This window comes from Ceratotherium simum, chromosome 24, assembly GCF_057802395.1.
Source record: "Ceratotherium simum simum isolate JZ-2026a chromosome 24, ASM5780239v1, whole genome shotgun sequence".
Lineage (NCBI taxonomy): Eukaryota > Metazoa > Chordata > Mammalia > Perissodactyla > Rhinocerotidae > Ceratotherium > Ceratotherium simum.
This window is the reverse complement of record NC_141923.1, coordinates 3,183,632-3,469,533: the sequence shown is the minus strand read 5'-3', so window position 1 is coordinate 3,469,533 and position 285,902 is coordinate 3,183,632. Positions and strand designations below refer to the sequence as shown.

The window sequence follows — 285,902 nt, the reverse complement described above, 5'->3', positions numbered from 1 at the left end:
TCCCACAAGACTGCCCCCACCACCCCCACTTCAGACGCCAGTCCCAAACCCAGGTTGTCACCTGTACCTCTTGCCAACCGGCTATAGATCAGGGTTCCAATGACTCCTTACTTGGGTTTGATTAATTTGCCAGAGCGACTCACAGAATCCATGGCAACAGTTACATTTACCAGTTTATTAATAGATATGATAAAGGATGCAGATGAACAGCCAGATGAAGGGATCCACAGGGCGAGGGATGAGGAAGGGGCGTGGAGCTTCCATGCCCTCACGGCCGCCCCACTCTCCCAACACCTCCACGGGTTCACCAACCCAGAAGCTCTCAGAACCCCATACTATTGGGATTTTCTGGAGGCTTCCTCATGTACGATGATCTATCATTAACTCCATTTCTAGCCCCTCTCCCCTCTCTGGAGAAGCAGGGACGGTGGGGCTGAAAATTCCAAGCTTCTAATCATGGGTTGGTCTTTCCAGTGACCCGCCCCCATCTAGGAGCCCACCCAGAGTTGCCTCATTAGAAGAAGATGCTTCTAGTGCTCTTATCACTTAGGAAATTACAAGGGTTTCAGGAGCTCTGTGCTGGGAACCAGGGGCAGAGACCTATATATATACTTTCTTCTCTCTCACAGTCCTCAAGTTTCATCCATGTTGTAGCATGTGACAGAATTTCCTTCCTTTTTTAAAATATAAAAGAATGAGTTGACTTTATTACCAATTTAAAATTATTACCAATAATTTTTTTTTAAAGATTTTATTTATTTATTTTTTCCCCCCAAAGCCCCAGTAGATAGTTGTATGTCATAGCTGCACATCCTTCTAGTTGCTGTATGTGGGACTCGGCCTCAGGATGGACGGAGAAGTGGTGCCTCGGTGCGCGCCCGGGATCCGAACCCGGGCCACCAGCATCGGAGCGCGTGCACTTAACCACCAAGCCACGGGGCCGGCCCTATTACCAATAATTTTAAAAATTATTTTATTGTGGTAAAATACACATAACAAAATTTACCGTCTTAACCATTTTTAAGTGTATAGTGCAGTGGTATCAACTACATTCACGTTATTGCACAACCATCACCACCATCATCTCCAGAAGTCTTTTCCTCTTCCCAACTGAAACTCTGCCCCCACGAACAACAACTCCCCATTCCTCCCTCCCCACAGCCCCAGTAACCACCTTTCCACCTTCTGTCTCTATGAATTCGAGTATTCTCGGGACCTCATTTGAGTGGAATTGTACAGTATTTCTGTTTTTGTGACTGTCTCATTTCACTCAGCATAATGTCCTCAAGGTTCATCCATGTGTTACCGTGTGCCAGAATTTCCTTCCTTTTCAGGGCTGAATACTACTCCATTGCATGGATTTCCACATTTTGCTCATTTTCTCACCTGTTGATGGACACGGGGTTGCTGCCACATTTTGGCCACTGGGAATAAAGTTGCTATGAACCTGGGTGTGCACAGATCTCTTCAAGTCCTGCTTTCACTTCTTAGCTGTGCCTCCTTCTTCACTGACAATGGTGTTCTCACCACTGTGGTTCTGAAAGCTTCCCTCACCTTGGAAGCCCTCGCTGGCCCATGCCCGGGGCTGGTATCCTCGTCTTACGACAGGAGAAACTGAAGCACGACTTGGACACCAGGAGAGACTTCCCGGGAGGCCTCAGGGGGACGGCGCCACCGGTAGCGTGGCCCACACTCTGGAGCGGATTCTGCTCAATGTGGTGTGAGCAGGGACCCAACGTCATCCTTTTCCACGTGGATAACCGAGTTTTCTAGCTGGAGTGGTGGAGCGGCTCCTCCTCTGCGCTCTGACCTGACACACCACCTCTTCCACGTGTCCAGCACTTACACTCAGATCTGCTCAACCCAGGCTCAGATCTTAACCACTGACCCAGACTGCCCCGGGACACGCTTACAGCTCTCCTCCTGGACCTCAGCATCCTGCATGAGTTTCCGGCTGCTGTAACAAGTTCCCACAAACTTAGTGGCCTAAACCACACAAACTTCTGATCCTATGGATCCAGAGGTCGGAGGTCTGACGTGGGTCTCTCTGGGCTAAAACAAGGTGTCAGCGGGGCTCACTCCTTCTGGCGGCTCTGGGAGAGAACCCATTTCCTCTTTCCCATCTTCTAGATGCCCCCTTTTCCAGTCTTCCCATCCAGCAACAGCAGGCCTTGAAATGCATCACTCTGACCCCCACTCTGCCTCCCTGGTCCCCTGTTAAGGTCGCTGTGATGGCATCAGGCTCTCCAGGGAATCCGGGCTCCGCTCCCTATGTCGAAGTTGACTGATCAGCAGTCTTAATTCCGTCTGCAACCTTACCTCCCTTTGCCGTGGAACCTAGTGTAGTCATAGGTTCAGGGCTCAGGACAAGGCCATCTTTGAGACTGTGTTATTCTGTCTACCACACACCCCTTTCCTACAGCCTCCTCTCTCCTCAACTCCACAGGACAACTTCTGGAACATTCGCCATCTCCACACTCTCTCTCTTATCCCTCCTCAAACCCTCCCCCACGCAGTCTGCAAGATCCAGGTCTTTCTTGGTCCCGGGCTCCACAGCACAATCCCATAGGCTTCGTCCTTATGCACTCAGGCCAACTCAGCATTCTAGAACATTCCTCTCTTTCTAGAACAGTGCCTAGGTTTCCCAGGACGGCTTTGGCTTCTCTGCCAATCCCTGTGTCCATTTCTTCCTGCTCGTGGAGACAGAAACACGCACGTGTCTGCACTTCACTAAGAGACAGAGCTTAGTGAACACACCAAGTCCTCAGAGATTTTGGTCTTGCCCTGAACACATGCTACGATATTCCTAATGTGTTGCAGAGAAGGGTTTCTGTCGAGAGTGAGGTGTTTTTCATGGACGATCTCCTTCACTCCTCATGACAATCTATGAGGTAGGCACTAATTACAGATGAGCTAACTGAGGCTGGACAATGGGAGGAGATGTCCCCACGGTCCCACAGCTAGAAGGTGCTGGAACCAGGATGCAAACCCCTGCAGGCAGCCTCTGGGGCCGCTACTCCTAGGCAGAATGCTGCTGGAGGGTGGTGTATCCTTTATCCTGATGGAAAGACAGTTGGGCTGTGGACACTAAAACATGCCGTAGAATCCAGAACCGACAGGACGCTCAGCAGCCTGGAGGACGTCCACACAGATGGAAGCCTGGGCGTGAGGGCACACTGCCACTCCAGAGTCCCCGCCTGCAGTGCAGACAAGCAAGCGACCTCAAAAGCCCTAGAGCCCCGTGAGTCCCACGTATGGGTGACACACAAGCATCGGCAGCCTGGACAAGGCCCTTGGAAGAGGGGTGGGCGGGGCGTGTGGACCGAGAGGGAAAACCCACCAGCTGGGCTGGGGCCCAATGAGAGAAGCCACCATCCCTGACTGTCCCTATAAGCACGAGACCCAGCTCCTATAAACAGATGACCTCCAGGATTAGGACCCTCTGGGGAGGACAGTGCTGACCCAGGGCCCAGAAGGCAGGTCTGCCAGGCTGCAGAGAGGCCATCTCAGGGGCATCCCCGGAGTGGTCCCATTTCCTCCAGGAAGGAAAGGGTTTCACTTTCAGTTTTGCTCACTTACCGGAATTCTGGGGGTTCCCTGAAACCACGTGGGTGTTCTGTTATTTTGCTTCTACCCAAACACATCTTTAACAACCTGACAACACTTACCCATGTCCTCGCAGGGTTTCCAGCCTCTTACAAAACTGTCCGGGATCCCAGACATGCTGGATGGCTCCCCCACTGAGTGAAATGTCCTTCTCTAGTCAAGAGCTGCGAGGCGGGTGACACAGGCTCCTACTTGACTCAAGCCCACCCTCAGACCCCCGGAGGAAAGGCAGGCTCCCTCCTGCGGCCTCTCTCATCTCCCTGCTACGGCTATCACCCATGGCGGGGTCCCAGGAGATCCCTGCCCGAGCCACCTGCTGAGAGCATCGGGGCAGCGTTACTTCAGCACACGTGAACGCCACCAGTAGCCACTGCAAAAAGTCCAGTTTGGCACTGACCACATGACTCTGGGGGCTTCCACCCCAGCCAGATCCCAGTCTCCAGGTCTCTCCCTCAGCCCCTAATCCTGGAGGCAGCTAAGTCCTTTCCAACGAGGTTCACCAGATCGGGTCAAAGCAATAGCTCTTTTTCCCACATCAGAGGGGTGGAACGTAGAACGCTCCCGATGTCCATCCAGTGGGTCCCATGCATGGGGAAATGGCCCCTTCTACACTGGGGGAGAGGGCCAAGGGCCAGTGTGGCAAAATCCATCAACATTTTAAATGGACATACCTCAAACCCAGCAATTCCACTCTGAAAACTTACCCTTCCAATATCCTAACAAAAGGATACAGATTGGCTCCAAAAACAAAGAGGATGGCAGTGTCTTTATAAAAGCTGAAGGCTCATATAGCCTGAAACGCACCAAGAGGAAACCAGTCTAATAAGTTGTTCACAGAAGCCAGTACAACTGGAACTCCTGCAGCCACTGCCAGCAATGAGGTTTGTCTCTGAGATACTCAACTCAGTGGAAACAGCTGACAACAGTGAGCAGCTTCTAGAGGCTGCCTTCCTTCCTTGGCTCATGGCCCGTCATCAACATCTTCAAAGCCAGCAGCGTCACATCTCATGACCCTCTTAGGTCATCATCTCTCTCCCTCTGACCACTCCTGGGAAAGCTTCTCCACTTTTAAGGACTCATGTGATTCGACTGGGCCACCTGTAACCACCTCTGCACTGTCCCTTTCCCATGTCAGGGAACAAAGTCACAGGTAACGGGGATTAGGGTGGGAACATCTCTGGGGCGCCACTTCTCTGCAGAAAACCGTGACACACACTGAAGACAGCTTGTGACAGTACATAGAGATAGTCCCCATTTCTTTTAGAGTCGCACAGCGCTCCATTGTGAGGCGGACCGTGGTTTACTCAACCATCCCCTCCTGTTGGAAAATAAATGGAATTTTGTCTTGAGTCCACTTTAAGGAAAGCCCAGTGGAACCCCAAATACATTCTTGGATATTTACCAGTTACTGATTGTAGAGTCGGAATAAATATTTTCACCAAATAGTAAATTCTCCCCCACCCACAGGGTCAGGGTTTTTGGGATAGAAAGGGCCTAAGTAGAGGCCAGTCAAAAACAAGACCACACACCCAAGGGAACCCTAGAGATCAGGGCCGCCAGGCAGAGACTGGACTCGCACTCCCATCTAACTCTGGACAGAGATCACTCTGCTGGCCAGCCCCCAACCCCGCCACTCCTACCTCTTGATACAACATCCTCCTCCCACACACATATCAGATCTACCCACTTTTCTCCATTCCCACCACCAGCCCCATCCGAGCACCCTAACCACAGACCTGGACCAGACAAGGGGGTCCCAAGGGCATCACCAGGCTCACTCCTACTCCCCTCCCAGAGCAGACCGTTGTGTTCAAATGCAAATCCGCTCATCTCACCCCTACTTAGATGGCTTCCTCTGCTGCCCAAGGTCTCTGTCGCAATTATTAGGGGACCTTGAAGTCCTGAACACCTTTCCAGCCCATCCCACCTCCTTGCCTACAGAGTGCCCCCTCAGTGCTGCAGAGGCAAGACCACTTTAGTCCTCCTGCCGCTGCCTCTTCCCCCCACCAGCTTCCCTCACTCTCCCGCTGCTCTTCAGTCTGGGTTGAAGGTCACTTCCTCCAGGAAGCCGTCCCTGGCCCCCAAGACAAGGACAAAGCAGCTTGATGTGCTCACCATGGCCCGGAACTTCTCTTCCTCATCACTATCCAGCATCCCTCTTCCCAAAGGCCCTTCAGCTGTGTGAGCTCGGCACCACGTTCACCGCTGTGTCCCAGACCTGGCAGGGCCTCAGGTGTTCCTGGTTCAGTCGAGATTAACTGAATGAATGAATGAGCATGTGGATGAAAGAGCCTCTGAGCCCCTGTTAAGGGGTGTCCCTTCCCACAGCACCCTCCTGCTGGGGTGGGGGCGGGCTGGGGGACCTGCAAGGCCCTCTGTTTCTGACACTTGGTGACTCCCCCAGACTTTGCTGTCACATCAGGAGCAATGGGCCCCAACAGGGCTTTGTCCCCCTCTGCCCCACCACCTGCCCACGACAATCATGTTCTATGAAGAAAGAGGCCTGAAGCTCCGCAGCGGGCAGTTCTCACGGGCGAGGCCATGAGAAGGGCTGGAGCTAGGACAGAAAACTCTTCCCTCCCTCTCCTCACCCTGGTGTCCCCAGGAGCACCCGCCCTCGGCACAGGCCGGCCAGGGCAGGAGACCCCCACCCTTCGCAGGGCAGAGAGCCGCTTGACTCTCAACAGCTGACGGACTCCTGTAGTCACACCCAGCAGGGCACAGAGACCAACTTTCCTAGAGAAAGGCAAAGATCGAACAAGGTGGGATAATCTCTCCCACATCCTAGATTCCCATGAAGCTGGTGAAATTGCACAACATGCCTGCCACAAAATTGTAAAATTCTCAATATTCATCTGACACTCACTTTCCCTTCCAGAAGCTGCACCCTTGTCTGTCCCCCACCTCCACCCCGGAGTCTGCTGGCTGAGGTGGGCAAGAGCGTTAGGAGCAGGAGGGGCACTGGGCCCGGTATGCAGGGCATATGGAGGCGAGGCCATGGGTAAGCAGATGGCCTTGAGAGGAGGGTGTGGGAGGGTGGAGAACACAAGATAACCCCAGACCGTGGGAGCCCAGGGTCAGTCGGTCCAACCTAGGGTAACCTAGGGATCCAACCTGGGTCCATCATTTATTTGTTCTAACTCATGGATCCAGCTCAGCCCCCATGGCCGGGGGCTACAGGGAATGCCTCCTCCCCTCCTAGGATCCTAAAGAAATATGGTCGGGGGCCCAGAGAATGGAGACAGATGCTCCGATCTTCGTCCACCCTGTGCCCTGGGAGAAGGAGCTTGCTGTCCATACCTGTGGAGCCCACATGATGGCCAGTGTGGGCACAGCAACCACTCACAGCCCCCGAGCAGAGCTTGAATGCACCCCCACAGACCCCACCCCAGGAGACCCACCGCCTCTCCTCCCCCTCCATTCCCAGACTTTCAATCAGCCTTGACTCTCATCACACAGCAGGAGAGAGGATGGAGGAGAAGGGGTGAGGTGTGGAGGTGAGGACCCCAGACTCAGGAGATGAGGAAGAGGAGATGGCCTCCTCCCGTGGCAAAACACAAACGAATATCTCAAGTGAGATCCCCTTCCAGCAGCGTCGAGTAGTGGGGGCCACTAATTATTTTAATAGAGTTTAAATAAACAAATAAAACACAATATTGACAAGCTTGGTGATTTGGTCACCTAAATTAGAAGGAAATCAAATCAGGAAACGATTTTAACAGAAAATTAGTAAAGATTCAACTCACCAGATTTTTAAATTAAGACTAAAAAAAACTTTACGCAACTCAACGAGTGAAACACACACGCACATACACACACAGGCACACAGGGAGGATTTATAAAACCAAGTAAATGACAAAAGGAGAAATGACAATCTGATATCAAAAGAGGTAGAAAATCTAAACATCAGACTTATTACCAGATAACTCAGTAATCGATGTTCATGATGATGCTTCTGAATAATCAAAAACAAGAAGGTAAATTATATTCAGCAAGCTACATTTTAACAGACAAAGGTTTCAGTAAACTTAGAAGGACTTTCCTCTAGGCTGGTGATTTGACTTTCCTGTCGCCTGGGAAGAGTTCGATTTCCGGTGGAAAGGTCACTCCTCTGGCTCCTGATCCCAGTTGTGACCAGTGAAGGGAAAGGAGAGAATAATACAAACACGGCTGGGAAAGGAATGGGCGGGGTGGAAAGGAAGCAGCACACAGAGGCGCCTGAAGGACTGAGAAGGGAGTGTGATGAGAGGAGGGGAGAGGAGATTCAGAAAGGGGAGAAACACAGAGTGGGGAGCAAGTGGCTGTCCACAGGAGGGTCCTCCAGGCCCCAGGCACCAGAGAACACCAGGACCTCCTCTCAGCCACCTGTCACTGTCCACCGCCCTTCAGCTCTGATGTAACCCTGCTTACTTCTGACTAGTATGGCCTCAGATGCCCTCCCCTGGGACTGACTGTCCTAGAGCCACATCTGGAGGCTGGAGCTCCTCTGGCTTGGTCAGGCCTGGACTCCCTGGCAGCACTGGCACCCTCATCCCACACTCACCAGCCACGCCTCACTGGACAGGTTCCAGAACACCTCAGGGCTTCTTCACTCCCGACCATAGAATCGGGCTGAGAAAGGACATGACCTGGGGTTGCTGCGAGAGGTAAAGGAGATGATCAAGGGGAAGCATGTTCTTTGAGCCCGGTAGACCACCCCATTAGCTCTAATGGTGTCCCTCCTCGGAGATCACAGCTGCATGTCCCCACCTAGTGGCCATGGGTGGAAGTGTCTGTTGGCGTTTGGCGCATTGCCCACCTGGTGGCATCTTCCCCCAGGTGAGGCCCAGAGAGTGGATCTGAGGTCTTCCTCGCAGAATAGATGTGAGAGTCTGATCAACAGGGGAAATTTTCTGAGTGATACTTCAATAAACATTTTGAAGGCTCAGAGTTCTTTCAAGAAAAATCCTTTCCGGGAAAAAAAAAAGTAACGCAGAGTGAGGCAGAGAATGGAATGACAATGATTATTATAGCACCCAAGTTACCCCTTATTTACACCAGGAATGGTTAAACACCTCTGTGGCTGTTTCACATTCAACACTCACAACCACCTAGGACAGTGACTCACACTGTGTGCTCCAACCTACAGTAAGAAACGTATTTCAGGTGTGACCTAACACGTGCCCACAAATATATATGAAATAACATTTACTCCTGCAACATGTGGCCCCTTTTGGTATTTTCTGTTCTCTACTAATTAGGGTTACCAAATTTAGCAATAGAAATACAGGACTCCCAGTTAAATCTGAATTTCAGATAAAGAACAAAGACATTTTTTTAGTATGTGTACATCCCATCCAATATTTGGGATATATTTATACTGAAAAAAATTATTTGTTCTTTATCTGAAATTCAGATTTAACTGGGTATCGTGTATTTTACCTGGCAACCCTAATTCTACTCCATGTTTTTAAACGCTGGTTGCAATCTCTTGGGTTCAATGTTACAGCCCACCAAGGAGTTGCCGGCCTCAGTTTGAAGACACTGCCTTAGGTGACAGGACCAGGAGCATCTCCTCCCAAAGTCAGAGCAGGAGTTCAGATTCCAGCAGGGCAGTCACCACCTCCCCCTGCTGAGACTCACCCTCCTTTCAGCTGCAGATGTGTTGCTCACCCCCAGTGGTCTGTGCACGCTGCTGCAGGAAAAAGTTCTAGGTCTTTTTAAAGATGACCTTTGTGCACATAAACGACCAGTGGCAAGTACTATGTTTTTTTAAATAACTATTCAATTTATTAAAGTACTATATTTAAAAACCTCGTTTTTCCTTAAGCTTGAAGTTCAACTTAAAAATCTTATTACGCTCTTTATAAATCCAGGCAATTTTAGCAATAGTTTATAAGGGGCCTTTGATTGATGTTCAGTCTCATTTACAAACTAAATGTTTAAGTAAAAACTCTTAAACCTTTAATACTATGTATTTAATTGCTTCAAATACTTCAATTGAGTAACTAGCAAACAAAACATTCTCTAGTAATATGACGGGTCTTCAGTCCCGGTACAGAAGAGGTGCTTTCTTTTCAACCACTGGCTGACGATGAAGATGCATGTAGTGGAGACAGAAGACGGGCGCACACACACACACGCACACACGTGCACACGCACACGCACAGGTGGACCAAACCTACTGCTAGAGGGCCACAGTGCTGTCCTCTTTGGGAAGGCGTCCATAATGAACTCTTGTTAGTGACCCCTTGTCCCCATCTTGGCCCTCAGGAGAAAATAATTCTTTCTGGATACAGTCACGTGTCGTTTAACGACAGGGCTACGTTGTGAGAAATGCGTCATTAGGTGATTTCATCATTGTGTGAACATCACAGAGTGTACTTACACAAACCTAGATGATACAGCCTACTACACACCTAGATGATACTAATCTTATGGGACCACTGTCGTATATGTGGTCCATCCTTGACCGAAATGTCCTTATGCAGCGCAGGACTGTAAAGCATTCCCAGTTCCCTTTTGAGGAAGATGAACCCTTTGGGGAGGGGTGGGGCTGAGAAGAAGGACAGGGGCGCACATTCACAGCTGGAGATGTGGGAGGAACCAATCTGCTGGGAGCACAGTTTAACCATCTTTATAGTGAAGATCAGCCTTTAAAACGCCTCAGGAAACTCAGGATAGCGGTTACCCTTCAGGGTGATGGGCCAGGGCATGAGGGAGGCTTCTCAGTTTGGCCTTAAGACTCTGCCTCCTGATCTGCTGGTTCCCAACAAGGGATCAGTTTGTGAACATTCATTGGGCCATACTCTCAGATATGTGTGCTTCTCTGCATGTATGTCATACTTCAATTAAAAAGTTCCAAAAATTGCTTTGCTAGTCAGTTAAGCTTCTCTTCCTCCAGATGTCAAACTCATAAGCCAAAAGTTCATTTCACTGAAGGCCCAAATGGAGCAGGCTTTTATACAATAGGGTTTCAAGAGTTTTACTCCAAAGCATGAATTTATCCCAGCAGCAAGCACCCCCGATGTAAACTCATCACAACCAGCAGCTCTCTGGCCAGGCATCATCCCAGGCCCTGGACTCTCCTGTGGGTCCCTCAGTGGTACACAGGGTGCAAGGCTGAGTTCAGCCCTGGACAGAGCCCATGCACAGTGTGCCCAGGAGTGGAGGGAGTGGGCAGCAGGGCAAGACGCAGGAGGTGAGCCGTCCAGGAGGGTGTGGAGGGGGCTAGGGAGGCCTGAACCACAGGCAGCAGGGAGATAATCATCGTCACCCTAAATGGCACTTTATAGCTTCCAAAGCTCTTTCAAGTCAGTTTTCTCGTTGGATCCCTACAGGAACTCTGAGAGGGAAACAGGGCGAGTGGCATTATTCCCAGCCTATAGATAAGGCCACCAGAGCCAACGCAACCAGTAAGGAGTCACACCAGGATGGGCACCCAGAGCTCCTGACTCCCCAACCACAGAACTGGAGACTGGAGTGGTCAAGCCCCAGCCGACCTGATCAGGCAGAATGCCACTCACAAGTCAGACAAAAACCTGTGCTTCAACCCATCAATAATCGATGGAAAGGCGGTAGTGAGGCAACCCTGTGCCCTGGGCCACCACGGTGCAATCTAAAGTACCAGCACCACCAAAGAAAGGCAGAGAACAAGCCTGGGTCCAAGCTGGTCTCCAGAAAAAACGGGGCAACTTAAGGATCCCTGAGGAAGTACATGCTGCGGGACAAGTAACCCAGCTTCTCAAATGAGTCAACAGCATAAAACTAACGGGTGGTGACAGTTCTAGATTCGGAGGCCTTAGTGACATAAGCACACAATCTGTGGATCTCGTTTAGATCCTGATTTAAATAAATCAGCTGTAAAAAGGCATTTTTTGGACAGAGCAATTTAAATGTGGACTGGGTATTGACGATATTCACTATCGGGTCCAATGGATCCAGTTTTCATTTTTTTAGTTTACTTTTTGAGCAATTCTAACAATTTATAGGGAATGATAGTTCATGACTGTTATTCTGTCTTAGAGACCTTCCAAAGAACAGAGAAAAAAGTGTTACCTATTGTTTTAAAAAACAGAACAGAACCCATTCTGTCTTGCAATTACCGCATGGGTTCACTCAAGCCTTTTATAATTCTAAGATATATTTATGGAATATTAAGAATCTTATTTTTCCTATATCTTGAAATATTTGACTATTTCATCATCCCAAGAATTATTTCATCATTACTCATTGAGTATTCCCAAATATGCTAAAAGGGACTAAAATAACAACAAAAAGTAAAAACGATGGAATTGCCTAGAAGGACAATACAAAAGTGAAATGAATTATCACTGCCCCACCTTCCTTCCGTTGTCTTACCACACTGCCCAAGGTATCGCATCAACTTTCAAGAAGGTATCAAGGAGTCTGGAGACAGGTGTTTCTTTCTTCCACTTTTGCTGAACAAAGTCGAGAATTCAGAAATTCTCATTCTCCAGCCAGAACAGTGAGGAGAAGAAAATTGACATTTTGCCATTATCAGGCAATCAGAAGTGGTGCAGAGGGACCAAGAGTTAGCGCCCCGTCCAGACGCTAAATATGATGCTGAAATCAACCTAATGAGACAAATTTCAGTGAGTCTTAGATGACCAAGTCCTAGATGAATTTTCCAAATTCATATTTCTAAGGATAAAAAAGAAATATATTCACATCCAGTCAGTCAACAGGAAAGACTTCACTCAATATTTTGTAATAAGAACTTGAACCATTGCATTTCCCTCAAAGGACATATGACAGTATTCTTGCACATTTTTTGATGTTTATGAACAAAATTTGATGCAGTTCATAAGTGAATAAGTGCTGAAGGCAGATGTATTCCCCAAGATATTGGAAAGAAATAGATGATGCATAATTTTAAAAATTAATTAAATTGATCATTCTAATAGATATTCATAAACCAAAAAATGAAAATGTTTGCAATTATGGAGCAAAGAAAATGGCCATGCTCTCTTCAACAGAATTATGAGCAGCAAAATTTCAAAACTTTCTTCCAAATAGTGCATTTTGACAATGCTAATTCAAGAAAAAGAAGAAGAAGTAACGATGGGCTAGAACCTAGTCGAGGCATATTGGAAACCTGGAGTCAGCATGGACAAGGTGACGTGTGACAGGTTCAGCCACAACAGGTGACAAGGAGCTGGCTGCAGTCAAAGAATGCTACCCCTCCATTCTTACAGAATTCTGTAAGTTATTTGCAAAATGACTAAACATAAAAAAATGTAAAGGGCCCATTGGACCAAGATGGCCAATGGTGATGTTGAGGGGGAGGAATTAACTTGACCTTGTAAGGTGTAATGACGGCACCATGGTTATTTAAGACAACCTCCTTCTTTTCTGAGATGTGCAGTGAGGAGATGTCTGACTGGCTTATACTCCAAGGCAAAAGGAGGTCAGGTCAGGGGACTCAATGACACAAGTGAGGCAAAGTGAGGATGGCTGGTGAAGCCCAACAGTGCAACGTGAGAGTCCCTTCGCTGTCTGCTCTGCTCTTGTGAACGGTGGGCATTTCAATAATAAAAAGTTTCCTTTAAAAAAAAGAACAGGAAAATGCTTCAGCAACGGGGTTATCAGGCTACATCATTTGGAGTGCAAATAACATACCCCAGTGGGGCCCCCCTCACTAGGAATAGTGGAAGCCCAGGTGGCCAGGCTGCCCCTGCATCCCCCAGCCCCCAAGGCCCTAGCCCCACCCCGCTGTGTGGTCAAGGTGGATCTTATCTACACTGCTCAGTAAACTGGCCTCGGCAAGGTAAGTTGAGGCCAGGATACACGGAATCCCAGCTCTCCTGCCGGCCGAAGTGCTGGCCCTAACCTGAGGACCTCTGGGAGGGGCTGTCCACTCCCCAGGGTGGCACTAAATGAAGGCGGCTCCAAGCAAAAGTGGCCAGGGCCCTTCAAGGTAAAACTCCATCGTTTCCATCATTCAGCTACTTTCACAGGGCACCTCCCCTCCCCAGGCAAAGGCTGCGGAGAAGACTGTGCAGGCCCAAGGCTGTTGTATGCCCAAGAACTGCTTTAAAGCCCAAGGCCTGGGCCAACTAGGGAAGCCAGCTCTGGTGGGGCCTGGTGGCAAGGGGAGTTCTGGGCCCCCTGCTCTGCCTGCTCTGCCAGGCCACAACAGTGGTCCCAGGGTCAGGCACAATGACAGGACTTCATGTCCAGAGTCCCAGACCCCAGCGGTCAGCCCCTGCATTCCCATGCCCAGGTCCTGCAAGGGTGCCAAGGGATCAGGCAGCCAAGTCCAAACCAGTCTCCTTCACAGACTCTCCCCAGAATGCCCCTGAGATGTGCAGCAGCTTTCCAAGCTGAAAAGTCTCCCAGTGAGATGGGGCCTGTGGGCGGGGCCAATTCATCCTGGTTTTAGTAATGAAAGCACTGCGTTCCAGGCAAAAGGGGCAGTTGGTCACTCCAGGGCTGCCTGCCTATCTTAGCTCAGGCTGCTATAACAAATATCACAGGCTGGGTTTCTTATAAATAACGGGAATTTACGTCTCACGGTTCTGGAGACTGGACGTCCAAGAACAAGGCAGCGGCAGATTCACTGTCTGGTGAGGGCCCCCTTCCTCGTTCGCTGTGTCCTCACATGACAGAAGGGGCCAGGGAGCTCTGTGGGGTCCCTTTTATAAGGGCACTAATTCCATTCACGAGGACTCTACCCTCATGACCTACTCACCTCCCGAAGGCCCGACCTCCTAACACCATCACCCTGGGGGGTTTCAATATATAAATTTTGGCGGGACACTCAGTCTACAGCATTGCCCTTCTCTAAATAACCAAGGGAGACTTGACCCAACTGATTCTTCCCAATGCTCTTCCAAACTTTCCCTGATCATTCCAGAGAACGGCTAGAAAATTCTCTCCCTTAGGGAGGGGACCACATCCACACACACGTCACATGCCCACACACAGATGGAGTTCACGCAGTGCCTCTCTGAAAGTTTCTCAGACTTCTGGCTGTGACCCACTGTAAGAAACACATTTCCACTATTGCCCAGCGCACACTCACGTAGTTGTCAACGCTGTGTTTGGAGACGACAACAGCAGAGAGGGGTGTGAGCTCAAATGACCTGACTCTCTTACCGGGGGCCAAAGGCACAGATCTCGCAGCTCCTACCCCGCAGCCTCTTCAAAGGGGCTGCCTCTCTGGCAGGAAGGTGTGGGTGCAGCGTCCCCCTTCCCAAGGCTAAACAGGCCTCTTTCCCACAAAGTCAGTGGAAAACAGGGATGGTGGTCCGCCTCTTTTCCTTGCCCAGGAAGAAAGAAACATTGGGAGGGAGGAGCTTCTGCCCAGGACAGAAGACCTCCGGACTTGAGCTCCGCCCAGAACATCAAGTTCAGCCTTTGGGGAGCGGTTTCTCCCAGGAGCCTCATTTGCCTCCTCTAAGAGCAATACCCAGGACTGGGCAATTTTACTAAAGATGGCTCCCATCTTCACTTATCCCACAAATGTTTATTAAGTTACCTAAATACACGATACACTAAGCCAAGCTGTATCAGTTTTATGCGACCGTCATAAAGCACCACAGACTGGGCAGCCTAAACAATAGACACTTATTTTCTCACGGTTCTGGAGGCTGAAAGTCCAAGATCAAGGCGTCCACAGGGCTGGTTTCTCCAGAAGCCTCTCTCCTTGGTTTACAGACAGCCGTCTTCTCCCTGTGTCCTCTCATGGTTGTCCCTCTGTGCGTATCTGTGCCTCAATCTCCTCTGCTTATCAGACCTAAATCAGGGCCCACCTTAATGACCTCTTCTTAATTTGATTACATCTGTCAAGACCCTATCTCCAAATATAGTCACATTCTGAGATACTAGGGGTTAGGACTTCAACCTGTGAATTTGGGGGGTGGGGTACAATTCAGCCCATAACATAGATGCTGGATCTTAAAAAAGATGCAGAAGACATAGTTCCAGGACCCACAGGTCTCAGAGCCTGGGAGACACAAACACAGCCCGGCCAAGAGCAGAGCCCAAACCCAGGCAGGACCATTCTGGCTGTGGCCCAGAAGAGGCACAAGAGCCTCCCCTCACCCAAAAACACTGCAGAGAAACCCCAGCCAGGTTCAAACAAATCCTCTGTGCGTGTTGTGGACGTGGCACGGGCAGGCCACAAGTGTTGCAGGTGGTGGCTAAGTCACCTGTGCTACGGGTACCTGCAGCTTCCACCCCACCCCCACCCACAGGGAAGCGTTTCAGGAGCCGTACTGTATTGCCTTTCCACGTGGTACACGGAGGTTTCAACACTAGATCAACACCCAGAGGGTAAAAATAACAGCGCAGCCCAGAGCAGATGTCAAAAGAATGAGCTCATGGCCAAATCCCCTCCCCTTTCGCCACCCCCCTCCTGTCCCCCCAAGAAGTCACCCGCTGACTGGACTTCCAGATTCATTCAGCAAATACTATTCTTATAAACAGCTGACCCAGATTCTCAACTTGAATTAGGACGTTTCCCAGGCAGTCCAGGATGTACAGGGATGAATTTAAATGTTGCTTAAAAGCATGAAAGCTTGAAAGCAAACTTGGGTGGCTCTCTCAATGGAGACAATGGTGCCAGCACCATCCAGAGGTCACAGCCCCCAGGCAGGACTACATCATGGTTCATGCGCCTTGCCCCTCTTTCCCCAGCTGAATGCTGACTCATGGAACCACTGCAGAAAGATCTGTGTTTTAAAACTTTAATTAACCTACATTCTTTCCTAGATCTTGTGACCTGATTTTCCATCCTCTCTCTGCTGGGACCTACATGGCAGCAATAGAATCACTTTACGCTTTAACCCCAACACCCATCAGATAGGAGCTTGACCCCCAAAGCAAAGGACATAGGCATCAGAAAGCAGGGAGGAATCGGTGACAAATGCGTGGGGTAGGGTCACTGTTCCCCTTTACCTTTGCAGCTGGAATCACGGAGGTGGGAGTGAGTAGACAGGTCCGGGCCAGTCACGCCCAGGAGAGTGCAGGCCGTGAAGATACAGACCACCAGCTCCAGGGAGAGTAACTGGCCCGGGGTCCCAGCTGCTGAGCTCTGAAATTATGCTTCCCACAGCTGCTCCCAGTGACCCAGTGCAGCAAGGACTGGAAGGCAGGCCCCTTCCTGGGAGACAGGGGCTCCTCTGATGGCCAGTTCCGATGCAAGGATTTGCTGTGGCCGGACCAGACCTTCCTTAGGCTGAAGGCCCTTGAGGATGCTCCCAGCCTTCCTTTTCTCCCTCAGAATCAAACCTGCATGGATGTTCCAGCTCTACCAGCCCTCTGCATCTCCCTCCTCATTTTCCCTCCCATAGGCATGACCCACAATAAAACCACTGCTTTCGGGAGGACCCAGGTTAACACACAGCCCAGCTGCCACACCCCCGCCACCTCCACTGCGCACCCCTTCCCTCACCTGACAACTGAAAAGGCCCCCTGCCTGGCCTGCCTGCTCCACCCCTGCCCCTACAATCTGTCCTCCACACAGCAACCTGACTGACTCCTACCCCCAACCGTGGGGGTGGGGCTCCTATCCCACTCCAAGTTAAGGCCAAAGTGCTCACCCTGTCCAGGCCTCACATGCCTGGCCCTGTTCCTTTCTGACCAGACATCCTTGATGCCCCATCACTCACGCTGCTCTAGCCAGACTGGCCTCCATCTCTTTGCACTGCTGTTCCCTCCATCACAAGCTCTTCCCAGACCTGCACATGGCTGATGCCTGCCCCTCCTGCAGGCCTTCATCTCTCCCTCCTGGTGAGAGGGGCCCACCCTACTCCTAATGCAGGCTCCTCTCCCCACTCCCCCTGCTCCATTTTCTTCTAAAGCAATGATCACCTTGTAGCAGAAGAAATGATTTACTGGTTTATTAGACTATACTATTCATCATCGCCTCTGACTAGGATGAGGGCAGGATGTTTGCTGCTTCTGCTCACTAGCGAAGTCCCAGGCACCTGGAGGCTGCCTGTCTTCAACAAGGGGATGAGATGGAACAGATGAAAGAAAAGCTAAGAGACGTTCAATCTTTGTCTACTCGGGATTTCAAAACGTAAAAATAGAGAAGAGAGAAAGAAATAATAAAATAAAATTTTCCAGAGTGGAATAAAGAAGTAAGTCCTCACTGTGAAAGAGTACACCAAATCCCAAGAGGGATGAAACAAAACAAAACAAAAACAAATTTTATCCAGAATATAGAAAGAACTCTTGAAAGGCAGTAAGAAAATAAACACCACAATTTTTTAAATGGTCAACAGATTTGCATAGATGCTTCACCAAAGAAGATATACGAACGGCAAATAAGCTCAGGAAAAGATGCACGACATCATTAGTCATTAAGGAAACGCAAATTAAAACCACAGTGACACAGTGTACAGACATAATGTATAGACACAACTATACACTTACTAGAATGGCTGAAATTAAAAAGATGGACCATACCAAGTGCTGACAAGGATGTGGAGGAACCGGAACTCTCATTTTGCTCATGAGAATGTAAAACGGTACGACCGCTTAAAACAGTTTGGGAGTTCTTTAAAAATCAAACATACACCTGCTACACAATCCAGCCATTCCACTCCAAGGTAATTACCCAAGAGAAAAGGAAATATATGTCCGTACAAAGATTTGTATACAAATATTCATAGCAGCTTTATTTGTAATAGCCAAAAACTGAAAACAACCCAAATGTCCATCAATACGTGAATGGATAAACATTCATTTATGGATGATGCATGTATATCCATGCAATGGAATACAACTCAGCAATCAAAGGAATGAACCATGGATACAACAACATGAACAAATCTCATAACAATTATTCTCAGTAAAAGAAGCCAGAAAAAACTCTGGGAAATACGAACTAATCTTTAGTGACAGAAACCAGACCAGTGGTGGCTTGGCGGTGGGTGAAGAGCAGGACAGTTGGGAGGCTCACAGAGGGCATGGGAAACTTTTCTATGATGAGTCTCTTCACTGTCTTGATCATGGTGATGGTTTCACAGGTGTACGCATATGTCAAAACTTATCAACTTTACACTTTAAATAAGTGCAGTTTATTGTATGTCAGTTACACCTCAATAAAGCTATTTTTAAAAAAACGCAAAATCTGATTCCATAAGTCCAAGGGGAAGCATGAAATTCTGCAATTCTAAAAAACTTGCCAGCGAGGCCGATGCTGCTGGTCGACGGACCACGCTTGGAGCAGCAAGTGTTGAACAGCATCTCTAAGGCGGAGGAAGAGAATTCGTGAACTGGTAGAATGTACTGGATGCTCTTTTGACCAGGTGGGTGGTGACCTTGGCGTCGGGCAGAAGACAGCAGGACCGTGGGAGAATAAAATAGAAAAAAGGGCTGTGGGAATTTTGTGCCTGCTTCTTCCTGCATTGCCTCAAGGCAAACAGGGCCTGGCTGACTTCTCTCCTGGGGCTACTCCAGGAGCCTCAGGAGTAAAATCAGGGCCAGCAGAAGCCCTGAGCTTGAGAAACCCTGAGAAAAATTGAGGAAGACCCATAAACTCCTGGCAGTCCCTTCTGCAGCCTTCTTCCCCAAGCTCCACGCTGTCCCCCCGCCCCCCCAAAAAAACCCAGGGCTGGGAATTACAGTCTGAGGCATGTCTGTTCCAAGTGCTACTTCTCCCTGAGGACAAAGGGCCACACCCTGACCCACGGAGTTCTTCTAGATTTTCTCATGCCCAGGCTCTCCCCCCAGGTTCATCCACCACCCTCAAGTCCACTGGCCTCCGCCCAATATGTGAAGCCTGACAGAGTGCCATAGCTGACATTCCCAGAGGAAACCAAGCACAAAAAATAAAATATCCAGACACTTGCAGATCATGAGTATTTCAAAAGGAAACCCACAGCCTGTGTCACAGATTCTACCAGAAACAGAAGATTAGAAAAGATGGATTGAGGGTTTGAAACTAGCTACTAAACACAGAAAATGAGATAAGGGGAGGATTAGCAACACAAAATAACAATAGGAAAACATTTTTAAAAAGAGCCAAGCAGAAATACTAGGTATGAAACACAGAGCTGAAATTAAGAACACAAGAAGGGGGATGAGGAGCAGACTGGACACAGCTGAGGAGCAAATCAGCAAATGGGAAGATCAGATGGAGGAAATTTCCCAGGAGAAAGAAGGGTAAGACGGAGGAGTAGGAAGAGAAATGGTGAGTAGGTATAGAATTGCTAACATTGGGATAGAGGAGATCCAAAAGGAGCCAGAGATAAATATCTGAAAGAATAACAAAGATAAATCTCCCAGACTTAGAAAAATAAATAAATAAAAGACCTGAGTTTGGAAAGCTCATAGAGTGCCAAAGAGAAGACCCACACCCACAGACCATCTAAGATGAAAAGAAAATCTAAATTGCCAAGACTCTTTAGAGAAATATGGAGAAATATATATCCACAGCAATGCAGAAGTTAAAGGCAGATGTTAGGAATGCCAGTGAAGTCAAGATATCAGGGACACCAAAGGATGTGAGCAGTTGGTCTGTCCTTGTCTGTTTGGGGGAGTATACAGACAACAATTTAAAAAACAGAAAGGATTAAAAAGAAATACAGAAAAAGTGGGGTGAACTGATCTAACAGATTAAAATGGTAGAAACTGGTCCAAATATATCGATAATTACAGTAAAAGAAAACGGATTAAACCTATCAGTAACAGCAAGGAGTTAGAAGATCTGGAACCCAATGGACAATAGAGAGAGTTTTGCAGCCCACAAAGAAAGTGCACACAGCGGCCCTTGACAAAAATCTATCTGTACGGCCATGTGCCCACCTGTCCTCCACCTCCCCTATACAAGGTCCAGGGCGGCCCCTGGGTACTTCAGAGTCCCACACAGACCACAGGGTCCTGGAGGGTGGGGATGGTGGCCGGGTTAGCTGGGATTCCCCAGGACCTGCTTGGGGAATGGTCACTGGGTGAGCAAACCATGAGTTGCTCCACTCCCCATGCCTTCCCCATGGCTGCCCTCGTGCTCCCTTGCCACCACCCTGAGGCCTATTTTCTCATGCCAGCTGCTGCCAACCTCCTCCCCATGCCTGGGCAGGGGTCACCTGCCAGGACACTGCTCCCTGAGGACACCGCTCTGCTCAGAGCCTTCAAGAGTTCATTCCACCACAAGGTTCAGCCTCTCCTCTTCAGCCGCTCCTCGCAGCCCCTTTGGGCAGTGAGGCCCGTGGGCTCGCCCGCAGTTACATAGCAGGTGTGACACACCACTCTTCCTCTCCCAGGAGCCAATGTCCCCACTTCTTGATTCTAAGCCTTTACATGTGCTGTTCCTTCTGCCTGGAAAGTGCCCCCACTCTGTTCATCGGGCCACTTCCTGCTCAGAATTTGCGGCTTCGTGTAACTGGTCACTTCTCTGACCCCAGGCCAGCACCCTGGGCTTCCCTTTTCACTCACTCATCATGCTCATCCTGGCTTCTTGTTTTGCATCTGTCCATGCTGCTAACCTGTCCACACCACAAGAGCAAGGACCACGTCTGCCTTGCTCATCACTGTACCCCAGTGCCTAGCACGCAGCCTGCACATAGGAGGTAGCCGATAAATATTGATTACTAATCAATCAAAAGCAGTGGCTACCACACAGCATAAACTTCTCTGACCCCCTGAGTGTCCGGCCCTCTCTTCCTTTCCGACGCACTAAGACTTGCCTGCAGCCTGCCTAGGCTACTCACGTTTTTCTACATGCACTCTCACACCTCCACCTCCACACGTTTGCTCCTGCTGTTCACTCCAGCCGAGATCAATGCCAATGCCCCTCTTCCTCCCTCCGTCGTGGCTGCGCTGAGCCAGGCAAGGCCACTGCGCTGGGACTCCTTTCCTGTCCACCCCAGCCCACAATGCACGTTGCTGCTCTGAATGCAAGGTATTCATGACTTACCAGTTGTCATGCTGCATCATAGATTGTTGGTTTTCTTGGAGGCACAGGGTCTTGGCCCAACAGGCATGTAGGAGGTACTCAAGACGTGTTGCTGGATTAAGGGAAAGTCAGTGCCAATACAGGATATCCTTGAAGACGAGCATCATCTTCCCTCAATCGCATACTGAGAAGATGCCTTTTGAGGCCCATTCCTCCCGAACGTGACTCTTTCCTGAGGGGAAAAGCAGCTGGTGGTGATTTTTGTGCAGCTGTGTGAGTAAGAAGTTTTACCACGGTGCCATTCCCTAAGGTGATGGGGTCCTCTAATGCTCATCACTCAATACATGGCTGATGCAAGCAGGAAATCGCCACAATAGCCACAGACATCAACCATGCACAGCATCTGGTCACAGAGAGCCAATAATCTGGCTGGATAGCAAAGGTATATACACATGGGAGCAGAGGGACCTGCTGAAGATGCAAATGGTGCTTCGTTTTCTTTGGTTCTCTGTTTGCCCCTGGGAGGACGAAGCATAAATAGGCTTTTTTGTTTCAAAGGTTTAGGTCTCTCAAAGCAACAGATTCTTTTGTTCAGGCTGGGAAGGTAATTGGTGATTGTGTTTCCCAAAGAAATGGCAGGAAGCTACAAGGCAGGTGTGGGTCTCCCTAAAGATAGTCCATAAACAGGCACCAAAAATAGGGCTCATCGAGAGGGAGGGGGTCGGGGTGTGGGCATTCTCCAGGAGGGGCGTGGCGAGACCAAGAGGGGGTGCAGGGCAGAGAGAAAGCATACAGCATCATTGGAAGAACACACAGTGTCCAGGCCAGCCCAGCGGGTATCAGGGATCCTGAATTCAAGAGTGTAGGCCCCATCCAAGAAGAGATGTCACGTGGTCCCTTTGTGTTCCATGGGTTTAAAAGAGAAAGTGGCCAAGGGCAGAGACTGACTCCTGAAGGCATCCTGACACAATGCTGGGACTACCCTGGGAAATTCCAACTGGGCGAGAGAAAGAGCTAGGCATTCCTTAGTGGGAGGCCCAGGGTCCTGCTGGAGTCTCTTCGGAGCCCCAAACCTTTAAGTGCCCACCCCTCCCCTGCCCCAGGTCAAACCTCCATGCCATAAACCAAGTCAATGCAAGGAGCAGACATATTGTGGACTACACCCCGCATACAAAAATATTAAAGAATGGTCTTCCAGCAAAACAAATTGTCAGCCTCTTTAGGTCAGTCATTTGGGCCTTCGGCGTCTCTACCTGCACCCCACACCAGCCGTCTGCCTGGTTCGGACGCCATCTCTGCCTTCCCCAAGCTGTTCTAGGGGTGGCTGCCCTGCAAATCTTCCTAAACAAAGCCTGACCATAATAACAGCTGAATTACAGATTCCTCCTACGCTTCGGGCTCTGCGTCACCTGACACCTAACCCCACCCACCCAGGTGGGCACTATTACTACCACTGAGAAACAGAGGCACAGAGGGCTCCACAAACGTGCTGGGGTTACACATGTAGTAAGCCATAGAGTAGGAGTAGAACCCTAACCTCCGTCCTGGGCTTCTGTGGTCCCACGAGGCCACAGGATGAAACCAAAAATCTCAAGGACCTTCACAGCCTCTTCCACCCACCCTGCGGCCTTCCTCCTCCAGGTTCCTAGCATCCCTTCAGTCCCTCCCCAATACTCCTGGGTCTCGCTCTGATGTGCCCCTCATCCCGTCAACTCCCAAGCAGAGTCTCTCCACCCTTTGTCTCTGCACCCCAGTTAGGGAAGAGTTCTACCTGACAAGCAATATGTGCACACGCGCAGATAACTGAAGCACACAGTTCACAGAACAAGACTATGATCACTCTGACTAGTGTAGTCTACTTCGTTTCATGTTTTAAAAATGCTCTTCTGCGTAGAATACACCAAGAGTGAACCTCAAAGTAAACTGTGGACTTTGGGTGATAACAATGTGTCAGTGTAGGTTCATCGATTGCAACAAATGTCCCACCCCGTTGGGGGTATCCACATTGTGGGAGGCTGTGCGTGTAGGGGGCTGGGGGAAAATGGGAACGCTCTGTGCTTTCTGATCAATTTTACTGTGAACCCAAAACTGCTCTAAAAGATAAAAAATAAAAATTTAAAGAAATGCTTTTCTGGCCCCACTAAACTGATTTTACCCCTGGCCACTACCTGCAGTGTGAACAACATCCTAGACAACTTGATCTTGATCACTCTTTTGGCCCACTTTCTTTTATTCATTTCACTTTTTTCCACTCATTTTTTTCATTCCACTTTATATTGTACTAAGTAATTTAGATAAAACATGTGCCCCTCCCCAGGGTGACCAACTGTTCCAGTTTGCCTGGGACTGAGAGGGTTCCCAGGACGAGGGACTTTCAGTGCTAGAACCAGGAAAGTCCTGAGCAGACTGGGATGAGTTGGTCACCCATGCTCCCCCGCGGAGCCAAAGCTCTGTTAGTAACATGGATTCTGACTTCTAACACACAAAAAGAACTTTGCTCAGAACCTGCTACCTGGCAGGTGCTAAATAAATGTGGGCTACTGTTTTATTATTATTACTTATGTTGATGGTCCCTGCAGGGCTTGACTGTAGGGATATCTCCATAAACACTCACTGGGTTACACTGGACTGGAACAGTTCTGAATTCCATTCTCAAACGTGTGGGTGTCTCCTTTGCCCTTCCACGAGGGCACAGCTTCTCAATGATATGGGCTGAGGGGCCATATGGCACTCCTGCACATGGCCAGAGGCAGAGCAGCTAAATGGGTCTATACCCTGTCCAAAGGGCCAAGTCCGCTGACCACACCCGTGGCTGTCCCAGCAAGGTCAGTTGACACTCTGGCCCTCTGAATACACCCCCTGGAGAACCTCACTTTGATAGCACTGCTCTGTGATCGCCCTTGAGGGAGACAGATCACAACCTTACACACACCTTCAGTGGCCAGAGAGGTGCTGTACACCTGTGAAAGAGGAAGACGTCATGAGTGGGGGCGTGAGGGAGTATGCAGGACTCCCCAGAACACATGATGACAAAAGGCATTTCATTCCTTGCCTCCCAAAAAATTGGTGGCCAAGCATGACACATCTGCAGAGGCCATACTCATCCCAGGTCTGCCAGTTCATGCCCCTGGTTTAGAGTTCTCCTAAAATAATCTAAATTCTCAGAGCAGATGTTACTAACCTGAGAGTCAGAGAAAATCTTTCTCAAGACACATTAAATCTCATAGAAGGCCAGCAGAATCAGAGATATGGAAACATCCACCAATAAATTCCTCTGGCACTTTAATCCAAAGAACTGAATAAAATAATTGCAATTTTAAAATGCTAATAGGCACATAGTATGCATATCAAAATTTCTGCTGACCACTGAGTGTTGGATTTTGTTGGGAACTGGTAGTTATTATTAAAATAGAAAAATACTAGGGGCTGACTTGATCTGGGCAGCAAGATGAAACTAAACTTATCCATGTTAAAAAAAAAAAGATTCAAATTCAAATTTGGAAGGATATATTATCTGGGAAAAAAATGTTTCCAGCCAGCAGTGAGGAAGAAGAGAGGCCTGAAATGGCTGTCTAATATCTAGATTCTAGATCAGTTCTTTCTAAAGCAGTCCATCTTCCTCTTCTGAAAATTAGGAGTTGGGACCAAAGGGCCTCCTGTGTCCCTTCCAGGTCTAAGAGTCTCTCACTCTAAAGCAGAAATTGCAAACTGGTGGCCCACAGACCAGACACAACCCTTCATGTTTTGTTTGGCCTGAATGGAGTTTTAGGTTTTGTTCTGTTTTTTTAATTGAATGTGAATGCCTTTATATCGGAGCTCTCCAGTTTGCCACAGTCCCTGTCATTCCTTATTGCCTCACTCCAACCTGCTTCACACTTAGCTATCACCTGCCTGGCCCTTGAAGGATTCGGGTTTACAACTCTTGCTCTATGGGGCTAAGGAACTACCAACATTGCACTTGATTTCACTACCACTTAAACACTACTGAGGAGTGATCTCAATTTACTTTGTCTCATCTCTACTTGTGTTGCTGAGTAAATTTCATGCCTTTAAATCCTTTTTTTTCCCCTTTGGTAACCCTGTAGAGTTATCATTCCAATTTTACAGGATAATCATACCTCAAAATGTTAAAGAGACCTGCTGAAAGTTACAGAGTTAGTAAGTTAGAGAGCTAAAGTTATATTTGCCAAGGAATTTTTTTTGTGTGTGTGAGGAGATCAGCCCTGTGCTAACATCTGCCAATCCTCTTCTTCTTTTTTTTTTTTTTTTGCTGAGGAAGACTGGCCCTGGGCTAACATCCGTGCCCATCTTCCTCCACTTTATATGGGACACTGTCACAGCATGGCTTGCCAAGCAGTGCCTCGGTGCGCACCCAGGATCCAAACCAGCGAACCCCGGGCTGCCGCAGTGGAGTGCACGGACTTAACCGCTTGTGCCACCGGGCTGGCCCCTGCCAAGGAACTTTTTAACTTGAAAAATATAAAGAAGCACAAAACATAAAACTAATTTCATACAAACATATATATATGATTTGTAGAAATATTTATTATGTACATTATATTTAATTGTAGGAATGTGAATTTTTATATATCCACCATCGTTTTGTGTATATATATTTAGAAATAGTGGCTTATGTTATCATAAGGTTTTTTTATTATTGTGGTAAAACATACATAACATAAAAGTTATCATTTTAACCATTTTTAAGTGTACAGTTCAGTGGTATTAAGAAATACACATTGTGTGCAACCATCAGCACCATTCATCTCCAGAACGTTTTCATCTTCCCAAACTAAAACTCTGTCCTCATTAAACACTAACTCCCCATTTCCCCTCCCCCAGCCTCTGGCACTCACAATTCTACTTCCTGTCTCTACGAATCTGTCCACTCTAAGGACCTCATATGTGTGGACTTATACAGTATTTATCCTTTTGTGACTGGCTTGTTTCACCTAGCATAATGGATGAAACTTGAAGACATTATGCTCAGTAAAATAAGCCAGTGGTGGCTTTAAATTCTGACTGTGGTTTTAAGGCAGCAAAGGTGCCTTGTTAAAAATAGCTATGAACTTTGTAAATATCTAGCAAGAGAGTATGGAATGTGAGTGACCTAGCCCAAAAGACTTCTTTGTGTATGAAAGACCCAAACATACAAGCAGCCTTTATGAGCTAAACTAAAAAAGGAACTCTGAGCACAGGCTCCTGGCACATAAAGCTCAGAATAGCTGTGCTTTACTTACCAAGTACAACAGTACAAAATGTCATGCTGGGAATATTGAATGTGGGAGTTGATTGCCCAAGAAAAAAACCTCTCATCTAATTTAAGGAAACTCAAAACGAATCCATTCTTTCGTTCAGAACTCCACATTATAAAGTCCCATCTGGTACTAACAATATTTACTTAGACATAGATCAGTATCACAAAATAAAGGTTATTTAGAGCATATTGTTATGATTTCTGCATGGTTCTTCCATCTACTAGAGAATGTGATAGAGATATAGGAAACTGACCCTAAATACGGACTAAATTTTGTTTAAATGGAAGTTTAGCAACATCACCCTTCAGATCAAGAAAATAATCAGACCTTTTACACGTATACCTGAAACCCCTACAATTGCCCTGGGAAGTTGACAGAACAGCAAGGGCAGCCCATTTCACCTCACAGGGGCACGATAAACGACGTTTGTCATGACGGCTAGCTTCACACCGTCCATACGACAAGGGGAACAGTCTGATAGGAAAGGGAAGGCAGCTTGCTGAGCTTCACCTGCCCGCCCACCAGCACTCACTGTTCTGTTTCTGCACACCAGCTCTGCTCCCGTGGTGAGTTTGGCCAAGCTGTGTCACCTCTCCATGCCTCAGTTTCCTGATCTGCAAAGCGGAGTAACAACAGAATCTTCCTCAGAGATGGATTAGATGGAGTAACACATATGAAGCATTGAGGCCACGGAACCGTCTCATTGTGCGTGCTCCAAGAAGGTACATTGCCACTGTGGTGCTTGCTAACATTTCAGGAGCCTTATCTCCCCGAACGGATGATGAGCAAACGCCATGTTTTAAATTTTGGGTTGTTCGAGGGGTTTTTTTATTTTTATTTTTTAGGTTTCTGTGTGTGTGTATGTGAGGACGATTAGCCCTGAGCTAACATCCGCTGCCAATCTTCTTCTCTTTGCTGAGGAAGATTGGCCCTGGGCTAACATCTGTGCCCATCTTCCTCTACTTTATATGGGACACTGCCACAGCATGGCTTGATAAGCGGTGCATCCGTCCGCACCCAGGATCCAAACCTGCGAACCCCCAGATCGCCAAATTGGAGCGCATGAACTTAACCGCTACCCCACCAGGCCAGCCCCCAAGGCGTTTTTTTTAAAATGTCTGTTGTGAGTTGAATTGTGTCCCCCAAAAAGATATGTTGAAGTCCTAACCTCGAATGAGGTTAATGAGACCTTATCAGGAAATACTGTCTTTGCAGGTGTAATTAAGTTAAGATGATGTCACATTGAACTGGGGACTAGGGTATCCCATGACCAGACATGTCATTATGTCTGGTGTCCTTGTAAGAAGAGTAGAGACACAGAGACCAGCACACACAGAGAGAACATCATGTGAAGACACAGACACATAGAGGGAAGATGGTCACGTTACAGAGGCAGAGATTGGAGAGATGCAGCTGCAAGCCAAGGATGGCCAGCCACCACCACCAGAAGCCAGGAGAGATGGCATGGCCCTGCGACACCTTGATTTTGGACTTCTGGCCTCCAAAACTGTGAGAGAATAAATCTCTGTTGTTTTAAGCCAAGCAGTTTGTGATACTTTGTTATAACAGCCCTAGGAAACTAATACAATGTCTTAAATGTCTCAATTCCCTAGAGTTGGCACATAGAGGGCACTGAATATATACTGAATGAATAAATGAACAGATGAATGAAGACCAGCACAGAGGCAAGGTAGGCAACAGGAGGGAGTAACTGGGCAGGCGTGGTGGGCGCACATGCACATCTGGATGGGGGGACAGTGCACATGCCCCACCTTAGGCTCTGAATGACAGAGACTAGGCTCCTGGAAGAGCTGCCGCGTTGAAATATGTCCCAGTATATCGCGACTTCCAATTTCCCAAGGAACCAGAAATCTGGATTTTTAGGTGAAATCTCCCAAGTTCTTAAATGTTGGCTCACAAATAAAATAAGTGTACAAGCCAATACTGCCCCTCCAACAGCCTGTTTGCATCTCTAAGGTCAGGCTCAGCCCTGGGCAGGATGCACAGTGGCTGACTGATGAAAATCAGTGGCATAAGGAAAACATATCCTCAGCCCTGGCATCCTGCCTCCTCTCTGATCTGTCTGAAAAACAGCATTAGAGCAATTGAGATCCAACTAGAGGAAGAGAAGCAAAATTCTACAACCTGGATGTGCCAAGCAGGATAAATGGTCCCTACTCAGTGGGAAAAGCCCTAAAGTTGGGAATCAAGACACCTGACCCCAAACTTGAGATAAATCCTCTCTCTGAACCTCGGGTTCCCCATCCGTGAGAGGAGGGGATAATGTGCACTTGCCACCTCCCTGAGGCGTTAGGACACGAATGAGAGAACGTAGTTGACAGGGCTTTGGCAGCAGTGCAGTGTCATCGGGACCATTTTCATAATTCTAATGGGCGTGGTCAGTATGCTGCAAAGTCTCCTGACAGGCAGTCCCATAACTTCACCATTAGGCCTGGGCACCACTGCTGCAACACAGTCACTGGGACATTGATTTTGTTCTCCTTTGCTTATTTTGATTTGCAGACAGACTGCCTGAACTGGAGCAGTCTGAAAAGAAAGCTACTGAGACTATGGTGAAGGAGAAAACGGTATCTGGGCTCCAAAGTCTTGTGGTCCCCTGGATTTAAGGCAAAGTGCAATCCCGGGACCAGTAGCACCTGCATCACCGGGGTATCTGTTAGAAATCTAACTTCCGGGCCCTACCCAGACCACCTGAATCACACTCTGGGGAGGGCCCAGCAATCTGTGTTTTAATAAGCCCTCTGGGGATTCTGATGCTCACTCCCATTTGAGAACCACTGGCTTGGGGAAAACAGGTCATGCACAGATAAGCAGGATAGGTGACCTTTAAGAAATACAGAGTGGGGGCCGGCCCCATGGTATAGTTGCTAAGTTCGGCATGCTCCGCTTCAGCGACCTGAGGTTCGCGGGGTCGGATCCCAGGCGCAGACCTATACCACTCGTCAGCCATGCTGTGGCAGCAACCCACAGCATGGCTGACCCACTTCTTCTACAAAGTAGAAGAAGACTGGCATGGATGTTAGCTCAGGGCTAATCTTCCTCAGAAAAAAAAAAAGAAGAAATACAGAGCCCAATGTGGCCATAGATGTTTGTACTCAAAAACTAGACCCAGATGACAACTCTACCCAAAGTGGCAGCAGACAGCTCAGAACATAACAAGCCATGCTTTCTGGTGGTATAGCTTTAGGGCTTTGTTCCCACTGAGTAGGGACCAATTATCCTGCTTGGCACATCTGGGTTCTAGAAGTTTGCTTCTCTTCCTTTGGTTGGATTTCAAATGCTCTAGTGCTCCATTACAAGGCCACAGCCTACAGCCCATCAGCCATCAGTGAGCTAACCGGATGGCATGTGGACACTTCACCTAGGTAGATAAAATGTGCCAGACTTCCAACTAAAAAGGACAATGTGTGGCAGAGGTGGGAACACGTTAAGATGCTCTCTCGCAGAGGTCTGCAAATGGCTGTCAGGAATCAGGGCGGGAATGCCAGGGTACCCTGCCCAAAAGTTTTTTAGCTCAATGAGGAAGGGGGACAAGTGAACAAGCAACTGTAATAATGTGCCTCGAACACCATAAGGGAGGGATGGGGGGTACTCACAGAGGCAGGGAGATGCCCTGCCAAGAGGGGTCGAGATTTCACAGAGCGGGCAAGCTTCAGCTGCTAGGTATCTACCAGGCAGGTATTAGCCACTACTTGTTTATATGTGGCCTCCCTTGGCAGGGCCTGCCATGTAGGCAGGGCCTGTATCCTAGCTGCCCAGCAATTCAGAAATGTTTATTGATATGGATGCTTTAGATTATCACAGTTTAGGACACGAGCCCTCAACACAGCCAACACCCTTTACCGCCTCTGTACTCACCAGATAACCTTCAGTTCCCTTCCAGCAGCTCCAAACGTCTGCTCTATGCATACCACTGTGACAGGTTAGTGCTAGAAGAAAAGCGATGCACCCGAGTAGCTCGTCACAAAGGGGAGACAAGAACTCAAATAACAAATAGTGTGCAGCTTTAAAGCACACTGCAGGTTAGAGAAAGCTGAGAGGGATGTCGGACAGGGAGGCCAGCTGGCCAACAAGACGGCCCATCACAGAGGGCAATACCTTGGTCCCTTCAGCGGCCCACAGCTCACAAACAAAAGGTTCTCTGTCCACGCAGACTTGATCTTGCTCACAGGGGCTAATTCATGCTAAAAGACTCACAGACACCAATATCTAAACAACTCTAAGGCCAATTTACTAATTTACGTTTTCAGCATCTATTCATGTCTACCATCCAGGGCATCCAATGAAATGCATAATTCAGGCACACATTCGACAAGGATTTCATAAGCACTAAGTGCCCATTATTTAGCAAATTGTGAGCACCTAATTGGGCAAATAGCACAGCCAAATGAGGCAGAGATGCAGAAATAGGAGGAGGAATTGTGCAATTAGCTTGGCGTCAAACAAACTAGAGTTCAAACACTGTCCACCATTTATGAGACAGGTGACTTTGGGAAAATTACTTAACCTTCCTGAGTCTCTTTCGTTACTTGTAAAATGGACATAACACTCCCTCACATGATTGTTAAAGAATTAAATGGGATTACATAAGTAAACTGCCTAGTTTACGTTTATATTTATCTGGAGAGGCTGTGTCACATGATGGTTAAGGGAACAGACTTGGGGATCATACAGATCTGGTTTAACTTCCAGCTCTGCCACTTAATAAGCACATGATCTTGGACAAATTGCTTAATTTTTTCCACTAAGCCTCAGGTTTGCTCCTTTGTAAATCAGGAATAAAAATTCCTAGAAGAGCTGAGAAGTAAATAAGATAGTGTATTCAAAGGACTTAGCAAATTCCTAGGTTATGAGAAGCATTCAACAAATGGTATGGTTAAGAATAGTAAAATTGGGCCGGCCCTGTGGCTTGGCGGTTAAGTGCGCGCCCTCCGATGCTGGCGGCCCGGGTTCGGATCCCGGGCGCGCACCGCTTCTCCGGCCACGCTGAGGCCGTGTCCCACATGCAGCAACTGGAGGGATGTGCAGCTATGACATACAACTGTCTGCTGGGGCTTTGGGGGGAAAAAAATAAATAAATAAAATCTTTAAAAAAAAAAAAAGAATAGTAAAATAAAAAGTTGTCAGTGATTAGACACAAATCAGTGGTACGCATACTAAAAATTAAAATTAGTACAAACTTAACAAAATTAAATTATGGGGCCATCAAAGATAGCAAAAAATTAATCACTTCGTATTTAGCTATTAAGAAACTTTTCTGAGGAGGCAGTCTTCTTGCCTCAGACTAGTTTCATGCCCATATTTTCCAACAGAGTTTCTAAAATAATGTCATTTGCATGCAGCCATGCAAAAACTCAAATGTTTCGATACTGCTCAGTCATGCTCCATGGTGAACCAGAAGCAGCAGGTCTGGGATCTACCTTTCTAGTTTGTCTGATGGGAACCCCAGCACCCATTAAGCATTACGCATTTGGTCTAACACTTATACACCCTTGTACACAGTGTGATTTTAACGAAAGCCCTGCAGTAAAGGACACAAATCATTTCTCTCAATTCTGGATCATCCCTTTGATTTATTCTCCCCACCAACACTCTCAATTTTAAAATGGTTTATAAAGCCGATATATTATCTAAGAGTAATCTTGAACTTTGATAAAAATCAACATATCTTTCAATTCTAACCTTCTTGCAAATGCGACTGGCCTAACACAAGGGGCAACCCCTTATCCACCTCAGCCTGTCCTCAACATTGCTATTTGATCCAGAGCAGGCAAACCACACTGCTGCCCGGACACTGCCATGACGGCCCGTTAGAGGCCACAGGAGAGCAGGTTAGGACCAACGGCTCGCCTCGGCTTTTTTGGCTTTTGTTGTACTCGAGTCAGGTGTGTTTTCAAATTTCAAGGTGGACTGGAAGCGTTTTAACAGTCGCAACTGAAACTCGTACACAAAAGTGAGTTTCTGTATCACCTCAACAGAACTGAAATATGAGAGGCTCTTTCTAAATAGTCGTCATTTTCAAGTGAATACACTAGAGCCTCATCAGCAACACCTGCTTTGGGCTGCTGTGCCCAGCAAGGAGTCACAATTTGTAACACGGAAAGTTGGATTCCACGAAAGGTAACCTGATGTGATGCTTATTTTGAGCAAAGTGACAGTGCAGTACGAGAACGTGGAGACCTCTCCAAGATGCGTTTTCAGGAGGCCCTGGAATTACGAACTAATTTCGTGTTTCCCTCTTCAGAAAACGAGTGGACGGGAGCCACCAGCCAAGCTGGGCTCGTAGGCCGAGTCCCGGTGAGGGAGCCTCACGACGACCCAGTAGCGGTGATTTGACGAGTCACGGCCGCCGCGGCCACGCAGACCCGAGCTTCGGAGGATAAAAGGCAGCACTACGGATGCAAGACCCTGGGCCTCCAGCCCTCACCCTCTGCCCAGGCCTAGGGAGTGGGGAGGAAAAACTTCTCCAAGGCCCGACGACGGGCGTCCCCGGGGGAAGGAAGGGGCAGAGGAGCCCCCGAGGGAGGCTGCGCGCCTGCCGCGAGGAGAGCTCAGGCGGAAACGCGGCCTCAGCAGAGACGACGCAGCGACCGGCTCGAGCAAGACAGATACGAAGCCAACGCCATTTTCCCGGGGTGTCTTAAACCGACAAAGCGCGGCCCAGACGCCGAGACCCACAGCCCTGCCCCGCCCGTTCTCGCGAGACCGCGAAGGCATCTGGGAAGAGCGGGGGAGGGGTGGGGAGGGGAGGGCAGGAGAAGGAAGCCGGGACCCCGGGCTTGGGGCGGGCTGAGGCGGCGAGCGGAGCCCCAGGAAACAGGAGGGGCGGGAAAGGACGCGATTGACGCGGCATGTAGGCCAATGACGAGCGAGCTCGGGCGGGCCTCCGGCCAATGGGCTGTGCGTCCTGGCACGGGGGGCGGGCGCTGGGGCCGAGGGTAGCTTGAGCGCGGCGGCGGCGTTGTTCAGTCAGAGCGAGAACATTCCAGAGGTGAGTCCGGTGGAGAGGTGGCGGCCCCGCGCCCCCTCCCCAGTCCTCCCCGCCCCCTCGACCCCCGCGGGCCGCTGGCTGGCGGGGAAGGCGCCCCGACGCCCGCGGCTCACGGCGCCGTCTCTCCGCGCCAGGTCGCCAGGCCCCGGGCGCTGAAGGGTGTGGACCCCGGACGTCGCTGGGACTGCCCCTCCTCGCTGCTCGGCGGCGCCTGGCCCGGCCGCTCTCGCTGCGCTGCCTCCGCCGCCTCCGCCCCTCCTCGGACTCGGGTTCACACGCGCCTCACTTCATCCCAGTCCCGGGCGAGCAGCGTTGGGTTTATGTCTTTATTTGACGAAAACGGTGAGTGCGCGGGCCGGCAGGGAGATGGCGGCCGCACAAGATGGCGGCGCGCCGCGTGACCCGCGCGCGTGTGGCGCAGTTCGGGCGGGCGGGCGGGCGGGCGGCGGGCGCCCCCTCCCCTCTCATCTCCCCCCTTCCCTCCGCCCTGGCCCCTTCCCCAGCCGCACCCCCGCCCCCTGTCGCGGGAGCGCGCCGCGCGGGCCCGCCGCCTCCGGGGCTGAGTCAGGCCTAATGGCTGCATTTATGAGTCATCGCCCGTTGGGGGCGGGGCGGGGGCGGCCTGGGCCGGCGCCCCTCGGCCGGTTTCGTTTCGTCCCGGCCGTGGCCGTGCCCCCGCGGAGGCCGGGCGGCGCACATGGCGGGGCCGCTGCGGCCCTGTCCACCTGCCGCCGACGCCGGGAAATCCTCGCGATGGTGCGCCTCTGCAGCCCCGCCTCGCAGGTGCTGCGGGTCGGCCTTCGCAGCCCCGAACCGAACGACTGGTGGCCATGGGGACGGGAACGAAGGTCAACTGTGTGTTTGCGTAGGGAAGAGACAGGGAGACGAGGTCGAGGTCGGGTCCTGGGCGTTCCTCATACTCGGCGCACACTCCAACGAGATAATGTTTCGGTGCATTATGAAAGTGGTGGTTTCTTTTTTTCTTTGAAGTAAGCTTTTGTTGTCGAAGTAACAGTTTGTCTATTTTTGAGAGACAATTCCGTAGTTTTCCGTTTCAAAATGATGGGTACTAGGGGAGGGGGAGTGTATCTTGAGAAGCTTTTTGTTAGTGCAGGTTCGATTTGGGAGAGGAGAGGTCGTGTGTGCATTTTCCAGCAGTTAAAATATGGCTGTTTGGTTGAAGCAAACCGTTGATAATGGTGATTATGTTTGGTCTGGTGGAAACCACAGCAACTGAAGCAGCAGAGTTTGTTGGTTCTTTTAGTCAGGCATCTCCCAACCGGAGTCACATCTTACTCAAAATGGAGGCTTTTTCCGATGCGACTGGTGTCCTGTGTTATATGAGAATAGTAGTTGATTTTCACGTGAACTCAAGATACTTTTTAACATGGGAGAATTCGGCATAATTAACAAGAATGTAAAGGGAGGGGTTTCCATGCAGGAATCAGTGTTAAACGTGGGGGGTTGTGTGTTTTTCTTTCTCTTCCAGAGCTGTTGCGCAGCCATTGGTACCTGTATTGGGGAAACATAGCATACAAGCAAGAAGCTTACAGCCTCAGTGGCGAAAATTTTTTCATGTCAGAGACCGAGAACTCTTGCAGTCGTTTATGTCATCCCTTCTTCTCCAGACAGAAGATACCAAAAAGTTGCAATCAAAGATCTCTTCATCTTATTGATAAAGCCACTAATAAGCCAAAATGTCTGTCAACGTCAACCGCAGCGTGTCAGACCAGTTCTATCGCTACAAGATGCCCCGTCTGATTGCCAAGGTAATACTGGTCTTCATTTAGTAGCAAGTCCTAAGCTCTTGTAAAGATTGCATTTCCTGGGGTAGACAGTGCAAAATTAAAATTCTTATTTCCTTTAGGTTGAGGGCAAAGGAAATGGAATCAAGACAGTTATAGTCAACATGGTTGACGTTGCAAAGGCGCTTAATCGGCCTCCAACGTGTAAGTAATGCTTCTTAGAGAAGTCTGAAAGGGCGTATTATCAATATAGTCACGGAGATCTTTGATCTGCAAATCTTGCCTGAATTTTATGCTAATTAGCTTATAAAGGTTAAGTGGAGCCTTGGACTTAAAAAAAAACAACTGATTATTAGTTGCTTTTAGTGTACAAAACTACCCAAGCAACACATGTTTTAACCCAATAACTTAAAAAACAAAGTGATGCTTGTATAAATGTGGATGTATAGCTAAAGATTGAGATAACTGTAATGAACAAATCGTTTTTTTCAAATAGATCCCACCAAATATTTTGGTTGTGAGCTGGGAGCACAGACCCAGTTTGATGTTAAGAATGACCGTTACATTGTCAATGGATCTCATGAGGCGAATAAGCTGCAAGACATGTTGGATGGATTCATTAAAAAATTTGTTCTCTGTCCTGAGTGTGAGAATCCTGAAACAGATCTGGTGAGTGCCTTTGATGTTTTTGTCAATAAAAGAAAAAACCACGTATCTGCTTTTCTCATTAGTCACATGATAGCACCAAATCAGGTTCCTGAAAATGCAGAGCAGACTAACTTGGAAATAAAACAACAAAAGTTCAAATTTTGGAGATGTTTCCATAGTGACTTGAATTTTTTTTTTTGTTTAAGTAGATCCCTTTCTGAAAGAAAATTCTTTTGTATGTTAAGCTAGTGTTTTAGATGTCTTCTGATGGTTAGATATTTTCACACTTTGTTCCTCACAGAGTTTTCATCATGTGTTATGGATGACATACTTGTTTTTACTTTTTTGGCAGCATGTCAATCCAAAGAAGCAAACAATAGGTAATTCTTGTAAAGCCTGTGGCTATCGAGGCATGCTTGACACGCATCATAAACTCTGCACATTCATTCTCAAAAACCCACCTGGTAAGTCTTCATGATGAATTTCTGAGATGTTAAAGCAACTGATTGTTGGAAACAAAATGGTATTTTTTGTTGCTATAATAGTGGAATATTTATAATTCCCGTATCATTTTATCTGATAGAAGACTTTTTTGAAAAATGTACCGTTAAAGGTGAAAAACAGGCTGCCAATTAAACTCTACCATAGCATCAATTTTTAAGACACTCCATTTAGGGTGAGTGAAATAGGTATTGTAAAACAAAATGTGATGGGATCCCAGCAAAGGGTCTGCTTCTGGAATACTGTTTTGTAAACGGGGCAGGGGCTTAGCTTGTTAAGCTATGAGGTCTTAGAGCATTGCAAGCAACACTCTGTGGCAGATGATTGAAATTGTCTGACACAATTTGAGCTTGCTATAGCAAGAAAGTCTGACCTATTCCGGTGTTCTCTTCTCCATGAGACGAGCTGTTATATAGACTTAAACAGTGTTCCACTGTTGGCTGAAGTGCCGTTGAAATATGCCCTTGTTCACGTTGGTGAGGGGTGAAGAAAAGTGCATCATGAGTGCCAGTCATTCCCAGCTACCTGGTCTTCTGAGGCATCACTGCTTCCTCTTAAGCTAACCCAACAGTTAATATCACTAATGTTTTGGGACATGCCATCGTTAGTCTTGAGTTTCTTAGCTGTGAAGTACAGTGGATGAATTTGGTTTGTGCATTTTCTTAGAATTACAGGTAGCACTGTGTTTGAATGTTTTAACATTTTCTGAGGGAAGGGTTACAAAGCAACAGGGCAGGGTTCATGATCATGTTCATGACAGGCAATGAGGTGTAATATAAGCTGTGGTACTAAACTTGTACTTCCTTTCTGTTTCCTGTAGAGAATAGTGACAGTGGTACAGGAAAGAAAGAAAAGGAAAAGAAAAATAGAAAGGGCAAAGACAAGGAAAATGGCTCCGTGTCCAGCAGTGAGACACCACCACCACCACCACCAAATGAAATCAGTCCTCCTCCACATGCTGTGGTGAGTGCAGGGTTGATGATGTGGTAGGCAGTAAAATTGTGTACAACATTTGGTTGAGGTGGGCAGAACTTAACTGTAACATGGTAACAGTATTTTGGGTTCCAGGTGCTATTTGGTTGATTGAATTGAGGTGAACCCAGTCTGTTCTAGTGCAAAATGAACTTGATGCCATTAACTTGACTAGAAATCTGAAATATATTTTACGTTTTTAAGGCATTTGGACAAGTATCTTTGTTATTATAAACAGGAAGAAGAAGAGGATGATGATTGGGGGGAAGATACAACTGAGGAAGCTCAAAGGCGCAGAATGGATGAAATCAGTGACCACGCAAAAGTTCTGACACTCAGTGATGATTTGGAAAGGACTGTTGAAGAGCGGGTCAATATCCTGTTTGATTTTGTTAAGGTAACACATTTGTTTCAAGAGCAGTTAATCATTTTCTTGATCAGTAAATCAGCTTCATCCCAGCTTTGGGCTTTTGGTTGGATATTTATTACTTTAAACTGGATATTTGGTACTCTTTCTCATGTTATCTTTTTTTTTTTTTTTTTTAATTTTTTGGTGAGATAAACTCTGTGCTAATATCTGCCAGTCTTCCTCTTTTTTTGCTGAGGAAGACTGGCCCTAGGCTAACATCTGTGCCCATCTTCCTCCACTTTATATGGGACGCCACCGCAGCATGGCTTGCCAAGCAGTGTCTCGGTGCCTGTGTCGGGATCCGAACCAGCAAACCCCGGCCCGCTGCAGCAGAGCGTGTGCACTTAACCACTTGCGCCACTGGGCCGGCCCCTCGCATGTTGTCTTTTGAATGCTCAAATGCAAGGCTTAGTTCTGCTTTTTGTTTGTTTATTCACATATTTTTTGTAGATGGTACTAGGCACTACCTTTGAGAGCTGTGTATCATTTAGAAATCCTAGAACTGTCATAAGTTAGGGAGGAAAAAAGTCCATGAGAGCAGGGACTAACTGGTATTCCTAGAGTGAAATGTGCCTCTTATTTCACTCAGTTGCTTGCTTTTATTTGCAGAAAAAGAAAGAAGAGGGTATTATTGACTCATCTGACAAAGAAATTGTTGCTGAAGCAGAAAGACTGGATGTAAAAGCCATGGGCCCTCTTGTTTTGACTGAAGTTCTTTTTAATGAGAAGATTAGAGAACAAATTAAGAAATACAGGCGCCATTTCCTAAGAGTAAGCAAATTATTTTAGATTCATAAATGAGATTATAGGTGTGTGACTTGGAAACAGACAGCACTTGAACCTCTCTTGCTCATTTGTACTTCTGTCATCCTGAAAATGGAGATAATTGACCTTCCAAGTATGCGAGTATCTGAAAAATGCTGCACATAGTCCCTTATGGATAAAGTAACACAGAGGTCTAAATATGGTTTTTTTTGAACCATGTTTTAGGGCCATAGCCTTAATGAACAATCCTAAGGCAACGAATATACTTGGATATTAGAATTGTCAGAACATCTTAAAAAGCTTGTTAATGTCAAGGTAATCTATTTGCAGTTTTGTCACAACAACAAAAAAGCTCAACGGTACCTTCTTCATGGTTTGGAGTGTGTGGTAGCAATGCATCAAGCTCAGCTTATCTCCAAGATTCCACATATCTTGAAGGAGATGTATGACGCAGACCTTTTGGAAGAAGAGGTCATCATCAGCTGGTCGGAAAAGGTGGGGACTATATCAACAGGTTGTTCTTTAAGATCAAAGGTATTGAGACAGCTGTTGGGCTTTTTTGGAAGAAGTAACTTTTAATACCCAGTCTCTCTATGTTAGAACACAGCCCCTTTGCTTGACTGGTGTAGTTTGTGGGCAATTCCCACCATGTCAGCTTTCTAGTAATAACAAGAAGCTGGTTAGACTCCCTACTGTTTGTTGGGTGAGTGAATACGTGTTTTTTGTTGAGGATTCAAGATTAGGATGTGACCCAGTTCCCTCAAAGCTCAGTATGGGCCATTATATAAATAACTCAAATTAGTTTTTGAATTCTTCAAACTAAGAAAATTGTACTGAATATTTTTTAGGCCTCTAAGAAATATGTCTCAAAAGAACTTGCCAAAGAGATTCGTGTCAAAGCAGAACCATTTATTAAATGGTTGAAGGAAGCAGAAGAGGAATCTTCTGGTGGTGAAGAAGATGATGAAGATGAGAATATTGAGGTAAACACTGGAGAACGTGGTAAATACGATGTTGATGCATGTTTGAAAATTATAAAAGGGCAATTTTGGGTAATTCCAAATTTAAAATTTTTAGGAGAATAAAATACAGCCTCAATAATTTGGAAAATAATCATATTAATAGAAAGCATGGCAGAAATCTCTCCTACCCCCATACATTATGATTCCAAATAAATGTCTGAATTCCCAGAGTAAGGTTTAATTAATGCAAGTCAAGTATAGAGATGCTAGTTATCTATAAAAATTAATAAGATACTGTTAGGCTATGGAGAGGTTTTAGTCTTTAAATAACTTTCATGAAAAATGATAGCTGGATCAAAATAGTTTTTCTCCTTTGTTGATCGTTAACTTATGTTACTGTTTTTATGAACAGATTTGTTGGGGTAAAGGTTTGTAATAATAAAAGCATTTGTTTTATCAGGTCGTGTATTCGAAGACTGCCAGTGTACCGAAAGTTGAAGCTGTGAAGTCTGACAACAAGGATGATGACATTGATATTGATGCCATTTAAAGGGGTGGGTGCAGCCCAGCTTAACTGTAATGCTGCGAATCTTTCTGCATCATCAGCCAGAAGTGCAACATGTATGTGCAAAAGCTAAAATAGCTTAACATCATGCTACACTTTCTACTAAAAATGTATTGCTGTGAGTGGTCTGTAATTAAGCCCAATGAGACATCTAGGGAGTCCATACACATATCAGTAAGCAGATATAGTTTGCTTATTTATAGCATGTTTCTTTTGAAAAATTAGTGGTGGACACATTTGGATCACATTTATACAGTTATAAAAATAAAGATTTGATTTTGGTCGTTCTTCAGATTTTTGGCTCTGAATGACATAAGCTGAAATAACTGGCTCCTTTAAGAAATGTTGCACCGTCATTCAACCTGATAGGATTCTTGGAGCCTGTTAGATATTGTTAGGTGCTGAGATTATAATGAGGTCTTCAGCAAAATGTAAACATAAACTTACTTGTAATTACCTTATTCACCATTAAGAAATATAGTACTTTTAAGTCTTGTCTCTAGTCCCTCACATTGGTATCTGGTAATGTACATTCTTCCCATGCCGAGGTAGACTGATAATTAAATGACAGTGCAACACCTTTATCTTAACAAAAGTAAAAATGACCCAAGTGTCCTATAAATAATTTTAAGAGCAAGTTTTGAAACTTGAATTGTGTTTTTTGAGTTCGTGTACACTTGCCCCAAATTGTAGTCTTTGAAGTCATGTGCGTTGCACGTTGGATGAGCCAGGGGAATTATTACATTAACAAATAAGCATTTTATGTGTCTGTAGCTGTTGCTTTGTACTGAGAGAGAACTTGCAAACTTTGGGGTGTGATTGAATACTAACCTGTGTGATTTTATTTGGAGGAAGCAGGAAAAGGTGCACTTAATCTCTAGCAAAAACAGAGCATAATCTTTCAGCTTTTACTCTTACGGTTTAAAGTACAATTTCAAAATGTTTAGACATACTGTATCTTTTGTTCAATGTGGATTTTCCCCTGATAACTGTGGTTTGTTCTTGAATGCTTTCTACGTTTGGACACATAGCTTATGCTTTTTAGGTTTTGGTTGCTGTCTTGCCATAATAAGTGTTACTGTGTCTCAAACTTGATTCCCCCCCCCCCCCCCCATGTCTTATTTAAAGAGAAAGCTAAAGCTTACTTCTGAATCAGAGCCTGTGTTTTGGGTTAGGACTTGGGGTGTATTTTATTTCACATTGAATATAGCCAGACACCCAAAAAGTCTGTGATGATGGCCACTGAATGCAGGTGACTAGGGCCTGACCCAGCCCATCTAGGACTTGAGATTTGGAAATAACTTCCTTGTGAATTCCTTGCCCAATTACCTGATGTAAACTCACTTGATATGGGTTCTAACTATATCTGAGAAATCATCTTCAAGGTAAAAACTTGTGTTTATTCCTGTCCACAAAAAGTGCACTATGGGAATCAAGAATCCATGGGGTTAATTTTGCTTGGAACACTGACTTACATCATTCACCTCTCTGATATATTATTTCTTTGTAATCTATCTCACAGGTTATGAGACCTTAACAAATGTATGTAAAATTTTTTCACATTGAAATTATACCAACATTTGATATAATAAAACCTTGTTAGCTTGATACTATAAGGAATATTAAAATTTAGCAATCTTACTGGAGGGATACAAATTGGTCTTCCAGCTGCCTTTTGATAGATTTTGATGAGAATAAAGCAGGAACCATATACTTGGAAAGAAGATCCTTTGACACACCAAAGAGAAGAGGTTTTTGCAAATTCACATCTCACCTGGGTTTCAAATTTTTTGCCACAAGGCCAATTTTGTTTTCATTAACTGAAATTCTATAGGAGATACTGGTGACCCAGACCATGTTGTGCTCAACATTCCCAATGTCAAGCTAATAAGGTTCTGTTATAGAGGTTTCTTTTTGCCCTCCACCCCACCCCAATCTGAAGGAAAACATTTTCAGGGTTTCCTAAAGACGAGAGAGAAAATTTTGGCTTAGACCAGTGTTAAGTTTAGTGCCACATTTCCAATGGAATTTGAATCCACATAATAAGAATTTTATTCACAGAGGCTATCCTAATAGAGGAATCCTTCACTTTGCTCTATTCAACTGTCTTAAAATTTCCTGTTTCAGCTGTTACTTGATTAAACCAATGTTAAAATTATATTTTGTCTCTGTTTTAGTGTAAAGTTAACCTAAAATTTCATTTATAAGATTGGAGCATTGAAGTCTGCCCTGTTTTGTAGCTGCTTGGGATGTGTGTTGGATGTTTCCTTCTGCAGTTGGCCACCCCTACTCAAAGAATAGAAATTGCTCATTACCTTGGGTTAGTGGCTTTCCTTAGGTCCTGTGTTTCTGGTCTGTAACTCAAATTGATTACAACCTTAAAAGATCTGCCTTAATCAGATTCCTTGAAATCTTGATGGGTGCCTACTAGGGAATTCTAGGCAACAAGTATATAGTTATATAACTGTGGGTATAGCATATGTCTCTAGTTAAGAACGAGGGAAATAGGGAACATTGCTTTCTAAACAAGTTTTTTCTGAAGTCGATGACTTGTTAGGTACTGGTTTGGGTCCTAAAGGTTTGAGAGGGGAAAGGGGTATCCATCATTCAATGCTTCCTGCGTTGGGATATGTTGGGATTGGCTCCACCTCCACATCCCCAATGTTTACTCCAGTGCACCAAGCATTGACTAAAAGTCTTTGACCTGGAGATAACTTAACAATAAAAGCTGGTCCCAAAATAGTGGGAAGTCCAGAATGGTGTTGGTGTAAAGTGAGCCTTCTGCATTTTATATCTGTTAGCTTGATCCTCACAATGATCTGAGGTGTAAGTACTACTGTCCCAAGGTCACTCATCCAGTCTGACTCCTGTGCCCAACCACCTTGTGTCCTGCACTGCTGAGGTAAGATGTATTCAAAACAAAAAGATTCTGCTAGAGTCTACTTAGAACTTGTTTTCAACAAAATTAACCAAACCATAATTAAGATTTAAAATTTTTATAACAGCTCTGCACACAATCCTTACCTAGTGAACTTTTTTCTAATTACTTCAGCTCTATCTGCCAGTATTCAAGAGTAACCTAAAAAATGCAAAGTTGGCGTAGTCTCTGCATTGTCCTTTTGATGGTTTTTCAAATTTTGGCCTATTTGACAGTTCTAAAGCTTCAGAGCACTCTCAGTACCAGGAACGGTACTGCACTTGTGTCTCTGCCTACCTCCAAGTATCGTGTGTGTTGTGTCTTCCCTAAGGGGACAGAGACACGCTTGCAGTTTCTTGGTCCCCAGTACTCCATGTAGACTTGGCCTCCTAGGGATGACACTCCATAGTGGAGTGGCATGGGAAAATGACTTGTCAAAGGTCTATGGCTTCCTTGTGCACAGCCTCCAGAGTCTGACCCTGTGATCCTTTGTTCATAGGAGGTTGGGAACTGGGGCTTTATGTCATCTGCGGTAGGGCTCTGTACTCCAACCCTAACCCCCATCCCAACAAAGTTCTTTTCAGGAATCAAAGCTCTAGTTCTTCATAGCTCAAAACTGAAGCATTTCTGTGTGCTAGGATATTGGGGGTAATAGCTGCTGAGAAGTTCTTTTTCAGAACCTAGACCAGCAGATAGTGTTAGGATCTCAAAGCAGACAGTAAGATCTGAAATACCCCAATGCCTGCCATTTGGTTATCCATTCAATGAGCTCTTTTTAAGGGGAGTATTCACTTGGGCTTTGGAATCAGACCTGGCTTCTGGCCAGCGCCTCCCTGTAAAAACTAGGAGACTGTCTTGCCATGTCTTCCTAATGGGGATGGTAACGCCTGTGTGCAACACTTAAAACCCTGACAAGTCGAAAGCAGTGATCAGTAGAGGAAATGCCTGGCTGGGGCAGCTAGGGCAAATTGCTGTCTGGAAGAGAGAGAGCATATTTTGAGACCTCCAGGAATCTAGACCGGGGAGAGCAGTGGATAGCTAAAAGGAAAGGGGCTGTATGGCTGGGGAGCAGTTTCAGGGTGCTACAGTCTTTGCCTCAAGCAGCCCCTAATGTGCCATAGGTGGTAGTCACCAACAGCACTCATTCTTCAGTGAGATCCAGACCAGTTTAGGTCAGTGGCTAAAGATAAGCCATGGCTCCTGAGATCCCATAACAGCTGTAGATAGTACCCTGAACCAGTAGCCAGCCCATCCTGTAGCTTGTCTCAACAGATTGAGATAGCTGAGAAGCTCCTATTGCCACCTCATGGGGCACCCCTGAGCTGGTGCTAGAGACTGATTCTGTCCCCAGACTGCACAAATAATGCTTGGTCCAGGAAGATAGACCCCAAAGCTAATGGTGACAGCATGGTGGTCCCAGGTAGGAAGCCTGTGAGGAGGAATGAAGCCTGCCTGTGCAGCTGAGGGGGCTTCCAAGAAGGTGAGCTGTGACCTGGCTAGGTGAAGAGGGGAAGGGCAGTCCTAAGCATCAGGAACAGCATGAGAGACAGATGAGGACTGATGGGTGTGGGACCAGTGGGTGAGGCTGAGTTGAGTCTGGTCCAGTGTTCCTGACACCTAGGGAAGGGGTCTTTCCAAGGTACCCAGTGGGATTGGTGGTGTGGGGATTAGGTAACATACTACACAAAGAAGAAACAAGTCTAGAGAAGACTGGCCCCAGGTCTGATAGCACACCTGCATAGGGGTTAGACCCTGTGGCTTCTGCCTAAGCTAACCCTGTTCGTACAGCCTTCAGGTGTCTATTGCACTATGAAGGACTTAAGGCAGAGCTTTCTGGTTTTTAGGGTGGTTAGACTTAGAGGAGGGAAAACTTGGGATAGCAGCTTTCAGAGTCCTGACTTGGCCGTGGGTGAAGATGGAACTGAGGAGGCTGGAGCCATCTGAAGTGACCATCTCCAGACTGAAACTGAGTCCCAGTGAGGGGCAGGGTGCCATCCTCTTGTGCACCACAGCAGATCCTTTGATCCCCTAGTCTGCACCAAGCCTTGGGCAAGCTTGCTCTTGTTTTATCAGATTAGAGGAGTTCCCAGACAAAAGCAGGCACAGGACAGAGGTGGAACTTGAGGGAGGGAAGGATTGGTGATTTTGAGGACAGCATTACAAAAGAGGCAGCTTCTTAAAAGATGAGTAGGAATAAGCCCAGGAGGCAGAAGTGTGGGAGTGCATCTGGAAAGTGGAAGCTATTTTCAGTAGTTGAATGCAGTGGGTGGTGGAGATGACCCTCTGCAAGCTGAGACCTGTGGACTGAATCGTACAAGCTGTAGGAATGGAATCAATTTGTGTCCTGCTGCCAAGGAGACTAAGCTGCTCTGGAAATCAAGGAGGCAGTAGGGGGCTATCTTACGGGTGACAGCCAGCAGCTGTTATGAGAAGGAGATTGGTCGGACAAGGATGCACTTCAGGCTGGAATGGTTGGGGACCGCAAGCAGCGTTGGCTTTCCAGAGGGCACAGTGTTGCAGATGGGAGGGAGTAGCAGGCCCAGGCCCTTGTCCCACAGGCACAGAATTTCAGCACCCAGGAGTGATGGAAACTTTCCCTCTTGGTACCGGGGTCTCCTTTCTGGGGCCTGGGTAAAGGCCAGCACCCAGAAGGGGGCACCTGGAAGTTCAGGGCTTGCATGGAGATAGGGTTTTTGTGTTCTGGCCTCCAGGTTGGACACAGGCCTCTGTAGTTGCGGGGTTGGGGGCCTCAAACAGTGAAGAAAAGCTTTCTCAGATGTGACCACAGGCCTTATAGGTCAGTCAAGTTCTTTTAATGACAAAAAGTAACTAAGTCATGGAGACGGTGGGGAGAGGGGCAGTTTTCCAAGGATTCACAGGGTAAAGGAATCATTAGGAACCTTATTGCACAAGTCGGGCCTTGAAAGGACTCAGGGACATCAGCAGGTGCAGCCTTGTGGACACAGATTGTACCAACCAGGGCTCTAGGCACCTGGGCAAGAAAGAGTGTCCATTCCAGGGTACTGCCTACCTGTCTGCTTCTCTACTTTTTCTACTACTGGTAAGCTTCTTGGCCCTTTGAACCACGCTCAACCTCCTCATAATTTGGCTTTCTCATGATTCTCCTTGGCCATCAAGCTTCTGTTCCTGCTGCTTAATGCCCAGTTCTCCAGACTTCCCGATTCAGATTCCTGAGAAGATATGTATGATAAGCTCTACTGGTCCTCGACATTTCTATCAGGTTGATTGTTTGCTTCTAGCCTCCATGAGCTCCATTGGCAGCTCCAGTCAGCTGTGACCAAGGGAGGCAGGGTGTCATGAGGAATTAAAAGTGTGGATTGCCAAAGGCTGCCTCACAATAGGAGTTTGTGATTGGGGCAACAGAAACTCCTGGTACTTGGAGCCATCTAGAACACATTGCGTTCACTGGAACCTATTTCCTCTGTAATTAGCAGGCTTTGAGAATATCTGCTCAGCAGCTCCTCATACAACCAGTCGACTAAACAGCAAGTAGATACCACTCCTCTGTGAGTGTGAGTGCCCAGCACTGGAATCAGTTACCCTGTGTGGGAGGCAGGAAGACAGGACACAGGTCTTGCCGCTAGGATCTTACAATCTAATAGGGAAGGCATGATTTGCCTTCAGGAAGCCATTAGAGGTTAGCTGATGGGGAGGTGGCCTTGCACAGTTGTGGTTAGAGTCTGTGTGAAAGGCTGTCAGGGAGGGTTTCCTGGGGGGATGCAGAGTGGAAGAGTCACGAGTTAATATTCTCTGAGCCAGAGGGAGCTCCAAATGGTGGAGCTGGATAGAGATTCAAGAGGACCATTTTGTGTGAAGGAAAATCAGCAGGCTATGGTGACCAGACTAGACATAATACAAGGGACATTAGGAGATGGACAAGTTGTGTGAAGGGAAGAAGACAATTCAGCTTGGGACCTGATGAATTTGAGGTGCCTTTGGCATATCTAGGTGGAGGGGTCCAGGATGTAGGGGTCCAGGATGTAGCTGGTTATGAGGCTAGAGCCGCAAGTCCTGAATTGGGAGCCATATCTGTCAAAATAACAGCAGAGTCTGTGTTCATGGAAAGTTTCCATTTCTCTCTCCCTCAGAGACTGACATCTGCAAGGGCAGGGACAAATCTGACTTACCTGCATCTCAAGTACCCAGAACTGGGCTCACACAGAGGAGGTACTCAGGGAATGGCCAAGTGCCTGGCGGGGTGCACGGATGGATAGGTGGATGGATCCATGGGTGGGTGGATGCATAGGTACGTGGGTAGGTGGGTAGGTGGATGGATGGATGTTTAGGTGAATGAATAGACAGATGGGTGGATGGAAGGAGAGGAGAGAGAGAATTCACTGGATGGATGGATGAGTGGGTGAGGCATTGGGAAGCACAAGTGATTTAGAGCATGCTTTTTTCTCCTAGGCAGTTCATACTATATAATTCTATATGACCAAGAGCACATGGTTCTTATTTCCGTTTCCTTGTTAATTTTCATGAAGTCCTAATCTATCCCTTTATAAGCCAGACTGCCTTTATTTTCTTGACTCTTCTACCCTGCCCATCTCTTCCTCCATACCACCACCACCTCTACTTCACTGACATCTTCACCCTCTCCAGTTCACTCCCCAGTCTCCATTAACTGCATTATCACTTTTCTTTAGCTTGGTAATTACATGAATAGTCTTCTGAGACCTCCCAAAATGTGTATTGCTCTTAGGCTTGGCATCCTAGCCAGCCCTGGCCTAGTGTAGAACCTGTACACTCACCCAAACCTGTGAGCCCCTAAACTCAGCTCTCATCTCAACCCACCCCAGTTCAGTTCAACCCAATCAATAGGGTTAAATTAATGACCAAAAAGAATAGGAAAGTAATCAGTAATGGAATTAAAAGCATAGTAGAACTTCTGACTTAACAGGAGGAGAAAGGAGATAAATGGAAACTCAGCCAAACTAGGAAAAGAAGGAAAAGGGAAAAAGAGGAAATCTCAAAAATGTGTAAGAAACATAACAAAGAAAGACTAAAACCAAGTGTGAACAGGCCAAATTCCCCTATTTAAAAAAAACAAAACAAAGGTTGGGTTAAAACTAAATGCTGGAAATTCCATTTCAGGCATGTGTTGGACTTCTTGTTCTGAAGGCCCCAACCACTAAAAGGCAATTTGTTTCTGCAAAAATTAACACAAGTAAAATTTTAACGTGTTGCTCTACTCACCAAAAACACAGAAAAATGTTATAGGTAAGTAGAGAAACAGGAGTGTAAGCTGGAACAGAGACCACTGTGGAGCAAGCAAACTTGAAAGACAGGGATGGCCTGAAGGTGAACGCCTGAGTGAGCACTGAGATGCGGAGACTAAGCCCTGAAGTGGTGGGGATGAGCCTGGGGCTCCCACAGTAAGCCAGGGACCTTGGGAGGCTGAAGCAGACCTAGGTCTGTGACACTCCTGGCTCCCAGCTGAGGCATGCCTCCCTCTCTCCATGGCCCCTACTCCTTCTGACAAAGTTCAACAAAATGTGAGCTTACAATAGAAAATTACCAAACATAAGGACAAACTATTAGAAGGGAAAAAAACAGGGCCGGCCCTGTGGCTTAGCGGTTAAGTGTGCACACTCTGCTGCTGGTGGCCCGGGTTCGGATCCCGGGCGCGCACCGACGCACCGCTTCTGAAGGCTTGCAACTTCCAGGAGAAGACTTGGACGGTAAATTGCAGTTAATTTTGGTTAATTTCAGATTCTAGAACACTAGTAGCTACCCATCTTCCACCCCCAGCCGCATGGCAGGCAGCTGTGCACATGTTCTTGGAGCAGCCTGCACACAGCTTGCGGGGGTGGGTGAGCCAAAAGAACCCTGTCTTCCAAATATCAGGAATCAATGCTCTGATTGGTGATTGCTGCTGCTTTTTTTTTTTTTTTTTTTTTTAAAGATTTTATTTATTCATTTTTTTCCCCCCAAAGCCCCAGTAGATAGTTGTATGTCATAGGTTCACATCCTTCTAGTTGCTGTACGTGGGTCTCGGCCTCGCGTTGGACGGAGAAGCGGTGCCTCGGGGCGCGCCCGGGATCCGAACCCGGGCCGCCAGCATCAGAGCGCGCGCACTTAACCGCTAAGCCACGGAGCCGGCCCGTGATTGCTGCTTCTGATCACAGGTGCAGACGAAGAGGAGGGAAGCCATTGTTGTGGCACCTACCCCACATTGTTGCAAGCCGCTACTTCTTGGGCTGAGGTCACTTCCAGGAGATTTAAAGAGATGGCTCCCTCTCTACCCCTTCCTTTTTCTCATTTTCACCTTTTGGGAGCCAGACGTTAAAGACTAGGACATTCAAAAGCAACTGAATTTACGAGGACAATTAGAAAGTGACCACACATGCCCAGGGAAAGGCACAGGCCTAGAAAAGAACTGAGAAGACCTTAAGTTTACACCTCAGGCTGACCCTTGGTACAGAGACAGTCTATAATAATAATACTAAACAGAAACAATAACAAAACCCAGCAAACCCTTGGGAAGGGAGAGAATCTGATTTCTAGAGTTAACACATTATTATATTCGTGTCCAGTTTACAACAAAAAATTCTCAAAGCATACAAAGAAACAGGAAAGTATGGCCCATTCAAAGGAAAAAAATCAATAGAAATTGTCCTTGAAAAAGACTTGATAGCAGCTCTCCTAGACAAAGACTTTAAAGCAACCATCTTAAAGATGTTGAAAGAACTAAAGGAAGAGGTGGAGAAAGTGAGGAAGATGATGTCTGAACAAAATGGAAATATCAATAAAGATATAGAAGTCAAAAAGAATTTCTGGAGCTCAAAAGAACAGTAACTGAAATTAAAAATTCACTTGAGGGATTCAAAGGGAGATTTGAGCAGGCAGAAGAAGGAATAAGCAAACTTAAAGTTAGGACAATGGAAATTACTTTGTCTGAAGAACAGAAGGAAAGCAGATTGAAGAAAAGTTAACAGAGCCTAAGTGACCTGTGGAACACCATGAAGAGGAATAATGTATGCATTGTGGAAATCTCAGAAAGAGAAGGGTCGGGTGGGGCAGAGAGAATATTTGAAGAAATATGAGTTGAAAACTTGCCAAAGTAAGTGAAAGACTTGAGGCTCAACAAACTCCAAGGAAGATAAAGAGACCCACACCAAGACATGTTATCATCAGACTTTGAAAAAACAAAGAGAATCTTCAAAGCAGCAATAGAGAAGTGACTAATTAGATAAAGGAATTTTTTTTTTTTTGTCCCCAGTAAGATATTCAGCAGATTTCTCATCAGAAACCTTGGCAGCCAGGAGGCACCAGGTTGATATATTCAAAGTGCTAAAGGAGGGCCGGCCCCACGGCTTAGTGGTTGAGTGTGCGCACTCCGCTGCTGGCGGCCCGGGTTCGGATCCTGGGCGCGCACCGACGCACCGCTTCTCTGGCCATGCTGAGGCCACGTCCCACATACAGCAACTAGAAGGATGTGCAACTATGACATACAACTATCTACTGGGGCTTTGGGGAAAAATAAATAAAGTTAAAACAATTAGTTTAAAAAAAGTGCTAAAGGAAAAAATTGTCAACCAAGAATACTATACTGTCACAACCTTCCTTCAGAAGTGAGGGAGAAAGTGAGACATTCCTAGATAAACAAAAGCTGAGGAGACATGTTACCACTAGACCTGCCCTGCAAGAAATACTCAAGGGACTCCTGCAGGGTGAAATGAAAAGACACTAGACAGAAAAGCCATAGGAAGAAATAAAGATCTCAATAAAGGTAAATACATGGGAAATTATAAAACCTAGTATTGGGCCAGCCCCAGTGGCCTAGTGGTTAAGTTCGGCATACTCTGCTTCAGTGGCCTGGGTTTGGTTCCCAGGCACAGACCTACACCACTTGTCTGTCAGTGGACATGCTGTGGTGGCGGCTCACATACAAAAAGAGAAAGATTGGCAGTGGATGTTAGCTCAAGGCGAATCTTCCTCAGCAAAACAAATTAATTAATTAAATTAAAGCTAGTATTATTGTAACAATGGTTTGTAACTCCTCTTTTTGTTTTCTACATGATGTAAGAGAATAATACATTTAAAAAATTATTAATCTAAAAGCTAGGATTATTATAACTGGTTTGTAACTCTACATTTTATTTTCTACATTATTTAAGAGACTAATGCATTTAAAAGAATTATTAGTTTATGTTTTGGGGCACTATGTATAAAGATGCAGTTTTCTGACAACAACTGAGAGGGGTAGGGATGGAGCTGTAAAGGAGCAGAGTTTTTTTATGTGAGTGAAGTTAAGCTGGTATAAATTGACATAAGAGTGTCATAACTTGAGGATGTTAAATGTGATCTCCATGCTAACCACTGAGAAAGTAACTATAGAATATAATAAAAGGAAATGAAAAAAGAATTTAAACATTTAACTACAAAAAATCAACTAAATGCAAAAGATGACTGTAATGCAAGAAATGAGGGACAAAACAGCAATAAAGCATATAGAAAAAAATAGCACAATGACAGAATTGAGTCCCTACTTACCAGTAATTACTTTAAATGTAAGTGGATTAAACTCTCTAATTAAAAGATAGAGATTGGCAGAATGATAAAAACACATGATCCAACTACATGCTGTCTACAAAAGACTCACTTGAGATTCAAATACAAATAGATTGAAAGTGAAAGGATGAGAAAAGGTATTCCATGCAAATAGTAACTAATAGAGATGAGGGGTGGCTATACTAATACCAAACAAAATAGTCTTTAAATCAAAAAGGTTACAAGAGACAAAGAATGACATACTGTTTGTTAATAAAAGTTTCAATTCAGCAAGAAGATATGAGAATTATAAACATTTACACATGAAATAACAGACCAGCAAAGTATATGAAACAGAGGACATAACACAATAAACCAATTAGACCTAACAGATATATACATCACACTCTACCCAACAACAGTGTACACATTGTTCTCAAGTGCACATGGGACATTTTCTAGGATAGACCATATGTTGGGACACAAATTATGTCTCACTATATTTAAAAAGACATCATACAAAGTATCTTCTCTGGCCACAATGGGATGAAGTTTGAAATCAACAACAGAAGTAAAACTAGGGAAAAAAATTGTAGAAATTAAACGAAATACTCTTAAACAATCAATGGATGAAAGAAGAAATCACAAGAGAAATTAGAAAATACTTAGAGATGAATGAAAACAAAAACACAACATATCAAAACTTACGGGACTCAACCAAACAGTACTAACAAGGAAATTTATACCTATACGTGCTTATATTAAAAAGCAAAAAAGATCTAAAATCAACAACCTAACTTGACAACTTAAGCAACTATAAAAATAACAAACAACCCAAAGCTAGCAGAAGGAAAAAATAATAAAGACTAGAGCAGAAATAAATAAATAATGGAAAGATAATAGAGATAAATCAGTGAAAGCAAAAGTTGGTTCTTTGAAAAGACCAACAATGGGGCCGGCCCGGTGGCACAAGCAGTTAAGTGTGCGCACTCGGCTGCGGCAGCCCGGGGTTCGCAGGTTCAGATCCTGGGTGCGCACAGACACATCGCTTGTTAAGCCATGCTGTGGAAGCGTCTCATATAAAGTAGAGGAAGATGGCCACGGTTGTTAGCTCAGGGCCCATCTTCCTCAAGGAAAAAAGGAGAGGATTGGCATCAGATGTTAGCTCAGGGCTGGTCCTCCTCACCAAAAAAAAAAAAAAAAAAAAGACCAACAAAATTGACATACCTTTAGTTGGACGGATTAAGAAAAAAGGAAGACTCAAATTACTAAAATCAGAAATGAAAATGTTGAAATGACTACTGATTGTGCAAAAAATAAAAAGCATTATAAGAGCACTATACACAGTTGTACACCAACAAATTGGATAGCCTAGATAAAATGGACAAATTCCTAGAAACACAAAACCTACCAAGACTAAATCATCAAGAAATACAAAATCTGAATAGACCTATAACTAGTAAGGAAATTGAGTCAGAAATCAAATATCTCCAGGCAATAAAAGCCCTGGGGCCAATGGCTTTACTGGTTAATTCTACCAAACATTTAAAGAACTAATACAATCCTTCTCAAACTTTTCCAAAAACTTGAAGAGGAGGGAACACTTCCTAACTCAGTCTGTGAGGCCAGCATAACCCTGATATCAAAGCCAAAAAAAGACACTACAAGAAAAGAAAACTACAGATCAATATCCCTTATGAACATTGATGCTCGAGTCCTCAATAAAATACTGGCAAACCAATTCAGAAGCATATTAAAAGGATTATACATCATGACTAAGTGAGATTTATTCCTGGAATGAAATGGTGGTTCAACATAAGAAAATTGGTCAGTGTAATACACCATGTTAACGGTGTAATACACCATATTAACAGAATGAAGGGGAAAAAAACTACATGATACATCTTGATTAACACAGAAAGAGCATTTGACAAAATTCAACACTTTTTCATGATAAAAACACACAACAACCTAGAAATAGAAGGAAACTACTTCAACAAAAAATATATGAAAATCTCACAGGCAGGGCCAGCCCAGTGGCCTAGTGGTTAAGTTCAGTGCACTCCGCTTCGGCGGCCTGGGTTTGGTTCCCAGGCATGGACCTACACCACTCGTCAGCCATGCTGTGGAGGCAACCCATATACAAAATACAGGAAGATTGGCCACAGATGTTAGCTCAGGGCGAATCTTCATCAGCAAAACAAAACAAAACAGAAAAATACCAAAAACTTCACAGGGGACAACATACTCAGTGGTGAAAGATTGAAAGCTTTTCCTCTAAGATCGTGAACAAGGCAAGGAGGTCTGCTTTTGCCACTTCTGTTCATCACAGTACTGGAAGTTCTAGCCAGAGCAGTTAAGCAAGAAAAAGAAAGAAAAAGGCATCCAAATTAGAAAGGGAGAAGTAAAACTATTTCTGTTTACAGATGACCTGATATTATATGTAGAAAACTCTAAAGAGTCTACACAAGAAAACCTGTTAGAATTAATAAATGAATTCAGCAAAGTAGCAGGATATAAAGTCACCACACAAAGATAAGTTGCATTTCTATACACTAATGATGAACAATCTGAAAAGGAAATAACACAATCCCAGGGCCGGCCCGGTGGCTTAGCGGTTGGGTGCGTGTGCTCTGCTGCTGGTGGCCTGGGTTCGGATCCCGGGCTCGCACCAACGCACTGCTTCTCCGGCCATGCTGAGGCCGCGTCCCACATAACAGCAACTAGAAGGATGTGCAACTATGACATACAACTGTCTACTGGGGCTTTGGGGAAGAAAAAAAAGGAGGAGGATTGGCAATAGACGTTAGCTCAGAGCCGGTCTTCCTCAGCAGAATGGGGAGGATTAGCACAGATGTTAGCTCAGGGCTGATCTCCCTCACAAAAACAAACAAACAAAAAGAACACAATCCCATTTCAATAGCCTCAAAAAGAATAAAATACTTAAGCATTAACCAAGAAGATGAAAGACTTGTACAATGAAAACTACAAAACATTGCTGAAAGAAATTAAAGACACAAATAAATGGAAACACATCCCATGTTCATGGATTAGAAGACTTTATACTGCTAAGATGTCAATACTACCCAAAGCACTTAGGGTTATTTAAGATTACATCCTACGGTTATAACACTCTAATTCAAATTTAGACCACCTTAACTTCAATAGCATACTCTGCTCCTATCCACCTTTGTTAACCACCCCTTTCAGTTATTGCAGTCAGAAATTACATCTTTATGCATTTTGTGTCCAAAAACATAGGCTAATAATTGTTATTTATTCATTTATCTTTTTTTTTTTTTTTTTTGGTGAGGAGGACCAGCCCTGAGCTAACATCCAATGCCAATCCTCCTCTTTTTTGCTGAGGAAGACTGGCCCTGGGCTAACATCCGTGCCCATCTTCCTCTACTTTATATGGGACGCCGCCACAGCATGGCTTAACAAGCAGTGCGTTGGTGCACGCCCGGGATCTGAACCAGCGAACCCCGGGCCGCCGCAGCAGAGCGTGTGCACTTAACCACTTGCACCACTGGGCCGGCCCCTCATTCATCTTTTATTTTATTTATTTATTTTTATTAATTTTTTTTTTAATTTTTCCCCCAAAGCCCCAGTAGATAGTTGTATGTCATAGCTGCACATCCTTCTAGTTGCTGTACGTGGGACGCGGCCTCAGCTTGGCCGGAGAACCAGTGCACCGGTGCGTGCCCGGGATCTGAACCCGGGCCGCCAGTAGCAGAGCGTGCACACTTAACCGCTAAGCCACGGGGCCGGCCCTCATTCATCTTTTAAATCATATAGAAAATAAAAAGTGGAGTTACAAACCAAAATTCCAACAATACCAGCTTTATAATTGCACATGTATTTACCTTTACTGGAGATCTTTATTTCTTCATACAGCTTTGAGTTACTGTCTAGTGTCCTTTTATTTCAGCCTGAAGGCATCCCTTTAGCATTTCTTGTAGGGCTGGTCTAGTAGTAATACACTCTCTCAGCTTTTGTTTATCTAGGAATGTCTTAATTTCTCTCTCATTTTTGAAGGACAGTTTTCCCAGATATCGGATTCTTTTTTATTTTTTTAATTTTTTCAGTGAGGAAGATTGTCTCTGAGCTAACATCTGTGCCAATCTTCCTCTATTTTTTGTATGTGGGATGCTGCCACAGCATGGCTTGATGAGCAGTGTGTAGGTCCACACCTGGGATCCAAACCCGTGAACCTTGGGCCACCAAAGTGGAGCGCGCAGACTTAACCACTACGCCACTGAGTCAGCCCCCTCCCAGATATAGGATTCTTGATGGACAGTTTTTTTCTTTCAGCACTTTGAATATATCAACCCACTGCCTTCTGGCCTTCGAGGTTTCTGATGAGACACTGCTGATAATCTTATCAGGGATCCTTCTATTTGATGACTTGCTTCTCTCTTGCTGCTTTCAAGATTCTCTTTGTCTTTTTGTTTTGAAATTTTGATTATAATGTGTCTTCATGAGAGTCTTCTTGAGTGTTTCCATCCATGTCTGTCATCAAAGGTGAGAAATTTTCAGCCATTATTTCTTCAGTTAATCTCTCTGCCCCTTTCCCTCTCTTTTCTCCTTCAGGGACCTCCACAATGCATGTGTTAGTCTCTTATGCTCTGTTCACTTTTATTTGGTTTTTTTTTTTTCTGTTCCTCAGACTCAATAGTTTCATTGTCCTATCTTCAAGTTTGATGATTCTTTCTTCTGCCTGCTCACATTTACTTTTGAATCCCTCTAGTGAATTCTTTTCAGTTATTGTACTTTTCAGTTACAGAATTTCCTTTTGGTTCCTTTTTATGTTTTCTATCTCTTTATTGATATTTCCATTTTGTTCAGATTTTTTTTTGACTCTGTCTACATCTTCCTTTAGCTCTTTGAATATCTTTAAGACATTTGTTTTAAAGTCTTTACTAGTATGTCCACCGTGTGCTCTTCCTTAGATACAGTTTCTGTCAATTTATGTTTTCCTTTAAATGGGCCAGACTGTCCTGCATCTATATATGCTTTGTGATTTTTTGTTGTTGTTGTTGAAAACTGGACATTTGAATTTTATAATGTGGTAACTCTGGAAATCAGATTCTCTCCCTTCCCCAGGATTTTTTTTACCCTCTGAGAAAGATTCATCCTGAGCTAACATCTATTGCCAATCTTCCTCATTTTTTGCTTGAGGAAGATTAGCCCTGGGCTAACATCTGTACCCATCTTCCTCTACTTTATATGTGGGTTGCTGCCACAGCATGGCTGATGAGTGGTATATTTCCACCCCTGGGATCCAAACCCGTGAACCAGGGCCACCAAAGCGGAGCACGCCGAACTTAACCACTACGCCGTGGGGCTGGCCCCCCCAGGATTTTTTATTGTTGTTGTTTATATGTATATGTGTGTATATAATTGTAGGGTGTCTCTGTGCTGGGGATCAGCCTGAGGTGTAAACTTAAAGTCTTCTCAGGTCCATTCTGAGACTGTGTTTTTTCCTGGGCACGTGCAGTGACTTTCTAAATTCTCCTGTATATGTGGTTGCTGTTGAATGTCCTCATCCTTAATTTTCTGGCTCCCAAAAGGGCAAAAGGGAAAAATTAAGGATTAAAAAAGGCTCTGTCTCTTTAGAATCTCTGGAAGCCACTTCAGCCATCCTCCTCTATTTTGTATGTGGGACACTGCCACATATGGCTTGATGAGTGGTGCATAGGTCCACACCCAGTATTTGAACCTGTGAATCCTGGGCCACCAAAGCGGAGCACGTGAACTTAACCACTATGCCACCTGGCCAGCCCCTCCAATAGACTTTAGAGTTCCAGAATAGTTATATCAGACAGACTCTGCCAGTGCAGTTGTTGTCTAGGTGGAGAAATGGATTCCTGGCGCTTCCTACTACATCATCTTCCCTGATGTCACTGCTATATAAAGAACTCTTACAACTCAATAATAAAAAGATAAATAACCCAATTAAAAATTGGGCAAAGGATCTGTATAGACATTTCTCCAAAGAAAATATACAAGTGATTAATAAGCACGTGAAAAGATGCTCAACGCCACTAGCCATCAGGCAAATTCAGATCAAAACCACAATGAGATACAACTTCACACCCACTAGGATGGTGTGTTAGGCCAAAAAATGGCACCCAAAAAGATATCTACATCAAATCCCTGGAACCTGTGAATGTTACCTTAAATGGCATATAAGATGTGATTAAGTTAAGGACCTTGAAAGCAGGAGGAGCTTATCCTGCATTATCTGAGTGGACCCTAAATGCAATCACGTGTATTCTTATAAGAAAGAGGCAGAGGGAATTATGAGAGAGAGATACACAGAGGAGAAGGAAATGTAAAAACAGAAGCAGAGATTAGAATGATGCAGCCACAGGTGTAGGAATGCCAACAGTCACTGGAAGCTGGAAGAGACAAGGAACAGAGTCTCCACTAGAACCTTCAGAGGAAGCACAGCCCTGCTGACACCTTGATTTCAGACTTCTGGCCTCCAGAACTGTGAGGGAATAAATTGCTGTTGTTTTAAGTCATCAAGCTTGTGTTAATTTGTTGTAGCAGCCCCAGGACAGTAATACAGATGGCTATAATAAAAAAGACAGGTGATAACAAATGTTGGCGAGTACGTGTGGATGTGGGAACCCTCATGCACATACACTGCTGGTGGGAATGTAAAATGGTACAGCAACTTAGGAAAATGGGCTTGCAGTTCCTCAAAAGATTAAATATAGAGTTACCATACAATCGAGCAATGCTACTCCCTAGTAATATACTCGAGAGAAATGAAAACATATGTTTGCATAAAAACTTGTCCATTAATGCTATAGCAGTATTACTCATAATAGTCAAAAAGTGGAAACAACCCAAATGTCCAACTGATGAATGGATAAATAAAATGTGGTATACACATATAATGGATTATTATTTTGCATTGTGTTGTTTGCTATTTCTTAGTGCCTTACAGGAGTTCCTTATATATTCAAGATGCTAATCTTTTATTAATAATGTGCATGAAAATATCTTCTCAAGTTTGTAGCATGTCTTTTCCCTTTCTTTGTGATATCTTTAATGTAGTTAAAATGGATTTAATTTGTTTTTTCCTGATTGCTGACAAAATAAGCATCTTTACATATGTTTACTGGCCATTTGCCAGCCTATTTGTGAAGTGCTTTTTCAAGTCTCTTGCCTACTTTTCTACTGGGTTGTTTGGCTTTTTCTTAAAGATTTATAGAAGTTCTTTATATACTCTGAATACGAGCCAAATACAGTAAAATTAAGAACTTCTGTTCTTAATTTGATGACAGTAAAATTATAATCAAATTTATCAGTCTTCTCCTTTAGGGTTATTTTTATGCCTATTTAATAAATTTTCCCTACCTTAAATTCCTGAAGATATTATATTCCTTATGTTATCCTCTACAAGCTTTGTGTTTTGTGTTTCATATTTAGATTTACAATTAATTTTTGTGTATGGTATGAAGTAAAGATCAAGTTTCTTTTTTTTTTTTTTCCTTTTATGGGAATATTCAATTGTTCAGAACCGTTTATTTCTTTTTCTTTTTTTTTTTTAATAATTTTTGTTTATTTATTTTGTCCCCCCAAAGCCCCAGTAGATAGTTGTATGTCATAGCTGCATATCCTTCTAGTTGCTGTATGTGGGACACGGCCTCAGCATGGCCGGAGAAGCAGTGTGTCGGTGCGCGCCTGGAATCCGAACCTGGTCCGCCAGCAGCGGAGCGCGGGCACTTAACCGCTAAGCCATGGGGCCGGCCCAGAACCATTTATTTCAAAGACTCTTCTTTCCCCACTGCCCTGCAATACCCCTTTTGTTGTAAATCAGGTATCCATGCGTGTGGGTCTGCTTCTGAGTTTTCTTTGCTATTCCACTGAACTATTTTCATATTTATACACTAATACCACACTGCCTTAATTACCAGACTTTATAACAAGCTTTGATACCCAGTGAGGCCATTCTCCTACCTTGTTCCTCAGCTTTAAAAAGATTTTGGATATTCTTGGTCCTTTGCATTTCTATATAAATTTAGAACCAGCTCATCAAGTTACACAGACATGTACACACAAACATACACGCACACAACCCTTCTGGCATGTTTTTTGAGATTGCACTGAATATGTAGATCAATTTTATAGAGGAATTAATCTGTTTATAATAATGAGTCTTTTGACATATAAACATAATATTATCCCAACTTTTATTTAGATATTCTTTAATTTCTCTTAATTAATTCTCTTTAGTTTTCTGTGTAGGTGCCTTGTATATCCTTTATATAAATAGTATATTTTACAAAAATTCATTCTCTAGCTCCTTGTGTCTAGATGTATAGACTTTATAAAGTTTCGTTTTGTACTTTGATCTTGTATCCAGCAACCTTACTAAAATCATTTATTAATTCCAGTAATTTAGCCATATATTATTTTAGATTTTCTGTGTACACATCCTATCATCTGCAAATAATGACAGTTTTCTTTATTGCTTTCCAATCCTTTTATCTCTTATTTCTCTTTTCTTCCTGCACTTGCTAGGATTTCTAGTGCAATCTTGAGTTAAAGCAGCAAAAGTGGGCGCCCTTCTGTTTTCCTGATGGCAAAGGGAAAGCTGGAAACATTTTAACATCAGGGACGATAATGTTTGCTGCAGATTTGTTTAGATATTCTTAACAGATCAATGAAGTTCCAATCTATTCCTAATTTGCTAGAAATATGTCATCAATTGTTTTTCTGCATGTATTGGGGTATTCATTTGATTTTTTTCTCTTTTATTCTGCTATTTTGTTGAATTACACTGATTGATTTTTGAATGTTAAACCAAACTTGCGTTCCTAGAATAAACCCAACTTGATTGTGATGTATTATCTTTTCAGTAATCACTGGATTTGGCTTACTAATATCTTATTTAGAATTATTTTTATCTGTGTTCCTGAGCAATATAATATTGGCATATAATATTCTTTTCTCATAATATCCTCATCAGATTTAGGAAAAAGGCTACATTCAATGTCCAACTAAAACAAACTTGTGTTTCTTCTTTTTCTTTTCTCCAGAAGAGTTTGTGTGAGCTTAGTGTTATTTATTTTCAGACGTTTGGTAGAACAGCTAGTGAAGTCATCTGGGCCTAGAGTTTTCTTTGTGGGAAAGTTTTCAATTGCAGGTTCAATTTCTTTACTGGTTATAAGACTATTTAGATTTTCTATTTATTCTGATGCCAATTTGGTAAGGTGTGTTTTTCTAGAAATTTGTCCATATCATCTATATTTTTAAATATATCATTATAAAGTTGTTCGTAAAACCCTCTTACTCCCATTTTAGTGTCTGAAGGATCTCTAGTAATGTCTTTTTTACTCTTGACACTATCTGTTCTACTCTTTTTCACCTGATCAGTCTCACCAGAGCTGAGACATGTAGCTTTGTTGATTCTTTCTATTATTAGTTTGTTTTCTGTTTCGTTAATTTCTCCTCTTTATTATTTCCTTTCTTTACTTTTTTTGGGTTTAGTTTACTGTTCCTTTTCAAACTCCTTGAGATTCTTGCTTAGGTCATGGATTTTTCAGCCTTTCTTCTTGTCTGAAAGAATTTGTATAAAACTGAAATAATGTGTTCTTTGCCAATTTGGTACAACTCACCTATAAAACTATTTGGGCTTGCTTCAATTTCTTTAATAATTATAGAGCTATTCATTTTCTTTTTCTTCTTGAGTAGTTATGGTGTTATAGTTTTCTAGGAATTAATTGGTTTTGTGTAAACTTTCAAAATTATTGATGCAAAATTTTTGATAGTATTCCCTTATTTTTTTAATCTCTGCAACATCTGTAGTCATCTTCCTTCTTATTTTCGAATGCTTTCTCTCGCTAATCATTGGTTAGCCAGGCTAGAGTTTTGCCTCTTTCAGTGGTTTTTTCAAAGAACAATTTCTTGGTTTTGTTGATCTCATTTTATCTTTGTTTTCTACTTCATTAATCTCTGCTTTTCATTATGTTCTTTTTACTTTCTTTGAGTATACTGTGTTCTTTTTCTAACTACATGATATTAACACATAACTCATTAATTTTTAGCCCTTCTCTTATTCAAGCACATAAGGCTATACTTTCTAAACACTGCTTTCATTGTAGCCCACAAGTTTTAATGTGTAGAATTTTCATTATCATTCAATTTACTTTTTTCTTCTTGATCTCTTTTACCTGTAAGTTATTCCTGTGTGTGTAGGTTTCTGTATTTAGGGGAGTTTGGGGGTTTTATTGTTTTTGTTGTTTGTATGTTTGTTTGCCTGCCTTAGGTCTAGATTTGAGAGTTTGCTTTAACAGAATCTCTTGAGCTTCCCTGGCTACAGAAACCAGTTCCTGCTTATTAATATTCAAGCATATCAATTATTCATCCAGGCTTGGACACATTACACACTCCGAGTCATCTATGCTCCTGCCCTCTTTGTGAAAGGAGGCTTTGAGTCCAGTGGCCCCACAGGCAGGGTGTGTAGGTGGGACTCAGGACTGACTCAGAAGGCCAGCCCTGGACAGCTCATGTCTGAGGTTGCACCCACCGGAACAGAATCTTGTTCTAACAACTTGGCAGGCTCCACGTTGCCTTGCCATGCCCAGCTCCTGAGGTGTCTGTGTGCGGTCAGGGATTGACCATGAAAGGCTCGACTTTTGAGGGGTTTGCACTTTCAATTCTGCCCTTGTCTTTGACCTGGAATCATACTGGCAACAAATATTTTCCAAATGCAATTATGACAACTGCTTCTCAGCTGATGTGTGCTGGGGAATATGATGAACCATTAGAATCATCGTGATCAGCAGATGGGGAAATAGAAGCACAGAGTGGACAGGAAGGATCTTAGGCAAGGCCACTCAGCCAGTCAGGTGCAAGGGCAGGGTGGAACTTTGTCAGCCTCTCACATGGAATCCATAATGAGGGACAGAAAGGTGGTTAGTCGGCCATTAATTGTGCACTGACTTCAAGATAAAATTAAATCCTTTACCAGCAAGTGAAGAATTACCCTCCTTTCTTTAAAAACCACAAAAATAGCCAATATATACTGCCAACAGATTTTAGCCACACTTTTTTGGTTATCTTGTCACTTCAAGTTGGTGACCTTGGGCAAGTTAGTTAGTCCCACTAAGTATAAGTAGGCTGAATAGTGGCCCCCATGGTATCAGGTCTTGACCCCTGGAACCTATGAATGTTACCTTATATGGCAAAGATCTTGCAGATGTGATTATGTTAAGGATCTTAAGATGGGGAGATTATTTTGGATTATCCAAGTGGGCCCTAAATGCCATCACAAGTGTCCTTATAAGAGAAAGGCAGAGGGAAGTTGGAAGAGGAGATGGCAATGTGACTAGACACAAGGCAAGGAACACAGGCAGCTACCAGAAGCTGGAAGAGGCAAGGAGCAGATTCTCTCCTAAAGCCCCTGGAGGGAGTGTGGCCCTGCCAACACCCTGATTTCAGTTTTCTGGCCTCCAGAACTGTGAAAGAATAAACTTATGTTGTTTTAAGCCACACAGTCTGTGGTCATTTGTTACAGTGGCCATAGGAAGCTGACATGCTGAGACCAGGGAGAATACCGTCATGGGGCACGGGGAGATGCTGTGGGAGCTGCATGACCCACACACCTAGTCCCCATGGGAACTGTGCAGCCCCTGCTCTGTTGATGTGGGCTGTTGGGGTTTTCCTCCATCCAGACCCAGCTGATGCCCCTTCCCCCAACCAGAGCGAGGCTTCTAAGCAGCCCAGGCCTGGCAAGCCCCAGGCAGCCTTGGGAGGTCTTTCAAACTCCTGCATCGTCAGAGGTGGAAAAGAGCTGGCACCTCTCCAGCACCTCTGGCCTCAGCTTCCTCCTAGTCATAACCACATGAGCAAAACTCTGAGGCTCCTTCCAGTTCTGACAAATAAGTCAGTCACTCATCATTCATTTTCATTTTCTCACTGCCCAAATTCAAGAGCACCAGATCCTGAAGGCTGTACAAGCCTGCTGGTGCTGAGGGCCGGCTAGTGCTGGGGGTGTGATCTGAATCAGGAGACCCACCTCGCTGGTGAACTCAGGCACTCTCCAGACCTCACACAGACTCTGGGGCACAGTAGATGGTGTTGGGGGCCTGCAGCAGAGGCCTGGTGTCAGCATTTACCAGCTGGGGGAGTCTGGCAAACCTCTTAACCTGTAAGAGTATCAGTTTTCTCATCTGTAAAATGGGAACTCACTCATTTCAGGAGAGGCAGGAAGATGGAACCCAGGCAGGCTGATGAGTCTTCTCAGATACCACAAACAGTTGAGGGAAGATGAGGCCGGGAATGCCTGCAGGAGTGGGCAAGCTGGGAGTCATTGTGGCCCTGGGTGGGAATGTCAGGAACTGACAAGTTTGACCTCCGCAGAGATTGGAAGAGAAGGGAACCAAAGGCTGGGGGTGGGGGATAAACGAGGGTCCCTCATTTTAGAATACAGAGAAAGGCAGAGGTTTGTGGCTGAGGGGAAGTGTCTGTAGGGAGGGTGATGTGCAGAGGAGGGAGGGGCTGAGGATCCAGGGAGAGTCCAGGAAAGGTTTGGGGGGCCGGGAAGGACTTAGGCCCAGACTCCCCACTGGGGCATCTCATTTGAGATATGCAGGAGGGTAGAAGGAAATGACCCTCCATGGAGTGCAATGGTGTTTGTGGGGTCTAGCGGGAGGCAGGGCCTCCCAGGCCATGCAGCATCTGGATAGGGTGTGCGGTGAGGGCTCTGGGTGGGTTGTCGCTGTTTCTGTCTCTGACTCTCAGTGTCCTCTGGGGCAGACATGACCCACCCCAGCATTTGCCTCTCCCTCACCACTTCAAGGTGCTCCAGCCCAGAAGTGGGAGGAGATGTGCCAAGACCAGGGGGCACCCCCTTCCTCCACTGGGGCTCACTGTGGCAGGAGGTGAGGGGAATCCTAACCTTACATGGAGTTTGATCTGGCAACTTTAAACTGGGCAGGACTTTCAAAAACTGTAAATATCCAGAAAGTTAGGAATCAACCTAAAGTGGATTCAGCAGAACACTGTTGATAACAGGGAGCCAAGTCACACCTCATGCTGAGTGTACATTCCTCAATAAATGCAGTTACAATAATAATAGTGTTGCAAGAGGTGTTATTGTCTTTCTTCCCGCTATCCCATTTTTGTTAGATGGAAATTATGACTCAAAATAGGTCCTGAGTTACTACATTTGATGTCCACTAGATATCTCAGATATAACATGTCCAAAATGGAACAGAATTTTTTATTTCTACTGCCATTCCCCAGCCCCCCTCCCCCAGCCCCATCTCTCCCACCTTGATAAATGCTTACTAGGAGTCAGCATCAGTTTGTCGTCTTCTCTCTTTCCAAGCATCCAGTCCATCAGCAAGTCCTGCTGTCCCAAGGGGGGCAAGCTCTCCCAAATCCAACCCAGCATGAGCCCCCAGTCCCAGCTCCCTCTCTTCTGGACGCACCACAGCTTCCTCACTGGGCTCACAGCTTCTGTCTTGGCCCCACACCTAGCCAGAGGGGCCTTTTATTTTATTTTTCACCAATGTTTGTTTACTATATTTATTTTATTTTTTAATAAAAATTGAGTAGATCTGCAATTCCCCCTACCCCCAAAGAATTGAAAACAGGTACTCGCACAGGTACCTGCACATACCTGGTCATTACAGCAAAAAGGCGGAAACAGCAGAAATGTCCATGAATAGATGAGTGGATCAACACAATGTGGTCTATCCATACAGTGGGACATCATTCAGCCATGAAAAGGAATGAAGTACTGACGCATGCTACAACGTGGATGAACCTTGAAAACATTACGCTAAGTGAAAGAGGCAAGACACAGAAGGTCAAATATTGTCTGATTCCATTTATATGAAATATCCAGAATGTGTAAATCATAGAGACAGAACACAGATTGGTGGTTGCCAGGGGCTGGGGAGAGGAAAGGATGGGAGAAATTGCTTAACGTTTGGGGGGGTGTTATTTGGGGTGATGGAAATGTTTTGGAACTGGATTGAAGTGGTGGTAACACAACATTGCGAGTGTGCTAAATGGCCCTGAATTGTTACCTTTAAAATGGTTAATCTTGGGGCCGGCCCCGTGGCTTAGAGGTTAAGTGCGCAAGCTCTGCTACTGGTGGCCCGGGTTCGGATCCCGGGCCCGCACCGACGCACCGCTTCTCCTGCCATGCTAAGGCCGAATCCCACATACAGCAACTAGAAGGAGGTGCAACTATGACATACAACTATCTACTGGGGCTTTGGGGAAAAAAAAAGGAGGAGGATTGGCAATAGATGTTAGCTCGGAGCCGACCTTCCTCGGCAAAAAGAGGAGGATTAGCATGGATGTTAGCTCAGGGCTGATCTTCTTAACAAAAAAAAAAAAAAAAAAAAAAAAAAAAAAAAAAAAAAAATGGTTAATCTTGGAGCCGGCCCCGTGGTATAGTGATTAAGTTTGGCACGCTCTGCTTGGGCAGCCCGGGGTTCATAGGTTTGGATCCTGGATGTGGACTTACACCACTCACCAGCCATGCTGTGGCGGCAACAAAAAAATAGAGGAAAGATTGGCACAGATGTTAGCTCAGGGCTAATCTTCCTCAAGCAAAAAAAAAAAAAAAGAGGAAGATTGGCACCGGATGTTAGCTCAGGGCAAAACTTCCTCAGCAATAAATAAATAAATAAATAAATAAAATGGTTAATCTTATGCTATGTGAATTTTCCTCAATGAGTTATGTGTGTGTGTGTGTGTGTGTGTGTGTGTGTGTGTGTTTGTGTGAGGAAGATCAGCTCTGAGCTAACATCCATGCCAATCCTCCTCTTTTTGCTGAGGAAGACCGGCCCTGAGCTAACATCTATTGCCAATCCTTCTCCTTTTTTTTTCCCTTTTTCTCCCCAAAGCCCCCCAAAGCCCCAGTAGATAGTTGTGTGTCATAGCTGCACATCCCTCTGGTTGCTGTACGTGAGATGCCGCCTCAGCATGGCCGGACAAGCGGTGCATCGGTGCACGCCCGGGATCCGAACCCCAATGAATTATTTTTAAAAACTTAATGATAGGGGGCCGGCCCCATGGCTTAATGGTTAAGTGCACGTGCTCCGCTGCTGGCGGCCCGGGTTCGGATCCCGGGCGCGCACCAACACACCGCTTCTCCGGCCATGCTGAGGCCGCGTCCCACATACAGCAACTAGAGGGATGTGCAGCTATGACATACAACTATCTACTGGGGCTTTGGGGGGGAAATAAATAAATAAAATCTTTAAAAACAACAAAAAAAACTGAATGATAGGGCCAGCCCCAGTGGCCTAGTGGTTAACTTCTGTGCACTCTGCTTGGGCGGCTGGGTTCGTGGGTTCAGATCCTGGGTGTGGACCTACACCACTCATCAGCCATGCTGTGGCAGCAACCCACAAACTGTCCCGGTGGCGTAGAGGTTAAGTTCCAGTGCTCCACTTCAGTGGCCCGCTTCAGTAGCCCAGGGTTCACAGGTTTGGATCCCAGGCATGAACCGACACACCACTTGTCAGGCCATGCTGTGGCGGTGTCCCATATATAGTAGAGGAAGATGGGCATGGATGTTAGTCCAGGGCCAATCTTCCTCAGCAAAAAGAGAAGGATTGGCAACGGATGTTAGCTCAGGTCTAATCCTCCTCACCAAGAAAAAAAAAAAAATAGAGGAAAGATTGGCACAGATGTTAGCTCAGAGCAAATCTTCCTCAGCAATAAATAAATAAATAAATAAATAATCTTATGTTATGTGAATTTTCCTCAATGAATTATTTTTAAAAACTGAGTAGAAAGGACCAGCCCCGGTGGTCTAGTGGTTAAGATCGGTGCACTCCACTTCAGTGGCCCAGGTTTGACTCCCAGGTGTGGGTCTACACCACTCGTCTCTCAGTGGCCATGCTGTGGCAGCAGCTCACATACGGAAAGAGGAAGATTGGCAACCAATGTTAGCTCAGGCGAATCTTCCTCAGGAAAAAACAAAAAAAAAAACCTGAGTAGATACAAAATAACATCTCAAGTATCCATCAGGAATCATGATTCACAAACACTCCTGTACCTGCCTCTTGTTTCCCCCCTCTCCTCAAAGGTAATCACTGAACCACTACCCTGATTTTTGTGTTTTTCATCCATTTGTGTTTTTTTCAATAGTTTTATCCCATATGTTTGCATCCTTAGATAATATGTTGTTTTGTTTTGCATGTTTTCATTTCCGAGCTTTGCATAAATGGAATCATGCTTTATATAGTCTGTGAACTGTTTTTTTACTCAAGATTACATTCCTACGCTTCCTTCACATTGTTGTGTGTAGTTGTAATAAAGTTATTCTCTCTGCTATATACTATTTCTTTTCATGAATATGCCATTTTATTCATAAAATAATAAACATTTAGGTTGTTTCCAATGTTTTTCTATAACAAATGGCAGTGTGATAATATTCTTATGCATGTCCCCTGTGCACATGATCAGGAGTTTCTTTAGGGTAAATGTTGGTGGATGGGATTGCTGGGTTGTGGGAGAGGCACGACTTCAACTGTACTCACTAATGCCAGATTGTTTCCCAAGATGTCATTTTATTCATTTTTGCCAAAGAACCAATTTTTGGCTTTGTTGGTCCACTATGTGGTGTTTGTGTTGTATTTCATAATTTTCTGCTCTTGCCTTTGTTATCAATTTCCACTCCCAGCAGCAATGTCTAAGAATTCCCTTTGCTCCGCATCCTCAGCAACATTTGCTTTTGTCAGGCTTGTCCATTTTTCCCACTCTGGTGGCTGTTAAATGGTAACTCATTATGGGCGTGGTTTGCATTTGCATTAACAAATGAGCTTTAGCCTATGTTCTTGTATTTATCGGCCACCATGAAGTGCCTGTTCCTGTGTCTTGCCCATATTTCTATTAGGTTATTTATCTTAGTAAGTTGTAGACATTCTTTATGTAGTATGGATATGAATCCTTTATCAGTTATATCTTCTCTCAGTTTGAGGTTTGTATTTTCACCCTCTTGATGGTGTTTTTGAAAAATAGAAGCTGTTATAGGGTGGAGAGGAGCTTTCCATTAACTGCATATCCCTTTGCACCTTTTAAATTTTGCATCACGTGCATCTATTACCAAAAGAAAAAAATGAGTGAAATTTGAATTAAAACGAAAGAGCTAAGTCTCTATCACTCTACTCTGATTCATTTTTGTTACAGTTGTCATGTCTTGAAGTTATATTATTCATGAATTCTTTTACACATGTCCTGTGAAACTTGAGTAAGAACTTTTTCTGTTCACAGCTATATCCCCAGTGCTTAAAACACTGCACAAAGTAGGTGCTCAGTCAACATTGTGGAAGGAAGGAACAAAGGAAGAGAGAGGAGGGAAGGAGAGGGGGCTGCCATTAAAGGCTGATGTGAATTTTTCTGGGGGTCCAGTGGCTGCAAGGGTGGGGCAGGAACCCAAGTAGTGGAGGAAATAGTCTTTCCTCAAAAAGAGCTTAGACTTTACTGTTTCTGAAAAAGTTATTATTTGTATTTGGAGGATGTGCTTACTTTAATGGGCAGATAGGAGGCTCCAGGAGAGGTAGTGGGTTTTATTCACCCACTCATCCCTTCTCTCCCCCATTCTTTTGTTGCCTACCTGTCTTTGCAGCCAGCATGGTGTCAGAGCCACCAGACTGGAATCCGAGGGCACTGCCTCCTGCCTAGGGGAGCTGAGCAAGTCTCTTGCCCTTCTTGAGGCTCCATGTCCCTGTCTGCAAAACACAGGCAATAGTATGAACACTAACACCTTATCTTGTATTGTGGGACCCCTTACCAGGGGCTTTTGCATCCGTTACCTCCCATAATGAGCTCAGTACCCAGTGAGGTAGGTGAAGTTGGATGAGGAAACCTGAGAGGTGGAGTGATTCTCTAACTCTAAGACGTTTTTGGCCTAATAAGTCTTGACCTATGTCTCCAGACTCCAAGTCCAGTGCTCATCCCAGGGGAGAACTGAAAAATGCAGCTGCCCGAGAAGGCAGGTCCTCTCTGCTGCAGAATGGTGGACTCTGCACATATGTGCTGGCTGCTCTATGGGCATTATCTTCGTGGATCCCCACAGCAACTGGGTGGCAGGCACTATTATTCCCATTTGACTGATTAAGCAACTGAGCCTCAAAGACATGAAGTTATTTGCCCAAGATCACCCAGCATTCAGGGTCATAGCCAGGGTTCAAATCCAAGGTTCAAACTCCAGAGCCTGCTTCTCTACCACTTCTGTTGTCTCCATAAACCTTTGGATGTGGTTCTAAACAGTAGGCTTTCCCAGCTCAGAGAAGAGTGGGCAGAAGAGAAGGCCTGCTACAGAGAGCTACACTCTCAGGATCTAGCAATGATACCCAACAGAAGGTCATACACATATGCATCGAGAGCTAGATCTCCATCTATAATCTCCAGCAGATCAGAGAATAGAACATTTCAATAGCCTGGGGCCATTGAGTGCAGGGGCAAATGGCCCTTTCTATCCCCATTTTCCCCAAAATGCAGTGCATCATGGGAACTGATAAAGGGGTAACTATGAGTCCTTAATAAAAACCATTGACATCTCCCTCACAAGGCTGTTGGAGAGTTAGTGGTCTTAGCATGGGTGGCTGGTGCAGTGCCAGGTACACAGCTGGAACTCAGTAAATGCACTATGGACTCAGGCAGTAAAAATCAAAGATGCTGGGAGTGAGGGAGAGCTCACTGGGGGCTAGTGGGGGAAAGCTCCATGGAAGAAGTAAGATGACACGGCTGTATAACAGCAGGGAGAATTCAGATAGATAAGGAAGCCGTTCCAGGCAGGAGAATGGCAGGAACAAAGTGTTGGACATGAGAATTCCTAAGCTGCCTGCTGGCCCTCATGGAGGGCAAGAGTGGCCCCATTGAGGTGAAGAAGGGAACCAGAGTAGTGAATTAAAAGAATAGCAGCCAGCCTGCTCTGATACCTGATACGCTGGGGAGCAGCCTGGGGGGTGGAGTCTGGAATGGACTTCATATTTCCCAGATCCTCCAAGCATCTTTGGCCTATTTGGGGACACACGTGGCCCAGCCCCAACTTTTCCCCTGCCTCTAGGCATGATGACCTCAGGTGTCCCACAATTATCACGTTCCTTCTCTTCTCCTCTCTGTGGCTTTGTTTATTCTCAGTGCTCAGCCCTCTGTCTGCTCTCTGTCAATTACACAAGAACTACAACACACACACTGAGGAATGGCTCCTGGGTCCCAGCAGGTCCCACACCCTCTGTTGCAGAGAGCACAGGCCCTGGGGTCAGGAGATCTGACCACTTGAGATGGTGGTATTGGTTAGGAATGCACTGAGCTGCAAGTAACAGACAACCCAATTGGCATAGTTTAAACAAATGGGTGCTTATTTTTCTTGCATAAGAAGTCTGGAGGAGAGCAGTCTCGGGGCTAGTACAGGTACTCAAAGATTCTTTCCTTCTGATGCTGGAGTGGGGTGGGATACTGAACAGATCTCCCCACCACGTGCCTACACTAGCTATGGAGAAAGGACATGGATCTGGAGCTTGGGAGATGTGGGCCCCATTCTGGTCTGCTTCTCATTATGTGCAACTTCAGACAAGTTACTTCACCTCTTTGAGGCTCAGTTCCTCTTCTGTCGTACAGCAGCAAAGGTAGGACTAGATTATCTTCTGCTTCTGATGTCTCATGATGACCTTTTTTTCTTGACATGAAAGTAAGAACTATCTATGCACATACACAGCATGGCATATCTAGTTACATCTTTTCAGTTTAAGGAGACTGAGAGAGAACCTATTTTAATATGAAGACAGGAAACAAGGAATATGAAAAAGGACAGAAGGCAGTCAAAGAACGACTTCCACATCTTGCCCTTCTGTTCCTTCCAGACCATAGATCCATAGATGTACATAATTCTGGGCCACAGAAGGTCCTACAGACAGAACAACGCTTTGCTTTTATTTCCCCTTCTTTTCTCCTTGTTCTTCTCCTCTTCCTTTTTTTGCATGTGACACGCATGCCTTGCCTCCCATTTCCAGCTCCTTATAGTACCATGATGTCATTTGACATAAGTGCAAGGAAAAGTTCAAAGTGTTTCTTTAATTCTAGCCTTTCTGAAAACCAGAAGCATCTTGAATTAAGTAGTGTCAGCCTCATTTCCTACCTTTTGGCACTCACTGACTCATTATTTAATGTGTTGCTTTGGTGAGAGAAGCATCTAGGCAGAAACTTCATCCCCTAGCTACTTATGGCCAATATGGAATGTTCTGAATTGTCCTAACGCTTTCTCTCAGCTCCGGCCCAAGGCTAAAACCCTTTTGTGGGTCCTCGGGGTGTTTTCCCAGGTAACCTAGTTGACATTCCTGTCATCAGGTTGCAGAATCGCATGCCATGCTATGTCCAAACTTGGCCTGGCTACTGCCTACCCCTCCAGGCTCACCTCTTGCTCTCTTGACATTTACCCAAACCCACCATGTTCTTCCTCATCTCTGTGCCCCTGTACAGGCTGTCCTTCTGCTTGGAATGCCTTCCCACCCATCCTTACCTGGCTAACTCTACTTATGCTTTTAGACTCAGCATAAACACCTCTCTTCCAGGAAGCCCTGACCCAACCCTCCATGTTGGGATAAATGCCCCCGCTGGGACTCTCACAGTCTTGTGCTCACCCACATTTCAGTTGAACTGTGTGAAGCACACATTTAACTAATAAGAATTCAACCACCTCTGCTTGGCTAGAGAGGGAGAAAGAAAGTAACATTTTAAACAGGCCTGCCCTTGGCCCAGTGAACACTTGCCTGAGAGGGTGAGATAGAAACATCTCAGTCCTCACGTGTTTTTATGTTGGGAGTATCTGCGCTCTCTGGGAATGATTCTGGTGTTTAAAGACATATATGTCTCACAGAGCAGGAACTGTCCCAGCTGTAACAAGACGGTTCATATGCTGGGGGACCAAAAGGGAAAAAAATAAAAATAGAAAAAGAAAAGCAAGACATACCCACTGCAAGGCCTTATTTGTTATGGAAGTTTTAGGATATGGTTCAAATCCCAGCTCTGTGGCTAACCAACTTGGGTACTTTGGTCAATTTGCTGTCACCTGTCTAGACTAGATAACAAGGTGTGTTTGCCCATCTTACCATGAGGCTTAAATGAGGTAACAAATGTAATGTACCCACAAAGTAGACTCTCAATAACAGTTCACGTTACTCTAGCACATACTGCTCTCCTTCCTCAGAATCCTGCACCAATGGACAGGCTCTGGGCAGGACCATCGGACATATGCAGAGGAGAGTGGACAAGGAAGCCTTCCAGGGAAGGTAGCATTTCCAATGTCCCAGGCTGCAAGCGTCCACTTAACTTGGTCCTAGGCTAGGACCCAGGGATGCTTCCAATCCTCCAGCAGCTACATGCTGGTGGATAAGAAGAGCCTTGATATAAATGAACTATGGGCATTTAGGAACTGGTCCCTGGGGGTTTCTAGGGCTTTGCCTCGCCCCTCCAAGCCTCCTTATAGCACTCTTCCTTCCGGTTGGCATTTAGCTGGGTCCCGGTCCATCTCCCTCCTAACGGCGAGCTCCTCGAGGGCAGGACACGCCTGCTGCCTTCGGGATGCCGAGTCCAGCCCCCGGCTGCTCAGAGCCGGAGGCAGGAAGGGTGACTGAGTCCTCAACTCCCGGGTCACTGTCGATACAGGAACCCGGTCTCCCCGCAGCCCCGACCCTATAATTGCTGCCGTGGCTGGATTCGGTGCAGCGCGGTCTCGGGCATGCCACCTCAGGTTGTGCACACCTGAGCAGGCGCTCGATCAACACTGTATAATGCCAACCCAGCAGTGGGACTCAGGCCGCCGCCCAGGGCCGTTTGCCGGCTTTTTCGGAAGCGTCCGCGAGCCCGGAACGCTGGGATCCAGGCAACCCGGCCTTCGGGGGCGACTAGCCATCCCTTCCGGGCCCTGGGCACCGCCCCCTTGGCCCCGGACTGGACCGAGTCGCCCCTAGCAACAACAGCTGGGCCGGCTTCCTCGGGCTGCGCTGATTGGCCGAACTCCGGGAGGCGGGGTGCCGTCACTTCCGGCATCCGGAGGCAGCAGAGGAAGCCGAGGGGCGGCCATCTTGGGTCTGTGAGGCTCTGAGGTGCCGGGAGAGGCGGCGGCGGCGGCGCTTGTTACCGGGTGGAGGCTGAGGCTGAAAGCGAGCCAGAGGGAGAAGAGTAGCCGGGCGCAGGCGCCGCCTCCGCAGCCCCCTCCATGGTCGGCGCCTGCAGCCCGCGGCGGCCTGTCTTGCGCTCCACCTCCTCCACATCCTCCTCCTCTTCAGGGGCCTCCAGCGGCGCTCTGTGGAGGCCCCGGCGTTGAAATCCGCGGCGCGACGGGCGGGAGCAGAGGAGAAGGCCAGGCGGTCCGGGCCCGCGGGGCGCCCTGAGGCGGGGGGACGCCGGCGGGCCGACCCGCAGCCTGCCGCCGCCGCCCGGGCCCCGCCACCGCCGCCCGCGGGGCTCCTCGGCGCGGCCGCCGGGGCCGGGGGAGCATGAGCCCCGGGACCCGCCGGGGGACGGCCCGGGCCCGGCCCGGAATCTAGACGGCCGTGGGGGAGGGGAGCCGCCCTCCCGAGGCGGCGCTCCAGGACCGCCGGCGCTCGACGCCGCCGTGCCGGCCCCAGGGCCGCCGTTGTTTCACTCTCGCGTTGTGCACAAGTGAGGGAAGTAAGATGTCCACTAGGACTCCGCTGCCTACGGTGAATGAACGAGACACTGAGAACGTAAGTAGCCTGGGCGTTCGCGTGGACTCCCCGGGCGGAGCACGACAGCAGCCTTTGCAGTCGGGTCCCCCAGCCCCGAGCGCTCTGAAGGTAGTGGGCAGGCCGGAGGCGCCCGGGGGGACCGTTTCTTGGAGGGGGCAGCCGTCCGGCCGCCCGTGCGGGCCGGGGACGTGCATGCGGGGTTGCGCCGGGTCTGGTTTGTGAACAGAGCCTGCGGGTCGCGGCGTTGCTATCAGTGTTTGGGGGTCTGGGGTGCCGCGCAGTGGGGGTGTGTGCCCGAGCTGTGCAGTGTTTAGTGCTTATTGCACCAAACTGTCCTGAGTTGGGCAGGCAGCTCTTGAGAGGTTGTCAGATTAAAAACATGTTCGTGGTGCTGATTAAAAGTGATTGGGTCAAGTGGACTGTCCTTTATGTCTCGTTCTTTAAAATGACAGTCACTAAAACTAAGTGCCCACTGAGGAGTCTTTGCGGCCCCTTAGACGGAACTCCGAAGCTATTCAGAAGAGAAGTTCTCTGAGAGAGCGCAAACTTCATTGAAGAGTAGCTTCGTTCTGTACGAATCTATTTTGAAGGAGTCAGTTAAGCATTTTTGAAAGGAAGACGTGTAGTAAGGCTGCCCTGCCACTCGCTGCCTAGTTGAGGGACACACGCTCTGGCTTAGCTTTCCTCCTTCCTGAAAAGAGGTTGGCTTAGATGAGCTCTTAGGTCCCTTCCAGCGCTCACATCCTATGATTCTTTAAAAGGAACCTTTGATTTTGTTCATGTAAACCTTTCAAAAAGGCCAGGAACAGCATTTTTAGGGAATGAAAACATGTAGTAGAAATTCCATTGGAGAAATATTGACTGTCCAAGTGCTTTCTTAACTCTTCTCTAGCACTAGGTTCAGAACTGTTCCAATCTAGCTGTGAGTTATCTTCTGTAAAACATGTAGAAAGTAACTTGTAAAGAAACTTCACTGCCTTTTCATTATAAATGTTACGAGGTAATTCCTGGCAAGAAAATGCCATCACTTAGGAAAAACTTCCTTGCTCTGCCTGTTTTCATGCTTTCAGTGATGGCCTGAGACATTGTGGGCTAGTGGTATCAAATACCTTCATTTTAATCTTCAAAATGCCACTTGTTTGCTGGATAGTTATTAGGTGATTTAATGTGTTTATGTAAGCCTTGGTCTAAAGCATCCTTATAGTAAATTGATGTATAGTACTTAATGCTCTTTAACGTGGTCAGTAAGTAGTACAGTGCTGTATGTGCCTTTACCTCAGATGGACTAGAAAATTACATAAAGAGTGAGTAATAGAAAATTGTAGATTAGGTGAGTCAGCCAACTCATTTTCTTATAGACCTTTTGAAGAACCTATTTCTGACCTGTCGTTTTCCTGTACTTTGACTGTCCTGTAGAGTAGAGCAAGCAAAAAAGTGAATTGCTTAGCTTTGATCATTGACTTTCATTCAGAGAAGCAAAATCTTGAACCAGAGCAGGAGCTCCATACTCCCTAAATAAACTGAAGTTGAAAACAGTCATAGCGGATTTGTAGTAATAAAGGATTTACACCACTGGGTCTTTACCTTGTTCTCTGGAGAATTTGTTGAATTAACATTGTAATCTTTTTGTGTGTCATTAGAAATTACTAACTTTATTCTTTAAAAACAACGTAGGGTATGGAGTGTGTCTTTATTCTCATGGAATGTATTTAAAATGGAATTTTTGACTGTTAAAATCAGAGGTTTGTGGCACTTCATTGCATTAATTCACCATGCCCTATTCCATTTTTAACCCTGGTATTGGCATGTTCTGGGAGTAGTTGCGTGTCTTTCACAGTGTGATGCCCTTGTGTCAGTGTTACACGTTTGGCATATACCATATTATTTACCTATCGTTACTGAACTAGGTATTAGACTTCCTGCCAGTTGTGTGGTGAGGGTACAAGAATGAATGGGAGCTCTCAGTCTGTTCAGCAACTCTTTTGTTAAGGTCAAGTTTATTGAGATAGAACATAGACTCTTGAAGTGTACAGTTTGATGAGTTTTGACATCATCACAGTCAAGATATAGAACATTTCCATTGCTCGAAAAGGTCCCTTGTGGCCCCTTTACCAGTCAATCCTCTCTCCCTTCCCTTAGCAACCACTGATCTGTTGTCTGTCCCTATAGTTTTACCTTTTCTAGAATGTTATATAATTGGAAACGAATCGTATATAATCTTGTGTCTGGCATCTTTCACTTAGCATCATACTTTTGAGATTTATTGATGATTGTGTGTGTATCAGTAGTTCATTCCTTTTTATTGCTAAGTAGTAAGTAGTTCATTGTTTGGTTGTACCATGGTTTTTTTAATCCATTCACCAGTTGATGGACCTTTTGGCTGTTATGACTATAACAGCTTTGTCTTTCTATTTTGTAAAAAGACTTTCCATTTTGCTTACCCTAGGAATCTTACTTAAATTTTAAATAATTATATATAATTGTGATAAGCATGTTGCTTGTAGATCAAGAATAATAAAAGGCAGATAATTTGCAACAGGAATATTAGCTTCATCCTAGTACACTGCTCTGTTTTTTTTTTTAATGAATATTTGATAGTGGGTGTTTTTATTTTTTTTTAATTTTATTTATTTATTTTTCCCCCAAAGCCCCAGTAGATAGTTGTATGTCATAGTTGCACATCCTTCTAGTTGCTGTATGTGGGACGCGGCCTCAGCATGGCCGGAGAAGCGGTGCATCGGTGCGCGCCGGGATCCGAACCTGGGCCGCCAGCAGCAGAGCACGCGCACTTAACTGCTAAGCCACGGGGCCGGCCCTACACTGCTCTGTTTTCATTTGTTTGATATCCAAATGTGAATATCCACCTTTAGCTGATGGGTCTGATATACTGTTCTCAAATCATTTTATGACTCAAAAGGACTAGTCAAACAATCTGACCTAATAAGGTTGCTGAGGCTCAGAGAGGTGACAGGAGCTGCTTTTGACCACTATTACAGAGCTTCTCCTAGGCCCCAGATCTCCAACTCAGTTCCCTCCGCTTTTTTGTACCAGGCTGTTTCTCAAAAGCTTATGTACTGATTATTCGACTAGGGAGATATAGTTGTGCCAATACACAGAGTATAATTAACACAATATTTTTTCAAGTTTTATTTTATAGAAAATTTCAAACAAGTAGAGAGAATTTAATAAGTATTTATCGACAGTTCTCCACCGCCTACAGTTTTGCCCCCGAGTGGACATTTGACAATGTCCAGAGACATTTTATCACAACTGAAGAGAGTTGCTACTGGCCAGGAATGCTGCTAAACATTTTACAGTACACAGGACAGCACCCCCTCCTCCCCTCAACAAAGAACTATCTGCTCCAGAATGTCAGTAGTGCCAGGGTTGAGAAACGCTGGTATATAGATAGCCCCCACGTACTCCACAGCTCAGTGGCCAGTCTTATTTCATTTGTTCTCTCCCCATCATATCATTTCATCTCTAAAGCTTTTGGAAGAGATAAAGTCTCTTTTTAAAAATGTAATCATAATCCCTTTGTTATAAATTCTTAAATATCCAGTCACTGTTTGAATTTCCTTAGTTGTCTAATTTTTTAACACTCCTCTCAAGGGTCCATATATTATAGTTAGCTAATATGTGAAATACGATGCTTTATAAAGGCAACAAAAAAGTATGCATTTTAGTTTATGTTCCATGGTTGACTTGTATAGAGCCATGGACAAATCCTGTTTATATACTGATAAAGTTAGAAATGTATTTTTCACTTAAATTTCGAAGCATATGACACTTTGTAAGCCTGGGTTATTGGTCAAAGTACCAGAGGCACCAGGGCTTTGCCATTTATTTAACAGCTTCTAGTGTGTGTGCACCATGTACTTACTTATTAGTTAATACAAACAGTCATCAGAATTTCTTGCTTTTTTTTTTGTGAGGAAGATCAGCCCTGAGCTAACATCCATGCTAATCCTCCTCTTTTTGCTGAGGAAGACCAGCTCTGAGCTAACATCTATTGCCAGTCCTCCTCCTTTTTTTCCCCAAAGCCCCAGTAGATAGTTGTATGTCATAGTTGCACATCCTTCTAGTTGCTGTATGTGGGACGCGGCCTCAGCGTGACCGGAGAAGCAGTGCATCGGTGCGCGCCCGGGATCCGAACCCAGGCCACCGGTAGCAGAGCGCGCGCACTTAACTGCTAAGCCACAGGGCCGGCCCCCATCAGAATTTCTTATCTCTGTGAAATAGATAAACTGATGGTGTATTGTCTAGCCAGCTATTGATTATATGAGACTATTATTAACTTGTTCAAGTTGGAGCGCTTACTCTGTGTATGACACTCTGCTTGGGTGCCATACAGAGTATACCTAGGAAGCATATCGCTCCTGCTTTTTAGGAGTTCCCAGTGCCTGCAGAACAAAGCACCCTGAGCTCTATGAAACCAGTTTGTAAACTCTCAAACTGAAGCAAACACCAGAATCACCAAGGGCTTGTTAAAGCGCTGATAGCTGGACCCCGCCGCTAGACCTTGATTCTGCCATTGGGGCCCTAGAGTTTGCCTTTCTAACAAGTGCCCAGGTGATATTGATGCTGCATATCCAGGGACCACACTAAGAATTGCTGCTTTAGTGTTCAGTGAAGGGTTACCAGCTAAACTATATATTCCTTTAGATTGTATTGTGACTGTAGAAGAGAGATTGCCAGTAGATTCAATAATTTTCAGGTTCCATGAGTTTATAAAATTGGTTCTTTGTAAGAAAGTGTGGTTATGGACAATAAAAATAGTTACCATTTGTTGATCACTTATACTATATATCAGGCAACAGTACTAAGTACTTTATATAACATTTCATTTAAAATATGTAGTATAATTTCATTTCATCTGCTTTTTAACTTCCAAGCACAACTGTCTATTGAAGCAGCCTCTTTGAGCCTTTAAGAAAAAGTTGATCTCTGAAGAATTAATATTTTTTATTGGGTCAGGGAAAAGATCTTATAGACTTCAATTTGAGGGTCGTTCTTGTTTTTTCCGTATGTAAATTAGGTGAAGGTGGAAATTTGCAGTTAGTAGAAAATTCGTCATTTTCATTGTTTATGTAGCACATGATTATTTACACTGTAATTACTTATAAGAGGCTTATACACAGTTTAATATAAATTAATAGTACCTGTTATCTTTAACTTCAAAGAGAATTGTTCTAGATTCTAAGATATAGACAAATTTTATCCCTGGAATTTGTCCCCAAGCTGGAAGTAAGAGTCAGGGAATGTGGCCCCTTCTGATCATCACTTGGAGGACTAAGGTGGAAATTCAGTTGTTTTACATCCTTTTTTTGTTTTGCTTTGTTTTGTTTTGCTGAGGAAGAATTGCCCTGAGTTAATATCCATTGCCAATCTTCCTCTTTTTGTTTGAGGAAGATTCACCCTGAGCTAACATCTCTGCCAGTCTTGCTCTATTTTGTATGTGGGTCACCACCACCACATGGCCTCTGACAAGTGGTGTAGGTCCATGACTGGAAACTGAATCCTGGGCCACCAAAGTGGAGCACGCCGAACTTAACCGCTAGGCCGTGGGGCCGGCCCCCTTTACATCCATTTTAGACTTTCAAATTAAACCTGAAGGAGAAAACAAATCTCTTCCCTGGGAATCTCCCAGCCTTAATGTTGTCTTACACAAGAATTTAAAGAATGTACTTGGAGTTGATCTGCAAGTAGCAATAAGGGGTTTGTGCTGACCCATATGCACCTGCCCGTACAGTAATTGGGAGGGTGGAAGTTAGCACTGGAAGAAAAGAACTTTTTTGGGGGAGTCCAACTTTTTCTTCAAGCTAGAATTCTTTAGCACTGCGCTCTAGTTTAGCCACCTGAGCTGCTCAGCCATGGTTAGTCTTATAGTAATGTTATGTAGACTGGATGAGGCATTGTTTCTGTGGGTTACATGGGATCTTGGTGTTCAGAGTTGAAGCTTGAACCAAGGAGAAGGTGTTTTGTTTGTATTTCTTGCTAATAGTTAGGCACTTTCATTTGGGTGGAGGTTAAATATTGTGGGGTTTGTGTTATGGACATTTTACATGAAAATCTGTATTGGTAGAATTTAATATGAAAGTTGACTAAGCTGAACCCAGAGATTTTTATTCCAGAATTTTATATAATCTCATTCTTTATGCAGTCAGTATCTTTATGACTTCATTGAGTACAGTAGCAGATTCTAGGATGAGAATCCTGGAGAGGAGTAGATCTAGAACCGTTTCCTAACTCAGCCTTCTGCCCTTAGACTTATTCTTTATCCAGAAGAATAATTTAAACTGGCACAAGCAGCTTTTGCTGTTGAAGGTGTTTGAAGTGTTTTTGATAGCATTTTGTTCACATACTGTCTCCTCTTTCCTTGTCTTCCCATAGGCATGTATTAGCTTTACTAGTGGAATAGATAAAGGAGCTTATGTTTTCTCTTAAAAGAAGGTTGCCATCTAGACGTTAAAGATAGTCAAGGATAAAGAACCTTCCACATACCATGGTAATGTATTCCAATTTCTTTTTCCCTTTCTGTTAATTTAGTTCAGGTTTTTAACATTTATTTCCTGCTTATTGTATTGTTCTACTGCTTATTGTTCTACTTATTATTGCTGTGGAGCAACCTACTCCACAACTTAGTACTGTAAAACAACAACCGTTTTATTGTGCTCACAGATAGTGTGTGAGGAATTCAGACAGGAATGGCTTATCTCTGCTCTACTATGTCTGGGACTTCAATTTGGGAGATTTTGAAAGGCTAGGGGGATTTGAAAGCTGGGCTGGAAGATGCACATCCTAGACTGTTTCTTCACTCACATATCTGGCCCCTTGGCAGGTATGGTAAGAAGTCTGGGCTCAGCTGGGACTCAGCCAGAGTGGCTACACAGGCCTCTCCAGCATGGAGGCCTCAGTGTGATCAGACTTATTCCAAGGTGGCTCGCTGTTTCAGCAAAGACAGAAGCTGACTGCCTTTTATGACCCAGCCTCAGAAGTCACGTAGTATCACTTCTGCCATTTTCTCTTGGTTAAAGCAGTCACAAGCATCCAGATTCAAGCAGAAGGGACATGGACCTTACCTTGTAATGGGAGATATGTCAAGGACTTTGGGTCATGTTTTCAAACCACTATAATAGTAACTCTTTGGGTTTATAATCTGACGTAGTATTTTATTGTGTGACCTTGGACAAGTTATTTAACTTCTTTGTGCCCCAGTTACTTGATCTATAAAATGAGATTGGTACCAGTAATGACCTCATAGGGCTGTTAAAAGGATAAGGCCTTCTATGCTCTGGCCTCCCTTACCTCTTTGTCCTCATCTCCTACCTCTCCTCACTGACTACGCTCATAGACCTAGGTGTCTTCTTGCTGTTCTTTGAACACACCAGGGCCCTGGCATTGGCTTTTGTCTTTGAACACTCTTCTTCCAGGTAGTCACATGGCTCTCTCACCTCTTCTTTTCAAACATCACCTCAGTGAGGCTTACTCTGACCACCTGTGGCCCTCCCTATCTCCCTAACCCTGATCTAGTTTTTCTTTTTTCTGTTGCTTTTATTGCCTTCTAACATACTGTATAATTTACATATTTCTTATGTCTATTGTGTTTTGTCAGTTTGCTTTGGTATAATGAAAGCTTCATGAGAACAGGAATATTTGTTTTGTTTACTGACCAGATACCTAGAACATGCTGGTCATTTATTACAGGTGACCAATAAATAAATATTGGTTGAATAAGTGATTAAATGAGACAATATGGGGGCCGGCCCCGTGGCATAGTGGCTAAGTGCGCACGCTCCGCTGCTGGCGGCCCGGGTTCGGGTCCCGGACGCGCACCAACGCACCGCTTGTCAGGCCATGCTGTGACGGTGTCCCATAAAAGGTAGAGGACGATAGGCACGGATGTTAGCCCAGGACAAGTCTTGCTCAGCAAAAAGAGGAGCATTGGCATGGATGTTAGCTCAGAGCTGATCTTCCTCACAAAAATAAATAAATGAATGAATGAATGAATGAATGAATGAGACAATATGGATAAAGCATTTAGAACGGTGCCTGACAGATAATAAGTAATAGATAAATGTTAGCCATCATTAATGTTAATGGTCTGTTTACTGGTCCTCTCATCTCTATCCCCATGTCCTCAGCCTCTCCCCTCTGTAGTTCATTCCAATGAGGTTGCCTTCTTTCTCCTTTTTTAAAACCTCAGGCAGTTTTATTAAAGGGAGGCTTGATGGAGAAAGTCTGGGCTTGGAAGTGAGAGATAAAGATGGGAGCTTAAGACTGTGGTTGAGGGAGAGATTCTGAAGACACTTCTGAGATAGAGTGGACAAGATGTGCAGCAACAAAAAGAAACAACAACAAAACATAAAAGGAGAAATTGGGATTTGGAGTTAACACACTTGGCATTTGAAACTCGTCTTCAAATATAAGTAACTTAACCGTGGGCAAGTTAATTCACTTGTCTGTGCCTCATCTTTTTAAAATTAAATTAAATTTTTTTTAAATTAAAAAATTTTTTAATTGAGATATGATTGACATAACATTATATTAGTTTCAGATGTACAACATGATATGATATTTGTATATATTGTAAATGATCACCACAATAAGTCTAGTTAATAGTTAACATCCGTCAATACATATAGTTACAAATTTTTTTTCTTGTGATGAGAATTTTAAGAGCTACTCTCCTAGCAACTTTCAAATATACAATACAGCATTAATAACTATAGTCACCATGCTGTTCATTATATCTTTTTTATTTATCAAAAGGGAATAACACTATCTACTCAGCATTGTTGTGATTAAAGAAACTAATACCTATAAAGTACTTGGCTCAGTTTATTCCACATGATGGGGGTTCTGTAAATGTTAATTCCCTCTTAAGATAGCTTTTGCAGAGCCAGCCCTGATGGCCTAGTGGTTCAAGTTCAGAGACTGTGTGCTCTGCTTTGGTGGCCCAGGTTTGGTTCCTGGGCACGGAACCGCACCACCCATCTGTCAGTAGCCATGCTGTGGCAGCAGCTCACGTAGAAGAACTAGAAGGACTTACAACTAGAATATACAACTATGTACTGGAGCTTTGGGGAGGGAAAAAAAAGAGAGAGGAAGATTGCAACAGATGTTAGCTCAGGGAGAATCTTTCCCAACAACAATAAAAAGATAGATGTTTGCAATGTTATTCTAAAAAACTGGATAATCTAAAGTCTTTGGTTTAGTATTCAAAGTTTTTGACCCACCTTCCTAGCTTTGTTATTTCTAACTGCTCACCTATATGAGCTTAAAACTCTAGCCAGATAGTTCTCCTTGGCTATTTGTTCATCCAGCAGTTTCACACCTGCTGGTTGCCAGGTCCTGTGTACTGAGGATACAGAGATGAAACGGTTCTTGTCCACAAGGAGTTCATAGTCAAGTACAGTCATATGTCGCTTAACGATAGGGATACATTCTGAGAAATGTGTCATTAGGCAATTTTTTCCTTGTGCGAACATCATAGAGTGCACTTACATGAACCTAGATGGTATAGCCTACTATACACCTAGGTTGTATGGTACTAATCTTATGGAACCACTGTCATATATGTGGTTCGTCATTGAACAAAACGTTGTTATGTGGCCCATGACTGTACTTTAGTGTAGAAATTACTAAGTTAAGAGTTGGGGGCCGGCCGCATGGCTTAGCGGTTAAGTGTGTGCGCTCCACTGCTGGCGGCCCAGGTTCGGATCCCGGGTTCCACCGACGCACCGCTTCTCCGGCCATGCTGAGACTGCGTCCCACATAGAGCAACCAGAAGAATGTGCAGCTATGACATACAACTATCTACTGGGGCTTTGGGGGAAAAAGATAAATAAATAAAAAATTATAAAAAAAAAAAAGTTGGGGTTGAAGGGGGAGCAAGGCAGAAGGGACAAGCCTAGTCAAGAGCATAAAGATAAGAAATTGCCAGCAATCATGATGTCAAGGAACTAAAGCCATTTTTTTTCAGTGTTGACACATGAACTGAGAGGGTTATAAGAGATGAAGCTGGCTAGAATTGCAGGTTAAGGGGGGTCTTTCCCCTGTCCCTCAAGCTTTCTTAGCTTTCCTTGTGCTAGTGCCTGGCTTGGAATGGCTTTCATCTCCCATTAGAACTCTACTACTTATCCTTCAAAAACTCCATCCCTGCACCTCTAGGACACTTTATTTTCTTCATCTCACCCAAATGTGATCATATCCTCTGAGTGCTTAGAGCTGCCTTATCCAGCAGAGTAGCTACTAGCCATGTGTGGCTACTGAGCACTTGAAATGTAGCTAGACTGAATTAAGATGTTCTGTAAGTATGAAATATATACCAGATATCAAAGACAGTATGAAAAAAAGAATGTAAAGTCTTAATCTTTTTATATTATGTATTGAAATATTTGGGAATATATTGGGTTAAATAAAATATTATTAAAATTAATTTAACCTGTTTCTTTTTATGTTTTTTAAATGTTGCTACTAGAAAATTGAAAATTACATATGTAGCTTACATTATATCTCTTGGACAGCACTTAGAGTATTTACTCTCTGATGTTCTCATGGGACAGAGATTGCCCCTTGTTTCAGTTATTGTTCCCCATGGTAGCTTCCCAGTGAGACCATGAAGGCCTTAAAGGTTTGGCACCATACTTTTCTGTTTCTTTTATCCCCTTGTAGTGCCTGGCACTTAATAGGTGCTTGGCATATAGTTAACTGGTCAAAAGCTACTGAGTCAAAGTTTTCTTTAGCCATATTTATTTGTGCTTTGCAGTTCTGCGGATTAGACAAGTAGATTATTTTTCAGTGTATTTCAGTCTTATGATGGTTCACCTGCTATACCAATAATAAGGATTTTATTAAAAGTGAAACCGATTTGATTGAATTTATGGACGTGAACTGTAATAGTTACCTTTTCCTATTCATATTCTTAGAAACGTTTTTATAAACTCAGCTGCAAAAAGTCACGTTATCTTTGGTCAGTGTGAGGCCATTCTCTTGTTTTATTTATTCCTGTTAATCCCCATATGTCATTTCCCTTATTCCCCCCAAGAGGTTACCATTTTAACGTGTTTAGTATGTTGTTGTGTGTATATATATATTCTTACAAAGTATATGTTTGGTACTTAATGTAAATATTGCGTATGCCTCATCTGTGCATCTAATCTGTATAGCACTCTGTGGTATGCATCTACCACATTTTACCTATCTGCTTACAGGGGGTAGACATTTAGGTTGCCTCCAACTCTCTGCCACCACAAAAAAATATTACAGTGAATATCTTCATGCGTGTTCTCTTATGGAAATTGTGTAAGAATTTCTTGGGGATGTGTAGCTACGAGTGGGCTTGCTGGGTCACAGGAAATACCAGATAGTGCCAGGTTGCTCTTCTGGATAGCTGCATTAGCCCCACACTCCTGCCAGTAGCGCACAGGGGTTTTTGTATCCCTGGTTCCTGCCAACATTTAGCATTATCCAACTTTCTAATTTTTTGCCAGCCTAATAGGTGTAATGTGATACCTCATTGTTAACTTGTATTTCTCTATGATTTTTAGTATCTCTATATAGTCCATGGCCTTTGAGGCATTCTGTAAATTGCTGGGTTTTTTTTTTTTGTGAGGAAGATCAGCCTTGAGCTAACATCCATGCCAGTCCTCCTCTTTTTGCTAAGGAAGACCGGCCCTGGGCTAACATCTGTGCCCATCTTCCTCCACTTTATATGGGACGCCGCCACAGCATGGCCTGACAAGTGGTGCGTCGGTGCACGCCTGGGATTGGAACCCGGACTGCCAGCAGCGGAGCGTGCACACTTAGCCGCTACGCCACAGGGCCGGCCCCGGTAAATTGCTGTTTTTCCTCTGTCCATTTTTCTGTTGGGTTGTTGTGTTTTTCTTGTTGATTCTTAGCTGTTCCTTGATTTTCGAGATATTAATCTAATACAGGTTTTAGACATTGCACATATCTTCTGTCATCTTTCTGTAATGCCTTTCATTGAACAGAAATCCTTAATTTTGGTATAACCAACATAAACTTTTGCCTTATGTTTGTGCTTTTGAAGTTGTACTTAAATAGCTGGGTTACAAGGATATTCTCTTACATGTCATATGTTAACCTTTTATCATTTTGCCTTTCACATGTAGATTTTTAATCCCTCTAGACATAGCCTGCCTTTTTTTTTTTTTTTATAATTTTATTTATTTATTTTTTTCCCCCAAAGCCCCAGTAGATAGTTGTATGTCATAGTTGCACATCCTTCTAGTTGCTGTATGTGGGACTCGGCCTCAGCGTGGCCAGAGAAGCGGTGCGTTGGCGCACGCCCGGGATCTGAACCCCGGGCCACCAGCAGCGGAGTGCTCGCACTTAACCGCTAAGCCATGGGGCCGGCCCATAGACATAGCCTGTCTTTGCATATGGTTTTAGGTAGGGATCCAGTTTTATTTTTATCCATAGGCTGATATAGTGAACTGGTTTTCCCACTGCATCGTACTCAACAGTCCTTCCTTTCCCCACTGGTTTATAGGGTGCTTTCACTGTATTTTATGTTCCTGTATATTCATGTCTTTTAGCTTTGTATTCTGTTTCATTGGTCTGTTTTTCTGTTCTGCCAAAACCCCACAGGTTTTCTCTTCTTTTTAATTACTAGGGCTGTGTGGTATATCTTGATCTATGAATCTATGTATCGAACTTTTTATTTTGAAATAATTTTAGACTTAAATAAAAATTGCAAAAGTTTTTCTCCAGGGTTCTTTTTCTGTTCTAAGATCCAATCAAAGATCTCACCATTTACGTTTGGATGTTTTCTCACAGTTAGATTAAGCTTATATGTTTTTGGCGGGAATGCCACAGAAAAGATGTTGTGTCCCTCTCAGTGCATGCTATTAGAAGGGTACATGATAGAGATATGTCTTATTATTGGTTGTGTTAACCTTGATCACTTTTTGTTTCTGAGCTTTTTTGTTTTTTAAACTCTTCTTTTTCAAGGCTGACCTGGCAACTATTCGTCTATGTAAACTTCAGAGTAAGTTTAAAATTACTCAAAAACTACTGGCTGGAAATTTTAATTGAGATTAGATTGAACTTGTAGATTAATTTGGGTAGAATTTATAATATCATCTATCCAAGAGCATGGAATTTCCATTGATTCAGAGTATCTTATATTAAAAATTTAGAGCTTTCTCCAGAGAGCTCTTATATTTTTTAATTAATTTCTACCTACTTGATAGTTTTTGTTGCTATTATGAATGGTTATTTTTAATTAAATTTTGTGATAGGTCACTACTGGTGTAGAGAAATGTTATAGGTTGGTCTTGTATCTTGCCAGACTCGCTGATGAGTTCCAGTGGTATTTCTGATTCTTTTGGTTTGTATGTGTATCATATCATCTACAAATAATGACCTTTTTATCTCTCTCTCTCTTTTTTTTTTTTTTGTGAGGGAGATTAGCCCTGAGCTAACATCCATGCCAATCGTCTTCTCTTTGCTGAGGAAGACTGGCCCTGAGCTAACATCCGTGCCGATCTTCCTCCACTTTATGTGGGACTCCACCACAGCATGGCCTGACAAACATGCATTGTTGTGTGCTCCTCGGATCCAAACCCGGGCCACCAGCAGCGGAGCACGCACACTTAACCACTACACCATGGGGCCGGCCCCCTTTTTATCTCTTTCTTTCCAATTCTCATATCTTTTAACTTTTTCTTAAAGTATTGTCCATGACGTCTAGTATTATATTAAATAATGGTAGTGATAATAGGCAGCCTTATACAAAATACTGGGGGACAGCCCTTTATTGTTGCAATTTAGCTTTGTAGATTTTTTTACGTTTGAAAAACCTGCCCACATGTTAAGGAGGTGGCTTGTTATTTTAAGGATTAGAAAGGATGTGTGGGCATGTCTTGTGTTTTACAGAAGGGACCTAGCTCTATTCAGGAAGGGTTGAAACATAGTGTAAAGTTATAAACTTTTAAGCCTGATTTCTTAAGTAGCTTCTAAAATTTCAGGTTGTTGCTTTACAAGGGCAAACCTGGTACCCTATTTATTATGTTAAAAAAAATTTTTTTTTTCTATTTCTTTTTTGGTATATGTGTGTCTAAAGTATATTCTCATTTGTGTCTTCTGGTTATATGATTTATATTCTGTGGCTCTTATATATGGACAGATTTTTTAAGAAGAACTACTACGTAATACATAAAATGGAGTGCATTCCCCATTCATTTTTCTTATTGTTTCTTACATTAGTATTGATATGGCCTCTGTAACAGTTAATAGTGCTTTGGCTGAAAGTAATAAAACCTAACATGATGGCTTGACTAAATAGGGGTTTGTTTTTCTCACGAAAGAAATCTAGGCAGCTTCTAGCTTTGGTTCAGCAGTTCAATAATATTGGAGCTTGTGGTTTTTAAAAATATTTTTGTCTTTTCTCTCATGTTTGAGACCTATGGCTTGTAGGATATCTCATATAGCTCTAGCTATTATGGTTGCATTCAAGGCAGGATAAAGGAGAAAGGGGCTGTACTAGTGTATCTGTCCCCCTTTATGAGAAATAGAAGGTTTTCCCAGAACCCCCCAGTAGATTTTCACTAATGAGAACTGGCCAGAACTAATCCATATGCTACCTCTTGCTGCAGGGAAGTTTGGGAAAACAGGAGTTTAGCTGGCCATGTCACTTCCCCAAACATACATCCAGCTTCTCTTGGAAATAAAGAAGGGAGGAATGGATATTAAGTTGATAACTACAGTGTTTACTCCATTCCCTAATAATATTACCTAGCAACTTAAATGTTTTGCATTAAAGAGAAGTTTTAGTTTGATAATGAATGCTTTATGAATTTGTTAATAATCTTTCTTTGGCTTGATTCTGCATTATTTTCAGTAGCAGTGTACATATTCTAGTTTTCATGGTGGTATCAGCTGAATTCCATGGGAGGGAGAAGGATCAGGACTCCTTTAATATTTAAGAATTAAATTCAACAACTTGGAGTACTTGCTAAGTGCTTACAGCTGCCACAAGATGTCATAAAATGGCTACCGAAGAATTATGTAACTTTTTTTTTATTGTCCTCATGTTGTTTATTGACTCCTTAGGGAAAACAAAATTCCATGCATGAAATAATTGGCTAACAATACAAGAATTAAAAATTATTTGTTAAAATGTTTAGTATTGACATTGAGTGCTATGATATAGGAATAGGAAACTTTTTCTTTTTTAGGGCCAATGATGAATGCATGGGAAAAATTAAATGAAGGCCAAGTAGAAGCTGAAGTCAATTTAATTTCCTTTTGTTTTGAGAGAATTTTTTTAAGTTAAACATATCAGATTTTTATTTTATTTATTTATTTATTTATTTATCTTTGAGGAAGATCAACCCTGAGCTAACATCCATGCCAATCCTCCTCTTTTTGCTGAGGAAGACCAGCCCTGAGCTAACATCTATCGCCAATCCGCCTCCTTTTTTTTCCCCCCCTTTTTCTCCCCAAAGCCCTGGTAGATAGTTGTATGTCATAGCTGCACATCCTGCTAGTTGCTGTACGTGGGACGCCGCCTTAGCATGGCCAGACAAGCAGTGCATCAGTGCGCGCCCGGGATCCGAACCCGGGCCGCCAGTAGCGGAGCGCATGCACTTAACCACTAAGCCACGAGGCCAGCCCCACACATCAGATTTTTAAATTTAGGCACTTTATGTAAGGAAACATCAAACTTAAGTATGCTAAGTTTAACCCTATTGGAATTTAACAAACATCAGATATTTCAATCTGCTGTATGAGTTTATAATATAATGGGGAAAATACAAGTTTCTTTCTGCTTTGTGTTATGATTGTTTGCATAAGTGTGTAGTCGGTTAGGTTGTGTTATGCTGTGGTAGTACAAATGACCAGAATCTTAGTGGTTTAACACAGTAAAAAATCCTTGTTCACACAAATTTTGCCTGAGGGCTCACTGGCTCTATGATGACTGATCTACATGTCCAGGCCAATTTGGTCCTGTGGCCCTCCATCTTTGGACAATGCTCAGGGTTCAGGAAGAGCAGAAGACAGGGCTGGAGTCAAGCACTGGCGATTAAATGCTTTAGCATGGGAATGACATGTCACTTTCACTTGCAACTCATTGGCCAAACTTAGGCACATGGCTATGCCTAACCTCAAGTGAAGCAAGTGAGTTTCTCTGCAGTCAGATTAATCCTCCACTAACTCAGAAGCAAAAGAGCATGTATGAGGGATAGTAATATTGTCTACAACAAAGTGGCATAATAAAGATAGATACATGCAAAGTATCTCTGGAGCCCAAAGGAAAAGAAATTCTGATGGGAAACAGGGAGAGTCATGGAAGAGTTCATAAAGATGGTGACAAACGATCCAAACATAAGGGAAGGAGTAGGGTTTTCTTAGGTTTGAAGAGAAGAAGGAGTGCTCAAACTGAGGGAACAGGATCATGCTAGAGAATAGTGGGGAGGAGGAAAGGATTAGATCTGAGAGGGCCTTGAATTCATTTAACATTCATTCAAAAACAATGTGTTGCACCGCTCCTATGTACCAGACACTTGTTCCAAGTTTTGAGAATTTCTGATAATGAACAAAACAGATAAAAACACCCTCATCCTCTTGAAGGTTACATGCTAGTGGATGTAGTACTAAAGAGTTAGTCTTTTATTATAGGTACATTGGGGAGTAAGCAAAGGTATAAACGTGGCATACCTATGAATCTTAAGATTCTTCTACTATTTTTATTTTATATGCAGTAGAAGACAGTTGATTTGCACAAAAGTGAATATTTTGTCTATTTGTGCCTCACTCTAGAAAACCTAATTCATGAAAAACTGAATTTATAAAACATGTAAAATAGAAAATGTATGTTTACATTCCAAAAGCTCTTTTAACCAAAATTTTGGATACTAATATAATTTTAATTACTAGATTTTCATTGCAGAAATAGTAAAACCACTTGACACATACCTCATGGGGACGGGGGCTTTGTTTTATGCACTGCTCTTTTTCCAACACCCAAAACAGTGTCTAGTGGGTATTTATATAAAATCTATTATGTATTATCACTTGGTAAATATTTGAATGAATGAATAGAAGAAATTCAGAAGATAGAAAAGAGAAATTTCCCGTAATTTAACCATCTGAACACTATAATGGTTAGTATTTTGATATCTTTTATTTAGTCGTTCTAATATTTATGAGTACCTATTATGGGCTGACTACTGTTTTAAGATCTAAAGAATAATAAATTACTGTCCCTGTTTTCATGAAACTTAAATCTAGTTTGGAAATAGATATATAACAAATATGGTCACCAGAATTCTTTTAAAACCGTACTCCAGCTGAGCTACAAAATTTGCATTACAACAGCACATCTTGTGTACAACGAAGTGTACCTGTTTTTTGTAAAGCCTTAGCGTCGTAACTTAGTTGTTGTTTTAGTCTTTTCTTCAGTCAACAAGTCCTCATTTATAAATAGGCTGTTTTTCCAAAGTTCTCATTTGGAAATTAGAATCCTTTTGTTATAGGAACAATGTTACAAGTTGCTTAGATTTGTAACTAGTCGTGTTTTACCTAAAATATACGTTTACAGTAAAAACATAGAAATTGTTGTTTGCAGTGCAGTATTACGTGATAACTGAATAAAGCAGAAGAGAACTTATCCAAAAATCTTGTACATGAAGGAGAAATAGAGTAATATGAAAAAGTAGATGGAGATTAACATGGAAATTCTGAAAAGGGCAGGGCTTCAGAGGTTGCTTGATGGCACAAATTCTTAAGCTTTCATTTTAAAATACTTGTTTTTCTTTCTTCTTGATATGAGTGCATTACAAAGTAGTTTCTTATGTTTATCAGCTGGAATCAGGCTTGTGTGGACCTATAGGTAGAGAGAGAGCATGGGAAAGAAGGGACATTTTCCTGGACAAAACGTGAGAAAAGAGAAAAGAATGAAAGAGGTTGAAAGTGTCTGAGTGCTGTGAGAGTGAGAAGCCTTCCTGGAGCAGGAGTTCGCAGCCATGAGAGGTAGGCAGTGGGGCACAGTGTCCTTTGAGCATGTGCGGGGAAAGAGGAAGCACTAGGCAACTGGGTGCTTGTACATACAGAATGGTGCACATCAGGAGTTTGTAACTCGTACCTTTGTATTTAGTATGGTTAGAGGCGTATATGATTTTGTTTTACCTTTATGGAGCATATTGAGTACTTTATTCATCTATTCAACAAATACTTATCAAGGGCCACACAGTCTGGCTGTTTCTTTAAACACATTGTTTTGAATTACTATTAGCAGTGTAGTGTAGAAAGAAACTGGGAATCCACATCCTCTTTGGATTTCTCACTAGTGATGTGGCTGTGAATAAAGCACACGAGTTTCCTCCTTTGGTGAATGGTGATATCAGCTCTTCTGCCTGCTTCACGGGGTGTGGTAAGGATCCGACATGCCAGTGCATTTAATAGCGTATGGAAAAGTGAAATTCTTTTTGACTGTAAGGCAGTCCTGTTACTCCTATTTTATGTTACAGCCACGTATAGAAAAGAGCTCATTTCTTTCTGAACACCCAGGTGAATGTCAACACTTGATATTTTTCTTCTAAGTACTCTCTTGTTTTCCTTATAAATTTATATCATGTGGGCAGATTCCTTTAAAGTACTAGATGCATTAGGATCAAAATTAAAATTAAAGCAGTAATGTTTTGTTTCTTCAACTACAGGCTCTTACAACTTGGCAAGTACTATGTGTTCCCTCATTTCCTTATCTTTGTTGTATGTTATATTGTAGCACACGTCACATGGAGATGGGCGGCAAGAAGTTACCTCTCGCACTGGGCGCTCTGGAGCTCGGTGTAGGAACTCTATAGCTTCCTGTGCAGATGAACAACCTCACATCGGAAACTACAGACTGTTGAAAACAATCGGCAAGGGGAATTTTGCAAAAGTGAAATTGGCAAGACACATCCTTACAGGCAGAGAGGTAAAATACAAATTATGCTTAGTTTCTGTTATGACACTTGCTCTGTTTAGTTCCACGTAAGAGAGAAGAAGAGAATATATATATTTGAGCTTCTAAGTTAATTAACCTTTTTTTTTTTTTTTTTTTAAGAACAAGAAACTTATATGTTAATTATCTGGGAGTTCTTTTGCTTTCCCATTTCTTTAGTTATAAATATTATATTGAGTGCTTGAATAATCTTTTGCCTCACAAAATGGATAGTGTTCTTTTTCAGTAGTGAACATCTGCCACCACAGTAAAAATTGTTTTGAACTTCATGTATAAGCTCTTGGTACTTACAAATCAATAGTGTTGTCTGTTTTTATAGATTTATCCTCAGGAAATGTCTTCATCTCCCCAAATACTTTTCTCATAGCTTGTGTTTGATAGATTATTGTGCAGGAAGGCACATGCTTTCCTAACTTTTGTGATATTGGCTTTCTGTTCAGCCACATTCCGTATTTATCAAAAATACTGCCATTAACACTACTGAATTAACTCCTTCGCATTCTGCTTGTGCAGTACAGAACTTCTTTAGCTTCTTTGACATAGTTTCTTGCATTTAGGTCTTTGTACCTGTTGTTCCTCTGCCTGAAATACACTTCACCTTTGTATAGGGATCACGTCTTCTGGGAGGTAATCATTGTCATATATCAGTTTCTGTATAGACTGCATCACACTCACCGCCAATAGTCTAGTTTTCATCTGTCACCATATATATGTGCCCTTCTACCCCTCTCGCCCACCCTCCCCACCCTCTTCCCCTCTAGTAACCACTGTTCTGTTCTCTTTATCCATGTGTTTGTTTATCTTCCACATATGAGTGAAGTCATACGGTGTTTGTCTTTCTCTGTCTGGCTTATTTCACTTAATGTAATACCCTCAAGGTCCATCCATGTTGTTGCAAATGGGACAATTTTGTCTTTTTATATGGCTGAGTAGTATTCCATTGTGTATATGTATGTGTGTGTGTGTGTGTGTATATATATATATATCTCCATAGATGTGTGGTTTTATTTCTGGGCTTTCAGTTCTGTTCCATTGATCTGTGTGTCTGTTTCTGTGCCAGTACCATGCTATTTTGATTACTATAGCTTTGTAGTATATTTTGAAGTCAGGGGTTGTGATGCTTCCAGCTTTGTTCTTTTTTCTCAGGATTGCTTTGGCTATTCGGAGGTCCTTTGTTGTTCCATATAAATTTTAGGATTCTTTGTTCTATTTCTGTGTAGAATGTCATTGGGATTCTGATTGGGATTGCATTGAATCTGTAGATTGCTTTAGGTAGTGTGGACATTTTAACCATGTTTATTCTTCCAATCCCTGAGCATGGAATATCTTTCCATTTTTTTATATCTTCTTTGATTTCTTTCAATGTCTTATAGTTTTCAGTGTATAGGTCTTTCACCTTCTTGGTTAAATTTATTCCTAGATATTTTATTCTTTCTGTTGTGATTGTAAGTGGGATTGTATCTTGACTTTTCTTGCTGCTAGTTTGTTATTAGTGTATAGAAATGTAACTGATTTTTGTAAGTTGATTTTGTACCCTGTAACTTTGCTGTATTTGTTGATTGTTTCTATTAGCTTTCTGGTGGATTCTTTAGGGTTTTCTATATATAGAACCATGTTGTCCACAAACAGTGAGAGTTTCACTTCTTCCTTTCCTATTGGGATACCTTTTATTTCTTTTTCTTGCCTAATTGCTCTGGCTAAAACCTCCAGTACTATGTTGAATAGGAGTGGCGAGAATGGGCACCATTGTCTTGTTCCTGTTCTCAGAGGGATGGCTTTCAGTTTTTCATTGTTAAGTATGATGTTGGCTGTGGGTTTGTCATATGTGACCTTTATTGTGTTAAAGTCCTTTCATTCTTTTTTTTTTTTTTAAAGATTTTATTTATTCATTTTTTCCCCCCAAAGCCCCAGTAGATAGCCGTATGCCATAGGTTCACATCCCTCTAGTTGCTGCACGTGGGACTCGGCCTCGCGTTGGACGGAGAAGCGGTGCCCCGGGGCGCGCCCGGGACCCAAACCCGGGCCGCCAGCATCAGAGCCCGCACACTTAACTGCTAAGCCACGGAGCCAGCCCTAAAGTCCTTTCATTCTATACCCATTTTATTGAAAGTTTTTATCATAAATGAGTTGGAGTCTTGTCAAATGATTTGTCTACATCTGTTGAGATGATCATGTGATTTTTATTCCTCATTTGTTTAATGTGGTATATCACATTGATTTTTTTTTTTTTTTAAAGATTTTATTTATTTTATTTTTTGCCCCCAAAGCCCCAGCAGATAGTTGTATGTCATAGCTGCACACCCTTCTAGTTGCTGTATGTGGGACTCGGCCCCAGGATGGACAGAGAAGTGGTGCCTCGATGCGCACCCGGGATCCGAACCCAGGCCGCCAGCATCGCAGCGCGCGCACTCAACCACCAAGCCACAGGGCCGGCCCCTATCACATTGATTGATATGCAGATGTTGAACCATCCCTGTGTCCGTGGTGTAAATCCCACTTGATCATGGTGTATGATCCTTTTAATGTATTGCTGTATTCGGTTTGCTAATATTTTGTTGAGGATTTTTGCATCTGTGTTCATCAGCAGTATTGACCTGTAATTTTCTTTCTTTGTGTTATCCTCAGATTTTGGTATCAGGGTAATGTTGGCCTCATGGAATGAATTAGGAAGTATTCCGTCTTCTTCAATTTTTTGGAATAGTTTGAGAAGGATAGGTATTAAATCTTCTTTGGATGTTTGGTAGAATTCTCCAGAGAAGCCATCTGGTCCTGGACTTTTGGTTTTTGGGAGGTTTTTGATTACTGTTTCAATCTCTTTACTTGTGATTGATCTATTCAGATTTGCTATTTCTTCTTGATTGAGTTTTGCAAGGTTGTATGAGGCTAAGAATTTATCCATTTCTTCTAGGTTGTCCAATTTGTTGGCATATAGTTTTTCATAGTATTTTCTTATAATCCTTTGTATTTCTGTGGTATCATTGTAATTTCTCCTCTTTCATTTCTAATTTTTATTTGAACCTTCTCTCTTTCTTTCTTAGTGAGGCTAGCTAAAGATTTGTCAGTTCTGTTTTTTTTTTTTTTTTTTTTAAAGATTTTATTTATTTATTTTTTCCCCCCAAAGCCCCAGTAGATAGTTGTATGTCATAGCTGCACATCCTTCTAGTTGCTGTATGTGGGACTCGGCCTCAGGATGGACGGAGAAGTGGTGCCTCGGTGTGTGCCCGGGATCCAAACCCGGGCCACCAGCATCGGAGCGCGTGCACTTAACCACCAAGCCACGGGGCCGGCCCTGTCAGTTCTGTTTATCTTCTCAAAGAACCAGCTCTTTGTTTCATTGATCCTTTCTACTGTGTTTTTTTGTTTGTTTCAATTTCATTTATTTCTGCTCTAATTTTTATTATTTTCCTCCTTGTGCTGACTTTGGACTTTTTCTAGTTCTGTTAGGTGGAGTTTAAGATTACTTATTTGAGTATTTTCTTGTTTGTTGAGGTAGGCCTGTATTGCTATAAATTTCCCTCTTAGAACTGCTTTTGCTGCATCCCATAAGAGTTGGTATGTTGTGTTTTCATTTTTGTTTGTCTCCAGGTATTTTTTGATTTCTCCTTGGATTTCTTCATTAATCTATTGGTTGTTCTGTAGCATGTTTTTTAGTCTTCACATATTTGTGACTTTCCTAGCTTTTTTCTTGGAGTTGATTTCTAGTTTCATAGCTCTGTGGTTGGAAAAGATGCTTGATATGATTTCAATCTTAAATTTATTGAGGCTTGCCTTGTTTCCCAGCATATGGTTTATCTTTGAGAGTGTTCCATGTGCACTTGAGAAGAATGTATATTTTCTTGTTTTCGGATGGAATGTTCTATATATATCTGTTAAATCCGTCTGGTCTGTATTTCATTTAAGGCCACCATTTCCTTATGGACTTTCTGTCTGGATGATCTATCCATTGATGTAAGTGGGGTGTTGATGTCCCCTACTATTAGTGTGTTTCTGTCAATTTCTCCTTTTAGGTCTATTAGTAGTTGCTTTATATACTTTGGTGCTCCTGTGTTAGGTGCATATATATTCATAAGTGTTATGTCCTCTTGGTGGAATGTCCATTTTCTCATTATATACTGCCCCTCTTTGTCTGTCATTGCCTTTTTTTATCTTGAAGTCTGTTTTGTCTGATATAAGCATGGCAGCATCTGCTTTCTTTTGCTTGCCATTTTCTTGGAGTATCGTCTTCCATCCCTTCACTCTCAGCCTCTGTCTTTAGAGCTGAGATGTGTTTCCTGGAGGCAGCAGATTGTTGGGTCTCGGTGTGTCTGTGGTTTTTTTGTTTGTTTGTTTGTTTTGAGGAAGATTGGCCCTGAGCTAACATCTGTTGCCAATCTTTCTCCTTTTTCTCTCCCCAAAGACCTAGTAGATAGTGGTATGTCATAGTTGTACATCCTTCTAGTTGCTCTGTGTCGGACGCCGCCTCAGCATGGCTTGATGAGCGCCGCGTAGCTCCATGCCCAGGATCCAAACTGGCAAACCCTGGGCCGCCAAAGCTGAGTGCACGAACCTAACCACTATGCCATCAGGCTGGCCCCTGTTGGATCTTGTTGTTTAATCCATCCAGCCACTCTATGTCTTTTGATTGGAGAATTCCATCTGTCTACATTCAGAGTGGTTATTGATATATGAGGGCTTAATGTTGCCATTTTATCTCTTGTTTTCCAGTTGTTCTATATTTCCGTTGTTTCTTTTCCGTTGTATTTCTGACTGCCATTGCAGTTTGGTGGTTTTCTGTGATGGTTTTTTCTTATTTATGATTTGTGGCTCTGCTCTGATTTTTTGTTTACTGGTTGCCATGAGGTGTGTATAAAAGATCTCATAGATGATAGTCTATTTCCTCATAGCCTCTTATCTCCATTAGCCTAAGCAGGTTCCATCTCTTTCCTCTTCCCCTTCTAAGTTATTGTTGTCGCAAATTGTTCTTTTCTTTGTTGTGAGTTTGTGACTAAATTGAAGTGTTTGAAAGATTTTATTTATTCATTTTTTTCCCCCCAAAGCCCCAGTAGATAGTTGTACGTCATAGGTCCGCATCCTTCTAGTTGCTGTACGTGGGACTCGGCCCCGGGTTGGACGGAGAAGTGGTGCCTCGGGGTGCGCCCGGGATCCGAACCCGGGCCGCCAGCATCAGAGCGCGCGCACCCAACCGCTAAGCCACGGAGCCGGCCCTAAATTGAAGTGTTGATAGTTATTTTTGATCCTTTCCTTCTCCTTGTCTTTTTGTTATAATTAAGTATTTACTAACCTGGTCTGATATAGAGCTGCGGTTTTCTGATTCTGTATCTTTATCTCCTTGCTCAAGGTTTTGTAAACTTTTGCTTTTTAGTTTCAGGTGGGAGGGCTCCTTTCAGCATTTCTTCTAAGGCAGGCCTCGTGGCGATGAACTCCCTCAGCTTTTGTTTATCTGGGAAAGCTTTTATTTCTCCATCGTATCTGAAGGATAGTTTCACTGGATAGAGTATGCTTGGCTGAAAGCTTTTGTCTTTCATTATTTTGAATGTATCATTCCATTCTCTTCTAGCCTATAAGGTTTCTGCTGAGAGATCTGCTGAAAGCCTGATAGGGGTTCCTTTGTAGGTTATTTTCTTTTGCCTTGCTGCCATTAATATTTTTTTCTTCGTCATTGACTTTTGCCAGTTTTAATAGTATATGCCTTGGAGAAGGTCTTTTTGCATTGATGTAATTAGGAGTTCTATTGGCTTCATGTACTTATAACTCTAGTTCCTTTCCCAGATTTGGGAAGTTCTCAGCTATTATTTCTTTGAACAAACTGTCTATTCCTTTCTCCCTCTGAAATACCTATAATCCCTATGTTGCTTTTCTTAATTGAGTTGGATATTTCCTGAAGAATTTCTTCATATTTTAAAATCTTTGAGCTTTCCTTGATGTCCTTGATCAAAGCTCGTTGAAATAAGAAATAAAACCTCTGAGTTTAGTTTCCACCAATCTCAGGTGGTTACTTGGCCGGTGGGCAGAGATGGTGGGTTAGAAGAGGAGTGGGACAAACAGAGCCTCTCCCCTTTGACTTAACTTACATGGCTGGAGTCTGGCATGTGGTGTTTACATCTAGTTGCTTCTCTCTCCAGAAATACTTGATTCTGACTAGATAGTGGCTAAATTTAAATTTTTTTCAGTTTTTTTAAACTTTGAACAAAACTATTTTTCTTTTTTTTTCCTGTTGTAGTTATTACCCAGAATCATATAAAATACAAATATTATAGAAGTTCGTTATGTAGAAAGTAAAAGTTCCTTGAAATTTCTCTCCTCAAAGAGGATTACTTTCAGCAGTTTGGTGTTGATTCCCATAGTTTTTTATATAGACGTTAACTTTTTGTTTATTTTAACAAAAAAGGACTCATGAGACATAAGGGTAATTTTTCTTAGCAACATACTTGACCACGTCTGGATCTTAGTGCTTGCTCATAGATCCTCACGTTCTGTTTAATGGAATGTCATCTTCCAGTGTGTGCTGGCACCATAGTCTATGCCCTGTCATTGGGCGTTGGGTGGTTTCTGAATTTTTGGTATTACAAACATTTGCAGTGAACATTCTTTAACATGATTCTCTGTGCTCTTGTTAAGAGCGTTTCTGGGCCGGCCCTGTGGCTTAGCGGTTAAGTGCGCACGCTCCGCTGCTGGTGGCCCAGGTTCGGATCCCGGGCGCGCACCGACGCACCACTTCTCCAGCCATGCTGAGGCCGCGTCCCACATACAGCAACTAGAAGGCTGTACAACTATGACATACTATGACTGGGGCTTTGGGGGAAAAAAATTAAAAAAACAAAAAAAAAATAGAGTGTTTCTGTAGGATAAATTCCTAGAAGTGGAAATCCTGGGTCAAAGGGAATGAATATTTGACGTTGTAATAGGTACTGCTAAATTGGTTTTGAGAAAATGTCATACTACTTTATTATCCTACCAAAATGAATATGTGTCCATTTTTCTTTTATTCTTATTAATTAATTTATTTTTTGGTGAGGAAGATTGTCCCTGAGCTAACATCTGTGCCAGTCTTCCTCTATTTTGTATGTGGGTTGCCATAACAGCATGGCTTGATGCGTGGAGTTTAGGTCCGTGCCCAGGATCTGAACTCGTGAATCCCGGGCCACTGAGGTGGAGTGCGTGAGGTTAGCCACTACGCCATTGGGCCCAGCCCCCAGTGTCCATTTTTCTATACCCTTGCTAACAGTGTAGATAATTTTTGTCTGATGAATGAAAAATGGTATTAAAAAAAAACCTTGCTTTTTCCTGATAACTACTTAGGTTAATAGTATTTTCATGTATTTTAGTCATTTATATTTTCTTTTTAAAATGTGTCCTGTTATATCCTTTATCTGTTTGTCTTTTCTTTTCTCTTTTAAATCTTAATGATTTAAACCGTTTATGTGTTTCAGACATCAGTCTGAGTTGTCTGGGTTTCATGTCTGATCATGGTTTCTGTCTTGGTAAGAAAGGTTTACTTTGAAGATTTTTAAAATGATTTTGTGTTTTCTTCAGATACTCCTATGGGTCACATTTGAATACTTAATTGATTTGATATATATATTTTGGGGGATTAGTATGAGGTATAGGAATTTTTATTTTTTTCATGTGGATTACCACTTGTCCCAGGATGATCTGTTCTTTCCCCCTGATTGAAGATACCTGCTTTATCACGTACTAAATTCCCATATATGTCCTTTTGTTTCTCTGATTTATTTAAATTTAGTCTTGTACCTATACTGTGGTCTTTTTATTACTGTAGCTTTTGATCGTACATTTTGATTTTTTTTTGGAGTAGGTACCTAAAGTCCCTACTGATTATTCTTATTTTTCAAAAATTTCATGGCTCTTCTTGCCATTTACTCAGTCAGATGAATTTTAGTTTTTTTTTTTTATTTTTAGATTTTATTTATTTATTTATTTTCCCCCCAAAGCCCCAGTAGATAGTTGTATGTCATAGCTGCACATCCTTCTAGTTGCTGCATGTGGGACGCAGCCTCAGCATGGCTGGAGAAGCGGTGTGTTGGTGTGCGCCCAGGATCCGAACGTGGGCAGCCAGCAGCAGAGCGCGCACACTCAACCACTAAGCCACGGGGCCGGCCCAAGTCAGATGAATTTTAGAATCAAGTTGCCATGTTCTAAAAATAACCTTACTGGAATTTTGATTAGATTAGTTTTGATTGGAATTAATTGAATTTATAAGCTGATTTGGGGGAAATTTGCTATTTTAATAATGCCAGCCACATCTTTCTATCCAGGAATATGAAATATGTCTCAGTTTTTTTTCAAGATTGGTAATTGCCTTTGTCTGCGTTTTGCATAATTCTTGTTAAGTTCACATCAAGGTATTTTATAATTTTTGTTGCTATTGTGAGTGGGATTTTTTCCCTAGCTGTTGTGAATACATGGGAAGGCTATAACATTTGTATAACATCTTGTATCTGAGCACCTTTTGAACTCATTCTCATTTTGGACATCAAAATTAAGGAAGTTGATGTTATTTTTTAAATTATACATCATTTTTTCTTTTGGCATATAATTCTATGGATTTTAACACATTTTATAGACTTATGTTACCGCCACCATAATCGAGATACAGAACAGTCCCATTACTTCAGAAAACTCCCTTGTGATCTCTTGATGGTTGCCCCCTCCTCCAACATAACCTCCTGCAACCACATGTCTGTTCTTCATCCAAGTAAATGGGATCATATAATATGTAACCTTTTGAAATTAACTTCTTCTCACTCAGCATAATGCCTTTGAGATTCATCCAAGTTATTGTATATGTTGGTAGCTTCTTCCATCAGCAGTGGACCACATATACCATGGGGGTCCCATAAGATTAGTACCATATAGCCTTAGTATACAGTAGGCTATACCATCTGGGTTTGTGTAGGTACATGCTACGGTGTTCGCACAACAACGAAATCACCTAATGATGCATTGCTCAGAATGTGTCCATGTCATTAAGCAGTGCATGACTGTATACCATGGTATGGCTGGAGTGCAGTTTTTTTTTATAAATTTTTTTATTTATTTATTTTTCCCCCAAAGCCCCAGTAGATAGCTGTATGTCATAGCTGCACATCCTTCTAGTTGCTGTATGTGGGACGCGGCCTCAGCATGACCGGAGAAGCGGTGCATCGGTGCGTGCCCGGGATCCGAACCCCGGCCGCCAGCAGCGGAGCGCGCGCACTTAACCGCCAAGCCACGGGGCTGGCCCCTGGAGCGCAGTTTTGTTCATTCCCCCGCTGAAGGACATTTGAGTTGTTTCCATTGTTTGGCAGTTATGAATAGAACTGCATAAGCATTCTTGTACAGGTTCTCATGTGAACATAAATTTTAATTTCTCTAGGATAATTAACCAGGAGTCAGATTGCTGGGTCATATGGTAAAAAACTAAGTGAATTTTTACTAGAAAGTTGGTTTTCTTGTAAGTTTATTACAGTATAGTATTCCTAATAGATAGAAGGAAACTTAAAATCTCTAGTCTATTTATTATTGTATTTTTATCACTTGGTACTGTTCTCAGCCCACTCAAAGCTAAAATCTTTATTTCTGTCAGCATTCTCTTGCCCTTTGATGGACATGTGATGTGTCTTGCCTATTGAGGTAACTAAGACCACTAAAGAAAACCCAGAGTGTTGCAGGAAGTGGTATTGGTGATGTGGAGACTTAGTTCATTCTGAGTCAGTATAAGATAAAGAGTTATGTATTATGTTAAGAGACCATTTTAACTGCTATCCTTGGGGTAAGAATAGAGATGAGGTAGAATTATATAGTGGAAAGAATTCCCCGAAAGAAGGGAGGTAATCTGTATCATTCACTTATATCACAAGGATATTGGGAACATAAAGGATACACAAGAAAATTTATGCATTCATTGGAAGAATGGGATTTTTACTGAACAGATAAATTAGATTAATGAATTATAACCAAGGTATATACTATGTACAGCTGGAGAACAGTTTCTAATCAAGTCTTTAAATAGAATGAATTGTGGTATAAGTCCAGTTTAGACGAGACCCTTCTCTCTAGGATGATTCTTAATTTTTAGACCATGAACTAATCAGAAGTAGACACCAAAATCATATCTTTAAAAACACAAGCACCAGTCATAAAATTCATCTGATTTAGCTCTTTAGTGAAAATACTGCCCATTCCTTATTGTCATGGAAGCATCTCTCCCATATTTACTATGGATTTGGGGATGTTAGATGCATTTACTGTCTTGTTTTTATCCAGTTTTTCACAGCTGAAGGTTATTTTGGTTTCTGAAATATTGTCTGTTTCTATACTACAGTTTTCTTTTAGCCTCAGGTTTTCTTTCAAGCTCATTGTTTTTTTTCTCAACTTATTTTCATAGCTTCCCAGGGATCTCTCCCCTCACATGAACTACAAAAGAACTCACTTGTATTTGTCATTTGGTACTTAATTGAGGCTATTTTTTCTTTTTTTGGTGAGGAAGATCAGCCCTGGGCTAACGTCTGTGCCCATCTTCCTCTAGTTTATGTGGGACACTGCCACAGCATGGTTTGACAAGCGATGTGTCAGTCCATGCCCAGGATCCGAGCCTGTGAACCCTTGGGCCGCCAAAGTGGAGCTCATGAACTTAACCACTATGCCACAGGGCCAGCCCCGAGGCTATTTTTTATTATCGTATTATCTCCCAAAATGTGAGAAAGTGAATTGCTGCTGTTTAAGCCACCCAGTCTATGGTATTTTTTGTTATGGCAGCCTGAGCTGACTAATAGACCATTCTTCCAGCTACTGTGTCCTCTTAAAGGATTTGGGATCTTTTTTTGCCTGCTCTTTATTGGTTGTGGATGCTTTAATAACTGCCAGGAGCAGAGTATTATGATCTTTTGACCAGTAGTGAGTTGACAGGAAATGGGGGATAAGGATTTTTCTCCTGTGGGTATTTGCTATAGGTTTGTTGGGCCCTTTCAGTCAAGGAATGTTGGGGGAAGCCCTTCTGATGTATGTGTTCTCTTTATCCCTATTTTTTAATTTTCCACTTTGCTTCTGGCATCAGGGTGACTAAATGGAATTTCCCAGAACTTTACACAAGTGGCAGGGACACTCCTCTCCTTGCCTAGTGAACTCCCTAGGCTTTTGCTGTGTGCACCCCGCCGGCCACACACACACACACACACACACACACACACACCAGCCAACAAAACTCCACAGCCTTGTGAATGAGTGGGTGGTCCTCTCTGCAGTCGCCATCTTTCTGAGGCGCCTAGCAATGCCCCACAGTTAGCTCTTTTGGTGACCTCGAGATCTAAGCTCTCCTCCAGGCCCCGGCTATGGGTCAAGGTTGTTCTGGTAGATGAGTCATTCCAGAAGGGAGCTGGAAGGAAGAGTGGGTTAGGAGCTTCCCCCTCAGGCTTCATTGACACACATACACATCATGTTAAATGATAATGTTTTACTCTGAGGACACTTGGTTTTGATAAAATGACTCTCATCTACAGATGGATTTAGCTGAATGCAACGTATTTTGAGCTCCTGTTTTTGCTTTAGACACTATTTGAATAGCAGTACTTGAAAATGTGTAAGAACAGAATCAGAATAGAATCTTTAGAAGGCAGATATTAAGCAGAACCAGAAAAAACTAGTGATCAAGAGTCCAGTCATGAGAATAGAAGCCAGGTCTCAGAAGATCAGAGGGAAGAGGAGCTGGAAAGGGAGCATATTTGATGAATTGGGCCATGAGAAGGAGAAAGAAAATAGAGTGGTGCCTAGAAAAGAATAGTATGTCTAAGAGGTTTCTTTGGAAGTTGGGAGATCCACGTGTACCACATAAAATTATAAAAGTAAAGTTCGAAGAAAATTAATTCATTCAACTTTGAAATGATGTAATTTTTTAAAACCATGTTGTTTGTTAAAACACAGAAACTGTACTACTTCACTCTTCTAGCTCCATTTCTAATGTATGTGTGTGTGGTTACTGATGTGAGTGTTCAAGACCTCAGATCAACTCAGCAAGTGTTTATTGAATGCTTCTAGTGTTCCTGGTAGTGTGCTAGGGCTGTAACAATGAGTAAGATGTCTTTCTCCCCAGTTGAGATATGCACAAGGTGGTCATTGTTTGCATATTTCGGTAGCCAATATGTTCTTTTGCTTTATTTACTATAGTTTCTGTCAAGACTTATATTTTCCAAATACAGAATTAGAATTCTTTTTTTTTAAATGTTGCCAGCTTTCTCTTTTATTTATTTATTTATTTATTTTTTTTTAGGAAGATCAGCCCTGAGCTAACATCCATGCTAATCCTCCTCTTTTTGCTGAGGAAGACCAGCTCTGAGCTAACATCTATTGCCAATCCTCCTCCTTTTTTTTTTTCCCCCCCCGAAAGCCCCAGCAGATAGTTGTATGTCATAGTTGCACATCCTTCTAGTTGCTGTATGTGAGACACGGCCTCAGCATGGCCGGAGAAGCGGTGCGTCGGTGCGCGCCCGGGATCCAAACCCGGGCCGCCAGTAGTGTAGCGTGCACGCACTTAACCGCTAAGCCACGGGGCCGACCCAGAATTAGAATTCTGACTTTGCTTTTTTCAAGCATACACACTCATTAACTCTCTGCTCCTCCTCCAATTCTGATTTTGTTCCTCCCCAAGGTGGGAGCAAGAGGTGGTGGGTTCCTTTCCCTCCAGAGAGACTCACTGGAGGCCTTGCTGCAGCATTTCCCTTTCTGTAGCTCCTCTGCAGGTTAATAGGTTCGTAGGAAGTAATCAGATAACTTGGGCAGATGGAGGCTTGTGACCAAGTTAAGCAAGTTTTTTTTAAAAAAAAGTGTTAATATGAATAGTGCAGCAATTCTTGAAGTAGGCATGGGGACCCCTCGAGGTTTTCTGAGGCCATTTGAGACGGTCTGCAAAGTTAAAACTATTTTTGTAATGCTATTAAGACATTATTTGCTTTTTCTATTCTCACGAGCGTAAAGTACAATTTCCAGAGGCTGCATGACATGTGATAACACAACAGATTGAATACAGAAAGACAGATGAGAATTCTGTAAAAATTTATTTATATTAATGTGTAATGGGCTTTTTTCCAAACTTTTTATTGTGATAAAATACACATAACATAAAATGTATCATCTTAACGGTTTTTAAGTGTATATTTCAGTGGTATTAAATACATTCATAATGTTGTACAACCATCACCACTGTCTATCTCCACAACTTTTTTCGTCTTGTGAAACTGAAACTCTGTACCCATTAAACACTAACTCCCCATTCTCCCCTCCCCCCAGCCCCTGGCAACCACCATTCAACTTTTCTGTTTCTATGATTTTGAAAACTCTGGGTACGTCATGTGAGTGGAATCATACAATATTTGTCCTTTTGTGACTGGCTTATTTCACATAGCATAGTGTCCTAGATTCACCCATGTTGTAGCATGTGCCAGAATTTCCTTTTTAAGTCTGACTAATATTCCCTTATATGGGTATACTACATTAGGCTTATCCATGCATCCCTTGATGGACACTTGGGTTGCTTCCATGTGTTAGCTATTATGAGTAATGCTGCTGTGAACATGGGTGTACAAATATCTATTTAAGTCCCTGCTTTCCATTCTTCTGGGTGGAATTGCTGAAATCATGTGGTAATTCTATTTCTAATTTTTTGAGAAAAAATTACCATTTTACATTCCTACCAACAATGCACAAGGGTTCCAGTTTCTCCATATCCTCACCAAGGCTTGTTATTTTCATTTTTTTTTTATAGTACCCGTCCTGATGGGTATGAAGTGGTATCTCGTAGTTTTGATTTGCATTTCCCTAAAGATAAGTGATGTTGAGCATCTTTTTCATGTGCTTACTAATCATTTGTATATCTTCTTTGGAGAAATGTCTCTTCAAGTCTTTTGGCCAGTTTTGAGTTGGGTTGTTTTTTTGTTGTTGAGTTTTAGGAGTTCTCTCTATATTCTGGATATTAATCCCTTAGCAGATCTATGATTTGTAAATATTTTCTCTGATTCTGTGGGTTTCATTTTTATTCTGTTGGTATGATCTTTCGATGCACAAAATTTAAAAATTTTCAAAGTCCAATTTGTTTATCTTTTTCTTTTGTTGCCTGTGCCTTTTGTATCATATGTAAGTAATCATTGTCAAATCCAGTGTCATAAAGTTTTTGCCCTATATTTTCTTCTAAGAGTTTGATAGTTTTAGATCTTACATTTAGATCTCTGATCCACTTTGAGCTAATTTTTGTATATGATGTTAGGTAAGAGTCCAACTTCATTTTTTTGCATATGGATATCCAGTTTTCCCAGCACCATTTTGTTGAATATTATGTTGAAATGAATTATTCAGCACTTATTTTTACACTTTCTCAGTTTTCACTTGTAGTGTGGTAAATATTGATAGATATAACCCACATTTTGGGTCATCAGTAATCTTCAAGAGTATAAAGGGGCCCAAAAAGTTTGAGAACCGTTGACACAGAGAATCTCTGAGGTGCTTTCCCCAGACTTGGACTATAGTCCCTTTCTTCAGTGGTGCTTCTTATTGGATCTGTGTTCTGAAGGATGCAGAGGAGGAAACACAGCCTCACCAATATGGGGCAAGATCATTTGTTGTTCTGGACCTCAGGTACAAAGCTGAGTTAATTACATTGCCCAGTTCATGGCAAAGCCGCTCTCTTCAGTTATGTTCCCTTCCATCCCCTATTGTCATTCCCATCCCCTCATTCTGGATATCCATAGTTCTTAGAAATCACTTGTATGCGAAAAATGGTGAACCGACTAGATGAGGATGCCGGTGCAGGTCCACTTAGTAAATATTAATAAACTGATTTTTTTTTCTTTGTTTAAAATAAGAAGTGCATATAACTAGAAACTATAGTTCCTTCTTTCTGTATCTTAGTGGCTTGTTTTAGACTGCCCAGGGTGTACTCACCCATTTTTGAGCAAAGGCTCTCAGGTGACCCATTCATTGCCTCTGTACATTTCACTTGGTTAGCCTACAGATTGGTCTGGAACTCGTCCCTTTTCCTTCTTCAACCCCCTAAAGGGCTTTTTATTTTATTTATTTATTTATTTATAATTTTATTTATTTATTTTTTTCCCCCAAAGCCCCAGTAGCAGTTGTATGTCATAGTTGCACATCCTTCTAGTTGCTGTATGTGGGACGTGGCCTCAGCATGGCCGGAGAAGCGGTGCGTCGGTGTGCGCCCAGGATCCGAACCCTGGGCCTCCAGCAGCGGAGCGCGCGCACTTAAGCGCTAAGCCACGAGGCCGGCCCTAAAGGGCTTTTTAATTTATTTTTTTAATAAAATGTTTTTAAAGTTTTCATATTTAACAACAACCTATTTGTTTGTGTATTTACTCAATTATCAAGCTCCCACTGTGTGCAAGACACTCTGGGAACCTTTCTTGGCTATATAACCCTAGAAAAGCTGTAGTTTCTGCCCTTGAGTCTCAGATTCAGATAAAATTAAAGTGTCAGTAAATAGTGAATAGATTTGCTACATTGCCATATGTTTTTAGAAGTGTTTTGTGTAGTCTCTCTCTCTTTTTTTGGGGGGGCGGCTGTTGTGGGGGATTTTTTTCCCAGTGTCTATAGTTAACTTAAATATAAAATGTTACAATAACACCCTTATTTGCATGAAGCCCCTCTTTTCTATTATAAAATATTTATAAAATATAAAATATCATTGTAACTAGTTGAGTTTTAGGTTTTGAGGTTTGTTTACTTGCTTGCTTTTTAACAGTGCCACTGTCTGGACATTTAGAAAACTATTACCACTTAGTCTGTAATTACCAAATTCTTAAAATCCATGCATATTTGTTAATTTTTTTTTCTAGGTTGCAATAAAAATAATTGACAAAACTCAGTTGAATCCAACAAGTCTACAAAAGGTAAGATTGGTCCAGTATCCAGTATTTTTTAAATTATTTTCTGTGCTAATTGCCATCTAATTTGTCTCTTAAATACCTCTACTATAATTTTTATTTATTATGTTTAGTACAGTAAAACTTTAGTCCTCATATGAATGCAACTTAAATGTAGTATTGTTTAAAAGTAGTATTGTTGGATTTTTTCCTTCAGTTTAAGATAATGGTTTTTAAATGTTCTTAATAGCACAGACTGAGGCTGTACGTTAAAATTGAATATTCTAAATATTGACTAGAATAGAGTGTCCCCCCCCACCAAAGCTCCAGTAGATAGTTGTATGTCATAGTTGCACAGCCTGCTAGTTGCTGTATGTGGCACGCAGCCTCAGCGTGCCAGGAGAAGCAGTGCGTCGGTGCGCACCCGGGATCCAAACCTGGGCCGCCAATAGCAGAGCGCGCGCACTTAACCGCTAAGCCACTGGACCGGCCCTAGAATAGAGTTTTTAAAAATAAGACAGAACACCGTGTTTTCATGTGATTAGCAGAGTTATATACCTTTCTTATAGCTAATACTGAGATCTTTAAAGTCAGTACTTTGGCTAAACTGTCCCACTTCGTCTAATTAAGGAGTGATGATTAATTCATGTAAGAGGAAAATGTAAAAATAAAACTGAATGATAGTTAAACATGTTGGTAATGCACTGTTGACATTTCTATCATCTGATATAGATCAGAAGTTCTCAACCCTGGTGCATGTTAGAATCACCTGGGCCTGTTTTCAAAGTCCTGATGACTAGCCCACAGGCGAGATTGAATTGCTCAGGTAGGGCCAGGCCAGAGGTATTTCACTGGCTCGTCAGCAAATGATTAATGGTCTTCGTAATAAGATCTTCTAGTTCTTTTTAGTTTTGCAAAGCCTTTTTATGTACTTTATTTGATTTCTAGATTTGTTGGGGGTACAAAGACCTTGAACTAGGAACAGAAAGTCCTGAATTTAAGTCCTGGCTCTGCCACTTAACCAAATGTCTAACTTGACCTTGAGAAAATTAAGTCACTTAACTTTCTGGACATCGGATTTGTCATCTTTAAAATGGAGATAATTTCATCTTCTCAGGATGGATGTATTAAAGATATAATGCATATAAAAGAGTTTTGTAAACTGCAGAGCACTGCACATGTAAGATATTATAAGTGTAATGCCCTGTGTGTATGTTCCTAATGGTTATTTTCCATTTATATCGTTGTAATTTTGAAACTCTCTCTGTGTGTGTGTGAGATGGTGAGGGAGATAGACTTTATCTTGCACTAAAAATGATATTTAAACAAGTGGTTCTGCAGGACATAGTGAGTCTTAAGGGTTCTCAAGGTGGCAATGGAAGGATCCAAAAATTCCAGTCTTTTGTTCTGAAGATGAAATTGTATCCATTTCCATAAACTTTCATTTCTTCATATATCTATGGACTTCGTACTGATAAGTAGATTAGGGGTTACTGAAATTTGGTATTCAGAACTAAAATTAGCATATAAAGAATTTACTGAGGATTCTAGTTCAGTATTCTGATATGTTACAGATCTTCCACTATTCAAGTGTACTTGCAGATACCTGGAATTATGGCAGTTTTCTAGGAAGAATTTTATCATAGTATTGTCTTGAGTTGGTTGTAATTTTTTTTCCTTGCTTGCTTGTTTTCATTATTTTTGGTTATAGTTTTTAATTGCTGCTACTTTATTATTATTATTGTTATTACAGATTACTGTTTGTCATGTCATTATCAATTTAGTATGTGGTAGATTGTCTGGTTAGCCTGATAGTGTGATTATGCAAATTTGCATCAGCATTAATTTTAGCACGTAATAGTTTAATAGGTAAGACTTTAAGATTTGTTTGTGGTGTAGTTCAAGTATGAAGCATACACAAAAGACTTATACTAAAGCCAGATATGTCCAAGTTAACTTGATAAGTGTAATGTTTTCATTTTATAGGGCATTGTTTTAAATCATGTATATAAGTTTGTATTCTTTTCTTATAAATTAGAAGCATTCTATATATGTTTCTTTCAATTTCTTTTTTTTTTTTTTTTTTTTTTTTAAAGATTTTATTTATTTTATTTTTTTCCCCCCAAAGCCCCAGTGGATAGTTGTATGTCGTAGCTGCATATCCTTCTAGTTGCTGTATGTGGGACTCGGCCTCAGGATGAACGGAGAAGTGGTGCCTCGATGCGCACCCGGGATCCGAACCCGGGCCACCAGCATCGCAGCGCGCGCACTTAACCACCAAGCCACAGGGCCGGCCCTCTTTCAATTTCTTTTTCACTGAGTTCCTTTTCCATGGAAAAGTAGCAGCAGGGTGGAGTGTGCGTGGCATCTTTTGCCTTTGGGGTCGTAGTTCTTGCAGCCTTTTTTCTTCCTCACCACCATTCACAATTGTATCACACCTGCATCAGGAACAGCTCTCTTTATATTGTGATTTTAAGTCCTGGAGCTTTGGGCACTGCCTTAGAAGCTAACATCCACTTTAAGAAATATTCTGCCATCAACAGTATGTAATCTTTTTGTACTGCTACTTGCAAAAAATGTGGACTGGCTCCTTCAGGCAGTGTTTAAACACGAGTGTTAAAATAGTGTCAATTTCAAAATGTTCACAATATTCAGGCTTGCACATTGAATCAGGTACATTTAATAAATGCATGTAAGTAAACCTGAGTTGACTGCATATTTGCAAACTGATGTTATTTTCACAGATAAGTTTTTCATTTTTCGTTTTTATTTTTCTAGCCATTGAGTTAATAAATGTTAGATTCTAGTAAGAGATATATTTTTCTCCATTGTTTTGGTACTTCTCAACTTCTGTTATTCCTGAGACGTTTTCTGCTCATAGATGTCTTTTAGGTCAGCCTTTAAAGAACTCTCATCATGTTGTATACCTATAATGGTTTTGAAAACAACAGTAATAACAAAAAAGTTAGTGTTCTTCCTGGTTTTACAGAGTCATTTTTAGCTTTGATTTGATTATATGCAGGTAATCTTCCGGGGTCTTGTTTTATTAAGTCTGAGTCTGTCATTAAGAAGCAAGTCATGGCTCATTTTTTTTAAATGTGTTTACCTATTCAAAAATACTAGACTTTATTAAGACATGCCAGTCCAGTACACTAAGTGTAACCCGTCTAAAGTTGTTAATGTTCCTTTTCAGTCTTGGAGTAGACTGTTAACATCAAGAGGGAGTATAGAGTAGTGGTTAGGAACATGGTGAAGCCAGACTGCCTGGATTCAAACCCAGGCTTCAACCCAGCCTAGCTGTGTGACAAGTCACTTAACCTCCTAGGTCTTAGTTTCCTCATTTGCAAAATGGCAATAATAACAGTACCTCATAGGGCTGTAGTGAGAATTTAACATTTAAAAGCCCTTAGAAGAACTGAGAATAGTACCTGGCACATGGTAAGGACTGAATGTTTGCCATTATTGTGTGTCCTGCTGAATATTAGTTTTTTATTTGCTTGGTTTTTGTGGGTGAAAGATGCTTTTTGTTTGTTTGTTGTTTAAAATTTTACTCTCACTGGAAGTAAGTAAAGCTTAAGAATTGAATGGTAGGTTCTGGCTAGGTCTCTTTTGTAGGGCTTAATCGCAGTAGACTACTTCTGATAACGGCTGATATTTGAGCATTTAGTATATTCTGAGCACTTTTATAAGCATATTACGTATATTCACTGATTGTATTAGTTTGCTCAAGCTGCTATAACAAAATACTATAGACTGGGTAGCTTAAACAACAGACATTTATTTCACACGGTTCTAGATGCTGGAAAGTCCAAGATCAGCGTGCCAGCATGGCGGGTTCTGGTGAGAACTCTCTTTCTGGCTTCCATCTCACTGTGTCTTCACATGTGGCAGAGAGACAGAGAGAGCAAGCATGTGCGAAGTGAGCGTGCTCACGCTCTCTCTGGTGTCTCTACTCATAAGGGCACCAATCCCATCATGAGAACCTACCCTCATGATCTCATCTAAACCTACTTAATTCCCAAATGTCCCGTCTCCCGATACCATCACATTATGGGTCACGGTTTCAACGTATGAATTTTGGGGGAACGTAGTTCATCCCATAGCATTCATTTATTTAATCTTTACAACTTCGTGAGGTAAGTTCTATTATTCAAGAAAGAGAGGCCGGGGAGATACCTACCCAGAGTCCCCTAATTAATAAGTGGTGGATTCTTGGGAAGTCATTCTATCATAGGTATAGTTAGCATTGAGTCAAGCATTATTGATGTCTAAATGAAAACATTTTTGCCACAGTTCAGATAGTAGAGCACTTGTGGTAAGCAATGTCCTAAGGTCGCTATTGTATATTAGTTACATAGGAATTCATTGTCATTAGATACTAGAGCATGTGCGTCCCATGTTCTTACACATAAAAACGTTAAACTTTTTCACATTAGCTAGTCTGATAGGTATCATTTCATCTTTACACTCTGTTAGGTGAGTATATTATTACCATCTTGATTTTCTGGTGAGGAGACAGACTGAGAAGTTGATGTAGTCAAGCTCTCCAGCTAGTAAGTGATAGAGCAAAGATGTAAATTTTGGTCTGACTCCAAAATGTGGCACTTTCCATTCCATTATGCCACCTTACTGTAATTATTTAAATTTCCCTAATTCAGGATTTATGAAAAATTGGATGAGAACTAACTTGAGGCTTTCCTTTGTAGTAGCTACAAAGAAGTTGGTTAACAGTTTGAAGTTTGGGGGAATATTTCAAGTACTTGAGAGAAGACCTTGTACCTCACCTCCCCTTGCAAACATTGTATAAGCCATGTTTTTATGCAGGTTTGTTTAGTTATTCGCTCATTCATTTAACAAACACGTGTTATTAAACACCTGCTGTATGCCAGGCACTGTTCTAAGCACTATGGATATTACATTGAAACAAATGAAGTTTCCGTTTTCATGAAATTGACATCCTAGTGACCAGGCAGCAGTAAACAAATATATAATGTCATGTCAGTGCTGTGAAGAAAAATAAAGCAAGATGTATTAACTATATTTTCTTTTTTGCTCTACTCTTGATGCTCTGGCATCTGGGGCCTTGCTGACCTGGGAGAGACTGCCCCTCCCACGGCTAGCTAATTCCTAGAAATAGCAAACTATTTCCCTTTGAGCACCCTGTTCATATGCAAACCAACTAATCCAGAGCCCATACTCCAAACCACCTCATATATCTGGCTCTTAAACTCCAGGAGGCAATATTCCTCTGCCCTTATCATCCCAGGGCTAGGTAACAGACAACTAGAGAATGCATTTATCCCCCAGAGCCTGCTGGAATTAGTCAAATGAGCCAATCCTCAGCTTGCTTACCCTGCCTGGCCTTATCTTTCTTGTGGGAACCATGATAAAGACTCCTTACCATGCTTTCCCTTTGCTTTTTCTGCCTTCTGACTGACCCTAGTTCTTCCCTGTGTGGCCCTGCATGGTGCTGGGTGCCCACTTTTCTTGGGAGCTGTGAGTAACAAACTATCCTTTCAGTGGCAGTCCCCTCCTGATCTCTTGGCTCACCATACCTGAAAAATGATAAAACCTACATTTTAAAACACAAGGTAAGGAGATAGTGTTGCAGGGAACACGTAGATTTCAAATGAAAAGTAGGAGTGTCCTCTTAGTAATTCATTTAAGAAACATCCTTGTCCTCCTGAACCAAGTTCTGTTTTGTGTCTGAAGAGTCAGATAAGTGCAGCGGACTCTGGGTGAACCCATGTGGTTTGCAGTAAAATTTTACCTAGGCCTTGAAGGATCTAAATATTTTTCACCAAGTAATGAAGAATGGGAAGACTTTTGCAGTCCTCATTGCAGTGTTGACATGGGTGTATTCACTTAAGTATTGGTGGGAAGATTGCACTCATAGCCTGAGGAGCAGCAGCAGCAGCAATGGGCTGCAGAGGCCTGTGAGTGTGCAGGGCAGTGCAGGGCCCTGAGCTGGAGAAAGATGAGCCGGAAGTTAGATCAGGCCATGCCAGGAGCCTTGAATGCCCCAGCTCTTTTAAGGAACAGTCGGCTGTAATAAACTTTTCAGTGATTCCCTAATCTTCTCCTGGGTTCTCCTGACTAAAATTTTGTTATCTTAGAAATATTCAGTCTCGGGGCCAGCCTGGTGGCGTAGCAGTTAAGTTCACGCATTCTGGTTCGGGGGCCCGGAGTTCGCCAGTTTGGATCCTGGGCGCAGACCTACTCGTTACTCATCAAAACCATGCTGAGGTGGCATCCCACATAGAAGAACTAGAAGGACCTACAACTAGGATATACAACTATGTACTGGGGCTTTGAGGAGAAAAAAGAAAAAGAGAAAGATTGGCAACAGATGTTAGGGCCAGTCTTCCTCAAAAAAAAAAAGGAAGAAAGAAAAAAGCTTAAAAAAAAAAGTCAGTCTTCTCAGTGGCAGAAACTTAATTGTCACCATACTGTGATACAGTCGATTTAAACAGGAATCTCTTTTTCTTAAACTGGAAATACTTAATTAAAAATAAGAAATTTGTAACATATAATGAAATAATTGATTTTTTAAATATATATTTATGATAGCTGGTTAGTTAGCCAGCTTTAAACACATCTAGGGATGGAGGCACACTCCTTTCTGTGCCATCTTGTTCCAGTGTTGGAGGCCTCTGATTATTAGACAGGGTTTTTTTTTTCTTTAGTTTGCATTAACATCTGTCTTCTAGAAACTTCTACAACACTGTTCTCTGTTCTATTCTCTGTTCTGCCATATGGAGCTATAAAGGTTAAATCTACCACTTCAAACACAGCCAGTTACTTTGGGTCTTCGTGGTCCCTTCTCCGGAGTAAATAGCCTCTTGGGCCAGCCACAGGAATCGCCCTCAACATAGGCCTAGTTTATTCCATACCTAGAATTGATTTTTTTGTCCTTACCTGAATTTGATTCCTGCTAAAGAGCATTTAATCAATTATCTGCTATAATTCCAGTCTATTGGGCTATTTTTGAAGAATGAGTCTTTGTATTAGCTATCACTTCTAGTTTGGTGCTATACAAATTGGATAAGGATGTCTTCATCCAATTAAAATATCTAACAAGGCAGGGACAAGGCCCTTCAATGGAGAATTCATCCTTTGGTTGATCCTCCTGACCCAGTAGTAAAGCATTTTATGAGTAAGATTCAAGCACCACTCTTAAATCCAGACTTTAAGTGAGAAAGGGAAAATCCCTGTGTTTTAAAAAATTTAATCAAAATTACTGAAGAAAAAAAAGAATGAACATTAAATTCAAGTATATGCAAAATATACAGTAGGTTGCCAAATGATTGTTGAAGCATTATTGAGTATAGATTCCTTTTATTAGGGTATTTTGTTGGGAAGTCCTGCTTACACCCACTCAGTCTGTTTTCTTTTTAAAGCCGGTGTTTTTTTTGGACCCACTGTTAATGCTTAGAGCTCTGTAACAGTAGTGGCATTTTTTGGCATCCCAAGGAATCTTAGTTGTGGGACAAATCAGAGAACTGTATAATTTGAAGGCAAAGAAAACCAGTTTATGCTTTTCATGTGGTCTACAATGTAATTACTTTTACTGCTACCCGCACTGGGTTATTTGGGGTAGTTTTGCTTCAGCCTCCTTAAACCAGTCATTTTTCAACCCTTGCTGTGCATTAGAATCATCTGTGGAGTTAAAAAAAAGCCTTCAAAAAAGCCTTTGTTTCCTTCAAAATGCTCCCCCACTCCCACCCCCAAGAGGTCCTGGCTTGATGGGACTATAGGGTGAGGCAGAGGGATCCCAAGTGCACAGCCCAGGTGAGAATGCTCCTAGACTTCCTTTGGTTCCTCTCAAAATTCTTAATTTCTCTTCTCTTCCTAAAAGTAACGTGTTTCAAAGATGACCCCTTCCCCCGGTGTTCTGAGTCTTACAGACTGCTGCCACTGCCACTGGTGAATATTTCCTCCCTCTCTTGAACTCTTTTCCTGGGAATGCCTCAATACCTAATTTCTGGCCTTCTTTCCTTCCCCTTCCCCATCAGGTGAAGCACAAATCATTTGGGGTATCTTTTTCATTGAACAGCTCTGTTCATCTTTTCATTTCTTAATACCTTCCTTTTTCCATATTGACTGTAACAGTTCAGGCCATTAATAAAAGTAATTATTAGAGTTCTGACTTATTTACAATCTAGCATCTACATTCAGATCAGTGTAATGGATCTGGTAAACTAATACAAACGGGGTATGGTAAATGAAATCTAAGACACATCCTTCTTGATTATATATATTTAAAATATTGAGAATAAAAATGCATGTATATTTCTTTATTGTTAGATTTCAAAAGCAGTAATAGAAATAGAAGAAAATACGGCTTCAGGTTGCTGCTGCTTTATGGGGAACTTTTAAATTTATTGCCAGACTTATTTTCACTTTGGCAGGAAATAATACAGCTTGATATTTAGAGTAGATTGTGAATTGAGAATATTAGAATTTATTTTTAATTGTACCAGTGATTCATTATGCTATTTTAGATAAGTCATCATAGAACGAAATATTTTAAGTAGGTTTAACTTAGAGCATAGCATGGCCCCATTTGCAGAGAATTGAAAATGGGGCACAAATTATATCTTTGGGAGAGAACCATAATAACAACAACAGCCGGAATCACAATCACATATCAAGTGCTTATTGTGTGCCAGGTACTGTTCCAAGCCCTTTACATGTCAGGCTCCTGTAACTGTGGAGGTACCAGAGGCCCAGGGAGGTCAGATTACCTAGACTCCGCCAGTCAGTGATTGCTAGAGCCGGGCTGGGGCCAGGTAGTGTACTCTAGAGGTCAAATTCTTAATGACTTTGCACACTACCTGCATCATTCGTGGCCTGTTTCTTACAGCAGCCCTGTGGCGTAGCTGTTTTTATCTATATTTTACAGATGGGCAGACTGAAGCTTTCTAAGATTTTGTAGCTCCTTCAGTCATCCAGTGAGAAAGCGACTGAATTTGCCTTAGAACCTAAAGCCCGGACTTCAAATAGCCTTTTTCCAACATGTCCCCTTGGGAGAAATTGGGCCCAGCCCCTTCCATATTGGAAGGATAGCAAAGGAGCATACTGAAGTTCTCATTGCATGTGGTAGATACCCAACAAAATCTGTTCCTTATTTTATAAGTACCAAATTTATTTTAACACTAAATTAATATTTCCTCATATTGCCCTGATTCCGAGAATCTTGACCACAAGAACTTTGGGTTTGGAGGAGTGGAAGAATTTGTCTTTGAATTATTTGATCATAAAAATCCATGTTGCTGCCACTCTTATTTTAAATTTTAAAAAACTACTTAATTTTATTAATCAGCTAAATCTGAGCAATTACTTAAAATGCAGTTTTAATTTTTATTAAATGCTTTACATACAAAGGAATGTTACATGTTTGCAGTATAAATATGTATAGGAAATGAACAGCCTTTTGGTTCAAGAAATGGATCAACAATACCTTAAAATCAATCACATTGTGGCCCCCTCAACCTGATTCCCCTTCTTCATTTCCCACCTACCAGGTAACCACTAACAAGAATTTGGTGTTATTATTTTCTTGATTGTCTTTATAGTTTTACCATGTATGGATCCCTCATCAATATAGTGTAAAGGTTTTAACTATTATATAAATGGAATTATATTATGTGTATTCTTCTCCTGTTTGCTTTCTTTTGCCCAAATTATGTTCCATGTTGACTAGCTAATTCACTTTCACTACCATACTGATTTTCATGATTATATAGTATCCTGTTATATGAATAGGCCACAATTTATTTATCCATTCTCTGGTTCAGAGATGTTTGGGTTGCTTATAGCTATTTGTGTTATGAATGTTGCTGCTGTGAATTGTCCTATATATGTCCTGGTGCAGTTGTGCAAGAGTTTCTTAAGGTATATATCCAGTAGTAAAATTATTGGTTCACAGAGTATGTACGTCCTCCTTCATTAGAGGAGTCCAAATTGTTTTCAAAGCAGCTGTGCTAATTTATATTCCCACCGGTAGCATATAAGAAAATGGTCAAGTGATGTGACATCCTCATCAAAATTTGATTTTGTCTGATTTTTTAATTCTTCCCAGTCTGGTAGGTATAAAAATAATATTTCATTGTAATTTTAATTTATATTTCCTTCATTACTGATGAGGTATTACATTACATCTTTTCATAATTTTAATTGGCTTTTGTTTCTTCTGTGAAGTGCCTGCTCAAGTCTTTTATTCAGTTTCTAGTGAATGTTTTTTTCTTAATCATTTTAGGAGATTATATATTCTAGATACTAACGTATGTGGCAGATATCCTCTCCCAGTTGATGGTATATCCTTTCATTCTGTTGATGTTGTCTTTTGATGAAGAGGTTCTTATTTTTAATGCACCTGAATTTATCAGTCTTTTCCTATATGGTTTGTACTTTTTGTGTCTTTTTAAAGAAATTCTTCCCTACTTGGGGCCCTAAAGATATTCTTATCTATTGTCTTAAAGTTTTCATAATCTTTAATCCACTTGGAAATTCTGTGTATTGTGTGGTAGGGATCCAATTTCATGTTTTTTTGTATGTGTTACAACTTGTTCCCTAGTCTCCTTTCCCCACTGATCTGCAGTGCAGAATTTCCATACCTCCCTATACACACGCACATGCGTGCGTGCGCGCGCACACACACACACACACACACACATACTCTCTCTCTCTTTGTTCTTCAAAAGTAGTTATTCTGGTTCACTTAACAGTTGCTATTTTAAAGGCAGTTATTTTAAATTTATTTTCATATTTTAAATTTTTATTTTATTTTATTTATTTTTTTGCTGAGGCAGATTCACCCTGTGCTAACATCTGTGCCACTCTTCCTCTATTTTCTATGTGGGTTACTGCAACAGCGTGCTTGACAAGTGGTGTAGGTCCACGCCTGGGATCCAAACCTGTGAACCCGGGCCACAGAAGTGGAGCATGCTGAACTTAACCACTATGCCACAGGGCCAGCCCCTAAAATTTTATTTTTAATAGTAGAATGGCAAATGATAAATAATGACAAATAATGTGACAGATAAAATCTGAGCTAAATTAATAGAAACGCAAGAGTGACAAAGGAGACTTACCTCTCTCAGGCCATCATGACACATTAAGTTGGGAAAAAAAGATACAGATCTTAATATACAGCCCCTCACTAGCCCATCATACAATTCCTGCAAGTTTTTTTTTTTAAGAAAGCATCTCTCTTACGATACATTACAGCTGTGTGCCAGGAAATTGTTGTAATAACTATTCAAATCTGCGATGACTACAAGGTAAATGATTTCCTTGGGGTTGGGCAGTACACAACTTGTACAACTTTAAGCAGTGGTCCTGTTAATATGATTAATAAGCCTAACTAACCGATCTTTCCAGATACATTTTCTGAATGAAGAGCAATAATAATAGAAACAAGAAAAAAGTACAAACATGTAGGACTTAAAACACACTCACAGGGGGCTGGCCTGGTGGTGCAAGTAGTTAAGTGCGTGCGCTCCGCTGTGGCGGCCCGGGGTTCACTGGGTTCAGATCCTGGGTGCCCACCGATGCACCGCTTGTCAGGCCATGCTGTGGCAGGCGTCCCATATAAAGTGGAGGAAGATGGGCATGGATGTTAGCCTAGGGCCAGTCTTCCTCAGCAAAAAAAGAGGAAGATTGGCAGATGTTAGTTCAGGGCCGATCTTCCTCACAAAATAAATAAATAAATAAATAAAACACACTCACGGAATTCATGGATCAAAGAGAAAATGCAGGGGCCGGCCTGGTGGCATAGCAGTTAAGTGCACACGCTCCGCTTCGGTGGCCCGGGGTTCACGGGTACGGATCCCGGGTATACACTGACGCACCGCTTGTCAAGTCATGCTGTGGCAGCTTCCTGTATAAAATAGAGGAAGATGGGCACGAATGTTAGCCCAGGGCCAATCTTCCTCAGCAAAAAGAGGAGGATTGGCATCAGATGTCAGCTCAGGGCTGATCTTCCTCACAAAAAAAAAGAGAGAGAATGCAAACCAAATTGCAATATGTCTAGAAATTAACACTAATAAACTATGTATCAGAACCTATAGAATACTGCTTTTGGTTCTCAAGAAAATTTGTTGCCTTAAACACATTATTAAACAAGAAAGAATGACAATGAATACATTAAATATTAAACTAATAGGTTAGAAAAGGGAACAAAATAAATCTCAGGAAGTAACAATGAGGTGAGGAACTAATAAAATTAAAGGCAGAAGTTAATGAATTTGAAAAACAATAGAAATAATAAATCTAAAGCTTTGGTTTTTTTGAGGGAGGGTGAGAAGGGAGGCAATAAAATAGATAAACCACTAGTGACTTAATCCAGGGGAAAGGAAGAGAAAGGACAAAGAATGAAATGAGGGGTGGGGAAAAGACCAGATAGAGGAGAATTAAAATTATTATAAGGGAACCTTTTGTGCATATAAATTAGAACCAACCTAAAGAAATGGATAATTTTCTAGGAAAACATACATTATAAAAATTAACTTTAGGAAAGAATCCATATACATCAGTAACTATAGAAGAAATTGAGAGGGACTGGCCCCATGGCGTACCGGTTAAGTGCGCACGCTCCGCTGCTGGCGGCCTGGGTTCAGATCCCTGGCGTGCACCAACACACCGCTTGTCAGGCCACGCTGTGGCGGCGTCCCATATAACGTGGAAGAAGATAGGCATGGATGTTAGCCCAGGGCCAGTCTTCCTCGGCAGAAAGAGGAGGATTGGCATGGATGTTAGCTCAGGGCTGATCTTCCTCTCTCTCTCTCTCTCTCTCTCTCTCTCTCTCTCTCTCTCTCTCTCTCTCTCTCTCTCTCTCTCTATCTCTCTCTCTCTCTCTCACACACACAATAAATAAATATTTATTTATATATAAATATAAATATATATATAATATATATATTTATATATAAATATATATAATATATATTTATTTAAATATATATATAATATATATATATTTATATATAAATATATATATAATATTTATTTATTTATATATAAATATATATATAATATATATTTATTTATATATATATATATTGAGAAAGTGGTAAAAATACCAGCTGCCCACTTCAGATTGCCAGACTCAGAATTTCATGATTGACTTGTTTCAAACCTTCAGTGAATAAATAGTTCTACTTCTGTCCAGCTGTTCCAGAACTTAAGAAAGAAGGGAAACTTCCAAATTCTTTTCTTAAATTCAGAAACACTGCTATCAAAATGTTTTGGAAACAGGGAAGAGAACTATAGTTCAATCTCACTTATAATATCCTTTCAAAAATTGGAAATTAAAAGTATTAGCATATAGGACTTCCAGGTAAACATTAGTACATTTATCTTTGTTCCTTCCCCCATTCACTAAATAGTGGTAAAGGAATTAAAAAGGGAGTGTCAAAAGTACTAGAGAAGAGGGAGTCTGCCCTGTGGCATAGTGGTTAAGTTCTCGAGCTCCAGTTCTCGGCCCGGGGTTCACCGGTTCGGATCCTGAGCTCAGACCTACGCACCGCTCATCAAGCCATGCTGAGGCATCACCCCACATAGAGCAACTAGAAGGATGTACAACTATGATATACAACTATCTACTGGGGCTTTAGGGAGAAAAAAGGAAAAAAGGAGGAAGATTGGCAACAGTTGTTAGCTCAGGACCAGTCTTCCTCAAAAAAAAAAAAAAAAGAGAGAGAAGAGTAGCTGACAAAGAATTAAACCTAGTTTTGCCAGATGGAAAACACGTGGATGAATTAGTGTGTGCGCATGTGTGTGTATATATATATAACGCCATACTACACAATGCAATATAATATATAGTAGACTTAGCAAACCAGAGTGAGTTGAAACCAAGTCCCGAAGGGGAGGAGTTAGAGGTGGCAGTGGTGGGCTGGTAGTAACAAGAATCTTGCTGAGTCATGCCACGGGATTCAGAAAGTTTAGGAATGAGTTCTGCTGGCTCCTTTTGTGGGTGGAGGTACAAGTAGAACAGGAAACAGGATTGACTGAGTATCTGTACAAGGGCCCCATATCACTTCCTGCAGCCTGCCCAGTCAGGCAACTGCCCCCTCTCTGCCCCGGTTGAAACTGGGCTGTTTGTTTTCTGAAGAGGTTGAATTAAAAAGCATCTAGACCTGGGGACTGCATGCTGAAAACAGGGACCCACTCAGTGATGAGATCCTTTCTCCATCCCCTTTCTTTGCTCGCCTTCCAAAACTCTGTTAGCCCCTTGTTTATTGCCTGAAAAGGAGATTGGAGGATTCTCATCTGGGAAATTGGCTTAAACAAAAATATAGATACAGACATTTGGGTGTCTTCCAGTGAAGCTAATTAATCTCTGCCCAGTCATCCTGTGGTCCAGCCCTCACACTTACATAACACTCAGTCCAGCATTTTGGTGCCTCTCTTAAACATGGAAGAACAGCCAAGAATCTCCAGGTATTTAAGGATAACCAGAGATGGAAACAAACAGAAGTAAAAAAAGAGAGAAAGAAAAACCTGAAGAGGAAACTAGACTACTTTTTTTTTATTTTATTGAGGTCATAATGGTTTATAACATCATGAAATTTCAGGTGTACATTATTATTTATCAATTTCTGTATAGACTGCATCGTGCTCACCACCAATAGTCTAATTTTTATCTGTCACCATATATATGTGCCCCTTTACCCCTTTTGCTCACCCCCCAACCTCCTTCCCCTCTGGTAACCACTAATCTGTTCTCTTTATCCGTGTGTTTGTTTACCTTCCACATATGAGTGAAATTATGTGGTGTTTGTCTTTCTCTGTCTGGCTTATTTCGCTTAGCACAGTACCCTCAAGGTCCATTCATGTTGTTGCAAATAGGACAATTTTGTCTTTTTGTATGGCTGAGTAGTATTCTATTATATATATATGTATGTATGTGTATGTATATACCACTTTATCCATTCATCAGTTGATGGGCACTTGGTTGCTTCCACGTCTTGGCTATTGTGAATAATGCTGCAGTGAACATAGGCATGCATAGATCTCTTTGGATTGTTGTTTTCAAGGTCTTTGGACAGATACCCAGTAGTGGGATAGCTGGATTGTATGGTATTTCTATTTTTAATTTTTTGAGAAATCTCCATACTGTTTTCCGTAGGGGCTGCACCAGCCTGCATTCCCACCAGCAGTGTATGAGGGTGCCCACATTCTTGCCAACATTGGTTATTTTTTGTCTTGGTAATTATAGCCATTCTAACAGGTGTAAGGTGTTAATCTCATTGTAGTTTTGATTTGTATTTCCCTAATGATTAGTGATGTTGAACATCTTTTCATGTGCCTATTGGACATCTGTATATCTTCTTTGGAAAAATGTCCATTCATACCCTCTGCCTATTTTTTGATCGGGTTGTTTATTTTTTTTTTTGTTGGGTTGTATGAGTTCATTATATATTTTGGAGATTAACCCCTTGTCGGATATATGATTTGCAAATATTTTCTCCCAGTTGGTGGGTTGCCTTTTCGTTTTGTTGATGGTTTCCTTTGCCTTGCAGAAGCTCTTTTAGACTACTTTTTTTTTTAAAAAAAGAGAAAAAATAACTTGTGTTTTCAAAGATATAAAAAAGAGGAAGACAGTACAACCACCACCATTATGTTCATGTAAGAAGAACATGATGCATTGGAAAAAGACCATTGGGGAGGGGGTAATTTATGGTATCGGAAAGAAATTCAATTAAAGGGTTGGAAAATAAAGTCAAGGAAATCTCTTAGAAAGTAGTATAAAAATTCAAAGAGATGAAAATTAAGAAAGATACGATATAAAATTGAAGTCTCTCTCTAGGAGGTCTAGTTTGTGATAAAGAGGCGTTGTAACAAGAACTGAGGATAGGAGGGGAAATTATCAAAGACTAACAGCAGGTGATTTCCCAGAACTGTAGCACCTGCATTTCCAGATTAAGAGGCTCAGTGCCCAGTGCAGTACATGACAGAAGATGCACAATATATCTGGACTGAATGCTAATATACCACAGATACTGAATCTGTGGTACGTTAAAATTTAAATACATCCAAGGTTAACGAGAAGGAAGAGGAAAAAATAGGTCACAAAGGATTGTAACAGAATGGCATCATACTATTCCACATCACTGTAAACTGGAAGAAAATGGATCAAGACCTTTAAAATTCTGAAACAACTGACTATTCACATACGAAAGAATGAAATTGGACCCCTGTCTTATACAACCCACAAAAATGAACTTAATATGGATTAAGGACTTAAATGGAAGACCTGAAACAGTAGAGCTCTTGGAAGAAGAGATAGGGGAAAAGTCGTAGACATGGGTCTTGGCAATGATTTTTTGGATGTCACACCAAAACCACAAGCAACAAAAGCAAAATGAAAAGGCAGCCCACAGAGTGGGAGAAAATATTTGGCAAATCACATATCTGATAAGGGATTAATATCCAAAATATATAGGAACTCCTACAACACAACAGCAAAAAAACCCCACCAAATAATCCAATTAAAAATGGGCAAAGGATCTGAATAGACATTTTTCCAAAGAAGACATACAAATAGCCAATAAGCACATGGAAAGGTGCTCAGCATTACTAATCATCAGAGAAATGCAAATCAAAACCACAATGAGATATCACCTCACACCTATTAGAATGCCTGTTATCAAAAAGATGAGACAGATGCTAGCAAGGATGTGGAGAAATGGGAACTCCTTGTGCATTGTTGGTGGTAATGTAAATTGGCACAGCTCCTGTGGAAAACAGTATGGAGGTTCCTCAAAAAATTAAAAATAGAGCTACCATATGATCCAGCAGTCCTACTTCTGGGTATATATTCATAGGAAATGAAGTCTCTATCTTGGAGAGATATCCGACCTCCCCATGTTCATTATAGCCTTATTTGCAGTAGCCAAGACATGGAAATAACCTAAGTGTCCATTGACAGATGAGTAGATAAAGAAAATGTGGGGTGTGTGTGCATGTATATATGTATGTGTGCACACCCGTAATAGAATGTTATTCAGCGGTAAAAAGAAGGAAACCCTGCTATTTGCAACAACATGGATGAACCTTGAGGACATTATGCTAAGTTCAATGAGTCAGAGAAAGACAAATATTGTATGATATCATTCGTATGTGGAATCTTAAAAAACCAAACTCACATAGAAGCAGAGAGTAGATGGTGGTTGCCAGGGGCTGGAGAGTGGAAGAAAGGGGGAGATGTTGATCAAAGAGTACAAACTTCTGGTTATAAGGTAGATTGTTCTAATATACAGCGGGGTGACTACAGTTAACAATACTGGCTTATGTACTTGAAAGTTGTAGTAGAGTAAATAAATCTTAATTGTTTTCACCATAACAACAACAAAATGGTAATTATGTGAGGTGAAAGATGTGTTAATTAGCCTTATTGTGGTAAAGATTTCACAGTATGTATGTGTATCAAATCGTCAGATTGTACACCTTAAACTTATACAAGATTATATGTCAATTATCTCTCATTAAAGATGGGGGGATTTTCTGTGAGAAAATGATTCTAACTTAGAATTCTTTACCCAGCCAAACTATCAATCAAATGTGAGGACGGAGTTGAAACATTCTGAGTCATGTGACATCTTAAAATTAACCATTTACTTACCCTTCCTCAGGAGCTATTTGTGGGATATATTTCACCACAACAAGAGAGAATACCAAGAAAGAGAAAAGCATAGGATCCAGAACAGGAAATCCAACATAGCAGGCCTTGAGAACAGGACAGAGGCCTCCAGTTATGAATATCTACAAGAAAAACAAAAAGATTATTTGATTATTTGAAAATATTTGAGGGCTGGCCCCGTGGCTTATCGGTTAGGTGAGCGCACTCCGGTGCTGGCGACCCTGGTTCGGATCCCGGGCACGAACCAGAGCACTGCTTCTCCAGCCATGCTGGGGCCGCGTCCCACATACAGCAACTGGAGGGATGTTCAGCTATGACATACAACTATCTACTGGACCTTTGGGGGAAAAAAATAAATAAAATTTAAAAAAAAAAAAAAAAGAAAGAAAATATTTGAGAGGAAATTTACACTTCTGCCTCGAAGTTTAAGGATGAATTAGTAAAGTGAGAGATACATAGAAAACATAAGTGTACAAAATTAGCTCCGAGGAAACCAAAAACATTAAAAAATAAATAAAAAGAATGAAAATGCATTCCTAGTGTGGCTGTAAAGAATATTTACGTAATGTAAACTGAATAATTTAGCCAAATATTATGATAACTGATTAGGAGGAAGGAAGGAAGGGATATTAGGTGGGGGACAGGATGTCAGAGAGCTAAACTTTTACTGCTCATATTAAGAAGTTAATAAATAATGGAGGAGAGGGCCTAAAGAATCATTGACCAGTAACACAAGCATGCTGTTTAGAAGTAAGGCAGCAGATTCCAGAGTTGAAAGTGCTTGCCATTATGAACAAGGATTGAGGGTGAAGGGAGAGACATTCAATTACACAGTTTGACTTTTAAAGCTATGTATATGTACTACTTTCGTAAATAAAAATTAAAAACAATATTTATTTAGCCAAAACTGTGATAGAACCTCATGAGGATAGAGAAGGCAGCATAAGTGTGTGTTTGGAAGGGCTTAGGAAAGCTAAATCCAAAGTAGAAAGCCACAAGACAGTGTCTGAAGTGGAAAATCAAGGAAGGCAGTATTTTCTGACTTTTTAGACATATGTAGTTAAACAATAGGTAAAACAGCTAAAGGAGTTGAAAGGATTGCTCCTGAAAAGTCTGCAAAGAAGAAAGGGGCAGGGTGAATTTGGTGATGAGGAAAAACAGGTACATCATCCTTCCCTCTTTCCTTCATGAAGCACCCCAAAGACGCTCCAGGATCTGGCAAACTGTTTATAAATAGAGATTTCTGGCCACACGTGTAGGTCTGTGGTAGGCATTAGACTACAGTGTCTGGATTTCCTTTTCTCTCTCTGGCTGCCTTGTCTGAGTCTCCATTGTGGACCCGAGCTCTTTTCTCTCTGAAATATCTGTCCTTTTTGGTTCTGTCTTTTCATTCTACACAGTTAGGTGGTGTCATTTCCTTCCAAAGTTGCCATCTCTATGCTGATAATTCTATAGAATGTATCTGTAGCCCAGATTTCTTTCCTGAGCTTCAGACCCAAATACCAAATATCAAGCTGCGCTTTCAGTATCCTCACTTAACTGTTCTTCCCATGGCATGTGCAGAACCAGATTCAGCCTGCCCTGTCATTCCTTACTGCAACCTGTTGTGTCTTCTCTGTCTCCGAGTGGCGCCGTATCCACAAACATGGGTGTCAGCTTCGACTCAGCCTCCCTTTCCCTTACCCCCTGAATATTTCTTGACTGTGTCTCCTTCTCTTCATCCAAGAGATAATTCATTAATCTTGGACTTACAGTATGGCTATTTCCTATTAAAATAGGGGGCGGTCATTATATTCCCTTCTATTATTTCTAACACATAAGTTGTCATTCAGCCTGCCTCACAGCTGCCAAAAAAAAACCACAGGCTCTCAATGTTCTAGCCTGTTTCTTCTGTCTCATACCCATATGTCTGGAGGAGGGAGTCTGAACACTTTTCATCGTGATGATTTAGATCATAGTTTGATGTCTGTAACTCCCCCCTCCCCGTGCTCTCTTTTATGTGCTCATTTTATTTTTATATTGCTTGGTAAAATTGTCTTTTTTCCAAAGATAATTCCTATACATCCCAAGCCCTGGCTATTGGGACATTTCTTTACTCTGTGGTGCTGTAGGTTTGGTGTCCTTGGTATACTGATCACCAGGATCCCAAATCTTTGCCTTCGAAGATGTTTGTTCTCCTCCTGTGTACCACTTTCTAGGGGACATAAAGGTGTTAAGGTGTGTACAGGATGCAGATTGATCAATGAGGAGAGAATTCTTTCACTATATACATTTCTGTGTTATTTCATTTTATGTTTTACAACTAGCATCTGCGTTTAGCATCTGATTGAAAGGGAGTGTAGAGAAATAAGTTGAATTAAGATAATAGTAATAGGTGAATTTCTCTTATTTAAATGTCCTTTTATAATAACAAAACTTTAAAAATATGTTATAGAATCCTAGTTAGGGACTTTCCTTGAAGTTCATGTTTTCTTTTCAATAAATTATTTCTATCCAAATTGAACTATCTTCAGCCATCAAGTTCGCAGTTGATACGAATATGTGAAATCTCTGGCATTTTTATCACTTACATGCAAACTGTCAACTTCTTAAAAAGTGCTGTGCCAGTGCCTAGCGGTTGCCCTAGAGTTTTCTATATCAGCATCTTGTAATCTATCAATTATTTTACTTGTAAATTTTGAAGGTGGCTGTGTGAGATGAGTGTGGACTTTGGAGTCAGACAACTCAGGAGACCTGGCTCCAGCACCTACCAGCTGGGAGTCCTTGGACAAGTTTCTTAACTTCCTCAGTCCTCCTTCCCTATACATTGGAGATGATCATAGTCACTTGACTGAGTTGTGAAAATTAAGTTAGATACCGTCATAGATGTGAAGCATCTAGCTCTGTGCTTCAGACACAGTAGGCACTTTATAACTGTTAGCTTCTTGCTTCCTCCACACCTCTTTGATTAAATTGGTATAGAGTTTATTAACTCATTTGTACCTGATACATATTTCTGATAGAGGTAAATATGTCAAGTTATTTTGATGATATCCTGACACTCCCCTACTAGGGACTCGTCGGCTACTCCTTCTGCCTACTAAATTAAACTTGTGCTACTCATCCCTCTGTCTGGTCCCATTTACCTTTCCTCTGTGTTTTCACAACGTATCCCTTGGTATGACGTCTGCTATTAAAACTTGAGAGTTCTCAAACTGTAATATGTTGCCTGTAGTGTATTAGTTATTTACTGCTCTCTAACAAATTACACCAAAACTTAGCAACTTAAAACTGTTTGTTATCTCACAGTTTCTGAGTATCATATGTTTGGGAGTGACTTAGCTGGATGGTTCTGGCTCAGGCACTTTCAAGAGGTTTTGGTTAAGAGCCACAGCTGCAGGCATCCAAAGATTTGATTGGGGCTTGCAGATTCACTTCCAAAAGGTCCCTCTCACCTGGCTGTTGTCGAGAGATGCAGTTCCTCACAGAGTGTGGGCATGAGGCCTTAGAACTTTGCCATCTGGGCTTGTCCATCGACGCGTTTAATGTCCTCACAACACGCAGACAAGTGATCTGTGAGAGCAAGGAGGGAGCCACAGTGCCTTTTATTGCCTAGTTAGTCTCTGAAATCCTCTACATCGCTTCTACCTTACTCTGTTCGTTAGAAGCAAGTCACTAAGGGCAGCCCACACTCAAAAGGAGGGCTATTAAGTTCTACCTTTTGAGGGGAGGATTGTCAAAGAATTGATGAACATATTTTAAAACCACCATACCTGGGGTGCTTGTTGAAAAGTAAGAATCTTGAGGCCCATTTCAAATCTAGTGATAGGGAGGGCCCGGGAATGTATAGTTTGCATAAGCACCCTAATGATTCTGATGCAAGTGTCCTGAAGTCCACACTTGGAAACACACTGCTCTGCCAGATGGATCACTTGGTCTTCCTTAAGTAGTCTTAATTGGCCACACCCCCATATCTTTACAGAGCACACGTAGCCTGTTTTCAACTGTAGATATCCTTTTTTAGACCTGGGTAAGTCGTTACCTCTATGGTTCCTGCTACCCCAGACAGAATTGAGCTCTCCCTGCTTTGAATTCCTATAATATTCCATTTTTTTCCTGCTCTTTGGCTCTAATTACCTTGTTCAATGCTGCATTGCTAGTAGGAATTTTTAAAAAATGATTGCCTTCATCTGACCTGCTCTCCTGCCAGCAGAACTCTGACAACAAGCATTCTGCTACTCAGGATTTAAAAGCAGTGTGATCACTAGAATGCTAAGGAAGCTGGCTTAAACCACACTTCCTGTTAGCTAGTACTTGGATGCAGGCATTTATCAAAGAAATGAGTTTCTGTTGTGTGCGAGGCTTGGTTTCAAGCGCACAGTAGTGAAAGGAGACCAGATGTGCTCCTTGTAGATGAAGAGGTGACGGTATATAGGTACACAAAAATATGTCATCACAACTTGAAACACATTCTAGGGAAGAAATGAACAGACCGCTATGATGTAAAACGAAAAAGACCTATTTAGATAAGGTTTTTAGAGAATCTGCCTGAGATTTGAAGGATCAAGAGGAGAAAAAGACTCTTTAGAAAGTAAAAAGGTTAGTATGTTCTAATACCTGAGAGGAATCGGGGTGGTTGAAGGGGCAAGAGAGGCTACCGTGGCCATGGTCAGGGTTTCATTCTAAATGCAGTGTTGTAAGCTTTGTTGGTATGGTATCCAACTTGGAGCTTTTCTAATTTGGCAGCTGTGGAAATAACTGGGAGATTCAAATTCTAGCTACAAATCCGGCTATAACACATTGGAAAACAGGATTTCTGTGTTAGCTTGACAGAGGGAAGCTAAGAACTCAAGCCTGAATGGTTGTCAGGGTGGCTGTCTTCTCATCTCAGAACATAAAATGTGGGAAAGACCACAACAGCAACAGGAGGTATTTATGTGGGAGAGAAAAGTGCTCTTGCCTTTAGAGATGATCAGTATTCTAGAAAGGAAGGTTATTCATCTGATTCCATCTTTTTAAGTTCGGAGCTCTGTTTGTAGATCAGATACGTCCATGTCCATCTCTCCATGCTCTCAGTTGTTAGCTGCTGACTCAATTCCAGATTAGACATATGGACAAGGACAAATGCAGTGAGAGCCCCGTGATTTCTCACCAACTTCCTTTCCACATAGCCAGCTGCTCCTCATCTCCCAAAGCTCTTCCCCACCCTTGCCTCCTGTAGGTAGAAGTATACTAGGTGTTGGGAAACCTAGTTCTGGCCAAATTGCCCACAGAAAGATAGCAGGACCTTGAAAGATCTTTTCCTCTCTTTTTCTGGTTCCCACTTGTTTGCAAGAGGGTTGGATAAGATGACCTCTAAAATTCTGTTATTTTCTCACATTAGCCCAGGCTATAATGCTGTGATCCTCCTCTGAATTCACAGCATGTGTTTATACAACAACAATTTAATATTTCTCCTTATTCTCTGTGATGGCTGGGCAGCTCTGCTGGTCTTGACTGGGCAGTTTTTCTCGTGGTCTCCCCTGAGTTCACTTGTGTGGCAGCATTCAGCTTGTGAGTTGGTGGGGGCTGCACTCAGTTGGAACAGTGGCTTCATCTCTCACTCTCTCTCTCTCTCTCCCCCTCTCCCCTCCCCCCTCCCCGTCTCCTCCTCTCTCCCCCTCCCTCTCTCCCCTCCCCTTGTCCCCCCTCTCTCTCCCCCTCTCTCCCCCCGCCCTCGTTACACTGGCTTCTTCCTATTATGGCAACATCCAATGCATGAGCATTTTACCCAGCCTCTGCTTGCTTCTAAGATCCCATTGGCCAAAGCAAGTGACACAGCCAGTACTAAAGTATGAACAGAACCAATGAGAGGCAGGATACTTTAGGGCCATTAATGTAACAGTCTACCACAACCTCCATACTAAATTACCTACCTTCTCCAGTGAAGATTTCCTGAAGTGGTTTTATTTAAAATCTTGTCGTAGGGCCAGCCCCGTGGCTTAGCGGTTAAGTGCATGTGCCCCGCTACTGGCGGCCCGGGTTCGGATCCCGGGCGCGCACTGACGCACCGCTTCTCCAGCCATGCTGAGGCCACGTCCCACATATAGCAACTAGAAGGATGTGCAACTATGACATAGAACTATCTACTGGGGCTTTGGGGGAAAAAAAGGAGGAGGATTGGCAATAGATGTTAGCTCAGAGCCGGTCTTCCTCAGCAAAAAAAGAGGATTAGCACGGATGTTAGCTCAGCGCTGATCTTCCTCGCAAAAACAAAAAATAAATAAAATAAAATAAAATCTTGTCATAGAATTACTTGGAATTATGAATCTAATACATTCATGATGTAGTTTGTTGGGACTCTACAGGTTTTGATTTGCGGAATTAGAACCCCTAGGTAGATATTGAATCAGACTGAGTTTAATCACAAATTATTCTTGCCTAAACTTGATCTTATGTGTTCAAGATAGCAAAATATAATTCAGATTGTGGTATCACTCTCCTCTGGGACCTCTGCTTTTCATAAGATAAAATTGAAGCATTTAGTATTAGGTTATAAAGCTACTTCATAGTTAACCTAGACTTCCATGTTAGTCTAAGATGTGGACTACTAAACTTTATCAGTGAGTCAGTTATCTAAGAGAAAATTTAAATTTATATTGTAACAGTGAAATATAATGTTTAATAACCTGTGTTGGGGGGATTGTGTGTTTGTTTTTTAGCTCTTCAGAGAAGTAAGAATAATGAAGATTTTAAATCATCCAAACATAGGTACTTTCTGCTTTCTTCAATCCTTTTGGGTCTAAATGCATTTTTGAAAGTATGTCATAAAGCTAAACATATATTCCAGGAGTGATAGGAGATTCCTTCCCTCCTCCCAGCCCAGGTACACTTTTAATAAAATATATATACAAATTGTTGATCGTATGTATTAACCTTTTGAAATTACTAAAGACAGGTTAAAAGCTTAGGTATTAAACATTTAAATTTAAAGCTTTAATGCAGTAGAAATATCTGTAATCAGGTTATAATTTTTAATGTATTAGAAAAATATCATAATTGTATTTAATTCGTAGATAGAAGGGAATTATAGTAAGTCAGAGTGAAGATTTTCAAACGTATAACACTTTTTGCTGTGGCTGTGTTCCTAAGAAAATACTTGTACATTGAACCGTATTTTAAAGGATATAGGAATTACTTGCTATCTAATGGAATTTTGATATGAATTGTTTTATACAGCACAGATTTGTTTTGTGTGTCCTCTGTGTGCATAGCTCTTTGCTAGGTGTGATGAAGTGGATTTAAAGATGGGAAGGGTCGTGGTCCTGCCCTTATCGTAATTGTCGGAATAAGATGAAAGTATGCAAATTACTTAATACTGACCCTGTTATATATACATCTCAATGAAAACTTTTGATCCCACATGTATCATAATAGAGCGCTTTTTAAATAATATAACTACCTTTTTACACAGTGGTAGCTTCTACATTCTAAAAATATTATTCCTGTGATGTACACCTGAAACTAATAGAATATTGTATGTCAGTTATATGTTATCAGTAAATAAATAAATAAAAATATTATTTCAAGAGTGAAATAGCTCTTAAGACTGCCAGTTGTATCAGTTTACTATCAAAATCAGTTCTAGGAAATGGGAGGGGTGATGTTTGATATTAAGGATATCCTATCAAGAATTCTTGAGATACAAGAATAGAAGAATAAAGTGGAACCACAGGAGGGAAAAAACTTGTACCTTGTTTCATCAAATCTAAGCCACCATCATTTAAAAAGCATTATTATTTTACATACTACTAAGAAAAAAAATGCTACTAAACTATCATCCCATTGTCATGATATTAGTTAAAATATGAAAAAATATACATCTTAGAATCAATGAAATAATGATACATTTGGAGAAAAGAAAAATAACATGAAATATAATAGTAGGAAGAAAACTTTTCTTCACTGTTTATTTCAGCCCTTTGGGGTTAGCTAGCCAACTCTAGATTTCAACAAAAAAATATTTTATCACTACTCCCTAGAACTAGCTAACTTAAACATATTTATTTTGTTTTTTAGTTACTTAAATTGTACCATGATTAGAGTTCTCTCTACTTACTACTAAATGACATATCTTTGATAATAGATTTAAATTTCTAAAATTTTAAATTTTTATTGGATTAAAATAGTTTTTCCAAAAGAGCCAATATTTGCATTGGAATTTTAGAAAGGTTTTATTTATATGTTGATGGCTTACCAGCATATGTACCTTAAATTTCTTTAAATGATTTTTCTTGACAATCTGAACATATCATCTTAGAAATGATATGATACTTTTATACATCAGTTCAACAAACATATCTTAAATACTACGTTAGGCACTTTATTTGGTCTAATACTTTATATTAAAGCATCAGAAAATAGCAAGAGAGGGGCCGGCCCTGTGGCATAGCAGTTAAATGCGCACGCCCTGCTGCTGGCAGCCGGAGTTCGGATCCCGGGCACGCACTGACACACCGCTTGTCAGGCCATGCTGTGGCAGGGTCCCACATAAAGTGGAGGAAGATGGGCACGGATGTTAGTTCAGGGCCAGTCTTCCTCGGCAAAAAGAGGAGGATTGGCGTGGATGTTAGCTCAGGGCTGATCTTCCTCACAAGAAAAAAAAAAAAGAAAAGAAAATAGCAAGAGAAATGTAAGAGACTAGCATTCCCACCCCACCCCCCCTTGCGCTTTGGTAAATTTAATTTCAAAGTATGTTATCGAAATAAAGTAGATATGCAAAGTAGTGATTTGATAGCTTTAGAAATTTACTTCAGTTTCATTTAAAAATATATATATTTCTGATTGATTCATTACTGTTTTATGAATTACCAGTAATAGAAATATTATTTCTCTCTGTAAAAAGGGACTGCTATATCGAAGTCACACTGACTCATTGAAAATAATTCTTTAAAAAAGTTCTTTTCAATTAATTATAGTATAATCCCTTCTACGTCTTGCCATCTTTGGCTTCAAAATAATAACAAAGGAACCTTGTTCTCTGAGAGTTGTGATAAGTTTTCCAAGCAACAGAAGTCTCAAGGGGAATTATGTATATCCTTAAAGCCATAACGACAAGCAAATGGATTTGTACTTGTGGGAATAGAGAGATCTGAGCATTTCCCACACGTTGAATGCGAAATAAGAACGCTTTTCCTGAGGTGCAAAGGATGAGCTGCTGGGAGGGCAACTAGCCAATATAGACATTATAGGACAGTGATAGAGGAAGTGAGAATAGCCACACTTCACTAGACTGCTGAGTGCATACTGAAGTTAGATAGTTTGAGCACCCAGAAATGATCTTTATTTTTATGGAATTCCATGCTTTTATAGAATCTTTTCTCTTGTAATTGTAATATACGATAAAATTTCCTAAAAGCATTTTTTTAGGGGGCCAAAAATCTAAATCTAAAATTTTTAACAGAGGAAAAGTTACTTTTCATAGTTACAGTTTATATGTACATGATATATGCATGCAGACATTTGTTTCTTTTTCTCCTGTATCCTCTCTCCTCCCCCAGTGAAGTTATTCGAAGTCATTGAAACTGACAAAACACTCTACCTAATCATGGAGTATGCGAGTGGAGGTAAGAAATTTAAATATATTGTTTTTCTTTCTTTCTTCTCTTTTGAAGAATACACAGCCACACTACCCACGTGGATAACTGTTAAGATTTCGTTTAACATCCAGAGTCATAATACACAAGGATGAGAATCAGAAAAGCTGACTCTTAGCAGTTCTGTGAGTTGCTATGAAATGTTTCACTATTAGCATTATTGACTAATGATATCCAAATACTTGGATTTTTTTTATTGTGGTAAAATATACATAACAAAATTTACCATTTTAACCATTTCAAGTGTACAGTTCTATAGCATTAAGTACATTCACATTGTTTTGTAACCATTACCACCATCTATCTCCAGAACTTTTTCATTTTCCCAAATTGAAACTCTACCTCCATTAAACAATAACTCTCTATTTCGCCTCCCCCCAGACCCTGGCAACCACCATTCTGCTTTCTCTCTCTATGAATTTGGCTACTCTAGGTATCTCATATGAGTGGAATCATATGGTATTTGTCCTTTTGTGACTGCCTGTTTCATTTGACATAATGCCCTCGAAGTTCATCCATGTTGTAGCATGTGTCAAAATTTCCTTCCTTTTTAAGGCTGAATAATATTTCCTTATATATATATATATACACACACACCACATTTTGTTTGTTCCAAGTACTTGGATTTTTAAATATATCAGTGCATTAGCTTGTTTGAAATAAATGTGTACTGCATGTTGGATAGTTTTCTTTATCAGATTTTAACATCATTGGTGTCCATCTTTCTCAAGGCCAGAAATGGTGGTTACAGTACATATGGTTAGATTTTCCTTAAAATAAAGATTAAGGGCTAGTAACTGTTCGCTTACAAGGTTATACAAATGTAGACATTCTTCTGAAATGAATCTGAATAGCTGTTATTTTTTATAAAGATTTTCATTTTAGGGATGAGGTTGGGCAAGGCTTGTAGTTTTTGGACCGCATGTGAGTTTCATCGTCTGTGGAGGGCAGAAGCTTTCCTGCCGGTCTCTCTTTGTTCCCTACCTCTAGCACAGTGCTTGGCACGTAGCAGATACTCAACAAATAAGAATTGAACTGAATTTATGAAATTATAAATTACTGGGAACATATTCTTTTTAACTCTACAGTTTAGTTTAAATAATTTTGATTACAATGGAGTTTTTTTTTTTTTTATCTTTAGCACTTTGATCCAGGTTGCAAAACCTGGAGACAGAAAGTTGAATCACAGCCTCACTGTAGTGAGTTAACTATTAAATAAAAGATTATAAATCTGTTTTGGGCAAGAATGAGTTATAGTAGGCTCACTTCTGACACTGCTTTTTTGCACTCCTAATCATTATTAGTTGTGTGATTTATATTTTAAATGTGTGATTTGAGAATTTAATTCACAATTGAGGAGGAGTAGGAAGAGCTGAAGGTTAATTCCAGTACCAGAAATCTGTATGGAGTTCTAATACTTTCTAGTCATCTTACAGAATAACGTTCATAACCTTTTCATTTGTATAGCCTCCGCAGTGCACAAATGCTTTGTCTTACCTGATCTCCTTTGACCTTTACAATGACTTCATGATGTGGTCAGGCAGCGAGTGATGGGCTTTTACCCTTGAGGAAATGGAGGCTGGGAAGTCTCACCGTGGTCATGCTGCCAGGTCTGGAGTCCCAGCCTTCTGACACCATATAGTCTCTCCTGATTGGTCAGTCAGTCATGGCTTTCTCTTCCCATCTATTTTAGGTAACAGGGTCATAGAGATTGCTCTTATATAGGGGCGAGACAAAAACATCTGAGAAGCATCTGGTTTTAGTAGAAAGAGGATGGCTTTTGGAAAACACAGATGTGGGGTCAATCAAGCCAGTGCCCCTTATTCGCTGGCAGTGTGACCTGATAAGTTATATCTCTCTGAGCTTTTAGTGGACTTGCTAACACAGCCTTCATTTGAGGACTCGGTGCCATTGCTCAGCATTATAACAGCACTAATCAATGATGGTGGTGGTTTATTGGCTTGGGCTGTTTGTTTTAATCAGTCAACAAAGCACTGTCAATCTCCAGGACATCTGTTTTATTGTTGATACGTTTGCTATTTTGAACAACGAAAGTTTCATTAAGTTGACTACCTGCTTCTCTCCCCAGCCTGGTATTTTTCAATTTGGTAAAATCATAGAATTTTAGAATTGGAAAGAATCTTAGAAATCATCCAGGACAACTGCCTAATGTTAACAGATGAAACTAAAGCTCTGAAAAGTTGTTCAGTGCCAGTGGTTCCATCGCTAGTTAGTGGCAGGACCTGAAGTAGAACTAAGGGCTTTCTGAACTGTCTGGCCGGTGTCCTTCCATCAACCCACACAGTCCCTGACCTGGGTGAGGAGAGCCATTGTTTGCTCTTTTTCCTCTAATAAATAGCCTTTAGAGATTTGCAGTTCAGCTGCTTAATCTGAGTGCTAATACATTTTTAATAAGGAAAAAAAAGAGATCTGGGATGAATTCCTGATTTGTAAGTTAAATTCCTGATTTATAACTTAGGAATTGTGAGTGTGACTTTATGGTTCCAAAATCTTTTAAGAGGTTTATATTGCATTTGAATTTATAAAAATATTTTTAAATTATGTTGACAGACTTGGACTTTATCTGTGTTACTCTACAACTGTGGGTTTAATCCATTAATTTTTTTTTTTAGTCAAAACTGTTTTCCATATGATACGCACACATCTTCAGTTGTTTTCACTTTTTAACCACTTGTTTTGACATTGTATACTATTCTGCAAATAGAAGGTCATTCACTTAGAAAATGCTGACATTTTACTGAGTTGACATTTAACTTCATAATTCACATAGTTAAATGAATTGTATACTGTAAATTAGCAATATGTAATGCCTTTTAAAAGATTATTATGCAATCAAGTGATAACTTGAAAATATTTATGCCCATCATTATTTAAAAATTTATTCAGAGTTAGAGCTAAAAATTTAAAAGTCAGAGATATTAATGTACAATTCAGAGTGACTTTTTCCTCAAAAATATTTAAATTATGTTCTCAAACTAAGCTTTTTTTAAGTATCAAAATATTTTAGTTAGGTATTGTCACTAAGCTGATGGAAGTAGTCTTTATTTGTGTGAAATAGACGTGATTCTCAAATTCATTTTATATCTAATTTGCTAAATTAGTACTCTTTTCTGTTGATTTCAGAGGTGTTGGTTCTTTACTCCAAATTGATAAGCAATTGGCAATACTGATATATTTCCTGAAGTGTCACCTCTTTTTCCTGAGGAATTAATACTATGTAAACTACCACCTAGATGTCCGCCAGCATGTTCTATTGGCTTTGTCTTCACACCGAGTCCTGAATCCCCCCACTTCTCCCCACCACAGCCGCTTCCCACTGTAGGCCCAGCCACCCTCACTGTCTTGATTATTGCACTGCTCCCAATTGGTCTCCCTGTCCCTTTCCCAATCCTAATCCTCTGCTCCGTCTAGCAGACAGTAATCCTTTTAAGAGGTCAGTCTCATATTCTCCTCTGCTTCTCCTCGCACTTAGAGCAAAGCCCGAGTCCTTACCAAAGCCTACAGGACTCTTCATGACCTCACCCCTCCTACCTATCTCTGTGCTTATCCACTACCTCCCTTCCCCTCGTTCATGCTTCTCCAGCCATATGGCCTCCTTGCTCTTTTCTCTGCCTAGAATCTTTCTCCCAGATAACTACATTGTCCTAGAATCTTTCTCCCAGATAACTACATTGTCCACTCCCTCGCAGTAGTCGCAGTAGTCAGCAAGGCACTTAGACACACATGCTTCCTGTTTCTTACCTCTGCTTTTTCTCCGTAGTACTTCTTATCATCTGACCTACTAAGTTCATTTGTTTGTTTATTATCTATCTCCTCTACTAGAATGTAAACTCTAAAGGAATGGGACCTTGCTTTGTTCACTGCTGTATTTCCCCATAGCCTAGAACAGTGCCTGGCAGTTAGTAGGCACTCAATAAATATTTGTTGAATGAATGAATATATTCAAGAAATGCTTATTTCTCATAATCCTACAGTGAAGACATCCTCTTTTAATACAAATAACATCCATTTTAACTTTCAATTTTTGTTGCTAAGTTTTGATTAAAGCATATTGAAAACATCACCTTTTAAAATAGAAGTTGTATAGTTTAAACATAGGAGAATTTAATTATAAGGCTTTTCTCTTAAAGATTTTATCGGTGAACTTTGCCTGTAGTTAAACTTAAGGCTAGTTTAGTTCAAATTCCACTTTTTTCTGTTTATCTTCATATCTATATTTAAAAATAAAAATTAGAGCATTGCTAAAAGTGAAACATCATCAATTTATGGGAAAATTAATGCTCAGAAGTAGGACTTCTGCTTACTTTTATTTCTCTCAATTATAGGTGAAGTGTTTGACTATTTGGTTGCACATGGAAGAATGAAGGAAAAAGAAGCAAGAGCTAAATTTAGACAGGTATGAATTAATACACCTTTAGTTTATTAATTTAATAAATTTATCTCCCTTAAACCCTGAGGCAAACAGGTGTTTGCCTTTGTAAATGGTCATAAGGCCCATTAGATGGTGCAGGGGTTGGCCATTCAGTTCAACAAAAATTTATTAAGTACCTTTTATGCCTAAGGCACTGTGCTAGAAGCAGCCATTGGTTCTATTTCTGGCTTTGTGATTGGGATTTTAGTCTCACACTTAACCTTACTGTTTAACAGTTGAGCCTTAAAAAATTAGAGCCTTTCAAAACACCTGTGATTGCATTCATTTCCGAGTTTTTAGCAAGAAGAGTGTCACAATCCCAAAATTCATTATTAGTTTTGTCTTACATAAGCTGAAGCCAAACAGAACTTAAACTGTTAATGACTTACCTTCTTGCTTTTTCTTTACCCTGCTCTTTAAAGAAACACTCATTTTAATAACCACATTTTAAACGTAAAGGTGACTTAACTCTCCTGTCTTTATTGATAATAATTACTATTTATTGATTGATCATTACCTGTCAGACATTGAGATAAGTGCTTTACCTACATTAATGTAAATCTTGCAGAGGCCTTGTGAGTTAAAGATTATAATAATGCCCATTTGCTAAAGATAAGGAAACTGAGGCACAGGAAGATTAAATAATTTGCCCGAAATTTGATGTTGGGCAAGTGGCAGGCCTGTCATTGATTCAGACCCAGGTCCTCTGACTCCGAAACTCAAGATTCTTAATCATTATGTTGTGCAGTTATTTAGACTAGGAATCAGCAAACTCTTTCTGTAACGTGCCAGATAGTAAATATTTTAGGTTTTGTGGGCCATACAGTCTCTGTCTCAACTATTTAACTCTGCTGTTGTAGCACAGAAGCAGCTGTAGACGATATGTAAATGAAAGTACTCACATGGTTGTTTTCCAACAAAACTTTATTTACAAAAACAAGTGGTGGTCTGGATTTAGCTTACAGGGCATAATTTGTCCACCCCTAATTTAGATGAAGGGAAGGAGCAGGTACTTGATTACTTTTAAATTGACTCTGTAATCCCATAGTTATAAATTCTGTATTTAAATGTCATACAGCTTCATTTCTCTCAGAACTTTTAAATTTTTGTTTTATTCACATATAAGGTTGTCAAGGTAGAGGTATAGACAGCCATCTTTAAGGTTTCACAATATTTGGAAAAGCAGTTTTAGCTGATTTTCAAGATTTCTCTTAACAATTGCGTCTTTTGATTTGCTTAGTCTAGTGTTTACAGTTAAGGACTCATTTATAAGTTTCTTAACTTTTGCTGTTGCTTAAATTTAATTTAAAAGCTTAAGAAATACTAATGGTACTTGTAATTAAAACTTTAAATAATGTCAAAGTTGAAACTAACTTTTGGCTATCATTTAACTTCTCTCATCCTCAGCTTTTATAGCTGTAAAAAGATGATGTTATACTTGAATTCTGAAGTTCTTTCCAGTTCTGTTACCATTTTATTCTGTGGTCTATGGAAGGAAACTCTAGTTTCTTTTTATTACAAAACCAAGTCTCGTTGGCTCTCTCCATAACTATACTCTTAATTTTTGTAAATTGGCCATCAAAAAAGCCAAGATTTTTTTTGCCTCATAAAATTTAAATTCCCTCCCATTCAGATGAATCTGACTTGCAAATGTGTATGTAAATATGGTTTATTGACTATGAGGAAAAGCCTAGAGCTGGCCAGCAACAGGTTTGAGCCGGGACCCTCTCCAGGGAAGAAGTTTAGCATGTAAACCCGTAACTCCTCTCTACTTCTGTCTCCACCCGTCCTCCTGGTAGGACCCAACTTGTTAGGGGGACTTGAACATTTACTAACCTAAATCTTGAGGAAGTTACTCAGATTTTTATTTTAAATTCCCTGCAGAAATTCTGAAGCCTTTATTTGCAAGAACCTATTAGTTGGTCTAGGAAAGATGGTTTATGTGCTTTTACAATTAATGACTTGATTTACAGTGCTTACAAATAACGTAATCCTTTCTCCTTGCCATAGTATTTCCTCAAGACAGCTTATTTATTTATTTTAATTTTATTTATTTTTTCCCCCAGAGCCCCAATAGATAGTTGTATGTCATAGCTGCATTTCCTTCTAGTTGCTGTATGTGGGATGCGGCCTCAGCATGGCCGGAGAAGCGGTGCGTCTGTGCGTGCCCAGGATCCGAACCCGGGCCGCCAGCAGGGGAGTGCGTGCACTTAACCGCTAAGCCACTGGACCAGCCCATTCCTCAAGACAGCTTATTTAAACCTGGAAGGATCGAGCATGATATTGGTGTTTCTGTTTTTCTCCATTTCTAATTGCCATGCTTTCCAAAATTTATGTCATCATAACTTTGTCTAAATAAAAAGTTTTCCTATTTATGACAAAGAGGAACATATGCCACACACGAAGTACAGTATGCATGATCTGTTTTCTGTCAAAAATAGGCCCTTCGCTCCATGTTCATCAGCAGATGGTTTTACTTCTTCCCACTTCCTTCCCCATTCTCATCCTAGTTACCACTTACATCGTTTTAATTTTTTGGCTGAGCTCTTATTCTTTTCAAAGAAAGAGAGTAGATTCATGGTTCCATCTTCTTTCCTCACCTCTTTCTTGGTGGGTTGGTAATGTTGCTGCCTCTGTTCTTTCATGTATGACTAGAAGTGAATTAGGCTTGCATTCATAGTTTAATCTGGAAAACCCACGTTCTCAACCTTCTTTAGAAATAACTACTTTTAGCTTAAAAGCAGAATGCAAAAAAGCAGTAATTTAAAGTTGAATGTTTTCAGGTTATTGTAGCATTAGGTTAGCTTTGAGCTATTTGGAGGTAAAAGAAGAGAAGTTCTTTGATCTCTTTGAGAAAGGCTAGAAAATTGTCAAATCTGATTCAAAAGCAGAATTTGAAAATAACCTATAAATCTCAGTATGAGGGGCAAAAAAAGAGGAAAATTGGATAAAATTTACCTATTGCCTTAGGCAATAAACATATTACTTTGGGGAAAACAAAGCTATTTCTCTTACGCAGTTTTCATGTTGACAAAATAGAACAACACCATAAGTGATAATCCAAAGTAACAGATGCTGTAAAACCCTTACTTTGGCATTGGAATTTTTGTACCTTTCCAATTGAGTATGAGTAGATCTGATCTTCTGAATATTTAATTTATAAAATATAAAGCTGCTTAGTGAATCCCTGATTTTGGCATCATCCCACCCTGACCCTAGCCCAATTTCTCCTTGCCGCTTATTCTGAACCAAAATATTGCCTGATAGAACAGCCCTCTCTGAGTTACGTCCGATGTAGGTGGGTGCCTGTGACTTACAATTAAAAGTTGATGATGCTTTGGAGAAAAAAGCAGTTATTTTCATTATAACCCCAGTTTTGTATATATGTAATTGTGTATATTTAAATACATATGCATAATACCAAGGAAAAGACTAGAAGCAAAGACGCCAAAATAACAAGAGATGTTATCTCTCTTTGGTGGTAATACAGGCATATATACTTGTATATACTTTTCTGTATTTCCTAAAATTTCTATAGTGAGCATATAAAAAAATTTATAATTAGAAAAGAAGACTTAAAAAATGACTAGTAGTGTGAAATTTCAGCAAAACAATTGTTTAATTAACAGTGCTAATCACAGGAATAATCAAAAGTTGACTAAATAAGAGCATACCACGGGCCGGCCCTGTGGCTTAGCGGTTAAGTGTGCGCGGTCTGCTGCTGGCAGCCCGGGTTCGGATCCCAGGTACACACCGACGCACCGCTTCTCTGGCCACGCTGAGGCCGCGTCCCACGTACGGCAGCTAGAAGGATATGCAGCTATGACATACAACTATCTACTGGGGCTTTGGGAGGAAAAATAAATAAATAAAATTATTAAAAAAAATAAGAATAAGAGCATACCATTTGCTGAGAGTAGGAGGGATCCTTGGGCCGGCCCCATGGCTTAGTGGTTAAGTGCGTGCGCTCCGCTACTGGCGGCCTGGGTTCGGATCCTGGGCGCGCACCAACACACTGCTTCTCCAGCCATGCTGAGGCCGCGTCCCACAAACAGCAACTAGAAGGATGTGCAACTATGACATACAACTATCTACTGGGGCTTTGGGGAGAAAAAAAAAAAACGAGGAGGATTGGCAATAGATGTTAGCTCAGAGCCCGTCTTCCTCAGCAAAAAGAGGAGGATTAGCCTGGATGTTAGCTCAGGGCTGATCTTCCTCACAAAAAAAAAAAAGGAGGGATCCTTATTGATAGAGCACATAATAGTTTTCATGGTTAGTAGTTCACATACACTACAACATTCATTCTTCTATTTTAAGGAAGAATAAACTGGTCCTCAGAGAAGTGAAGTAACTTTTGCTGTCCTTGAACCCACATCAGCTAAAAGGAATAGAGTGTTGTAGGGCGCAGACTGACTGGAAAGAGAAGTAATTAACAGAGGAGATCCAACCTAGATGAACACCTGGCCATGGATAGTCTATAACTGCCAGTTTGGTTTTGAGTTGATTACATGGGCATGGAAAGGTTGCACCACAGCCATCAGATCCTGGGCCCCTGCGGCAACCAGTGTCCTCTAGATCCTGGTGATCTGTTTGGCCCTGGCACCACACTAAAAAATAACGGGAATGTCAGCGGTAGGGCCCGAGAAGAGACTTTCCACTTAAAACTAGAGAGAACAGGAAGAAGATTCTCACCTCTCTCTTCTTGCCTTTACCCCTGAATTTCTCCAAATTGAAAAGTTCAAAGCATAAGAAAATTATAGAGGGGGCCACCTGGTGGCACAGTGGTTAAGTGCTCACGCTCGGCTTCGGCGGCCTGGGGTTCACAGGTTTGGATCCCGGGTGCGCACTGACGCACTGCTTGTCAAGCCATGCTGTGGCGGCATCTCATATAAAGTAGAGGAAGATGGGCATAGATGTTAGCCCAGGGCCAGTCTTCCTAAGCAAAAAAGAGGAGGCTTGGCATTGGATGTTAGCTCAGGGCTGATCTTCCTCACAAAAAAAAAAGAGAGAAAATTACAGAGATCCACACAGACATTCAAGTGCTCACTGAGTATTTTGCATGTGTGAACATTAATGAAGTATTTTCATCCTAATTGTGAATCTGCACCAGTGATGACTATTAACCTTGCACCTCTCCTATCCAGATAGTGTCTGCAGTCCAGTACTGCCACCAGAAGCGGATTGTTCACAGAGACCTCAAGGTGAGTCGTGGTGTCCTTACTAGTGTATGTTCTATTTGTGTGTGTTCAAGTCTCCCGGTGGGCATGACACAGATGAGGCACAGATTAGATCGTGTTATTAAATAAGAAAGAAATAAATCCTTTAACAATTAAATCCTTTTAATTAAGTTATGGTAAAGAGCATTAAAAATAAAGAAAAATGAGATTTATTAAAGTATTTTACATTTCAGTTAAGGTAGCTTGTAGTTGGTCTTTGCAGAAAAATCATCATACCGCCAAACAGATGGGGGCCTCTGAAAATATGTGCTCTCACCGGACAGTGTCCTCAAGGCTGCCTGGCACCCACCCTTCTCTGTCTCTCTAGTCATCATTCTCTCCTGTTAACAGGGGTGGCTATTTGAGACCTACTTCACAGTCCTCCACCTCTGCCCTCACTCTTGGCATAGGATAAAGTTTCCTATTTCACAGAGAAAATAGAAACACCAGGCAAAAACTCCCTCAATTTCCCAGGAGGCCCGCAAACTTAGCTGTACCTATACCCATCCTTCACCTCTCAGAACTTTCCTCCTATTAACAGGACAGTGGGGGTGCCTCTGCCAACCTTGCCACTGTGTTCTGAGTCCTGTCTCCTGCCAGGGGCTGCTGCACTCTGTTTGTTGCCTGCTATCTCCCGTTTCTTCATCCACCCTCTCTCTACTGGCTTCCGAGCAACAGCATTTACAAAAATATGCTCAAGTCTATACCATGTTTTGCCAAAAAACCTCTTCACCTCAGCTCCCCTTCCATACCCACTTTTTCTCTCTTCAGCTTCACAGCCGTATTTCTCTAAACATTGTCTAGATTCTGTCTTAACTTGGTCCTTACTTCCTCTCTCTCCTCACATAATTGTCATCGATTTGCTTGTGCCTCTCCTCACCCCCCCTTGTCACTTTCACATCCACTCTAGTAGCTGCAGTGACTGCCTATATGTTGATGACCCCTAAATCCATGCCCGCAGCCAGAGCTCTCTTCTAGAATGCAGTATCCAGCTGACAAAAGGACAGCTTTGCCTAAGTGTTCGCCAGGCACCTCAGGTTTAGCAAGTTGACAGCTTAAACACTTCCTTCCTAAACTTGAATATTCATTTCTCATTCTGGTGGTTGATGTCCCTCAGGTCCCTCTCTCTTCTCTGCTCTGCCATCCACTCAGTGCCGAGGTCCTTTTGCTACTGGTTCCTAAATATCTCTTAAATGTGCTCTGTCCCCATTACCACTATCCTAGTCCAGACTACCAGCATCTCGTACTTGATTACTACACTAGCTCCTTGCCTGGTCTTCCCTGCTTCCAATTTTGCCTCTCCCTCCCATGTCTGTTTTCTGTATTGCAACCAGAATGGGCTTTTACAAACACAAATAAGATTGTCATTTCCCTGCTGAGATGACTCTTCAGTGGCTTCCCATTTCCGTTAGGTTGAAAACCCAAATTCCCTGACTACAAGTCATTCAACTGGCCCAGTGTGATTCAGCCATGGCCACATCCCCAGCCATCTCTCTCTCTGCATCTCTCTCCCACAGCTGTCTTGCACTTTCTTGAGCAAAACATATCCTCTCACTTTCTGGGTTTTCAGCCTCTTTATTCGGCCTGAAATACCTTTCATCAACTCACCCACTACTGTCAGCTAAACCTCCAGGCAGCAGCTTCGATTTCACCCCCTCTAGGAAATCATCCCGCACCTTGCAGTGCTGGCCCCCCAACTCCCCACACCTCCTCTGCCACAGCACTTAGGTCAGAGAGTGTAGCTGCTTATTTTTCTGTCTCTCCCCTTCTAAACTGTGAGCTCCTTGAGGGTAGGACCCTGTCTGTCCTGTTTGTCATTATAATCCAGACACTAATATAACGCCTGGTGTGTAATTGCCACGTAGTAAGTGTTTATTGAAATAAATGAAAATGACTGTGATTTGTATCTCAAATGAGGTTTAGGATTCTCCCCTACTGAATAATAGCCATTAAACAGCTATTTAGCAGTTTTTGTGAAATGTGGCTATCCGCTTACAGCGATTATCTTTTTTTCTTTTTTGAGGAAGATCAGCCCTGAGCTAACATCCATGCCAGTCCTCCCCTTTTTGCTGAGGAAGACCGGCCCTGGGCTAACATCTGTGCCCATCTTCCTCCACATTATATGGGACGCCGCCACAGCATGGCCTGACAAGTGGTGCCTTGGTGTGTGCTCAGGATCCGAACCCAGGCTGCCAGCAGCGGAGCATGCGCACTTAACCGCTGTGCCACGGGGCCGGCTCCTATCCATTTTTTTAAAACCCCTTAGTATTCTTTTTTTTTTTTTTTTTGGTGAGAAAGATCAGCCCTGAGCTAACATCTGCTGCCAGTCTTCCTCTCTTTGCTGCGGAAGATTAGCCCTGAGCTAACATCTGTGCCCATCTTCCTCCATTTTTTGTATATGAGGTGCCGCCACAGCATGTCTTGATGAGCAGTGTGCAGGTCTGTGCCTGGGACCCGAACCTGCAAACGCTAGGCTGCTGAAGCGGAGCGCACGAATTTAACCACTACACCACCAGGCTGGCCCCCCTTAGTATTCTTAATTCAAAGAGCTATTTAAAGGTTTTTTTGATTGTGGGCATTTGTTGTTTAAATTAGTGCTAGAATTAATCTATACCTTTTGTCTGTTATTGGTTATTAATGTGTAAAATTAGGAATTCTGATTTCTCTCTTGTTTTTTTCTCATTTTGTTCATTAGGATTTATCAACTTTTTATCATTATAAGAAGCTTTTATGAAATGCCTAATTCTATCACAGTTCTAATTATATTTTGGTTAAATTGCATTTTTTTCTTGATGTTTTCCCTCTAGGCTGAAAATCTATTGTTAGATGCTGATATGAACATTAAAATAGCTGACTTTGGTTTTAGCAATGAATTTACTGTTGGCAGTAAACTGGATACATTTTGTGGCAGTCCTCCCTACGCAGCCCCAGAGCTCTTCCAGGGCAAGAAATACGATGGGCCAGAAGTGGACGTGTGGAGCCTCGGTGTCATTCTTTACACTCTAGTCAGTGGGTCGCTCCCCTTTGATGGACAGAACCTAAAGGTATAAGAAGCAGTTGCATTCATCTTCTTCAAAAAGCTAAAAGAATTTTATAAAACAATAAGGGTTAATATTTTAATGTTATATCAATATGAGGGGTTTCAGTCTGTTTTTTGAGGTTCTTTTTTAACCTAAAAGTTGACTCACTAATTTTCTTTCCTGTCTACCTCCCCAAAGGAACTGAGAGAGAGAGTGTTAAGAGGGAAATACAGAATCCCTTTCTACATGTCCACAGACTGTGAAAACCTTCTAAAACGTTTCCTGGTGCTAAATCCAATAAAACGAGGCACTCTAGAGGTAATTGCATATGTGGAAATAAATGACAACCTTGAAGAGTCTTTAAACTATTTTTAGAACTTTGCTTGGTTTGTATGACATATTGAATACTATCCTGAGGCTTTCTAAGCAGCAATTGAAACATTAAAAACATTTTTTTAAGTTACCTTTGACTTATAATCAGTGAAATGTTGAAAATAAGTTTTCCTAAATATTCTGTGATTATCAGAATGTTTTATTTTATGCTGCTAATGAACAGTTCACCTTTCAGCAAATCATGAAGGACAGGTGGATCAATGCAGGGCATGAGGAAGATGAACTTAAACCATTTGTTGAACCAGAACTAAACATCTCAGACCAGAAAAGAATAGGTAATTACTCTGTGCCTGCATGCTTGTATGTGTACAAGTAACATATTTCTGTTTTGACTCATGTATATACCTAAAATGGGAATAATGAGAAGTTACACATGTTATATCAATCAGCCTATCTGTTTGTCATATTTAGGAACTTAACCTACAGTTTCCTTGTAATAGCAGTCAGTAATTCAGAAATAAGCCAACTGCCCATTTATGTTAGAAAATGTATAATTTTGGGGGTCAAATAAAGGAAATTATTTTACCCTGTAACACTGATTTCCTACCCAAATGAAACACATAAACTATATTATGCCCTTCTTTTAGATATTATGGTAGGAATGGGATATTCACAAGAAGAAATTCAAGAATCTCTTAGTAAAATGAAATATGATGAAATCACAGCTACATATTTGTTGTTGGGGCGAAAATCTTCAGAGGTAAGAGTAATAGAGAAAAAGCTAAAATGTCCTTTATGTAAATTATCAGTTTATGTAAACTCTTTTCTTAGTTTTCATTTTTTAAATATGTATAACATGTAGTACGTTGTTTTTTAACTTAGCTACAAATAACAAATTTAACTCCTATGACCATTATGAGCCACTATTTTAACTCTAAGATGATAAACCTTTTTTTTTTTTTTTTGGTGGGGAATATCAACCCTGAGCTAACATCTGCCAATCCTCCTCTTTTTTTGCTGAGGAAGACTGGCCCTAGGCTAACATCCATGCCCATCTTCCTCCACTTTACATGGGATGCCACCACTGCATGCCTTGCCAAGCAGTGTGTCGGTGCGCACCCGGGATCCGAACCAGGGAACCCCAGGCTGCCGCTGTGGAACGTGCACACTTAACTGCTTGCGCCACCGGGCCGGCCCTAAGATAATAAACTTAATGGTGGTTATTGTCACAAACTTGGCTTTCATAAGTTAACCTATAGTCATTAATAGTTTAGAAATGATATCAAGTATCACATGAAGTAAATAGAACATTTTAAGTTATTTGAAAAAGCCTATAAAGAAGATCATAAATACCTATCCTTTTGTGAGTTTTTCCAGTAGTCAGAAAAATACTTTTGCCTGAGTTTAGGGTTGTCATTTTGGTACATTGTAATTCTTCTCTCTAAATAAACTGTTTATGAGCGGTTTGTGTGTTATGAGAAGTTTAGTTTCCTAATAAACTATTTGGGTTCGTGTTGTGGTTTGCTCTGTTTTTCTCATTTTCTCTTAGCTGGATGCTAGTGATTCCAGTTCTAGCAGCAATCTTTCACTTGCTAAGGTTAGGCCAAGCAGTGACCTCAACAACAGTACTGGCCAGTCTCCTCACCACAAAGTGCAGAGAAGTGTTTCTTCAAGCCAGAAGCAGAGGCGGTACAGTGACCATGGTAAGTTTGAGACCATTCCAGTGTGTTCACTTTGAGTCTCCCCTTACACAAGAGGCCTCCTAATGTTGGAAAGCATCCTTTTGCTTAGGGCCTGTGGGGGCTGGGGATTGCCTTGATTTCTCTTCTTGGCATTTCTTTCATAACAGCCCTATAGGTGCTAGCGTGGTTATCTCAAGGCTCTGATCTCCTTGGTACATTCACTGGGCTTTTGCTGGGTAAGGCTTAGCTGGGTGGAAACCTTACCATTCGCTCCTCTGCAACTCATGCTTCAGTCTCGAGTTCTCTGTTCACTCTCTTCCCCATCTCTGCATCAAATTTACTTTCTAGAACAGCACTGTCTAGTAGAACTTTCTATGTTGATGAAAATGTTCTATATCTGTGCTGTCCAATAGAGTAGCCACTAACCACATGTGGATATTGAGCACTTGTACTGAGGAAATGATTTTCAGTTTTGTTTAACTTTAAATTTATATAGCCACATGTTGCCAGTGGCTACCACATTGGACAGCACAGTCCTGGAGAATGTATAGTACCCCAGTTTTGCCTTAATTGGTTTGAATTTCTGACCTGTGTCATTTTCAGCCACACTCTAGCTGTTGGAATGTCTAAACACTCTCACACTTAAAATTTTCACCATAGAGGTGAATCTTTTATGAGACTCAGGACCCTAAAGTACTGGTATGCTTACCAAACTTGACATTATTCTGTCTTCCGGGCACCCCCATATATTGGAATCCAGAGACTCTAGCGTGTGTATGTTTATTCGCCTGTAACTGTGAATATTAATAGTGCAGGTATTTCCTTTAATTCTAGGATTAAGAAACCAAATCTCTGTTGGCCTGGTCCTAAGTTTTAAAAATACGTCCTCACGTGGAACACCCATTTATCTCTTATTCAGGTCATTTCCCTTCTCTGGACGTTGTCCACCTCCATTCTTTCATCTTGAAATTTGGCACTTAGAACTGCACAGAGCATTCCAGGTGTGGACAGCTTTGGTTTTGTACCAAAAGTGATGACACTGTGCTCGGTTTCCATTTCTCTTCCTGCTGATGCCACCTCTCTATGTGGTTTGGGCTGAAGCACGTTTTACTGATACTGTCAGTAAACTGTCTACATGTCTGCTATAACTGAGAGCTCAGAACCTGTTCTGACGCCAGGATTTGTGCTCATGGCATTGGTAAATCAAGTGTTGATCTGGGTCTCTGTCTCTTTTGTGTTCATGTTAATTGCTAAAAAGGAGGGGTTTTCAGTGCCTTGTGGACTGCAGGGCAATTGGCAAAGTGCCTACATAATGCTCTAAACTGCCTAGTTTAATGGAAATTGTTCCTAAATCCTAGAAAAAAACCTGGTAGTGGAGTTTTCTCATATCTCTAGTGTCTATCTTTAATAAGTTAATTCTTCCTTAAGCACATAGATTCCGTCTGGATTGATGATGCCTTTTTTCCCCAGCTCAGAAAATTTTAGAGCTAAAAAGAGCTTTAGACATGGTGTCATACTCTCACCAAACCCCCATTTTATCATTAAGAATAGGAGAGCTCACCAAGTCTCCTGAGATTACATACAAATTAGAACACCTGGGAAAGAACCCAGGACTCCTGATCTCTCTTCTGGCTCTGTCCACTAACCCACCCATTTCCTCTTGGAGTAGTCTTTTTATAATAATAGTTATCCCTCCTTCTTGGAGCCTCTAATATTAAAAAGAAGTTCATAAAAGCATATTTCCAGAAATCCATGTACATAGAAAATCACTGACCCAATTCCACATTGTTTTTTATTCTTTAGAGGGATGAAGGTAGTGTGGTCAGCAAAGGAAAGATCTGATTATGCCTCTGGCACTGTTGTTTTAAGTGCTAAAAATGGGATAGGTTCTAAATACGATGTCTAGTAAAGCACTTCTACTTGATACCAAGTGAAGGCAGATGAGCCTATAACCAGACCAGCTTTTAGCTTGTCCTCCCACCTCCTCTCATCTCTCTTCTTGTTCCCTACCTCTAAATGCCAATGATTTATATGTGTCTGCTTCTGTAAAATCACAACTTAATTTTTATCTGTAGTTCTTAATTTGGGTCTCATGTGAACCCCCTGTATGTGTGTACATGTTTTTCTAGGAAAGGTGATCTTCATCAGATTTTGAAGGAGTTCTTTGTCTTATATATATAAAAAAGGTGAAAAACACTTGTTTATTAATCAGTAAGTGGTACTAGGGCAATTTGGTAGTTATCAAAAAACAAATAAATTTGCATCCATTTCTCACATCTTATACAAGGGTGGATTCCAGTTGGAAGGAAGATGTGAATATAAAAAAATAAAGCCGCAGGAATATTAAAAGAAAACATGAGATAATTTGCTTTTAACTTGGTCTAATGAAGGTCTTTCTAACTATGGCCCTAAACACTAAAAGCCATGAAAGAAAAGACTTAACAAATTTGACTAGTACATAAAAATCACATTTCTATGTGATACATCCACACCATGGAATACTACTCACAATAAAAAGAAACAGACTATTGATACATGCAACAATTTGGATGAATCTCAAGGAAATTATGCTGAGTGGGAAAAAAAAAAATCTCAAAAGGCTACATAAAGTTGATTCCATTCATATAACATTCTTGAAATGACAGAATTACAGAGATGGAGAGCAGATTGGTGGTTGCTAGGGTTTAGGGAAAGGGGTTGGAGTGGAAGAGAGGTGGCTATTGCTGTGAAAGGGTAGCCCACAAGATCCTTGAGGATGAAACTGTTCTGTGCCTTGACTGGTGGTGATCACAAGAATCTGCATATGTGATTAAAAGTGTGTAGAACTAAATACACACAGACACACAAATGATGCAAGTACAACTGGGGCAGTCTGAATGAATGAGGTCAGTGGATTATATCAATGTCCATTTCTATTCAGAATCTCAAATCTTAAAAGATTTTGTATTTTCTAAATAGAAATGAAAGTTTCAAAGTAAATCAATAGTAATCCTAAAAGTTCAGAATATCATTAGACATCTCATGGTATTAAGAAGAAAGATAAGCATTAAGGGTAATATCACTTTATACTTGGTTAATTCTTTGGTTTATGTGTTAAAATTGCCAAACTAAGAGGTTAGTTGTTCTCATCCTATAAATAAAATCAAACCCTTGTTTACTTTTAACTCTGTTCCAAATAGATTTACCATTTAGATTTTTGTCCAAGAAGTAGCTTTTCTGTACCCTACTCCTACCCCCTTTTAGACCTAAAATATAAAGTCGCTTCTTCTGTAGAATAAAGGATGAGCATTTGGTGCCATTCCTTAAGATTACCACTGGGCATCCTATATAGTGAATCTTGTTCGTTTCCAAAATTCTTTGCATTCTGAATCTCCTGTGCTACTGTCAGGGTCTCCAGATGGTTTATTGCAGGACAGCAGTTAATTGTTCACCCAGGATGTCCCTAGGCACACCCCTCCTGGGGTGTGACTGGGAGCCTCCGCCCACTTCCTCCCTGTTGCTTGCATGGGGCACATGCTTTCCTCTCTCTGTTAGTATCACCTTTCCCTGTCTACTCACATTCCTGTTTATCTAGAAGATTATGAGTGCTTTAAAAAAAATCCAAGGGCCGGCCCCGTGGCTTAGCGGTTAAGTGCGCGCGCTCCGCTGCTGGCGGCCCGGGTTCGGATCCCGGGCGCGCACCCACGCACCGCTTCTCCGGCCATGCTGAGGCCGCGTCCCACATACAGCAACTAGAAGGATGTGCAGCTATGACATGCAACTATCTGCTGGGGCTTTGGGGGAAATAAATAAATAAAATCTTTAAAAAAAATAAAAAATTAAATAAAAAAATTAAAAAAAATCCAAGATAAAACTTCAAAAGAAAGGCCCATAAGTCTGTACTGTTCTGTTCCAAAAGGTGAAGGCATCTCTTGTACAAAAAAGGATGTGCTTCACTCAGATGTACCAGGTGAAGCAGTTCATTCTGCATGATGTGTGTGCATCAAGTTAGTTTGATTAGTTATCTGTACAGTAACACCCCCTGAAGATGTTTCCAGTGGACAACTGTCCCTGAAGATATTTCCAAAGGACAACTGTACAAGCTTATTAATAATAAAAGAAACTTTAGAAAGTTAAGGACTAATAAGTGAAATTTCAAAATTGAATTCATTGCCCAGGGAGAACATTATACATGAATGGGAAACATCTTAGAGGATTTTACTGTCTTTATATTTTCTTAGATGAATAGTGATCTTAGGTCATCTTACAAAATATATTTATTTTCACAGAATAAAATGTAAAACTATATTCTGACTTTTAAAAAGTGAACTCTTTATTTTAGCTGGACCAGCTATTCCTTCAGTTGTGGCGTATCCGAAAAGGAGTCAGACCAGCACTGCGGATAGTGACCTCAAAGAAGACGGAATTCCCTCCCGGAAATCAAGCAGCAGTGCTGTTGGAGGAAAGGGAATTGCTCCAGCCAGTCCCATGCTTGGGAATGCAAGTAATCCCAATAAGGCGGATATTCCTGAACGCAAGAAAAGCTCCACTGTCCCTAGTGTAAGTGTTTTTGAACTGTAGAACATTCTTAGGATTGTAGGGTTGAAATGAGACAGACGTTTTGCTCCTGTGTTCTCGTCTGCCTGGAATGCCCTCTCCACTAGGCCACCATGCCCAATCTTAACCTGTAGAGATCAGTTACTGCCTTGAAGGTATTTCTTGTTGAGCCCCATCCCACTAGATAAGTGATCAGATCTTTTATGTCAAGGGCTATTTCTGGTTATTCCACAAACATCTGCTGAGCTTTAGGTTGTGTCAGGCACTGAGGGATGGAAAGACCTCATAGTCTAACAGAGGAAATAAATAAAACCAAATGATGACCATGCAGACAGGTGACTGTAGACAGGAGCCTAACAGAATCTGTACAGGGCACTGGGAGGTCTGACTGCCTGTGGTCCAGGGATGTGGTGTTTGCATTGCATCTTTAAAGGGCTCTAACAATAAAAAATGTTGACTGAGTCCATACCATGTGCCAGGGACTGTGCCAAGTGCTTTTCCATGTCTTCGGTAAATTTTAAGATGAAGAAAAGTTAGATAACTGCCTAAAATTACAGTGTTAACCTGAATCCATCTCATAATCCCTACCCTTAACAAAATCTTCCCAGTAAGTATGTAGTATTTGTTAAATTAAATTGAATCCATTGCGTTTCAGAAACTTTTCCATGAATTGAAATGTGTTCTATCTGACCAAGGACTCCTAAAGTAATTTTAGAAAGAATTTGGAGATAATGAACAATCTTAAGGATATTCTGTAACCACATTTTTTCCTACAAAGTTGACAATGACACAGCCCTCCCCCACTCCAAAAAAATCCTAGAGTGAGGAACTCATGTGGAAGGTCTGCTGCTCCCTTTGGGAGTCTTTCATTTGACTATTCTGGGAATAAGAGTTCATAAAGGAGCCCAGAGGGTTTTGTCTGCTCCATCCTCTGACGTTGTGCTTTATCAGACTAAATGCTGTGTGAAAGGTTTTTTATTTGGGCTTCCTAATGCCATAAAATTGGATTGTCATTCCATAGCCCTGCAATTTAAATTCAGCCTCCACCATTGGTTGACAGTTACCAAAGGAAGGTAAGGACCTGTTCTCTGCCTTCATAACTTTCCATCCCTATCACCCTACTCATCTGCACACTACCCTTTTGAAAATATATCCCAAGCATTAACAGTCACCCATATTTGATTATTTATGAAGGAAAAAAGTAAGATTATTATAATTTTTTCCTGTTAGTCTTAGGAGTTTCCCTATACATGGTCTGCTCATGCTCTATTAAAGATAGCTACTTTTATCTTTGCTTAAAATTGTTCTTACCCGATAAAATTCCTTAGCTGTGACTTTTGTTCCTTGCTTTTTAATTTTGAAAGTATTAGCTTTTTAAAAATTGATGTGAAATTCACATGACATATAGTTAACCATTTTGAGGCATACTATTCAGTGGCCTCTAGTACATTCACAGTGTTGTGCAACCACCACCTCTCTCTGGTTCCAAAACTTTTCAACACCCCAGAAGAACACCCTATACCCATTAAATGACTCTCCAATCCCCCCTCTCCCATCACCTGGCAACCTCTAATCTGCTTTCTCTCTTGATGGATTTGCTATTCTGGATATTTTATATAAATGGACTCATATAATATGCAGCCTTTTGTGACTGGCTTCTTTCACTTAGCATAATATTTTCAAGGTTCATCCAAGTTGTAGTATGTATCAGTACTTCATTCATTTTTATATGCCACAGTTTATCTGTCTATTGATGGACATTTAGATTGTTTCTACCTTTTGGTTATAATGAATAATATTGCTATAAACGTTTGTGTACAAGTTTCTATGTGGACTTATATTTTCATTTCTCCTGGATATATATCTAGGAATGAAATTGCTGAGTCATATGGTAATTCTATGTTTAACTTTGTAAGGGGCTGCCAAACTGTTTTATACAGCTACTGCACTGTTTTACATTCCTACCATATATGAGAGTCCTATATTCCACATCCTTGCCAATACTTGTTATTTTCTGCTTTTTTATTACAACTGTCCTAGTGGGTGTGAAATACTTCATTGTGATTTTGATTTGCATTTCATCAATTTGCATCTTTCCGTGTGCTTGTTGGCCATTTGTATGCCTTGTTTGGAGAAATGTCTATTCAAATCCTTTGCCCATTTTTAAATTGGGTTGTCATTTTGTAGTTGAGTTATAAGAGTTCTTTATATATTCTGGATAGTAAACCTTTACCAAATACATGATTTGCAAATATTTTCTCCTATTTTGTAGGTTCTCATTTCACATTCTTAATGATGTCCTTTGATGCCCAGAAGTTTCTAATTTTGATAAAGTCCAGTTTATCCATTTTTTCCTTTTGTTACTCATGCTTTGGGTGTGTCATATCTATGAATCTCTTGTCAAATCCAGGGTCATGCAGATTTACCCCTATGTTTTTTCCTAGTAGTTTCGTAGTTTTAACTCATATTGATTTTTATTACTTTTTATTTTATTTATATTTACCTTATATTTATAATCCTTGCTTTTTAATTTTTTATTTTGAAAGTATTACCTTTTTTTTTTTTTTTTTGTGAGGAGATAAGCCCTGTGCTAACGTCTGCCAATCCTCTTCTTTTTTTTGCTGAGGAAGACTGGCCCTGGGCTAACATCCATGCCCATCTTCCTCCACTTTATATGGGACGCCGCCACAGCATGGCTTGCCAAGCAGTGCGTTGGTGAGCGCCCGGGATCCGAACCGGCGAACCCCGGGCCACTGCAGTGGAGTGCGCGCACTTAACCGCTTGTGCCACCAGGCCAGCCCGGAAGTATTAGCTTTTAAAAACAGTTGCTCTCTCTGTCTTCCTACTTTGTGTTCATAAGTAAGTAATCCATGAGTTATCACTTTCTGGATTATTACAGCCAACTTTTCAGAATTCCTCTGCCACAGCCATTTTTCATTCTTTCTGCCAAGAGAGAGGGCAGCGGTTGCTGCCTCCACCCCCTTTTCTGATCTTTTGGCCAATACTATTGATATTTTAGTGTAGGTTTATCTGAAGACTATTTGTGTTTATTTAGATGAGGGTTTTTTTTTCCTCATTGTATTACTAAATAGTTTAAGACAAAAATGCCCTTTTTTTAATAGAGTAATACAGCATCTGGCGGAATGACACGGCGAAATACTTATGTTTGCAGTGAAAGAACTACAACTGATAGACATTCAGTAATTCAGAATGGCAAAGAAAACAGGTATGAAATTTCACCTGTTTCCAAGAAAATTTGTTTTTCCCAAGAGAAATTGAAGCATGTTATTTTTCAGTTTTTATAATCAAAATTCAAATAGTAATGGTAAGTATTCTCTAATGGTAAGTTAAATTTGAATGCAAATTTTTAATGAGACGCTAGAATTCCAAATTTCTCTCATTATCCAGAGCTTATCCTCCTGGCTAGCTGTGCATGATGATTGAAAGGGTTGAGTTAAACCAGGGAGCTTTCCCAGAGGAGATAGATAGTAAACTATATTTTACTTGTCGAATAGTGAATAGGGAAGTGGAGATTATTTTGTGTACATTAGTAACTTGAACAAAGGCTGAAAGGGGGAAGGGTAAGGACCTGAGGCAGGGAGCCACGCCTCTGGAGGATGTAGAGCACGAGGTAAGGTGGGTGAGCCTTCAGTTACAGGTCAGCAGTTTGCCAGAGGGACCAGGTGGACAAGTAGTAACACAGGCTCCACCTTAAAAGAGACACACTTAATCCCAAAGAAATGGAGAGTGCAATCATCTGAATGATTTTAATCTGGTGGAGAGACAAGCATACATAGGATAAATGTGATTTAAAATTCTAACAAAGTAGTATGTCAATAAGGAGTGAGTCGTATGCAAACAACTTTTGGGGTTACAAAATAAGAGATATGTAGAGTCAGAAAAGTGTGATTAAGGTGATGAAGTAAGTCTAGAGACCATGGGGTAGAGTTAGTTTGGGGGCAGAGAAAAAAGAGAAGTTGGATTGGTAGAGTAATTAGATATATTGTGTATAAAACAAATTTCCCAGGCTAGCATGGATCTTCTTTCTTTTTGAAATAGTGTATAAACTAAATTCATAGTGGTAAGATAAGGTCAAAGTGAGCAGATAAGGTTCTGGAGTAGAAATCGTAAAATAAATTCACATCATCTTTCATTGTCCCTTGACCTCTTGACTTGAACATTGTTTGATCATGTCACATTCCCATGTCTAGCATCAAAATTGTTTCTTTCTTTTTTTCTGACATTTACTTTCTGAAATTGCATTGTAAGGTTTCTGTTTCCTTTAGACTTCATTAGTCAAATGAAATGTTTGATCATTAACTGCTATGACAGCCTGAAGCAAAAATTCTTCTTTCCTCCTCTTCCTTGAAAACCAGACTCTCATTTCCCTTTTCCACGGACCACTTAAGTTTGAATTGATATGAAGGTGAAAGCTTGTTATGTAAGATTATGTTGATGATCCATTGAATTTTTAGAAATATTTATATTCCAGTATTCTCTTTTCTGATTCCTGTGTGTGTATTGTTTTAACATTGTCTTTTTCCTTATGATTAAAAACTGTTAATAACTTGAGTATAGCAACTGGGCTAGATAGCTTACAAGTAATGATTGATATATTTATTCCTTAATAAGTAGTCTATTCTCTGGTAAATTTTCCTTTATTACAGTTACATTCTCAAATCTATCAAATTACTTCTAGTTCAAAGTGATTTAGTAGAAGATTTCATTAGACAGAAGTTTCTAATATGTTATGGGTTTTAGTCTATAGAACTAGAAAAATCTTGTTTCATGACTTTTCTTTTTACAAATTCTTCTAAATTGTTGAACTATCAGATTCCTTTTAAACTTAGAATGTGCGATTTTCTGAGGTACAGACTCAGACTTTTTAGAAAACTGTTAAGACCAAGATCTGCTATCTGCTCCCCTGCTTTGTGTTTGTGTGTGTGCGAGCACATGCTTTTCTTGCTTTCTTTTTTTTTTTTTTTTTTTTTTTGAGGAAGATCAGCCCTGAGCTAACATCTGTCACCAATCCTCCTCTTTTTGCTGAGGAAGACTGGCCTTGGGCTCACATCTGTGCCCATCTTCCTCCACTTTATATGGGATGCCGCCACAGCATGACTTGACAAGCGGTGCGTCAGTGCACGCCTGGGATCTGAACCCCGGGCTGCCACAGCGGAGCATGCACACTTAACCACTCTGCCACTGGGCCAGCCCCAGAGCACATGCTTTTCTAATTCTCCTTCCCTACAATTATTCAATTCACTCTTTGGAAACGGTTTTAAGAATTCTCTAACTTCTTTGGAGTCATTACTTGTCTATTTTCTACCTGCAGACACCTTCCTCATTAGGGCTGTCTATGTTCTAAGTGCAGACATCTTCCTCATTAGGGCTGACTCCTCCTTATCCTGACCTGGGCCTTTGCCTCTGTTAGATCAATCATTTAAATACTTTGCTTTTGAAAGTGTTGTCTTTATCTGTAGTCAAACAGAGCCTCAGGGCCAAACCACATAAGACCAGGGCCTATAATTGTAATAATATCTAGATTTTATTTTTCTTTCTATCTTACGAATGAATTGAAAAACTGGAAAATTATTGGAGATTTGAGTGCCAAACTCGTGGTCATAAAATTTTTTACTTTCAGTTAAGGCACTAAGTGTGACAACTTTCTCATCCTTAAAATAGATGCTTGAGTCATAAATTAGATGCATAGATGACTTCTTAGGCAGATTGTTGCTTTTTCTTCTTCCATATACATATCTTATTCCTTGACTAAAATACTAGTGAGCTACAGGATGCCTGGATTTATTTTAAATTCTGAAAGAAGGACATTAATTTCCATTTTTAGCCTTGAATATGTTGAACTTTTTCTTATATATATGAGTGTTTATATAGAATTCCAACATGAGAATGATCATGACTAATAAAACCTATATGAAAGTTTAAACCAAAAGCTACATATCTTAAAAGCCCTTCTTCAGCTATCTTCAAAATCCTACTTTGAACATGGGGTGACGTTTTAAAAGCCTCACCAAATGTATTCTCTATATTGCCACCAGCAGTATAATTGATTTTGTGTGTGTGTGTGTGTGTGCGTGTGAGAGGAGGACTAGCCCTGAGCTAACATCCAATGCCAATCTTCCCCTTTTTCCTTGAGGAAGATTGGCCTTGGGCTAACATCCATGCCCATCCTCCTCTACTTTATATGGGACACTGCCACAGCATGGCCTAGCAAGCGGTTTGTCAGTGCACACCCCCGGCCGCCACAGCAGAGCACGTGCACTTAACCACTACGCCACCACGCTGGCCCCATAATTGATTTTTACTAAGTAGTTTTTTCATTTTAAAATTAATTTATTGATTCTTACTAATGCAGTCTTTCTGTTTTGTCAGCTCTGCTGTGTGAAAAATAAAGCTAGTCAGTGGTGTCTGGGATAGGGGGAGGTATAGATTTTGGCAAATTGTTGCATTGGCAGGAGCACACATGACTAGTTTTCTAAGTAAGACTGTTTTGAAACGACACATGCTGAAATCCAGCCTACTTTCTGCTGTAATCCTCCTGATTTAATTATTCTACCTCCTTCTGATGGCAGTCTCTGAAACTTGCCCAATTCCAACATTAACTAATAGGCAGGAGAAAGTGTAATTACATCTTCAGTTGTGTAATTCTGTCAAAATCATGTACGTTTATAGTGAGTCTTAAACCACTTAGCACAGACACTGACACACAGTGCTCAACAAATATTAGCTTTCATTATTATAATAAACTGTTCAGATGTGAATGTGAAGAATTTTCTTTTCTTTTTTTTTTTTTTTTTTTGGTGAAGAAGATTCACCATGAGTTAACATCTGTTGCCAATCTTCCTCTTTTTTTTTTGGCTTGAGGAGGATTAGCCCTGAGCTAACGTCTGTGCCAGTCTTCCTTTGTTTTATATATGAGTCATTGCCTCAGCATGGCTGATGAGTAGTATAGGTCCGCACCTGGGATCCGAAACCCTGAACCCAAGCTGCCAAAGTAGAGTGTGCTGAACTTAACCACTAAACCACCGGGCCAGCCCCGTGAAGAATTTTCTTAGTTTACATTGACTATACCTAATCTCTCAATTTAGTAATGTTGCTAACCAAGCCGTATAACACAGACGCTCTGTCCTCCTTTTTCATATGCTTTTAGATATCTATAGGAGACTACTGAAAATGTATTGAGGGCCGGCCCCATGGCTTAGCGGTTAAGTGCACGCGCTCTGCTACTGGCGGCCCGAGTTCGGATCCCGGGCACGCACTGACGCCCTGCTTCTCTGGCCATGCTGAGGCCGAGTCCCACATACAGCAACTAGAAGGATGTGCAACTATGACATACAACTATCTACTGGGGCTTTGGGGAAGGAAAAAAAAAAAAAAAAGGAGGAGGATTGGCAATAGATGTTAGCTCAGAGCGGGTCTTCCTCAGCAAAAAGAGGAGGATTAGCACGGATATTAGTTCAGGGCTGATCTCCCTCACCAAAAAAAAAAAGGAAAATGTATTGATTTGAGGAATCCCAAAGAAGTAGTGTGATGTTGTTATAATAAAGCACAACAGAATCTTTTCAAAGAAATTTTAGGTATTTGATATCATAGGTAAAATTTTAGAATGGTAAAGTGGCTCTATTATTTTATCCATTTATCCACGTGTCCTGCATCAAGACACAGGGTTTGAGCCGAGAAGGTTTGATCACAATTAACACATGTATCTTTTGGATTATATTTTTAATTCTGCTTTTGCCCAATCACTGAGTATGCTTTGAATCAGCAACCAAAACATTTCATATCAGAATGTTCTGATATAGGATAGGTGTCATATCAAACAAATTGAAAATACCTGTCCTTTAGTAACCATAAGTGGATTAGAGTTAAAAAATAAAAAAGATAATCAGACATAAATATAAAGCAGTTAGGAAGATTAATAGGAACTTCATGCAACTTGAATTCTAAGCAACTCATTGCTATTTCTGTAAGTTAAGGTTTAAAAAATGGTTCTTCCTTAGACCCAGAACTACTAAAAATGTAGTGCAGCTTATGTAGATTGTTGTGGCCTAGTCTATGAAATAGGACCATCATTTTTAACACTTTGGTGGAGAGAAAATTTTGTCTAGCTTTCACAACAACCAACTTGATGAACTTTCAGAATATGCAGCCAGTTGTAATGTTGGGATTGTGTATTGTAAATAGAATTTTTGTGAGTTTGATTGTACAAACATGAAGTTCAGCAAACAGTTACTGAGTTTGCTGTTTCCTAAATCAATGTCCTAGGCCTACTGTAGAAGTCAAAAAAAAAATCTGTTTTATTGCTTGCTTTGTGGAATTCATGATGTCACATGGATTAAATTTCTAAAGAAATAATTCATTTAATTGCCTTTAAGATTAGTATGTCAAGAAATTTAATAATTTATATTGAAAATATCACTTTACACTTCCTTTTTAGAAAGGTCTGTAACTTGAAGGAGGGTCAGTTTTTTGCTGCAAAGTGTCTGTCCCAACAGTCTTGCCATGCTTATATACCTCTTAGATCTTATCTACACTGTCCCACCAGCGAGCAGTGTGCCTTGCGGGGAATAGGTGGAATGTCTCCTTGCTCGGTACCCTGACTAAAAGCCTTTCCTTCTCCAGAGTCTTTGAGACCATATATTCTCCAGGGAAGAAGCCAAATACTCTTCCTCCCCTTCTTCCCTGCTTTTCTTAATGCATCCACTGATTCCTGCTCCTTGTTTGGGCAAGAGAATGTCAGCAGCTAGGCAGAGAATAAAGTGTGTTGACCTTTGACCTGCCTTGAACAGATAATAGAGCACAAAAGACTGTTGTATTTATCTGTAACTTGTTAAAAAAATAAAATTATGTGTATATATGTATGTGTATGTCTGTATGTATGTATTGGGAACAACCAGGCATTTCTTCACATAGTTGAATCAGTTAGGACTGTCTGTGTTGCAGGTGACAGAAACCCAGTCCAAACAAGCCTAAATTAAAAAGGTCATCTGTGAGTTCCTATAACTAAAAAAGTCCAGGGATAGAGTCCGGGTCCATCTCATTGTTCTGCTTCCTCTGTAGTACTTCCCTGGTTGGGCTCGGCAGCATCACACTTGACTTCCCACACTCAGCTCTGTCCAAACAGAAGCCCTGGGGTTATCTCCTCAGTCTGTGTTGGTCTGGTTCTGGCCATATGCCTGGTGCTAAACTTGTCATTAGCTGGGAAAGTCTGGGGTAGAATCAGCAGCATCTAGACCCAGGAACCTGCTTCTCCCAAGTATTGTTGCCACAGGAAAAGAGTAGATGCTGAGTGGCAAAAACACAAAGCTGAATCTATTTTTATCTTTATGAGACATTTGTTTTCAGTTCTTCTGTGACTATATTAGAGCCACTCTTCCAAGTCAGAGGGCAGAATTCCCAAACAAAAGTGCAGGGACAAGCAGATCTTCTTGAGCAATATGTTATAAAGACCCATCTCCCTCATACTGGGACTATCAGAATTCTAGTGGCTCACTTCATTAACTTACCTTCTGTTGGGTGAGCATTTATTGAGTGCCTGCTCTGTCTGAAGGCTTTCTCCTGGCACTGGGAACACATTGATGAGATTGCAGGCCATGCCTTCAGGGCACTCAAGCAGGGAAGGGTCACTATGATACAGTGTGGTGTGCAGCAGCAAGTGCATGTGCTAAGTACACAAGAGGAAGTGATGAACTCTTGATGCAAGAGGGTATCAGGGAAGACTTTGTGGACAGGATGACTTCTGGGTTGAATTTTGATGAAAACAGAAAGATGCCGGCTCTCCAGGCACAGAGAATAGCTCCTGCAAAAGTTCTTGACCTGATGCATGACCAAGGGACTGCACATTGTCAGGAGGGCCAGAACGTGGAGTTTTGTGAGGTAACAATAGAGAGTAAAGCGTGGAGAGATGGCAGGGGCCAGGCTGGTGGTGCCTGAGGATGTGACTTGGATGCCAAGGTGAGAAGTTTGAACTTTTTCCTGAAGTCTCAGTGTGCTTTTGAAAAGTTATAAGCAAATGAGTGACAAGGTCAGGTTTATATTTTAGGAGTTCACAGCTGTATGGTGGGCAGATTGGCCGGGTAAAGGCCAGGAGACCAGTGAAGACAGGTGCTGAAGAATGGGCCTGTCAGAGAGATGAGGCTCTGCACTAAGACCCTGGGAGTAGAAGTGGAGGTTAGGAAGTTGACACCAACAAGATGTCACAGTTGCTCTGGATATGGGCATGAGGGAAAAAACCTGATGGTTTCTAGATTTCAGGCTTTGAAAGGATTTCTGCAGAAAGAAGGACAATGAAAGAGTATGATCAGAATTCTAAATCCCTGATTATCCTTAAAGGAAAGAAACTGCCCCTTTGGAATTCCAAGGACACGATGACTGAGCTGGAATTAAGGAATAGCATGGTCATGGTGAGATTCCGTAGGTAGTTTTGTCCTGTAGCTGTCTGTGCCAAGTGAAACTGCAGACTTCCAGCCACTTCTGTCACTCTGTTTCTCTGTCTACAAACAGCTAATTTGCTTTCGCTATTTTTCCCACCTTGAAAAAGGGGACTCTGTTGACCTCTTAGGAATTTTGACTGTTGTTTATAAAGGAGTAAATGTCCTTTGAGTAGGAAGATTCTCAACTATATTTAAACAACGCGTAGGATACTTTGATAAATAACTAGTTACTATACCCATAATTTTACTAGTCCATTTAAAATATGTCAGTATGCTTTGGAAACAGGTTAAGAGTACAGTGTGCTTATATTATAGATTGACTTTATGAGTTTGATTTGAATGGCAACATCTCTTTTAGGATGGGCTTTATTTTATACCTAGCTCGGAAGACATTGTCCCTCTTGCGTAAATAATCAAACACGTGAGATGTTATTTTCTTTTCTTTAAAGCTAGTAAACTTTTTAAATTACTGTTTGAAAAAAAAACAGCTACAGGTTAGCAGTTGCTCCAGAATCCCCAAAACAAGTTTAAGAAATTTTTGTTCTTTGACAAAAATGAGATGGTTTGGGGAGGAAGGTATGTGCTTTAAACAACAGGTTGCTCTTTGTCACTGGTCCATCATACTGTTGTTTCTGCCTTTGCCTGAACCCAAACCCCCTCCCAGCCTGACAGAAATGTTCGCTTACGCAGCTAGCCCTGCCTCAGTTTGTACCACATCTTCCACCTGTCGGCTGAGACATCTGAAGTCGATGTCCATGTCAGCCTCTGGGCACCCCAAGATGATGTTACCTCCAATAGACAGTGAAGCAGATAACTTCAAGGCTATGTAAGAACAATGCACATTCCTTGTGAAACTAATGTGCACCCACTGCTTCTTAATTTTGTGCTGTGGATTATAGTCCAAGATTTTGTTACAGTTGTCCACAAAGTGTCCTTCCTGTGTGTGGTTTTAGTTAAGCATATCCTGTCTCATGGTGTTCTTGGTCATTTGTGTGTGTCTTCATGCCTTTACATACTACAAAGGGTGTAAGAAATTCCCCCTCCTCTCCAAGTTGCTTTCAGCATGTGGAATTTTATAATACTTATGCCATTTGTGTGCTTCCAAAACTTTTTAGTTGCCTATTCTTCAATTTCACCTGCATAGCCTTCTATTTCTTTTATATTGGCAAGGTTCTCTGCATGTAAGCAATTTGAGAGGGAAGCAAAGGAAAAAAGCTTGAGTTAGCCATTTTTTGTCCTAGAATTTCCCTGCATTAATCTTGTCCTCGGAAATATGTATGTACTCTTCCCTTAAACTCCATGAGGCTTTGCTTCATTAGATACTATTCCTTTGGTACCCTTTCCCGTTTAACTTACCTTTTGCTCCTAAGTCCTGTAAAATACCCCTTGGATCTGGATTTATTATAACTGCTTTTCTCCAGTTATAATATAACTGGAGAATATATATATAATATAAAATATAATATAATATATTTTAGAGAGAGAGAATATAATGTAAAAGGTATATTGTGATTGTAAATTTTTGTCTGCCACGTTTGCCGCAAAGCCAGGATTTTGTGAACAAAGGTGTAAGAATCTGTTATTTTCTGATCTCATAGCGCTGTGTCTGATCAGAGAACTCCAGTTGCTTCAACACACAGTATTAGCAGTGCCACCACCCCGGATCGAATCCGCTTCCCAAGAGGCACTGCCAGTCGTAGCACTTTCCATGGCCAGCCCCGGGAGCGGCGAACTGCAACATATAATGGCCCACCAGCCTCGCCCAGTCTGTCCCACGAAGCCACACCATTGTCGCAAACTCGAAGCCGAGGCTCTACTAATCTTTTTAGTAAATTAACTTCAAAACTCACAAGGAGGTAAGTGCCAGGTGGCGCCGGTTGTTTGGAGCAAACACGAGAGCAAAAGGAGAAATGTCTTCTCTGTTGTGTGAAGCCACTGCCCGGATGCTGTTCGTTTTGTCTTTAGCTCATGTTTTTCTGGTTTATTTATCTAACTTTATACTGGAAAACCTCTTAGAATAGAAATTACAGAGCTCAGAGTATTTTCACAACACTCAAAGTTCTCTAGCACTTGGGAGGTGGTTGTTCTTTAATTATCCTTCCTTTTGATTACACATCTCTCCACATGGCATTGTAAACTGCAGTTTAGCAAAACCCCAGATCCAGTGTACGCGGAGGCCTGGTGCTCTGTAAGCAGTCACTGAGGAAGACATTGTAACGTGTGATCATCCCCAGACACGGAGGAAAAAGACATTTCCTCTTCTCTCATTTCATTGTCATTGAGGAGCACTGAGTTTCTTAGAGTCTAAATCTTGAAATTGTTCTCTCTGTTGGTCTCAGTAAGTTATAGTGAGAACAAGGTAACTTTCTTAAATGGTATAGTTTTGGAGATAAAATCTCTGGTTTATTCTCAGAAAGAAACTATTATCTGATCGTGTATAAAAGCCTTCATGTATCCATTAGGCTGTCATTTTGGGCCTTGGGAAATCTCTAAAGGTCCCTGAGGTATGGTAACTTTATTTCCATAATCTAGTTTGGAGGTTGCAAAGGCCTAGAAACATTGACTGCTACAAGAGAAAAAAGAAAAGATACCACTTTGCACCATAAGCAAATAGCCAAAGGCATCTTTAGCCAGGACCACATCCAGGAAACCTGAGAGCCCCTGCAGTTCTAGGACTCCCAGAGGAAATTCTTTGAAATTAAGCCTGTGGATGAGTATGTCCAAGGTATCCTGCAGGTTTGTCTGTTGTAGACCCTCTTTTCATCTTCTGTATCTTACTCCCAGAACAACAGTAGGGTCTTCTCAGAATCTAAAATGAATGATGCCCTCCTCTTTGTTTCTCGGCACTCCCTCTGGCCCATGAGCCTACTGCTCTATTTCATGCCATCTTTGTTATTTAACCTGTAAGCTAAATACCACTTTTCAGTCCCCTTAATTCCTCTGGTAATTTTATTTTAGAGCAATCATCTAAAACTTAGACGAGTCACATTAAACTGACTTTCCCCAGATGATCTGTTTGTTGTTGGGACATTGAATACCATATTAGGGAGGGCATCTGTTATCAGCATTGACTAGAGGTCAGAGGAGTCGAAAGGTTCCAGTCTGCCTTCTTATTCTCTTCTCAGCCCCTTTGCTGAGACACCCCATTCCAGACTGGGCAGGAGAACGGAGTGGTCTAAGGGCCTTGCCAGGTTTGCAGCACCCACTCATGACCAGTGAGAGAGAAAGTGAGTTCAATCCAAGAAAAGTCTGGTGACTCCCAGAAGAATTCATTCCTTCCTTTCAGGGTTATCCCATGGCCTATCCCAGGCCTCCCTGTCCCCCAGCTCCTTTCTTGGGGACTAGGCTGAAATGGAATCTGCTTCTGAAACTTGGGTGGTAGCAGATAGAGCCAGGTTTCATTCACCTGGCTGTTTACCTCCCTGATCCTGCTTAATGTCAACAGGTGTTTTGCTCTCTCAGCCCTGAGCACAAAAGGGATGTCCAGCAGTCAGCTCTGTCTGAGCTTTAGTTATAAGACAGTCAGTTTTGTGTCCTTACTCTTTGGTCTTTAACAGGCTCTTTAGATAAAATGTTGCACATCATTAAAATTCTTTTTTTTGTGGGGAGATCAGCCCTGACCTAACATCCATGCCGATCCTCCTTTTTTTGCTGAGGAAGACTGGCCCTGAGCTAACACCCGGCCGATCTTCCTCCACTTTATGTGGGACGCCGCCACAGCATGGCCTGACAAGTGGTGTGTCGGTGTGCGCCCGGGATCTGAACCTGAGCGTGTGCACTTAACCGCTACGTCACGGGGCCAGCCCCTAAAATTCTTGAGTTTATCTAATTGCCTCCTTTGTGAGCATTTTTTGCTCATCTTGATACTGACTGTCAGTGATAAAAAAAAAATCAGCTGCCATTTATTGAATTCTTACTGTATATGCTAAGTTAAATAGACATTTATAGATTTATAGGTATAGATATACTCATTTTACATATATAAATTTGTATGTGTGTCTATACACACATTCTCTCTCACACACTCATTTAATCTCCACAGTCTACCCTGTGGAATAGATATTATCCCAGTTTTATAGAAGAAACTGGAGATGAGGTTCAGAAAGATTAAGGCACGTGTTCAGGATCCTATAGCAAAAAAGTGCTGAGCCAGGTCTGTGACTCCAGAAGAAGCCCTTGAAACCACTGCATTGTGCTCCTCTGCAGAACACTGTAAAGGACTGTTGCAGGCAGGAGTCCTTTTCCCTCGTTTTCTTTTTTAATTATTTTTATTTTATTTTGTGTGTGTGTGAGGAAGATCGGCTCTGAGCTAACATCTGCCAATCCTCCACTTTTTTGGCTGAGGAAGGCCGGCCCTGGGCTAATATCTGTGCCCATCTTCCTCCACTTTATATGGGACGCCACCACAGCATGGCTCGACAAGCGGTGTGTCGGTGTGCACCCGGAATCCAAACCTGCGAACCCCGGGCCACCACAGCAGAGCGCGTGCACCTAACCACTTGTGCCACCAGGCTGGCCCCTCCCTCATTTTCTAATTAGATTTATTGGAGACCGAGGTTTCTTTTTTTTTTTTTAAGATTTTATTTATTTTATTTTTCCCCCCAAAGCCCCAGTGGATAGTTGCGTGTCGTAGCTGCACATCCTTGTAGTTGCTGTATGTGGGACTCGGCCTCAGGATGAACGGAGAAGTGGTGCCTCGATGCGCACCCGGGATCCGAACCCGGCGCCACCAGCATCGCAGCCCGCGCACTTAACCACCAAGCCACAGGGCCGGCCCGAGACTGAGGTTTCTTGTTGAAACAAAAATTCTAGGGAATGCCCTTCTATTTGTCAGATAGGGTGCTGCCTGAATCATGAATTGCTTAATAAAACCAATTAGATCTTCAAAAAAACAAAAATTCTAGGGTGTCATCGTATTTTGTAATTTCCAGGCAATTTCCATCGCTAAATTTTTACAGAAGGATAGTCTTCTATTTGTTAAAGTTTTCAGGCTGAGGTCTGTAGTCTCCCTTCGGTTATAGACAGTTAATTCTTAAAAACAAAGTCCTTGCTGTTGTGTCAGTTTCTTATCCTCCCCTAACAATAATTGCTAGGATTACAGTTCTCGTGTCTGAAAGGCTCAGGTGTGTGCACTTAGATGCTACACAGGAGACCTGCCATGACTTGGTGGGAAGAGGGCCGGCATCAGAAAACCTGCACTGCTTGTAGCTCTGCCCTGGATATTTGTGGCTTAGAGAGCTTGAGCTCTGAGGCCCTTTGCAGTCAGAAGGAGTGGGGCTTTCCCTTCCGGGGGCCAGCGCCCTGGCCTGCTCAGAGTCGCTCATATCTTGTAGGCAGAATAGTCCTGGCACAGATGCAGGTGCCTCTGTGCACCCAAGATTCATCCATGTGGCCCCAGGTGGAGTGCGAGGGCCTCGTCCTGCAGCTTCCTCGCATTTATACCTCAAGGGATTCTGGAAGGAAAAGTTAAGAAAAACAGTCCTGTGGTACTTGACCAATAACCCTGACTTTTCTCAGGTAGAAAACTCGAAAATGAAAATATGTTTTCAAGACCTTTTAATCGATTTTCGACTAAAATAATCTTTTGAATAATACTGCTTTATATTTTATGTAGTGCTTAATTATTTACAAAATATTTTCACATGCATGGTCTTCTCTACTGTGCATAACCCTGCTGTGTACCACTTTTGATCTGATTATGAAAGTGGTTGGCAGTTATTTACAGTAGTTAAATGTTTTTTAAATTGCTCAGTATCTGAAGCAATGCCAAAGTTATCCCCAATTAGGGGGAAGAATCCAAGGAATTCATTAATTCGGTCAGTCACTCAGCAAATACCTGTGAGTGCCTGCTGGGTTCAAACAGAACTGGGTTTTAGAAATAGTTTGACAGGCCCAGCCTGCACTTGCCCAGGAACGCTGATCGCATGATCATACAAGCCTGATCCATAGTTTGAAATTTTTTTTTTGTCAGATTCTGTTCAGTACAACCTTAGCATCTTCTTAAATTTTCTTAGTGAACAGAGTTACTTCTTTTACATACAACTCTTCCTGTTTTTACGTAAAACAAAAATGAAACCCCCCTTATTATCTTGTTATTTAATTTTCATTCATTTTGATATCTAAAACTCTGAAAAGCCTACTTCATTTTAAACCCCAATAGCTTAGTTTTTTCTTAAAAAGTAATTTATATCATACCCCTGTGACAGACATTCTGTTAAGATTAAACTCATCTTCCTGAAGTAAGTAATGATTCTCTTAATGGTTAAACATTTTATAATGGAATTTTTAATGTTGTATAAAAAGGTAAGATTTTTGTTCATAAGATATTCTGAAGAAAATTGAGAAATGTTTTTTTATTACTAGTACATTGTGAATGACTTAAGTCATTTCTTTAACACAAGATGTTGAATTTCTAGTTAAAAGATCACATACTCAATTACCTGCAATAATTTTACTTTTTCAACAAATGTCACTGTTTCATTGTTCATTGGACAGAAGAGGAGCCCTGTTTTATTTGTTATTTTTCTTTTTCTCTATAATTGACTAGAATTTCTCTTTAATTTGTGCAAGTCATTTTTGTTAATTTTTTTTTTTTTGGCTTAATTTCTTTTAGAAACATGTCATTCAGGTTTATCAAAAGGTAGGATTTATGTATGCACATTTTTTTTTCAATCCTCATCCCAAAATGGCTCCTGCAATTAACATCAGGATTGGCTTTCTAGCCCTGTTTTTTCCCTTAAAAACTAAACTTTCTGCTGAGAACTAAATACTTATTTCTTTGAAAGGAAACTGTGGAAAGAAATAGATTAACTCTGTTGGGCATTTTTAAAGGGACTCTGGCACCGATGTAACAAGAGGCCTGCGCATGCTCTGTGCATTTTCTTTCTTTGGTAGAATTATTTAGCACCCAAATAATTCTGTCTTCATACTAATAACACTTAGCATGCTTTTGTTTGAAGAATGAGATGTTCAGTAACATTAATGTACAATTAATGATTAGCCTCAAGCATTCGAAAGGTAAGTGGTAATTGTGTTAGTCATTTTTTATTTCACAGAGGATTGAATTAGCAAAAGGCTTTAAAATGACAGGGAAATTAGCTAATATTCTGATGCTTGAAACAAGCATAAAATTCAGTCACACAGCCTCATTCAGTTTGGGTTTTTCAGAAATTAAGATGTGAATAGCTACGTAGCCGAAATGTTTTAGTATTTTCAGAGAATGGAAGAGTAAATAGTATTCTGTCTAAAAGCCGCTTTCTACCAACCACTGAAGAGAGCATATCATTATTTTTACTTAAATCACTATAGTAAATGTTATTCCTACCAGATGAATATTTTTGGACTTTGGCAGTCAAGAGACCAAAAATGGTGCTCAGTGGCTTGGAATGCACACATATGAGGCAGAAAATCTGCCACTGAGGCCACATTGTGCCTGTGCCTCTCAACTCACTGGAAGGCCAGGCTACGGTTTTTTGTGTTGATGAAATCACTGGGTCAGTGAAGGGCTTTATTAACATGAGCTCTTTATCAAAAACTGTGGGAAGAGTGCTTTCTTCCTGTGGGAAATTCCTCTCCATGATTATTTTTTAATTGATCTTCTCAGTTCCCAAATTTTTCGTTGGACAGAAAATTTTATAATAGAATGTAGAATTCAACTGATAGAATTCATTTCCTTTAATTGGAAACCCATTATACTTTGGGGAAGTGATTTAAAACATCGGAATACCTTCATTCAAAGGCCATGAGTGTGCTCAGACTCTAGAGCTAAGCAGGAATACCTGTTGTGTATGTGAAGCAGGTATGCAGCCAGCCTCCTGCATGGCCTTTGTGGATACATGGAGAATAGTCGCTGGTTAAGTCACAGCTGTGAGAGTAACAGTTTTAATAAGCTCATCTGTTGAACAAAAAGTGCTTCTTCATTTTATGATGTTTTTGTTTGTATATGGGTGGTCATGTACTGGTATGTAAGATTTCTTTTCTCTTTCCCACTTCTCTGTGCTTCTACATTCTATTCGTTGAGGCTTCCAACTGAATATGAGAGGAACGGGAGATATGAGGGCTCAAGGTGAGGGAAATGATTTTTACTTAAAATATTTTATAGGTATTTACCTCATTTCTGTGGCAGAGGCAACACTCTTTTCTGAATGTTCTGCATCATATTCCTGCTCTCCATGTAGGATTGCTTAGTTAGGTCAGCATTATGTGGTTTGAGGAGCGTATGTGTGTTGCTGCTGCTGCCTCCTTGTGCACCTGGACCCACAAGCTACACTGTGCCCCTCTGGTCACATGAGGGCGCCAGAGTCTCACTTCTGCCCACTGGTGAAAGCCTGCCTGATTCCAGCCTGACCTGGGCCTTACATTGGTATTTGGATGTTAAAATACACATCTCGGGCCGGCCCCGTGGCTTAGCGGTTAAGTGCGCGCGCTCCGCTGCTGGTGGCCCAGATTCGGATCCTGGACGCACACCGAGGCACGTCTTCCCTGGCCATGCTGAGGCCGCGTCCCACATACAGCAACTAGAAGGATGTGCAGCTATGACATACAACTATCTACTGGGGCTTTGGGGGAAGAAAAGGAGGAGGATTGACAATAGATGTTAGCTCGGAACCAGTCTTCCTCAGCAAAAAAAAGAGGAGGATTAGCATGGATGTTAGCTCAGGGCTGATCTTCCTCACAAAAAAAATAAATAAATAAAATAAAATACACATCTCTCCTACATGGGCACTAACAACCTGAAATATGAGGTCTGGGAGTCTGTAGGACCACTCTGTACACGTCAATAACTCTTAGAATGGTTCTAGCCTCGAGGAATGAAAGCAGAATGTTGAGTAGAATTTTCATATTTCAAATTAGATTTTTTTTTTTTTTTTTTTAAGAACAATTATGTAGAGGGGCTGGCCCCATGGGCTAGTGGTTAAGTGCATGTGCTCCGCTGCTGGCGACCCGGGTTCGGATCCCGAGCGTGCACCGGCGCACCACTTGTCAGGCCGTGCTGTGGTGGCATCCCACATAAAGTGGAGGAAGATGGGCACGGATGTTAGCTCAGGGCCAGTCTCCCTCAGCAAAAAGAGGAGGATTGCCATGGATGTTAGCTCAGGGCTAATCTTCCTCACAAAAAAAAAAAGAAGAAGAACAATTATGTAGGGGCTGGCCCAGTGGCATAGTGATCATGTTCGGCGTGCTCCGCTTCGGTGGCCCAGGTTCGTGGGTTTAGATGCCAGGCGTGAACATACACCACTCATCCAGCCACGCTGTGGCGGTGACCCACATACAGAATAAAGGAAGATGGGCACAGGTGTTAGCTCAGGGCCACTCTTCCTCAAGTGGAAAGAGGAAGATTGGCAACACGTGTTAGTTCAGGGCCACTCTTCCTCACCAAAAAAAAAGTATGATTATGTAGCCAAGTGTTTTGCTTTTAAATTTTGTATAAGCTGTCATTGTACATGGATTTGGAAGCAGGGGGAGTCACCACATAGGCTCAGGACTCTGTCATAGTTCAAGATCTCTTCCACTTGTGTCCTTTTTTATACCAGTCATCACCATGCTGTTTCAGGTCCTTGTTAACCCATTTGCTCTCTTCGTGGTCTTTCTAAAGCACAGCTCTAATTGTTAGGACTTTTCTGAATGAAAACCTGCAGTGGCCCCATTGCCTGACTGGCCACATCCATGCGAGGCCCTCTGTAGTCTCAGCAGCCCCAGCTCCCTGCCACCCCACCCCCCAACCAGTTGAGACAGTGTGTTGGGGTGAGAGTCAGGCAGCATTCCCACCCCGGGCCTGCCTATCTCGGCCTTGAGCAGGCTCTAGCTGTCCTGAATTTGTTTCCCCATCCGTAATAGGACCTAGCTCCTAGTGTGATAAGGATCAGGTACACTTGGCTTGCACACAGAGGTGCTCAGTAATGCCAGCAGCTGTCGTGGTGGGACACTTTGCCCCCGGTTCCAGTCTGTCTGTACCTTTGATTATGCCCTAAACACATTCTGTACTTTCTATACCTCATTGCCTTTGCTTATGATGTTCCCTCTGCTCAACACACAGAAACTCTTCCCCCACCTCCATCGTGTTGTTGAAATCCCATGGGCTCTTCAGAGTTCTTCACAGATGCCCTCATCCCGCATGACCCTGCCCTGCCTTTCACTTGCACTCCTCCTGTTAGCTGGGTCGCACCTCCCTCCTCTACCCCTCTAGCAGGCTGCCTATACCTTTCCTGTCCTGCTGCTGTTCCCTGAAGTCTTCCCTTCCCCCACTCCAACTTAGTTTGAGAGCTTTTGCTCATTTTTGTAACCTGTTTAGTATCTAACACAGCATTTTATACATAGGAAGCTTCCAGTCAGTTTTGGTGGATGTGAACCAAATTGAATATTTTACTAACAGGTTGGTGACAGGGAAAGCTATATGCGTAGTAAAAGCTAGAGCCCACCTTCAGCCCTGATGAATTTGCCACAGGATTAAGTGTCCTTAACATATATGTACTGGGTGTTTTTAATGCATGAGACTGTTAGGCATTCAACATCCTAATTGAAGCATCCAGATGCACACATGAGAATGTAAATAAGTTTGCAGAAATAATGATGAAATGCTTCAGAACAGTAAGATAGTAGATGCCTGTTCTGGAGTTTGTGAGAGAACCGTGCCTAGGGCCCCACGTCGTGGATATTGGGACAAGAGCTTCCATTTTGTGAATCCATACAGTTTGTGTTCAAACTGCTGGTTTCAGTGCTCAGTAGCAAATAAGCCTTAACATTTCATTTTTCTATTTCAGTAGTAAGACAAGGTCATGTAAGAATTCCTTTTAACTGTGAAATTAGAAGTTTAAATTAACAAAATAGAAGGAAAAATATCGATGTGGGTGGGGGGAACTGAGAGAATAGCCCACTCCCCACCCAGTTGTGCACTCAGCATCTGGGGCTGTTTGCAGGGAAAGTGATTTTAAACTATGTTGAGTCACTGGTTATCCTGAGTTAACAGTTACAGTGGAGGTTATGATCAATTGAATTAAGAAGGAAAAGTGGTAGAGGAGAAGCAGCCAGGCTGAGCAGAGTCGGAGGCTGGCCTGCTGACCCCTCTCCGCTGAACTGGGTCTGCGAGGGGCCCTGATGCCTCCTTGCCACCTGCAGTCAGCCTGGAGAGGGAGAGCTGGGCTCTTGGAGATGTGATCGACTCTCTCTACTTTGCCTGATATCCAAGGATTCTGTTTAACAAATTTAACAAGTTATTTTATTAATTTTAGTGAGTACAGAGGGCTGGTGAAGATTTCTCAGCCAAGTAGATTTTTTGCGTGTGTGGCTTATGATTTTGGGAGGTGGGGGAGAAAATAGATGAATACTTCTTAGTAAAGGAACAGGTTACCAAATGTGAGCCTGTGTAGGAAAAATGTGGAGATCGGTTATTGTGCTATTTTGAAGATGTTAATTATAAACTAGCTAGAGTAGAAAAGGTTGGTTTTCCTGTACAATTAAAAATAAACCTGCCACTGTGCTTTTCAGTCGCAACGTATCTGCTGAGCAAAAGGATGAAAACAAAGAGGCAAAACCTCGTTCCCTGCGCTTTACCTGGAGCATGAAAACCACTAGTTCCATGGATCCCAATGACATGATGCGGGAAATCCGCAAAGTGCTGGACGCCAATAACTGCGACTATGAGCAGAGAGAGCGCTTCTTACTCTTCTGTGTCCACGGCGATGGGCATGCAGAGAACCTCGTGCAGTGGGAGATGGAGGTGTGCAAGCTGCCAAGACTGTCTCTGAACGGGGTCCGGTTTAAGCGGATATCAGGGACATCCATAGCTTTCAAAAATATTGCTTCCAAAATTGCCAATGAGCTAAAGCTGTAACCAGTAATTATGGTGTAAATTAAGTAGCATTTTAAAGTGTTTTCCTGAACACTTATGGAAATGTATAGAATAATATTTAGGCAATAACGTCTGCATCTTCTAAATCATGATATTAAAATACAAGGATGAGAGCACGCCTGGGAGCGAAAGCTGGCCTTTTTTCTACGAATGCACTACATTAAAGATGTGTGACACGTGTGCCCTCTGTCTTATTTCCATTACCCTGAAAGTCAGCGTGTGACATCCATCTCCATGTGCCTCCTGTCTGTGTGGGTGTGAGAGTGGACTGTGTGTGTATGAAGTAGTGCATATGGAAGCATCTCCTGACACTGGCAGCCAGAGTTGTTACAAGTACCTCTGCAGGAGATCATTTGGTGCTAAAACATTAAAATTGCCAAGGAGGAAAATAATGAATTACTACTAAGAATTAACCTTAAGAATAGTTGATAGTTAATACAGGTTTACAGTTCACGCCTGTGGTTTTGTGTTTGTTGTTTTGTGTTTTTTTAGTGCAAAAGGTTTAAATTTATAGTTGTGAACCTTGCTTGTGTGTGTTTTTCTAAGTAGATGCACAAGATAATTAAAAATTCACTTTTTCTCAGTAAAATCTTGCATTGTCTCCTAATACTGTATTTAAGACTCAGATTAAGGCAGTGACTAAAAGTATATGTTTTTGCCTCCACCGTCAAGTTTGAACGAAAGCAAATGGAAAATGCATGAAGGCCTGGGGCCGCTGTGTCCTTAGTGTGGGTCCTGGCATTTTGTGATTACTAGCATCTTTTTTCCCCAAAGGCAATAAAGGGAGAAGACGGCCCTCCTGGTGACCTGAGAAGGAAGGGAATCGGGAGTGGCTGGCAGCCTGAGCCTCAGGAGCCCCAGCATGCCCCTGTGTGGAGAAACGCCAGGTCTTGACGGTTCTGGGTTTGTTCTCCATGAAGTATGTAATTTTCCTCTCTTGTTTTTTGTGATTCAGTACATGAATCAGACCTACAGCTTTTTTCCAACACCTACATGGTTATATAGAGGGGGTAATGAACTCTGTCAGTCAGTTTGACACTTTAATCTCATGGGGAAATTGTCACTTGATTGGTATACTGTTTGGGTTCTGGGTTTGTTGGTGGTGGTCAGAGTATGAAAGTCTGGATAGACGGTCAAGCAGTCACAAATCCTTCTTGTCTACCAGGGCCGGGCACTATTCTAGGTGTTTGGGACACATCAGTGAACCCAAGAGAGATCCCTAGCCTCTTGAAGCTTCTGTTCTGATAGGATGGCTGTCAGTAAACACTAATAAGTATCTAGTATGGAACAAAGTAGTAACTGCCATGAAAAAGTCACAGAGTGGGGTAAGGCGTTGCAGAGGTCCTGGGGCCAAGTAGGTATTATATAGGGTGACGGGTGGGGACGGGTTGCTTGAGCAGAGACTTGGCTGCAAGGGAGGCATCCACACAGATGTCTGGGAAGAGTGGCTGGCAGAGGCCTGAGGCCAGAGCGCACCAGCATGCTGGAGCAGGAGTTGTGGGAGATGCAGTCAGAACACCAACTGGGCCTTGAAGGCCATTGCCCAGACGTGTCTTTTACTCTGAAATGGGAGCTACTGGGGGAGTTCGAACAGAAGAGTGACAATGCCTCAGGTTTTCAAAGAATTGCTCTAGCAGCTGTGTTGCAGATTCATTGTAGGAAGTAAGGAGAAGCCAGGAAAGCCATTGGGAGGCTGTTGGCAGGAATTGGGCAAGAGGTGATGCTGGCCTGGTGAGATGGTGATTGGATTCTGGATTATGTTTTGAAACAAGAGTCAGCTGCGTTTGCTCTTGGATTGGGTACAGTGAGTGAGAAAAAGCCGAGGACAACTGTGTGATTTTGGCCTGAGCCGCAGAAAGGATGGGGTTGCTGCCTGTAGAAATGGAGCAGGCTGTGTGGAGCAGGTTTGGACGTGTTCAGTTTGAGATGCCTTTAGACACCAGATGGAGACTGGGGAGAGACCCCGGGAGCCCTCCATAGGTGGATGGTTCCTATTTAAAGCTGGGAGAGAAGCTCACCAGAGAAGAGGAAAGGACCAGCACTGAGCCCCCAAACACAGCGAGGCGAGGCCAGGGAGAAGAGATGGAGCGGGCAAAGGAGCAGTGAGGCAGAGGAGCGCCAGGCCTGCAGCCCAGAGCCTGGGGGCAGGGAGGATGGCTGGGGCAAATGCCCTTTGATCTAACAGTACAGCGCATCATTTTCACCTAACTGGAACTTTCAAACATTTATTTAAAAAATAATAGTAGGAATAATGCCTTTCACTTGAGGCATCTTACTTCCTTCTCTAGACCCAGTTCCTTTCAGCCTGCACTTCTCTAATAGAGCTCAGTGTGCAAGGGTTCCTGTCCATGATCGCCCTGCAGAAATGCAGAGATGACGGGAGCTCTGCCAAATAAAGGTGTGGCTACAGCCTGGTTCCTTCTTACCTTTACGCCTAGGACACGTTTTACGCCTAGGACACGTTTTAAGTTGTTTTTCATATTTATCTTCTCAAGGACAAATTGAATACTAGAAGGTAAACTCCTTTAAGAGAAATTAATTTACCACATGCCCTGATGAAATGGCTAATCCGTATGCAGGCACAAATGTTCATATTACTTTCAATTGCTTATTTGTCATAAGCAGTGTCTGCATGTTAATACATTACTGATCCAGTGAGAAATGAGTGTGTATCTGTAAGATTAATACTCACCCACAGAAGTCATCTGAGTTGGTCATATTTAAAAGGCTCTATTACTAATTGACATTGATTTGATTTTAGTGGCAACATAGTATTACCTTTACTGAGGTTAAAACATGAAATCTCATCTATTATTAAGGGGCCCATGCCCTTCCTTTAGATACTATATTCTCAGGATATGGCATTTTTATTCTATGTACAATGAATTTTGAAAAGGACTATTTTAGAGTACTTGAAAATCACTTGAGATGGAAAGACAAGGCCACATGCCACATTTTCTCCTGTTCCACTCCCCTGGAATCCCTCTGAGGTGAGGTAAAGTACCTGTGGGGGTGGTTCTGCTGGTCTTATTTACCCAACAACCAGAGTGGTGTTCTACTCCTGAAAATAAAGTTGATGTTCCAGTTATGCTGACTTTGCTCTCGTCTGGATCAGGCAAATCACAGGAACCAAGACAGTGTTCCTTAATGACATACCTGGCTCTCAGGTCGTCCTTTCATTTCTAAAAGTGAAGACCCGTGCAGAAAACTGTTAAGAAACTTGACTAACTTTCAGAAGCAGAGTGGACACTGCAAGGATGCCTAAGTGAACTCGTAAGAAAGTCCTCTGCCATTAAGTGAGCCCCCGGCTATAGCGCAGGTGCTGAGGCTCCGCCCACTAGTTCCTGAAGCAGAGTCTGGATGGCCGTGAAGGCCGGTGTCCAGTGGGTTTCATTCTGAAGCAGGATCTCTTAGGTTCACTTGACCCAGACGTTGGAGCTGTTTTTAGAAGTGAATTAGGCGGGCCGGCCCCGTGGCTTAGTGGTTGAGCGTGTGCGCTCCACTACTGGCGGCCCGGGTTCAGATCCCGGGTGCGCACCTATGCACTGCTTCTCTGGCCATGCTGAGGCCACGTCCCACATACAGCAACTAGAAGGATGTGCAGCTATGACATACAACTATCTATTGGGGCTTTGGGGGAAAAAAATTTAAAAAATAAATAAAATTATTAAAAAAAAAAAAAAGTGAATTAGGCAGCCTAGTTGCCTAGTTGTTGAGGTGTACGCCCTTGACCGAAGCAGCCTGGTTTCCATACTCCAGCTTCGTGACCTTGGGTTTCCTCCTCTATCAAGTCAGCATGGTGGTAGTAATATCTCACTCTGGGTTGTTGGCAGAGTCCACCAGATGGCAAGTGCAGAGCAGGGCGCCTGGCAAATGTTAGCAAATATGGCAGCTCAAACAGGCATGCGTCTTTTTAAACAAGAACGTAAGCTAGCCTTCTCTTCCTCCCCTCCCAGCTTACCCAGGGCACAGAATTCCTTGAACAGTGGAGTCTGGCCCTCAGGAGAGGACACTGCCCTCCCAGCAAAGACTTAATAAGGAAATTCCCCCAATTTCTGAAGTGTAGAGCTCTGGTCTCTGAGCCTGCTATTAGGAAAGTTGACAGGCCTGTGCCGCTACCTTCCTGGCCATAAGTCTTTGCTGGTGTTCCCTGAGGACAAGAAAGAGCAGGGAGCCTGGTATAAGGGCGCAGACAGAGGGAGGCTGATGGTGCCCTCTCCTCCTCCAAGCTTTTGCTCATGTCTCCTCCTCAAAGAGGCCTACGCTGGCCATCACATTTAAAATTGCACCCAGCTCTCCCAGGCCTGCTTGTCCAACTCGGCCCTTTCGCTGTCTGCTGCTCTTATCACACCAGCAGTCGACATCATTTACAAATTTATTTTGTCTCTTATGTCTACCCTCCCTGCCCTTACTAGAATATAGTAAGCCCTATGGGGCAAGGATCTTCATCTCTTTTTTTTCTGGAATCCCAAGTACCTGGAATAGTGCCTGGTACATAGTAGAAAGTAAGTATTCATTTAATAATGATGATGGTGGTGATGGTGATGATGGTGATGATGTTGAAGCGCAGGCAAGAGAGAGAACCTAGAGAGCGCAAGGCAGCTTTAGTGGCTTCAGTCAAAACTGTTGCTGAGGTTTGCCCATAGCTGCCCTGAGCCCAGACAGCCAAGGACGAGACAGACACTGGCTTTGGGAAGCTGTGTTTTGGTTTTGGCCCAACCTACTTGGTCTCCCATTACAGACAGGGCTCAGAGGTGGGATGAGAATGAAGCCCACAGTTTCCAGGTTGGGCCAGTGTGCTTTTCTCTTCATCGAGCTGCCTGTACAGCTGATGCCCATATTGTGTCAGTCAGCTCAAGTTGGGCATAGACCGTGCAAGTCCCTGTGAGTGCTATGGATGTACAGGAATAGGTCCTGCATCACATGACATTTGCCATCAGATGTGAGAACTGGGAGTTGAAACACTTGGCTTAACACCTTAATCTTTCTCCCACATCACAAAGAGTCACATGGTCAGCATAATGTTTGGATTTCAGTCTGTTAAAAGAGTAGCAGCCCGAGGCTTGACAGCAGTGTGTGAGCTGGTGTTTAATCAGGAAGTCAGCTGGTATTAACACTAGCCCTCACCTCTGAGTGCTCTGTCTCGGGCACCAAGCCGAAGGGGAGATGTGCTGAGTGGGAGTCCTGGTTCATGGAGCCCACACGTGTCTCCCACCAGAGATAGGGAAGCTGGTTCTCGGGCTCACCTTGGGCCAGAGAGTAGACCACCACTTGCTAAGACGACCAAGGATCTCTAAGGATGAAGGCTGGGGAAACTGGAGGCCACATCGGCACTTATGTTGCCGTTGGCTTTAGTTTGATTGTTTTGTTGGTTTATTTTGTTTTTTGTTGTTATTGTGTGTTTGGTGGGGCTGATAGGTTACCAATTCTGAGGTTCTCAAATCTTTTCCAGCTCCCTGGATATTCATTCCTATGGTTTCTAGCTGTGGTGAAATACCTTCTTACCAAGTGGGTTGATAAATAGGAGGCATCATGGGGGTGTCACTGAGAAAAGAGACAACTGATCACAGTGCAGCTCTTCCCCCTAGCCTGTGCCTTTTGCAGTTTCCTGCTCTCTCTATCTGCATCCCACCCACCTAACCCACCTCTAAGTGTTATTTTAAGCCAGCACTGTAGAACTCATCCCTCCACCAGAAGGAAAGTCTACAGTTGCTCATCAGGAACTTCTCTAGCTTCTGCTAAGGCACCTGCAGTCCAGGGTGCTCACACACGTGCACACCCCAGGGAGCTGGGGAAGAGTTTTGGCTGGTTCTGCATTTTCCTGATGCAGATCAGCTTCTTGCACCACCCTGGTGGTTATCTCCTGCTCTCGGGAGCTTTAACTAGTCAAAGCTCAAGTATTTGAAGATAAAAATTGTCTTCCGTCCCTGAATTCTGCTTCTCCAAGTTAAACTGACCCAGTTCTTTTCAGATGTTTCAGGACAAGACATGAAGACTTTTTTCATCGTTGTTTGTTCGTGTGTTCATTCATGGAACTGCATATTTTGAGGGAGTTAGGGTGGGGCAGCTACTGCAGAGGACCCTGTGCTGAACTCTGGGGATCCAAAAATAAACAAGGTAAGACCCGTGTTCTCCAGGAGCTCAGTCTCACAGGAAGAGGGGTACAGACACAGTCTCAAAACCTGGTATGGCCAGTGCTGCATGAAGGAATGTCGGGGCTCAAGGCTGAGCAGGAAGCCCGGTGTGGGTGGAGGAGACAGATAGGTAAAGATGACAGGGACAGCCTGAAGCACCCCGTAGTCTGCACAGTGGAAGAGGAAGGAGTAGTGCCTGCAAAGGCAGGTACAGAGGGGCCCATCCTGTCTCAGACTCGGAGTGTGGTGGCGGCAGTGACGGGGCTATGGCACTGCTGGACAGGCTCTGTCTTGTTACCATCACAGCAAAGCGTGTCTCAGACAATGCACCTCTGTTCTGTTAAGGGGACTTATTTAGGGAGTGACCTGGCGGACTTCAGGGTAGAGTTCTGCTGCTGCCAGACCAAAACAGACTCCGCTGCACTGGGAAGGCAGGTCCTGGGGACTAGAGAGGAAGCATCCTGGCCTGGGGCACCTGGCTTGCCGGCTTCTTCCGGAGTGAAGTCTGCACTGACTTGTCTCTCCCTCCCTCTCGGGAGGGAGCTGCCGGCAGGCGTGGGTTGGTGTGAATACATTCTCAAAGCAGGCGTGTTTTGCATGGAAATAAGCTGGGAAGTAGGAGCATATGTAGCCATGTTTATTAATATGTCACCAGAAGTCCTTTGGTAGAGAGTGCCCTTGAGAGCCATTTCTCAACACCGGGAGCTGCACCCCTCCACTAGCCCTGAATGCACTGTGCACTCTGGGGCGCTGCTTGGGCTGGTCCCTCCTTGGCTCGTGTCCTCAGGCCAGCTTCTACTCACTCTTCAGCACCCAGTTCAGCCGTCACCTGCTGCCTCCAGTCCTCAAGGTTCTTGCTCTCTCAGCCCCAGCCCAGCTGGCCTCTCTTCTTGGCTGCCCCAGTGCCCTGTGTTCCTGGGTCCTCTCTCTGCATTCTCTGAGCTCTGGAGAATCCTGGTGGGCTTGTCTGATGTCTCGTCAAATATCAACCCAGCCTGTCTGTGGTGGATGAGAGTTCCTGTTTCCCAGAAAGGCCATGCTGGACATCTTTTTGTCCCGACTTCATCAAATGTGTAGGACACGTATTGTTGGGTTGCATTTCCTAGTATCATATCATTAATAAATTGAACCAAAACACTGGAACTGGGCTGGAAAAGCAAGGTCGAGTTATCCTATGTCCTCAAGGCTAGGAGAACAGAGAAAAGCAGCACCTGGATCCTCCTTTCTGGTGTCAAGAAAGAATGAGGAGGAAGTGGCAAGAGCTCTGGCCTCCCTCTGTTCTGCGCGGTTCCTCTCCAAGATAGGCACTATTGCCATGACTTATGCAGCAGGGCAGGTGGCTCCTGTCAGGCTCAGAGTCAACAATTTCAAGTATGGATTTTTATGTACCACCTTTATTATTTCTTTTTGAAAATGTAATGCATTTGAAGTGCTACTTAATGTGTTGGGCAGTTGATGCATCAAAAGTATGGACAAGAGGCTGGCCTAGTGGCATAGCGGTTGAGTTCATGCACTCCGCTTCGGCGGCCCAGGGTTCACGGGTTCGGATCCTGGGCGTGGACCTACACACTGCTCATCAAGCCATGCTGTGGCGGCATCCCACATACAAAATGGAGGAAGATGGGCACAGATGTTAGCTCAGGGCAAATCTTCCTCAGCAAAAAAGAGGAAGATTGGCAATGGATGTTAGCGTAGGGCTGATCTTCCTTGCCAAAAAAAAAAAAAGTATTGACAAAACTAGACTTTTCACTTTAGTGAAAATTTAATAGAAGTTTTGGGGGTTTTGCTATATTGTGTATTTATGGAATAACCTGGGCACGTGTTAACGCAGGCCACCTGTACCCAGTTCATTTGGGGTGGGATGAATGAGGGAAGACCCAAAGCCTGACCCCATAGTTGGCATTCTCAGAAGATTTACAGTGAAACAGTTGTGTGACAGGGGAGAGTGACAGGATAAAGCCCAGGGAGCGTGATGGATGAGCACTGAGATCCTTCCTGAAAGGAGGACTAGGCCAGGCGGGAAGGTCTTCCCTGGAGATTTGGGTATGGCTGGGCTCTGGGCCTTGGGTGGGCAGCACGGAGCGTGGAAAGCAGAGAGCAGACATGCAGAAGGGAGCCGCACGTTAGACCAAAACAGCAAACGAAAGCAAGTCTGGAGGTGTCAGTGCCCCTGCCCTCAGTCTCTGGTCTTGCGTGTGCTGTCCTGAGTGCACATTGGCATGGGGAGAAACAAAGCCACTGGTCTCAGTTCCAACTAAATTCCTGGACAGATTCACCTCCAGGCCCTGCAGGACCCCAAGCAGACCAGCGAGCACCAAGTCGGGCCTCACTTTGTGGTAGGGTTAGCGAACAACAGAGCAGGGTCCCGGCCCCAGTCCTCATCGCCAAGTCAGAAGTAGTGTTGGCTGTCACGTGTGTGCACCAGGTTGCACACAGGCAGGTGTTCCGCCTGTCGGGCTTGGGTGGCCCTTGTCCTCACATCCCAAGATGGCCACGGCTACTGTCAGGGCGTCTTGGAAATATGCTCCTCTAACGAGGCAGCTGTGTGCCAGGCTCAAAAACAGGGTTTTGCTCAAAAACGAAAGCAGAAGGGGAAAATGGCTGCTGGGAGAGAAAGCAACCGTCTCTGCTCAAAATTCATCAGAAACATGAGGAGCTGGAAGGAGTGCTTTTAGCTTTTCTGGGTCTTAAGGTTAAGTCAGGGCTTAAATTACGACAAGCCCCCCAACTCTCAGAAGGGTGTGCAAGTTGGGACTTCTGAAACCAAGCAGAGCATCTTCACCTCTCTGTGTCTTTAGCAAAGCAGAACTAGTTACACAAAGACAGGTTTGGAGAGAAAAGTGGAAAGAGTTCAGACACTGTGAAGGATCCCTGCAGAAAGCCTCTAGACAGACATGGGAACCAGGATTTTTGTCATCCAGTTCACATGTAAAAAGCCTCACTTCTCCAAACTGTCCCCTGCTGCAAAACGTCACAGCCGGAAAGATGACTTCTTGCCAATCAAAAGATGGTTTCTCTTTGTTACCTGTGGAAAAGGAAATTAATGTGAGTACAATGTGCAGCCCCCAGGGGGCTTTAGGAGGCTTTCATATAGGCACTGTTGGCTCCAAATAGAAATGCAGAATAAGGGACTTTCCAGGCAACTGCCACCTGCTCAGCTACTGCTAAGAGAAGCGAGTCCTGCACATAGGAGATCTAGAATGTTCTGAAAAGTCAAAGAGCAGTGAAAAGAGCCCAGGACTTGGAACTGGGTGGTCTCACTGGTGACCCTGAGCCAGTCCTCTCTCCTCTCTTTGCCTCAGTTTACCCGTCTGTGGGGAAGCCTCAAGAGTGGTGAGAGATTCGGGCAGAGCAAATGAGGGGTGGTGGCAGTGAGGTCCTGCAGCCTCAATGGTCTCTCACGGACTGCAACACATTAGAGCATTTTTTTAAAAACACCACTTAAAAAAAGAATTTTTTTTGGCTTTATATAAGTAGTACATGTTCACTGCAGAAAATTTGGGAAGTAAAGTATAAAGAAGGAAATCACCTGTTCCCTGACCGCCCACAGTTAACTACTGTTCTCGGGGATTTTTCCATACGTGTTGTGTGTGGGATCTCAGAGGACAAGCTGTTTTATAACCTGCTTTTACACTCCAGCTTTTTTAAGCATGTCGCCATCTCACTGAGTTCTTCACAGTTGGGGATGCCTGCGTGGTGCCTCATCAAGGGAGGAGATGTCCTGGTTTTTAAACCAAGCCTTTATTGTTGGCAGTCCTGACCAGTTCATCCCTATTCTAAGTAATTGTATGTCTTAATTATTTCTGTAGGGCAGTGGTTCTCAAAGAGGTGGGGGGTGATTTTGGCCCCCAGGGGACATTTGGCAATGTCTGGAGATGTTTTCCGTTGTCATAAGGAGGAGTGGATAATACTGCTGGCATCTGGAGGTTGGAGGCCTGGGATGCCCCCCAGAGAATCATCCCGCCGGGTGTCAGTGGTGCTGCAGTTGAGAAACCTGCTGCAGGATCATTTCCAACCAGGCCAAGGCCGAATCACAGATGTGAACACCGTCAGTGTTACTGGTGGGTATACATCACCTGAGACAGTGAACGAATAAAAGTGTGTTCTCACGATATTGCCATGTGGTGGGGCGTTTCTTAAGATTGCCCATGTTTGACTGATTTCAAGGAAAATTCAACTCACCCTGTTTAAAGATCTCTGGAATCCAGAGGAAAGGGGGAGGTTGTAGGGACTCTGGTCAAAGGGTCTATGGACTGCTGAGCAGAGACGCCCCCACTGAGTGTATAGTAAGCCCTGCCTTGTCACAAAAAGAACTAACGCAGCTTACAAGACTGCATTCAAGGGGCCGGCCCCGTGGCTTAGCGGTTAAGTGCGCGCGCTCCGCTACTAGCAGCCCAGGTTTGGATCCCGGGCGCGCGCGGACGCGCCGCTTCTCCAGCCGTGCTGAGGTTGCGTCCCACATACAGCAACTAGAGGGATGTGCAACTATGACGTATAGCTATCTACTGGGGCTTTGGTGGGGGCGCGGAAAGGAGGAGGATTGGCAATAGATGTTAGCTCAGAGCCGGTCTTCCTCAGCAAAAAAAAAAAGTGCATTCGATACAGCAAGATAAAATAAGAAATAAAATTGAGGCAAAGGGAAAACTATGGGTAGAAAAGCAAGTGGCCCAGGAGAGCGGCAGTGGTTTTGAGTGCAAGCCAGGAAGTCAGATGTAGCTCTAAGCCCTGTGAAAGAGGCTTCTCCCCGCAGGGCCCCAGGGAGCAGGGCCCGCACTGGCCCTGGGGAGTGCACTTGCCCCTCCAGGTTCCTGAGAGGCCAAGGTGGCTGGGTCCAGGTGCCTCAGACAGCTGAGGGCCAGGTGACGAGGGTGGGGCTCCTGCCTCTGCCTTTCCAGCTCTGAGGGGAGTGGCTTTACTGCCTCAGAAGAAATCCCCAGCCAAGCCCTGCACGTTCTAGGTCTTCCTGAGTGATGTGTTGCGAGGCCTGCACAGCACGATTTGCGATTTCAGCTCATTTGACATGACCACTGGTAGTTCTGGGAGTGCCCTGTTCTGACAGTCACCACGGTGAGGGGTGTTGAAACATTCTCTATCAAGAAGTGTTGTGCCTGCCTGACCATGCCCCTCAGGTGCCAGTTCGCCCCTCAGGGCGGGGTGGAGACAGTCGCCCATCCCCTGTGCCCCCAGGCTCAGCCCAAGGGTGGTGAGGGCTTTCAGCTGGCGGGAGCATGGGCACATTCCTTGGGGTGGGCACAGGTAGACCAGCCCGTGTGCTGTCAACTGTGCAGCTCACAGGGCACAGCAGAGCCTCAGATGATGGTGACAGCAAGACTGGGCAGCTCCAGGACTAGCTGGAGAGGGCTTCCCACTGCTCCTGCCGTTGCTTCTGCCACTACCCTCAGCCTCCCCTTGCTGCAGGGCGAGGCCTTTCCAGAGGGGCACACTTCCTGTGCTCATCACAACCCTTCCTCCTGAGTCACCAGACTCTACAGTTTACACACCACCGTGTGAGCCAGCCTCCAGCCCTGCCTGATGTGTGCCCCTCGCCTGACCTTCAAGGCAAAAGGGCAAGCCTGGAACTGCCCCTGGCTCCCAGAGGCAGGGGCAGGGTGCCAGCCTAGGACCCAAAGGATGGGGGCGGAGACGCCCCACTCCACCAGCCTTGTGCACCAGGGGCCCTTGTCTCCTACTATGCCTAGCCCACCCAGGTGTTCACTCAGCCCAGCCTCTGGGCCCATGCCCCTCCCCTGGCAAAAGCTCCTTAGAGCGCTCCCCACCCTGGACACTGCCTGGATAGGCTCCCCAGACCTAGACTGCCACTGAGGCAAATGCCAGGACGCACCTCCTGCAGTTCATACTCCATTGCTACCCCCTAACCTGCTTGTCCTGGGTTGACAAGCTGCCCCCAGCCCTGGGACATGAGAGTCCATTAATCCACAATCTGTGGTGGGCAAGACTGCCCAGCGCAGAATGTGGTGGGCATGGAGGCCATGCCTGGCATCTCTCCTTCCAGTTTTGGAGTAGCTTTGGGAGGATAAGGCATGCCTGGCCAAAGCACAAAGAGTTGGGGCGCCCCAGACCCTGTTGGAGGGTGGGGGTGTGGAAGGACAGAGGCAGCTCTGGCCAGCAGGTGGCAGCACAGACTGTCCACAGAGCTGAGCTGGAGAAGGAAGACAAGGCTGGGCCCCTGGCTGGCTCACTGGTCCCACCTGCATTCCCCAAGCCCTGGCCGAGTCCCTCAGGGTGCCCACCCGTGGTGGGGCCCCTGAGTGAGAGGCCAGATGGGACTGGCAGCTGGGGGGCTGGGCTGGGACCTAGACCAAGGAGACCACACCCTGAACAGCCCCAATGCCCCTCGTGCCTGGAGAGCCTATGGTGGGGACACACCATGGGAGGCTAAGGGGCTGGGGCACCTGAGGGCCCTGGAGAGGAGGCTGCAAGTGAGGGGGGGAAACCAAAAGGGCCCCTGGGTTTCCTGGAAGGGACTGGAGGGCTGGGCTTGGGGGTCAGCGAGGGAACAGTTCACCCTGAGTGGAGGCTGAGAGAGAGGGAAGCTGTGGGGAGAGATCATTTATGAGATAGAGTAGGTGTTGGGGAGGGGAGGAGAGGCGGTGGCACGGGGTTTGTGGGGGGTGTGATTTGGAGACTGGAGGATGGGAAAGGTATCAAGTTTCTGGGCTTCTGCCCCCGCCCCCCCTTATAGCCATTACACCTCCCCCATGCAGCAGGATGGGGCTGAGCAAAGTGACAGGCTCCACCCACCAGGGCCAAATGCCCTTAGATGCTCAGATTGGGGCTCTTCCATCCTGGATCTCCTCCCTCTCCCTGTCCCTCCCCCACCAGCCCACCCCAAGCCTGCAGGGAAGCCAAGTAGACAGGATGGCAAGGAGGAGGTCATGGAATAGGACTGGGCAGGCATAGCAGGGTGACCGCCTCCTGGCTACTATCCCATCTTGCAAAAAGGGCAGACCCAGGACTCAGGCCCCCGTGGCCTGGCTGCTGGTCTCCCCAGGGCTGCCCCTGGAAAGGGGAAGTACCACTCAGAGACTCAGGGCAGGCCAAAACCCTAGTTTATTTCAGCATCAGCAACATCTTAGCCATCACAAAAATAAACTCTACCAAGGGTGACAGAAGTCTCTACAGCGAGGCTAAAGGCTCAGCTGCCAGGCAGTGAGCATCAGGGGTGCATGGCGGGCACTGCCCGGGCAATAAGTTAGGAAGCAGCAGGGCTGGTGGCGATGGCAGGTGCAGGCCAGGACTTCACTTTTGGGCGGGCACGAGGTCATCGATGGCCTGGCCCTGCTCCAGCCGCTGCTCCATCTCAATGAGCAGCTTCACGCCGTCCACCACCATCTGCACCAGCTCCACCTCCGAGAAGCCCAGGCGGTCTGCATTGGAGACGTCGAAGACCCCACCCACGGCAGCTGTGTCCACACCACCTGGGGAAACAGGAAGGTCAGCAGGGCTGGCAGGGGGCTGCCCCAAGGGAAGAGGACTACCTGCTGCCCCTGCTCCACTCACCTGTGCCTCGCTTCTGAAGCCGCAGCCTCTTGAGCACTTCGGGGAACTTCTCATGCTTGCCCAGGTGGGGCAGCTTAATGTGGACACCTGCCCGCAGCCCTGTGCCCAGGTTGGATGGGCAGGTGAGGATGTAGCCCAGGTGAGGGTTCCACATGAACTCATAGTTCTTAGACTTGAAGAGCGTTTCAATCTGGAGGTGGAGAAGGCGTGAGAGGGGAGGCCTGGCTGAGACAAACCCCCAGGGGACCAGTGGAGAAGGTGAGAATGGGACCCAGGAGCCCTCTGGCAGGACCCGGAGGTGACTGAGACCTGGGATCCCCAGGGAGACAGATGGGGCACCGACATCCCTGCCTGAGCTCTGGGGTCCTGCCCTGCCCCCTCCCTGGCACCAAGCCCCTATGGTGCCAGCCTGGATTGGGGGTGACCAGGCCTGACCTGGGTGAGGCCGTTGCAGAAGCGGGTGAACACCTCCTTCATGTTGCCCCCCTTCTGCATGGAGATGACCCGCAGGTGGTCCTCCTCATTGATCCACACCAAGAAGGTCTTATTGTCATTGTGCCTGGAGGAGGAGCACAATCAAGCTTCCTCCCTGGACTGTGGTCTCAGGGCACATCCAGAAAAAATCTTTAGGGGGTCCCCAAACCTGAAGAACTTCCCAAGTGCCTAAGGCTCTGATTCCAGCTGTACCCAGGAGCATGGGCTGCTGCTAGGACCCCAGCCCAGTCCACATTCTAGGGGCAGGCAGAGGCCAGAACACCTCAGGGTATAAAAAGAGCCGTGAGCTGCTTCTCAGCCTGCCAGTCAGGTGCTGTGTGGCCCAGGTACGGTGGACGGGGCAGGGTCCCCACCTAGGAGGTAAGCGGCAAGGGCAGCCAGGACAGCGTCCCCCGGAGGCGGGGAAGCGCTATATAGGTGCTGAAGCCCGCGCTACACAGTGCGGGCAGGAGGCTGTAAGCGCCCCCCCTCCACCCCCGCCGCCACTTGAGGAAGCATCTGCGTCACCCAGCACCTGGCAGAGTCCCGGCGGGGAAGCGGGGTGAGAAAGAGAGCAAACAAAAAGCTCCAGCTCCCAAGAGGGGGTGGAGAAGAGAAGCCAATAGAACCCGTCACCCCCCTCTAAGATCCCGAGAGGTTGAGGCCTCCACCAGCCGGATCCCTTTACGCACCTGCGTGGTCAGGTCAAGGTCACCTTCGAGGAGGCCTGGGCGGCACCAAAACCTGTACCGGGAGCGAGGCCCCTCCCTCTTCCTCCTCGGCCTCCGTGGGGGGAGGGTAGGGGAGAGGAGTGAGACGGTAAAGGGGGGGGCCCGCGGGAGGGGGCACGCACCAGATGCCGCGGGCGTCTGGCCAGTCGCGGGCCATGCCCGAGGCCAGGAGCAGGGGCGACACGGGCTTGTCAAAGAGGAAGTGGTCGTCGATAAGCTGCTGCTGCTCCGCCTCGGTCATGCTCTTGAGCGCGTAGTACCTGCCCGTCAGGTCGCCGTCCAGACTTGACAGGGCTGCGGAGGGGCGCGCTCAGGTGGACAGGCGGGCAGGCCCCTACCCCACACCCCCACCACCCCAGCGGTACGGACCCGCCCCACCTCCTCATGCCAACCCGGCTCTGTGGGACCCCAGTCCACGCGGTCCGGGCGGCGGCCAGAGGCGGTGACCCCGGCCCTCGCTGGGTCCCGGGCCGCCGTGGGCGCGGGGCCGGTCCCTCTGGCACTCCGGGAAACCGAACCCGGCGCGCAGATAAGAGCGCGGCGGTGGCGGCGGCGGCTCGGGTGACTGGTAAACAAGCCGGGCGGGGACTGGAACGGGGTCCGGGACGGGGACGAGGAGGGGCGCCTGGCCTGCCGACCCCTACCTTCCACGGCGAGCTTCTCGATGGCTCGGCGCTCCCCGCGGCTGCAGTGCGGGGGGAGGCAGAAGCCGCGGATGCTGCGGCCCGTGCGCACCCGCGAGCTCAGCACGTAGTTGGGGTCCAGGTCGTCGCCGCCCTGGGGGCCGAGCGGCGGTGAGCGCCGGGAGACCCCTCCCCAGCCCGCCCCGCTGCCCTGGGCCGCCCCGCACCTGCAAGTTGTCGGGGTTGAGGTCGGTCTTGTGCTCGTCGCTGGGCTTGTAGCCGCCGTGCCGGTCCTCGATGATGGGGTCAAAGAGCTCCTTGAACACGTCGTACGACTCCTCGTCGCCCGCCACGCAGCCCACAGTCATGATATAGGGGTGGCCTGGGGGGGCGCGGAATGGGGACAGTGACGTCACTGCCAGGCCTGAGTGAGCAGCTAAGGACCCTGCGGCTGCTCGCGGGAACGGGGGTCACTGGACTTTCGCCCCCGGGGTGTCTTGCGGATAAGGCACGGGCACCCTGACCCTGGGTCTGGGGTGCGCGTACCTGGGTTGTCCACGCCGGTCTGGATGACGTCGTCCAGCGTGAAGCCGCTCGGCGTGCTCTTGGCGCGCAGCTCAGCGTACAACTCGGGGGTCAGCACCTTGGCCATGTGGTTATTGTGGCCGCTGAGGTCGGGGAACTCGTCCTCGGCCGGGAAGCGCAGCTTTAGCGTGTTGTGGCTGTTGGAGAAGGGCATGGCGGCGGCGGGCTGCGGGAGACGCGGGGGTCAGCGGGGACCCGGCGCACCGAGCCTCCCGGAGACCTGCAAACCACCCAGGGCCCCGCAGCCCCAGCCTCCGGCCACCCTGGGATGCGGCCAAGGTCAGCGGGGTCCGCAGCGCGCGCAGGGGGGCCCGCACTGCCCAGGACCCCCGACATAGCGGGCGCGCGCGGGAAGGCGGCGAGCCCCGGCGCGCCTGGAGCGCGTGACGCCGGGGACCCCGCGTCCCCTCCATGCACAGCGCCCCCGGCCCCGCGCCGAGCGCGGCCCTAGGGCCCACTCACCGGGCGGCCGGGCGGAGGCAGGGGCGCTCTCTCCGTCGGCGGCTCAGGGCGCGGCGCAGGCGAACAGCGGCCGCTCCGCGCTCCCGCGGCTCTTAAGGGGCGCGACGCGGGCCGCCCATTGGCCGCTATTTATAGCCCATTCATTCCATTGGCCTGCACTGCGGGGTGGTGCCGCCGCTTTGTCCGCCGTCCGCAGCCCCCGACAACCCCCTAGGCAGCCCACCCTAGCTGTCTCCTCGCCGGGACCCCGCGCAGACAGCCTACCCCGCCCGCCGCCCGCCCAGGACCCCGAAACCAGAACCTCAGGCCCTTGGACATCCTGGAGTTACCCCCCCTACCCCCACTGCCTCTGGGCGGGAAACTGAGGCAGGAGAGCCACCCGGCACTTGAGGACGCCCAGGCTCGTCTGCACCCGGCTCCTGCCTTTCCTCGTCCCGCCAGTCCCCGCGGCGGCCGCGGCGAGGGGCCGGGCGACAGCGTCCTGGGCTTGCACAGCAGGTACTGCCCTCTCCATGCCCCACCTCCCCAGCCCCGTCCGAGCTGGCCCCGAGCCGCCGACCTTCCTCAAGGTGCCCGCAGCCATCTCCCGGGCGATGTTGGTGCAGAGCGAAGGTGCGCGGGAGGCACAGACTGGCTGCGGCCCAGCCCGCCGGCACCCACGGTACCTTGACCTTGGGCAAGTCCCTGGGCTCTGGGGATCCGAGCCAGAGACCCCGGGGCCCAGCGCCTCCTGGTAGATGAGAGAACCCTATGGCCCAGAGAGGTCGCTGGGGAGTGCGCAGTCTCAGTCTCCAGACCCTAGCCAGGGGCCCTCTCCTCAGGGGACATGTTCATCTCACCACTCTACCCCCAAAGGCAGTTCCCAGAGACTTAGCAAAGAAGGGAGAAAACGCTAACAAACAATAAGCATATGTGAGTTTTTTTAAAAAAAAACTCATCAAAAATCAGAATCTTGCAAATTAAAACAACAATAACTATACCTTCCACTACCCCCAACACACCCAGATTGGCAAAAATGTAAAAGACAGACACCAGCCAGTGTTGGCTATGGGTTGGAATATAGGGAGACAGGCATTCACACTGCAACTGTGAATTGCTACATCCTTTTTGGAAAGTAATTTGGCAGTATCTACTAAAATTAAAGATGTTCGGACTCCATGACCCAGCAGTCCCACTTCTAGGAATCCAGCCTCTAGAAAGGACAGTCTCATTTCTCTTTGCAGACAGACTGAGAGATGTGCAGCGGGAAAAACAAACCTGGATATAACGCGATGCCCATCACTTGGAGACTGGCCGGGGTAGGAAGGCATGTCCCCGGTGCGGAATATTATGCAGCTATTACAAAGAGCTAATTGGAGCTTGTGTGGTTAATGTCCATCATACGTTGCTTCATGAATAAAGCAAGAAAGGCAGAAACCCTTATCTATGTGTATATTTAACAAAATCACTCCAGGACTGCACAGTGAGCTCTGTGGGCAGCAAGGTGGCCACTGGGCTGCTGCTGGGGAAGACTGGCCATAAGCAAGCAGCCAGGTGAAGGAAATAACAGGAGATGGGAGGAGCCGGCTGCCACTGGGGGCAGGGCAGAGCGGAGCCCTCCAGTGTACTCAGCGCTCTGAGGAATAGGCACTGGAGCTAAGACCCAAAGGCCGAGCAGATGGGTCCACCTCTGCCTATGTGCTCATCAAAGGTGTAGAGTCTCGCTTGGCTGGCCCTGGTTACCGCAGAGGGGACTTCTGCCTCTTCCCTGGCTCACCTTAGCATGCTTTGACCTGTTCCCAGTCAGCGTTTTTTCAGACCCATAAAACAAACCAAGGTAAAAAGGCAAATGGCCCAGGCTGGCCAGACAGCAGGTGTCCCTTAAGCCTGGAATTCCTGCACTCTGTGCCCCCTGCAGCCCCTTCCCCCAATTTTAGAAATATCTGCAGCTGCCCTCCCCACCTCCCACCCCCAAAGGCCTGATGGGCTCAAGTTTCTGTTTCCAGATATGAGAGCTGCTGGGCTTTCAGAAGCTGGGGCGGAGGGAGGGTGTACTCAGGGCTTCCTCTTTGTCTTCAGCTTCTGCAGCTTCTCAGAAGGCCACCCTCCCCGCCTTACCCTCAGGCAGCCAAGGGCGTGACCCTCTTGGGGGCGGGGAGGGAAGGACCCCCGTTCCCTTCTCCCTCCACAAGCAAGGTCCACACTGGAGAGGTGAGGTCCAGAGGCTTGGGGCTGCCCTGCCCAGGGTCAGGCCCTGGGGATGCTCCTGCCTGGGGCTCCGGCAATCCTCTGCCTTCTGAGATGGATGTGTTGTCCCCATTTTGCAGATAAGCAAAAGGAAGATCAGAAGGTGGGTGACAGAGGGGCTGGGTCAGAGGTCTGGCAATCGCTCAGTGATCCTGGAGTGCCTGGCCCTGTGCTGACCTGACCCCCAAGGCTCACACTGGGTTCCCCTGGCGGGCTAACCCTGGGCTGGACGCAGACCGACAGTGCAAGTGGTCAGCAGCTGTGATGGGGGAAAGGAGGGGCACTTTGAGGCCTTTAGACTCAGGTGTCAGGGTGAGATCCCCACCAGACAGGGGCTGCTTGGGAGCCGGTGTGGTCCCAGAGCAAGGAGGGTGGTGCTGGAGGGTGCCAGCCTCCACCTCAGCCAGAAGAACACTGCCCCCAGCTGACCTAGCCCTCGTCTGTGGACCCTCCACTTTTCTTTCCCCGGGGGCCACAGGAGCCGGTTTGGCAGCGTCCGGGCGAGAAGCTGGGTGACATCATCAGGCCAGTTTATGGTCCTGGTTCCTCAGATATTCCTGGTTACATATTAACCACCCGGCCCTGGAGGGGGCGGGGAGCCTCAAAAGAGTCACTGGCCTTTCATCCACAGAACACGGCCCCGCTCAGTGGGGTAGGTGCAGGGCCAGGCAGGCAGAGGTGGGCCAGGTGGGAGGGCAGGGCCAGGCTCCAGGCAGGGAAGCAGAGGCCATCCTTGGAGTCTGTGCTCAGAATGCAGCCAGGGTGGGCATTGCTTCCTCCTGGTGCCCTGTCCCTGAGCTCTGCAGAACCCAAAGGGGAAGCTGGTTGGGGTCAGGGAGGGGTAGGGGCTGCCTTGTGTCACAGAGCACGGTGGGATAGGAGGCTGGGCTGGTCAGAGGATGGGACCTTGGGTCACCTGATTCCTGCCAGGGATGCTGGCAGAGCAGCCTCCCTCAGTGGGCATCCTCAGCTTCTCCCTTTCCTCCAGGGCAACTCTAACGCTTTTCTCAGGGGTGTCCTTCCCGCCTCTTCCCACCTTTCTTCAAATCTGCCCTTGGTTCTCTGGAGCCAGGTTTACCAGCTTTAAATCCCAACCCCACTTTGGCCACATTGCCTGTGTGACCTTAGGCAAGCTACTTAACCTCTCTGAATCTGAGTTTCCCCATCAGTAAAGTGGTTCCTCCCTCATAGGATTGTGGGGAGGATTCAATGTGATGACACTTAGCTGGGCTTATATAGCATCAGTTCCTGTTAGGGGAGCCCTATATACAAACTCTGTCCTGGGCAAGGTGCCCACTCTACCTGGGTAATCAGCTGGGGCCTGGGAGAGGCCAGTGCTTGAGAACTCAGACTGAGGGCTGGGGCACGCTCCGATGGAATGGATAGGCAGCTCTAGGAAGGCTGCCTGGAGGAGGAAGCACTGGAGGAGCTGGCCAGCCAGTCATGGACAGAGAGACAAGTGGGAAGTTGGGACCACAGGAAACCACCGCCAAGTCACCGATTCCTAATTTAGGCTCTTAGTAAGCACCCAGCCTCAGCTCCACAGCGCAGCTGAGGGGCTGGGGAAGAGGAACCCCAGAAGTGGAAAGTTGAGACCTTCCTGAGGAGCAGTTAGGGGGTAATTCAGGTGGGTGCATCACACAGGGGTGAAGCAAAGTCACCTGGAACAGAGGTTGGCAAGCCAAGGATGGGGCTGGGTTGTCTCAAGGTTGAGTCCAAGAGGCTGGAAGGCCATGATGTAGCCACAGAGGGAGCTGGTGGCCAGAGCGCTGGCCCCACAGGAACATGAACCCACAGAGAGTAAGGCCACCAAAGGCCCCTCACCTTCTTACCCTGGGGGCTCCCAGACCCAGGCCCAGCAGGGCAGGGGCATGGAGGGGGCTGAGGTTAGGCACCTGGGTTTCCACCATTGACTCTGAGGGGCCCATGGCAAAGGCTACAGACACCCTGGCCAGTCCTGGCCCCAGAGGAGGGAGAGTTCAGAGTGCTCCACAGGCTGGCAGGGCTCCGGGAAAGGGCTGGCTCTCCTGGGCCTGGCCATTCCCACTTTGCCAGGCTGGAGCAGCCTGGGCCTGGGAAGAGTGGCCTAGGGTCGCTAGCTGGTTCTGGATTAGGGCCCGGGCTAAGCCCCAGGGTAGCTGAGTGCGCTGGGAGGCTCTCTATCCCTTTCCAGTCCCCAGGGCTAATAGGACAAGCCCTGGTCACAGGGAGCTGAGTGCTAGAGGAAGACCAATCCGTGTCCCCTGCCCCCTCCCCCGCAACACTCCACAGAGGAGGCAGCTCTGAATCAGCCCTGCTGAAACAGGACAGGGCTGCAGCTTCCCTTTTCTGCCCCTGTCCTCCAGCTGCCCCTCCCCCAGTCCCCTGCTCAGGCCGCTGGCCCTGTCCTCACTGACCCCAAAGTGAGCCCAGTTCATCCAGCTCTCCTGCCCTGGGTCCCAAGAGGGGACAGAAGACCTCCTCCCTCCTTGGAGCAGCTTCCGCACTCCGGAGAATGTGCCCCTGCAGGGGAGGCAGGCCAGGGAGAGGCAGACCCTTCCAGACGACCATCTCCTGCACCTCTGGGACGACCTTCTGACCTGCGATTCCATTTGCTGGAATTCATCCTGGGGCCCAGTCAAGGGTATTCCCAGAGCGGTTTGCAGTGACAAAACGTCCACGGCAAAGTGTCCTCATAGGGGACTGGGCAGCTAGCCGGGGGCCGGCCATCCCGGGGACTCCAGGGCTGTGAAAGCGTGCGGCACGGGACCCTGGGGCGGTCCCAGCCGGCACTACCCGGCTGACTGTCTTTTTCAGTTTGTCTTCTGCATGAGCTTGTATAAACTGGAAAGCGGGTTAGACAAGGAGGCGGCCAGGCGGCGCGCCCCGGGGGCCGGGAGGGGCCGTCCGCGGGTCCCGGGATCCCGCGCGCGAGCGGCGGCACGCCGTGACGTCATCGGCAGGCGCCGTGGCCCGGCTGGAGCCGGAAGTGCTGTGGCCGCCGTGGCGGAGCCACGTGCGGAGCCTACGCGAGCGGGAGCCGGCAGAGCGTCGCCGGTGAGACTCCGCGGGGCCACGGTGGCAGTGGACGGGTGGGGTCGCCCGGCGGGCGCGGCGCTTCCCTCCAGCCTGCCGTGGGCCGCCCCCACCCGGTGCCAGCCTGGCCTGACCCGCCCCCTGCCCCTGCCGGGCCAGTGTGTCCGTTTACGGCCCGCTGCGCGTCCCCAGCCTCTGCTTGGAGGGCCCTTACATCTCCTGCATCCCTCTACCACCCGTCCGCCCAGAATCCCTCCTTGGGGGAGATCGGGGAGAGGGGGGTTCCGCGGAATCGAGCCTGACCCGAAGATGACCTCACGGACCATTTGCTGCTTCCCCGCTGGTGGCCGTTCCCTCATCTCACATTTGGAGAATGGGAGCCGGGGTCCTGGAGAAGGGTGATGAGGGTGTTAGGTCCTTTGTGGGAGTCCTTGGGCCCATCCTCTGCCATTAACCGGCCTGAGTCTCTCCATCTGTGATTTGGGGTGATGGCTTTTGTCTCATGACTGAGACCAAGAAGGGCTTCAAAGGTCGGGCCAGGGTGCGGCCCTATTGGGCTGCCCTGTTGGACAGTGCCAGGGGCTGAGCCAGCCACCCCACCCCCACAGCTCAGGATCTGGGCCTCAGAGCCTTCTTACCTGGACCCCAGGTGCACATCCTTTCTTCTGGCGCCCTTACATACTCATGCCCATGCACCTCCTCCCAGGTCCCAGGCACCTGCTAGACAGCAACACTATGAGCTTCGTGGCGTACGAGGAGCTGATCAAAGAGGGTGACACGGCCATCCTGTCACTGGGCCATGGTGCAATGGTGGCAGTGCGCGTGCAGCGCGGGGCACAGACCCAGACCCGGCACGGCGTCCTGCGACACTCAGTAGACCTCATTGGCCGCCCCTTTGGCTCCAAGGTGACTTGTGGCCGAGGTGGCTGGGTGTACGTGCTGCACCCCACACCGGAGCTCTGGACACTGAACCTGCCGCACCGCACCCAGATCCTCTACTCCACCGACATTGCCCTGCTCACTATGATGCTGGAGCTTCGGCCTGGCTCTGTGGTCTGTGAATCCGGTGAGTTCTTCAGGCTGCCTCAGTTCTAACTCTGAGACATTGACACAAAGGTGAGGTCAGACCTAACATCCAGACAGCGTCTGGCCTGCTCTTCCTGCAGATAGGCATGGCTACTCAGCTTCTGTTTCAACAGGATCTTTCTGGGAGGCTGTCTGTAGGGAGTGAGGGCAGAAGCAAGGAAGCCAGGTAGGAGCCTGGTGCTGTCATCTGAGTGAGAGTTGATGGGACTGGACCAAGGATAGCCTCCCCAGGCCAGGAGCTGGTGCCCAGTGAGGGTCTTGCCTGCCTTGGTGGGGCCAGAGTGCCACTGGGCGCTGACCGAGGTGCTGACTGCCAGTCCCTAACCCTGTGCTGATAGAGGGGCGGAGGGTGCCTGACCTAGCAGTCCCTGACTGCTGTGAATGGGAGCCCCAGGCCCAGGGCTAAGAGTTGCCCCTTCTTGGAGGGAGGCCAGGGCTGCTCCAGGGTTCTCATTGTAGGTGGGGAGCCTGCCTGTGTTCATCCCTGGCCAGCACTATTGTCGCTGAGCCCAGGGCCTGGGGTGCAGGTGGAAGTGCCTGAAGGCCAGCCATTCCCAGCCCTTCCACACACTCACGCACACTCACACACACATACACGCGGGTGCTGGGGCCACCTGGGGTGGAGAATGCAGCATGCAGCCTGGCAAAGAACAGCCCAGACCCAGATGCACCTAGATTTCCAGCATGTTCCTCATGGCCTGAGCAGCTGGGCTCTGGGGTCACAAAGAGTTCCCAACACCACTGCTACCAACTTTCTGAAGGCTTCAGGCCATCCTTTCCCTCTCTGGGCCTCAGTTTCTCCATGTGGACAATTGGATGGTTCCTGTTGCCCAGTCAAGCACTTTGAAATGGGAAGAGTCAGATACAGAACCTGGGCTGTGGGTCACAGAGTGGGTAGGGGCTGGGCAGAGCTGACTGCTGAGCACCAGGGGACATGGGGGTGCCAGTGGCAGGTAGAGCAGCAGGACTCAGAGCCATCTCCATCACCTGCTGCTCCCTATGCACCCACAGCCAGGGACTTGCCCCACTTGGATGAAAAGAGCTCTGTCAGCGGGCACGCTTCTGGGCTCCTCTCGTGTGCCAGCTCCCCTTCTAGGAACCATGGGTACAGCTGTGAACAAGACAGGCCAGGTCTCTGCTCAGAGGGGGACAGACAGTAAACCGGGTGTGACCATTTCAGTGCTGTTGATTGCCGTGAGGCTTGTAAGACAGGGCTGCGTGTTTGAGGGTGACTCAGAGAGGGGTCCCTCCAGCTAGGGTCCTCAGGGAAGACCTCTTTGAGGAGGGGACATTGAGTTGAAAATGATGAGAAGGAGGTACCTATCAAAAGCCAAGGGAGAGTGTCACCCCAAGGGAGAGCTGTGCAAAGGCCCTGAGTGAGGGACCAACAAGGAGGCCAGTGTCGCAGGAGCAGGAAGTGAGGTCAGGGAGGAAAAAGGTGCAGCTCAGAGGGTCATCAGGAGTCTAACCGTGCCCAGTGTGGAAAGGGAGCTCGGCCGGGCTGTGCAGAGGGGAGAGGCCCAGTCTAACGGGGTGAAGAGAATTCTGCTGCTGTGTTGAGACAGCATTGCAGGCGGCCAGTCCGGTGGCTGGTGCAGAGAGCCAGGAGGGAGGGGCCTGGGCAGATGTGGTGGGCAGGTGGCAGAAGGGGTGGCTCCTGGAGAGATGTGGAAGGAGGTGGCAGAAGTTACTGGTGGGTCAGATGTGGGGTGGGAGAGGGGAGAGTCAAGGGCGCCCCCCTGATGTCTGGCTGAGCAATGGATGGTGTTGACTGGGTTGGGGAAGGCTTGGCAGGGAGTGGGTTTGGGGTTGGGTCAGGTCCAGCTTTGCACTTGATGCCGAGAGTGGTTTGGGTGTTAAGGGGGAGGAGGCGAGTGTGCAGTGGACGCTAGGTGGGAATCTGGAGTGGAGGCACATGGCACTGGGGTGTTGTCATCAAGTAGGTGGCACCTGAAACCATGGGGCAACGGGAGGTCACGGGGGGGGGGGAGATGGGGAGATGCAGGCCCTGGCCAGGCACTACAGCACAGGCAGTCAAGCACAGGGGCGGCCCTGAAGGAAGCTGAGGAGTGGCCGGCACGTCAGAGGAAAACTAGAGACATGAGGGGAAGAAAGGAGCTCGACGGCAGGTTGGTTACTGTGTCACGGTGCCATGGGGTCAAACAAGGTGAGGGCAGAGCTGCATCCCGTGCAGTGAGAGCGGATTGGGGGGCAGGGAGATGGACCCACCCTAGTGGGCCGAGGGGCTCCAGAGCTCGGGACCAGCCACTGCATGGAAGGCAATGGGACAGGCCCAGCCTCTTTGGCCGCTCTGTCCAGACCCTGCGGGGCCTCAGGCCAGTCCCGGCCCCAGTCAGAACCCCGGGCTCCAGGTCTCCAGGTCTGGCAGCAGGGTTTGCTCCAGAGCTGGAATTGCGCAGGGCTGCCACTTTCCCACCTGGACCCACGGCAGACATCGCTAATCAATCCCAGCTCACCCTCTCCTGCTCCCCCAGCCCTGGGTGGTGTCCCAAACCCAGGGCAGCCGACCCAACTGGTAGCTCTCGGAGTGATGCCCACTGGTAACCCGGGATCGGCTGACCTTGTAGGCCCTTTGTGGGTCTTTCCAGGGTGAGGATGGGGTTGTTTCCTGGGTGGCCCAGCAGTCTCTCTTGACACCTGCCCTGTCCCGCCAGGCACCGGCAGCGGCTCAGTATCCCATGCCATCATCCGCACCATTGCGCCCACGGGCCACCTGCACACAGTGGAGTTCCACCAGCAGCGGGCCGAGAAAGCACGGGAGGAGTTTCAGGAGCACCGCGTGGGCCGCTGGGTGACAGTGCGCAACCAGGACGTGTGCCGCAGCGGCTTTGGCGTGAGCCACGTGGCGGACGCTGTCTTCCTGGATATCCCGTCGCCTTGGGAGGCTGTGGGCCACGCCTGGGACGCCCTAAAGGTCGAAGGTACATCAAGGTTTCCGGGGGCAGTGTGGCCCTGGGGGCTGAGGTCCTGGGCCTGGTCCCGGCTCTGGGTCATCTGAAGCCCAGAGAGGTCAGAAACCACCAGGCCACGGAGTAGCTGTGGGCTGGCCAGGGGAGTCTCCGGGAGGTCATCTGGGGAGAGGGAGAGGATTGGAAATGGAGTCAGAATTGCAGAGAACTGGCTCCAGCTGGGCCCCTGCTCCTTGGCCCTGCCCACTCCCCCCCCCCCGAGGTGGGAGATGTCTGAGGCCCCTGGGGAACGTGGCAGCCCCGCATGAGTGAGAGGTGGGACCTGCGCCACGGGGCGTGGCAGAGGTCAGAGGTTGGGCAGGCCCTAACCCCAGCCTTCATTCCCTACAGAGTCTCCCCTCCTCCCCAGCCACAAACCAGGCGAGCCAGCCCCTTTTAGGGAAGATGCTGGGTGCAGAGGCGGGAACGTGGGCCCTGAGCCAGGGAGGCGCTGGCGAGGCCCTGGCTTTTTCCCTTTTCTGGAGAAGGAGTCAGCTCAGGCAGCCAGGCCTCTTCCCCCCTCCCAGCTGAGGATGCAGCGCGGAAGGAAGGGGAGCAGGCTGGGGTGCCGAGGGAGGGGCTGCCCATCTGAAGGACAGATGCTGAGGCCTGGCTCAGACAGCAAGGCGGTGGCAGGTGGGTCCTGGTGGGTCCCAGTAGGTCTCCTGACAGCTGGCTCAGGCTCAGCCCTGGACTCCGGTGTCCCTGGTCTCTGCTGAGGTTGCCTGGGGCTGGGGAGAGGGGGAAGCCCTGGCTTCCCCACATCCCCGCCGCTTCAGCTCTCCCCCCAGATACCTGTAGGCCCAGGCCCCAGTCCCAGGGAGGCCAGAGCTGGCTGCCCAGCCTTAGCCGAGCCCAGGCAGTCACACTCTGGGGCCTCCCCCTTGCTGCTGAGACTCCTTCCTCATGGCTGGCCCACAGGGAGCCACGCCATCTGTTGTCCCTGTCCCCTCTCCCCTGTGCCCTTCTAAGTCCCCTCCTTTGGGCCCTGTCCCCAGATCTGCTTGTTCTGGGCCCAGAGGCTCCCAGCTTGTTTGTGGGTTTGGCGTTTTCCAACGGCTGCCTGCCTGCTGTGGGAGCCCGGCCCAGGTGAGGTGTGGCCCCCGGGTTCTCTGGACCTTGGGCTGGCCAGCAGGCTCAGGCCCTCGCCTAGTGGGGCTTCAGTTTCCCCAGCAGTGTGCACAGGGGTTGGGTCCCCTCTTGGGGGTGACGCTGTCCCCTCTCTGAGTTGGCGTCAAGCTGCACACCCCTCCTCCAAGCCCAGACCTCCCCGCAGCCCTGCCTGGGGTTCTGTGTCCCTGGGTATGGCTGAGGGGACCAGGCCTCAGGGAAATTCAAGGACTTGCTACATCCCTTCCCCTGCTCTGGCTTCTCCACACCCTCCCCGCCAGGATGGGGACCTGGGCTGGCCCCGGGCCAGGCTGAGGGACGCTGTGGGTGGGCCCTGGTGGGAGGCAGCAGGAAGGGGCTGTCAGTTCCCACCCCCGCCCTGTCGTCCTTGGGGCATCGGGCTCCCCTCAGAGTAGGTACCTCATGTTCCCAGGAGCGGGCAACAGCCTCTAATTTCCTCTGACAGCAGCGGCCCCTGCCCACCCGTGAGCCTCTGTCCCTTGTGCCCACCCCCGCCCGGTGCTGCGCTGTCTAGTGAGAGCTGTCCTGGGCCCAGCACTCTCACCAGGCTGGGCTCTGCCGTACCAAGGCTCCGCCCTGACTCCCAACCCCACCGTTCACCCTGGCTCCTGACCCCTGACCCTTGGCTGCCTTGTGGAAGTCAGGATGGCAGTGCCTGCGGAGGCCACATGAGGTCAGGGTAGTGGGGTTGGCCCCGTGCCTGGGACATGCGAGGGCTTGGTCTGGGCAGCGCCTTCTACTTGGAGAGCTCCTGCCCTGTGGCCTCTGCCCGGCGCCTCTAACCTGGGGCCCCAGCTCTCCATGGCCCGAGGGCTTGGCCACCCCCGGACTGCAGGGCGGGGTCCAGGTAGCCACCCTCGTCACGCTCTCCCAGTGGGGTTTCTGTACCAACGTCTGCTCCTGCAGGGACGGGGTTGCCCACAGATACCTGGGCAGGAGGAGGCTGCCAGGGGTGGGCAGGCAGGGCTCGGGGGGTCCTGCGGCTCCCCTGCCCTCTGACACCCGTGTCCTGCTCCCCCACAGGTGGGCGCTTCTGCTCCTTTTCGCCATGCATCGAGCAGGTGCAGCGCACGTGCCAGGCGCTGGCGGCCCGTGGTTTCTCAGAGCTGAGCACCCTGGAGGTGCTGCCACAGGTGTATAATGTGCGCACCATCAGCCTGCCTGCACCCGACCTGGGAGCCAGCCCGGGCCCCGACGCCGGCCCCTTCCGCAGTGGCACGCCCATGAAGGAGGCCGTGGGCCACACCGGCTACCTGACCTTCGCCACCAAGTCCCCTGGCTAGCGGGCTGCCAGGAGCTCCAGGGAGCTGGGAGTGCTGTGGGGCCGGGCAGGGAGGCGCAGCTTGGCCAGAGGCCTCCTTATATGGTCAGCGGACGCCTGCCGGGGCCTGTGTTTAGAAACGGGGCCTGTGTTTAGAAAGGGACGGAAGGCAGGGCGGGGCTTGGGGGCCTCCTGGGTGGCTGAAGAGGGGCAGCCATCGTGGAGGAGCATTGGCAGGGCCCTTGGGGAGGGAGGCCTCCTGCCCGCGTCACCGCCGTGCTCAGTGTCCCCGTCCTGCTGTTGTTTGTTGCCACACGAAGTCTCCACCACCGTAGGCTTTTTTGAGTGTTGATGCCAAGGGGTGCAGGTGGCAGAGCCCAGCTCTGACCCCTTCCCAGGTGGCTCCAAGCCGAGGGCGGGGAGGGTAGCAAAGACTCAGAGAAGCAAGGCTGGGTGCTCGGTGCCGCGTCGGACCCCTGGACCCCGAGGCCCGGCTGCCCCACACAGTCTGTGGGCCAGCTTCTCCTTTCCCTCCCCGGTGCTGACGGGGCTAGGCCAGCCCAGCAGCTAGGGAGAGGCAACTCTGCTGGGCGGCCTCAGGCCTGACCCTACCCCATGGGCGCTGCACAGGCCACATGGGAGTGTCCCCCATCCACTCCTGTTGAAGGGGCAGGGGGCAGCCCCCGCCCACCCGCCTTGCTTCTCCCACGCCTGGGAAGTGCCTTCTGCAGCGTGACCCAGCCACAGCCCCCAACGTGTCACTAAGTGAGAACACACAGCGTCCCGTAGAGAGGAGCCTGAGGAGGACGGTGACATGCTTCAGGTGACCTGGCCCGTCCCTGCAAGAGCTGTTTGGACCCCAGCTCTCCAACCCCAGAGCTATTTGGATGTCTCTGCCCCTCGTAGGAACACTGGGGTTATGGGGGCACAGAGGTGCATCCAGGACAGAGGGCAAGATGCCGGAGCTGAGGGCACTTGTCCCCTGCCCTGCCTGGCCTGGTCTCCAGCTCTGTGGTGTGCAGCTGGCATCCCTGCCTGCCACTGGTGCATGAAGGGCCTGTGTGTCTGCCCTTGGCCTCAGCCGGCTTTCAGGAGCCCCAGTTTTCCCATGTCAGGACAAGAGCCCCAAGGTACCTTGCTGGCATGGGGCTGGCCCCTGACCATGCCTGGCGGAGAAATAAATGCTGTTGCCCCCGCCATGCTGACTAGTCTTCCTGGTGCCCCATGAGGCCAGACCCCCGCTCCCCCCACCAGTGTCCAGGCCGGACTTCCCTGCACGCAGCCCTCCTGACCCCTGCCCCTTCCTCTCCCTGTCCCAGGCCAGGCACCACAGCAGCTCTGGACTCCAGGACAATGGCCTGGGATGTGGTGGACAAAGGGACAAGTGTGTAACCACCCCCACCCGGCTGCAGAAAGGTCCACTTGTCCTTGGGGGTAGGGGGAGGTCCGTGTGTGTGTCTGTCAGTCCCAGAGCGCTGGGCCCTCCCCCCATGGCCTGGCCTGGCCTGGAGTTCCCAGCATGGGCGCCTGGGCTGCCTCTGCCTCTCGTGCTCCCTAACTGGCCCAGAACTCAAGAAGGACCCCCAGGCCTGCCATCCTGGCCCAAGGCCCCCACCTGGGCCTTTGGGTCCTTGAAGGGATACCGAGTGAGGTAGGTCTGCAGGAGCACCAGTCTCTTGGTGGCAGTGTCACAGGGCTGGGAGCCTCCCCTCTCCCATCTCCTTCCGCACAGCCTCCTGGCGAGACCTGTGCCCCCTCTAGTCCCTCAGGGTCCGTCGAACCACTAGCCCTTCTCTGTGCGTCTTGTCCCCCCTTCCAGAACCTGTCCTGACCTCTGACCAGCTGTCTAGGTTACGGGACAGAGGAGGGACCTGGGCATCACCCTGGCCTTAGGGAAAGGCCTGCAGGTTCTGATGCGGGGCGCAGCTCTCCGTCGTCTACCGAGCACACAGGCCCCAGGAATGCAGGCCTGGGCTGGGACCTATTTTCCAGATGGGCCTGCACTTGGGTCTGTGTGAGCTGGAGGGGTGGTGGGAAAGCCCTTCCACCCCAGGATGGGTGACTGGGTGGCGGGCCACCAGGTTAGGCATCAGGAAACCTGGATCCCTGTCCCTGCTCACAGTTTCACCCGGCACAGAGCTGCCCTCTTGAATCTGGGTGGCCCTTCAGCCCCTCGTCTGTGCTGCTGGGCCCTGCACACGAGTCCCTGTGCCTCCGCTGGACCTCTGGGCACCAATCCTACCCCAGATAGCCATCCAGGCTGAGCTCGGCCTCAACCTGGAGCCCCACCTGGCCCTGGGCCAGCAGTGAACTCTTGTGCATCCTTCAAGGCCCCACTCAAATGTCTCTCAGTGCCTCCCACCGCCCACCCCCAGACAGGAGCATCCTGTTCAACCATCTTCTGCTCCCACATGTTCCATGCTGGATTACACCCCATGCTGGATGACAGCAATTGCTCCTGCAGAGCTGCCCCCGGCCTGGGAGCTCCTACACACAGGAGCAGAAGCCAAGCGGCTCCCCAGTTCTGCAGATGGGGAGCCTGATGCCCAGAGAGGCAGGGCCAGGGCCCACGGTGAGTGGACCAATGAGCAGGTCGGTGACAATCACCTCCTGAGTCAGCAGCCTGGGGCCGGTCACAGGGCAAGGACTCAGCCTGGAACTCCCCACTGGCCCCAGACACTCACCTCTGGCCCTCAGTTTTTCCTAGGAAGTGCCCGCACCCTGCCCCTGCCCCGCCCCCGGCCCCAGGAGCGAGACGTGACACATCTAACGCTCTGCAGCTGCCCCAGCTCCCACGTCTGAGCCCCAGAAGGTGAACTGCTCAGAGGGGCCCAGGCCAGGACCCCACCCTAGGGCCGGGATTAGAGTCTGCCTCCCCCAGGAAGCCCCCTGGGCCTTGCCTCAGCTCCAGTGTGTGCTGCTCCCGGCCTCGCTTTGCTTCGTCCTCACCCGCCTCTCAGGGGCTCACCCCCTCCACGGGAGTCCCTTGGGGCAGGGGCCGGCCCTGTGCCCAACCTGGGGCAGCGTGGGTTCAGGACGCAGAGTGGGTTTTGATACACAAGGGATGCCAGGTCGCTGGGGGCCACTCTCTGTCTAGCTGAGTGTGACAAGGAGGGATTGTCGCCCCGCGAGGACATCAGGGAAGGGGAGGGGGAGGAGAGCTTCCCCACCCCTGACCCCCTCACCGCTGCGGTCCAAGTCTGCTGCTTCTTTCCTTTCTTGGCCTCCATTGCCTTCCTGTTCTCCCAGGGATGCCGGCTCTCCTGCCTCCAGCCTGTGTGCTGGTGCGGGCAGGCTTCGTGACCCAGGGATCCAGGCTTCGTGGCCGAGGGAGATGCTGCTGCTTCTACCCCACCCCAGGCCATTGCACACATGGGAAAACTGAGGCCCAGAGGAGACGAGACTCGCTGGGATCCAGGGCTCCTACCTCTGCCTGCCCACCAGGACCTCCCGTATCACACAGTCTCCCACCTGGCATGGTCCCCTTACGTGCGACCAAAGAGGCCAAAGGGGAGAGAGATTTCTGCTATAGTCGTGGAAGGCTCCTCAGAAGAGGTGAAGGCCCAGCAGGGTCTGGAAGGGCTGATGGAAATTGAAGGAGGGTGAGCTGGAGGCCTTCCCAGGTGAGAGTGGGCAGGCCTCGGGCAGGAGACCCTCAGGCAGGCCCTGAGAAGGCGATGGAAAGGCCCGATTAGATGCAGAGACAGCATCCCTGCGACCTCCTGGGCTGGTAACTGCCTGTCCTGTCTGCAGGGCTGCTGGACGCACCCGGACCCAGAGCCCCACCCTGCCCAGGGGCTGATGGGCTCACGTGCCAGTCTGGGGGTGTCCCTGCCTCCTCTTGAGAGGGTCCCCAGGGGCAGCCTTGCTGGAGGGCCTGGTTTCTGATGCCCCCAGGAAGGAGGTGCAGGTGGGGGCTCATGGTGCCAATCCTCAACTCTACCCTCTTCGCCAACCTCAGGGGGTGCTCTCATCCACAGATGTGGGCTGAACACCTGCCGTGTGCCCCACCCTCCTCGCACCGGGGTCACAGACATTCAGGGCAGCCCAGCCTGTGCTCGAGGGGCTCCCGGGAACGTGGCACAGACGGTACGGGTGAGAAGTGCACAGTGGGAGCAAAGCAAGGGAAGGGGTTGAACCCTGTGCTGGGGGTCAGGAAGGCTTCGCTGGGATGTGGCCCCTGCCACATAAGGATAAGGAATTTGGCCTTGATCCTGCGGGTCTGCCCTCGGGAAGGATGTGAGCACTTAAGGGCTCAGGCTCTGGGCCAGCCTGGGTCACATCCTCCCTCTGGTGCTGCGGTGACATGACGTGTGCCTTCCCTTTCTCTTGCAGAGATAAGAACACAGGGCCTGCCTGGGGGCGGGGGCAGGGAGGGGACTGTGTGAGATTAAGTATCATGTTGACCTTTGCACGGTCAGTGCTCACAGACCGTCTCTATGGTTATTATCATTAGTGGGAGCTGGGGCTGCCGCCGCCACCAGGAAGCCCCCCCATTCTCTCAGATTCCAACCAAGGCCAGAATTTGGGGGCCACTTCCAGGTTCATCTGAGAAATGTCCTTTGCACTTTGAGCCACTTGAATAGCTTTTTGCACCTTCAGAGGTGCTTGAATAGTTTATCAGGATAATGGGAGAGAAGATTTGACATTGAGACTTTTTTGGAAAATCCAGGTCATCCCGTCACGGTGCTTATAGTTGTGTAATAACACCAAAAACTGGGAGAACATTAGGCTGGGCGTGGGCAGACGGCACTTCAGTTGACCTCCACAGCTTTCAAGGTAGGTGTATCAGTTAGCTGTCACCACAGATGTGCTGCATAACAAATACTCCCCTCCCCCGTAAATACTCCTCCCCGGCAAAAAAAAAAAAACTCAGAGGCTGAAAGCAGCAGTCAGTTCCTCTCTCGGATCTGTGGTCTGGCTGCTCCTGGCCGCCCTCAGCTGGGCTTGATGTGTGGGGGCTGAGCCCGTGTAAACATAGCTCTGCCCCTGCTTCTCCCCTTCCTCCTGGGACCATGGCCTGGCCTGTGCATGCTCTTCTCAGGCCCAGTAGGGGCAAGCCTGGTCATGCAGGCACTTTTTAAGCCTTTAGTCACATGGCCTAACCTCAAGTCGGGTGGAGAGAGAGACTGCAATTTTAGGGGAGGAGCTGCATGGCCGCAGGCAGAGGGTGTGGGTGTGGGAGCAGGGCCTTCTCTGCCCCCATGGGCACCGTGCACAGTGGGTCCCTCGTGAGCAGGGAGCGGGACTGTGGGGACCCGCCAGCCTAGCCCGCCCTCCCCATGCTGTATGTCTGTGCCCAGGCTGCCAGGACGAGGGCATTTCAAAGTCAGGCTGCCTCCGAGCGGCAGCGTTGGCGGGAGGGAATAACTCGGCTCCCACCAGGCTGAGAATAGCTCCGAATTGGGTCACGCTCACCATAGAGCTCCGGTCACAGCCTTCAGGCTTGGACAATAATCAGCTTTCTCCCCGACATCTGTCCCTTCAAAGAGGGAGCAGCCTGGGTGCGGGCACATTTTTAGAAGTGGCGGGGATGGGGACAGGGCGGAGAGTCATTACAGGCCGGCGCCCTCCATCCCTCCTCCTGCTTCCTTTGCTCACCCGGCTCCATCCCAGTCCCTGGCTTGGCCCTGGCGGGCCACCTCCATCCTTCCTGCCCACCCTGCTCCTTCCCCCTACTCCCTAGGACCCATCAGCCCCCATACGCACGAGGCCAGGTAGTGTGAGAAAGCTCTGGGCCGCCTGGCGGCACCGGTGCCCCCTCACAGGCTAGAGACACAGGGTCGGCTCACCTGGGAGGGGTGTGGCCCAAGCCCTGCCCTCCTGCCCTGTCTCAGGCAAAGTCCCCTCCTCTGACTCCTTCCTGGGCCCAGCTTCCTTCTATCGTGGATAAAGGCGATGGTGGGGAGGGGGCCACCCCACCTCTCGAAGGATTCTGGGGGCACATATCTCTCCAGGCCCTCAGGCCTTGATGTCCTCAGGGGCCCCTCCCCTCCCTACTCAGACCCCACGTGGTCTACAGCCCCTTCACCCCAAATCCCCCGAGTTTCCCCACACTCCCTCACAGCCTCCGTGTGTGCCAGCCCCTAGGAGCACTAGGCACAGGCGGACCCTCTGAGTCTCGGCCCTTGGGTCCCTCCCTGGGCCCTGGGCCCCTCCCAGTCTGCCCCACACAGCCAAGCATGGACTTAGGTCCCGGTGCCCCAGGGACAGGTGGACAGAAAACACTGTGTCCTGGGACACCATCTGGAGTCAAGTCCCTCACTGTCTGAACTCAGACGTGCATTTTGTGGGAAGAAGAGATGCTTGGGCGGCCTTTTCTTTGACATGATCCAAAGCTCAGCATCCCCCCCCCCACTTCCTGTCTCTGGAGCAGTGTCACCATGCGTCCTCCCAGGATGAATTCTGCCAAGCTGGCCTCCCTGGGGAGACAGAAGTGTCCTCCCACGGCCTGGGCTTCGGTCCCCTCTCTGCTGGCCACCCTCTTGGCTGACCGCTAAAGCACCCGGGCGTGACCCTGGCTGAGAGGCCGAGTTCCTGGGGCCGCTGCCCTGGAGGGGCCTCAGGGCTTCCTCTCCTGGGTCTGTCCAGAGTGCTGGGTGCAGCCGGGCCGCCTACGCTGCACAGGGCTCTTGGTACCTGGAGTGACAGACCTGCTCTCCTGAATGCTTTTCATCCCAGGAACACTGAGTTGTACTTAAAATGTGGTTTGTGGGTGGCAGTGCCTGCATCTCCAGGAGGGCTTGTTAGGAGACACAGAATCCCAGTCCCACTCCCAGACCTCCTAATCAGACAGTGTGTTTTAGACAGATTCTGCAGGTGATTCGAACAGCATTAAAGTTCGAGAAGCACTAGTTTGGCTAATCTTTGTTCCCTCTTTGCCTCAGCCACTAGGAAGCTCAGAGCCAAATTTGCCGCCCATCTGTCAAGAGTGTACAGACCTTCACCCTGTTTCATCTTATTTCCCACCCATTTTTTTCCTGATGTTTTACCCTCCTCATCCCAGAGTGGCCTTGAGAGGACTGAGGTGGGTGATGTCACAGGTCCTCAGAGCCCACGTTGATGTTGTCACCTGGGTACACTGCCACGAAGTGGTACCTTAGGGTGCCAAACCTATACTTGTAACAATGTAATAAGTACCCCTTACCCAACTACATAAATGTATTTTTTTTCCCTGCTACCTGTGTGCCAGGCACACAGGTATGTTCATGAAACCTCCATGAAGCTGAGGTTCTCAAAACGCGGTCCCTGGGCCAGCTGCATCAGCATCCCGTGAGCTCAGTGGAAATGCAGAGTCCAGGCCCCACCCCAGAACTACTGAATCTGGAACTCTGGGGTAGGGGGCCCTGTGACCACTGCCAGAGGAACCAGAATCTCTCAACCTCATCGTCTTTCCTTTCTTTTATTTCTTTAACAAAACACACCTTGATTAACTTAAGCGATGCAGTCACAGCTCTATGGAAGCTTCCAGCACCATCCAACTCGCTCTTTTCAAGGCTGCACCGTTGTCCATTAGAGCTTATTTTCGCCTCAGCCTGGTGGGACTGTGTGTGCCGAGTCCCAGACCCTCCTCTTGGGATTGCTGGGTCTCCCCGGCGGCCGGCTCCATCTGGCAGAGGCTTCGGGCTCCTGGAGTGAGCTGGAGGAGGCAGCAGAGGAGTGCTGTGCGCGGACCTCTTCAGGTCCTGATTTGAACAAACCAAATGTTTTATTTTACAGAATGAGACGATTGGGAAACTTGAAGCCTGAGTGGATATTTCGTGGGTTTAAGGAATGACACTTTTTTAGGTGTGTTAATGATAGTCTGAGATGATGGAGTGGCTGCCATCTGCCACAAAATAACCTGGGTGGGGGAGCAGAGGGGCATAGAGATGAAACCCTGATACTCCATGACCTGGAAGGCTTTGCCGTTCTCTCTGCTTTTGCGTTTCTTGGACATTTTCCATAATAAAAACATTTTCTTTTTTTTTTTTTAAGATTTTATTTATTTATTTATTTTCCCCCCAAAGCCCCAGTAGATAGTTGTATGTCGTAGCTGCACATCCTTCTAGTTGCTGTATGTGGGACGCGGCCTCAGCACGGCCGCAGAAGCAGTGCGTCGGTGTGCGCCCGGATCCGAACCCGGGCTGCCAGCAGCAGAGTGCTTGCACTTAACCGCTAAGCCACGGGGCCGGCCCTAAAAAGATTTTCTTAAAAAAAAAAAAAAAAGAAAAAATGCCCCAGGCTGCTTCAACAATTTGTTTGCTCTGGGTTCCCCAGGCAGCGGAAGCAAGTCACCCAGAGATCCCTGCCCTCGCAGATGCCCCAGGGTCACGTCTCTCAGCCTCCCTCCCAGGGCCACAGGCTCCTCTTCAGTCCAGGGCCCCATGTGTCTCTCAGGTAGTCCAGCATTGGGGGCAGCAGGGTCTGAGGTTGGCCGAGTGGCCAGCAGGTCATGTGCTGTGGGAAAGATGGGAGAGACAGGTGGCCCGTCCCCGGCAGGGCAGTGGTGAGGTGTCCATTCTCTCCTCCTCCCAGCGTGGATCTGACGGCCACAGACCCAGGAGCAAGTTTACTGTGGTCAAGGATGGGCCTCCAGAGTGGCCCCCAGCATCGGAGGGCAGAAAGGAGTAGGGAGCTGGGGGCTGCAGGGCCCCCCTCACTTCCCGCCCCCAGAAGGCACTATCCCATAGCCCCTGGATGGGCCCCTCTTCTGGCCTCTCCAACTCCAGATGACCACCCTGTCTCCTCCTTCCAGACCCTGCCTGCAGCCCTGTACCCCCTCTCCCCGACCCCGCTGCTACTAACAGGCCTGACCTTGTTTTGTGCCCCCACAAGATATCTTAGAAATCCATCTTATTGCAGTATAATTTGCATACAAATGGATGACACCCATTTAACTGCCTGGCTCCAGGAGTCCTGGACCAACGTGTGCAGTGAGTAACCCCCTCTGCCTCCTCCCAGGCCATCTCCCCTGCCCGGCCCCAGGCAGCCACTCGGCTGATTTCTGTCACTATCATTACATTTGCCAAGAAAGTGAATCTAAACAGGGGCATGGACCAGGGAATTCGAAGAGCTCTGAAGAGAGACTTTTCGTGGTTTCTCAGAGCGCCACCAGGGCAAGTAGCCAGCACTTGGCAGTCAGCAGAACCGTGGCCGCCTGGGCCGGGATCCTCAGTCACCCAGGGTTCTGGACACACAGGACGCTGATGGCTCTGAGCCACTGGACACACTCGGGTGGACGAGGCCCGGCCTGTGGAGGCGCGGGCCCTGCCGAGGAATGCCAGCGGCCAGCTGTGGGGCGGGAGCAGCGGGGGCGACCGCCACGCGTTGCTAAGCTACAGGCACAATGGACATTCCGGGCACCAGGCAACCGAGAAGGAGACGCTTTCCAGCAGGGGCATCACTGGGGGCCCAGGCCACCCCCAGCCCCCGCTCAGCAGCCCCGGCAGGGATACCAAGGCGCACGGGCTGCCCAGCCCCTCCTCCTGGCACCCTCCATGGCCCAGGCCCACTAGCTGGGTGCCCAGTTGGAGGGTGGCCAGTGAGGGTGCCTACAACTTGGCTGACCCAGCCCTCCGGGCCGGCCTCCTCCTCCCGGCCTCTTGTCACACTTCCTGGCTCATCCCCCACGTCCAAATGTAGGGCTCCCGTGGGGTCCTGGCCACAGCTTAGAGGTTTGGGTGGGACCCCCGCCCTCCACTGCCTCCCATGTTCCCAGTCCTTATGCTCGGCACCCCCACCTTGAGCCCAGCCTGGCTGGGGCTGGCTCTGCTTGTGGCCATGCCTGGCAGGGCCCCAAGCCTCTGGCGACCGTCGTCAGTGTCCAGCCTGGCCTCTGTTTGCCTGGGACAAGCCGAGGGGTTTTGTTTTGCTCCCTCGGGCTCCACTTCCTCCCTCCGTGGAGAGACTGCTGAGCTCCTGCTGAGTGAGCCAGCTGGCAGCCGGGGGGAGGGGGCTCGGTGGGCGGCCAGGGAGGTCTGCGTGGCCGGCCCTCGGAGCCCCACGGATGGTTACTGAGCTCCTGGGTCTGGCCACCAGGCCTTTGCCCTCACAGTCACTCATCCAGCACCTTCAGTCCTGGTCGACAGGGCCGCCTCCACCCACACAGTCCCGAGAGTGATGTCCCAGGAGCCCACCAGCCTATCTCTGATCTATCGGTGGTGCCCAGCGTCCCAGCTAAACCACGTGATCCCTGTGGTCCAGGAACGAGTCTGAATCTCCCCTGTCCTGGGCCCTACACACAGCAAGCGCTCCATAAATGCAGTGGCGCATGTGGCCGCCCTTTCACACTCTCGGGTTCCCCCACTGCTGCTTTTCACAGCTTTTGTCGCTCTGTTCTCGGCCACCCCGTCTTCAGTGACTCCCACTGGGCTGGCTCCCTGGTCCCCGCACCACGAGGTGCTTAGTGCAGTCTGGAAGGAGGTGACTCGCTTTCACTTGGACAGCTGGGAAGAGCAGCAAGGCAGAAGAGGTGCAAGTGTCTCACAGCCCCACGGCTTGGGGGCTGGGTGGCTTTGGGCAAAAGACTTGCCCTCTCTGAGCCCCAGCCCCCACTCCCTACGGAGTAGGGTACCCACAGGAGCTCCCCGGCTGGGCTTGTGGGGGTTTCCTTGGGAACCACATGGGGAAGTGCCCAGGGATGCAAAGGCCTACCAGCCCCTCACCCCACCAGACACGTATGCACACACACACACACATGCACACAGACAAATGCACAAATACACGTGCCAGGCGTCATGGGATCCAGGAAGATACTGGTTTCAGCAGCTGAGGGCAAGAAATATCACCCCCAGAGCCCCTCCCCCTGACTGAGCCCACCCCAGGCCAGGGGCTGAGCTGCCTGCCCCCTCCCCAGGCTGCCTCCTAACACCTCAGGCTCCCCCTCCCCTTCCTGCAGCTCCCAACCCTGAAGCTTGCTGGCCTGTCATGGGGACCCAGACAGACAGCTGTACAGACTCCCCCACTGGGCCAGGACCCCCATGGCTGCCTTGGGGCCCAGCATGGCTTCTGGGGTGGAGTCTGCACCTCAACAGGTGCTGTGACTTATCAGGAGCAAAGCCAGGGGAGAGGGCTGCTTCCCTCCCCTCCCCCACTCCGTCCTCTTCCTGAGAAGGAAGCCCAGGCTTTGCCAAGGCCTCACTGGGGCCCCTTGGGGTCTCTCCTAGTCCAAGAGCTGGAGACAAAGAGGCAGCTGCCAGCGGGGTGGGGGGGTGGGGCACGGCCTTTGTGTGCACCCAGCCTCTCCTGGTGACCTCACCACCGGCCAGAGAAGGGCCCTTTCTTCCCAAAGGCGGCCGTTGGGAATCCGCCTGGGGACAAAGCTGCCGCCAGGCGGGGGACCAGTGAGTGGCATAAATTAAGGGGGGCTGAGGCAGGGGAGGGGAGGGAGGCTGCAGCTGGCGCCTGGAAGGGGGCACGCACATTTGCGTGCGCACACGCACAGACAACCCCAACCCCACTCACACATGGGTGCATGGGGCTGCTCCCCTCCAAACCTCATTCATTCATTCATCCATGCTCCTTCATTCATTCCACAGATGGTCGCTGGGCGCTGGCCCTGGGGATGCAGAAGAGCATCTGGTGGATGGAGGAGTGAATGGAGGGTGATGGGCGGGGCCTCCCAGTCTGGAGGGGGAGTTGGAACAGACCCGCAGGCCCCAGTGCTGGGGCAGGGTGGGGAGCTCCTCGGCTGGAGCCTGTGCTCAGACACCCACAGCTGCCTGTCCCTTTGAGGAAACCAAGGCCCAGCACGTGCTCAGGCCTCAGGTCACACAGCAGGCCCCTCAGCCCAGCCGGCTCCCCAGGTGAGGTCAGGAAAACATTTGGTTTTCCAGGCATGGTGTTGGGTGACATCTACCCCCCATGGAGCCAAGGGCTTCCTGTCCGCAAGCCTTGGGTCCTCCACAAAGTGTCCTTACAGCCTTGCTGGCCCTTGGTCCTCCCTCCTCGGGGCACTGCCCTGTACCTGAGATAACCCCTCAGTGAGACCCTGCTGGGTTGGTGTAGCCCAGGGTGGCCAAAGGTGGCAGGGCCACGTAGACGTCACAGACAGAGTCTGGCTGGCACAGGTCACTCAGGCTGCCCCACGAATGCCCCAGTTCTCCTGTGGCAGCTTGCTCAGCCTCCTGGGCCTGCAGACACTTGTCCCCATCCCCACAGCTCTGAGTGCACCAGGGCCCCAGGCCAGGCGGGCTTCCTGCAGGAGGAGGCAGAGAGCAAGGAGCTGGCCCTAAAGGTCAGACCAGGTCCAGGAGGCAGGCACGGTGAGCTGTCAGCAGGGCTTAGTGTCAGGTCCAGGGGGTCTCGTTCAAAGAACAAGGACCCCCCCGAGTCCCCCCATCCCTGAGTGGAGTCTGGCCCTAGAGTCCTGGCCACGCTGATGACAGAGGCTGAGAGGGTGTCTGGGCGTGTGAAGGGCAGTGGCCCTCCCATGGACCCTATACCAGGAGGGGGTGTGCGGGCGGCTCGGGGCTCTGTCCTCAATGCTCCTGGCTGCCCCCTCCCACCCAGACGCTGTGCCGACTTGGGGGCCTTCCTGAGGCCTTTGCTCAGGGTCAGAGACCTTTGGGGCTTGCAGCTATCCCAGCAGCACAGAGAGCCCTGAGGTTTCCAGGGCTGGAAACTCCCAAAGCCCTTTCACAACGACTGGGTCCACAGTCCACCAAGAGACGAGGAGGGGGCTTACTCGGCTGAGCAGCTACTGGGTGCTGGACATTTCTGCACCACCACTCCCATTTACGGATGAGGAAACTGAGTCTCCACGGCTGGGCTCAGCATCCACTGTTGGGGAGGCCAGGAGGAGGCCTGAGGCTTCCAGGGCACTGAGCCCCCCAAGGCTGGGGCACGGCAGCAGAGAGGAGCAGGGCGAGGCGGGGGTGGGGTGTAAGTAGGCCAGTGCTTTGTGCAGTGTTGCTATGGCGCCGCCGTTGCTGCTGCGCAGGCTTCCTTCTGGGCCTGTTCCCAGGATACCTCAAGCCAGCAGCCAAGCATCCCTCCCCAGCCCTGCCTAGGCCCCATCCTCAGTCAGGGACTGCTGCCTGTCTCTGAGCCCTCCTCTCTGCCCCAGGCCCCTTGCCCACCCTCAGGCTGCAGGAGGTGCGGGGCATAGCAGAGTATCTCTGTCCCGCCTCCTCACACACATGCATGTATGCACGGTACACCCACAAGGCTCACAGCACACACGCACGCATGTGTGCGTGCACACAGCACACACATGCATGCAAACACGCTCACAACACACATGCACACATGCATGCACACAGGCCCACAGCACACACATGCATGCACACAGAACACAGAATCTCGGGCCTCAGAGGCTTGGCGAAGGGCCAGGATTTAGGGGACACGCTGGCCTAAAGGGAAGACATGAGGGGCAGTGAGTTCAGAAAGGGCTGACCTCTGGGAGGTGGTAGGACCTGCTGGGCTCCCTCCCACATGATGCGCCTCATTGACCTCTCAACCCCACGATGGAGTGGGTGTCACCGCCCACTTTACAGACAGTGGCCCAGCGACGCGCTGGGGGGCAGCTGCCTTGGCCAAGGCCTCAGGTGGTCCCTGGGGCCTGGCGGGGCACAGAGAGGGGACCCTAGTCGTCCACTGATGTCAAAGGGTGGAGTCTGGGCATTGGAGGAAGGAGGTGACCCCATGTTCCCTGACCCCTGCCAACAAGGACCCCACTGCGGGTGGGCGGGAGAAGGGCAGAGGAGGTGAGTTTCCTGGGGAGGCGCCCTGAGGAGAGGCTGGGCTGCTTCCTGGGGGAGAACACTCAGGTCCCCTTTGAGGGTCACAGCTGGGCCATTTGCTCCCCTGTCTCAGCCTCCCGTCTGACAACACAGGGCTGGCCAGGGGTCCCCAAGCCCAACCAAGTCTGTGCAGGTGCTGGCTCCTGAGGAGGAGGAGAGGTGTGGGAAATGGGACTGCTCCCTCACCAACAGGTGGGTCCTGAGGCGATTCTGACCTCGCCTGCCGAGGTAGCTGTGACCCCCGTGTGCGCATCTGTCCTTTGGGGTAAGCGCTGCTGTCTGTTAGAATCCCAAGGCCCCTGGTAAAGGCCCTGAGCTCTTAGCAATGTCAACCCTTCAATATAAAGGCCTGAGCCGAGGGCTGAGCAGTGTCAGGCTTACAGGTGGGGGCCTACCGCCAGGCTTACCTCGAGCCCCCTGGAGCCTCCCCAGCCCAGCTCCCAGGCAGCAGGCAGCCTTTCTGTGGCATGAAGCTGTGTGAGGTGGGCTCAGAGGGTGTTCTCGAAAGTCAGGGCCAGGCTCAGAGCAGGGGGAGAGTGGGTGCTGAGAGACCTCACAAAGCTTCCTTGGGCCAGGGCACGGTGGAGGGGTGGCAGAGGGAGAGGGGGCTCCATGGAGGGGCAGGTGGGTGGGCTGGAGCCAGAGGGCATGCTTGGGGTCATGAAGGAAAAAGTGCAAGCAGGAGGCAGCCGACATCAGGGGCGGAGGTGGGGAAAGGGCCTTGCTCCTGGGGCTAAAGTGATGGCACCGAGGCTTGCCTTGGGCAGAGGCCGTTGCCACCATGAGGCCAGGCTGGAAGCCAGGAGTTAAGGTCCCCTGCTATGCCCTGGGTCACCCGCCAGGCCCCAAGGGGGTGAGCGAGGCTGCTGGGGCCAGTGCCATCACCCTGCATACCCTGCCCCACCCGGCAGCTATGGGCAGCATGAAGCCAGCCTCCAGAGGCCTGCTTGACAAGGGGACAGGTGACCTTTGCCTGGTGCACCGTCACTTGAGCTGTCCTGATTGCTGCTGGCCCCACAGTGCAGGGATCAGTGTCCTGATCCCTGTCGGCCTGGGATGGGCCCTGGGAGGCCTGCTGCAGGAAACAGAGGACAGGGCCTGACAGGCTCCTTGAGCCCTGGGGGCACCGAGGGAGGCCCAGGGAGGGTAAGGACCAGCCCTCCCCTCCCACCGCCCACAGCAGCCTCTCCTGACTCCCAGGGCCCAGGCCCCCAGCCAGGGGTCACCCACATGCTGCAGAGCTTCCAGCTCCTTCCTTCTCTCCAGCTTCCATTGACTTTCTCAGCCCTCCTGCCCTAGACCCCAAAACACAGGAGCCCCAGCAGGGCCTGAGGACAGAGGATGGGATGGAGATGGCCCAGCCCCAGGGGGTGTCTGTCCAAGGCCAGAGCATCACAGAGCCCCAAGGGGCCAGCACATGGGTCTGGGGTCTGGGAAGTAGCATTTGCAGGAAGTGGGTTTGGCTTGGGCTTGAAGATTGAGCCCCAATTACCCAGGAGGGAGGGAGCAGCCTCTGCTGGCAGATAACGCCCCCCTTGCCTACCAGGCCACCGGCTCCACCCTGATGCCATGGGCCACGTGAGCTGTTGGTGGGTGGGCCGGCCAGAACCTGAGACAGTCCCGCTAGACCCCCAACTCCGAGGGGCGAGTCAGAAGCTGCGAGATCCTCAGGGCTCCATGCGGACCCTTGATTGTGGCCGTGGTTGTGGCGTGACAGGTCATGGAGCACCATGCACCGTCTGGGGGCAGAAGATGCAGCCAGGCGGCGCCTCGGCCACCTGTCCACCACCGCAAGGGCAGGTGAGCCCGGCGGTGGCCCAGGCGACAGCTGCGCTGCCGGCTGCCCATGCCCGCTTTGGGCTGCTCCCTCCACCCTGGGCTGTCCTGGGCTCTGCGAAGCCGGCCCGCAGGCGCCGCCTGGCGGCCGCAGGGACAACAAAGCATACTACGGGCGGGGCTCCGAGGAGAGGTGTGTGCCGGCTGCTCGGGAGACCTCCAAGGTCAAGGGGGCCCGCCCAGCGAGCTGGCCGTGCAGAGGGCCGGGTGGTGGGGCGGATCTGTCTGGTCCTCCCTCTCCACCCAGCATGGCAGGCCCTGTACTCTGTGGGGCTCAGACAGGCCTCTAGGGGATCTCACGTGGAGGGACCCCTGGCGCACCCTCCCAAGCCTGCCCTAGCACACGCCTCGCACCTGGACCGGCCTTCATGGCAAAAGTCACCGGGCCAGGCTTGGTGGAGCTGCTGTGGGCTGGGCCTGGGGTACGTCCCTGGAAAGTGCCCAGTTCCAAAGGGCTGCCTGTACTGGCTCTCGGTCTTCAGGGAGCCTCTGGTCCAGGATGCTATCCTGTCCCCTGAGGCCCTGACGGCTCCCCCGACAGCCAGCAATGCCTGGTGTGATTCAGCCCTGCAGACTGTCACCTGACCCCCAACCTGGCTCCAACCACAGAGGCTGCTTCACCTCAGGGCCTTTGCACTGGCTGTTGGTCTGCCTGCACACTCTTCCCCAGACCCCCGTGAGACCCACAGGGCCACCCCAATATCCATGTTGGTCCTAGGACCCTGCCCTCCCTTTGAGCAGCTGTGTTGGGGGTGAGGGTGGGAAGATGCCTTTTTCTGGGAAGATGGAACCTGGGCCTCCCAGAGAAAGTATGTTAGAGCCGGGAGCGGAAGGCCACTGAGACTGCCCTGGGCCTGCCTAAGTCGCCTGTGGGGAGGGTGGCATGATGAGGCCAGCAGATGGTGCCGAGATAAGACCTCAGGCCCAAGAGCCAGCAGCTGGGTGCCTCACTGCCCCAGGCCCATGAGACGCGGCTGGCCTCCTGCCAGTTAGCTTCTCTGCACTTTTAATAACCGGCCCCTTTTGTTTCTCAGCTAGATCCAGGGGGTTCTGTCACTTGCCCTGCTTATGTGACCCTGTCCCCACGACTAGCCGCTGCTACTGTCAGGCCAGACCCGTGGAGCCCCCCCATCCCCAGATGCCACACTCACTGCCCCTCAGATCCTGTCCCCTGGGTCCCTTGCTCTGCCTGCTTCTCTCGCCCCATCCCCCCTGCCCCCAGGACCCCTGCCCTGGCCCCCCTGCTCTCAGTTCAGCTCCCAACACTGCCACGGGGGTGAGCATTCAACAAGGCATCTGGTCCTAAAAGACCCCCCCACAACAGCTCACCAGGGCCCCTGCCCCTGCTCCGGCCCCTGCTCCCAGACCCTCAGGTATGCCTGGCACTGGCCTCTGGGCCTCCACACCTGCTGCTCCCTCACCTGGGAGGCTCTCCCCCTTCACGAGTCTTGGTGTAAAGGGTGTGCCCCTAAGGGGCATTCTTTGACTCCCAGCACAGGTGTCCCCTGCCCCCGGGGCACACATGCAGGGCACTTGCACACCCTCTCTCCTGGTATGGCGCCCACCACACCTGGGCTGTGTGGTTCATGACCCTCATCTGCCTTCTCCCTGGGACACAGGGGACACATCTGGGGCTGCTGACCCCTCATGGCCCCCAGTGACTCAGGAGGCAATCCTGACCCCCTCAGCTGCCCTTGTGCCAACTCCCATGGTGCTTACTGCCTCCATTCATTCATTCATTCATTCAACAAATATTTACTGAGTATATAACAGCCAGGTGCTATTCTAGGTACTGAGGATACAGCTAGGAAGAACACAGCCTCGTGTCCTCGGGGTCTGGATGTTTACAAGAATGAATGGCCGCATGCTGTGGCATCAGGCTGTGATCCCTGCGGGTGACGGAGCAGGGTGCCGCCAGCTGCAGCTGATCTCCCAGCACACAGCACTTGCTGCTGTTCACACTGCCCTCTGGGTTCACTGGGCCCAGTCTGAAGCCAGGGGTGAGCCACTCTGGCCGCTCAGAGGTCGGCTTAGACATGCCAAGGACCTGGGACAGCAGCACAAGAGCCAGTCCCCTCTACAGGGATCGGGTGGCAGCAGGTCGACCCATGACCAGGCACCAGGCAGGGGCAGTTCCATGCTCCATCCTCCCTGGGGAACCAGAGTCACCCGAGATGGGGAGAGAAAGGGGCACCTGCACCTGGACCTCAGGGGTCCACCCCCGTGAGCAGAGGCATGGTGCCCCTTTCGGCAGAAGGCTCCTGCCTGTGCTCTCAGCCTGACATGCTGTGTTTCGGGCACCTTGCAGTCCAGCCCCGGGCCTGGCCAGGAAAATGAGGTGATTGAGGCCATAGTGTGTGCCACGTGGGGCCTCCCTCGTGTGGGGGCTGCCAATGTCCCTTCAGCTTCTCACCTGGCTGGGCGCTCAGCCAAGGGCAGTTGGTCGGGGGAGAGTGTGGGAACACACCAGCCCTGCCAGCCCTCCCACCACGTGGGCCTTGGTACAGGGTACTCTTGATCCCACCCAAGGTAGTGAGGTGGGCATTAGGCAAGTTCCTGACAGTGATTCCAGGGTCCTGGCTGCAGGTACAGTGCACCAAGGTTCTTTGAATCCTGAAGAGCAAAAAGGCAGCTGATTTTAAACACTGAAGCTATCTAAAGATCTTGAGATTTCCCATTCATTTATTCAGCAAGGTTTTTTTGAATAAGCATTATATGCCAGGAGCCGAGGACACTATTTCTAAAGAAGAGTTCATTCAAAGGATCTGAGTGCCTGTTACTGCCAGGGCCTGAGCCACAAGGATGAAGAGAGGGTTCTGCCTGCGTGGCACCACAGCCTGTGTGGGGGTGACAAATAACCCAGTGGGCCCCAAGAGCTGATCAGGAGGAAGGGGCAGGCATGGTAGGCCTGTCTCAGAGGGACACGGCGGGAAGGCTGGGGGATGAAGGGGACAGAACCCACACACACTAAGCACAGCTACGCTGCCCCTTCCACTCAGCACTCAGGACCACCCGGCTCCGTGTCCTGAGTCCCCTGGGGGACAAGGTGGGACAATAAATCACATCAGCGTGAGAGGACTAGCAACACTTATTTGGCAAACAGGAGGCTACGGGGAGTGTAAGGATTATTATATATATATTTTTTAATAATTTTATTTATTTATTTATTTTTTCCCCCAAAGCCCCAGCACATAGCTGTATGTCATAGCTGCACATCCCTCCGGTTGCTGCATGTGGGACGCGGCCTCAGCATGGCCGGAGAAGTGGTGCGTCGGTGCACGCCCGGGATCCGAACCCCGGGCCGCCAGCAGCGGAGCGCACGCACTTAACCGCTAAGCCACGGGGCCGGCCCATGGATTATTATATAAACAAAATCAGCCACTGGCTGTGACCAGGGAGTGAAGAAGAGATGGAGAGGCAGCGGGAGGCAGTTAGCGTTCCTCAAACTGGGAGTCACGGACCCCTGGTAGCTGGGGAAGGTCTACGGATCCTAAGAGGGGAAATACCAATTTCACTTTGAGGATAAGCTGGAAGGATACATTTTTTTCCAGTTATAATGCACAAGTAAAAGACACTGGGACAGAAAGAAAACACTGGTCTGTTAAGACAGTATTTCCTCAAGTTTTCCCACTAAAATGGACGCCTGGTTTACTGACGTTTAGAGCTCAATGTGGTTCGTATCGACTAGTTGAGCCTCAACCTGCAGTGCTGAGGACCCCATCAGAAGACCTGAGGCTCAGCAGGGCTGACTTCTCAGCTCCAAGTGGCAGAGCTCCAGCCCGAGCTCTCCACTGCTCGGCCAGCGTTCAGGAATGTGGTAACTTTTATAAACCCTGATGTCCCAACTGCACCCATACCACACCAATGAAATCAGAATCCCCGCGGGTGGGACCCCGACCTCCAGGTCCACCAGCCGTGGGCCCATTCGTGCTGTCTGTGCCGTCCCAGACTGGACTGTTTTGCATTTTTTATTAGCCGTGCGGCTGCAGGCAGTTCCTTGGGCAAGTGAACCCCAGTGTCCCAATAGTCTCTGAAACAGAGATGACACTAACATCGGCCTGGGAATGGTTCCGAGAGTTACACATGCACGGAGAACGCTCCGCACAGGGCCTGGCACACAGAAACACTCAACTGATGATCACTTGAAAAGGGAAGTGTTTCAATTATACCAGGAGCAATGGTATAATTGCTATGTCTACGTCTATAGCAGAGACCCTCAGACACTTCCTGACAGCCTGGGACCCGCAGACCTGCAGCCGGGGCCCCCGATTTGGGCCTAGCTTGCCCTCCAACTAGCGCTTTTGCACCCTAGAAGTGAGCCAAGCTTGCCAGTGCAGTGTTCCTCAGGCCCTGTGCATCATCACTGTCCAGCCCACTCCCGGCCTCCCCGGCCTGTGGTGCCTACTGATCTCTCCACCGCACTCTGCACCTGCCCTGCTCTCCTGACATCCAGGCCTTTATGCCCAAGACAGACCCAGAGGACAGTCATCATGTCCTCTACCGCCTCAATGACACTGTGGTTTCTTCGGGGCTACACAGTATGATGGACATTTTCCAAGCACTAGCACAGCACTAAACACACAGTAAGAGCTTGACAACACTGTCTCTAATGTCTGTAAGTAATAAAGCCTAACGTGCATTCCCACAACTCGCAATTGTGGCGCACAGCATGGCTGCAGCGCAGACTCCCCTTGCTGGTTCCCTCAACTCCTCTTGCTCCCAGCCTCGGGAGGCTCACTGGATGTGAGATCTGGGAGGCGGCAGCTGGGACCTTTCTGGAGGGCTGAAAAGCACCCTGCAGAGGGAGCCAGCTGCTTTCCAGGCTTTGCACTCCACCGAGAGGCCAAAGCTGGCAGAGGAGAGTCTCACTTTCTTCTGTCAGATGGGCAAGTGGGGCTTGCAGGCCACGCAGTGGGCCCGGGGCCTTGGATTCACAGGAGCTTGCAACCACGCAGAGGCCTCCAGAGAATGGTTCCAGCAAGGTTACGTAGAAGGTGGCTCACTGACTGCACCCTCCCCACGGCCCCCATAATGAAGGGAGATGAAGGGGCTGACTTGTTGGGTTGGGCAACACCTTATCGTGCTTTGCATGCAAAAGCATCAAATAAAGAGCATTTAACAAAAAAAAAAGTCCTAATGTGGTATAGTGCATCTCGGTGTGTGGCAGAGGATTAATTAAAAATTTCAAATTTCTCCCAAAGTATTTCTTTTTAGCCTGTACAACTTGTTTCTTTTCACATCTGGGCCTATCATAGATTTGCATGGCTGTGCAGGCTGCCTCTGCTTCTCTGTTTGGTAGAGAGCAGCAGGCAGAGAGAAGACAACAGAGAAGTACCCACAGGAAAGGCTAAAATGGAAAAAACAAGTTTCCACCGTCACGCACAGGGTTGACGACAGACAGACAGACCACTGCCCGAAGTGAACGTGACACATCCTCACTGGAGGTCGAGCTGGGGGTGGGTGAGGGCTCAGGAAGACGAAGAGCATTTCAGAAACACTGCAAGGACTAAATAGTCAGAAATACCCACAACATCTCCACTGAGAAGGGCTTCTTTCCAGAACCACTTCTCAGTTTCTCTTCCTTTCTACAAATCAACTCCTGCGCACATGGACCTATGGGCATCCTGTCTGAGGAGCGGGGCATGAGGCCACATTTCCCCTGGGTGTGACAGCTGTCCCCTGGCCCCTACACTTTCCAGGTTGTTTAAACAGGAACAGTCACCCCTTCACCAGTGACTGGACCCTGGTCTGTGCTCAGCATTGCCACCTCCTTAGACCACTGCCACCAACTGGAGCTAAGGAGCCCAGCTTCCCCGTGCCTGGCCCACTCTGGTAAGACACTATCCCTTACCTAGTCAGACAGTAAACGAAGGTGAAAACATCAGAACAGAACTCACACCTCAGGCTCACATCCTTTCTCCATGGCACAGATAAGCTAAGAGATTTTTTTATTTCATTAATAATTAATGGTATACTAATATGTATATCTCAAAATACTGAATTATTTAAGACATACTATTACAATAGTTGTACAGTTAACAGAGCGGGCACAGGAACCAACACAATGGAACACCACATCTGTATTATATACATCAAAATCAAGGGCAAATATTTCTCCAATTATTCTTAAGAATACCACACGAGTTAAAAGCTGAAAAGCTTTGCTTAAAAAAACCCTCTATGTACAGGATAAGCTTAGACCCTCAAAAACCAGAAAAAAATTGGCAAAGACAAATGAGAAGAACTGGTTAAACTTCTGAAATATAGTGAACAATATCAAATATATTATACGAAGACATTTTAGCAAAATAAAGGATTAAACTATACTTAGTAGATATATTCACATTTACTTTCGTAACGACTTCATTATAGCTTGACTGACTTGAATCTGTTTGGATAAAGAACCGTCTGACAGCGATGCTGACTGCATGTAAGGTGAAGAAAGCAAGCATCCCCAGCCATTTTGTGCATGAACACGGATGATATGGTTTAATGCAGACCCGAGGCCAAACATTTTTAGGGGGTAGGTTTTACTTCCATTACAGATTCTCTTCATGTAAGTTCATAAAAAACAATGTGATGAGTCCAATTTAAAAATTACATGCGGCAGGCAGCCCATATACAGACAGCTCCAACGAGAGACAAGAAAAGCTAAGTCCGGTGTCTCTAGGGCTCCCTATGGGAGAATAATCAGGTACAAGGAACTAGAAAAGACTGGGAACAGAAAATGTCATGCATTAACAGTCACTCAAGGGGGATCTGATAGTTTTGATGACCAAAACAACCATGTGAGAAATCCAACACACTGTGAAGAGGTCGGTGTCCTCTACTCACACCCAACGCCCGAGGCTTAGCAGTACAGGCCACCTCAACAAAAGCCATCAAAAGAAAACACTGTAAAAGGATAGGGGAGGTCTATCTGCTTTCAAGGAACAATGGATACTTTTAAAGGACACACTGACATTTAACTTTCGAATCTGAAATTAAAATTAATTCGTAGAGCCTGGTGCAGGGTGTGCGTGAGGTGAATTAGACTACAGCCTTGATTTCCCAGTGGTATAAGTGAGAAGGAGCTTGAATTCAAAGCTTCAAGATTTTAAGAGCACCCTACAATCTGACCCAGAATAGCAATCCTAAAACGACTTTGGCTACCACGAGCTTGAGCTACCCATGACCCGCACTGTGAACCCACAGCTGCCAGGAGCTGACCGTGCAGACAGGTGGGGCACTGCTGAAAGACCCCGACTGCCCTTTGACCCCACCATCCAACGATTCTAGAACATTTCTAGTAGGAAAGATATATCAAAGGCTTTTATTATTGGGCAATACTGAGACAAAGTGAAAATTTGTTTGGGGCTACACTTTTATTATCTTTTAGGTATTTAGGACTATTCCTTTATCATATTTTTAGCTGTTTAAAGTGATAATTTCCCTATACAAAGTTACCAAATTACTATCTTGGAAACAGAATAACAGATTTCTATTGAACTCAAAAGATGTACTCCCATTTGATTATTTTTGTGAAAGGTGACTACAGAAAGAGAAGTCTGCTAGTTATAATACTGGGACCAACATGTCGTCAAGGCACTTGAGAACTTCGGGGAATTCTTTTGCTCACAGTAACAGGCAACCACAAAACTGGATCCTCAGCAAGTATTTACAGAAATATGTATACCCTTTAGCAGAAGAAAAAACCTTCGTGCACTGATAGACTTTCCTGGCTCTTTTAGGCACCAGAGGAACATCCACGTGCCAATAACATGAGCTAAGGAGCAAGTGCTCAGAGCAGCTTTCGCTACCTCGCCCAGAGAGTGCGACGTTTAAGATGCTAGTAGCTGATGCTAACTTCTCTGACAAGCTATAAAGACCTGGTCCTGTAGGGTTCCTGACAGTTCCTGCTGTCAGATGTTGTAAAATAGCATTGCGTATGTTTAACAAGTCTGTCCATTACGCATCTTGGAAGCACAGAAGCAGCCCATTACATGCTACATTCGGACATTTTTGCTTAATTTCAGCACAACCTGACAGTGGTAACTAATCTCCAGTTCTCATTATCCTACTATAGGTAGGAGTGCTTCCCTTTTTTTTTTAAAGTCCATTAACTTCATTTTAAATGTTCCCATCCTTACTAATTAGTAAGGAAACTTGTAAGTTCAGATTTTACAAAAACTTGAAGGTATTAGCTGCTGTTTTATCCCTTCTCCAATGCAGTCTCAGAGGCTTTTTTGCTATTAATTTTCATAATTTTCTTATGTTGCACACAAAAATAACATTCTCCCCTCTAAATGCAGAATATGGGGGAAAACACAGACACTGTTTTTCAAACAAAAAATGTTTATGAAACAGACCATCGGAACAAACAAAAAATCCCACCCTATGAAATTGGGTGGGAGCAAGCAGGCTTTATAAATGAAAAAAACCCTCCTGCCTTATTTAGCATAATAAAATATATCATTGTACTGCTTTTGTGCTTGGACCTTTCTTCTAATGAACCCCCAATTTTCCCCTTTCTCATAATTGTTCTAGTATTATTTAGGTTATGTCTATTTCTAGATTCTGAAATATCTGCATTTTAATGCTTGCACAACCCATTTAAAAATTACAAAAGCTGTCCCTATTCTACTTCTGATTAAAAAAGAAACCACACCACAACATACAGTGATCCAAATGGAAAAGTTAACGTGCTGTAATGATATCTGTTTTGCAACATCAAAAGCAGCAGAGATACTGAATATAATTTGCTTGAATCATAATACTGAGATTGAAATATGCATGTATAAATCTCATTTAGGCCCAATGAACTGAAAGCTCTCTGTAAATACATAAAAGTATATATAAAGTGCAAAACAGGCAATATCGACCGGGAGACCTCTGGCGTTTTAGTACTCCCACTCATCGGACTTCAAGTCAAGATGGCTGAGAATGTTCTGGGCGAGCTTCACTGCCTGTTTCCTGGCAGCCTTACACTTCTCTTCTCCTTGCGGATCAACAGCATCCAGCGCTAGCAGCTGCTTGGTGAGCAGCTCTTCCAGCCGGATGTAGTTCTTATCAGTCCGATTTCCATCAAATGACAGAACTTCTCCCTGGATCTCTGACAAGCTCCCAAGGATGCTCCAGACGGCCTTATGTGATGGGTGCTCCTCACCAACAAACAGCTTTCTCTTCTCGAGGGCCTCCTTCAAGTCAATGTAGGTGATCAGAGTTTGCACTTCAATCACGGCTCTTCTCCTGGCTTCCCGGATGCAGGGGTTTTTTTCAAGACTTACCTCATCCAACTGTCCAATCAAACCCTGCAATTCTGTTTTGGAGCTCAGGTACAATTCAGAAGGATTTTGTGCTTGAAGAAGCTCATTTTTAATTTCCCTCATTCTCTTGAGGACCTTTTCTATTTTTAAAATGGAATGATTCTGTCTCAGGTCAAATGCGTGAGTAGTGCCTGCTTCCTCCTCTAAATCCAAATATTTCAATAATTTGTTGATATCTTCTACTACCTCCCTTCGGTAGTTTCTGATTTCTGTACGCCCGCACACATCTAAAGCATCCAGATCAGCCATCAGCCCTGAGAGCACACAAGACAAGTGCCTGCAAGTGTCGTTACTGTTCACCCCCATCAGGAGTGCAATTAGAGTGCCTCTGGCCTTGTTCACTTCACACATCACAGAGTTAATTTTGGCAACGGAAGGATGCGCATCCTCGGAAAGCGGCAGGGAAGGCTGCTTTTTCACGCAGTCTTCGATAATCTCTTGCACTGCACAGATTTTGGTTAAAGTGTGATACCTTGCTTTCCGCAAGGAGACCTTCCCTCCAGTTTTAACATGTGTCAGCCTCAGAATGATATCTTGGATGCCTTCTTCAAATTCATCTGTCACACAGTTGCCTCCACTATAAAATGGCACAATCTTCTCTTCCACCAGGGACTGGGCTTCTTTAAAAATGTTCTGTATTTCAATCCGGTGTGGGTGGTTTGCATTCTGCTCCAACTCTTTGAGAAGACGCTCTGTCTCTTGTGCTGCCCTCTTCCTAGCTTGCTGAATGTCTCCTTTTCCTTCTGTATCTACAGAGTCTATTTCAAAAAGTTGTTTTGTTAGAAACCTCTCCAGTTTCTTGTAATTCTTGTCATCTGACAGGCCACTGAAGCCAATTACTTGCTGTTCTATATTTTTCACTTCCTTTTGGATTTCCTGAAGCCTACTAATAGAAGGATGTTGGTTGCCCATATCCATACTTCTGTTGTGTTCAGTTTCACAAGCACTGAAAGATGACAAGAATGATAACCGATTATATCACAAAGTCTCTGCAAAACGGTAACTGTATATTAATTCACTCTAAAATTCTCATTTTAAAAAGATATACCTAAGAAAAAGGGCTTGTTATTATTGTAATCCAAATGACAGTCATACTCAAGCAGTGATTAACCAACTCCCTCTCCTGAAAATAATGTAAACACAGCAGCGATTAAGAACAGACAGGGGTGGGGCCGTCCCGGTGGCGCAAGCGGTTAAGTGCGCGCGCTCCGCTGCGGCGGCCCGGGGTTCGCTGGTTCGGATCCCGGGCGCGCACCGACGCACTGCTTGGCAAGCCATGCTGTGGCGGCGTCCCATATAAAGTGGAGGAAGATGGGCACAGATGTTAGCCCAGGGCCATCTTCCTCAGCAAAAAAAGAGGAGGATTGGCGGATGTTAGCACAGGGCTGATCTCCTCACAAAAAAAAAAAAAAGAACAGACAGGGGTTACTGCAGCGTCCAAAACGACCTGGTGCTCTGGACCTGTGAATTTCAAGTTTCTTCAAGTGTACAAGAGGGTAGCATGTGTCTTCATAAGTACAGCGTGAAGTTGAACTATCACCTTGGAAAGAGCACAACTATCTTAGGTGCTGACACTGGAAGCTGTTTTTCTGGCACCAGCAGGGGACCTTTGTGGAATGTGAAACAGTAGCTCTTCTAACCTTCCAAACGATATAGTACCACCTAAGCACCACACCTGGCCAAAAAGCTATGCCTAGTTTCCAGAAAAAGTAACTCAAAGCGAAACAAATACCAGTGGTTCCCAGACACCCCCCCAAAGTCCCCCTTTCTACCTTCCTCTCCATCCCTTTATGCACTTCTACAAAGCTACCCTGTTTCTCATCTCACCCTTTTAGTACCTCACAAATCTTCTCTACAGAGGTATGGAATTCCACAGGAAACGCGACTGGGATTACGTTAAAGGCACCATCTTGGGCTTTGGAGGCCCGAGTACCTCCCCATGCCTATCATGCTCCCCTCCTCCCCCAATACATCCCACAAAAATGTGACAACTATGAATAATTCATTCACTAGCCTCCCATTAAGAGTCCAGAATGACTTAACGCATTTTTTTCCTGCTCTTGGGTTTCTACCAAACAGCTCACTGGAAGGGGCTGGATAATCAATTGAAACCAATCCGTGGTGGGTGTTCGAGCCAAGAACCTGCCTTTGGAGGACAGGCTGCCTTCCTCCTCCCCTCCCCTCCTCACCCTTCCCTCCCAGCACTTTACCCGGAAGAGGTCTGAGCTGATTTGGTCTTGGCTTCCCGTAGGTGAGGTGGCGAGATGGAAGATCAGCCCTTTACGGGGTGCAGCACCGGAGCTGGGCCCCAAGCAGCATCGCTCTCACCCCTCCCGGCTAGATCTGAACGGGGCAGCCGGTGAAGGGGCCGGCGGTGGCGGCGGCAGCTACCGGCCGCTGCGGCCGCTCTGGGCGTCTCGCCCGGGCCCCCACTACGCGCCCGCCGGCCTGACCTCACAATGGCCCGCGGGGAAGGGGGCGGCTGGCCCGGAGGGAGGGGAGCCCGGTCCGTAGGGAAGGGAGCCCGGCCCCGCCGGCGGCGGCACCATCGGACCCAGGGCGTGGGGGCGGCGCCGACGCCCGTCCGGGCAGAGCCGGGTGAGGCGCCAGAGCACAGGTCGCCCGCGGATGCCCGCGCCGAGGGGAGGCCGCCCCCCGCGGAGGGAGGGGGCCCGCGCAGCCGCTGCGCCGCGCTCACCTGTGCCGCCCGCGCCATCGCGCGCTCCGCCGCCGACACCCCGCGAGTCCGCAGCTCCCGCCGTCGCCCGAGCCCGGCAGCCTCGCTCCCGGGCCGAACGCCCTCCGCCCTTGGAAAGCGTCCTCTGGCGTCCGCGCCGCACCTCGACCCGCGCCGAGCCCGCCGCTAGCCGCCTTGCGCGGCAGTCTGTAATGGCCGCAACCGTGGACCAGCCGCCGGGTACCCGTCCGCGCCGCCCCGCTGCCCCCGCAGCCCGTTCACGCAGGGAAAGAGCACTGTCGGCCGCGCCGCTCCCGTCTCTCTCTCTCTCTCTCTCTCTCTCTCTCTCTCTCTCTCTCTCTCACACACACACACACACACACACTCACACTCACTCTCACTCTCTCTCACTCTCTCTCACTCTCACTCTCTCTCTCTCTCTCTCTCTCTCTCTCTCTCTCTCTCCCCGGCTTTGCGACCATGCCGTAAGGCAGCCCTTCGCGCCGTCGCGACTCTGCCGTGCGTCGCGGGAGCCGGGAGGCGTGGGCCATGGCTGCTTTGAGGCCGGGGTGGAGGACAGCTCTCTCTCCTTTCTGCCGCGCCTTCACTGGCCCCTGCTATCGGCTCTCCCCCGAGCGCGGCGCTGAGCGCAGGGATGCGGCACCGAGCCGGGTAAGCGGGGTTTCCGGAGAGGTTGGGCCGAGAGGGGTGACCGCAAGGGGCGGTAGACCCGGGCCGCGCCCCTCAGGGGCACCTGCGTGCCCCGCTGCGGCGTCAGCCGAGTTCCCCGGGAGCAGCGTCCCCGAGCCGGCCTGGGCCTGGCGCAGAGCTGCGCACGCGCCCTGGGGGCACAGGGGCCTGAGTAGGGGACAGGGGGATGGAGAGTGGGGAGGCCCCGGGGCCGCCAAGTTTTCTACGTCTGCCCCCTTGGTCTGATGGAACTGAGGGGGCTGTTGACAGAACTTTTGCTAGTAAAGCAGAGTCATCTAGTAAGTTTGTACGTACCTTATATCTTCTCGAGGATCCTTCTTATATTTAAAGAGCTCTTGAGGTGCACAGCGTGTATTTATTTTTTGGCCATGTTTTGGCTTCGTTGAGATTATTAGTGCTTTTTTTTCAAGCGATGTCTAACTTTATCATTGTATCTTGTAGGACTTCACGTTGAAGGGTTTTTCTTGTTTGGAAACTGTGTGCATATATGCACGTTACTGGCCGAAGATCCACAAAGATTAATGTCTGTAGCAGCAAAGAATGGCAAGCAGCTTTTATAAATTGCATTTCTTTTTTTTTAAAGATTTTATTTATTTATTTTTTCCCCCCAAAGCCCCAGTAGATAGTTGTGTGTCATAGCTGCACATCCTTCTAGTTGCTGTATGTGGGACGCGGCCTCAGCATGGCCGGAGAAGCGGTGCGTCGGTGCGCGCCCGGGATCCGAACCCGGGTCGCCAGCAGTGGAGCGCACTCACTTAACCGCTAAGCCACGGGACCGGCCCTATAAATTGCATTTCTTTGGGGAAGGATGCTTTGTTTAAGGGAGTCCTAGGCCTTGATTCCAACTGACAGGAAAATGTTGACTAGCAGTGTGGAATGGGTTGCAGATAAAATATTTAAACAAAGCATACAAATACTAACACTTCACTTTGTCAACAGGCTAACGAGGGAGGCTGGAAAACCTGGTTTAAAGAGTAATTAAAGAAGGATAAAAAAGAGCCAGTTAAGAATTTCAAAATGTGCCTGCCTGTAAATTTTCATTTCTTTTAGTCTGTTGCTATTATGTTTTTATAAATGCGGCTTTGAAGTTCTGTCTAGTTTACAGTTTAGACAGGAAGTTACCAAGACAACTGGTCACTCAGGTCTCTGGCTCAGTTCCCTGTTACAGTGGCCAAAGTCCTGTCTTCTGTTCCTAGAGCATAGAAATCCACGCAGCATCTCAGTCTTTGGGCAGGAGGATACTCAACAGGTATCTGAAGATGCTCTGGGAGGCAAACTGAACATCAGCCAACTGTCTCCAGAGTAAGGACTTAACCTAGCTTATTTTGTTAAAAGTAAAGAACAGCACCCCAAAAAAAGAACAGCACCCAAACAAGGCTTTCTCTATTGTCATACAGCCTTTCGTTAAAGTAAATCTTACCGTGGGTCTGATCCTCAAGATGAGACCTCTCTGCCTTTTGTGGTCCAAGTCACGAGGAAGCCAGTGCTGCGCACCTGTTGGACTGCCTAGACCTGTGAAGGTGATGAGTGTGATGAGGCTGAAGAGTGGAGCAGCTGATCCATGAATCACACCTTGCCCAATTCTAGCATCATGACTTGTGTTGTTTTTTAGGATGTGTGCCCCATTGTGCTAGATATCGTATGGAACATAAAAGAACAGTTCCTGCCTCAGGGCGGTTTGCGTTTCCTGGGTTTGGTCGCAACCTTGTGTGCTTCCTGGGTACAGGGCTGGTTCTCCAGGTAATTAAATTCCTGCAGCACAGAGAGATTGTTGTCTTCAGACTTCGGTTTTGAATATTAGGTCTTCTTAAAAGTAGCAGGTCGTAAACCTTTTGCTTTGTTTATCTAAATAGATATATTTTAATCCACTATGTCTAGTTCACTCTACATATTTTTCATTAATTCTTTGTCCTTTACTTTCTGACCTTTTAGGACCTACGCAATTTACGCCCATCTCTAATCTCTGGGTACCAGTTTTTAATAGAAAAATATTATAGAACTTAGATTTAGGCACTGCTTTTCCTTCTAAACTCAACTTAAAAATTCAGCTCTTAAATGTTCTCCAGCTATTTCATACCTGCTTATTCCTTATCTGTGTAGTTTACATCATTGGTTCTTGAACTTGTCTGCACATTTGGAATCATTTGGAGTACTTGAAAAAATACTGGGGCCCACCCGCAGAAGTTCCGATGTGATTGGTCTGGGATGTGGCTTGGGCATCAGGATATTTATTCATTTATTTTCTTGGTTTGTCTAGTTCCTTGGCCCCAGGTTTAGTGAGGTGTAACATCAGGATTTTAAGGGCAAGTCTAATAAGCTCACAAGTTGGAGAACCACTGGTTATATTATGTGCATTAACATTTGCTTGTAGTCCTGAATTACATTAACATTTATAGTAATAGTTAACATTTATTGAGCACTTGCATGCGCTGTTCTAAGAGTTTTACATATTTTCACTTATTTAATCCTCACAATTCTGTGAAGTAGGTGCTTTTATCATCCCCATATTACAAATGAGGAAACTTAGGCACAGTAAGATTGAACAATTTCCTCAAGGTTGTAATGCTTGCACATAAGGAATATACATGTTATGGTTACTCTATCCAGAGGATGATAAATAACAATTTTTCTTCTGTTAATTTTTGGATCAAAAAGAACACAGAAACAGGCCCTCAGCAGGGAGAGGTAATATTTACAAGTAACAAATAATGGAACTACTGGTGTCATCTTTTGCTTACATTTTCATTAAGTAGAATGATCTTCAAACCCCCAAGTGTGGATTCAGAATAAACACCATAAGGAGGAAGTTGAAACTCAAGATAAATGAGAAACTGGTGAGAGGTCTAGTCATAGGATTTTAAAGTTAATTTGGATATTTCTAGTATTTACAAGGCTTTCCATAAATAGTTGGAAAAAATTAAAAGCTGGGGCGGGAGCACTTTAAAAACCATGTGGTTTAACTCCATTATCAGAAAGATGAGGAAACTGGGACCCAGAGAGGTAAAGAGACTTGTCTGATGTTACATGGCAGAGTAAGGATTAAAACTGAGTTCTTTCCATTCTCAGTCCAGTGTTCTAACGTTTCCAAATGCTTTTTCTGGGCCGGCCCAGTGGCATAGTGGTTAAGTGTGCACGCTCCACTGTTGCTGCCCGGGGTTCGCAGGTTCGGATCCCAGGCGCGCACCGATGCATCGCTTGTCAAGCCATGCTGTGGCGGCATCCCATATAAGGTAGAGGAAGATGGGCACGGATGTTAGCCCAGGGCCAGTCTTCCTCAGCAAAAAGAGGAGGCTTGGCAACAGATGTTAGCTCAGGGCTGGTCTTCCTCACACACACACACACAGAAAAATGCTTTTTCTTCATCTAGTGAAATGAGAATTACATTAATTTATTGATTTTCTTTTTTTGTTACTTATGGGAAATTTAAAACATGTACAAAGATAGAAGAATATAAAGAATTGCTATGCATCCAATACCCTGCTTCTACAGTTATCCACTTCTGGCTGTTTATTTCAACTTTACCCACATCCAGTCCGTCTTCCCAGATAATTTTTTGGCAAATATCAGACTTCGTATTGCTTTTTTTTTTTTGTAAGGAAGATCAGCCCTGAGCTAACATCCATGCCAATCCTCCTCTTTTTGCTGAGGAAGACTGGCCCTGAGCTAACACCTATTGCCAATCCTCCTCCTTTTTTTTCTCTTTTTCTCCCCAAAGCCCCAGTAGATAGTTGTATGTCATAGTTGCACGTCCTTCTAGTTGCTGTATGTGGGACGCCGCCTCAGCATGGCCAGACAAGCGGTGTATCAGTGTGCGAACCCAGGCCGCCAGTAGTGGAGCGTGCACACTTAACCACTAAGCCATGGGGCCGGCCCCCAGACATCATGTTTCATCTGTAAATATTTCATTATCCTTAAAAGATATGGACTTTAAAATATACATATATATATATAAACATAATACCAAGGTCACACCTAAAAATATGAAAATTCCTTAATTCCAGCAAAGGTCCAGTGTTCAAATTTCTTTGATTGTCTTAGAAACGTCGTGAATGTTTTCTTTTACAATTTGTTTGTGTCAGGATCCAGATAAGTTCTACACATTGCAATTGATGATTTTTTTTAATCTTTTTTTTTTCTTGCTGAGGAAGATTCGCCCTGAGCTAATACCTGTTGTCAGTCTTCCTCTTTTTTTGCTTGAGGGAGATTGGCCCTGAGCTAACATCTGTGCCAGTCTTCCTCTATTTTGTATGTAGGTCACCGCCATAGCATGGCTGGTGAGTGGTGTAGGCCCATGCCCAGGATCCGAACCCGTGAACCCCAGGCTGCCGAAGCGAAGCACGTGGAACTTAACCACTATGCCACAGGGTGGCCCCTGATTGATTTTTTTTTAGTTCTCTTTTAATCTATAGGTTTTGATTCCATCTTCTTTCTTTTTTTAAGTAATTTATTTGTTGGGGTTGGGGGAGGGATGTGTCCGTTAGAATTTTCCACGGTCTGGATTTTGCTGGTTGCATTCCCGTGGTGTAATTTAACATGTTCCTCTGACCTGTGTGTTTCCTGTAAATTGACAGCTGCATTCTAGAGCCTTGACCACATTCAGATTTGACTTTTTTTTAAGAGAAGACTACTTCATTGATGGTGTGTTCTTCCATCAAGATTGATTGACTTTCTGCTGTTAAACCAACCTTGCACTCCCAATATAAACCCAGTGTGGTCCTGATGTACTGGTCCTTTTCTGTACTGCTGAATTTGGTGTGCCAATTTGTCTAGCATCCATCTAGAATGAGAGTCTGGGGATGCCAACCATCCAGAAGGTAAAGGCTTTCGGTTCCCATCTTAGAAGAGTCGGGACTATAGTCATTGCCTGTTGGTTTCCCTAGTGGCTGGCAGTGAAGCCTTAACTCAGAGAGGAGCTTTGTGTAGTGGATGGGGACTTCCAGGAAGGAGGGCACTGGGGAAAGGTCTCCAGCTTCAAATCCTGGCTGCTAGCAGGAGAGGCCCGGGGTGGGAGTTTGCTGGGAGAGCTCAGGAGCCTGCTGTAAAGCAGAAGGGATGGAGAGCCAGGCCTGTGCGGAGCTGGACAGGGAGAAGCCTGATGTAGGGCTGCCCAGCCTGTCAGTTTACAGTTAAAGAGAAAAAACTGGAAGATTAGCTCCCCCCCAGACACAGTAATGAAAACTCAGTGGGACAAATAAGAATATGCACAGTCCTCCCCCTGTGAAGAAGGAAGAACTGTCAGTGGAACTGTTAGGTTCCAGCATGCCTTCCCCCCTGGACTGCCCCACGCACATCCCTGCCACTCCAAGTTTAAGGAAACCGTGAATTATATGCTTATGCTGTAGAACCATAAATTATGGTAATTATTCAAACCTCAAAAGGATTCTTCCTTTTACAAAAGGACTTTTTCCTCCTCCAAGTCCCTTCTCCTCCCCCCTTTTATTTATTTATTTTAAATTTATTTATTTATTTTTTCCCCCAAAGCCCCAGTAGATAGTTGTATGTCATAGCTGCACATCCTTCTAGTTGCTGTATGTGGGAGGCGGCCTCAGCATGGCCGGAGAAGCAGTGCATCGGTGCGCGCCCCGGATCCGAACCCGCGCCGCCAGCAGTGGAGCGCGCGCACTTAACCGCTAGGCCACAGGGCCGGCCCTCCTCCCGCCTTTTAAATAGCAGTTCTTGGGTGAACAGAGACAGAATATATGTTTATAGGGGAGAGCAAAGAAACTACTTCTGCCACAATTGAAGATAAAAATCTCTTAAATTATAATGGACAACTGAGGATGCTTGAAAGAGTTGGTTCACAAAGTTCACCTGTAAAACAGTTTATATAAGCAATAACTAAGAGGTAAATGTGGAAAAGTAACTGAGTACCTCTGGCGCCTCTCTGAGCTTGTTTTGTTATGTGTGGGGAGCTTGAAAAAGCCATAATTGTTGGGATGGCTCTTTTAACGTTTCCTGGTAGGGGCCCTGTAGGAAGAAAAGGCCAGTGACAGTTCTGGAAGGTGGTGAAACAGGTAAACATGCAGTTAGGGTGGAACCTGCCCTTTCGTCCCCTTGCTGCTGGCAGAGCTGACATCTCCAAGGGCTGTTCTGCAGCCTCCTCAGTCTGCTTGGAGGAGGGGAAGGAGCCCACACCTTGTGGCGAAAGTCCAAAGGCCCAGGCTGGCTCTGTCTCTGTCTCCACTCACTGGATCCCTTTGTGTGAACACCTTCAGTTTCTAAGAATATCTAACTATCAAAGATGTAAAGGCTCTGGGGGAGAAGTCCAGAAATATTTGTAGAAAAGGCGAGGTTTTTGTTGTTGTTGTTGTTGTTTTTGTGAGGAAGATCAGCCCTGAGCTAACATCCATGCTAATCCTCCTCTTTTTGCTGAGGAAGACCGGCTCTGAGCTAACATCTATTGCCAATCCTCCTCCTTTTTTTCCCCCCAAAGCCCCAGTAGATAGTTGTGTGTCATAGTTGCACATCCTTCTAGTTGCTGTATGTGGGACGCGGCCTCAGCATGGCTGGAGAAGCAGTGCCTGGGTTGCGCGCCCGGATCCGAACCTGGGCCGCCAGCAGCGGAGCGCGTGCACTTAACCGCTAAGCCACAGGGCCGGCCCCAAAAGTCGAGTTTTTTAAAGAACTTTTTCAAAAAAGGAAAATGTGGTGATCATATATTGTTCTTAGAATGATGGATAAAATATTAAAGATCTGTGTATTGTAATCCTGCTGTTACTTTCTCAAAAGAATTCCTAAGTCCTGAATGTATTTCAGCCCCGATAATGAGGAGCAAGTTTCAGGTCTTAAGCAGCAGATCAGGATGTCTTTCTGCCAGCAAGGCCGTATCGCTTTCACACAGGAAGGATGAATTCAGTCCCTTCTGTGTGGACTTGCTCGCCCTTCATTTGGAACTTTCCACTTTGGCTGTGCTTCTTATGGCCCAACTTTGCTTCCCAGTGACACTGAGAGAGAAACTCTTTAGAAGTACTAAGCCAAAGTAAAAATGATCAAATATGGGGCCGGCCCTGTGGCTTAGCGGTTAAGTGTGCGTGCTCTGCTACTGGCAGCCTGGGTTCGGATCCGGGACGCGCACTGACGCACCGCTTCTCCGGCCGTGTCCCACACACAGCAACTAGAAGGATGTGCAGCTACGACATACAACTGTCTACTGGGGCTTTGGGGAAAAAAAGGAGGAGGATTGGCAATAGATGTTAGCTCAGAGCCCGTCTTCCTCAGCAAAAGGAGGAGGATTAGCATGGATGTTAGCTCAGGGCTGATCTTCCTCACAAAAAAAAAAAAAAAAAGATCAAATATAAAGATGTTTGAGTCTGCAAGAAGAAACGAATGCAGAATGAAATAGTCGTACCAAACTAGTCAGTAGGGTTCAGTAGTCCAGGGTGGGAGGTGAACTGTGTCATCTGTGACCTGCAGCAGCAGTGGCCATGCAGAGGTGTTAGCTCTGCTTCTCCCTCTCCCTTCCGTCCCTCTCCAGCAGCCGGTCAGCCTGGCCTCCCACTTCCCCTGCAGCTCTGACCTGTCCACCTGCACCAGTGCCTCCCTGTTCTCCCACATTGTGCAAGTCATAATCCAGAAAACACAGCGTGGTTCTGCGTCTCTGATTATACAGCCTTTGAGAGTTAACGGGAAAGCCTAGAAACTCTTCAGGAACTAGAAGTTATAGGGCCGGCCTGGTGGCTTAGCGGTTAAGTGCGTGCGCTCCGCTACTGGCGGTCCGGGTTCGGATCCTGGGCGCACACCGATGCACTGCTTCTCCGGCAATGCTGAGGCCGCGTCCCACATACAGCAACTAGAAGGATGTACAACTATGACACACAACTATCTACTGGGGCTTTGGGGAAAAAAAGGAGGAGGATTGGCAATAGATGTTAGCTCAGAGCCGGTCTTCCTCAGCAAAAAAAGAGGAAGATTAGCACGAATGTTAGCTCAGGGCTGATCTCCCTCACAAAAAAAAAAAAGAAGAAGAACTAGAAATTATGTAAAGACGACTCTTGACGCTGGTGACTTCTGGCCCCCGTAGAACTTCTGAGCATTCCGATGCTAGTTCATCAGTAATTGCCATATCTAGTTAAATTTTGTTAGATGTCTCTCCGCCAAATCGTTCATGTAAATCAACTTGTTGAGATGTCTGTCCGCCAAATCATTCATATAAATCAAGCTTTTTGAGGATGAAGTGGATTTCTCTGCATAAGCATAGAGAAAGTGAACAGGAAAGATTTTTAAAAACTGGGAAGAACATGCCTACAAGTGCTTGTTACCACCAGAGAACGGACAGACAAATGCAGTCTGTGCCCCCGTGAACTCACAGTGGGAGAAACAGATGTGAGCAAGTGCCATGAGGGGGCTCACCTCACGGAAGCCTCAGGAGGCTTCTGGAACATGCCATTGAACCTGAGGCCTGTGAAGGAAGAGATGAGAGGAGAATTCAGAGAGAGAACATAAGTAGAGTTCCCGAGGAAGGATAGAGTGGGCTGTCATGTTATTAAAGGAAGTTCCAGTGGGTGGAGGAGGAAGGAGTGATTGGGCCAGGCAGGCCTAGCCTGCCAGACCACAGTGAGGATTTTAGACTTTCTCCTGAGGGTAATGAGTAATCACCGAAGGTTTTCAAGGGAAGTAGCATGGTTAGATTGGGTGTTTTGGAGAGGTTGCTTTGGCTGCAGTCTGGAGAATTGGTGGGTGTGGGGATAGAGTAGACAAGGCGGGGGGCAGTCTGGAGGCAGTTGGAGCTTCTTAGACTAGCTTGTCACAGAATTATAGTGGTGGGCAGAAGTAGAGCCGTCAGCTGACACCCTGTAAACCTCCAGGCAGCCATCGCAGGAAGAAATCAGGTACAGCTGTACCCGATTAAACAGCCTGGTATGAGGGTGCCAGAGTTAAGTGTTGCTTAGGGCCGTGAATTCTGCAAAACTTATTCCTTCAGCCACAGAGAAGAAGGCTTCTTGCAAGATAGTGTTTGACTCCTTTGTCAATGCAAATAATCAATAACCAATCTATAGATAGGAAAGATAGAGTGATATTTATTGATGAGCTAATGCTGAGGACTAGCCCAGAAGTGTTATCTTCCCTAGGGAAGAAAGCACTCTGGAGGAGCGTGGTTTACAGCATAGTTATATATCATTTCAGAACAAGAACATACATCAAACATGATAGGAATACAGTTTTTTTCCCCAAAGTCACAAGGAGATGTTTTGCTGCAGTTGAGCACATACACAGCAGGTGAACTTAACCTTGATTCTCTGGGAAGAAAAGCTCATCTTCAAAGAAGTACTGATATTGGCATCGGAGAAAGGAGGACATTCATCTCTGTCTTTAAAGAGTGTATTCTTTGCTTCGGGAGAATATTTGAAGCAGATGTACAGTGCATATTCAGTGGGCCATAAGTGAAGCTACTCTGGGAAAAAACAATTTTTAGGCTGAATCAGATTTAAACCAGAATGGCTTATTCTCAATATACCTCAATATGTGAAAGCTTATTATGATTATTATTTTCATCACCCTTTAACTTTTATCAGTTATAGTCTCTTGCATCTTCTGCAGCTGTGAAAAAAATTCATCTAAGTAAAGATATTTGCAGCAATTATGAAATAAGCTAACATGAGACAGGTAGAAAGTTTCAGTTCCAGCAGCTTCATCCTCCAGAACTCTGAACATGATGAAAAAGTAAAATAAAGTATCAGGGCCGGCTCCGTGGCTTAGCGGTTAAGTGTGTATGTTCTGCTACTGGCGGCCCGGGTTCACATCCCGGGCGCACGCTGCTTCTCTGGCCATGCTGAGGCCGCGTCCCACAGACAGCAACTAGAAGGATGTGCAGCTATGACATACAACTATCTACTGGGGCTTTGGGAGAAAAAAAGGAGGAGGATTGGCAATAGATGTTAGCTCAGAGCCGGTCTTCCTCAGCAAAAAGAGGAGGATTAGCACGGATGTTAGCTCAGGGCTGATCTTCTTCAAAAAAATAAATAAATAAATAAAATAAAGTATCAGAAGCAGCAGAGCCTGCTGATACTCATTGCTCAGAAAATGAGGCTAATGGACAGAGCTCTTACGGCAAAAACTACATACAGTGAGGTTTAGAAATGTGGTGGTTTTTTTTTTTTTTTTTTTTTGGTGAAGAAGATCAGCCCTGAGCTAATATCCATGCCAATCCTCCTCTTTTTGCTGAGGAAGACTGGCCCTGGGCTAACATCCGTGCCCATCTTCTCTGCTTTATATGGGACGCCGCCACAGCATGGCCTGACGAGCGGTGCATCGGTGCGCACCCGGGATCCGAACCCGGGGCCGCCAGCAGTGGATAGCATGCACTTAACTGGTACACCACGGGGCCGGCCCCAAGAAATGTTTTCCTAAAAAAAAATTTTCCTTACTATTTTTCTTTTTTTTTTAAGTTTATTTTATTTTATTTTATTTTTTTGTGAGGAAGATCAGCCCTGAGCTAACATCCATGCCAATCGTCCTCTTTTTGCTGAGGAAGACCGGCTCTGAGCTAACATCTATTGCCAATCCTCCTCCTTTTTTCCCCAAAGCCCCAGCAGATAGTTGTATGTCATAGTTGCACATCCTTCTAGTTGCTGTATGTGGGACGCCACCTCAGCATTGCCGGAGAAGCAGTGCGTTGGTGCGTGCCCAGGATCCGAATCCGGACCGCCAATAGCCGAGCGCGCACACTTAACCGCTAAGCCATGGGGCCGACCCTGCTTACTATTTTTCTAATACACACAAACTTATATTTGCTTGCTTCCAGAAGACATTAACTATAGGAAACATAATTAAACTTGTTTTATTGTGTTGATAATTTTAGATGTTCTGTTAAGTTTCATCTATTTCCTCGTAAATATCTTTAGGAAAATTAAAACATTTTTTGGAACTTAAATGAATACCATAAGTTTTAGCTCTCTAAAGAGTACTGAAGGGTAGCAGAATATGCCACCCCAAAATAGGCCACTTTGGCCTATTTTGAGCAAAAAGCATTTGAAAAACAGCAGGTTTGAGAAAGACCTCCCCATTTCATCCTGAAGTCAGGAGAGGAAACTCCCATGTGAGAGCTGCTCTCTCTCTCTATCAGGAGGAAAGAATATTCTTATCACCAGGGGCTGAAAGAAATCTGTATAGACTTTGTTTAAAATAACTCTTATCTTCCTTTAGTCTCCCCATATATTTTAGTTACTTTTCCACAATTACTATTTTTTGCTCAACCTAGTATGTCAACACTTGGGCCTGTTTTTTGGGGTCTTCATTTTCCTTTGGGGGTTCCCATGTATGTGTAAAAATCTATACTTTTCTCTTGTTAATCTGTCTTATGTCAATTTAATTCTCAGGCCCAGCTGGAGATTTTAAGAGGGTAGAGGGAAAGTTTTGCCTCCCCTACAGTACAAAACTATGAGAACGTATACTACTTCTTTTTGACCACCATTTCCACAAGACGTCTCTTGTAACCTGCTTAAGGTGGTGTGGAACGTATTGTTATGCACCCTTTTGAAAAAAGGCAGTAGGGAATTGAGGTAACGGAGTGATGCATTTGTGATTGGATCCAGAAAGGGGAGTGTGTGCTAGAATTAGCACTGATGTCCTGCAGTTGTTCAGGAGAGCTTCTCCTTACATTTTCAGGAATTTTGCTGATAAAACAGCCATTAAATTATATACTTAAATAAATTATATTAAAAACAAAGATAATACATACTTAAAATGCATCACTTCTTGTTTACTACATTTTACAATTATCTCTGCTCATAAGGTTATTTATGTGTATTGTACGTATATGGTAGAAATACCATATGATGGTATACCACTGTGCATCTCTTCCCAACTCCTTGTTCAGTAACATCATATTGCTAGCTTGAAATCGTCCATCATGGAAGTATTTGCACCATGGGAATTGGCAAATGCTCCAAATGAGGGCTTGATTTCTTATTTTGTTAATTGTCTAGACTTAGGAAAGTAAAGGAGAAAATGTTAGTAATATGGATTAAATTAAGAAGTATATCTTGTTTATTGCCATTACATTGTGAATAGCCCAAATAGAAGAAGTATTCTCCCTGTATTCAAAAGCTATTATCCAATTCAGCAAAGAAATCTCATGTCATTGACAAATAAGTGAGGTCCAACGTAGGTCTTGTTGCACTTTCACCCTATTCTGCAATATCAGATAACCTTTGTGTCTGAAGTACACTAGCTAGTCACTTGGAACCATGGGTTGGCTAGTAATATAAGAATTTGGCAAAAATCAATGAAAAAACCACAGTGAGAAACCACTTCATACCCACTAGGATGGCTATAATAATAATTATTAAAAAAGGACAATAACGGGCCGGCCCCGTGGCTTAGTGGTTAAGCGCGCGCGCTCTGCTACTGGCAGCCTGGGTTCGGATCCTGGGCGCACACCGACACACCGCTTCTGCCGCCATGCTGAGGCCACGTCCCACATACAGCAACTAGAAGGATGTGCAGCTATGACATACAACTATCTACTGGGGCTTTGGGGGAAAAATAAATAAATTTTTAAAAAAGGACAATAACAATGTTGGTGAGGCTGTGGAGAAATTGGAACTCTCCTACATTGCTGGTGGGAATGTAAAATGGTGCAGCCACTTTGGAAAACATTTTGGCAGTTCCTCAAATGATTAAATATAGAGTTACCATATGACCCAGCAATTCTGCTCCATTGAATACATATGTCTACACAGAAATCTGTACACAAATGTTCATAGCAGCATAATTCGTAATAGCCAAAAAGTGGAAACAACCCAAATGTTCTCAGCTGATGAACAGATAAACAAAATGTGTTATATCCAAAACATGGAATATCATTCAGTCATAAAAAGAAATGAAGTACTAATGCATGCTATAACTTGGATGAACCTAAAAATCATGTTAAGTGAAGGAAGCCAGTCACAAAAGAACACATACTGTACGATTCCATTGACATGAAATGTCCAGAACAGGCAAACCCACAGAGACAGAAAGTAGAGTAGTGGTTGCCAGGGGCTGGGGGAGGGAGAGACTGCTAATGGGTACAGGGTTCCTTTTTGGGGTGATGCAAATGTTCTGGAATTAGTGGTAATAGTTTCACAGCTCTGTGAGCATGCTAAAAAATACTGAATTGTACTTTAAAGGGGTTGATTTTATAGTATGCGAATTATTTCTCACTGAAGCTGTTAAACAAATTAATGAAAGCAGTTTGTGAGAATCAATTGGCTATGTGGAGTTTACAAGGAAGGACGTCATATATTTTACTGTTATTTGTAAGTGTGTGCTACACATCCTCGTATCAGTAAAGTTATAATCATATACATCCTCCAGCCGTATTAAACATTTACCAGTACACCACTGCTCAGGGGCGACTCCATCAGGTGCTTCACCGCTGTCCCCATGCTCTCTCTCTGTTCCTCTGTCCCTGCAGCCCTCCTATACACCCTCAACTGCAGCAGAGAATGGCTCCTCACATCCCCCCAGAGCAGGCCTGGGGGACCCCTGCTCACATTCCCCTGGGGCCTCCTTCAGCGTCTTAGGCTTCTTTATTGCTCCATAAATGTTGGTTGAATTTTAGGGAGCTTTCCACTTTGTGATAATAGTTGTCACCAAATCTTTAACTCATTGCGATACAGCTTCTTTTCAGTAGCTGGGCGTTCTCTTCCTTTTTTTCACTCTACTTTTTTTTTTTTTTTTTTTTTTTGTTAGGAGGACCAGCCCTGAGCTAACATCCAATGCCAGTCCTCTTTTTTGCTGAGGAAGACTGGCCCTGGGCTAACATCCATGCCCATCTTCCTCTACTTTATGTGGGACGCCGCCACAGCATGGGTTAACAAGCGGTGCATCTGTGCGCGCCCGGGATCCCAACCAGCGAACCTCGGGCTGCCGCAGCGGAGCGCGCGCACTTAACTGCTTGCGCCACCGGGCCGACCCCTTTATTTTTCACTCTAATGCTGTAACCTCTTTTACCTAATCTGTCAAGAGTCTTTAACAATTGGAATTTTTTTTTTAAAGATATATTTCTAGAAATATTTTGAAAGTCTGAGGAAATCATATACACTTTTCAATATTTCCTGCTCATTCACTTATTCTAGACTCAAAATAGCTTTCTAAATGGGAAGCGTTCTAATGCTGAGCTGAACATACCACAGATTTTTAACAAAATATTCCAAGGGCCATTGTTGTCCTGAAGGAAGAACTGTCAGTATTATAAGTCAGAAACTGTCTGTGTTCTCAGGTGTAAAGGAAAAGCTTTTGGCTTGAATGGATGCTCCTGCTTATTTTATAGCATAACTTGACCTGCTGAATTTGCAGGAGTGGTGGCAGAGCTGATGGAACCTCCCGAAACCTTATCTGTGGCCTCGGAACTGTTTGTGCTGAGTAGCTGCACCAGCTTTGTCTCCCACTTCCCGACAAACCCGCTGCTGTGCTTGTCAGGTTTAAATTCTTCCTGTTTTTAGAATGCTTGGGAATTCAGAAGATTTAGGAAGATCATAGCCTCCAAGCAAAGGAGAAAATGGGAATGCTGACGGATGGTTCTGCATTTAGCAATCTCCTTCGGTAATGCCAAGTTCTTAGGATGCTTGTTTGTGTCGGTGGTGGTTAGTGGTGGCCATCAAAGGGGAAACTAACAAGCTGTGTTTCCTAAATAGTGACCTGATTTCTCTTCTTAGTCTACACTTGGTCTTTAGCTTAATTGTCAAGTGTTGAGTCCAGGGACCTAAATGACAGACCCACACGGGGGACAGGAATGCTGAGGATTGTACACGGAGTTGAGCAAATAAACTCTTCTGCTGGGCCTCTCCTTTCTTGCCATGCTGCTGGCACCACGTGAGCCATTCCCCTGCTTAGGTGCACTAGATTTAAAGTTATTAGCTATTCTACTGTTTCAAATTAAATTACTAGTAAGCAGCAAGTAGACGAGAGCTGTTTTGTTTTTTTTTTTTTTTAGGCAGGAGTTCTCCTGCTTTTTTTGTGTGTGTGTGTGTGTGAGGAGGATCAGCCCTGAGCTAACATCCATGCCAATCCTCCTCTTTTTGCTGAGGAAGACCGGCTCTGAGCTAACATCTATTGCCAGTCCTCCTCCTTTTTCTCCCCAGAGGTCCAGTAGACAGTTGTATGTCATAGCTGCACATCCTTCTAGCTGCTGTATATGGGACGCCACCTCAGCATGGCCGGAGAAGCGGTGCGTTGGTGCGCACCCGGGATCCAAACCCGGACCGCCAGTAGCGGAGCGCGCACACTTAAACAGCTAAGCCATGGGGCTGTCGCCCGATGAGAGCTGTTTTATCTTAAAATTTGCAAACCCTGCATCTCTGTTCTCAGTTCCTTGGAAGTTGCAGCTTATAATGGTGATAGTGAAGTACTAAATGAAGTACCCTCTATATGCAAAAGAAACGTTAATTCTGTTCAGTCTGGTATTGTTTTGGTCTTTGTAAGTTTTACCATTCTTTTAATTGACTTTATTGAGGTGTAATTTATATACAGTAAAACAAACATACCCATTTTAAGTGTGTATTTGATGACTTTTGACAAATGTATAAATCTTTGCGGTCACCACCCCAATAAGATCTAGAACATCACTCCAATTTCCTCCACCCCTAACCCCAGGCAACCACTGATCTGATTACTTTTTCTGGAATGTCACACAAGTGGAATCACATGGTGAGTCCTCTTTGGTGCCTGGCTCTTTCACTGTGTATATTGTTTTAAGATCCATGCATGTTGCATATGTCACTTGCTCACTCCTTTCTGTTGCTGAGTAGTTTTTGCTTGTTGATAGAGGGAGTGCTTCTGGTAAGCGCTCTGTTGTTCTTGGAAGTGGAAGTCGTGTTCTGTAGAGCTTGCTTTTTTAAAAATAAGGTCTAGGGCCGGCCCCGTGGCTTAGCGGTTAAGTGCGCGCGCTTGCTACTGGCGGCCCGGGTTCGGATCCTGGGCGCGCACCAACGCATTGCTTCTCCGGCCATGTTGAGGCCGCGTCCCACATACAGCAACTAGGAGGATGTGCAACTATGACATACAACTATCTACTGGGGCTTTGGGGGAAAAAAAAAAAGGGAGGAGGATTGGCAATGGATGTTAGCTCAGAGCCGGTCTTCCTCAGCAAAAAGAGGAGAATTAGCACGGATGTTAGCTCAGGGCTGATCTCCCTCACACACACAAAAAATCAATAAAAAAATAAAGAAAATAAAAATAAGGTCTAAAAGATTTCAAAATTGAATGGTATTTTTCCCCCATCAATTTTGGTTACATTGATCTTTTAACAGACAAGTGGAAAGGTAGGCCTTTGATTACTCTGCTGATCTTATTTTAATATCAGATTTATTGAAGTCCAATTTATATACAGTAAAATTCACTCCTGACAAGTTTGTGCATCACAATTCAAGATATAGAACATTTTCATCACCCTAGAAGATTCCTTTGTGGTCAACTCCTTCCTCTACCCCAACACCTGTCTTTCCCAGAATTTCATATAAATAGCATCATTCAGTATGCAACCTCTTGAGGGTGGCTTCTTCAGTGAGCATAATGCATTTGAGATTCATCTGTATTGCCTGTTGTTCTCCTCTGTTGTTAATTAGTATCCATCGCATGGACGAGCCATACTTGGTTTTTCCATTCACCAGTGGATGGACATTTGGGCTGTTGCTAGATTTTGGCGGTTATAAATAAAGCAACTTTAAACAGTCACATACAGGTTTTTGTGTGAATGTGTGTATTTGTTCGTCTTGGATAAATAACTGAGGAGTGGGGTTGCTGGGTTGTACGTTAACTATATGTTTAATTTTATAGTGGACTTCCAACCTTTTTTCCAAAGTGGCTGTGCTGTTTATCCCACCAGCAACGTATAAGAGCTCAATTGTTTTACATCCTTGACAGTACTGGTATTGTCCGATATTTTTGTTTTGGTGTTTTTTAGCCATATTAATAGGTGTGTAGTGGTATCTCATTGTGGTTTTGATTTGCATTTCCCTAATGACTAATGATATTGAGCATGTTTTTATGTGCTTATTTTCCATCTATATATCTTCTTCAAAGAAACTTTTATTTAGATATTTTGCCCATTTTTAATTGGTTTGTCTGTTTTCTTATTATTGAGGGTTTTTTATTTTTTTTTTGGTGAGGAAGATTAGCCCTGAGCTAACATCTGTCGCCAATCCTCCTCTCTCTCTCTCTCTTTTTTTTTTGCTGAGGAAGACTGGCCCTGGGCTAACATCCATGCCCATCTTCCTCCACTTTATATGGGACGCTGCCACAGCATGGCTTGACAAGCGGTGCGTCGGTACGTGCCCGGTATCCGAACCCCAGGCTGCCGTAGTGGAGTGCATGCACTTAACCGCTACGCCACTGGGCCAGTCCCTTATTATTGAGTTTTGAGAAATCTTTATATATTCTGGAAACAAGTCCAGATTTGCATATATTTTCTCCCAGTCTGTGGCTTGTCTTTTAATTTTTTTAAATAGTGTCTTTAGGAGAGCAGAAGATTTTAAATTTGGTGAAGTCCAATACATCTATTTTTTGTTTTATGGTTGTGCTTTATTTATGTGTTTTATTTATTTATTTTTTTGTGTGTGTGTGAGGAAGATCAGCCCTGAGCTAACATCCTTGCTAATCCTCCTTGTGTCTAAGAAATCTTTGCCTAATCTAAGATAGTAAAATTTTCTACTGTGTTTTAGAAGTTTTATAGTTTTAGATTCTATATTTAGGTCTTTGCTCCATTTTGAGTTAATTTTTGTCTATGGTGCAAAATACAGGTTGAGATTCTTTTTTTTGCATTAGAATGTTGATTTATTCCTGCACTATTGTTGAACATGTTCGGTATAGTGTTAATGTTAATAATATTTATTATAGTTCTTTTAATTCGGATATTCCCTGGCACATAGTCTTAAAAAGAGGAAGCTAATGAAGGACTTTAGTAAATCTGGACTGTTTATTTTATAATACTAGAGATTTGTTTTGTTGTATGTTAACTCCATGCATTTTGTTAAAGGTCTCAAGATTCTGTCCTCCAAGAAAATCTTGCCATGATTGGATAGGACCCCCAGATAAATATTCAAACCTTCGACCTGTTCACTTTTACATCCCTGAAAACGAATCACCATTGGAACAAAAGCTAAGAGAATTAAGACAAGAAACACAAGAATGGAACCAACAGTTCTGGGCAAACCAGAATTTGACCTTTCGTAAGGTAAGTTCAGGCTTCAGGTCAGAATGAGAAATATTAGTTGGCCACTTGGGGGCGCTAAACCTTTAGTATTTGCTTTGCCTGTCGGTGATTTGGTAGCGTCTCAGTCCCCCCTCCCTTCGCGCTCTCTCCTACATGTACATTATTATGTACATATATATGCATGTAATTTTTAAACCAGTATGTAACTGTATATAAGAAATATTGATCATTCATAGAATCGCAGATCTTTAGGCTTTCGGGGAAGTAAAGGGAGTAGCAGAGCCAGAGCTAGAACTACATCTTTTACCTGTGTATGTGTGTATGTGTGTTCAAGTTCATAAAAATATGAGTTTCTGTGATGTGTTGTCATTCTTCCTGAGAATTCAGAATTCTTAACAGCACACTCATAAATAAACTATATGAGAAAGAAGTATGAATATTCCAATCCAGAAGAAAAACATTTAAGCTTTATGTGTTTACCCACTTGGGCAGGCTAAGTCAAATGGACTGTATTTATCTTATTCTGTGGATTTATAAACAAACAGTGCCTCCCAAAGTTCATTAAACATCTCGTTTTCAAATCCTGTTTCAAGCATGAAACTTTTAACCAAAATCAGATGGTTTAAAACAGGCTTTGAGATGGGCCATTTCTCTGGAAATCCACATCCAGACTTCTCCAGAACACTGCGAGCTGTATCCTAGCCAAGGAAACATGGAAAGACAGAGAAAGGGAGTTCTGATAGTTGTCTTATTTTAGGAAAAAGAAGAATTTATTCACTCAAGACTAAAAGCTAAAGGCCTGGGACTGAGAGCTGAATCAGGTTAGTTCATTTGTTTTTTCCTGCTAACATTGTTTTTGTTTGGGTAACTACATGAGAAGAAAAAAGAAAGGATGTTGAATGAAGTAGAAGAAGGTCAGGAGGCAAGTCACGGCCCCCTTTGGGCAGGCGCTCTGAGGGGATGCTCAGTGGGACATACGTCTGTCCGCTTCCTGCTCTCTTTTCTCTCTGAGTGAGATCAGCTCTCGTGATTTCAGGTCATTCTTATTGATGACCTCCCGCTGACCTTTGGGCTTATATCCCAAGGTCCCATGGCTTCTCCAGCCTGTCGCTCCCCCACACCAGCTGCTCTTCCTGGATTCCTGATCTCAGTCCATGGTCCCAGCAGCTCACATGAGCCAGAAACCTGGGATTCCTCCTTGAAGCCTCTCTCCCTCACGCCTTCATCTCTCCTCCAGGTTTACCTCTTAAACATTTCTTGATGTTGTAACTGCTAAATGTTCTTAACGTTTTAACTAAAAGTCACACTCTTGCCACTTCTTATCTTTTAAACATTGCTTTCGTTCAGGCCCTTGTAGTTCTCTGCCTAACTTCCTCATTGGTTGCTTGGCCTCCAATCATTAAATCAGGGGTTGGCAAACTGTTTCTGTAAAGGGCTAGATAATAAACAGTTCAGTCTTTGTGGACCATACCAGGTCTCAGTTGCAGCTACTCGACTCTGCTGTTGCACTGTGAAAGCAGCCATGGCTGATGCATAGACGAATGGGTGTGATGTGTCCCAATAAGACTTTATTTACAGAAACAGACGGTGGGCCAGATTTGGCCTGCAGGCTGTAATTTATCAACTCCTGCTTTAAATCCATTCTTTGCAGTTTAGCCAAACTGCTCTACTCAAACTAATCTGATAGTTGCCGTTCAGCCTAGGTTCTTAGACTTGCCATGACTACAGAATGACAGCTGCGCTTCTCCGTCTGGTGGAAGGCTGCCCAGCCCCTGCCTGTCTCACCTCTTTCACATCTTGTCCCCCATCCCTTGTGCTCGATGTGCCAGGGGGGCCAGACTGTGTTCAGTTCCCTTTACCTACCATGCTGTCCTTTCTTTTTGGACGGAAAGTCTAGTGCTCAAAATAACCTTTAATCCTTTTCTCTTGGTGTTGATATAAGGCCTGAAAAACATTTCATACTGTTTGTTAAAAAATGTCTACTGTCAGGGGCCGGCCTGGTGGCGTAGTGGTTAAGTTTGCACTCTCCACTTTAGTGGCCTGGGGTTCACGGACCCGGATCCCGGGCGCAGACCTACACACCGCTCATCAAACCATGCTGTGGCACCATCCCACATACAAAATAGAGGAAGATTGGCACAGATGTCAGCTCAGGGACAATCTTCCTCAAGCAAAAAGAGGAAGATTGGCAACAGATGTTAGCTCAGGGCCAATCTTCCTCACCAAAAAAAAAAAAAAAAGAGAGAAAAGATATCTACTGTCAAAACATTATTCTGATGGAAAATCCGAAACTATTGACCCTAAAAGTCATATCTGTCATTGGGTTAAAGCACTGGCGCTCTCCCTGCTCATCCTTAGCCTGGCCTGGATATATTTAGAATAAAGAGCTCGGGAAGATGGAGTAACCCGGATGCCAGGCCCTCCGTTGTTTGCTGTCAGCTGCACGGGCCCCTTGAGGTGAGGTCTTAGAGGGGAGGAACAAGCAGGAAAGGGTGCTGCCTCCCAACAGTCAGCATAGAATAACAGCTCACAGTAACAGGTCCTGACTGTGTGCTGGGTACTAATGCTAAGTCCTTTGCCTATATCATCTGCTTTATTTCCCACAAGGATCCAGTGAAGTGTAGGTACTGTTACTTTTACCATTGTACAGATGAGGAACCTGAGAACAAGTTATGTAACCAAAATTACACAGTAAGTGGAGGGGCCTAGATTCTGACCTAGAGAGTTGGGTTCCAAGGGCCTGCCTGACCTCGCCTTGCCACAGTGGCTCTCAGCTCACCTTGCTGAGTGGCTCACAGCTCAGCACTGTCCTGGCCGTGCCCACGTGCGAGGCCTCTGGCTATGTGGACCCCATACACCGCATCTGTAAGGTGGGAGCACACCAGCCTCCTCAGTCTGCCGTCAGGATCAGGTGGGATCCGGTTGGCTCGTGCTGTGGACGTGCTCTGGAGACTAACCACTCTCTTAACAGATGGGAGAGGTGGTTTTGAGTCTTATTACCAGGTCCGAGTTCCTGTTGATGGCATTACTAAGAACTGAAAGGCTGTCCTTAAATCAGATTTTACAATTAATTTGGTGATAAAACAGGAAAGAATGTATGAGCAGAGGACACATGAAGGGAGGTGCCTGCTCTGTCAGCTATTTAAATAGTTACCAGGCTGCAGTGACGGAAAAGGGGAGTGGTAACAGGCGTGTCACCTCAGTGGGCCAGGATACACATCTCACCCACAGATGTGCTGACGTGAATATAGGGGTCCCACAAACTGAAGGAAGAGGAGGCTTGTTTAATAGATGATGTTGGAGAAACTAGTTACTTTTGGCCTAGAAGAATAATTTAGATTCATGCCCCCTATAATACAAATATATTCCCAATAGATTGAAAAGTTAATTATTAAACATCAATTGTTTATGGATTAAAAAGTTAAATACAGGGGCCAGCCCGCAGCCATAGCGGTTAAGTTGGCGCGCTCCGTTTCAGCAGCCTGAGGTTCACAGGTTCAGATCCCGGGCACGCACTGACACACTGCTTGTCAAGCCATGCTGTGGCAGCATCCCATATAAAGTGGAGGAAGATGGGCTCGGATGTTAGCTCAGGGCCGATCTTCCTCAGCAAAAAGAGGAGGATTGCCAACGGATGTTAGCTCGGGGCTAATCTTCCTCACACACAAAAAAGTTAAATACATAGCTCCTAGTTGTAGAAAGTCTAACAGAGGGCCGGCCCCATGGCTTAGGGGTTAAGTGCGCACGCTCCGCTGCTGGGGGCCCGGGTTCGGATCCTGGGTGCGCACCAACGCACTGCTTCTCTGGCCATGCTGAGGCCGCGTCCCACATACAGCAACTAGAAGGATGTGCAGCTATGACATACAGCTATCTACTGGGGCTTTGGGGGGAAAATAAATAAATAAAAAAATTAAAAAAAAAAAACGTCTAACAGAATAAAACTGACTCTCCATTACCTGGAGGAATGATGATTCTCTAAGCTTGATAGTAAAGGTAGATTCAAGAACATGAAAACTGACAACATCTTTATTAGTTAAGACTCCCTCTGATCCAGTGTTCTGTAAAGGAGAGTTTGCTGAGGGGCTCAGAGGTGGCTCAGACCCAGGGCCAGGTAGAGCCGGGCCCAGGCGTTGCCTGCACTCAGACACTGGCACAGAGAGAATGCAGGACATGCTGTCTCCTCTTGTTTATTTATTTATTTATTTTGTGGGGAAGATCAGCCCTGAGCTAACATCCATGCCAATCCTCCTCTTTTTGCTGAGGAAGACCGGCCCTGAGCTAACATCTATTGCCAATCCTCCTCCTTTTTTTTTTTCCCCCTTTTTCTCCCCAAAGCCCCAGTAGATAGTTATATGTCATAGTTGCACATCCTTCTAGTTGCTGTATGTGGGACGCCGCCTCAGCATGGCCGGACAAGCGGTGTGTCAGTGTGTGCCTGGACCTGGGATCCAAACCCGGGCCGCCAGTAGCGAAGCATGTGCACTTAACTGCTAAGCCATGGGGCCGGCCCCTCTCCTCTCGTTTAAACTCCTCTCTAACCCACTGCTGCAGCCTTCTCTTGCTGTAAACAGGCTTTATCCACTTCTCAGTTTGTACCTCGAAAGTTCAAGAAAGTAGCCTGCCTGAGGCTCTTCCCAGGCAGGTCGGGCAGTGGGGAGGTGCCCCAGGATCCTCAGAGGCCGAGGGGTGGGGGTTGTGTTGAATGAATGTGGCTGTTTCCATGGAAACGGGGGGTAGAGGAGGCAGCACAAGGACAGTTCCTGGCAAACTGGAGGCCTGGGCAGACAAAGGGGTCTGCATCTGGGAAGCAAGTTAAACATGAACAGTGGATTGCGGGGGGAGTTTGCGGCAGACATGACGGGCAGTCTGGACTTCACGAAAAGCCTTAAATTTGTAGAAATGACAAAAGACCTATAGATGAATAACATGACTGCAAGAAGAAAAATTGCTCATACTCTAAATTTTACAGTGCTTATGTTATGAGAGGTTCGGGGATTCAATTGGAGACGTAAAGGAACTTTCCACTCCAAACAAATGGACTGAAGATATATTTTATTGTATAGAGGATAGTAAAGGCGATAGTCCACAGACAGATCCGAATAGGTCAAATAATAAGAGAGAAAAAACACCAGCTCGACTGGAAAGGGAAAACATCCACATCGGCTGAGATAGCAGCAGATTCGAATAGGTCATATAATAAGAGGGAAAAATATCAGATCGATCGGAAAGGGAAACACCAGATCGACTGAAGGGAAATGACACAAATCAATTGGAAAGAGAAACACCAGATTGACCGAAAAGAGAACACATCAGATCAATTACTTCACAATAAATCAATTACTCACAACATCCACGCCCCACTGCCGGGAGAGTCCTTCCAATCAACACGGCTGGGCGGGAATCACACATCCTGGGCAAGGCGTCCCTTCCAAGGGTGGAACTCTCACTGGGGCTCAGTTTCCAGCAGTTTATATAAGCAGTTACAGAGTTTACAGAGCAAGCATCTAGTGTTTCCATGCACAAATGGTTATCAGTGGTGTAGGTACACTGAGCCCCCTGGCTATCGTCCCACCCCAGTAGTTGTGTGGTGCATTGTTTACCTTGCTTATCGTCCCAGCCTGGCACAGATGGCCAGTCTGCCCCAGGCTGCAGCGCCAAAAGGCCTTGAAAGTTTTACACATTGCAACTATCTCCATGGGAGAAGGGCCAGTTCCCACCATGCAGAAAGCAGCTTTTATATTTCTTTTTGTGCTGGTGGCTGTAGGTCAATGGAGCGGCCAAACATGGCTGTACTCATGTCAAGACAGCGTATTAAAACAGCAACCAGGCATCTGTTTATGCTTAGTGAATTCAGGGGGGATGTTTTCAGTGATTAGATTCAACGCTGGTGCAGTTACATTGACAATGCATTGCTCGTGGATGGTGAGGACAGTAGAAAATGCCCAGCCCCGTTTCCAGAAGGAATCAGCTGCATACAGTGCACATATGCCAAGAAGCAGGGAAATTATGACCACGGAATATCTAAGAATTCATTCTAGAGGAAAACATGAGAAGACCTAGCTGTGTGTTCCTTGTAACATCTTTCATTCCAAAAAAATGGGAGGTATCTAAATATCCAATAATCGCAGATTAGATAAGGCTCTGGTGGCCCACCCATGCATCGGATGTTCACTGGAACATTCTGCAGCAATGTAGAAACATTATTGACTTAATTTCGGGTGCAAAAAGCAGCATACCATGACTTCAGCTCTGCCTGTCCCCAAATTAAATCTCCTTTGTAAGGCAAGCAGTACTGTGGGAGGATTCTTGCCTCTAATTTCTTTTATTGCTGAAGTGTTTATGCAGTGGAGGAAAAAATATGCCATCAAAATGGATTTGCTGTAAGACAGCTGGTATTTATGAAACACGCACTCGGTTGTCAGTAAGTATGTAATGAATGAGACGATTCTGCCCGTCTGTCTTTACTTAGTTTTTGTAAAATTCAGTAGCATGTTGCGGTGTTGACAGGCGTGGAATGGGAATTACTTAGCAGACAGTTTTGGTGCTTCTGCTTTATGCAGAGCATCGGCCTTTTTGGGCAAGACACCAAAATAGACCGGCAGCTGAAGGTGGCACCCCGACCTGTCCTTAGAACCCTGGGGTTTCTGCTGTTCCGCACCAGAGGTAACAAGTGAGCGCTCCTGTGCCAGGCCCCGTCCCACCCGCTGCACTGGCTAGACTTCAGTTCATCTCGAAGCATCCTGATGTGTGCTGTGATCCATGTCCTAGAGACGACAGAAGCCACAGTCTGCCACACAGCTGGTCAAGGACAGACTCCGTCCAAGTGGAGCTGCTCCAACTGCTACTGCTGGAGGACACGTGTCCTTCCACCTCCTCACGCGCTGTTGAAAGGCCAGAAAGGGGTGTGCCAGGAAGCTGACCAGAGGGTGCACACACACCTCTCCCTCAGGGACTGGCCGGAAACCACACTCATCGCTCAAAAGTTGCTGAGGCTCTTGGGCCCGCATGGTTGCTCCCGCTTCCTAAAGCTGGGGCTCCGTTCCTTGGCCCCCCACCCACGCTCTAGCCCTGCTGCCCCCCTCTTCGCTCACTGTGTTCAGCCGCATCTATGCATCTCCAGACCCTTCATTTCTTCTGCCTGTGCAGGTCCCTGGCCTGTGACGCTTTTTTCTCCTTTCTCTGCCCTGCGGGATCCTATTTATCCTTCAAGATACAGCTTAAATGTCACCTTCTCTGGGAGCCTTTGCCTTCCCTCCCCTCCTCAGGCAGCTAGTTGTTACCTCTCTTGCCCCACTTAGCATCCATCCGTTGGTTGATGAGGTATGTATCAAACAGCTGCCACATACCAGATGAGGCAGTGGGACTAGTGGTGGACAGGACAGAGCCATGGCCTTGCTGTGGGGCTGACATTCTGACATGGGGCAGGAGTGTGACCAGCAGACAGTAGCTCAGTAAGTACACGCTGCACTCTTGGAGTGTGTTGACCCCTGGAAGAAAAGCAAGTGGGGAATGAGGAAGAGGTGAGCGTTTTAACAGTGCCCTCAGAGAAGGCCTCTGCGGAGGAGGCAGCTGGGGGAGATTTGGGAGAGAATCTTCTAGACGAGGGAACAGCTAGCAGATAGAGGTTTTGAGGAGCAGCAGGCGGCTGGGTCAGAGGAGCAAGGACACGTGGAATAAACTGCTGTTTACTCAGTCAGTGGGAGTCCAGCTGATGTGACAGGCCCTCAGTCAAGTGCTGGAAGGGAAGTGATCCTTATGTGAGGGGACAGCATGCCTGTGCCGGGCCATCTGAGTGTTTGCCTCTATGTTGTGAGTAAAGGGCCACTTTCCCTCCTGTTTCTGTGGAAACATGCCCTTGGGTTACCTTCTCAGCTCTGTCTCCCCAAAATCCCGATGGGGTTTGGAGCATCAGAATTCACTGTGCAGCCAGAAAACACAGCCTCTGCCTGGAGATGCATCTGTGGGAGGGCGAGTGGACGAAAACGTGGGCTGGGGAGCCCAAGGGTGGGCCGCTCTGCATGGGAGTGCTCTGGAAGTGCGGGAAGCCCTGGATGTAGCAGCTGGGCTCCTACAGAGGTTGTGCTGTGTGTTTATGGTTTGGGGCTTCTAAGCCAGAGTGCCCCCGCAATGTGGTCTTTTGTTTGTTTGTTTGTTTGTTTGTTTGTGAGGAAGATCAGCCCTGAGCTAACATCCATGCTAATCCTCCTCTTTTTGCTGAGGAAGACCGGCTCTGAGCTAACATCTATTGCCAATCCTCCTCCTTTTTTTCCCCAAAGCCCCAGTAGATAGCTGTATGTCACAGTTGTACATCCTTCTAGTTGCTGTATGTGGGACGTGGCCTCAGCATGGCCAGAGAAGTGGTGTGTCGGTGCGCGTCCGGGATCCGAACCCGGGTCGCCAGTAGTGGAGCGTGTGCACTTAACCACTAAGCCACGGGGCCGGCCCCCCAATGTGGTCTTAATCCCTCACCCCTGAGCCATCTCTGGGGTCCTAAGACTGGCCCTTGGGCTCTTCTGCAGCCCCGCTTCAGAGGAGCCCTGCTGCCCTCCTTGGCAGGTTGTGGTTTCTGTCCTGTGTGGCCTTTTCAAGTCTTCTGAGTGTGGAGGAGCCCTGAGAGTTGGCGTCTCCCACTGCACGGGGGGCACCATGGAGGTGGCCAGGTCAGTCCCTGTGTGTCACCATTCTGCCATTAGCACCTAATGTGTTACCTGGTTCAGTGTGTGCTCACTGACTCAGAGATGGAATGGTTAGGCTGGTGTCTACCCCAGGATGTATTCAAATTAGGAAACATTTCATTTCCCTTATACTGATAGCTCACAGTTCTTCATTAGAAACTCTAGAAAGTATTGGAGTATACATGATGAAACACATCACACGTTATGCACATTAATATACACCTCCATATATATCAGTTATGGAGAAAATGAGTTAACGCTATAACCATTAGGGTTTAATGATAGAGGAAGATACTTTTTTCACTCTTAAGTCTTTTCTCTTTACTGAGATATATTAACATACCATAAAATTTACACTTTTTTTTTTTTTTTTTTTTTGCTGAGGAAGATTCGCCCTGAGCTAACATCTGTGCCACTCTTTCTCTGTCTTCCTCTGTTTTGCATATGGGTCGCCACCACAGCGTGGCTGCCAATGAGTGATGTAGGTCTGCAGCCGGGAACTGAACCCAGGCTGCTGAAGTGGAACGCACCAAACTCAACCACCAGGCTACAGGGCCAGCCCAAAAATGTACACTTTTAAAGTGTAAGTTCAGGGCCGGCCCCGTGGCTTAGCGGTTAAGTGCGCGCGCTCCACTGCTGGCAGCCCGGGTTCAGATCCCGGGTGCGCACCGACGCACCGCTTCTCCCGCCATGCTGAGGCCGCTTCCCACATACAACAACTAGAGGGATGTGCAACTATGACATACAACTATCTACTGGGGCTTTGGGGAGAAAAAGGGAAAAAAAAAGGAGGAGGATTGGCAATAGATGTTGCCGGCAGAGCCGGTCTTCCTCAGCAAAAAGAGGAGGATTAGCATGGATGTTAGCTCAGGGCTGATCTTCCTCACAAAAAAATAAATAAATAAATCCTTTAAAAATAAAGTGTACAATTCAGTGGTTTTTAGTATTCACAAGATTGTGCAACTATCAACACTATCTAATTCCAGAACATTTTCACCACCCCCAAAACTGCCATACTCACTGGCAGTTACTCCTCCCACCAGACCCTGACAGCCACTAATCTGCTTTCTCTCTCTATGGATTTGCCTGTTCTGGACATTTCCAGATAAATGGAATCATACAATATGTGGTCTTCTTTGTCTGCCTTCTTCCACTTAAGTGTGTGTTTTCAAGGTTCATCCATGTTGTAGTATGTTTTAGTATTTCAAAGATTCTTTTTTATGGCTGAATAATACTCAGTTGTATGGTTATACCACATTTTGTTTATCCATCAGTTGGTGGACATCTGAGTTGTTTCCGCTTTTTGACTCTTATGAATAATGCTGCTATGAACAATTGTGTATATACCCAGAAGTGAAATTGCAGGGTCATATGGTAACCCTATGTTTAACTTTTTGAGGAACTTCCAGGCTATTTTCCAAAGTGGCTGCACCATTTAACAGTCCCACCAGCCGTTTATGAGGGTTCCAGTTTCTTTACATCCTCATCAACACTTGTTATTGTCTGTCTTTTTGATTACAGCCATCCCAGTAGGTGTGAAATGATATCTTATTGTCTTTTTTATTTGAATTTCTCTAATGACTAAGGATGTTGAGTATCTTTTCATGTTCTTATTGGCCATTTGTATAGCTTTTTTGGAGAAATATCTATTCAAATCCTTTGCCCATTTTTATTTTACTTTATTTTTTTCTTTTTTCTCCCCAAAGCCCCCAGTACATAGTTGTATATCCTAGTTGTGAGTCCATCTAGGGGACACTGCCTCAGCATGGCTTGATGAGCAGTGAGTAGGTCCGCACCCAGGATCCAAGCCGGTGAACCCTGGGCCACCGAAGCAGAATGCATGAACTTAACCTCTGCACCACCAGGCCAGCCCCCTTTTTTTTTTTTCTTTCCGTTGCCCATTTTTAAATTGGGTTCTCTTTTTACTGTTGAGTTGTAAGAGTTCTCTACATGTTCTGGATATCAGATCCATATTAGGTAGATGATTTGCAAATATTTGCTCCCATTGTCTAGACTGTCTCTTCACTTTTTTTTTTTTTTTTTTTTTTAATATTTATTCATTTTTTTCCCCCCAAAGCCCCAGTGGATAGCTGTATGTCATAGGTTCACATCCTTCTAGTTGCTGCACGTGGGACTCGGCCTCGCGTTGGACGGAGAAGCAGTGCCCTGGGGCGCGCCCGGGATCCGAACCCGGGCCGCCAGCATCAGAGCGCGCGCACTTAACCGCTAAGCCACGGAGCCGGCCCTCTTCACTTTCTTGATAGTGTCCTTTGAAGCACAAAAGTTTTAGATTTTGATGAAGTCCTATTTATCTTTTTTTCTTTGTCTGCTTGTACTTTAGGTGCCATATCTAAAATACATTGCCTGATTCAAGGTGATGAAGATTTGCACTTGTCTTCTTCAAAGAGTTTTATAGTTTTAGCTCTTATATTTAGGTCTTTGACCCATTCTGATGTTATATTTGTTTATAGTGTGATGTAGGGCTTCAACTTTATTCTTTTGTATGTGGATATCCAGTTGTCCTAGCACCATTTGTTGAAAAAATTCTTTCTCCGTTGAATTTTCTTGGCACCCTCACTGAAAATCACTTGCCCGGAAACACTGGGTTTATTTCTGGCCTCTAAGTTCTGTTCTTTTGATCTGTATGCATGTCCTTATGCCGGTACCACACTATCTTAATTATTGTAGCTTTGTAGTAAGTTTTGAAATTGAGAAGTATGAGTCCTCCAACTTTGTTCATCTTTTTCAAGATTGTTTTGGCTGCCGGGATCCTTGCATTTCCATATGAATTTTACAATTCATTTGTCAATTTCTGCAAAAAAAGCCAGCTGGGGGCCGGCCCCGTGGCTTAGCGGTTAAGTGCGCGTGCTCCGCTGCTGGTGGCCCAGGTTCGGATCCCAGGCACGTACCGATGCACCGCTTGTCCGGCCATGCTGAGGCCGCGTCCCACATACAGCAACTAGAATGATGTGCAACTATAATATACAACTATCTACTGGGGCTTTGGGGAAAAAAATAAAATAAGTGAAATTAAAAAAAAAAAGCCAGCTGGGGTTTTGATAGGGATTGTGTTGAATCTGTGTGTCAATTTGGGGAATGTTGCCATCTGAATAGTATGAAGTCTTCAAAACCATGAACATGGAATGGAATATCTTTCCACTTATTTAGATCTTCTTTCATTTCTTTCAACTATATTTTGTAGTTTCATTGTATCAGTCTTACACTTCCTCGCTTAAATTTATCCCTAAATCTTTTGTTCTTTTTGATGCTCTTGTAAATGGAATTGTCTTCTTTTTTTTTTTTTTTAATTTTTTATTTATTTATTTTTTCCCCCCAAAGCCCCAGCAGATAGTTGCATGTCATAGCTGCACGTCCTTCTAGTTGCTGCATGTGGGACACGGCCTCAGCATGGCCAGAGAAGCGGTGCGTCGGCGCACGCCCGGGATCCCAACCCGGGCCGCCAGTAGCGGAGTGCGAGCACTTAACCGCTAAGCCACGGGGCCGGCCCTGGAATTGTCTTCTTTTTTTTTTTTTTTAAAGATTTTATTTATTTTATTTTTTCCCCCCAAAGCCCCAGTAGATAGTTGTATGTCATAGCTGCACATCCTTCTAGTTGCTGTATGTGGGACTCGGCCTCAGGATGGACAGAGAAGTGGTACCTCGATGCGCACCCGGGATCTGAACCCGGGCCACCAGCATTGCAGTGCGCACACTTAACCACCAAGCCACAGGGCCGGCCCTGGAATTGTCTTCTTAATTTCACTTTCAGATTGTTTATTGCTAGTGTATAGAAATATAGTTGACCGTCATATATTGATCTTGTATCTTGCAGCCTTGCTGAACTCCGTTATTAGATCAGTAGTTGTTTGTGGGTCCCTTCCCCTTAAGTTTTAATGTTTAAGTTGAAATTAATTTTCAGGTCATAAAGCAACATTGAATGCAGAAGAAATGGCTGACTTTTATAAGGAATTTTTAAGTAAAAATTTTCAGAAGCACATGTATTATAACAGGTAGGTGTTCACTTTTTTCTTAAAAATTTGAGTATCACATCCATATTGGGTAGATTATTTTCTTACCTGAATTTAACAGCATTCGTGTTTATAATAAAGGTAGAAGTTGCTGTAAACTTAGTTTTTTCACTTTTAAATAAGATTGACAACTTAAAGTTATTTTCATGGCAGTCCCATAGCAGTTTGCACCCCTAGTGCTTGGACGGTGGGTTCTACAGCACTTGCCACTAAAGGGAACCTGGGCTCCTGGGAGAAGCACGGTCTGGGGGTAGCACAAGAGGAGTCTAGACATCTTGTGTCTGAAAGCAAAGAGGCTCAGACACCACTGGGGTCATGTGAGAATGGTACAGGAGCCAACTTGAGGGGATCCCACAGGCCAAAAATGAAGCCATTTTAGCCACACAAAGAAAATGACTGTAGTGGATTAAAACTATATCAAATATACAAACATCTTTGTGACCAAATGATACTGACAGGCTCACGGGTCACCTCTGGATATTGCTAGGCAGCCAACTCGTTATTCTGAAAATTGATAAATAAAAGTAAAGAATTCAAAGAAGGCGCACCTCTCCTTGCCTGTACTGACTATTTCAGGGTAACCAAATGAAGGAGCATTTTCTTTGTAGAAGAATGACAGCTAATGCAAAAGGAGTGATGGAGTTAGAAAATTACCATTTTCCTAATGAAATAATGGATCTGAGCAACAGTCACGCATGGCTGCTGAAGCCACTGGGCAAGAAAGCTGATGTGGACTTTACACTGGACGGGTCAGGCTGATGGTACCCGAACCCCTGGTGCATCTTCACGTTGTACAGAGTGGGGCAGCTGCCATCGTGCGCCTCTGTGAGATGCAGGAGGTGGGATGCAGCACCACCTGTGAGGTGTTCTTACCAAAAGAATGGGATTGGAACCTAGTCAGGCCTCCAAAGCTAATACCAGTTCACAGGGAAAAGGGTGTGTGTGGAGGGCAAGAGAAGGGTTCATGGAAGACCATGTTTAAAATGACAGCCTGGGGGCCAGCCCCATGGCTTAGCGGTTAAGTGCATGCACTCCGCTACTGGCAGGTTCAGTGCGCACTGACACACCGCTTGTCCAACCATGCTGAGGCGGCATCCTGAATACAGCAACTAGAAGGATGTGCAACTGTGACATACAACTATCTACTGGTGTTTTGGGGAAGAAATAAAGGAGGAGGATTGGCAATAGATGTTAGCTCAGGGCCGGTCTTCCTCAGCAAAAAGAGGAGGATTGGCATGGATGTTAGCTCAGGGCTGATCTTCCTCACAAAAAAAATTAAAAAATGAAAAATGACAGGCTGAAGATACAATCCCAGAATGCTGGAAATTCTGTAAGACAAATGATCCAGTTTCAGCAAGTAACTAGAATCAAAAATAAAGAAAGAAGAAGGGGGATCTTTTTTTTTTTTTTTTAATTTTATTTATTTATTTTTTTCCCCCAAAGCCCCAGTGGATAGTTGTATGTCATAGCTGCACATCCTTCTAGTTGCTGTATGTGGGACGCGGCCTCAGCATGGCCAGACAAGCGGTGCGTCGGTGTGTGCCCGGGATCCGAACCCAGGCCGCCAGCAGCAGAGCGCACGCACTTAACCGCTAAGCCATGGGGCCGGCCCGGAAGGGGGATCTATTATAGATTAAAAGAGACTTCATGCAACGTATAGACCTTGTTTGGATCCTGATGCAGACAAACCACCTGTAAAGAGAGATTTTTGACAGTCAGAGGAAATTGAGCAGTGGCTGTATATTAGGTTAAGGATAAGGTTAGGTTCATTTTATCAGATGCAGTGATGGTATCGTGGTTATGTGTTTTTAAAAAAGGTTTTAACGATGCATAATGATGTGTATTTCCAGGGGAAATGATAGGATATGATGTTTGAGATTCGCTTTAAAATGTAATAGTGACAGCATCGGATTGAGCGGGTGAGGCAGGATCTAGAGAATGGTGGAAATGGTCAAGGCTGGAGGAGCTCATGAGAGCAACACTTGGACATAAAGATTCGCCCTGAAATGTCTGGATTCTGTTTCTCGTGCTGTCATGTATTGCTCTGAACTAGTTCGCTCAAGCCGGTATTGATTATCTTTCTCTGGACCTTTGATTTCTCTTGCGGGCACAGCACGTCTGCACCGTGCATCATCTCAGTAAGCTGGATGTGCACTGTGAGGCACTGAGAGCAGAGAGGACCAGCCTTACCAAGGCCAGGCAGCTGTGGAGCCTCAGCACCCACCCTTTGCGCCCCCCGCCTCCTGCCCCTGCTTCCCTGTGGAAACAGGAAAAGCTTTGTTTGCCTTTCCCTACACTTTGTTAAATCAAGTCATCTGTATTGGCAGAATGGGCTCTGGCTTTTCCTTAATAACACAACTTGAATCCCAAAGGGATACCGGTTTTCTTTTCCTGGAAGTTTTTCTTATCTATTTGGAATAAACAAATGGTTTCCATTTCGTTATTATTATTAATTAATATTTTAATAATTATTAATTATTTAATTCATTAATAAACAGTTAAGTGATTTATAGCATCACGTAAGTGGATAGCAATGTAAAAATGGTTCTCATGTGGAGAGGGGCTTTCTATCCAGCCATGCAAAGACTCCAGAAAACGAGCATTTTTACCTCTTGCTGTTGCTTCTTTTGAGCCCTTGGTTATTCCTTCTACGCTGAGATCCAGTAAATCATTTGAGTCTAGTCCGGAATCGCAGTTCCACATTCACCGATGAGCTCATTTGGCCGAAAAGCACTGGTCTCGTTGGCATTTCAGCCTCCTAGGGCTTAGCACTAAGAGTCTGGAATGCGTGCATTCGTTGTGGAAACTTTCCAGGCTTTGCCTGTTCAACTGCTGACAATGGGGTAAATTTGCAAGATTCGGCATGTTCTGTAGAGTAAGTCGCAGGCAAGTGAGCCCCTGACTGTGTGTGAACTCCATCTATGAGGAGCTCTGGAATTCTCTCTTTAGAGACACAAATTACACAAAAGCTCAGATCATCTAGAAAAAGAGGATATGGAGCTTTGTGATGTCGGCACTTGTGATAAATTAGCTTCTCACGATGGAGTACTTTTGTCATGTGTTCCTTATGCAAATAAGGTTCCAAAGCCAGGATGGTCCCCACTGAGTTCCTGCAGAGCCTGCCAGTCGTTTTGCTGGGTGGTCACGCCCCCATCACTCAACAATTGTCTCTCTCCAAGAATGCCACTGGACTCTAGGGGGGCCGCAGCCTTCCGAGGGCTTTTTTGGAGTCTTTTAGCAAAACCCAGAGGAGGGTTGTAGTGGCCTCCAGGAATGGGACAAGATGGGGGTTGGGGTGCCCTGGGCACATCACTGTTGTGCCTTATTCTCAGCCTGACAAAAATCCAGGTGGAAGGAAGGAAGGCTTTTGTGGCTAGTTTACCTTTAATGAAGGCCGAAAAAGGCCGAGACAGTGAGGAAGGGAGGAGGAGGAGTCAGGGGGACTTGCCTTTTGGCTGGGAACTCACCTCAGAGGCCTGAAGGCTAGTCCTCAGTCACTGGGGGTGTGTCACCTGTGCTGGTCCTGTTCCTCTGTAGAGACTGGTACAAGCGCAATTTTGCCATTACCTACTTCATGGGAAAAGTGGCCCTGGAGAGGATTTGGAACAAGCTTAAACTGAAACAAAAGAAGACCATCAATTAGGAGCCCACCCCAACCCACCCGCCTAGCGTCCAAGTTTCCACGAGAAGCGGCTGGTTGTAGGACTGCATTTTATGAGGGCTCTAAAAACCTGTAAGTGATCTGAGACCCACACCTTTACGGGGGCCTCTTGGCTTATGTTTCACTGCCGGGTGGGCTGGGACAACGCGGGTCCTGGGGCACTGTGGGCCACATGGCCCCTCCCGACTGTGGACTCCAGGCTGGCTCTCAGTCACAGATGTCATAGTAAATAAAAACCCAAGCACTGTGTGCCCGTTTTCTGTGTTTTTGAAATAGAACAATATAAAAATATTAATAAAATTTCACTTGAAAAAGTAGACTCCGCTGATGGGAATGATTTGGAAGCTGGCTGCCGAGTGAACTGTAAGCTGCCTCGTGTTCCCATGCCCTCACATGACCAGCGAGCTGTGAATTATTGTAGGCCCCTGGTCCACGCCCTGATGAAATGCAGCTGTCCTGGGACGCTGCCCTGCAGACGTGAAGTAAGTGTAACTCCTGTCAGAGACCTCAGGTGACTGCGGAGGCACCTTGGGAGAACTTTTCTCTATTTCTCCTATAAGATAGAGCCTCAGTTTCCAGAGTTTTCCCCAGGAACTTGCTGCTGGATCACCCCTCTCTGTTTTTAGAATTCTTTTGAAATCAGAGTTGTTTGAAATAGGATTATATGGTTATAAAATGAGGAGGCTCTCTTTGTACTGCATCCTGGAGCTGTGTGGCACGGGGGTGACAGCCTGCAGGAGCGGGTACCTGCCTCAGCAATGGGGAAGTGGCCTTCACAGCCAGGCCACGTTAGTCAGCATGTCCTCTGAGGATAGATGAGATATCTGGAATTAACTAAAAGCCACTTGGCAAATAGATTTATTCCAAAGTGAGGCATGACAATAGAGTCATAAGACTGGATTTCTTCTGTGGCTTATAAACTGCTGCCGAAGATGATTTCCAAGGAGAAATTCCAAAAACCAGAGGAACCACTTCACCCCCCCCCACACACACACACACACTTAGGCCTTTAAGGGCCATGCAGATGAATGAGGGTGAGTGTGAGAACCTCGTCCACCGTGTTTCTGAAGAGGAAGGCCTGTGTGCCGCACGCCACTGGAGAACACTGCACTGGGTCAGTCATACTGCATGGTCTGTTAACCCAGCTCTGCTAACAGAGGTCCCCAGAGAGTGGGGCATCACGCACCAGACAGGGTGGAACCCGGGGTTTCGCAGAAATAACACTGTATCCTTCATTCATGCCGCTACCTCTCTAAACACAGATTCCCAGCCTGTCACCAGCGTGTGTGACACTGTGTGCGTCTGCAGAGAAACGAGGGAACAAGTGGTAATCAGCAGGGTTAGGGTCCCCGGACAGGGGCCCTCAGTTCTGTGTGAGCGAGCCCAGAAGGCATGAACCGTTTCCTAGCTTTTAATTCCTCCTCTCATCCCATTAAATTCACTTGCTGACTTGAAGGTCATTTAAAGGTTGTCTTCTCCCAGGCAATGTGATGTTGGAATAAACAGCAACTTCCAGTGGTGTCGTTTCTAATTCTCTTTGCACGTCAATTCTTAGAGATTTTGAGGGTGACTTTCCATAGTAACAGCAAAAACCAAGTGGAGCATCTCAAAGGAAATTTGTTTTTTAGGAAAGTGACTTCCAGCGTGGGTGGTAAAGGTGTGTGTGTGCTCACTGCATCATTGCAAACTGTAAAAGATACATTATGTTATATGTTACTATCTGTGAAGGCAGAGGGAAAATACGAAAAGCATAGATGTATTTTGTAACCTGTGGGACTGTTGAACAACCATGCAGGATGTGCTGTTAATAAAGGGCCTTTTTGGGGCCGGGCCGGCGTGGTGGCGTGGCAGTTAAGTTCACACGTTCCGCTTTGGCGGCCCGGCGTTCGCAGGTTCGGATCCTGCGTGCGGACTGACACACCGCTTGTCAAGCCATGCTGTGGCAGCGTCCCATATAAAGTAGAGGAAGATGGGCACAGATGTTAGCCCAGGGCCGATCTTCCTCAGCAAAAAGAGGAGGATTGGCTACAGATGTTAACTCAGGGCTAGTCTTCCTCACACACAAGAAAAATAAATAAAAAATAAAGGGCCTTTTCAGACACAGGTATATCCTGAATCACACTCCAAGATGCTGAGACCACGTTGTCCTAGAGTTGTTAGCCCGGTGCTCCAGATAGCTTGTTTACTGGATCCTTGAGCACATGGATTCTGCCCTACAGCTGGCGGCTTGGTGATGAGCCCCCAGTATTTACATTGTACAAGAGCTTTTACCAACTGTAGCTCTTCCGGGCACCTTTCCTAATTTACCTCCTAAGATCCTCAGGGTTCCTAGAGGCAAGCCTCTTGAGATTTCAAGGAACAGAAACTTACTCAAGTGAGCTCTGGTCGCATTGTGGGGTGGGTAAGATGGAAGAGAGATCTCCAGAAGTGGGCTACCCGGGCTCCCAAAGCAAGAAAGCCTGAGAGCCAGGCACCACAGTGCCGTGCAGAGACTTGAGGTTCTTATCCCCACCAGAGCCCCTCAGATCTGAGGCCGCAGAGATGCTGCCTTCACAGGTCTAAGGATGCTTTCTTTTAAGAGACTTAAAAAGAGCAAAAAGCAAACATATATTCTGTTTTCTGACAAAGGAAAGGATAAGTGATTCTTTGACCTTGTAAACTAAAAACTGAGGAAGTAAAGCATCCTTTGAAAATCGTCAGAGGGAGCAGTGCCCCACAGTGGCAGCGTCCTGGGCCAGGTGAGCAGGAGTCGCGGGGGTCTTGACACCCTTCAATAGAAGAATAGCAGAGGACGTCGGGGCGCAGGCAGACTGCTGGTTAAGAGCCAAACGAAAAGCACCCACAAGTCCCGGGTCCAGAATCTCAAGTAGTTCTCCTAAAATTGTTTTCACTTGACGTAAATGACAAGGTAGTTAGATATTGAGGATTGACAGAAGAGTTTCAGCAACAGACCTAAGTTTAGTCGAAATCTCAGTAACCTGTGTGGTGTCCTTTTGTAATAACAGTTTAATGCCAACAAGTTTAACTTGACTCGTGGTGTTAACTGTTCCTAGGTTCTCAAATGCTCTGAGTGAATTAATGAGAAATGACTGCTCTTTGCCTCTTTCTTGGATTCTTAAACATTTAAGATTAAATGATTGTGGTAAATGTTACTTTAGGTCACAAATAAATGCAAATAAATGTAATTAAGGTTATTTTGACTCTAAAATTTGTATGCTCAGATAAGAAAATATTAGTTTTTTTGTGTGTGTGAGGAAGATGAGCCCTGAGCTAACATCCATGCCAATCCTCCTCTTTTTGCTGAGGAAGACCGGCCCTGAGCTAACATCTATTGCCAATCCTCCTCCTTTTTTTTCCCTTTTTCTCCCCAAAGCCTCAGTAGATAATTGTATGTCATAGTTGCACATCCTTCTGGTTGCTGTATGTGGGACGCCACCTCAGCATGGCCTGACAAGTGGTGCGTCAGTGCGCGCCTGGAATCTGAACCTGGGCCGCCAGTAGCGGAGCGCGTGCACTTAACTACTAAGCCACGGGGCCGGCCCCTAATATTTGATTTTTTTAAGACGATTCTCTGTCACAGCCATATTCAAGTAGAGTATTTTTGTGGACTTTTAAATAATTACAGAATAAAGGTTATCTCAGTGATGTATTCTATCCTGCTTTTCCCTCTGATAAGATTTAATGCTTCTGTTTTCTGGATTAAAAAGTAAAATAAAATTGAGTCTCTTTCCCCCTCTGTGTGTTGGGTGCTGTTTGTGGACATTGGTTTTTTAATTGCTCATATTCACCCCAAAAAAAGAATCCAGGTGTAGCCATCAGAAGTGCAGGGGGACTCGGGGTCTGGGCTGGCTCAGGTCACTGACAATGGGATGTGTGATCGCAGTCTTTCCTTGTTTTGTCTTAATCCTAATAACATATTGGGAAGTCTGCCCCTGGGAGGTACAGTGAGGCATCTTTTTAACGTAATTGCACCGGAGTAGTGTTCCAGAGCGGTGTTGTCTGCCTTCAGGCTCATCTCTAGGCCTCGGCTTCCTGGGTTGTAGTAATACACACCTGGCAGAGCCCCTGGCAGAGTTCCACATGGCATGTTAGGTACGGTGTCGGGACTTAACAGCCTCCTCACAAATCTAAAATGATAACTGACTAATAGTAACATCCAAAGGGGCTGGTTCCTGAGCACCAAAAGGGCAGAGTTGACTGAAAGCTGGCCCGTGTCATGAGTGGGGAGCAGAACCCCCAGCACCAACGAGGAGTTGAAGTAGGAAATGCCTTTGGTTTCTTCCATGTCCCATAGCTGTCGGCACACAGTGGACCAGCAGGAATTATCTATGGAGTATCGGAGGTCTCTCCTGTTACTTCTCCCTGATTGTCCACACTCAATACTGGCTCTGCTGGCAACCTCACACCCAGCTCTTTAAAGAAAACAAAATTGCATCTTTGCAAAGAAGCCTTGTGCTCAGGCATCGGGCTTGTCTGGCTTCGGCTTGTGATTTCTTTGTCCCTCCAAGGGCATAGCTTTGATCAGCTTTTTCTGGCCAGCCCTTTAGGCTGTTTTCACCGGGAGAGAGGCAGCAGGGCTGTGGCTGTCTTTGTACCCCGAGGCTTCCACACCCGAGGAGGGCGGAGAGCCACGGAGGGTCTGCCCAAATTTACGCCCTCTGTTCTGTAAATTTGCAGATTTCTGATTAATGCGGAAATCACAGAACTCGTGGGAAGTTTTATGATAACGTTTTGTGTTTGATGGTTTTGTTTCCCTACCAGCATTGCATTTTTCTGTGTTCAAAAACAGAAAAATAAAACACAAAGAGCCATATTCTGTTGACATTTTTAACAATGCCTCTGGTTAGAAAACTGGAACAGTGCAGGGAGGAGAAGACTGCGGAGGAACAGACTCCTTTATGGAGAATCAACTTTCCCAAGGGGAGGCTGGGAGTTCTTGCTCAGAAAGCCCCCCTGATTGGGATCCAGTGGGAACTGGGGGATCTGACATTGTTGGTGCTTTTTCCTCCTCTGTGTGCAGCCGAGCCCCCTGGGGATTGCTTAAGTCCTGTTACATTCCCTCTCAGACTCCATCGTACCTGTATAGTTTTTTATTTCAAAGTAATTGCCTTTTAGCAACTTACATGCCTTCTGAATTTGTGCTCTAGCACCTTCATTTCTTCCCAAGGTGTTTTCATCATTGTGCCAGGCGTGTTTCATAATGATTGATGGGTCCTCCCTCATCCCGTACAGCCAGGGAAGCCCATCAGAGCAGTGTCTGCCTGGGGCGGATGGTCTTCTCGTGGGACCCCCAGGCCTGCACCTTCTGGAGCCAGCTGTACGCTACACGCACTGGAAGGGAATGGGGGAGTGGCAATAGTTAAACTCTGTCAACACTCATTCATCCCATGAATCCCGAGTGCCTGCTCGGTGCTGGGCACAGGGGCTACAACGCTGATGATTTACTGTCGCTTCCCCTGAAGGGCTTACAGACCAGCAGGATTGAAGGTAAAAGAAAAAATTAGTCACATAATGAAGAACACACCAGAATATTTTATGGAATCAACTGATCTGATTTTCATGTTTATATTCCAAATTAATCAGAGATTTTAATTATATTCTTAACTTTCAATTGCAGAAGGATCTCCACTTAAAATCTACAGCCATTTTATCTAATTGCTGGTTAATAAAAATACTTTCTTGGTCACATACACACACACACACACACACACACACACACACACCTTCCATCTCTCTGTAGAAGGCACCTCTGGGGCCGGCCCCGTGGCTTAGTGGTTAAGTGTGCGTGCTCCGCTGCTGGCGGCCCAGGTTCGGATCCCGGGCGTGCACCGATGCACCGCTTGTCCGGCCATGCTGAGGCCGCGTCCCACATACAGCAACTAGAAGGATGTGCAGCTATGACATACAACTGTCTGCTGGGGCTTTGGGGGAAAAACAAATAAAATTATTAAAAAAAAAAAGGAGGCACCTCTCTTGCTCTGTACCTGTCCTGACCTCTCTGGGGCCTTAGGTGCACCTACAGTACCCTCATCCCCTGGTCAGCAGGCAGACTTGCTCACGCTACAAGACTTGGCTCCCCAGAGAAACTTCCCAGGGTTTCCTGGCCTTCTGGAGCACCGTCCTCCAATGAGAAGTCCACAACTAGTGGCCTAACGAACTAGAAGCTCTCCAGGGGCGGGGTCGGGGGTGGTGTCCAGGACCTGTACCACACCCTTGTTCCAGGGACTCGCTGACCTTACTGGAGCTCTGCCAGCTCCGTGGCTGGCGAGTGGCCCAGGGTGTCACCATCCCAGCCTGCAGGAAGGGAGGGAGCCTGGAGGCGCAGCAAAGGGTTTACAGGCCAGGCCCAGAGGAGGCCCTGTCACTCACTCACCTTCCATGGGAGGAACCCCTGTGCCTGAGCTTAGGGGAGGTGGGTCAGCCCGGGGCTGCCGGCAGGGCCTTGTGCACTGTGAAGGAAGAAGTGAGAGTAGGTGCTGAAGGAGAGCTGGACATGCCTGCTATACCTTGCTGGGAGGCTTGTCTCTTTGGCATCCGTCTTAGGAAGCCTGATCCCTTATGCAGGGCTCCTTCTTCCCTTGGAATGGACGAGACTCATCTCCGAGACACCGTGGGCTCAGAGGCCACATGGAAAGAAGATGAATTTTGTGTGTGTGTGTGTAGTAAAATACATAGAACATAAAATTTACCATTTTTAAGTATGCAGGTTAGTGGCTTTAAGTCCATTCATATTGTTGTGCAGCCATCACCACTGTCCGTCTCCAGAGCTTTTTCATTTTCCCAAACTGAAACTGTCCCCATTAAACGCTAACTCCCCCCCCCCCAGCCCATCACCATTCTGCATTTGACTAGGGAGCCCATATAAGTGAAATCGTACAGTATTTGTCCTTTTGTGACTGGCTTATTTCTCTTAGCATGATGTCCTCAAGGTTCATCAATGCTGTAGCAAGTGAAGACGGGTTTGTTTGCAGACGGATAAACTGGGCCCCAGTCTCAGCTGTGGCATCTAAGCCCTCTGAGCCTCAAACACTACTGGAGACCGGAAATAGCCCTCGCAGCACAGGGCACATGATGGCATTCCATTTGGGGTCCTGTGAAGACAGCAGGGTCCTTGCTTTCTCATTCATTCAACAAATGCTCATGAGGCCTACTGCCTGCCAGGCCCTGTCCTAGGCACTGGGGATGGAGCCGTGAATGAGACAGCCCTCACGGACCGCCCTGCCCGTCTTGTGTCCCTAGTGCCCTGTGCCCACGTGGTGGGGACAGCCACCCTCCTGGCTGGGCAGTGCCCCTGCTCAGACATTCTGCTCACCTCACTGGTCTTCCAGGAAAGTAATTTCTTTCCTTTCATGCCGTTGAAAATGAATTGATCAGTCTTCCGAAAACGTTCAGGCTATTTCAGCTGTATTTGTAGCCACTTGGCTATTGATTTGCAGTGATCGTTGTATTCACTTTGTCCTGAGTCAGACCTTGGGTGGAAAAGTACAGAAAGAGCTTCTGGAGGAGGGGATGAGATGGATGGGTGAGGTTGGTAGGTGTCCAGAGGTGGTTTCTATCCAGGTGTTTGGGGGTTATAAGCTCTCCCAGGCCCATCCCTCCTCCCCCCACCCCAACACACACCCCCAAAGATGAGTTTGCCATCAAAACAGATCCCCAGTTTGGTGCAGGGTGGGAAGATTAACACAAAGCCAGAACCTTAGGCAGAGAGGCAGAGAAGAGCTAGCTTGTTTGTTTATTTCTTTATCTCTGCACCCGCTGCAGGGCCCACCCACCAGAGCTGGACAAAGGAGCAGAACAGCCGTGGGCACCAGCTTGTGAAAGGGTGGTCCATCTGCTAGGAAAACCAGTGGGCAAACAAGATTTTTGTTTTTATTTAAAAAAGAAACCAGCATCCCAGCATGTCCTTGGTGCCTCACCAGTCCTGGCTGCGGTGGCCAGGATGTCCAGTACAGCCCTGGCCTGGGGGGGCGTCCACTCTGGTAAGGAGGTGACAGGAAAGCCTGCAGGGCCATCTGCACAGACCCAGCTCCCACACCATGGCTGGGGGCCTTAATTCTAGCTAGAAAGCGGAATCTCCCCTCAGCGCGGGATCTCCCCTCAGCACAGGATCCTGCTACATCTCGCTACCAACTCCAGGATCTGATCATCTGGTGGTGGAGACACGAAGCCCCGCAGTCACCGAGAAACGTGACTGCCGCGCCCAGAGGACAGGGCCTCCACACGGGCAGAGCTGTGTCTGTCTTCATCCTCATCGTCCTCTCCCCCCAGTGCCTCACCATGCTGCCTGGCAAAGAGAAGGCCTTGGACAACGGTGCTACATGAATGCAGCCCCTGGACTTTTTTACCAAATACTAATAATAGGGAGCTAGTGTGACTATCTGCCAGGCACAGTTCTCAGAGTTTTATTTATGTGGATTCGTGGCATCCTCAGAACAGCCCTTGAGGGGGTCCTGTGGGCCTCTCCGCACAGCAGCCGGCCAGGCCAGCCCGGCTCCGTCCAGCTGCAGGGTGGAATCGGGACTCTGCTCTGATTGGCCCAGCTGGGCCGTGGGCCCGCCCCCTGGCCTATTAGATGCCGGCAGGGAGGATGGCCCCCGCGGAGCCCATGCTTGGAGCTGTCATTCATTCAGTCAATGAAATGCACCAAGGCTTAGCACACGTCAGTCATCGCCACAGTGCTAGGGGTCATCCGTGAACAAAACTGGCAGAAATCCTTCGAGAGGGGCAGACAATGTACGCAATAAAGAAATCAATTATATAAAAGGTTGCCAGAGGCTCAGTGCTGTGGAAAAGGAGCAACCGGGCTGGGGAGCAGATGGCGAGGGGGCGGGATCTGGGCAAGAGTGACTAAGGCCGCGGGGCTGCAGTGAGCCTGGCAGGGCCAGGAGCGGCAGGCGGGCGGCATGGTGGGGCGGCGGGACGAGGGCGGGAGCAGGGGGGCCAGGGACTGCAGGCCGAAGCACAGACGGTGGCTTTTCTCCTGAGTGCCCTGCGGAGCCACTGAGGGCTCTGAGCAAAGGACGGCCATGGCCTGATCACTCTGCCAGGGGCCCGGGGCAGAACGAGGAGCCCCATCCAGGCTACAGCCAGGACCTGGCTAGCTCCTACTAAGGGGTGGCTGGGAAGGCGGTGAGCTGAGAAGTGGCCTGTCCAGTATGGGAGCCACTAGCCACATGTGGCTATTTACATTTCAGTTAATTCAGTGAAATTAAAAACTCAGTCCCTCAGTCGCACTAGCCACCTTTCAAAAGCTCTATAGCCACAGGTAACCAGTGGCCACCATATTGGACATCACAGATGTGGAACATTTCCATCATCGCAGAAAGTTCTGTTAGACAGTGCTGGCCTAGGAGGTACTATAAGGCATATTCTTCCTTCTTTGGTCAGAGGAAGGCAGAGCCCTGAATGTGGGAGTGTGGGCTGAGCAGCAGGTGGGGCAAGATGGAGCTGGGCATGGAGGAGGGTGTGCCAGAGGCTGTGTCCCTGGGAGGACAGGTGGGCTGTCCATGTGAGAGTCAGTCCGCAGGAAAGGCCAGTACCTGACTGAGGGGGGAGGGGATCCAGAAGATGTTCTGGGCCAGGTATGGCCACTGTGGCTTTTCCCAGGACATCTGGTGAGAAGCACCCTGTTTTCCATACTGCAGCCGTGGCCACACGTAGCTAGCGAGCACTTGAGATGTGGGTGGTCTGAATTAGTGTAAGCTACATACCAGATTCCAAAGACTAGTATGAGAAGAGGAATGTAAACTATCTCATTCATAATTTTTTATATCAATTACATGTTGAAATGATACTTTGGATATATTAGGTTCAGTAAAATATATTGTTAAACAGTCTTACAAAGGCAGGAAATTCTGGCACATGCTATAACATGGATGAACGTTGAGGACATTATATAAAGTGAAATAAGCAAGTCACAAAAAGACAAATTCTGTGTGATTCCACTTATATGAGGTACCTAGAGTAGTCAAAATCAGAGACAGGAAGTAGAATGGTGGGTGCCAGGGGCTGGGGGTTAGTTACTGTTTAATGAGTATAGAATTTCAGTTTGGGATGATGAAAAAGTTCTGTAGTGACAGTTGCACAACAATGTGAATATTCTTTTTTTTTTTTTTTAAAGATTTTATTTATTTATTTTTCCCCCAAAGCCCCAGTACATAATTGTCTGTCATAGCTGCACATCCTTCTAGTTGCTGTATGTGGGACGCGGCCTCAGCATGGCTGGAGGAGTGGTGCCTCGGTGCGCACCCGGGATCCGAACCCGGGCCGCCGGCAGCGGAGCGCACGCACTTAACCACTAAGCCACGGGGCCGGCCCAATGTGAATATTCTTAATGTCACTAAACTGTACACTTAAAGTGGTTAAAATGGTAAATTTTATAAGTATGTTTTGCCACAATTAAAAAAATAATTTCTGGGCCGGCCCTGTGGCTTAGCAGTTGGGTGCGCGCACTCCACTGCTGGCGGCCTGGGGTTGGGATCCTGGGTGTGCACCCACGCACCGCTTCTCCGGCCATGCTGGGGCTGCGTCCCACATGCAGCGACTGGAAGGATGCAACTATGACATACAACTATCTACTGGGGTTTTGGGGGGAAAATAAATAAATAAAATTATTAAAATAATAATAATAATAATAATTTCTGATAAAATTTGCTGAAGAAACAAACAACAATATACGTATATATATTATTAAAATTGTTTTCACCTGCTTCTTTTTGCCTTTTTTACTATGGCTACTAGACAATTTTAAATGACATTGTGGCTCATATTAGTTCCCATGGGGCAGCGCTGCTGCAGTGGGCAGAGGCCCTGGGGTCTCTGTGGTCCAAAGGGGGGACCGGCGAGTGTGACCCAGCACAGAGAGCCCTTACAGAGGCTGGAACTGCCGGTGGGATGGACTTGGCCTCCCAGAGGAGTGACATTCCAGCTGGGCCTTGGTGGGTGAGCTCGTTTGCCTGTTCAGAAGTTCAGGTCAGCGGACGTTTTCTTAGCAAGGCCTCACCAGGCACTCAAGGGTGGCCCTCGGCTCATCTCCCAGGAGCAGGCGAGGCAGCATCTGATCCACGTTGGCTGTCCCCAAAATAGCATCTGCCAGGACAAGCTGGGGACAGTCCGCTTCCTTCTCCCTCCCCTTTCACAGTCCCTGGAATGGATCCACACTGAGAACAGAACAGTGATTTATCCTTCAGCACCTTATTGGCCTCATCTGTAAAATGGGGCAGCAGCAGTCTGCTTCCTGAAGACGGGTGGACCAGCTGGGTCTGTGAAGAGACCGACCCTAGTGGGGGCCCACAAAAGAGGTGTCCACATCCTAACCCCTCATACCTGGGACTATGACCTTATTTAGAAACAGGGACTCTGCAGATGTGACTAAGTTAAGGATATCAGGATGAGATCATCCTGGATTTAGGGTGGACCCTAAGTCTAATGACAAGTAATGACAAGTGTCCTTAGAAAGGAGAGGGAGATCTACCAAGGGACTCGTGGAGCCACCAGAAGCTGGAGAGAGGCCTGGAACAGGTTCTCCCTCAGAGCCTCCAGAGGGAACCAACATGCCCATTCCTTGGTGTCCGACCTCTGGCCTCAAGAACTGTATGAGAATAAATCTCTGTTGTTTTAAGCTCCCCATTTGTTGGTCATTTGTTACAGCAGCCACAGAAACATACTCTGATGGGTTCCAGACTTAGAGCTCATGAGGAGAACAGCAGGAGGAACTCAGGCATTTTGGAGTGAGATTGGGTCAAGGTGCAGTCCTGAAAAAGGAGAGCAAGATTTATATCTGATGGATCAGCAGCTTCTAGAATGAATCAATAGATGAAAATTTCCAGAGGCCCTGCTGAAAGCCTCTTCCCGAATCTCATCTCAAGAGCGAGAACGTGGATAAATGCTTTAGTCTTATTTACAGCAGCAGTGCCTGGGCACTCCACTTGGGTCCAACGACTAGATCTGAGCCGAGGCCTTGCAGCCAGTTTCCCCTCGAGTAGCCTCAGTTTCTCCATCTGTAAAGTGGAATGGTACTCCCTGCCCTGGCTGGTGCTCACGGGAAATGGGTGTGAGGTCCTTCGTGCCAACACGTGGGGCGAGGGTTGTCTATGGTTGCTGAGTTTCTGTGCTGATGGGGATGGGGTCCTGAAAGTGAGGGGCAGAGGCAGAGGGCGCAGCTTAGACGGACCTGCCCAGCCCAGCCCTGGTGGGCTCACCATGGGATATTGCAAAGGCTAGATTTTCTCCTTTTTAGCTCTTTGTGATGATGTATCCATTTGTGCATTACCTTATTCAGCGTCTGCCTCCTCTCCATTCAGTCCAGCTGAGCAATGCCTGGCCCGATTAGGAGCTTGTCCCAGGGTATGAACGTGCGCAGGGCTGAGAGCCCGCACTGGGCGGGCGGCTGTGGTCTGCCCTGCTTGCAGGTTTCCTCAGGCCTGACCTTTCCCTCTGCACAGGTGATGGGCACAGCAGCTGTCCTGGTGGGCTGGGAATCTGCTGCTCCTGGGGTTGACCCTCTAAACCCACTGACTGCTCCCAGGTCACCGTTCTCCTGGGCATATCTGGAGTCATGTGGTCCCAGCTGGGCCAACGCAGAGGTGATTCTGGTGCGAGGAGATAAGTGACCCTCCTCTCCCAAACATGATTGTGAATCCACCAGATCACTCAGGGACCAAGAAATCTGCTAAGAGAGAAAAAACCACCATGAAAAATGTCCACAATTCCACCTTATACATAGATCAGTGTGTCTGCCGGCCAGGAGCTAGGGGGAGGAAAGAGGGAAGCCAGTTTGGGGGGTGGGATGTGGGGCCCAGGGAGGTTTAACAAGCCTGATTGAGTGAGCCAGACCAGCGTCGATCCTGATGGTCAGGGTCAGGGCGTGGAGGTACCCCACTGCACCACCCACCCTGGGGGTGCTGTCTGAGGGAACAAGGATGTCTGAGCTCAGAGAGCCACCTATAGAGAGGCTCATGGCTGTCCCCGGCCTCCATTCCCCTCCACCTGTCTCCATTCCCCTCCGCCTGTCTCCATTCCCCTCCCCCGGCCTCCATTCCCCTCCCCCAGCCTCCATTCCCCTCTGCCAGCCTCCATTCCCTGTCCCCCATTCTGCAGCAGAACATTCCCAGGGTGGCCCCCATTGGCTGAGCCAAGCAGTGTGAAGTGTTCTCCTGCCCAGGAGTGGGTCCGGGTGGGTTTGTGACCTGGAAGGTGTAATCCCAGTGAAGCTCAGGGCATTTGTTGATGGGTGAGCGGCTCTTTCCTTCTGAACAGTGAGGTACCAAGATGTGACGTCTGGAACTGCTGCAGCCATTTCTGCTCCTACAAAGGGGGCCAGGCTGAGGTCTGACTACACACCTGCTGGAGGCAGAGGTAAGAAAGCCACAGGACATGGAGCTCTCCCCTTGATGGCAGGGTCCAGAAGTTCAAGGGCACCCTCAGCTGGAGCTGCGGAGGTGGGGGTGGGCGAGACCGATTCTGGTCGGAGACATGAAATCCATTACCCAGGTCGTGTTAATTGTTTCCTCATTCATTCATTCAGTTTAGCCCCATTTATGAAGAACCATCATATTCAAGAACCTGAGCTAGGCCTGGGGTGTATGGGAAGGAGGAGGAGCAGGAGATACCAACGGAATTAACATGGGATCTGTGCCCCCAGAACACTTGTAATAGTTGGGAGACGAGTCTGGTCTTACTGGATGAGACCATGGAGAGAGCGGGGAGGAGGCTGCGTTCTGCAGAGGGAGCTCCTGGGAGCCCTGTGGTCAGCTGCCATCAGGCATCCAGTGGTTCAAGTCCCAAACAGTCTCCTGTTCATAGAGGGGGTTGCTGCCTGCCGGGCCAGAAGCAGCCTGTGCCGATTCGGGAATAGACTTGGCACCTGTGTGGCTATTTTTGTCTAAAGACTGGAAGAAGCTATCCATCTGCCCGTCTGAGGAGCCCCACATTTGTGTCCTTGAGCAAGTCCACCCCCTTCTGGGATCACAGCCATCTCAGAAAAGAGGGGAGCAGCCAGGATGTTGAGGCCTCTGGGCCTCCCGTATTCTGCAGACGCAGGGGCATTATGGAGAGCCTGGTAATCAAGAGAACACCCCCCCAGAAGGGCCCAGCCACCTCCCTCTGGGGCGCTGCTGTGTGGGGTGTGCACAGCTGAGGCCCACAGAGTCCCTAGGAAGGCTGCCTGGAGGAGGCCAATTTGTGCTGGGCCATAAAATGTGGAGGAGGGCTTCAACAGGTGGACAGGGGCAGGGAGGTGAGAGAACACGACAGGGTCAGTGCAGGTCCGTGAATCCATCTGTGATCTTGGGGGCAAGGACCAGGGGGCAGCCAGGAAAGCAGCCCAGGCCTTGGAACCTCCTGTGGTCCTTGGGGCTCTGGATACTGCTGTAGACACCTCCCAGAAGGAGAGAGGACTGGCTCAGTCCCCGCCAACTTCCAGCTGAGCCCCCTTCCTTAGAAGGTGTCACCGAGGCTCCACCATTGGCACAGGGATCGAGGTGAAACACGGGACTGGTACTCACAAGACCCTTTCCCACCCACCCGCTCCTCACAAGGTTCCTAGGAGGCTGATGGACAGGGTAATCATCCTCACTTTACAGGTGAATAGACTAAGATCACACCGTGGTGAAACAGAACTGGACCCATGAGCCATAATTCAGGACTGAATTCAGTTCCTTCCTTCTTCCTTCCTTCCCTCTTTCCTTGAACACTTTCTGTGCCAGCCACTGTGCTGTGTATCATGATGGGAGCCACAAAGATGACCCTCACTTCAGCTGTGCAGGGGACAGGGGGTGACAGGTACTTAAGCAATAGTGTGAGGTAGAGGTGCTGTGCTGTGAGAGAGGGCCCTGTGGAGGGCCGTGCGTGTTCTTAATTTATGTTCCCCGGGTGGGGGCTCACAAACGGCCACGAGCACACAGAGGAAGGGGATCACATGGGGGAACCGAGAGAACTTCAGGGAATGTGCCAGTTACGACTGCTGCCTAGCAAACCACCCCAAAACTCCGTGGCATGACACCACCATTCTTTTTTTTTTTTTTTTATAATTTTATTTATTTATTTATTTTCCCCCCAAAGCCCCAGTAGATAGTTGTATGTCACAGCTGCACATCCTTCTAGTTGCTGTATGTGGGACATGGCCTCAGCATGGCCGGAGAAGCGGTGCGTCGGTGCGCGCCCGGGATCCGCGCCCGGGATCCGAACCCGGGCCGCCAGCAGCAGAGCACACACACTTAACCACTAAGCCATGGGGCCGGCCCTGTAATCATTATTTTTTAACAGGAGAATCATTGGTTTACAGGATGTCTTATGAAGGGACTTTGCACCTTGGGGCTGCGCTGTGGCTGAGGAACCATGTCCCTTCCCTGCAGAAGGCTTGATGCCTCTTACCCAGCACTACCCCCCACCCCTGCTGCCACTGTAATCAGGTGTGTGGCACCCCTGATAGTACCTGTTGGGAGGCAATTCTCCATGAGCCTCTCCATACCCACACATCTTGCGAGCGGAGGCACTGACTGTCCTTTGTCCCAGATCATCTTTTCAAGGATGTCTATATAGCACACTGCCGTGTATGCTGTATACATCACTGGTGGATGTAAAATGGTCGATCATTTAGGGAAATGGTCTGGAAGTTTCTTTTTTTTTTTTTTTTTGTGAGGAGATCAGCCCTTTGCTAACATCTGTCAATCCTCCTCTTTTTTTGCTGAGGAAGATTGGCCCTGGGCTAACATCCATGCCCATCTTCCTCCACTTTATATGGGACGCCACCACAGCATGGCTTGACAAGCAGTGCGTTGGTGCGCGCCCAGGATCCGAACCGGCGAACCCCGGGCCGCCGCAGCGGAGCGCGTGCACTTAACTGCTTGTGCCACCAGGCTGGCCCCTGGAAGTTTCTTACACAACTAAACATACACCTGCCCTATGGCCTAGCACTTCCATTCCTAGGTATTCATCCAAGAGAAATGAAAATATGTGTTCCCCAAAAGACTTGCATGAGAAAGTTCAGATCAGCTTCTTTCATATGAACCAAAATGGAAGCAGCTCAGGTTCTCATCAACAGGAGACCGTCAAACACACAACATCATGGATGAACGTCAACACTATTAGTTGAGTGAAAGTTGCCAGATACAAAAAGCAGATACGGTAGGATTCCACTTATATAAAATGCTAGAACAGGCAAAACTAACCTATAGTCAAACAAAACAGAACAAAGCAAAGAAGGCCCATTGGCTAATTGTGGAATCTCAGTGGTGGGTATGTGTGAGTTTGCTATACAAGTTTTTCTGTCCGTTGACACGTTTGGGGACAACAAATGCACACACAGCCAGACTGATCTTTCTCTAGCACAGGCTCCATTGCCCTCCCTGCCTGCATTGAAGCATCAGTCCTCATCTGGAGACATCCTGGGTCCCACGGATGGCTCTGTACATTGGTCTCACCATCCAAGACGGCTTCCCTCATGGCCTGGTGCCCCAGGGGACAGCCAGAAGGCAGGGCTCAGGGGACAGGGATGTCTGGGCCTCTCCAGCAGGGCAGCTGGCCTTCTTACATGGCCACTCAGGTTCTGAAAAGCACAAAAGTGAAATCTCCGGGGCCTTCTTAAGGCTTCGGCCTGGAACCGGCTGCCTCACTTCAGCTGTACTCAGAATCAGGCTGGCCCAGAGGGCGTGTGGAGGTGACTGGTCAGGAATGCTGGGGACCCTGGAACTCCTGCAGGAGCCAAGCTTCACCAAGCAGGACCCAGGCCTCAATCCCCCTGCATCAGGGAAAAATGTGTGAGAGAGAGACTGAGGGAGCAGGCTGGGCTTCCCCCCAGAGCCACCCCACTCCCTCCTCCCACTTCCTTCCCACTCAAAGTGCTGCTGTTTTCCCCTTTGTCCGAAGGCGCAGTCACTGGGGCTTA

General features: G+C 45.8%; 6 protein-coding genes, 1 long non-coding RNA gene, 1 other non-coding gene and 1 pseudogene across 37 annotated transcripts; 7 read left to right on the top strand and 2 right to left on the bottom strand.

Moving 5' to 3' along the window:
* The first annotated feature begins 32,517 nt into the window (after positions 1 to 32,517).
* On the top strand, positions 32,518 to 33,108 carry LOC147913797 (uncharacterized). Its single transcript, XR_015556051.1, has 2 exons — positions 32,518 to 32,853; positions 32,978 to 33,108. It is a non-coding gene; the product is annotated as an uncharacterized LOC147913797 (long non-coding RNA).
* Positions 33,109 to 33,576: 468 nt separating this feature from the next.
* On the top strand, positions 33,577 to 42,449 carry EIF5 (eukaryotic translation initiation factor 5). Its single transcript, XM_004434282.3, has 12 exons — positions 33,577 to 33,724; positions 33,859 to 34,066; positions 35,214 to 35,493; positions 35,592 to 35,673; positions 35,966 to 36,138; positions 36,470 to 36,581; positions 37,439 to 37,581; positions 37,829 to 37,987; positions 38,609 to 38,770; positions 39,095 to 39,259; positions 39,613 to 39,747; positions 40,187 to 42,449. The coding sequence occupies exons 3-12, from the start codon at positions 35,422 to 35,424 to the stop codon at positions 40,274 to 40,276; spliced, it is 1,293 nt and encodes a 430-aa protein (XP_004434339.1). The 5' UTR covers positions 33,577 to 33,724; positions 33,859 to 34,066; positions 35,214 to 35,421; the 3' UTR covers positions 40,277 to 42,449.
* On the top strand, positions 36,920 to 37,045 carry LOC147913796 (small nucleolar RNA SNORA28). Its single transcript, XR_015556246.1, has one exon. It is a non-coding gene; the product is annotated as a small nucleolar RNA SNORA28 (small nucleolar RNA).
* A 31,341-nt stretch (positions 42,450 to 73,790) lies between the features above and the next one.
* On the top strand, positions 73,791 to 178,230 carry MARK3 (microtubule affinity regulating kinase 3). 14 transcript variants are annotated; one of them, XM_087447890.1, is made up of 19 exons: positions 73,791 to 74,446; positions 93,186 to 93,377; positions 109,241 to 109,294; positions 133,598 to 133,646; positions 136,436 to 136,501; positions 140,878 to 140,948; positions 146,108 to 146,164; positions 148,987 to 149,223; positions 149,398 to 149,517; positions 149,768 to 149,867; positions 150,180 to 150,292; positions 151,082 to 151,235; positions 155,536 to 155,753; positions 158,873 to 158,976; positions 166,866 to 167,027; positions 167,800 to 168,057; positions 172,815 to 172,841; positions 174,222 to 174,266; positions 177,686 to 178,230. In XM_087447890.1, exons 1-19 carry the CDS (start codon positions 74,396 to 74,398, stop codon positions 178,029 to 178,031), a joined length of 2,424 nt encoding a protein of 807 aa, XP_087304016.1. In that variant the 5' UTR covers positions 73,791 to 74,395; the 3' UTR covers positions 178,032 to 178,230. The 14 variants fall into 14 exon arrangements, with proteins under 14 accessions (XP_087304016.1, XP_087304012.1, XP_087304013.1 ...); XM_087447886.1 differs by lacking the exon at positions 166,866 to 167,027 and adding an exon at positions 80,822 to 80,936 and having other exon boundaries at positions 149,756 to 149,867; XM_087447887.1 differs by lacking the exon at positions 166,866 to 167,027 and having other exon boundaries at positions 149,756 to 149,867; positions 151,130 to 151,235.
* Positions 178,231 to 191,236: 13,006 nt separating this feature from the next.
* On the bottom strand, positions 191,237 to 194,675 carry CKB (creatine kinase B). The gene is made up of 8 exons (XM_004434285.3): positions 194,580 to 194,675; positions 194,079 to 194,283; positions 193,760 to 193,914; positions 193,554 to 193,686; positions 193,032 to 193,203; positions 192,140 to 192,263; positions 191,705 to 191,894; positions 191,237 to 191,622 (listed from the first exon to the last, which is right to left on the bottom strand). The coding sequence occupies exons 2-8, from the start codon at positions 194,269 to 194,271 to the stop codon at positions 191,444 to 191,446; spliced, it is 1,146 nt and encodes a 381-aa protein (XP_004434342.1). The 5' UTR covers positions 194,272 to 194,283; positions 194,580 to 194,675; the 3' UTR covers positions 191,237 to 191,443.
* A 2,142-nt stretch (positions 194,676 to 196,817) lies between these two features.
* TRMT61A (tRNA methyltransferase 61A) lies at positions 196,818 to 214,243 on the top strand. Of its 12 annotated transcripts, none has more exons than XR_015556047.1 (6): positions 199,729 to 199,841; positions 200,527 to 200,886; positions 203,582 to 203,848; positions 206,030 to 208,839; positions 208,965 to 209,079; positions 209,517 to 214,243. XR_015556047.1 is itself a non-coding variant. In XM_087447881.1 (4 exons), exons 2-4 carry the CDS (start codon positions 200,556 to 200,558, stop codon positions 206,287 to 206,289), a joined length of 858 nt encoding a protein of 285 aa, XP_087304007.1. In that variant the 5' UTR covers positions 196,818 to 196,908; positions 200,527 to 200,555; the 3' UTR covers positions 206,290 to 214,243. The 12 variants fall into 12 exon arrangements, 2 of the variants coding, with proteins under 2 accessions (XP_087304007.1, XP_004434343.1); XR_015556050.1 differs by having other exon boundaries at positions 206,030 to 210,356; positions 210,940 to 211,046; positions 213,987 to 214,243; XR_015556048.1 differs by having other exon boundaries at positions 206,030 to 210,356; positions 210,940 to 211,046; positions 213,155 to 214,243.
* Positions 214,244 to 226,286: 12,043 nt separating this feature from the next.
* On the top strand, positions 226,287 to 226,859 carry LOC147913795 (thiosulfate:glutathione sulfurtransferase pseudogene; annotated as a pseudogene).
* Positions 226,860 to 227,738: 879 nt separating this feature from the next.
* Positions 227,739 to 233,991, bottom strand: BAG5 (BAG cochaperone 5). Of its 3 annotated transcripts, XM_087447876.1 has the most exons (3): positions 233,343 to 233,439; positions 232,181 to 232,255; positions 227,739 to 232,078 (listed from the first exon to the last, which is right to left on the bottom strand). In XM_087447876.1, the coding sequence occupies exon 3, from the start codon at positions 232,048 to 232,050 to the stop codon at positions 230,707 to 230,709; it is 1,344 nt and encodes a 447-aa protein (XP_087304002.1). In that variant the 5' UTR covers positions 232,051 to 232,078; positions 232,181 to 232,255; positions 233,343 to 233,439; the 3' UTR covers positions 227,739 to 230,706. The 3 variants fall into 3 exon arrangements, with proteins under 3 accessions (XP_087304002.1, XP_087304001.1, XP_004434344.1); XM_087447875.1 differs by lacking the exons at positions 232,181 to 232,255; positions 233,343 to 233,439 and adding an exon at positions 233,831 to 233,991; XM_004434287.3 differs by lacking the exon at positions 232,181 to 232,255 and having other exon boundaries at positions 233,343 to 233,472.
* Positions 233,992 to 234,293: 302 nt separating this feature from the next.
* Positions 234,294 to 272,751, top strand: COA8 (cytochrome c oxidase assembly factor 8). Of its 4 annotated transcripts, none has more exons than XM_087447878.1 (5): positions 234,294 to 234,481; positions 252,477 to 252,674; positions 253,411 to 253,474; positions 265,248 to 265,338; positions 267,470 to 267,791. In XM_087447878.1, the coding sequence occupies exons 1-5, from the start codon at positions 234,359 to 234,361 to the stop codon at positions 267,522 to 267,524; spliced, it is 531 nt and encodes a 176-aa protein (XP_087304004.1). In that variant the 5' UTR covers positions 234,294 to 234,358; the 3' UTR covers positions 267,525 to 267,791. The 4 variants fall into 4 exon arrangements, with proteins under 4 accessions (XP_087304004.1, XP_004434345.1, XP_087304006.1 ...); XM_004434288.3 differs by lacking the exon at positions 267,470 to 267,791 and adding an exon at positions 268,894 to 272,751 and having other exon boundaries at positions 234,299 to 234,481; XM_087447880.1 differs by lacking the exons at positions 234,294 to 234,481; positions 267,470 to 267,791 and adding exons at positions 239,012 to 239,334; positions 268,894 to 272,751.
* Positions 272,752 to 285,902: the final 13,151 nt, after the last annotated feature.

Excerpts from the sequence above, each read along its gene's own strand:
- CKB (XM_004434285.3), bottom strand. The coding sequence starts at position 194,271 with ATGCCCTTCTCCAACAGCCACAACACGCTAAAGCTGCGCTTCCCGGCC. Across the intron at positions 193,687-193,759 it reads TCAACCCCGACAACTTGCAG|GGCGGCGACGACCTGGACCC; the intron begins GTGCGGGGCGGC and ends CTCGGCCCCCAG. Across the intron at positions 191,623-191,704 it reads GCTTCAGAAGCGAGGCACAG|GTGGTGTGGACACAGCTGCC; the intron begins GTGAGTGGAGCA and ends CTGTTTCCCCAG.
- EIF5 (XM_004434282.3), top strand. The coding sequence starts at position 35,422 with ATGTCTGTCAACGTCAACCGCAGCGTGTCAGACCAGTTCTATCGCTAC. Across the intron at positions 36,139-36,469 it reads AGAATCCTGAAACAGATCTG|CATGTCAATCCAAAGAAGCA; the intron begins GTGAGTGCCTTT and ends CTTTTTTGGCAG. Across the intron at positions 36,582-37,438 it reads CATTCTCAAAAACCCACCTG|AGAATAGTGACAGTGGTACA; the intron begins GTAAGTCTTCAT and ends TGTTTCCTGTAG.
- BAG5 (XM_087447875.1), bottom strand. The coding sequence starts at position 232,050 with ATGGATATGGGCAACCAACATCCTTCTATTAGTAGGCTTCAGGAAATC.
- MARK3 (XM_087447890.1), top strand. The coding sequence starts at position 74,396 with ATGTCCACTAGGACTCCGCTGCCTACGGTGAATGAACGAGACACTGAG. Across the intron at positions 149,868-150,179 it reads CTCAGACCAGAAAAGAATAG|ATATTATGGTAGGAATGGGA; the intron begins GTAATTACTCTG and ends CCCTTCTTTTAG. Across the intron at positions 150,293-151,081 it reads TGGGGCGAAAATCTTCAGAG|CTGGATGCTAGTGATTCCAG; the intron begins GTAAGAGTAATA and ends ATTTTCTCTTAG.
- COA8 (XM_004434288.3), top strand. The coding sequence starts at position 234,359 with ATGGCTGCTTTGAGGCCGGGGTGGAGGACAGCTCTCTCTCCTTTCTGC. Across the intron at positions 234,482-252,476 it reads GGGATGCGGCACCGAGCCGG|GTCTCAAGATTCTGTCCTCC; the intron begins GTAAGCGGGGTT and ends ATTTTGTTAAAG. Across the intron at positions 252,675-253,410 it reads AGAATTTGACCTTTCGTAAG|GAAAAAGAAGAATTTATTCA; the intron begins GTAAGTTCAGGC and ends GTCTTATTTTAG.
- TRMT61A (XM_087447881.1), top strand. The coding sequence starts at position 200,556 with ATGAGCTTCGTGGCGTACGAGGAGCTGATCAAAGAGGGTGACACGGCC. Across the intron at positions 200,887-203,581 it reads CTCTGTGGTCTGTGAATCCG|GCACCGGCAGCGGCTCAGTA; the intron begins GTGAGTTCTTCA and ends CTGTCCCGCCAG. Across the intron at positions 203,849-206,029 it reads GGACGCCCTAAAGGTCGAAG|GTGGGCGCTTCTGCTCCTTT; the intron begins GTACATCAAGGT and ends GCTCCCCCACAG.